Source organism: Canis lupus, chromosome 38, assembly GCF_003254725.2.
Source record: "Canis lupus dingo isolate Sandy chromosome 38, ASM325472v2, whole genome shotgun sequence".
Classification (NCBI taxonomy): Eukaryota; Metazoa; Chordata; class Mammalia; order Carnivora; family Canidae; genus Canis; species Canis lupus.
The window spans coordinates 18518553-18806910 of record NC_064280.1 but is presented as its reverse complement, the minus strand read 5'-3'; the positions used below and the strand labels follow the sequence as shown (position 1 = coordinate 18806910).

Sequence of the window (288358 nt, the reverse complement as noted above, 5' to 3'; positions counted from 1 at the left end):
AGTCTCTGAAGTGTATGAAACCCGGACGCTGGTTTGAATGGCGAGTCAGAGATATTTCTCAAACACAGAGAATGTGTTCCTTGTCAAGTAAGATCAGAAATGCTAGCTCACACAAATGGTAGCAAGCATAATTTTCACAAATGCCGGCGTGCAAAAGGGCACCCGTTTTCCAAAGCAGGCCAAAAGCTGACTTTCCAACTGCCATCCTGTTTGCTGCCTTGAGAAAAAAGTGTTGACAATGCAAAGGACGTGCTGTCACAGCAAATGTTCTCCATCCGTTCAGGACTTCGCCCTCGGCTCCTCCACTGTCTGCGAGTGCTAGAAACTCGGGGCGGGCCTTGCTCCTGCAGGCTCAGCTGGGGTCGGGGGTGCAGGTCTTCAGGTGGGCCCCGGGAGACGCCCACTGTGGAGGGGACACGTCTCATCTGTTTTTGGTCTCGATCTTCCATCAGAAGTCTTGGCGTCTGCATCCCCTCACCCCCTACCATCTCTCTTGGGGCGCTTTCGGTCTAACAGCCTCTCTCTACTACTTTTCCAAGGCCTTCTCTGCAGCCCGACACTCAGTTGTTCTCCATCCACCATGAAGAGGTGTGGACGCCTCTGGGACCTTCCTAAGCTGCAAGTCTCCCCAGGCAAGGCCACAGAACTAAGGCCCAGGGGCCTGGCCTCTGGAACCCCCAACCTAACGAGAGCTCTGCTCTTCCCTTCCTCAGACTATTCCCCACGTGGATGTTCACCTGGGGGATAAAGGGCCCGATGGTCCCTCCAGAGAAAGACCCCATTAGTGAGCCGCCTCGAATGTTCTCCCTTCAGACTCAGAAAAACCATCTCCTTCTAGGCTTAAGATGATTTTTATCTCCTCAGCTTGTGGCCTGAAATTGGCTTGGCAAATAGTCTTTAGCCTTCTAAGCCAACCGACTAAAGTGACAGTTCAGATGATTTTGCCCCCTGGGGAACACTGGCAATGTTTGGAGACGATTTTTTGTTGTCTCAATGGGTTGGAGGATGCTCTGCATCACGTGAGGATGCTCAGCATCTAGCAGGTTTGCCCCCACAACAAAGAATTCTCCTGCCTGAGGTACCAGCAGTGCCGAGGTCAGACCGGGAAGCTTGGGCTTGTTATTTTGTTCTTGTATCAGAGAGAAAGGGAATCAGTTCGTGTTCTTTAATTTTTTTGGCCGAATTCTGTGCTCCAGTCACTGACCACACTCCCAGCTGCCAACTATTAGTTAACAACCGTATTAACAACTTCCACTGGATCTTGAAAAACTGCAGACACAGCAGGTTGAGCAAAAAGATTGGGTTTTTCTACTCTGCTTGATAATGTGCACCTGGGCATCGATAGACGCCGTCCTTCTGTGGTCCCTGTAGATCCCCCCTATCAGATGGCAGAGGCAGGAAGCGGTGGCCTTTCTTGCCTTTGTAATATTTGGTCACATCTGTGTAACCCAGGCCCTGGGGGTTGGACGGGACCAACCAGGTTCATCTGGCAGGAGAGATAGGACAGGGCTGTGCCCCTGAGGCACAGAGGCCCCGTCCTGGGCCTGCTTGAGTTTGGAGCAGCTTCTTTCCTACAGGTGTGACCGAGGACCGACCACCAAGCAATGCACCTTGCACCCAGAAAGGTCAACTGAGGGGTTCAGCTGGCATATGCTGAACCCTAAGGGTTTCCAGAAGCTCTGGGGGCTTCATGCTTCCATCAGAGAAGTGCAGGACTTTGAGATCAAATTGAAAGAAACAGTTTCTGAACACAGAAGACAGAGAGACAGACACCCTAGGAGAAGAGGACTTGGCGTCATGGCCTCGGAAGGCCCTGGGGAGGGCTCCTGTTCCGTGCGGGAGCTCACAGCACGGATCAGATGGGGAAGCAGGAGGGGAGGCATCGAGGAGAGAGCTAGGAAGGCCTCAGGGCGAGGGGGGAGGCACTCAGGCCTCCCCTAGATGGAGGGTGCCCCATTCGGCTTCTGGTGGGCGGAGGAAGGAAGGGAGAGGCTTCTGTCCTTGGGTGTCCTCCTGCCAGCACCTGCCGCCTCCGTGGAGGGAGGCGGGGACCGCGCCGTGTGGCAGCCGGGGCTCTGAACGTGCAGGGCACACTTGTATCCCCAGAAACATCTGTCACAGCCGCAACACAGTTAGGCTGGTGGTTCTGTTTACACAACCCCAAGCAATGAGTTTGACTGAGATCTTTATAAAAAGACTGATGGGGTAGGGCAGCAAGGGGACAGAAAAAGCTGACATCGTTTAAGTAGAGAATTGGATGCCGCCTTAAACAGGTACCTCCAGACTTCCGATCGCTCGAGCCACACAGTTCGTTAATGGGTACCACTGCTGGGGACTTCCTATTATGCCGGGAGACAGTAGAAAAGCAGACAAAAAAAAAAATGAGTAGGGCCTATTTAAAAATTTTCCTATTTTTAGGAAAACAAGGTACTTCTTGACGGATGCGGAAAGTACACCGGATTAACAGCGGAAAAAGATGCACACGGTGATGTTCAGTGCCTCTGGCATGAATAAAACCTGCCCCCCTTTTTTAGAGAGAAGGGGAGAGAAAGAGAAAGAGAGGGAGAGATGGCCGGGGAGCAGAAGAGGAGGAGAGAGAACCTCCCGCAGAGCCTGACACTGGGCTCGACCCCACCACCCTGCCCTCATGATCTGAGCCAAAATCACAAATCGGAGGCTTAACCTATACAGCCACCCAGGTACCCTGAAACCTGCCCCCTCTTAGCTACCATGGACTCCTGCTGCCCAGTTATAGCTTTTCATGGGTTTTTGTTCTATCACATCACCGTCATGATCACCCTCATCACCATCACTAATATTTTGCAGTGGTTCTCACCCCTGAGAGCCATAATCATCACTGAAGAGCTTTATTTTTTTAAAAAGATTTTATTTATTTATTCATGAGACAGAGAGAGAAGCAGAGAGAGAAGCAGGCTCCATGCAGGGAGCCCAACGTGGGACTTGATCCCAGGTCTCTAGGATCACGCCCTGGTCCGAAGGCGATGCTAAACCACTGAGCCACCCGAGCTGCCCTGAAAAGCTTAAAAAAAAAAAAAATGGGCAAGAATGGTGCCAAGGCCCGCTGCCCCCCCCCCCCATTACAATTGAATTAAAACCCTAGAGAGCAGAGTCCAGGAATTGGAACTTTTAAAAACTGTCCCCAGAGGTTCTCATGTGCCAGCTAGGTTGAGCACCACTGTTCTGGCGATGCCCAGAAACATGCTAGGTGACAGCACTTTAAGCAGCCTTATTGCCTAGAAAAAAGAAAGAGTCCTTCCTCTCCCCCGTGGTTTGGTGGCTCTAGTGCAGCGCTTCGCAAACCTGGCTGCACATGAGGGCCACCTGGGGAGCCCTAAAGAGCGGTCCCCGCCTGGGCCCCCGCCCCAATCCAATTAAGCCAGAATCTCCAGGGGTAGGAATCAGCGTCAGCATTTTTTTTTTAAAGCCCCCTGGATGATTCTGATATGTGGCTAGGATTTCAAACCACTGCTCCAGTTGCAAAGGTCCTCAACCTTGGCAGCACGTCGAAATCACCTGGGAGCTTATAAAAAAAAAAAAAAGAAAAAAGAAAGAAGAAGAAAGAAAGAAAGAAAAAAAAATTACTGAGGCCCGGGTCTCCTCTCCAAGGAGGCTGACTTAATTGGCCTGCTGGGAGGTCGGGATATTAGGAATTGTTAGTGCGCTCCAGGTGAGAGGAGCGTGCAGGCCAAGTTGGGGCCGCTGGGTCTTAGGGAGGGGGAACAAACGAGAGAGAGAGTTCCAGCAGCGTAATATGATGAGAAAAATGCTGAACTATTTTTAAGCCGAAGCTGTTGCTTCTTTCTGACCCATCGGGGGTGATCTGCTCCCTGGCACTGGAGAAGAAATGTGACATTGCTTTATTAAGCTTGGCTCAAGCCTGGGTTGGTGTCAGGGTGATGTCCATCTGTCCAGGCTCCAACTTCCCACTGCTCTGGAGGACACAGAACACCAAAGACACACCCATTTCAGTATGGTAGCTGGAACATCTTCCCAAATAATATTTCTGCCTACTTAACCCTCGCTCTTCACCTACAGACTTCTAGTTCTACTCGGGATGGCAATGTGGCCCCCAGACGTCATGCCTCCCAGACCTCCCAGAGGTGGCCATGTGACAGCTCTGGTCAGGAGGATGGATGTGAAGGTTTCTAGGACACATTCATTCTCTCATGATGAGCCCTGACCCTTTGTGCTTCTCTCTTCCTCACACTCTCTAGAGCACAGACGCAAGGCTCGAGGTGGAGCGGGCTTGAGGCAACAATCCAAAGTGGAGTCACCAGCCCAGGATGGCAAAGCAGAAAGGCTGAAGGAACCAGGGGCATTGATGTCTTCGTGGAGCCGCAGCATCTGCCCTAGGTCACTTACCTTTCACTTGAGCATATGTCTGAGTGAGCCACTGTAATCAAATTTCTCTTCATGCAGCCAGACAACATCCCCCCCCCCCAAAAAAGAGAAAGCCTGGAATGCAGTCTATTCCCAAATTTGTGGTTATTTTGCATTATGGCCTGATGCCACCAGTGAGTGCTGGGTGTCTACTCTCTGTCTAGTTGATAAACTGCTGATGTCCACTCATGGTAGGCAGTTCTATTCTCCAAAGGATGCAAGCTCTTACCATCAATCTAGCCCTCCACATCCAGTATGTCAGGGATATCGGCCCTCGTGATGCAAGATGGCTGCTGAAGCTCCATACAACACACATCCTCACATAACGATGTTCCAATGTAGGAGAGGTTGGGGGCACTCTCGTGATGTAACAGGGTGAAAAATATTTTCTGGAACTCTCCAGCAGACTTCCTCTTAGGCCCTGTTAGCCATATTGGGTTGCTTACACAGCCCTCGAGCAATTGTTGACAAGGAAACATGGGATTGTCACGATAGGCTGAGACCAGGAAGAGGCCACCAACTGAGCACCCTGCTGCTCCAAATGTGAACCAAGTTGGCGTTCTTTTAGCAGAAAAGAAGAAGGAAATGGCTGTTTGGTAAGGCAAGCAACCGGGTCTGCCAAAAGGCGCTAACCTGGTGACAAAGGGGAGGAAGGGTTTTAGAGGCAGAGGGAAAATCATGGACTCAGGTAAGAACACATGAAAAGGTATATTGTATGTAGAGAGCAGTTAACTATTCCCTATGACCTAGATGTGAAGTCATTAAAAGAAAAATCCCCCAAAAAGAGGGTCATAGAAATTTGGCCAAAGATATAATACAGAACTCATTGATTGCAAAATAAGGAATTCTTTGCTGATTATCAAGCATTTCCAGCGTGTTGTCCCTGAGTGGTAAGCAAGGGATTTTTCAGGATATCTGGCATTTTGTGCTTAGGACAGCACCGACACCAAAGGTGAAGTATTCTTGATAAGAAGCAAAGCTTGCCGAAATGTGTATCATCAGCTCAGCAGCTCCTACTGGAGGCATAGCTCACTGATTAGAGCCCCCGACACCACCCTCCCCCCAAACTCCTGAGCCCAAGCCCACACACCTTCTCCTCCTGGCCTTCCCTGTCCTGATGCAGTCTTTCCTCAGCCCTGGACAGATCCTCTTAAAACTTATAAAAATACTTTCTCCTCCCTAATAATCCTTTGATTAGCCACAGTTGCATTACTTCTGGGAACACATTCTAAATAAACAATCCAAAATAATAATTAAAAGAATGCTCGACTCAGGGGTATTTATTGTAAAGTGTTTTTTTTTATTTTTTTAAATTTTAATTTATTTTTTTCACTTAAATTTTTTTTGAATATTTTACTTATTTATTATTAAGAGACACACACAGAGAGAGAGGTAGAGACACAGGCAGAAGGAGAAGAAGGTTCCATGAAGGAAGCTGGATGTGGGACTCAATCACAGGACTCCAGGATCACACCCTGGGCCAAAGACAGATGCTCAACCGCTGAGCCGCTGAGGCGTCCTTTTTTCACATTTTTAAAAATTTAAATTCAATTTGCCAACATATAGTATAACACCCAGCGCTCATCCCATCGAGTGCCCTCCTTAGTGCTCATCACCCAATCACCCCATCCCCCCTCCTGCCTCCCTTTCTGCAACCCTTTGTTCTTTTCCCAGAGTCAGGAGTCTCTCGTGACTTGTCTCCCTCTCTGATTTTTCCCATTCAGTTCCCCTCTTTTCCCTTATAATCCCTTTCACTATTTCTTATATTCCCCATATGAGTGAGACCATATGATGACTGTCAATGTTTTTACGACTGTGAAAAACTACAAAGATGCCCATCTAGGATAATTTCACAGAATCACATATACCTATAGAATGAAGCGTAGCATTAACTATAAGCATTTACCTACTAAGATTTAACCATTAAGAAGCGTGGAAAGATATCTGTAGTATAAGGCAAAGCTAAACAGAACACGATCATGAGAAAGATCAAGATGGCCCATCCTTCTCCATCTGCTTCCCCAGGTAGGAGAGGTGGGAGAGGCCAGTACTCACATGCACATCTCATCTGTAGGGCTGTTATGACAGTGTCCTAGACTGGGTGGCTTTAAATGACAGACACTTATTTCTCGAAGCACTGGAGATGGAAAACCAGGATCGGGGTGCTGGCGTGGTTGGGATCTGGTGAGAGCCCTCCATCAGGCTGCAGATAGTTAGCCTCTGCTGTGTCCTCAAGTGGCAGAAAGGGCCTGGGGGCTCCCTGGGGTCCCATTTATAAGGATGCTAATCCCATCCAAGAGGGCTCCACCCTCATGAAGTAATCACTCCCCAGAGGCCCCACCTTCTAGTACCATCAGTTAGGTTTCAACATATGAATTCTGGGGGAATACAAACTTTCGGCCCATGACAACCCCATTCAAATTCCAGAATCTGACCCACAGGATTAACTCCTTATGACCAGAAAAGAAGGGAAAAGAATAGGGAAGAGATGAGGGAATGAACCAATCTAGAACAAGAAGGTAACTCATTTTCTCAATTCTGATTTTCTTTTGTCCTAAATATCTAATGTTATATAACAACATTAGAATTTCCAAGTTCTTCTGAGAATTCATTTTTGTTGATCTACAAGGAAGGTGTATCAAATTCATACCTAGTATCCTAGAATGGACAGCCTGTGTAAAAGTGGAAAATTCTAGAACGAATAGAAACTACTAACAGAACATGCTTACTTTGGAAAGCCCCATTTCCAGTGATGATGAGGCTCTGCAGCAACATCAATGACTTAGACTCAATGCCCTTGAGCAAGAGAAAGCCATCTGAACTCCAGTCATATGCCATTGAACCTAAAATACCGTATGTCATAACATACATCCCAAGTTCAGAGATGTTACCATGTGAAAAAAAATTAAAAAGCACATCTTTAAGTCAATGAAATGCAGAACAAATGTTAGTTCTTACTGAGAGTTTGTTATATACGAATTTTGTAGGCATTATTTCTAATACCACATTCCTATAGGGTGGGTTCTGTTATCTTCATTTTACACATTAGGAAATTAAAGCACATTACAGAACTTACATACGGAGTCAGAGCATGAGTAGGTGCTAGGAGTAGGATTCCAAGAGATGTCAGTCCAACATTTTTCGATCACACTACTTTCAACAATTTGACAAATACTTTTCCTTAGGGGAAGGAAAAAAAACACAAAGGAGCTGGTGCACAGAGTGGAAAGTATTCTTTCAGATACCTCGCTACATAGCCGGGACCACCATAGGTGGTTCAAGGTCACCATTTTGCAACCCCTGGGAATTAATGGATCTAGGTAAAAATCATCAAAAAGACACATAACCGGACAAATACAGCCTTCCTCCCCCCACAAGGAAACACACAGTATCACTTCTGAAGAGTCTTAACAACAACAACAAAATCACATCCAAATTTGATTCATCTTCTAGATCTAAGCACTAAGCTTAGGAAATGTTAGGAGACAGAGTAGCAGGCTAACCATCACCATGGGAATGAAAACAGAGAAACCCAGACCATGAGAAAGATCTACAAGATAAACAACTTGGTTTCTTAAACTAATTGCAAGGGGGGAAAAAAAAGATATAGACGGGCACCTACTGAGACAGAATTAAATGACATCAATCAACCATGGCACATGGACTTTGTATCCTTACGCAAAATAAACTGTAAAAAATATTATAAAGTGATTGGAGAAACACTGACTGAATGTTTGATTATATTAAAAATTATAAATTTTTTTAGGTGTGATAATGATATTATAGTTATTTTTACAAGAATATTTTTAGGGGTAGTTACTAAAGTATTTATATAAAAATATTTGAAAACAGGGGCTCCCGGGTGGTTCAGTTGGTTAGGCATCCGATGCTTGATTTTGGCTCAGGTCATGATCTTGGAGTCCTGAGATCAAGCCCTGCATCAGTCTCCACGATCAGCGGGGAGTCTGCTCGGGATTCTCTCTCTCCCTCTCCCTCTGCCCCTCCCCCACTGCACACACACGCTTTCTCTAAAATAAATAAATCTTTTAAAAATATTTCAAAATAACCTCAGCACATGGGGTGGTTCAGGAAGTAGATAAGGTACCAAATGAAATAAGATGGGCTGTGAATTCATGGCCATATGAGGCTTATTACTATTCTCTTTGGTATATTATTATTTAGAACTTTTTTTTTCCTCAAGGCCCCTACTTTAAAATAAGTTGCTTGAATTGGTTTAGCAACTACTTTCCATATTTTCACCCCCCTCCGTAATTGCTACTGATCTTTGACTTCTCTTTCTCACCCCGCCCATGTCACTGTAGATCTCCCATCCTTTGACCCTGGTTACTACCCTGGTTGACATGATTTTCCCTCTTGGATCACAAGGAGCTTTTCACCAAGCCTGTTAAGAGATTTTTAAGAATCCCTCAAAATACCAGGAGAGTTGATTAGCGTGATTGAACAGGAAGCTGCCAATCTTACCATCTGCCACAGGCGTCAAGGGAACAATAGTGTCCATCCTGGGCCACCATGTCCAACCTCTCACCCAGGACCTGAGCTGGAATCAAACTGCGCATATCTAATGAAGGGAGAACCTACATAATCTGATCAACTCATGGTTATTGCAGAAGGGAGTCTTGTCCCAGACCGTGGAAATCCCTGGTCCATCAGGGCAAGTCATCCAGACTGGGCACCTGTTTTGTGAAATCCCTGTGCTCTCACAAACATACTGGCAGGGAGGGAAGGAGGCAGATTCCTCCAAACCCAGACAACCGAATCTGTTTAGGGAACTGTTGGTTGACCATGCAGTCTCATGCTTCTTAAGACCCTCCTGCCGAGTTTCACCTGGTCAGGGAAAGACTCACTAGTCCACCAGTAAGAGAGGCTGGCTGACGTAATTCACTCTCAGACTTCACAGCACTTGTGCAGCTGAACCTTGGGATCCAGACTGGGAAGTCCTTCCTTTCCAAGAGGGCCATGATGGTCCCAGGGATTTGGCGGAGTTCAGCCTGCTGGATTCTTGGAAACAGTCACATTCTACCCCCTAATCTGCCCCAGTGTTGGCCTGAGCAATAGATCTGTGGCCCTTCCTGCATTGTCATCCACCCAGGAGACCCAGCCTCTGGCGCACAGGGCACTGGGCTTTTGTGGACAAGAAACCCAAGGCTCAGACTAGTTCAAGAATTAGAGAGCTGTCTCGGGAGATAAGCAAGGTGGGCTCAGACCCACCTCATGACCATGCTTCAGCAGATTGGCTGTTTCTATAAAGCCATCGTGGATATGCTCGTAGGAAGCTCCTTCTGTTAAGACTCAGTTCAGCTGTGAGTGGGGTCTCTCGACGTTGTCACCAGTGACATTTGGGGCCAGACAGGGGGTTAGCAACTCTTCTGGCCTCTACCCACAATATGACAGGAGCCTCTCTCCAGCAGTTATAACCCAAAAAGTCCCCTGACATTGCCACATATTCCCTGAGTTGAAAACCAATGAGCTGGGAATGATAGGAAATCCCAAATAACAGCAGCTAAAATGAGGCAGAAATTTGTTTCACCCTCCTGTAAAGGAAATCCCCAAGTAAGCAGTCTGGTAAAAAGTCCACCAGAAGGAGTGGAGTCTCGGATGATCACATTTTCGTGGTCCAATGTGGCTACTCTGGTTGCACTCACAACATACAGCTTCCAGCCATGGGAAGAGGAGGGACAGTGAAGAGCCAATGTCCTCTACCTTCAAAGATGCGTCCCAGAGGTGACACACAGCACATGCATCCCATGGGCCGGGATCAGTTACTTGACTACAGGAAAGCTAGAAAATGTGGTTTGTACTCTGCATGGCCATGGACCCAGCTAGAGGTCGGGGGTGTAGGAAGGGAAAAGCAGATATTGAGGAGAGCTCAGTCTCTACTGCCCCATGATAAGCACAAGCCATATCTGATCATCGGCCTAAAACCCCAGTGCCACTGGGCTGTGTCCAGCGAGGCATATGGACCCACAGAGCCTCTTCCCCTCCTCACCACCAGCCTCCACCTGGCCTTCAGCCAGCCACCAACCCACCGTCTCCCTCGACCCTCCTGCTTGTCCCACATTCTTTTCAAATGCTTTCTCATCTGTGTTACACATTAATGAAAAGTCACTCTGAAAATACAGATACAACAGAAGAAGAAAAGGCTCCCATGTCTACACGATCTTGAGGTCAGCTCTGTAAAGTCTTCGTATGTCTCTATAATAAGGGCCCACATGTATTGAGGGGCTAAGCGCCACCGTCTGTGTTAGGGGCTCACCTGTCCCACCTGATTTAATACTTACAACCCTGCCAGGTAGGACTGCTACTGATACACATGGAGGTAACCCTAGTCTGTGCTTCCCTGGCAAGGCGAAGAATCAGTTGAGCCAGAGTGTGAACCCAAAAAATGGGTTCCAGACCTCTTGCTCTTAAGCTCTTCATGCCACCGTCATAACCTGCACTCAGCTCTCTAATACACACACATGCACGTGCCCACACGCCCACATGTGCACACGCACACACATTTTCTTTATACAGAGCACGGCTGTCCTATAACATTATTTCATGCAACTTTCCTTTTCAGATAATGATATCATCGGAACATCTTCCCTTGTCTTTATATTTTCCTTAAAGATAGCTAGGTACACAGGATAAGAGTCTGATTTTTGGACTCAAGCCAACCAGCATTGAAGTCCCAGTTTAGCCAGAGTCTAACCAGGGTGGCTAGGCTCTCAACACTTGAGTTTCCTCATGTGTAAGATAGAGATAATATTAGTTTCTGATTATTGGGTTGTTGGGAAGATGGCCCTGACACCATTAAAAATGACTTCATAATAACCATAATGGCTAATATTTATTAAGGAGCTGCCAAGGACTGTCAAAAGCACTTCAGTGTGTCAGTCTTTATTATTTTTCCGTAAAGTCATTTTAAATGGTGTCAGTATTCTCTTCTACAGAGGGTACAACTCATTCTAGTTTATCCTCCCACAGTTGATGTCTGTGATAAAACCTGAAGACCCTCTTTGTAGGCTTGGGATAGACTAGATTCTAGAGCCTCAAGGCTCCGCGGAAGCTGCCAGAGATTTCCCTTAGCCCCAAATCAGAGAGGGAGACAAACCATCAGAGATTCTTAACTCTAGGAAACAAAGTGAAGGTGGCTGGAGGGGAGGTGGTTGGGGGGAGGGGTCACTGGAGGATGGGCATTAAGGACGGCATGGGATGGGATGGGCACTGGGTGCTGTATGCAACTGATGAATCCCTGACCTCTACCTCTGAATCTAATAATACACTACAGGTTAATCAATTAAATTAAAAAATTAAATTAAAAAAAAAAAAAAGGAAGGCAATTGCACAAACATCAGTGGATTAGCAGCAGGCTAAAGGTGCCTGCCGGGCATGACTGCACGGGGGTCAGGTTTCCCTCTCCAGGCCGGTGCCCCGGGCCTGTGCCCATCTGCTGCCAAGAACCAACTCTGAAGTGGCATCCAGCCTGGCAAGCAAGCTGATTTGGTGAACTTCTGTCTGAAAGCTGACTGCTCACACTCTCTGCCATCCTTTTACACAAAATGCAACTCCCACTCTTTTGGGAACGGAAGTCCAGAAATCACACATCTGATGGCCTCTGATCTTGGCCTTTGGTTTCCTCTTCTGTAAAGCCCAGGGAAGATGTATGGGGGGGAAAGAGATGCAAAGGATTGATGGATATTGATAGGTGGTGGGAAGGCAGGAGGCCAGAGAGCCTCTGAAAGGGGGAGAGGGAGTTGGCAAAGGGGCTGTAGAGCAAACCCAGGCCCTGGGCTTCTCCTCCACTGTCACACCACTGCCACACTCACAAGTGGATACGGGGCTTTTACCCCACCAAGCAATTCTCAGCCCACTGTCCTAAAATTCAGTGCAATTCGGGCATTATGCTGGGTTAGGGCCGACTCACAGGTCAAGGGCTTAGTCCCGCAAGACTGCCTCTACCTCACACTCCAGGGGCAAATAGTAGGTCCCCAGGTTATCCACAGCCTGGAGAGTGGGGAGGGGCCGAGGCTACAGGCTCCTCACCAGGGCCCCCCAGCCGCCCGCTGGGAGCCCACCCAGAGTCACCTCCTCAGAACGGAAGACACTGCTCTCCCCTAGGAAATTCTAAGTGTCAGGACCTAGGACCGAAGACGGAAGATTAGAATAGAAGATGCTCCCAGAGCTCTTAGCACTTAAGGAGCGGCAAGGGTTTGAGGAGCTCTGTGCAGGAACCGGTGCGAGGCCTCTGTGACGTCGCTGGGGGGTCTGTGGGGGCTGCAGAAAGACGGGGCCTGGGGATGCCCCCCAACGCCCTGTGCTCTCAGCGGGTTGGTAATTTTTGTTTTGGAGGAGCTGCAGTTTTGTGTTTGGCCACAAGATGGAGACCCCACCTTCTAGTCGGGGCCGGTTGCCCATCCCCAGCGGAGCCGGGCCCCAGGTGCCCCCAACCCGCCAGGTGCCTCCAGAAGTCATTTAGGCTCAGTTTCAGTTTTTTTTTTTTTTAGTTTCAATTTCACCAGAAAGACCCAGCCGAGCAGCTATTTTTTTTAATCCTTGCTGGTTTCTATTTCTGGAATCTTCTCCCATTCTTTTTCAGACCCTCCCTGTTGTTGTTGTTGTTGTTGTTGTTGTTATTATTATTATTACGTTTGATCGCGTATTTAAAGGCTAATCAGGGAGGAAAAGATCTGTCCAAAAAGCAGCCAATTGGGTGAACAAGTTTCCTGACTGCTTGTTGACCTCATACTGAGGCTCTCTGGGTTTCTGCTCTCAGGGGCAGACGCCTGGTCTCCGGAGCCAGTGCGAGAGACATCACGGTGCCTTCACAGATGCACACACGCTTACACACTACCATACACACGCGTGCACCCACTCTTGCACTCACACACACTCTATGCACACATTTACAGGTACACTCGCACATATACCCACACATATTCTTTCTCACATGTGCGTTCATTCACACCTACACTCATTGTCACACACGCATATGGGGTGTATGATGTATACACTCTCCTACATACATCCACATGCATGTCCACACATGCCCTAGTGTGTGCATTCCCTAACCCTACACTTGTGTGCAGACTCACACATGTGCATATGCACACTCACACGCATAGGCACACACACATGTTCACACATCCACCCACAACACTAATAACACACACTTACATGCATACTCCAAGTAAGAAAACGGGAAATGGGGCACCCATTTGGGGCCCATTGGAGATTAAAGATAACTCTGGAACATATTAAAGACTTTGGTTGGTAGAAGTAACTAATAGGGGCCCCCAGGTGGCTCAGCGGTTGAGCATCTGCCTTCTGCTCAGGGCGTGATCCCGGGGTCCTGGGATCAAGTCCCGCATCGGGCTCCCTGCACGGAGCCTGCTTCTCCCTCTGCCTGTGTCTCTGCCTCTCTTTCTGTGTCTTTTATGAATAAATAAATAAAATCGTAGAAAAAAAAAAAGAAAACGGGAAATACTAGAACACTTTTTTTTTCTTTTCTTTTTTTTTTTTTTTATTTATTTTTTTTATTGGTGTTCAATTTACTAACATACAGAATAACACCCAGTGCCCGTCACCCATTCACTCCCACCCCCCGCCCTCCTCCCCTTCTACCACCCCTAGTTCGTTTCCCAGAGTTAGCAGTCTTTATGTTCTGTCTCCCTTTCTGATATTTCCCACACATTTCTTCTCCCTTCCCTTATTTTCCCTTTCACTATTATTTATATTCCCCAAATGAATGAGAACATATAATGTTTGTCCTTCTCCGACTGACTTACTTCACTCAGCATAATACCCTCCAGTTCCATCCACGTTGAAGCAAATGGTGGGTATTTGTCATTTCTAATAGCTGAGTAATATTCCATTGTATACATAAACCACATCTTCTTTATCCATTCATCTTTCGTTGGACACCGAGGCTCCTTCCACAGTTTGGCTATCGTGGCCATTGCTGCTAGAAACATCGGGGTGCAGGTGTCCCGGCGTTTCATTGCATTTGTATCTTTGGGGTAAATCCCCAACAGTGCAATTGCTGGGTCGTAGGGCAGGTATATTTTTAACTGTTTGAGGAACCTCCACACAGTTTTCCAGAGTGGCTGCAACAGTTCACATTCCCACCAACAGTGTAAGAGGGTTCCCTTTTCTCCACATCCTCTCCAACAGGGAAATACTAGAACACTTTTCTGCATCCCCAGTCTGAATGTCCATAGAACTGGGCACCAGGTAAAAGGAAATGGAAAAAAAAAAAAAACACAAAGAAACACAAAACATTTGAAGCAGGAAGGAAAAAAAAATTAACTGATTGACTTCTTCTTTCTAGATACATTGATTTTTTGAAAGAGCAAACAGCGGTCCATTTATTGCTCACCAAAATTTTGTTATAAATGTCAAAAACTGGAATCTATGGTACAAGGTATTCCCAAAGCAAGTATCAAAAGTCAGAGTGAATGCACACGAGATTGGTTGTTGCTCTAGGTGACCTGTTGGAACAAGGAACTGCATGACCTTGAGACCGGCATTCCCACTCCCATGTTGTGAAGGAAGACAGCAACGCCTGGAGGAAGTCAACGGCACTTGTCACTGGACAGAGAGCTCTTCGGCGGGGAGCATGTGCAGAATATCACTTTAGTTATTTTGGTTTGTTTTATTTCCTTTGAAAGTGGGCTCCATGCCCAGTGTGGGGTTTGAACTCACTGCCCTGAGATCCAGCTTTATGCTCTACCAACTGAGCAGCCAGGAGCCCCATCGACCTTCACTTTGTGTCTCTAGTACCAGCAGAGTCCCTGTCTCGTTACTCACTTGGGATGTAAGTGTGAGCGTGTGCGATGAGTGCACGCGTGAGTGAGCACGTGTGTGAGTCTGGGCTCGAAAGCATTAGCCAAATGAAAGAATGTGGCTCAAAGTCACACGAGCTAAGAAGGCACACTGGAACTCAACCCCAGCCTGCCTTTAAAGTACATATTCTCTCTCGTACGACCATTGCCATTTGAGGCTGACGACCAAAGGGACAATCCGGAGAGGTCACAAAGTCAGCGCCCCTGCAGCATGGCCCAGAGCTCTGCTGTTGTCCCCGCAGACACTAGCTCTAAGCCCACACACACAGAGTCCTGGATCTTGGTCACTCCCTGTCGGGGCAACCGACAAGAGCCCACCAACCGATCCCATCCACACCGTTCTGTTTTCCTAATTTAGATACTTTTTTTTTTTAACATAGTTTAAGCTACAAGTTCCAGTTTTTGACATTTTAAGGTACCATTTAGTAGACTTATGTTTTAAAAAGATTTATTTATTTATTTATTTATTTATTTATTTATTTATTTATGATAGAGAGCATGTGTGCATGTGAGCACGGGGAGGATGGGGGGGGAGAGAGGGGAAAGATTCTCAAGCAGACTCCCCGCTGAGTGTGAACTGGAAGCAGGGCTCCGTCTCACGACCCGGAGACCAGGGCCTGAGATGAAACCGAGAGTCGGACGCTCAACCGACTGAGCCACCCAGGCGCCCCTCGTGTATTAAACTTTTAGACCATTTTAAGACTCTTTTTACATATTTTACTTAGATTTTTCTTTAGAAACACAGAGACACTTTTGGCAGGGGTTGGGGCGGGTATCCCAAGATCTAAACATTTGGTTAAGGATTTCTTGTAAACATATTCTCTTTCCTAAAACTGTATGTATCATCCCTTCGGAGCCATAGATAACTCCACGTCTTTATCAGAGAATAAATGATTGAGTAAAATCGGTTGCTACTTCCATGGCCATTGAGAGAGATGATGGACGCTCCCTCGCTTGTTTGTTGTCCACTCAGCCCATCGAGAAATTGCAAAGAGTGTTGTCAGACGCTCCCAACGTTGCCCTTAGCTGCTCGCAACAGCTCTTCTCGTAGAACAGGAGGGATCTGTCCTCATGGAATGATTTCTGTGACTCACCCTTCGAGCTTCTCGTTGCTCCTAAGCTGTCTTCTAGAAAGGCAGTCCAAGGAGAGCAGGTTTCAGAGCCTCTAGAAGGGGAGCTGACATTTCCTAAGTAGACTGAGGGCAGAGGGCTTCCTAGGCCAGGGCCTGCTGCACAGCTGCAGTGCTGTGTGCGGGGGGTGGGGGGGATGACTCTGAGAGGGTTGTGGAGGCCCAGCACCAAAAGGCTTCTCGCCCAATCCCACCGAGGGAATCAAGAGTCTGCACTTGATCTGATAGGCGTAAATGGCTCCCGGGCCTTAAAATTAAAACTGAACCTATAACGATCTGTATCCAAATGGATGCACGTAACACGTCCCTCCGTTGTGTGTTGTGTCACCTGAAGCAGCCGTGTTTGTTTTCAGTGTGTGAGTGACCAGGGCCCGCGTTACCTCAAAGAAGGAGAAGTCTTGCCTGATAAGCCATGCAGTGGTCGCCCTGACTGCTCCGGCCATGATTTTGAGCTTTGATAGAAATGGAGGAGATTGACCCAAGATTTCCACAAAAGCAGCTATCAGCGGACCAAGGTCACGTACGATATGTGCTTTGTGGTTGGATGTGGGGCTGGCATTCCCTTCTCTGCCCTCCCCACTTTCCCTCCCACCCCCCACACACCCTGCCATGTAACACCACCGGCTTTGCCAGGCTGCGGTGCAGTTACCTGGCGTGAGCCTCTCTCCCCACATGACCCAGAGCTCGTGAAGGTGAGACCATGCCCTATTCGGGAGTCACCCGACAAATGTTGCTAAGTGCAAAGGTGATACCAGACCCCGCGGTGGAGGCTGCACTAGCAGGTGAGCCGCCCAGATGGGTCCCTTTGCGTCACATAGACGATCACAGGGCAGGTTCTTGAGTGCTAGGACTGGAGGGCGCAGGGTGCTCTCCAGAGGGCCACCCTCAGAGTCTCTGCAGGCAGCAACTCTCACTCAAGTCTCAAAAGAAGTGGAGGACCTAGGGCTCCGGGGCAGCTGGCACAGGGCCTGTGCCTCGCCCTGGAAGCCTGAGGAAGGAAGGATAGGATGCAGGGGGCGGGTGGAGAAACCAGTGGAAGAAAGAAAAGGCACAACTGTAAATGGAGGGTCAGCTGGTCCCAGGCCCCCTCCCGGGCACATCCCTGAGCACCCACTCACTCTTCAAAACCGCAGCCCCAGAGAGGGGGCCCAGCTCTGCACCCAGGTTCCTCTCCCTGCTCTCTGTGTAATCACCTACGGCTTTTAGAAGGTGTCCTCGCTCTTTCCCACCCTTCTTTTTAACCCCAACAGCTTCCAGAAGACTTGCCAGGAGTGGGCCTGCGGGGCCAGCTGAGCCGGGGCGGCTGGTGGCCTAGAGCCTGCCCGCGCCCGGCCCCGACCCGCAGGTGCAGCCCTGCCCCCGCGTGCGCCCGGCTCCGCGCAGAGCGCTGGCACCACTCGGTGGCCAAGGTGATTAATTAGCGGCGTGGCCGTGCGGGGACGCGTGCTGGCCACCACACCGGCCCGTGACAGCAGGGGTCAGGATGCGGTGTCACTCCTTTTCCTCTCACTCCCTCCGAAGCCTAATTGGCTGTGACACGCGGGCCAGCTGTTCGGAGAGGTGGCACGCGGCGGGCGTCTGGGGCCGGTGGCCGGGGGCAGGTGACGCGCCTGGGCAGAAGGTGTGCATGCCTGCAGCCGGCAACCCCGGCTCCGTTCCCCGGCAGGGCCACTGGGGGCTTTGGCTGCAGCATCCTGCTTCTTTCTCCTCCCCCTCATCCTGGTTGGAGCCAAGGAGGCAAGAGCAGAGAAGAAGGGGCTGGGGGGACATCGGGAAGCACCCTTGGTTGCGACAACCAGAAGTCTCCCTCCCTGCCTGGACTGAAAGCATTGAGGGAGGAGGAGGAGGGAGGAAGATGTGGTTGGGGGCATTGGGACCCTGGAGATGCTGGGGTGGGGTGGGGGTGTGTACTTCTAGGAACTGGCTTGAGCTCCGGAGAGACAGACAGAGGGACAGAGACAGACAGAGAGAGAGAGAAGAGCCCTGGGAGAGCCAGCCCTGATGGTGGGGAGAGCGAGAGGGCTTTGCCGGGTGTGTGGGACACATACTACTCCAGAAGGAACCCACTGTTCTTTGACGTCTGGCAAGGCTGCTTTAGAGCAGCTTCCTCCCGCGCGGCAGGGGACCCCGAAATCCATTCTGACAGCGACTTTCTAAGGAAAGGATGAGCGCGCCTGTCTGCACCCAGAAGGGAGCAGAGCAGGGAGGCCTCCTAGGTACGAGCCCCTATAGGGGGCCAGGAGATGGGGTGACCCGTCCATGCCCCTAGGTGCAGGCAGGCTCCTTGGCCTCTCTAGATCCTGCTACTCAGAGCTCAGCCAGCTGGTGAACTCGAATGATTGGTTCATTTGTTCCATTCATTCAACAACCTGTGCAGACCTGTGATGGGCACCACGACAGCCTGACTGTGCTGGGCACCACGATGGCCTGACTGTGCTGGGCATGGAGAAGGCCTGACTGTGCTGGGCGTGGCGATGGCCTGACTCTCCTGGGTATGGCCATGGCCTGACTGTACCATGCTTGGCAATGGGCACCAAGAGATGGATGGGCTGGACAAACCACAGCAAGGCTGGGAAACCAGCAAGGGGTCACCGTTACAACCAGGTAGAGAGGTGGTGGGAGAGCCGGGCACGGTTGGCTGCCTGGCTCTCCAGGAGGCAGGAGAAGCCTGGGGAGGCCTCCTGAACTACATGCTGGGGGCCCAAGGGCAATCCCTGGCAGTTCCCGGCAGAGGGAGACCCAAGCTGACACCTGGGCAGGCACAGGCCACCAAGGCTGGGGCACGTCCAGCAATCCTCTGCCCCCCACTTCTCAGCTGGCGCAACCTGGGCGAGGCCACGAGCAGAAAGGCCTGCTGGGCAGATGGAGGCATTTCCCCCTGCAAGTAGATGGGCTGAACCTTCAGACAGCCTCCTTCTCGAGGCCGGGGGCTGCCTCCACCCACAAGTGGGGGCCCAGCAGGGGAGAATGCGGCCTGGAGGTCCCCTGGCCTCGTGGCACTAACAGCCTGGTCGGGGAAGGTGGGGGGCGCGTAGCTGATGCCGGTGCCGTCGGGGGTCTCAGCAGCTGTGATGGCCCTGCAGCCCCTGCGTCTCACCCCGCTTCTCGTTAGCCCCCCATCGGGCTGCCACACGGGCAGATGAGGAAGTGCGGCTGCTTCCTCTTCCCCTGGACCACCCCACGGTCGCCGTGTCCCTTCGTCCAGGGTCCTCTGGCCCTCTGAGTAGGATGTAGGGGCGGGGAGGTAGGAGCTCAGCCTGGCACTCCACTCCCCAGTGCCCAGCATCGTGGCATCTCTGCTAAGCACCAAGGCAGGATGCTCCACAGGCCCTCCCATGCCCAGCGCCTGCCCCTTCGTGCTTGCCTGAGCATGGTCGTTGCTCCTGTGTGGGTCCCGCAGGGCGAGCAAGTCACCTTGACCCAGAGCCAGGGTGCTTCTCAGATGCTCGCAGCAAGGTGAGGAGGGCTGAGATCCGTGTGGCCGGGAACATCACAGCAAATGTTTGTTCGGCCTATGTGGTGCTATTAACCAGAGCCACTAAGACCACCGGGAGGGGGGTCCCCAGCGCCTGCTGGACGATGACATTGCAGCAGAGTGACGGTGGGAACAGGACAGAGATCTGCAGGATAGGAGCTGGATCAGCATGGGGGGTGTCCTGTGCCAGGGAGGGCGCCCCGGATTGTGGGGCCACGGGAGTCAGGACAGCCAGATGCTCCAGGAGGGCTTTCCATGACCTGCAGGTGCTCCGCTCATAGGGCTCTTCCTTTCCCAGTAACGGGGGGCAGCAGGTGCCACCCGGGGCCGCCCCGGGCTTCGCAGAGCTGGGAATGCCCTCTCTGCTGCCCCACATTCTCCTTCCTCCCTCTCCTGCCTGCCACAGGGGCTTTCCTTCACTCCCTCCGCTGGCTCTCTTAAAGAAGGAGTTTAATTTCCCTACATGGCAGCTGCTCTTTCGTCTAAGGTCTGTGGTCAACCTGTTTGTCTTGGGATCTTCGCGTGCAGACAGCCCAGGAAACTTTTGAAAAACCGCGGGGAAATAATCAACCATGGTCTGCTTTAAACTCTACATTACCAGGAAATAGGCTTTATTGATTTCCCATCACCCCACCCCCAGGATTGACCCCACCTCAGACTGCAGTTTTGCTGTGAGGAGCCAAGCGGTAGTGTTGGCATCTGAAGGGCAGAGGCTTCTCACGTCCGGGGTGGGGTGGGGCAGGGGGCTCAGGATCCTCATAGCTTCCCTCTGTTTTGCCGAGTGCAGAGCCCAGCATCCAGCACATGTGCTGGAGAACTAGCACAGCTTCCCCTGAACCCTCAAGGTCACCCGATGCAAGTGTGAGGACAGCTCATCAAAGCTGAATCAGGTGCAACTCTGTGAAAGAAGAGGTGATACCTGAGTCTCAGGTGGAGTGGGGATCTGCGGCCACCTGGGCAGCACCTCCCCTTGCCAGGCACAGTGTCGCTGGCTGCTGGAAGCCGCAGGCCAGCCCGCCTCTCCATCCCCACCTGCTTCCCTCCCTGAATCTGGCACGAGGCTGGCTCTTACCGCCCCTCTGAGGCAGCTTTTCCCAGAAAGTGTTCAGTGAAAACCTAGATGCTTAGGACACTTACCTTAAAAAATAATAATAAATAAAATAATAATAATAACATAAATAGCTGGGAGGGTTCTGATTCTGTGGTCACGTGAGTTTGGGAAATGTGACTGCCTCATTCTCCTTGCACGGTGGCCTGTTCAACGTTCTGAGAAGTCCCGCAGCTAGGAAAATCTGTTTAGTTCTACCTAATGTAGCCGCCCGAATTTATTTCCTCGCAGAAGTCTCCTTTCAATGATAACACCTATTTGCATCTTATGGAGCTCGGGTTTTCTAGGATGCACGTGACATGAATTGTTGCTGCCCTACAGGATCGTCCATGGTAGTTTGAAGTGTATCTTCATAGCAGGCTGCTCTCGAACCAAAGGAGTAATTCCTTCATGACAACCAGTGGGTAGGCAGATGGTGGCCCCACTGGTACCTCTGAAATCACATCACATGGGTGATCTCCTACCCTGTGCGGCCAACCAACACAGAGAGCTCTGGCAACCAAGGGGTTGTGTCGCACTGGGCATCTCTTCAAAAATCAAAGGCATGCCTCTTTCATGACAGAAGGCAGAAGGTTGAAGCACATCCCTTCAAATAAATTAATACTTATCTCGAGCCATTTATTTAGGGGAAAAGAATCCATGTGCACACAGGAGAAGACAAACAGGGAAGGATGCGAGGGCCACCTTCCTTTTGATACAGATTTGCTCTCCAGCATGTAACTTTTTAGCCAAGGCAAATGCTGTGTGTGTGAATAGAAGGAGGCAGGAAATAGCTATTAAATAAACAGTGCACATTAGTTCTTGCATAGCACTTGCTTTTCATCCATTCCTTCCTGTAGCCAGGACTTACTGGCTATGTACTATGTGCAAGATGCTCGTGCACCAAGAGGAAAGAGGGTTATGTGAAGAAGCTAGCAGTTGGGTTCTTTTTTTAAGATTTATTTATTTATTTTTGAGGGAGAAGGAGAGAGAGCATGCATGAGAGCAGCAGGGGGGAGGCAGAGGGGGAGGGAGAGAGAGACAGCCCTCAAGCAGACTCCCTGCTGAGCGCAGAACACAACCTCTCAGGCTGCATCCCATGACCTTGAGATCATGACCTGAGTCAAAACCAAGAGTCTGATGCTCAACTGATGGGAGCCACCTACCTGGGCACCCCAAGAAGGTATCAGCTTCACCTTAAAGGAGCTAGTAGGTTGCAGGTTGTAGGCTCTGAAATCGTAATCACTGAATCACTGAGCTTTAAACAGAAGGCCCATTCCAGGCTGTACGATCCCAACCCATCATGTTGACACAGGAGGAAACTGAGGCTCAAAGAAATCGAGGGAAGAAATTAGGGCCACATGCCTTTTTGGGAAGAAAGCTGAAGTAGTGCCTTGTCCTCCTGAGCCCAACAAGGCTCCTCCTGCTGCTCCAGCAAGAGCACAGCAGAGCCCCAAAGAGTAGCAGTGAAGGCGCCGTGGGCTGCAGAGAAAAGGCCCCTGAGAAAGGAACCATTTAGGCTATAATTTTTTAAAAATGTGTAGGATTTTGACAAGTTGGGGAGGGCACTGAGGATGGAAAGAGCATTCCAGGAGGATGGAACAGCAAACAAAGATGTAGAAAAGGAAAAAGCCCAGGATGAGTTTGGACAACAGGCAAATAGTCCAATTCTTGGTCAGATACTCAGTAGAGAGAGAATAGTCATGGAATTGGACCCAAAAAGCAGAAAGAGCTAGACCCTGGATGGCCCAAGGAATCAGACCAAGGGCTAGCTCTGGTCTGTGTGATGCGGTCTGAGCCATGCACAGCAGCTGTGGAGGCTGTTCCAGCATCCAGGCCAGAGCAGGGTGGGCTCAGAAGGGTGAGGGCACCATAGCAGGGACCAGGGGGTGAGAGGCTAGAGATGGAGGACGTGCGTCTATCCGGGGCTAGAGCATCCTGTAAGAAGCACATCCAGACCATGGGGTCGGCACCTGGAGTAGAGGACCCAAGTGATGAAGTCTGCTTTCCACAGGAACTTTTATTAGCAAGTTAGATGTCACCAGTTTGTCCCTCCAGAGTGGCTGTAGTCTTGTGCTTGGTGAGGGAGGATCTTTAGGAACCACATGGAAAGGAAGACTGGCTGCTGACTTGCTCTACCCATGGGAAGCCTCACAGTGAGGATTTCAAATTTTTTTTCCCCCTTTACCACATATTCTTTCTCTTGAAATCAAACAGGTGTCCATTTATAACTACTGAAGCTGCTGAGAAATGTTCCCCTGTGGAATATCTTGGTGCTGACACCACGTCCGATCAATATTTCCATTTTCTAAAACCCTTTTTTTTTTTTTTTGGCCTCTTTTACAACATGGTTTTGCCTAGAAGCGGAGAGACTTGCAAACGGGTGTTCCAAAGAGTCTTCCAAACTGAGCATTTGGATCATCTTATGTTTGATTATAAACAAATAATCTGAGCCGAATCGCGACGCTCCCAAATATCCAGACATTTGTCGTGATAAGGCCCAGATGTTTATGTATTTTTACATGGCCAACGAAATAGATATTTGGGGCTATGGTGACAGGCTCGGAACTGGATCACGGTTTAATTCCTGGGCTGGAAGGGAAGTCTGATCTGGATGCTCCCCGCCAAATGCCTCCTTGTGATTCCTGCCTTCCCTGCACAACCCTGCTCCGTACCAGCACACACACTCCCTCCCAGAGAGGTCTTCATCTGAATGCCAGCAAGGCTGTGAAAACACCTTCATTCCGCGGGACCACTCGGTTCCCTGCCACGTCTGGGAGGGGAAGGAGAGCTGAAGGACCCAGCCTTCTGTTCAAGGCGGGAAATCAGTAAGCTCCTCCGCACAAATTAAGGATAAAAGAAAGGAGGGCGAAGACAGAGCAGGGGCAAGAGGGGAGTAAAGACACCAGGAGGAAAGAAGGAGAAGGATTCAGAATCTACCTCTCTGGGCTCGTGCACACGCTGCAAAAGTGACGGGGAAAGACATAGGCGCCCCGGCTGTTTGCGGGAATAAAGAAATCACGTGTGTGTATCACAGTAGTAATTAAAACCTCTCAGTCAGATGCTATAGAGAGATTAGTTGTCACATTGTGTTAAAGGAAGCCTTGCCTTATTCCCTAGAAGGGGACGGACTGCCTGCCGTCCTGTCATCTGTTCCTGTGCTAGAGTAACCCTCGGCCAGAATGCCTCACTGGCAGATTCTGTGCACAGAGCCCTTTGCAGCGGGGAGTGTTCTGACTGCTAAATAAGAGAAGAAATGGACCACATCTACGTGCCCCCCAACCCTGAGCCCCAACAGCCATGCAGTTGACTTGGGCTGAGACCCTAACCACTGCTTAGATGCTTAGAGACCCTCACTTTTCCAGTCTTACTTTTTGGAGGAAGGTGGGTCAGAAAGTCCAAGAGGTGGCCAGGAAGGGCAGAGAAGGGGGCAACGGAGTAGGGGTAGCCGGAGACACTGGGTATGGGACTCAGGGCGCTGAGCTTTCCAGGCCTCCTCTCTGCCAGGCTTCACAAGACCCTTCACTCGCCGGCTACAAATGGGATCTCTTCGTTCCAAGCCAGGTGTGATTCTAATTCTGCTAACTGAGCAGCAGAGACTAAGTGATTACCAGGTTGAGAGAACACAGCAGTGAGGTCCTTGGACAGGTTTGTGTTACCAGATAACCAGTTGGTTCACTCAATGTCCTTTGTGGTCAGCCCGACAAAAAAGAAGACCCAGCCAAACCAGCTCTTGGACTGGACCGATCGCTATTTTGACTGAATTTGGGAGCCAGAGAGTTGGTCACAAAAGAAACACAGGGACAACCCGAGTCATCCTGGGCACCAGCCTCCTGATCATGCCATCCTCCACCTGGGGGGATTCTTTAAAAGTCATCGTTAGCACATCCTCTGTGTGTTCTATTCACGTAGTGTCTTTATCTGAAAGTGAACTGGAGGCAAGAAACTTGTCTTCCACACCATTAAGAAACTAAAATGCTCACCGAATGGGAGAACATATTTGCAGATCATATCTGATAAGGGGCTTATATCTGAAATATATGTGAGGAACTTTTGCAGCCCAGTAATAAAAAGGCAAATAATCTATTTTTTTAAATGGGCAAAGGATCTAAACAGAGATTACTCCAAAGACATACCCATGTCTGAGCAGCTCATGGAAAGGTGTTAAACATCATGAGCCCCCAGAGAAATGGTCATCAAAACCACAGGAAATACCTTTACACCCATTCAGATGGCTATAATCAAAAAGACAAGACACAAGGGGATCCCTGGGTGGCGCAGCGGTTTGGCGCCTGCCTTTGGCCCAGGGCGCGATCCTGGAGACCCGGGATCGAATCCCACGTCGGGCTCTCGGTGCATGGAGCCTGCTTCTCCCTCTGCCTGTGTCTCTGCCTCTCTCTCTCTCTCTCTCTGTGACTATCATAAATAAATTAAAAAAAAAAAAAAAGACAAGACACTTGGGGGCACCTGGGTGGCTCCGTCCATCAAGCAACCGACTCATAGTTTCTGGCTCAGGTCATGATCTCAGGGCCGTGGGATGCAGCCTTGAGTCGGGTTCCCTGCTCAGGCGGACTGTGCTTGGGGTTCTCTCTCTCCGCCTTTTCCCCTACTTGCCTTCCCACTCTCTGTCTCTTAAATAAATAAATAAAATCTTTAAAATAAATAAATACATACATGAATAAATGGGTGGATGGATGTAATCTCTTAATAAAAAAAAAGACAGACACTTGCAAAATTTGATGAGGACATGGGAGAACAAGGATCCAGAAAGACGGGACCCCTCTTATGCTGCTACAGGAGAGTGAAATGGTGCCATTGCTCTGGAAAATCATCGGGCAGTACCCCAAAAGGTTAAATAGAGTTATCATACGACCCAGTGATTCTCCTCTGTGTATTTCCAAGAGAAATGAGAACATATGTCTGCACACAAGCCTGTGCCAGAGGGTCCATAGCATTATTATTTATAATACACAAAAAGTGAAAATGCTCCACATGTCGGCCAATAATGAATGGATCAACAAAAGTGGGTGTTTCCAGACAATGGATATTATTCTGTAATAAAAAGGAACAAAGTGTTGATTCCTGCTCCAGCATAGAGGAGCCTTGAAAGTACCACGAGGGCACATATTATATGATTCCATTTGTATGAAATGTCCAGACTAGGAAAGTCGGTAGAGACAGAGGGTAGATTGGCAGGTGCCCGTGGCTGGGAGGGAGGAAAAGGAGGAATGAGGGATGACTGCTGGTGGGCACGGGTCTTGGAGGACAGGTGACGAAAATGCCTTAAAATGGATTGTAGTGACAGTCGCACAACTCTGTGAGTAAAGTAAAAACCATTGGACTGTACATTTTAAATAAGTCAGTTGTGTGATACCTGAATTATATCTCAATAAAGTGGCTTTAAACTCTCCCTCTGAAACTAATAATACATTCTATGTTGACTCATTGAATTAAAATAAAAAGAATACTGAAAAAGAAAGAAAAAGAAAAAAATTGTTTTCTTTAGGTTCTCATCCCCCAGGACCTAACCCAGTACCTTGCCCCTCAAAAATGTTAATCTAGGGATGCCTGGGTAGCTCAGCAGTTGAGCCTTCATCCTAGGGCGTGATCCCAGGGCATGATCCCAGGGTCCCCCGCAGGGAGCCTGCTTCTCCCTCTGCCTGTGTCTCTGCCTCTCTCTGTGCATCTCTCATGAATAAATAAATAAAATCTGTTTAAAAAAGTTAATCTAGACACATTGAATTGATGATGGTTATGACAGTAAAAATCCTGCTTCATTTAGGTTCAGACTTTGCTTTCAGGAAGCATTTGGATGTGGCTATACTGTTATAGAAAAACTAAAGTTCAGTCCAACCACTGAGATGTTAGGTCTTCATGACACCAAAAGTCTCCATCTACACAGTTCAATATGAATCCCACAGCCCTATGGTGATACAACCTTGTTCGGTGTGTGCACTTCATGGTGGGAAGGTTGACTCTGGTGGTTCTCCATGATTGGGGGCTTTATAAACCCTTCACTGTTGACTCGTCACCTGTAAAACTGAGTTCCCCGAAATCCAAGGTTTGATCCTAAGACATGTTCAGAAACTAGGATCCCATCAGCTGTTTAGAGTTATTAGACTCAATAGCAACAAATTATTGGAGGTGGGGGCTGCTAATTGTTCTCAAACATCTGTTTTTCCCTTTCTTCCACAAGAATCAAGTGTCAGAGGGCTGCCTCGCAACTAGGGGTGGCCCTATGATTGATTAACTTCTGGCCAGTGGAATAGAAGTGATATATGCCACACCTGGGGAAGCTTAAAAAGATCAAGCATATGCCATCTTGTCCCCTGATTTTTTAAATTCTTACAACTCTTTGAGAGAGGTGAACGTTGGAACAAACATCTTTGCCCTCAGAGAAATGGCAACTTTTTAAGAGGACAGAGCCATCTATCTCATTTCTATTGAACTGAAGCTGTTGGGTTTTTCGAGTCTCTTTGTTATAGCAACTTCGACTGTACTCTAACTAGTAGGGTTAGAATAACTCTATTCTAATGTGCATGTGCCCGAGGAGTAAACCAGATGCTATTTTATGCATCTCCCAAAGCGGGAATGTTTAATTCATTCTACAGAGCATCCTCTTCCAAGACAATATCATGGGAAGCTGAATTAAAAGCTCTATTATCAGATATTCTTAGGACTGCTAGTTGGTGGTTAATCTAAATGAGTTAGTTGGTTAAGGGGCACCTGGGTGGCTTAGTCAGTTAAGCTCTGTCTCAAGTTGGGCTCCCTGCTCAGTGGAGAGTCTGTTTCTCCCTCTCCCTACCCTCAATGCCTCATTCATGCTCTCTGTCTCTCAAATAAATAGATAAAATCTTAACTAACTAACTAACTAACTAAATAAATAAATAAATAAATAGGTTAAAGTGGATTAAATGATACAAACATATTTCAAACATTTTATTTTAATGTATATAGAATACTTCCTAGAAGTCTCCTAAAAAGAAAAGAGTGAGCTCTTCATCATGTGGCTGGATGGTTAGAGCTCTGGGAACCATACTGAACCCTGAGGACAATGGTCACTTTCTAGGGATAGTGGAGCAGAAAACTAGAAGGAACCTGAATCCCCCACAATCTCGAGAAATACCATTTGAGTCTGGACTGCTTGCCTCCGTGAAAGATACTGTGGGCCTCAGTCTACAAGTTTGGAATAGAGAGTGTTGGTCAGTCTCGCCCATCAGTTAAGGGGTAATCAATTAAGAGCATTTGTAAAGTAATCAGAGTCTGGAATGAGCAGAGGTTTAGAGCAAAGCAAATTAGGTATCTTTACAAGATATGTCATTTGAGCTACAGAAAGGCTTTTGTCCTATGATAAGTACATTCTTTTGTGACTACAATTCTTAGAACCACTGGATAGACCATTCCATAATTCTTTGGGTAGTACTGAAAATTGCTGACAATTTTTAATTTCCAATTCTGGTTTTTTTTTAAGTCACTATAAGCCCAACGTATACTCTGAGGCAAGTTACAATAAAATCGAATTGTTTGCAGTTTAACTGGCTTTCTTTTTTTCCTTTTTCTTTTTTTAACTGGCTTTCTTAGCTTCAAATCATTCTGGGAACACTTCTTATATACTAGCTACCGCCATTGCCTTGGCTTCATTGACAGATACCCATAATTAGCTGAAATAGAATTATTGCAAAATAATATGTTCTGCTTTCCTGTGGACATTGTTAAAGTAGAGTTTGTGTAGCTTATAAAGGCCAATTTGGAAGGGATTTGAATTTCATTATCAGACCCCTGCATTATCTTTTTTTTCTAAATATTTTATTTATTTATTCCTGAGAGACACAGAGAGAGGCAGAGACACAGGCAGAGGGAGAAGCAGGCTCCATGCAGGGAGCCCAATGCAGTACTGGATCCCAGGATCCCGGGATTGCAGTGTGAGCCAAAGGTAGTGCTCAACCACTGAGCCACGCAGATGCCCCCTGCCCCCACATTACTTTTTAAGGAAAATGCCACCTAAACTACTCTGAAACATGGTATAGAATCATTTAGACCTGCAGGAAAGGTAGGAAAATTATTAAATAGCTAAATGAGTGCTTCAAAATGACTTAAAATAAGAAATGAAACTATATTGTCATAGAAATAATACAATAATTATAAAGTTAAAAAGTCTTTATTATTTAATCATGTATCCCTTTATAAACTCGGGAGATGCTTATCAAGGGCCTATGATTTACGACATTAAGGTCAGGTTGTGGCTGTGACAGCTCCCCGACCATCAAGGATTGGAGGCCCCTTTCCACGGTTTAGTTATTGCTGGGAAGTGGCCCCAGCCGGGACCTCACGCTCCAGCTCTTGTGCATCTGACTGACCAGTTCTGGCCCATACCATGTCAATGATCCATATTACTTCCAGCCAAGATTGTTGATATCCAGAGTATCTTCCTCATTTCTCTTCCCTTCCATGGTGACTTTGGAGACTCAGTTGAAGATGGTGGCATCGCAAGATGCAAAGAGCCTGAGTCCCCAAGTCACCACTTTTTGGAAAGCCTCCCATAGGAACCAGCCAACTAGGAACACTGAGTTGGATTTTTCATGTTAAGTCACTGAGTTTTGGGGGTGTTTTGCCACAGCAATTTAACTGCCTTGACTAATGCTGACTACATAGGATTGGGAATTATGAAATTCTCACTTTTCATAGACAACCAGTCCCCTTATTATGATCTTATTCTATTGTTATGTAACCTGGTTAGAAAATACTGGAGGTTTGGGAGAACTTCTCCCTGGGATCCTAAAAGCCTTCTTTTTACAATAAATTCTCACCAAAGAAGAGAACAACCCCAAATCAAGTGCATTTGGGCAAGCATTTCATACCTATATTTGCAGATGAAAGTCTCTTACAGACAAATGCCTAGTTTACTGAGCAGTGTCTTGGAAAAGTTAGCCAATGAGACCATTGTGTGCATAGACATTTTTACTAAGAATGCTCTTCAAGGTCTGGAAAATTCAATTCCAGTAGTTTGAGAGTCTGCTCCTCACACCCATATCCTCCAGGCCTTTGGATATGTCTGATCCATGAAAATCCATGCCACTGAGCTAGGTGTGACATGGTGCACAGAACCAGAAGCCGTGGAGGTCTGGTGATCAAAGAATGTGGCCTGAGGGTTGGATCCTTGGAAGGCAGTCACCACCTGTCATGCCCACCTCTCTGTGGAATTTCTGATAGGCTTTATCCCGCAGGGATTCATGACCTGGAATCAGAGTTTCGCAGAATACTTACCATGACTCCACACAACACAGTCCAAAATTTTGTTCTATTTCCTTTTATAAAGTGCTGACTGGAAGCCAGCAAACTATTTTCATGACCCACTAAGGAATTGGAACTCTCGGTTTCAAAACTGTCCCATCTCGTCCGTCATCCTTTTGCCTGAAAACACCCTCTCCCATTGTGCTTTCTCCTTAAAGAAAGCCTGTGCTTAAGAAAGTCTCATTCATTTCCTTCCTAGCGAGAATATGAGTCCAATTTCTACTTTCATGGGAACTCCTTGAATTTTTAGCCTTCGAGCTCACAGAAATCCCTGATCTCTTTTTCTTTTAATTGATGAGTTGACAGGGAAATCCAGAAATTAATTAAGTTCTTGGCAGAGCTGGTTGCAGAGAGGTTGCAACCTGCACCCAGGCCCATGATATGGGGTCCTTTTAGTGTTTACACTGCTACTTCTCTAAGTGAATGATTACACCCTCTCAAGATCAACTTCAAGATTAACGAGATGTGAAAGTAGAAATTTATGGAGACAGAGTATTGGATACCTGGAAAATACTCAAACTGTACATATGTATTTTTTTAAAGATTGATTGATTGATTTGAGAGACAGAGAGAGGGAGCATGAGTGGGGGAGGGACACAGGGAAAGAATCTCAAGCAAACTCCCCACTGAGCACAGAGCCTGATGTGGGGCTCGATCTCATGACCCTGAGATCATGACCTGAGCCAAAACCAGGAGTCAGACGCTTAACCCACTGAGCCACCCAGGCGCCTTCTATGTATGTACTTTTGGTGATCAAAGAAGATATTTCATTTACTAAAAATCAATTCCTTACTACAGTTCTATGGAAATTTTTTTGCTGTGGTTGTGGTAAAAAATGCAAACAACATAAAATTTACCACCTTAATCACTGCTGTTGTATGGTTCAGTGGTATTAGATAAATTCATAGTGTTGTGCAACTAGACCCGCCAGCCATCTCCAGAACACTTTATATCTGGTAAACCTGAAACCCTCTACCCAGTGAACCATCACTCCCAGCTCCCAGCTCCCCTCAGTCCCTGGCAACCACCCTCTGTTTTCTGTCTCTGCCTTAAATTGCGTTTGCATGTAGCTTTTTGCCACCAGGCCACCCTGCCACTGACGGGAGCAGACAGTCAGGATAGCCAAGGGCTCCGTGGAGATGCTCACAGCCTTCTGATTCGGCGTCATGCCTGAGCTCAGCAGGTGGCGCAGTCGGACATCGTTTGCCTGGGAGGCCGCCTCTGCACTCCGGAGCCCCCTTAACCTAAGGAGGCCAGAGCTGATGTGGCAGGTAGGGATGCACAGCAAGCCTGCAGACGCCAGGATCGCAGCCCTGCACTCCGACCACAGGAGCTGCAGACGCCTTGATTGACAGCAATAAAGACAGAGCAGCTGGCGTGCCATTAATAATCTGGGGCTCCTGGGAATTTGTCCCCCCAGCAGACGAGGACAAACAGTGCAGGCTGTCGTCTGTGTGTGCTGGCAACACCCTTTAGTCACCCTGGAGGCATGACTTCACGTGCCTCACCTTTTCAACTTGCTTTTCTGGGTGCCCGTGACATTTATTTCTTGACCTCAGGGTGACATCTCATAAAGGCAAAATTATCCCAACCAGCACCTTCTAAGCCATCGGGCTTCATCCATGTAAATCATTACTGTAAATGACAACAGCCATCATGGATCAAGCTGTAGGGGTCCGAGAGTCCCAATCTTATCCCTCTCCTATTTGTCCCAAACAAAATAGATTTCTTTTCTATCACACTCTTAATCCCTTTTGTTAATGGTGGACTCATCTTTTACAGACAACGTAAGCGATTTACAAAAGTCATCCCAGGACCCAGAGAGAGCCATTGCCCATAGTCAGGACAAAGTGCAGAAAGACAGCCATGGTCATGGACCACTGGCATGACCAATAGTGCTCGGAACAGGTGCCACATTTCAGTACTAACAAATGGCTACGTGGATGTCTCCACCCAAGGAACCAACACAAAATATTAAGGAAAAACAACAGGATTTCCTCCTCAGTTTGGACTCCTCATCGAGAAGAAACTCTGAAAATGGCAGATTCACAGAAGCAACAGCCACACTCTTTAGGAGTGTCCAGCGCAGCAAGCTAAGCATCCTCAGAGGTAAATACAAGAGAATCTCAGAACAGGAGGCAAACATTTGGGCTCAAGTTTTAGGCTCCTCTCTCGTTAGCTGTGAACTTGGAAAAGGACATGAACTGTCTGAGCCCTTTGTATTCAATTTGGCAAAATGGGTACAATGCCACCTGCTCCTCCCTTCTTCACAGCATTTGAGGTTGAAATGAAATGACGTAAATAAAATCATCCTAAACATAAATGGCAAAGGCAAAATATATATGCGTGGATACCCATACGTATATCTGGTCCCATATGGCACGTGTGCATGCACGCACACACACACAGAGGCAAAGCATTTTTATTCATTTCGTTATTAAGAATTCTTCAGCACTGCTTGTGGGAACATCAACCCTGCCCTTCTGCCCCAGGGATAGTCATTTATGAAATAAATGGAAGTTGCAGCAATTGCTTTGCTTTTGGAAGGACCTTGATGCCACCAGACTAAAGACGATGCATAAGGAAGGTAACTACTTTGCAAGATGTGAGTTACGGTGGGTATTTCTGAATCACCAGGGTTCTCCAGAAAGCTTGTTCTGATATGTGGAATGTATGCTATGAATTCCCAGAGTCAGGCAGAGGGTCCTGGAGTCACATTTGACAAACTGTGGTGAAAAACACCATGTTCTTGCTTTCACGGCTTGCCTGGGTGGTGGAGGCCGTGCAGTGTCTGAACGTCCTGAGGGACATCAGTATTTGTGTATCTCATGTACTTACTGGCAGCAGCGGTGGTTACACAGTGCTATGGTGTCAATGTTTGTATCCCCCCCTCATCCCCGCCCCAAATTCGTATGTTGAAATCCTAACCTTCAAAGGTGCTGTGGGTGGGGCCTTTGGGTAGAGCTTGGACCATTGGAGTGGAGTCTTCGTGAATGGGATTAGTGCTCTTAAGAAAAGAGACCCCACAGGGTGCTTGGGTGGTCTAGTCAGTTAAACGTCTGCCTTCACCTCAGGTCATGATCCCAGGATCCTGGGATGGAGCCCCGCATGCTGGGTTAGAGCCCTGCATGGGACTCCCTGCTCAGCGGGGAATCTGCTTCTCCTCCTCCCTCTGTCCCCACTCCTGTGAGCACACATGCACAGGCAATCTCTCTCTCAAATACATAATTAAAATCTTCAAAAAAAAATTTAAAAAGAGACCCTCACAGGGCTCCCTCACTTCTTCCGCCACGGGAAGGCACAAAGAATCTACAACCCAGAAGAGAGCCCTTACCCAAATATGTGGTCTCTGATTTCGAACTTTCCAACTTCTAAAATCATAAGAAAAAATTTCTGTTGTTTAGAAACCACTTAGTCTGCAGGATTTTGTCGTAGCTGCCCAAACAGAGTAAGACACAGAGTAAGACACACAGGGTACCCGCATATACATACTCACAGATCTAGGTCCAAAGAATAATTTTAAAGGAGGAAAAAGGTAAATCAGCTTTACTCATTCTAGCCTGGAGATTGAGGGTGTAAGCACAAAGGATCTGTGCACACACTTATCCTCACATAAGCAATACACACGGGCGTGTCTGTGATGTGTCCGTCTGGGTCTCCATCTACTAATATTGAAGATCATCTGTCTATTCTTGGTATTACCTCCCCCTGCTCATTGCCTATTTTTCTGTCCCTCCCCCTGTAGCCAGAGATTTAAGAGAGCAAGGACAGTGTCTTATCTGTCATTGTACCCCCAACAGCCAGCAAATGGTTTAGCTTAACAAGTATTGGCAAGACAAACACATAATGAGCATGGCCATACTCATTTTCCTAAAAGATTGCTTACTAAAGCATTAAAAAAATTAGCTGTTTATATCTATGAGAAAACTGAATGACTTGCAGAAGTGGTTTGAACAATTTCTTTTGGGGATGCCTTTAAAAGTAGGGGAGCTACCTCAGATCCTGCAAGTGCCATGTCGTTAGAAGGAGGTCGCATGGTCTAAGTCCTCGGGCCAGCTGTATCAGAGTCCATGATGGGACCTTAGAGAATACAGATTCCTGAGCTCAAGACCTGGAGGTTCCTGACTCAGCAGGTCTGAGCTGTGGCCCTGGAATCTGTAGTGTTTGAGTCCCATTGGTAATTGTAATGCATCTCTAGGCTTAGAAATTATTAGACTAGAAATCAGAAATTATTAGACTAGAAATCAGAAATTATAAGACTAGAAATCAGAAATTATAAGACTGGAAATTAGAAATTATCAGACAACTCCAGGCTGATTTAAAAATAAGCCCTTCTCAATCTAGCTTCAAGTCAGAAAAGCCCACCAGCGTAGAGCTCGAGATGACATCAAGATGTTGAGCAACTGGCTGATTCTTCCAGATTTAAATATTTGAGGTTACAAAGTGTATTGAAGCTTCTGAAGGGATCCTGAGCTTCATCTTTCTCTTAGGCTCTTAACTAAAAAGCCCCCTTCGGGGCCTAGAGCAGGTGCTGGGATGGGAGAAAAGAAGATGGTTTAAAATCTAAGATTGAAAAATAGCAATAAACGAGAAGTAACTGTCATAGAAGGAATTCAGAAAAGTAAGTAGTAGGATCTTCTTACTGTCATAGATGGGAGACAAATAAGGAACTCACCTGTCACTTGAATTGTTCTGCATCCTGTGATTTTTCCACCTCACTCTTCCAGGGAATGGGGTTATTCAACATGTCATGAAGGAAGAAACTCAAGGATGTAGTGGAGGAGGGACTCCTAGTTCTATGCAGAATGGGTAACAAGCTCTTTTTGTTTCCATTAGGCAATGATTTGCAGAGGAGAAATAATCTAGACCAAGCATTAGGCATATCGGTCCTATATTCATGCTATAGACCCACCAAATTCAGAAAAATGGAAGTATCCAATTACTCAGCTGACATTTATTGCGCAACAAACTATGTGACGCTCTCTGCTAGGCAGCCAGGAGACTCAGGTATGAATTTAACACCGTCCCCATGCTCCCGTAACTCACACTCCACAAAATCAATAACAGAATTTTATAGGTCTTTTGATATTACAAGATTGTGTCTTACCTTTGATCCCCAGACTTCTGTATCTAACCACCTATTCTACATCAGCTTTGAGATATATTTTAGGCATCACTCTCTTAACATATCCAAAATTAAACCTCTTTCCCCCAAAACAGGTTCTATGTTCAGTCTCCCATATCTTAGTTAAGGACAACTTTGCCTTTCCAATGGCTCTTGTCCAAACCTTGGAGTCATTCTTGATTTCCTTCTTACTATCAATGTTAGCAATCCCTAGTGGACTTATCCTCAAAATCTGTGCAGAACCTGACCTCCATTGAGACCACATTGGTCCTGACTGCCATCATCTCTCACCCGACAACTACAATAGCCTCCTTGCTTCACTCTTAAGCCGGCGTGATGTATTCTCAATAGCTGGCTTGAGAAGTTAGAGTGCTTCCTTTAAAAAGTAAACCAAACCATATCACCCTTCTGCTCATTCCCTTCCAGTGGCTTCCATTTGCTCAGAGTGAAAGCCAAATCCTTTGATTGTCCCCTTATGTCCTTCTTGTATCCTCATTTACCTCCTTTCCTTTGCCTGCAAGACCAGGCAAAGGAAAGGTAAGATACACATAGATGTATCTCTGTTCCAGATACACTGATCTTACTACTCATGGGAAATATTCCTGCCTCAGGGCCTTTGTGCTCCCTGCTCTCTCTGCCTTGAATGTGCTCGCTGATGTATCTGCATGGCTGACTTCCCCCGCAGCCTCCTGTGCTTGTTCAAATCTCACTCTGACTTTTAAAAATTTCAGTCTGCAACTCTCCACACATACCCCACCCCATGCCCCTTGCTTTGCTTTTTTTTTTCCATAGCTTTTATTCTCTTCCAGCCTATTATGTAATTTGTACATTTGTTAAGTTTGCTATTTGTTATTTTCTGCTGCCTTGTAGAAGTAAGTACCACAAGGCCTGAGATGTTTTGTCTGTTTGGTTCCTTGAGATATCCAGGCACCCAGCGTGGTGGCTGACACGTAGGACAGACTCCATAGATGATCATAGAATTCACCCTGTATGAGTGAACACACTTCACTGAGAGCTTCCTTTTACACGGGCATCTTAGAATCCTCAGCAAGAAAGGTCGTGCTATTACCCATGATTTACAAATAAGAGAATAGATCTTTGAGAGGCTTAGTCCTCAGCTCTGAGCCATTAGACTCCAGGGCCTACCTTCTTCTTTTATTTAAAGATTTTATTTATTTATTTGAGAGAGAGAGTGCGCCCGAGTACAAATCGGGGGTGGGAAGAAGGGCGGGGGAGGGATGGGGGCAGGGAGCAGCAGAGCCCTACTTGGGGCTCGATCCCAGGACCCTGAGATCATGACCTGAGCTGAAGTCGGATGCTTCACTGACTGAGCCACGCAGGAGCCCCTAGACTCTGGGGCCTATGCTCTCAGCCACGGTGGTAGAACTGGATTGGGCTAGAGGATGCATGCACAGCGTGGTAAAAAGCACCACAGTCTAATCCTACCTCTATCCTCACAAACCTTTCTTCCCTTTGTGTCACTGTATGTCTTCTCTTCTTTCTATAAGGACACTTGTCACCAAATTTGAGGCCCACCCTAATGCAATATGACCTCATCTTAACTACTCGGATCTGCAAAGACCTTCTTTTCAAAGAAGATCACATTCTGAAGTGGACATGAATTTTGGAGGGATGTTCTTTGACCTGTTACAGAATGGGTGGTCGCAGCCCAAAATCTTACATCTCAGGGTGGGATCACCCTTATACAAACATTTCATCAACTACGCGTCAGCTAATCGAACCTCTGCTGCAGCACTGCCATCAAAACTCGGTCTATTCTCTGTTGGAGTATTTCCAGGAGCGGGGTGTCAAATAGCCCACTCTTGGCTGTACAGCTCTATTAGGGAGCTGTCTGCAAAGTATACCCTCATGCTAAATAGACAGAAGAATGGCCCACCGAATATGTCTGTATCCTAATCTCTGGAAGCCATGAGCATATGGCAAAGAGGACTTGCAGATGTGATTATGTTTAAAATAAGCTTAAGGAATAATCTCCTTTGGCAGATGGAGGTGATTCTTGATTAGCCAGGTAGGGTGCAGCTTGATCACCTAGAGGCTTTCCTATCTGCATCAGAGGGAGTACAGAATGGTCAGGGAGATGCACCATTGTTGGCTTTGCAGATGGAGAAAGGGAGCCACGAGCCAAGAAATGTGGGCGAGGGAACAGATTCTCCCCTAGGGCCTCCAGAAAGAACACGGCCCCGCCAGCACCTTGATTTTAGTCCGGTGGGACCTATAAAGTGCTTCTAACCTATAGAACTATAAGGTAATAAATCTGTATTGTTTAAGCCACTAGGTTCAGGGTAATTTGTTACAGCAGCAATAGGAAACTGTTACAGAGGGGAAGTCAACATTCCTATAACTTCTCCCATTGGCTCTAGATCTGCTATTGGAAGAACGAAAACACCTCTGTTTCTTCCTTCCCCACAGCAAATATTGAGCTATTTGAACACACATCTCAAATCCACCCTAAATCTTTAGTTTGCTGGTTTAATATCATCAGAGTTTCCCCACATGACAATTCTCAGACCCCTCATTATTGTATCTACTTTGTATTTTTGTTCTCACCCTCACCCAAAAAAGTTGGTGCCTTGGACAACGCACAGTGCACTCCAGCATGGAAAAACCTAGAGCACTCGAAAAATGCTCTAGATTACTAATCCCTCTCCTGGAGCACAGCCCTCACCACCTAGACCAGCACCCTGCTGCAGGGCCAACCGTGCCCTACGTGCTTTGGTGGAAGCTTTATTATTGGGAAAGTGGGAGGAACCAGGCTTTGCAACCAAACTGACCTGAGTTTGAACTCTGACATTTCCACTTTCTGGCTACACAATCTTGGAAAAATCAATTAGCTTTTCTGTGTCTCAGTTTGTGTAACTCAGTTATAAAAAATGAGGTTTTATATCCTACTAAAAAATCAATAAAATTAGATAATGTGTTTGAAAATATTTTGCAATAGGAAGGCATTAAAATATGTTGGTTTCTTTCTTTTTCTTTTTTCTTTCTTTCTTTTTTTTTTTTTTTGCCAAGTCCTGAACATTATATTTCCATCTATGTGGATCAAGTTTGAATTAACTTTTGGGCAACAATATCATATTCCAGGCTTATGTTGAGTCTACAATCACCTGAAAGCCATGTTTCTTTTCTCACGATATGCCTGGCGAGCCACCTTTACCCTATTCTGTACTGGAGCTGTGGTCGATATTGTGTTATTTTTATCTTGTGAGGTTTGTTTTTTTTGGCCCAGTCCACCAATAACTTTGGGATTTATTCTCTCACTGGGCATATTAGTTAGCATGCCAGCTTCAAACCATACACACTTGTTAAATGTGTCATTAAGTGCCTATAGCGTAGCCTTAAGAAGAAAGGAGGTGAGCCTATTTTGTCATCACTAGTCCTTAATACTTTTATACCTGACCCAAGGCCTCACTTCTTTTCTTTCTTGTCCAAGTGCTCACAAGCCAGCTTCTCAAAGACCACTGATTTCAGGATTCCTCAAAAATTACTGCAGACGCTTCCAGCTAGCCGGCTTGTGTGAAAGCACTCTGTACTCTGAAAACACACAGTTCCTCCCATGAGGCATGCAGAAAGAGCACTTATTTTCTCCTTTATCACCTCCCGCCTCTCCAGGGTTAAAATCCCCTCCCATCGATGTTGATGTCGATCTTCACCGTTGTACAATCTTTCTCCTTAAAAGAGCATAGAAGCGAAATAGGTGCTGGAGAATTGTTTTCTCTGTGACCTGTGGCCTTTTTCAGTATTGACCTGCAGCAGAGCAATGTCACTTTGTTGCTGGTTTTTCTTGCTCAAAATCTGAATTAAAAAAAAAAAAAAACAACTATCTTTCACCATCTGATGCCTTTTGGTTTACTTGCAAATTGCCCCCAGACGTCAATGGCATGGTGGTTTGTCCACCATTGTTTATAGGAGCTTATCCTTGTGGCTTATTTATGTTTGAACTTACAGATACTTTCCCTGAGGACCACTCAGTGCTTCCTAACATCCTTTTCCTCTTTTCTCCCATTTGAGAATTTTCTGAAAAATTCCGAGTCTATTGCCTCTTAGTCTTTGGGACTTCTTCCCTATCTTTTCTCTGAGCTTCTGTTTCTGCGGACTTATTCCAAATCCAATTCCTGAAGTATAAAGTACATCTCTCTGACTCTGCCCTACACTCTCGGGCACTGTGAACAGTCAAGTGACCACAGTTTGGAGCTTGTAGAGTCAAGATTGGCCTTAGCTTAACATCTCCCCACTCCTAAACACCTAGGTAGCAAAGCAACCTCTTTCCATCCCATAGAAAGGGCTCTCCACAGCTCCAGAGGGAAGACAGATCTTGGGGTGCTGAAAGCCCAAAAGCAATGCTTCCCTCCCCCCTTGCTCTTACAGACTTCTTTCTTTGAAGCTCAGGGCAAAATATTCCCTGGCTAAAAACCATGGTTTTCTTCTTTCTCCTCTGTACTTCCCTTAACTCAGATGCCACCTGCAGCAAGACTGAGGAGCCACAAATTCATAGCTAAGATGCCTAGTCTGGAAGCAGACAGGCATGAGTTTAAATCTCAGCCGTTTGAGCCTTAATTTTCTCACCTGTGAAACGTGGTTAATAACAGAACCTGCCACCAAGGGACATGAGAATTACATGAGATAATGCTTGGAAAGCACTTAGCTCAGTTCTAAGAAATAACCATGTCAATTAATGTGCACTCATCATTCACTGGAAAAATGCCCCTCCCCTGTAAAGACTCAAGCTTGGGTCTAGTACTTTCAACCTACTTAAAAGTCAGGTCAAGCCACCACCATGAGGCACAGGAAGGCCATGACAGAGCATTCAGCCACTAATGTGACAATGGAAGAACACAAAAAAAGGAACAGGCCACAAAGTGGCAGATTCTGTGGTCCATTTATAGATAAGACCTCAAATAAAAGCGGAGTCATAAGACATGAAGGCCAGAATTCAGCTTGGCTCTTTTTGTGGAACTTGCAGTTAATCCATCAGAAAAACTCAGAGATTCAGTTATTGACTCAACTGCCCAGTCATTCCTGGATAATACACCACAGATCCTGGAGGAAAATATCCCAGGGGAGTTGGCACGCACAGAGAGGAGGGAGTGGGGAGGGGTGTTTTCTGCTTTCTAAATCTCAGCACACGATGGACTCGAGAAAAGAGTACAGTTGAGGAGGACAGCAAACACAGCTTCCCTTTGTCCATCTGTCAGAATTGGCACCAAGTTCTTGGCAACCTTTTGGGAGCTTCTGTGCCTGGGCTGGGTTAACTTGGCCCCGTCCATTTAAGAATGTTTGATTTGATTGCACAGCAAAATGCTTTTGAAAAGCTGTGCTATTATCCCTGAAATAGAAAAATTAAAAAAATTTGAAAAGCACCTTTGAAGTCAGCTATCCAAATGAAACCTGTGACATCAGAGCGATGGCAGATAAGTGGGGGGCAGAACAAGGCAGCCATTGACCGAGGGGCAGGCCAGGCCGATGCCACACTTTACACCCCACCAATATAAGTCAAAGATGAAAGATGCTCCGGGCAGCTCGCCTGACCCCTGTGCCTCCGTTATCTCCAGTTGATTGCACAGTGTTTCGCTCCGAACAATCCCTCACTGTCTACCTGGTGCAGGTGAATCTCAGCAGAATGGGGGCTCGGGCGGCTTGGCCAGGTTATGGGAATGCCATGCATAGCACAGGGGGCCAGAGGAGGGCTTGTGTGAATCAAGCACCGTCTGTATTACTCCTCTTATCCTTTGCGTGTGGGGGACGGGGCGGCTAAGTGCAAACCGAGGGCAGCAAAGAAAGCCCAGGGCGTGTGTGGTGACAGACAGGCAGCTCTCTCTCCATCTGATATCAGAGACTGAAAACAAGCTCCAGCTGCCCCACTGCCTAGAAACATACAATGTCCCAGAACCATGTTAGAGCATGATGGGCTTCCACGAATCTCGATCAAGTTCTTGCATCTTTTAATATATAACAACAACTCACTGAAAAAGCTCAACTCCGAAGGAGAGTCCATCAGAATGAGCTGGATGTTTTGTGAAAATGTGTTAAAACACAGATTGCTGGGCAAACCCCCAGAGTGTCAGATTTGGTGCATTTGCATTTCTTTTTCTTTCTTTCTTTCTTTCTTTCTTTCTTTCTTTCTTTCTTTCTTTCTTTCTTTCTTTCTTTCTTTTTCTTTCTTTCTTTCTTTCTTTTTCTTTCTTCTTTCTTTCTTTCTTTCTTTCTTTTTCTTTCTTTCTTTCTTTCTTTCTTTCTTTCTTTCTTTCTTTCTTCTTTTTCTTTCTTTCTCTCTTTCTTTATTTTTTTTTATTTACTTGTTTATTTTAGAGAGAAAGAGTGCACAAAGTAGAGAGGAGCAGAGGGAGAGGAAGAGAGAGAATCCCGAGCAGACACCCCACTGAGCGAGGAGCCCATGCCGGATGCAAACTCATGATCCCGGGATCATGAAACCAAGAGTCACATGCTTAACTAACTGAGCCACCTGGGTGCCCCTGAATTTGCATTTCTAACAAATTCCCAGGTGATGCTGATGCTGCTGGTCCAGGGCCCATACTTTAAGGACCACTGGCTTTTGAGGTAAATATCAGTCTCATGCTCAATACTACCATTATAAATGAGATTCACTTAAGTTTGGTACCCTTCAACAGAAGTCAGGTGCCATTCTAAATGCTGGGGATACCAAGATGAATAACAGATTGTAGCTGAAAAGCTCAGTATATTCTAAGCTCTATCTAGAACAAAATGGGATCAAGTAAAGCCCGCTGTTAAGTAACTCCTGTGTGAGTCTTCTTCCCAATAGAGCATTTGAGGAATAAGCAAAGTGGGTTTGCAATTTTAACAAAAAGAAGTAAAGATACCTCGTGGGTATCATCAAAAAGTGGTGGGCTATGTAGGTAAGGACAAAAAGTTGGCAGAAAAGTGGCTTACTCTTTAAAAAAAAAAAAAGTGTTTTGGACAGAGGAAGAACAGCCCTGCATGTCTAGAAGATGCACTGCTGAAAGGAAATCCATGAAACCGAGGGTAAGGAAATGTGGACAAAGCTGGAAGCACACAGCTGTCAACCACACAGGTGGGAGAAGCGAGTCATTCTGAATCCATTTTCCACTGGAGTCTGGCTTAGGCACCCATGGAAGAGAAGAGTCTCCAGGACTCTCGGGCCTTCTTCATTGGCATTGTTTTGCCTTCTCTTACTGTCTCAGATACTTTACACATTCCTGCAGCTTTTCTCTCAGATATCGAGGGCAGTTGAGGCAGGAGAGGAAAATCCACTCTCAAAAAAACCCAATGACTTTGTTGCTCATAGTCTTCCTTGTCTGTGCCAGACTCCAGTCATTCATTCAGAAACAGCATTGAGCAGCTCCTGTGTCCAGCAATGTGCTGGGCTTGGGGGGTGGCAGAGGTAAGCTCTGCAGTTACAAGTGTGTGGCATCATCTCTGTCTGCAGGGAACTTACAGGAGACAAGAAAGACGCTCTTCGGAAGTTATTTTCCATTAAGTAGCAATTTCAAAACAACTCTAAAAGATGCTGCGAGGTATAAATGATTAAATGTCCTGCGAGTAATTCAGAGTAGGAAAGTACAGCTGCAGAAGACAGGACAGTCTTTACAGAGGAGCAAGATGGGAACTCAGAGTGAGAGATGAGGAGATACCATATCATTGGGGAGGATAAGGTGACAGTGAAGATAGAAGGAGGAAAGGAGGGAGGAGGGAGGGAGAAAAGAGGAAGGAAGGAAGGAAGGAAGGAAGGAAGGAAGGAAGGAAGGAAGGAAGGAAGGAAGGAAGGGGGAGTGTTTGCAGTACGATGATGGGAGTACACAGGTTTTCTTGGCTGGATCGGGGGTCTGAACCACATAGAACATGTTGAGAACAGACTGAGTAAAGCACTGAAGGCTATCCTAAGGAGTTCTGACATGATTTTCCAGACAATAGGAAATCAATCATGCATTTCATTCATTCATTCATCCAGCCTGCACTCATGGTACACATACCATGTATGGGCCAAGAACAGGGTTCAACTGCAGGCTCAAAGACTGGTGACTAATCCTTGCTTTTGGAGCATTCACAGACCATCCAATAGGGAGACTCCATGGAATTGGATAATAACACAAAGGACCCAACGCTACAATGGAAGTTTGAACAAGGACAAAGGAGACTAAACGGGATAGCAGTTGGCTCTCCTTGGGGGCACCTAGGAGAAATGTCACGAAGCTGAGCTCCTTGCACTGGGACTTGAACGTGGGTAGACCACACGAACAAAGGCACAAAAGACCTCCTTGCTGTCTCTGTGGTCACCGCAGGCTGCTTCCCACTTGTCCTCTCTCTCACCAATCATGGGTCATGAGCAAATGTAGGAATAACTAAAGGGGGAAAGGAGGAAGATGAGGAGGGGAAGGACAGCAGAGACCACAGGAGAGAGAATGGCGGGAGGATATTTACAAGGGGTGATAGAGTTTGCAGAACATTGTGGTAGGCATGCGACAGTCCTAGAATGAGTGTGTGTGTGTGTATTGAGGGGAAATGCCTAGCATTGCAGCATCAGGTAACATCAGAAAGACATTCTTCTAGAAGATGGCAAAATATCCTTCTTTCCAAGCACACTGTCTATGGCTCAACATCTGCCTACTTCTCTCTCTACTGGGGGACACGTGCCCCCCCAGTCAGAAGAGACAACAGTTGATTGATCTTTGCTCTGGCTTGTGGGGCACCAAAAGTCCCCTTGTCCGTGTTGCCTTCACCCTACCAGCTTGGCTGCTTCCCTCCAGCCTGACTTCACAATCCCAAACAAGAGCCACTCATGGGTTAGGGAAAGATCAGGGCTCATGTTTTCTAGACAGCCATAGGTAAGAAATACATATGTCAGCCCAGAAGCTCTGTCACCCTTCCTTCTGAGCATATTCGCTTGTGTCTACTAGGGAAAGGGAATGAGCTTTAAAAAGTGAGCCCATGAGACCATATGTCGTGCTCTGAAAACTAACCTGGGACCACCCTGCTAGTGAGTAATAAAGACTAATTTTTTCCAAGTAAGTGATGTCTCAATGCCCAGCAAACAATCTAGCTGAATAGATCATTTTTCTGAAAAGAAAACTTTCAACAGCTAGAAGATCAAAGGAGTGTCTTGAGGTCAGAAGCAGATTTCAACTTTCTTTGGTCATTGGTGTATTCCATGAAGTATCACGCTTCCGTATCTTACCACCTGCCTTCCCTCCCCCAAATATAATCTCACCTAAGAGATGAGCTGCACTGGCCTGGGACTTTGAATTAAGGTGACTTGGGGGTTATGTGGCCCGAGCACCCTCCACAAGCAATTTTTCCCGTCATTCAGTTTCTTCCTATTAGCAAGAAGGATCCCCAGCATGGCCGCCCCTGTGCTTGGATTCCGGGTCACCGCTGTGCCCTGTGTAACTTAGGAACCTCTTTGATTATGCAGGTGAATAGCTCTACTTGTTTCCCCAGCAGATGTTTGGTTGAAGTTCCTTCCCTGTGATTATGATTTTCTTTGGTCAAAAGAAGAGTAATTTGAGAAAGCTGGTCCAGGAATGAAGAGCATGGAGGCAGCCACGAGATGAATTTTTGAACTCTTCAGACTGCATTTTTGACTATACAATCCCTGCACCTACCTTATTATTAAGTGTAATTACCAGCCCCAGGCATGAGCTACAGGTCCCCCACCGAGGATCTGACCTTGCTACTGTAGGTGCCACCAAGTTAAACTATTTTTTTTCATGCACCATCATCTTACCAATTGAGGACTATGAACCACTGGGTGATCACTGGATCAAGGAGGCTCCAAATGCTGGAAGACCTTAATATGATCCTAAAGAATGTAAAACATCTATTATTAGAACCATAAAAGCTAAGTATATCCAGGTCCCACTTCAAAACACTGAAGATGTGTTCAGTACATTTTTTCCAATATTAATTATTGAAAAATAATTAAAGGTTCCCACCACCAATAAATAAATAAATAAGACCTGCATCAGTTGCAGACTGGCTAATCCAGTGATACTCTCTGGTGGTGGAAATGGGTTTGGGCCTTATTTCATACAAACCACACTAATCAGACAAATTTGTTGGCAACAGGCTCCTCTGTTTTGCCATGTAATTGTGAAAAGCATGGAAATATCTCACAGCAGCACATTTCATCTCAATAATGCACCTCAGATTATTCCATTAGAGTATTCAAAGAGCAGAGGAGAGTGAGAATCTGTACCTAGTGAGGATTAAAGGAATGAAGGAACCTGGGCATGTAGACTGAACCAGCACTCTACAAGCAAGATGTTTCCTTGAAGATTGATATTTTATCTTAAACATTTATAAGGCTATTTCAAATCCATGCACAGTCTACTTCATATCCATGTTCCATCTCAAACAATGGCTTAAATCACCTATATCCCCACAGTTGATGTCCTGCAAGTGTTTGCTGTGTTTATCCTGGAGCTAAATACCTCCCAGAGGACTGGCGTGCCAGCTGAAGAAGTATGGTCACACAGACCCAATGCCTTGTCAAGGAGACAGGCCACCAGCTTCATTCTTATTTAGTGAGAAAGACCAGCTCAGAAAACTTTGACCTATGGAGACCATAGTCCCGGAGTAGATATCTTTACTAATCTTCAAGTTTTGAGTGCCGGCTGCGGTCTACAAGGGGCAGATCACCTAGCCCCATTTTGACTGTCTGGAGGTCCAGATGTAAAAAAATGATGTTATGTTATATCCTTATCTCGTCATATCAACCAGAGATTCAAGGGTTCTAGAGGGTGCTGAAAATTGAGAAGTGTGCCTGTGTGGGCACACACGCATCCTAAATATGAAATCAGTCTCAGCAGAGATCTGGTGTACCAAGTGGTGAGAAATCAGTGGGGGACTCTGAGGAACTTTGAACCCTGAGCAGAGCAGGAAAGAAATGAGGCTCCGGTGGCTGGGGAGGAATGGAGAGCATCATCTAGAGGCATGAAATGGCAGGTGGGCCAGGTCAAGCTGGGTGACATGGAAAGAATGGGGGTCAACCATGCCTTCCTTTCCCAGCCTGTTACAGAGATTATGCATGGAGTACAGGCATCTCCTCGGAAGAAAAAGTGATGGTAAAAAGAATCTGGGGAAGTTTCTGGAAAATTGTATTTACTGAGTACTTACAAGGTGCCAGATTTGGACTAAGCACACAGAGAGCCACAAGACCCAATGACCCCATGAGGTAGATATGATTCTTAGTGTTCCATTTTTGAATCGAAACAAGCAAGATTTGAGAGATTAGCTTATTGGCCAAGATTATCCTCTTTCCTTCCCTCTCTCCTTCTTCCTTTTTTTTTTTCTTTTTTCTTTTAACATATCAGTCTCTGTTAGAGGCAGAAGACAGAACCAAAGAGACAAAGTCCCAACCCCATTAGAGCTCACACTCTGGCGGGGGATGCCACGGTTTTGTACAGAATAGACTACACATAGGATCATGCCAGATGATGAGGGCTATGGAGAATCCTGGTGCCTGGGATGGGGATGAGCAGAGATGGTGGAAGAGCAGAGATGATGCTTTAGTCCACATGCGCAGGGAAGGCCTCTCCGATAAGTGACACTTGAGCAGAGACCCGAACGAAGGGCAGGGGGGATCCATTCAGATGTCTTTGGAAAGAGGACCCGAGACAGAGAGGACAGGGGCAAAATGTGTTTGTGAGCTCGAGGAAGACCCAGAAGGGCTGCTGTTCCTGGAGCGGAGAACAAGGGGGACACTGATAGGAGATGAGGTGGAGAGCAACCCCGGCACACACACACACGGGGTCTCATAAGCCAGTGTCAGGGCCTTGGAATTTGAGTGCGATGAGACTCTCTCAGGTTTCTGGAGCAGAGAAGACTGAAAATGAACGAGAGTGGAAGGGAATTCAGTGGGGGTGGGGGTGTTGGTGGTTCAGTAGAAAGCTAGATGACACCCAGGGTGCAGGCCTGGGAGGGTAATGATGGAGGCAGTGACTAGCCAGGTGCAGGTCACAGTTGATGGTGGGGGCCGATCGGATTTGGCTTTAGCCACAAGGCAGGCCAGACCCAAACGGAGGCCGGTTAGCCGCAGCCCCAGACCCACCCTCTGGCCGAGACCATAGACCTGGTATTGGGGCTTCATCTCCCCATTCATTCTCCTTGTGCTCCCCGGCCCCCCGTGCTCTCTGCTGCCACCCAGCACCCATGGGCTGCTGCAGACTTCCAGCCCTTGCCCTGAGCGGGGTGCACACCAAATGCTTATAAAGAAAATGTCACCACCCTGGACCTTAGTTCCTTCATCTATTAAACATCAGGACTGGGATATTGATCCTTGAAGGTCACTTTCAATTCTTATTTTCTATGATCTGTGATCTATTTCCCTATAATGTAGGAAAAGAAAACGGTAGGATTATGGAATATCTATGGCTTTCTTTCCAGCAGAGTATATTTTTAGGATGTTGTCTGGACAACTCTTTTTTTATAGTTTCTTTTTTTTTAAAGGTTTTTTTTAAAATTTATTAATGAGACACACACACACACACAGAGAGAGAGAGAGAGAGAGAGAGAGAGAGGCAGAGACACAGGCAGAGGGAGAAGCAGGCTCCATGCAGGGAGCCCGACATGGGACTCAATCCTGGGTCTCCAGGATCACACCCTGGGCTGAAGGCGGGCTAAGCCGCTGGGCCACCCCGGGCTGCCCTTTCTGGACAATTCTTAAGCTCCCTGTTCTACTGCTCAGAAAGAATCAATATGCCTGGGGCCCCTGGGTAGCTCAGTCTATTGGGTGTCTGCCTTGGGCTGCTCAGGTCATGATCCTGGAGTCCGGGGACTGAGCCCTGCTCCACCTCCCTGCTCAGCAAGGAATCTGCTTCTCCCTCTGCCCCTCATCCCCCTCATGCTCTCTCTTAAATAAATAAATAAAATATTTTAAAAGCAAAAAGAATTAAGATGCTCTAGAATCATCACACCTTGTTGCAGTGTTGGGATTAAAATCATTTACCCATTATTTATCCAATTAAATTGTTCATTACAACTATATAAAATTCAGACCTCAGCATGGTGGTTTCTCGGAGCTACACGCAGAATGACCATGTCCCCCAGAGTTCCTCTCCTAGGTTTATATCCAAAAGAGTTGAAAATAGGTACTTGAATGGATCTTTGTACACAAATCTTCACAGAAGTGCTATTCACAATTGCCAGAAGTTCCAGCAATCCAAATGTCCATCAGTGGATGAAAGGATAAACAAGACGGTGCATATACATTCAGTGGAATATTAGTCATAAAAAGGTATGAGGTACTAACACTCGCTACAACCTGGATGATGCTCAAAAACATTATGTCAGTCACACAAGGTCACGTTTAGTATAATTCCACATATGAGGAATATCCAAAGTAGATCATCCGTGGAGACAGAAAGGAGATTGGTGGTTGCCAGGGTCTGAGGGAAGGCTAAAATGTAGAGTCACTGCCTGTGGCACCTGGCTGGCTCAGCCTGCCTTCAGCTTAGGTCGTGATCGTGGGGTCCTGGGATCAAGTCCTGCATTGGGCTCCCCGCAAGGATCCTGCTTCTCCCTCTGCCTATGTCTCTGCCTCTCTCTCTGTGTCTCTCATGAATAAATAAATAAAATAAGAAAGAAAGAAAGAAAGAAAGAAAGAAAGAAAGAAAGAAAGAAAGAAAGAAAGAAAGAAAGGAAGGAAGAAGGAAGGAAGGAAGGAAGGAAGGAAGGAAGGAAGGAAGGAAGGAAGGAAGGAAGGAAGGAAGGAAGAAAGGAAGAAAGTCACTGCTTATTGGCCCTGGATTTTCTTGTGAGGTGATAACTGTTTCAGAACTACATAGAGATGCTGGTGGCACAGCAATATAAATGCATCAAAGGCTGCTGAACTACATACAATTTAAAAACTATTCATTTTATGTTATGTGAATTTCACCTTGATGAAAAATAAATCAGTTCCTTCATCTCACTGGCCCTGTTTCAAGGGCTTACTAGCCAATGGCTACCATGTTGGGCAACAGAGATGGAGAACATCTCTGTCTCAGTAGGAGGTTCTCCAAGACAGTGCTGATTTAGACGGTGCAAGGTTGCTGACACTCTTGTGGGGAGGTTCCTTCAGTCCTTCTTCTTCTTCTTTTTTAAAGATTTTATTTATTTATTCATGAAAGACACACAGAGAGAGGCAGAGACACAGGCAGAGGGAGAAGCAGGCTCCCTACGGAGAGCCCGATGTGGGACTCGATCCCGACCCTGGGATCAGGCCCTGAGCTGAAGGCAGATGCTCAACCACCGAAGCCACCTAGGCGCCCGGGTCCCTGCTCTTTACAGAAGCTCCATGCACACCATCGAGTGTCTGCTCCACACGGCAGGACAAGGGACGTCCTCCGCTCAACACTTCCAGCCATATGCCCACCAGAGGGCACTGGCGTACCCCAGAAAACACTGATGGAAGCCCCAGTGCAAGGATGGAAATCTATTTTTAGCACCTGAAGCTGAACCAGTGGTAACAGAAGTGTATGGAAAGCAAACACTAAGGTGGCAGGTTCCCTGCCATCTCTCCCATTCTCATTTGGCCAATTGTTCATAATTTGGGGAAAATTTCCTTCCTGATCACACTGGGTCTCAGCCCAATGTGAATTTGGTGAGTGCGTACAAAGCTTAAGCTGAAGTGGCACAATGCTTTTAGGTCAGCGAGAGAAAAGGGATGCATCACACATGTGTCCGTGCAGATGTACACAGGCGCACGCAGACAGCCGGTTGATGTGCACATGTCCGGGGATCATGGAAAGCTGACATCCTATGACACGGGCGTTGTCCATCCCTGCAGCCTACCAGGAAATACTCATGACCAAGTTGTCTGCTTCCAGGATAAGCAACTATACGAAAAAAATACAACGAAAACATTTTAAAATCATCCTCCCTTCTGGGCCATTAGCCAGTGTGAGCATTTATATTCTATTGTTTGAGTTTTCGTGTGAATCATCCCACAGAGCTGTTGTAATAAAAAAGTTGACCAGGGTCAGAGTTGAGCTCTGCTTGTTGTCATTCTGCAGATCGAAATGCGGAAAGCCATTTTGGCAACTCTACGCGATGCGTGTTATACACAGAATAACATAGTACAGGGTTCATGGATTGCCTCTACCATTTGGCACTTGGGAAACAAGGGTATTTCTCCTCCTTTCCTGAATTTGGAAATGTGTGGGGTTAACAATGGAAACTGGCTTCTCGATGTAGAAGAGCTGTTCCCATAAACCCCTCAGGTCAGGGGTATAAATGTCACCCGTCCTTAGAGTGGTTGTTTTGTCACATGGACATAAATGGCAGGCTTTTCTCCTTTCCTTTCTCCCACCCTCTCTCCCTACGTCTGAGACTGATTTATCAAAATTGGAACATTCCCTTCTAATTCTCAGCTCTCTTGATAAAGTAGACAAAGCCAGGCTTTGGCCTTGGGTTAGTGGCTGCCAGGGATATTACAGAGAGAAAGAAATGACTAGGCCTATTCAGCTGAATATTTTAAAAATGAGATATCTTTGAATTATCCTTTTATCAAGGACCTTATAATCTGTATAGTTTTGTATGTCTACAATTTTATATTTACAGACTTACACTGTTGGTAGACACATTTTCAGGTACCTGAAATCCAAGACCCAAATGCCATTTAAATTCCAAAGGACCATCCCCACTGGCTTGCCCCAGATGGCTTTCAATATCTTCCACTCTCAGAAATAGGATGCAAAATTGGCCACATGCCTACCAATCAGTTGAAATGTGTTGCAAATCAGGGAGTTGTTGGCTAACCCGTGCCCATTGACACAGTCGTAATCTATGTCTCCTTAAACCACTTAAAACAACATTTGCAAAAGAGAGCAAAATGTAAGCAGCATTTCCCAAAGAATGTTTCACAGAAAACCAGTGAGGGAACCATTAAGGGGGAAAATGGTCTTGGTCCAAAAAAAGGGACTCCTATCACTGAGTGATTGATTTTCCTCCTAGTGAGTCACAGTTTCTATCAGCATGGTAAAGTGTTTGAGGAGTTCGGGGAGCTGTAGCAGAGATGGTCAATGCCCTCTCCAGCCCTCCAAGATCTCTTTATGGTTCTTTATGCTCATCCCCAGCTTCTGTGTCCCTCACAACTTTCTTCGGAGAACTGGTGGGTGCCCTGAGAGCATGAGTTCACATTCCCCCAGGAGGCTGTGGCCAGTGATGATGAGGGCAGCAATTTGGAAGCCTAGCCCCTTGCCTTGGGTGGGACAAATTCTGACAAGTAAGTTAATCCCTGGAGCTTCTCGGGGGGCGGGGGAGCCGGGGCTGAGTCCTCACCCGTGATGACATGGTAGCTTGGCTTCTTCCTCCCCTGTCTTATTTCCCAACCACCCCCCACCTCCACTCCCCACCTTACTGACTTCCCCAGGGAGCACATCCTTCATAAATCCCTGGCCACAGATCCTCACCTCAGGGTTGGCCTCTGGGGAACTTGACGCACCATAGTACAAAGAACCCCACTGAACTTTGACTCAGCATTTCACTTATTTATGCATTCATTCAACAATACTCTATTATTATGTGCCAGCATCTCCTAAAAGTACTTGACCACGGGTGGCTAGCAGTTGGCTGGTTTGTTCTACCAAGCATGAGTAGATGGATTTTCTCTCTCGTGTAGCATCTGTCAGATTTCCGGGAAACTAGAATGCCAAGGAGCTCATTTCAGGAAATGCTGATACTCACAGTTGGATTTTGCACACACAAATCTTCCTCTCAAACTATACTGTACTTTCCCCATAGCAGAGCTGTAGGGTGCATTTCTTTGTTTCCATATTATTATTGCTCCCAGGGCACTGTCCCCTAAATAGTAGCCCACACCATCATAGTGGGAAATGCTTGGACATGGAGTCAGAGGCTCTGAGTTCTTAGTCATCCTCATGAAGTGAGGAGAAGCAGGAGGGAACAACCGGGTGCTTCAGATGTGACCTTGGTAAATATGGGTTGGGCTAGCCTCAGTTTTGTGGGATGACTACAGTTTTGGCCACCTGACAACTTGGGGAACGATTTTCAAGAGTGTTGGGTAATAAATTCTCCCAAGAAGCTCATAGTTCGTTCCCAGATGTTATCCGCCCCCAAACATCCCTGGAAGTAGAAAGCATTTTAGAAGCTCACAGTGTCATTTTTAAAGGTATGTCTGTCCAGTATCAAACCGTTGGATCAACTCCCATAACTCAACCATCAATCTTGATGGTTGGTACCACCAGGAATATGATCCAGGTGTTTTGAGGCTGGACTGACCGGTAGAAAAAGGACTGGAGGTAGAAGTTCAGAGAGGTGACATGCTTTCTGCCCCACCTTTTATCTACCTGCCATTCCCAAGTGAAGGAATACTTCAGCAGCCTTCATAAAAGCCCAGTGTGATGGGACTGTGCTAAGCCAGGGCCTGTCAAAGACCAAGCATGGTCAGGGAGGAGCAGAGGCAAGAGGCCTGCTGGCTGCTTCTAGGTGGATGCAATGCCCCCAGCACCTTATGCTGCTTTCTGCTACCAAGCATTTGGATTCTTTGAGCTTCATTAAGTCAGGTGGCAAAATCAAAACCAAAACCAAACACCTGTTTCTAATTCTCCTAATAGAGAGGACTAAGAAGAAGGAGGCGATTGAAATTATAGGTAGAATGGTGTATGTGGGCCCATCTGCATGCTGGTCACATCCTCAAAGGTAAGAAGGCTATTCTAGACAAATGGAGGAGAATAAAGACTGAGGACAGGTCTTTGGACTTGGTGACCAGGCAGCTATTACAGAGCAGCTGTAGCAAAGTCAAAACCTCAATTCTGGGTTTAGGAGTGTCTAGTGCATGTGTGCAAGCCCTCAGATGATTCCAAATAGGGCAATATATGATCAGCGTCAAATGAAGGGCACAGATGATCAGAGTGTTAAGGATTTGGAACAAGAAGAGCACTGTGGAAAGGGCAGGTCCATGGATGTCTACGTGAAAAAAATCAAGGTTTGCAACGGGCCTGGACTTAAATTGGAATTTGGTTACAAGTTTAATAAGTCTGATCACACGACATTCCCTGCCTCATTTGTCCATGAGCTCAAACCCTCTGAAATTCTAGCCTTGACTCTTTTTAGCAAGAGGGCCTGCAACTGTAATGTAAACACTTTTAAGACCTACAAGTAACCAATCACCAGGCCTGTTGCTGACTTTCACATTGCTTCCTCTCCTGTCCATCCCATAATACTTGCCTATGATCCTTCCTCAAAGATAGAGGATTTTTTGGTTTTGTTTTACTTGCCTATGATCCTTCCTCAAAGATAGAGGATTTTTTGGTTTTGTTTTGCTTTTTTTTTTTTTAAGAAGGCTCCACACCTAGCATGGAGCCCAACATGGGGCTCGAATTTAAGACCCTGAGATCAGGACTCAAGCTGAGATTGAGAGTCAGATGCTCAACTGACTGAGCCACCCATATGCCCTAAAGGTAGACTTTTATTACTTGGGTTTGAACTCGAAAGAAAGGAGCTGTAGAATTTAAGATGCTGGATATATTTTTTACTTCATAAACAGCCTAAAGTTTTGGGCATATATGAGGGGAAAGGGCTGGAATCTGTGTACATAGTAATGTCTAGCTGCTGACACTGGCATGACCATCTACCACAAAACAATGAGGTATTAGTACAGCACATATGACACTTGGCTGGACAAGCAGTACATCGTGGGAAGCCTTATCCAAGGCAGGTGAAGAGACATAGGACAGGCACCGAGTAGCCAAACCTCATCACAGTCTAATCAATGTCCTCCATAGCTGATGAGGAGGGAGCACCCATACTGCAAAGGTCAAAGGTGTGACCATAGTGCAGTGAGGAAAGTTGGTACCAAAGCTGGAATGCCCGGGGTCCAAGCCCTGACCTTTAGCCACATCTGTAACTTCGAAAAACGCAAGGTGTCTGATCTTGGGTTTCCTGGAAGATTTGGACAATAAAATATCTGCCTTGCTCACTACAAAAGTCTGTTTTGAGGATCAAATGAGATAAAAATGTGAAAGAGTGTTGGTCTAAACCAGCATACAAATGGAAGGTCTTTAAAAATTAAATTGATATTTAATTCTCCCCAAAACAACGCAAAATGAGGCAGGAATAATCCTCATCAACATAGTTCAAATTTGCCTCTTTTATCTTGTAAATTTTTTATTTGATATAATTTCAAACTACAGAGAGATTATAGGAAAACCCATATCTTATTAACCTAGATACATCAGAGGTAGCATTTGGTAATAATTTGCCCCATTTGCTTTATCATTCTCTCTGTCTCTTTCCTTCATCCCAGACATATTTCTTTAATCCTAAATACCTTAGTGCGTATATCCCAAGAAGAAGATTCTCTTATATTACCCCAGTACAATCACCAGAATCAGTAAATTCAACACTGATATAATGCTATAATTTAGTGTACAGTCCATATTTGGATTTTGTCAATGGTTTATTTTTAATATTTTATTTATTTATTCATGAGAGACACAGAGAGAGAGAGGCAGAGACACAGGCAGAGGGAGAAGCAGGCTCCATGCAGGGAGCCCAATGTGGGACTCGATTCTGGGATTCCAGGATCACGCCCTGGACTGACGGTTTCCCCCTAAACCGCTGAGCCACCTGGGCTGCCCTGTCAATGGTTTCAATACTATCCTTTCAGCTATTTTTCCTCGTTCCACGATCTGACCCAGGATGAAGTGTTGCATTTATTGTCATGATATCTGAGCCTCCTTTAATCTAAAATAGCTTTTCAGCTCTCCTTTTCCTTCATGATTTCGATATTTCCAAGGAGTACGGGTCAGTTTTGCAGAAGGTTCCTCATTTTGAGTCTATCTGATGTCTCCTTGGGATTACATTCAGGTTATGCAGTTTTGAAAGAAATACCATAGAAGAATTGTCATATCCTTCTCATACCAGGAGACCCATGATGTCCGTCTGTCTCAATGTTGGACATGAAATATTATTCAGCCGTGAGAAAGAAGAAATCCTGCATTTGCAGCAATAGGGATGGGCCATGAGGGCATTATGCTAAGGGAAATAAACTAGACAATGACAATTACTGCATAGTATCACTTATATGTGGAATCTTGAAGAAGGAGGAAGAGATACAAACTTTCAGCTATATATAAAAAAAAGAAGGAAAAAAAAAACCTTTCAGCTATAAGAGGAATAAGATTGGGATGTGTGGGTAGCTCAGTGGGTTAAGCGTCTGACACTTGTTCTCATCTCAGGTCATGATCTCAAGGTGGTGAGTGTGGAGGCCACTTTAGAGTCTCTCTCTCCATCCAGAAGTGGACCCTCAACTTTATGGTCAACTAATATTCGATAAAGGAGGAAAGACTATCCACTGGAAGAAAGACAGTCTCTTCAATAAATGGTGCTGGGAAAATTGGACATCCACATGCAGAAGAATGAAACTAGACCATTCTCTTACACCATACACAAAGATAAACTCAAAATGGATGAAAGATATTAATGTGAGACAAGATTCCATCAAAATCCTAGAGAAGAACACAGGCAACACCCTTTTTGAACTCGGCCACAGTAAATTCTTGCAAGATACATCCACGAAGGCAAGAGAAACAAAAGCAAAAATGAACTATTGGGGCTTCATCAAGATAAGAAGATTTTGCACAGCAAAGGATACAGTCAACAAAACTCAAAGACAACCTACAGAATGGGAGAAGACATTTGCAAATGACGTATCAGATGAAGGGCTAGTTTCCAAGATCTATAAAGAACTTATTAAACTCAACAGCAAAGAAACAAACCATCCAATCATGAAATGGGCAAAAGACATGAAGAGAAATCTCACAGAGGAAGACATAGACATGGCCAACACGCACATGAGAAAATGCTCTGCATCACTTGCCATCAGGGAAATACAAATCAAAACCACAATGAGATACCACCTCACACCAGTGAGAATGGGGAAAATTAACAAGGCAGGAAACCACAAATGTTGGAGAGGATGCGGAGAAAAGGGAACCCTCTTGCACTGTTGGTGGGAATGTGAACTGGTGCAGCCACTCTGGAAAACTGTGTGGAGGTTCCTCAAAGAGTTAAAAATAGACCTGCCCTACGACCCAGCAATTGCACTGCTGGGGATTTACCCCAAAGATACAGATGCAGTGAAATGCCAGGACACCTGCACCCCGATGTTTATAGCAGCAATGTCCACAATAGCCAAACTGTGGAAGGAGCCTCGGTGTCCATCGAAAGATGAATGGATAAAGGAGATGTGGTCTATGTATACAATGGAATATTCCTCAGCCATTAGAAACGACAAATACCCACCATTTGCTTTGACGTGGATGGAACTGGAGGGTATTATGCTGAGTGAAATAAGTCAATCGGAGAAGAACAAACATTATATGGTCTCATTCATTTGGGGAATATAAAATATAGTGAAAGGGAATAAAGGGGAAAGGAGAAAATATGAGTGGGAAATATCAGAAAGGGAGACAGAACATGAGAGACTCCTAAGCTGGGAAATGAACTAGGGGTGGTGGAAGGGGCTGGGGGGCTGGGGATGGGGGTGACTGGGTGACGGGCACTGAGGGGGGCACTTGATAGGATGAGCACTGGGTGTTATTCTATATGTTGGCAAATTGAACACCAATAAAAAATAAATTTATAAATTAAAAAAAATAGAAAGTGATCCAAGAGAAAAAAAAAAAAAACAGCTCTCTCTCCCTCTCCTTCTGCCCCAACACCCACCCATGTGCTTTCTCTCTCTCTCTCTCAAAAAAAAAAAAAAAGTTGGATAAGGTCTGGGGATCAAAGGTATAACATGGTGACTATAGTTGATCACACTGCAATGTATAATTGAAACTTGCTAAGAGAGTGGAACTCAAATGTTCACTCCCCGCCCCCCAAAAAATTTAAAGGCAAACAAATAAAAAAGTGAGGTGCTGGGTTTGTTAATTAACTAGATGGGGTAATCCTTTCACAATAGAAAAATAAAATATTTTGCAATAATGGTTGATAGATATCTAGATAAGTTCATTGTCCTGATACAGTTCATATGTAGTTAAGCATAATACACACACATCCTGTTATATACATATGTATTGCACAAAATATACATAAAGAAAATGAGTTCCATTCACACCAGTCCCAGTCAGTCCCATTCAGACCAGTGTTACCAGTTCATTCCAAACCCTCCCCCTTCCCATGTTTGCATCTCCTTTCTCTGACATGATAGCAGGCTTCCATGTATAGAATGATCACAAATTTGCTCAGGACACTCAGACACTAGTTTCAAAATTGCCAATTCATGCCACCATGAACAACAAACCTACGAAGCGAACTTCAATATTTGTTGACAGGCCTTTTTGACTTTAGATTGAAGGTATATAGTGAAAATCCTGAGGCCCAAAGTTCCTTGGGTTCGTTTTATTTCCCCCTTTAGTGTGATTATGTTTTTCATAAGAAATGTAAATAGATCCATTTGTCTGTTTGTGTCCCATTTTTTGTTTTTTCCCCTATCCTTACCGATTTGACCTTTCTGAGCAGCAAAACATGAACATGCTTTCAAAAGTGAAGATTGTTCAAAAAAGGTATTTTTTAAAAAGTGTCATATCCTCAAATCCCTGCACCCCGCCCCCACCAGCCTGGGTCAATAACCAGCCTCGCTGGTTTTGGGTCTATCCTTCCTGTGTTTCTTTTGGCAAAAATGCAGACGTGTGTTTATTTCCTTATAATAGTTAATATTAGAATTATTGCTGGCTTAGAGAAAAGGCACAATCTGTACACACCGTAGAGTCCCTCCTATCGGGTTGCATTTCCTACTGACTCCGAGGAGCCTGTAGGGGTCAGCAGGGGACACAAAGTCAGCTCTCCTGAACTGCGTGGATGTTGCAAGTTCACTGCAGTCTGAACCCACATCCATCAACCGGCTGCTAATCCTTCTTGACAGACATCCCAGAAGAAACTTGACGTGTTAACTAGTTCCAGAGTTTAACGAGTATGAAAGCCAAGGTTTGAATTTTGGAGGCCAGAGGGAAGGTGATTTATTTCTACATTTGACTGACCATGAGAAGTCACCAAGGAAGCGGCTAGACTCAGTTGTCTAAACATTCTTCCCCACCGGTTCTCAGAAGGAAAGCCCGTATTTGTGAGATTTCTTCCTTTCCTCCCTGTAAGTGTGTATTTTGGAGACCCAGGAGCCTCAAGCCCCAAGCCCTTCTTAAGATGCATTTGATATACCACCCCGTGCAGGTGACAATGGCAGGTCTGTGTGTTCACCTGTCACTGGGGCCTCTCAGCCCTGCAGGTGGAGAAAAAGGCTGGTGGCTCCACCTGAGTGCACCTGTGCTCACCTGAGCAGAGTCAAGAATGCGAACAATTCAAGTATTCTCCAGCCGAGAGAAGCTGGGTGCACTTTGCTCTTCGGGTGTTTCTCCTTTGTCTCCTCTGCTTTTCTTGGCAGAAGAGCGAGTCGGCGCTGGACGGCAGGCGGAGAGCCTCAGATGGCTGTCTTGGCTCGGGCAAGCAGGGCCGCAGCAGAGGAGGCTGCTTCAGCTGCTCTGTGCAGTCAGGAGCGACAGGAGCCCACCCGGGCAGAAGGGAAACCCTCTGACTCTGCCAAGTGTGCAGAGTTGAGCAAAGCTCTCTCCTCCATCCCCAAATCTCTGTGTTTTCTCATTAATTCCATCTTACCCTCCAATTTTAGTACACTCAGTCGAGACGTGTAAAGAGATATGCACCCTTAGGGCAAAGAAAAGATAAATTCCTCCCTTTCCTGATCCCAACTTAAACCCTCTTCGGGTTGACAGCGGCTCTCCTCCAGCCCCATGAGGCGGAGCGTTGGACATAACGTGTTGATGGATGGTAACATATACGCCAGGATGATAATGTCCCTCGACTGGGGCTCTTTTACAAAATCTTGGGTTTGGAAGGACCTTTGAGGTCACCCAGGCCAGTCTCCCACCTTCCCAGCAATCCCTCTGACAGGTGGCCATTCAATCTCTGTCTGAACACTTCTAGTGATAAGGCACTCCACATGGCTGAATAGCAGACTCCTACACATCCTTCAAGACCCTGATCAAATGTCATCTGCTCAGTAAGGCTCCCCCGAAGCAACCCAGGCAGATTAGTTACTCCTTAATTTGTGATCCCTCAGCACCTTTCCCCAACACCACCAGCACATATTGTGCTGGAATGTATCTGTTTACATCCGAATCTGTCTCTTGTAATGGCCTCTCCAAGAGAACAAACCCTACATTGTTCATCTTTGTATCCCTAACTCGTCCAACACCTAATGCTCAGAGAGTATCCCAATAATGATTGAACATTTAGATGAGCGCAGCCTCCTAAGACAGCTCCTACCATAGTTGAACAGCTATAATTATTTAAGAGCATGCCCTTGTGTTGAGTTCATGTCTCCCAGAACCCTCTTCTGTCCAGGCCAACCCTCCGGGTCCCTTCCATACTTCCTCAGCAGATCCAACTGTGGGACCTCAGCTCTCTTTTTGCCCTACTCTGGATGAGTTTCCCTTGAAGAAGCCAAAGGAAGGCAGAACCATGCATTTAGTTCCGTAACTGGCCCTGGGATTTGGTGTCTCACAAGCTAGTATGTGACAGCTGCTCAGGAAAGAGCAGACCAGAAGCCTTAGGAAACAAGGTGAGCACTTCCTGAATACCGGCCACAACCCTTGCAAAGGATGTCTCCTGATTTTCCTTCAAGTCGATCTCAAGGGAAGATCCTGGTCAGCGTCCCCACTAGTGAAATATGAAATGCAGTAGCAAAGGGCATACAGCCCACCCTCAGGAGACTACTGTCATTACTGCCAAACCCTCAGGCCCGGGTTTTGATCTGTAGGTCAAGGAACAGTACTTATTTCTCGTCCTGCCTGGATCTATGACTCATTATGGTTTTAGTTATTTTCAAGCAGGAAATTTCTCGGCAAAATGCTCCTAGCACATGAATCTGTGTATTTAGCATATCAGTTCTCTTTCTTCTGGAGGATGCCAAGAGAACATGGGGGGAGGTGGATGACAGGAAGAACAGATAGAGAGCAAAGGCTTGGGTACCCGAGTCAACTGGGGTTGTCGGGATGCACCTGCCTCTGGCTCCTCCAAAATGCACCCAGATAGCCGAGCACCTCCCTTCCTTCCTACCTCCAAAGACTAATCTCTGAAGAGGATATATTTGATTTTAGTCACTGCCTCCTCACAGCTGAAAATATACCACCCAGCCACTGCTTCATCGTATAACCTCCTTTTCACCAAATCCACCCCGTGATTCCCTCATGGTCGGGTTCTGATGACTGACATTGGCTTTCAAAACATACCTTTCACTTCAGTTTAAATAGCCCCCATGCCCTTCAGTACCCCCAAGTGACCACTTCCATGTTGGGACCTCCACCGCATCTTGTAGAAGCCTCCATCCCAACACTTGATTAAAATTAGTCTTTTATACAAATGTGTCCCACAATCATCCTCTCTGAGGATCTCGGGCCAGGAACTCTGTCTGTCTTTGTATTTCCAGGATCCAGCATAACATTTGACACATAGAAAACACTCAATCATCACTAGTGAGCTTCTTTTGTAACAACCCCAAAACTGCTGAGTTAATGTTTGCAATCCTATGCACCCTCCTCACCCTGGCTTCCATATATGGAAGAATCACTGGGGACGTTATTAAAAATACAAACCACAGATCTATTGACCTTATTGGAGTTGTATGGCCTAGCCACTTGCATTTTTACACAAGCACCCCAGATGGTTTTGAGGCTGGTGTTCTTCATACCAGTTTGATAAGCAGTGACCTACCTACAGCCTTCGTTCCCACCATGCTCTGGGTTTAGAGCAACTTGCCATTTGTGCACTTAGAAAATTATTAATTTGGTAGATTAGTAACAAATTGTAAATATATCTGATATCCAGCAAGGTAAGTGTCTTTTTAAAATATTTATTTATTTATTTGAAAGGAGAGAGAAAGAGCAGAGAGGCAGAGGGAGAGGAAGAGGGAGAGAAGCAGATTCCCCACTGAGCATGGAGCTGGACATGGGGCTCGATCCCAGGACCCTGAGATCCTGACCTGAGCCGAAACCAAGAAATGGTTGCTTAACCAACTGAGCCACCTAGGCGCCCCAAAAAGGCAAATGTCTTTTTCTGAGATAAACACAATTAAGTAAATTAATAGCTGATTAGATACTAGTGGTCAGTAGAGGGTAGGCTGCAGTGACAACCACAAAAACCCTGTGACTTAATGATACAAGTGTACTTTTCACTCAACGGATTTGTCAGGGGACTTGGTTCATTTGCAGAACAAGCAGATAGAAGTGCCATATCAACATGTGCTTCCAGGTACCACAGCAGGAAAAAAGAAGGTGGCAAGTCTTGCACTGGTCCCAAGGCTTCCGCCTGGAAGCAACACACAATCACATTTTATCAGCCAGAACAAGTCCTGTAATGCCACCCAAACCCCACAGAAAGCAAACTCCACTGTGATCCCACCATGTGTCTGGAAGGAAAGGAGAATCAGTACATCAATGAATGGTGACAGTGACTATTCAAATATTCGCACCTGGAGCCAAGGTGTCAGAGAGGCTGACACAAGGTAGGTGTATAATGAATATTTATCAGATCAATAAAGTGTGGCACTTATGTGTGGAAACTATTATTATTATTATTATTGTTGTTGTTGTTGTTAAATGAAAAAGCAAATTCTATGACGAGAAAAGAATATACAGATTCTCCTTATAGGGAAAGGAGGCAGGCAATACCAAGAAACACTTGCATGGGGTGGGCGGAGTCAAAGAAAATAGTCGCAATACATCCTGAAATAAGGGAAGTTTCTAAAGTGACCTAAGAGGATAGAAAGACGTCTGTCCATGGATGTTCAGTGGAGTGCTTACAATAGTGAAAACTGAAACATCCATCGGAAGATAAGTAAGTGCACCAAGAGTGACATGGGCTTGGGCAAAGGACACAGGGGCCAACTAGAGGACAATACGAACATGAAAACGAACAATGACACCAATGGGTTATAACCCAATGAGTAAAACCGTCAGAGAATCCTATTGGAGGCTCCTCCCCCCTCTGGAGTTGTACTCAGGTGGTCGCTGTTCCTGTGATCACATATTAACACACCCAGTCCCCACCCCCTCCTTTAAATATATTCTTTTTCTGACCTTCCAGAACACAACGCTCTGCTGGCACTTCTCCTACTTCCCTGGTTCCTCCTCCTCAGTCTTTACTTCATTTTCCTCCTCTTGTCAAGCTCTGCACAATAGAGTCCCTGAGGGTTCAGATCTTTGTCCCCTACCCTGTTCACATGCTCTGTTCTGGGCAGATCTCAGAAAGCCTCATGCTTTAAACTGCATCTGTGTTACTAACTCCCAAATCCATGTCATCTGAGCCTCACTCTCACTCCTGGACTCCAACATCTTCAGCAACTCAAATCCAGCATGTTCCAAACTCACCTCTGATCTTTGCCCCAAAACTCATTCCACCCCTGATCTTCCCCTGTGTCCGTTACGTCTCTTACCAGTTGCTCGCACCAATCCCCTGGAGTTCTCTGTGACTCCTCTTTTCCTCCCAGGCCTCCCCCTCCTGTCTGTCAGAAAATCCCTTTGGTACTGCTCTCAAACACAGACAGACACCAACCGCTTTCTCTTTCTTCATGCTGCCACGGGCTGTTTCCTCTGCCCAGGACACTCAGTCTGCAGAGCGAAGTCCTTCACCTTCATATCCTTGCTCAAATGCCCTCTTCTCAGTGGGCTCATTGGCTAAAAATGCGACCCAATCCTTATGCTGCTTTATTCTTTGATGGCACATATCCCCTTCTTAGGTACTATGTGATTTTTCATTGTGCTTTTCATTATGCTTATTGTACGTTATCTGGCACAGAGCAGTGTACACTCCATCAGAAATGGGATTTTAATTTTTTCAGTTCCCTGATTTATTACAAGTGTCACAAAGAAGACATTCAATCAAATTTGTTGAATGAAAAATTGACATGGGAAGTTATCTATGATACATCATTTTGGAGGAAAGCCAGCTACAAAACCATAAAAGCAAAACGATGCTATTTTTGGCAAAAAAAAAAAATAGCATGTATATGTCATAGAATATATGTGACTGTATGGAAAACCATATAGCAAAATGTTTACAATGGCTTTTCTGGGTGATGGAATTCTAAGCAATTTCTAGTTTATTCTTTTGGACTTTTAGGTTTGTCTTTTGAAAATGTATGCTCATAGCAATGTCCATAGCCAGACTATGGAAAGAGACCAGATGTCCATCAACAGATGATTGGATAAAGAAAATGTGGTGTATATCTACACAGTGGAGTATTACTCACTAAAAAAAAAAAAAAAAAAAAAAAAAAGAAATCCTACCATTTGCAATGACGTATATGGAACTAGAGGGTATTATGCATGAAATAAGTCAGTCAGAGAAAGACTATTTTCATATGATCTCACTCATATGTGGAATCAAAGAAACAAAACAGAGGATCGTAGGGGAAGGAAGGGAAAAACAAAATAAGATGAAATCAGAGAGAAAGACAAACCATAAGAGACTCTTAACTCTAGGAAACAAACTGAGGGCTGCTGGAGGGGAGATGGGTAGGGGTATGGGGTCACTGGGTGATGGGCATTAAGGAGGGCACGTGATGGGATGAGCCTTGGGTGTTACATGCAATTGATGAGTCCTTAAACTCAACTTCTGAAACTAAAAAATTCACTAATTAATTTAAAAAATAAAAATGTATGCTTATGATAAATTTCTAATGGAAGGAGGTTAGTCGGGGTGCAGTACAATCATGGCTATGAATTTGGGGTTTTGATCCAAACAGACCTAGGCATACCTTCTGGTCCTACCAGTTACTCTACCTTGAATGGGCCCCTCCTCCATGAACTCCTCACAGGCTTCACAGGGTAGATGAGAAACTTATGAAGAGCATTTAGCCCAGCACCTCAATACCAGCTATTATTACACATCATATTTAATCCTCCCAACAAGCTCAGTGGGAAGGCAGCATCATTCCCATTTTCCAGATGCAGAAGGCAAGTCTATGAGGAGTTAGGGTCTTGTTTTCAGGAATGAGAAAATGCCATAGACTTTCACACAAGCCTGCCTGATATGAGAGCCCAGGCTCAAGACACCGCACCCCGCGTCACCTCAAGTCTCTACAAACCCTGCCACTGTCACCATTTGCTTTTTTGGGCCCAGAAGAGTCAATAGAAATAAGAACAATTCTTCTCAGCTTTTATCTCTAAGAGTAATGAAGGGGCTGTCTTGATTCAGAGCTGCCTGGAGACCTCAAAAGCAAGGGAACTAGGGTCTGGGGATGGGGATGGGGATGGGGATGGGGATAGACATTGCTGGTGTTGCTGGCTGGAATCAGGGCTGACAGGCCCCCAGCAGCCTCACCACCTCACCCAGCTGGGGAAGGGATGTGGCCACTTCTCCACTGACATCCTCTGGCTCCTCTGTCCCTAGGCCTAAGAGCATCACCCTTTTAGTATCTAAAAGTTTCTCCTTGGACACTTATCTAAGTCTTTCGTCATGTCCACAGGCCTCCTTTTTTATTTTTTTATTTTTTAAAAGTTTTCTTTATTTATTCATGAGAGACACACAGAGACAGGTAGAGGCACAGGCAGAGAGAAGCAATCCCCGATGTGGGACTCGATCCCAGGACCACAGGGTCACGCCCTGGGCTGAAGGCAAACACCAAACCACTGAGCCACCCAGGGGTCCCTCATTTTTTTTTTAATTTGCAGTTCCTGAAGCCCCACTAAGGAGCAGAGTCATTCTGGAACAAGGAAAGAGAGCAAAGAGCCTCTGCCCGCGGGCAGCTGTGCTGGGATGTGAGGGAGATGCCTCAGAGCCGCCTCCCCGTGGGGGTCAGTGGGCACCAGCCGGCCAGCCAGGGGGAGTGCAAGAAAAAAATGAAATCTTAATTTCCAAAGAGCCTGGGGAATAAAGCTGCTTGGAAAAATGCGATCCTTGCAAAGATAAGACAGAGAGAAAAGATGCAATAAAACTACTAACTTATGGTGAAAACATTTGACTATGGGCTCTGCCTTCCACATGGTCTCCCCCCAACACACACTCATGCTCATTCTCCCTCTTTCTCTTCTCTCTGTCTCTCTCTTGCTCTCTGACTCAGTCTCTCCTTCTCTCAGTATCACTGTCTCTCTCTCTCTCTTTCTCTCTCTCTCTCTCTCTCTCTCTCTCTCACACACACACACACACACACACACACACACACACACACACAATCAGCTCCCATTAACATCATCATAGCAACATGTTCCAGCTCAAGGTATTGGAGAGTTGCCCTCGGTGCCCTGGCTGTAGCTGGGCATCCTCATGCCTGAGGAACTCCTCGCCCACATTTCCTGCTACCAGTCTTCCTGCTCTCATCCCCAGTGGAAAACTACTTGATCATGAAGGCAGACCACTGGGTTGCAACCAAATGGAGGTTTGATGTAACAGTTCGATAGTGAGCACAAAGCTCCCGGGACTGGAAATCACAGATTCCAGCTTTATTTCCCCATCCATCTCCCACAATGTTGTGACCTCAAGCAGTTGTCCGCCCTCTCCAGGCCTCAAGGGTCTCTATCATAAAATAAGGATGATAACAGAGCTTTGCCACCCTGAAGGCAGGTGGCTACACCAAGCTGGTGGTTTCATGAACCCTTCCTGGTTTTACGACTCAGTTAGTCAAAAATCTTTACCAAACACATCTCTTGTCCTCAAGAGAGATGGGAAGTTCTGGAAGGAAAAAAATTGGGTCAAAAAAGAGGATATAGAGGGTATGAGGGAATGCTCTTTTAGATAGGGTGGTCAGGGAAGTCCACCCTGATTTAAGGTAGATACTGGAGGTGAGAGGGATGCTCCAGGAAGCAGAAGAACAAACACAATCTCAGAGTTTACAAACTCCCTTCTGCACACATTTCCAAAAGGATCAGAGGTCCTCCCAAAGTTGGCTTCCCTTAGAAACCCTAGAAGTACGAAGTCCTGGCCAGCTCTGTCATGGAAAAGCCAAGCATTGAGAATCAGAGAAACAGAACCCATCCTGTTCTTCCTCGATCCTTCCAGAACCAGCTGGAAGGTAACCACCTGTCTGGGGCAGGGATTTTCCCGGAATCCCAGCTTCAAAGGGTCCCTGTTGTGTCAGCAGCTGTCTCCTGCAGAGAGCCCTGGGAACCGCCCCACTGCCCCCTTCCAGCTCCACAGGGGATGACAAGACTTCTTCCAAAGCAACTCAGGAAAGAAGACTCTTCCCTGGTTGGTGATCTACACATCATCTCAATCTCAGGAACCACAAGGCTGGTTTCCTTAGTGACCCTTAGAAGATAGAGCGCTTGGTGTGATCAGAAGGAAATAAACAAGCCAAAAATCCTGCTCCAAAGTGCTGCACAGGGCCTGCCTACAAGCCTGCCCACAATCTCCACTAGGGATTGTTCTTTTGAATGAAGACAGTGAAGTCCCATGTTTAAGAATGCAAATATGGCACAGTGTTGATAACACACTCAAGTGTTATTTGCTTTTACCCCCCTGTAGTGGGTGGAACCAGGGCCCCCCAAACTACATGTCCATATCCTGACTTCAGAATCAGTGAATGGAACAAGTGACCTAGTGTGGCCACAACTCAATGAATGCCAGGAACAGCAGAAGCTGGGGTAGAAGTGTCCTCCCCTAGCACCCACAGAACGTCAGCCTCTGCCAGCAGCTGGATTTGGGGCGTGTGCCCTCCAGAACTCCGAGAGAATAGATATTGTTTTAAACGCCAGACTCGCGGTGCTTTGTTTGGGTAGTCCTGGGAAGCTAATCTCAGACCTTGGAATTACTTTATTATGTTATTTTGTTGTTTCTTAGAGCTCAAAGCTCGAGGACTTGGGACACCTACAGGCTTCATCAGGAAGGGAAAGGAACAGCAGGAAGAGTTGGTGAAGGGGTGTGACAAGCAGACCCAGGCAGGGCCCTTGGTGTGGCAGAGAGGTCACAGCAGAACATACGGGGAACAGGTCAATGTGCGCACCCAGGGCGAGGGAGGCTAGGACGAACTAGGGGAGACCACCAAGAGGGCACTTGAGGTGTCAGCGACCAACCCCACTGCCTGCACTTGATGTTTTAAGTCACTTGCTTCCGGCTTAAGGCTCAGAGGATCAGACTCATTCCCAGAGAGGAACTTGACTCCCCCGCCCCCAAGGGAGCAGCTCATCCAACCCAGCTTCTTTGGAACAGGCTCTGGGCCGAACAGAGTGATTTATGAAAAGCTTTTTTTCAGGCTGCCTTTCTCTGAAGTGAAGGCTTCACGAACCATCTGACTTGCGCTTGAAGGCAAATCAGGGCTGTTGGCCCCAGATGAAGAAGTCGCGGGCAACCCAACCCTGGTTCAGAAGACGGTTCGCCTGTGATTCGTCACACCACGAAGGCTCCAGGGACTCAGGAGAAGTGTCCGTACTCGCAAGCTGGCCCGCTTCCAGCTGTGAGTAGGAACACACACGAACCCAAGGCAGCTGATGGTTGAAACGTCTTGCCCAAATTCCTCTTCTTTGCTGAATTTGATGGCAGTGATCAAGCAGCCTCCTTGGGAAGGACCTTGAGGATGCAGGGGGGAGAAGAGAGCTTCCTCTGGGGTTTTCAAAACACTCCCCTTTCATGCTTGTTTTTACTTAGTCATTGCCTCCCTCCTGGCCTCCGGCCCCGGAGCCCGCATCCTGCCTGCCCCAGGTAACCAGAGCCCTGAACCTACACAATGCGCCACTGTGCCCCAGTGATGTTATCAGGCGCGCCTGGCCTGCTCCACGCGGTGAGACAGCGGCCGAGCCAGGGTGGCCGGACTCGCAGCTGAAACAGGACTCCCAGGCTGTCGACTGAGGACAGAGTGGCCTTTGTGAGGGACAAATCATATTTGGGCTTGCTCCTTATTAACATTGCAGTCATCAGAGCATTTTCTTTCCCGACTCCCATGCCAAAAGCCTCTCTAGGCTTCTGTAGGATGTGGATCGACCCTGGAATTGATGTTGGCTGGAAAGGAGGCTGGCGCTGTAGTTGGCTTCAGCCTTGATGCCATCAGCACACTGAACACACATCACGCACGCTGCACAGCGAAGCTGGTGGCCCCACCATAACACTTGATTGGCAGCCTGGGAGAGCAGGCCTAGACCCAAAAAGAACCAGTCATCATAGAGGGAAATAGGGCCTTTTACAGGAGACACTGTAGATTTGGAATGCTATAGCCTTGGGTATGTATTTGCACCTTAACAAAGTCAACTGTGTGACTCCAGACAACTGTCTTGACCTACTTGAGCCTCAGTTTCCTCATCTATAAAGTGGAGATCACTGCGCCTATTTGGTAGAGATCTTGTGAAGATTGCGGACAGCCAAACCAGACACATTGGTACATGGTAGATGCTTAAAAAATGATAGTGTTAGTAATAAAGGATTCTCACCCTCAACGCCAGAACCCTTAGAGTAGGTCTCAACAGACCTACCACATCTTAAGTTCCTAACAACGTACAGTGTCGAGTTTGACACAAATGAGGAGGAAACTAGCAAATAACCAACAAGGATATTAAAGCCAGACATTTGAATACCATCACTTTAAAAAAAAAAAAAGATTATTGATTGATTGGAGAGAGAGAGAGAGTGCAGAGGGGAGGGGCAGAGGGAGAGAGAGAAATCTCAAGCAAACTCCCCGCTGAGTGCCTAGCCCAGTGCAGAACTTGATTCCAGGACCCTGAGATCATGACCTGAGCCGAAGGCAGACACTTAACCTACCGAGCCCCCCAGACCCCCTGAATACTTTCACCTTTTTAGTTACACTAAACCACCCTCTGTGGCTCGTGAGCAGGTCCAAGCCTGGGACAACGCTGCCATGTAAAAGCAAGAGGACTGGTCTCTGAGGTTTCTAGGCTCCGTCCTCCAGCTCAGTCGACAAGCCACACTGGCTGCACACCTCCTCGGCCAGGCCCTCCTGGGAAGGATACAAAGATACACGTGCTACCTGCCGTGCAGCCACCAGAGATCTCTGTTTGACCTGGAGTAAGGACAAGGCAGGACAGCACTGTGCGGAAGCGCTCAGCCTGGGAACACGGGCAGCCTTGTTTCAGCCCTGGCTGTGACACTTTCACCCGCTGTGTGCCTTGGAGCAAGTCAGGCCATCTCTCAACTGAGGCCCTCATCAGTAAAATGACAGTAGCCGAGGTACCACCTCATGAGCAGTTGTGACAATGAAAAGAGCTTGGTACCTAGACTTCAACAAATATTTGCTAAACAAATGACGTTAGAAGTGGGATTTTAGGGATCCCTGGGTGGCTCAGTGTTTTAGCGCCTGCTTTCAGCTTGGGGCGTGACCCCTGAGTCCCGGGATCAAGACCCACATCGGCCTCCCTGCATGGAGCCTGCTTCTCCCTCTGCCTGTGTCTCTGCCTCTCTCTGTATGTCTCTCATTAATAAATAAATAAAATCTTAAAAAAAAAAAAAAAAGAAGTGGGATTTTAGGCTAGGAGGAAGAGAAAGGCCTGAGAAGGACATCATGAAGGGGCAAGAGATGTTTTGCGGCCAAGCACTCCCCTAAACAACCCTCTGTATGTTTCAGGGGGGAAATGAGGCCGGTGAAAAGTTTGACTTAAGTAATTAAAGACTTATTATGTTGGAGAAGGAGAAATGGAAATAACATTTACTTATTGCTGTTGTATACAGGCAAGTGCTAGGGGCTTTACCTGGGCTTTGGTGCTTAATGTTCACAGTGACCCCATTAAATCCTTTTGACAGATGGGAACCCCAAGTTGCAAAGATATTAAGTAATATTAACAAATAATCACTGAGCATATATTGCATGCCAAGCAGGAATGGCTTCACAAAACAGGACTTTTTGAGATGGCTTCTCGGAGAGCTTGTGATCAGGGAAAATGAAGCCCAGTGGTGGTTTGGGTTTGGCTTTCAATTCAGATGAGTCTTGGGCCACCTTCCCCCCTTAAGTCAGAACTGACCCTCCTACCGACCTCAGCATCAATTCTGTTTGTGAGAAAGTGTGCACGTTCACTTCACACGTGGACAGAAAACCCAGCATCTACCTACCACTGTGTTGGAGCCTTACGGCTGGGTAGGATCCCTTTCGTGCGGTAGGATCCACTTATGACTCTATGAAATGCTCCCCTGGCTAAAACTCACTGGAGGATAACTGGCTGAGACTCTTAATAGAAAATTTCACCCGTTATCAAAGCCCAACACAAACAGCACCTCCTCCGCCAAACCTTCAATTCCCCCAGACCGTAATAGCCCAGGGTTTATATAATCCCTGTGGCCAGAGCGGATCAGGGAATCTGAGAGGAAGCGGGTGCCACTGAGGAGACATAGAGAAGAGGGAAGGGCTTTTAAAAAGAAGGAACATATAGTATAACACTTCAGTAAAAAAAAAAATAATAAAAAGTAAAATAAGATAATAAAAAGAAGGAACAAAACTTATCATTCAGGTTTGACTGGAAGGTAAATACTTATTTGGGATGAAATAAGAAGCAAATTATAAATTTATTTTAAATCATTTTTTAATTGTTAGTTTTTTATTTTTTTTAAGATTTATTTATTTATTTATGATAGGCATAGAGAGAGAGAGAGAGAGGCAGAGACACAGTAGGAGGGAGAAGCAGGCTCCATGCCGGGAGCCTGACACGTGACTCGATCCTGGGACTCCAGGATCGCATCCCGGGCCAAAGGCAGGCGCTAAACCACTGAGCCACCCAGGGATCCCCTATAAAATTCTTTTTAAGGACACATGTACAAATATGTTTATTGCAGCAGGGTTCAGAGTGGCAAAAAAGTGGAAGCTAAGCTAATGCCCATTACAGGGGAAGAGTTAAGGAGATAAGGGCTCAGCCACACTGTGGAGTGTTAAACCACCAAATTATAAAGATTTTAAAAGCTGGCAAATATAACAAACATCACAAAGTTTGGGGGGAAAATCACATTTTTTATGGGTTAACTGCCAGATATATTTTTATATTGTTCCTCTACATTTTTAGCTGCATACTATTTTGCATACATCCATATGTTGTATACGTCTGTACGTACCTACTATTTTATATGCTTATGTACATTTGTACCACTTTCTACCAAAGAGAATGAAAAGATAATTGAGGCTTTCTTTTAGCATGGTTAATTCAAATTTGTTTGTTGCTATTGATAGTTGGGATGCATAAAACATATAAACACACACAGATGTACTCAGTTGTGCAGTACAGCCAAGGGTTTGTCCCAGCCAACACAGGAATTGGGAATTCTGATAAATTCTGTCTCATGTCATTTCCATTACATGCACCCCTACATTCTGCATATAGTGGGTGTGTGCGTGTGTTTATGATTGTACACATTCCATTATTAAGTATATTTCTGACCTAAGAAAAGTTCAGATTAGTCATTCCGATTAGTCATCCACCAAAAGCAAATCTTCCACTTACAATATAATATCTGGAAGAATTTTCCAAGACTAGCTTCTGGCTCCCTACATTTCAAGTCTTCTTTCTCTCTCATGATCCACACACTTCTGCTGCCAGATGTCATGTGACCCTTGGCCCCACATCTTTGTTTCATCAATGGATTGGGAACAGGGGCCACAGGTATATTCCCGGGGGCCATTTCTGTACCAATTTGGCTAGCAATAGATCAACTCTGCACAAAAATGACTATGAAAACAATTAATCTCTCCCCAAATTTTAGCTCCAACTCAGCAGCCCTTTAACCAAATCTCAAAATTGCACACAGCCCCCGCAGCCTCACCCCAACCCTGGGGAGATAGGGATGGAGATAAAGGCAGAGTTGAAGAGAAGGTCATGACTGAGTGCTTCTGGAATATCTCAATGATGTGACTTTCAGAAAAGCCCATGACCACACGTACACCTTGCATGACTCCTCAGGTCTTTGAAGGCGCCCATGGAAACAGGTGGTCCTCAGAGCTAAGACTAGTTTCACGGTAACTCTGCTTCTGTCTAGGACCTTTGCTGATTCACCAGTTGTGTTGGCACTTACCATTACCCCGTGTCTATGTCTGATCTTTACCATGGACTCCCTATGTGATTTCAGTGAAGTCTATCACCTTTGCTGAGCTTCGGTTTGGAAATCTGTAAACTAGGGGTAAAATGGAGAATGCCCTATCTGTTCTTGGGGCTCTTGGGAGGCTTGTGTGAGGCAATGCATGGGAAGGTTCTCAAAAGTCAGCCAATAGTTCTTGGTGATGGAGGCATCCTTTAAACTCATTGGTTATAAGGTAGTGGACATACAATCAAGAGAGTCCCTGAACTGACCTCGGATTGCCTTCAGAATAATCCATCTTTATTGATCCAGAGTTTGTATGTCCTGGCTCTGCTCATGTCTCACCTTGCCTTATCTCGAACATCCCCTCTCCCACACACCCCTCCATTCTTGCTCCTGAACTGCTAGGCTGTTCCCATGCAACCATTATCTGGCCTCTGGGTCTCTTTTCATGCTGTTCCTCTGTCTGGAAGACTCATCCTCACACTTCTACCCTTCATTCCCTACCTACTGATAGTCCTGCCAGGTATAGCTTAGCTAACACTTCCTCCAGGACATTGTCTCTGAAGCCCTAATCTGGATAAGGTACAATCTTACTCCTACCTGTCTCCACAGTATCCCACCTTGCTTCTGTCTTCATACTTCCCCTGGATTTTAGTACCCCTGTCTCCCTCACTAGCCTATGAGCTCCTGAGGACTCACAGTACTTAGCACACTGACTGGCAAACATAGACATTTGATAACTATTTCTTTTCAAGATTTTATCTATTCATTTATTTGAGATAGAGAGAGTACAAACAGGGGGAAGGGCAGAAGAAGAGCAAGTAGCAGGCTCCCCACTGAGCATGGAACCCCATGTGGGACTTGATTCCGGTGGGATCATGACCTGAGCCAAAGGCAGAAGCCTAACTGACTGAGCCACCCAATGGCCCCGTTCAGTAACTATTTGTCAATGAATATGTAAGTGAATATGGGGAAAGGAGCTGACCCCTCAATCCCTTAGTGGCTTCCAGAAGAGGCAGCACAAGATTCCAAAGAGGATAGGAAGTTTCTGGGATTGATCTTTGGGCAGTTGGCTGGCTCAAGAGCAAAGCAAACTTTCTCCTATCTGATGACAGAGGATGAAAGCCTCACTCCCAAAAGGCACCTCTTCAAGAAGCATGGGCAGCATTTGCTAGAGTCAATGACCCCAGACCCCAAAGGGTTTGCAGAGGTTGTTGGACAAACAAAGGAATCTTGTACAGGTCAGGGACAGCTGCTCTGATAACACAAGACTCCCAAATGCTGGGTGGCCGCACATAAAGGAGCTGCAGGTGCCTATAGAGGTGTACTGTTCACTCAAAGGCCAGCCCTGAGGCTACTCTGAACAGGAAGAAGGACTCTGTCTGCTGTGAGAGGACAGGAATGGAAGTGGAGGAAAGAAATGGGTCATTAGTCAGAAGACAATGGCTTGAGGTTAGCCTTCTTTCAGCCTCAAAATACATCTCTAAGACTCAGGATGTAGCCCACAAGTCAACATTTTTTCTGGAAATCTAACCTGTGCTTGAATAATGTCGCACTCTCCTCTGCAGTGCCCAGAAGCAGAACAGGGAGTCTCTTCTCTTATGGTTTTTGTTTTTGTTTTTTAGATGCAATAGGGAGGCCACTTGACTCACTACTAATTGTCAATTGTGGTCTGAAATTTCACAATTAGCCATGCGTTTCCTTAACTTAATTTTCCTTCATTAAAATACCGGCATCCCTGGCAATCTGTGCTTTAAACCATATAAGTCATTTATCTTTATATCAATTGATATAACCCATTCCTGACCTTAGGATTTGCTCCCTGAGTCAGAAGAGTTGGGAAGACTCTAAAGAGGATTTCAAGCTTCAAAGTCATTGTCAGTTCCATCTCAACTTCTCCAACTGTTTTTGCCCCTGTCCCAAGTAGAATCCATGTTAAATTTATTCATCCTGTGATACTCTTCACCATGGGTACTATTTTTTTCTCTGCATTTTATACCTCCTTATTTCTCTTTTTTCATTCAATGTCTTCTCTATTTTTCTCTCTACTCCATCTACCCAAAGCCTGAAGAGACATGCATATATATGTTAATAGGTATCTTTTAACACAGGGGCAGTATGTTATATGGTAAATAGCATAAATCTTTGAAGCTAGAAGGTCTGGCTCAAAATCTAACCTCTATTGCTTAGTAGTTGTGTGACTTTGGACAAGTCACTAGTCTTATTTTCCTCCTTTGGAAAATGATAAGTTATATCAATCCAGAAGGGAGTTGTGAAAATTAAGCATAGTCTCACCAATATGCTTAGGTTTGTACCAAAACCTTTCTCCTTTCTCTCCTCTCTCCATCTGGGCCTTAAAAAAGCACCCAGTGAACCCATAGGCATTGATGAACTATGCAGACTGGAGACTATTAACCTGTCTTATGAGCCAATCTTATTTTTTTCATTTTCATTTTCCTTCACTTTAATCTTCCTCTACTAATGGTGTTCTCAATAAAGTTGTAATAAGACTGCAACATGGCATCTGGGTCTTGAACATATAGATGCTTTTTCTGATCTATTTGCCAAAGTTAAATGGCAATCCCATACTTTAGAACAATGCTTCCAAGAACATGGTGTTCAGTCTGGCTGCACGCATCAGAATCTCCAGGAGTGTATGCTAAAACTGCAGATTCTTGGGCCCTGTTCCAGACTCCTAAGTGGGGATCTCTGGGAGTGTGGCCTGGAATCCAATGTACTCCAGGTGCTTCTCATGTCCTCCAAAATTGGAGAGCAATTGTCCTATGGGTTAAGCTTAGTTCATAGACTGACTATTGCAACAAAAAGTAGGAAGGTACTCATCAGCCTTTATTAACTATTCATAGCAGTGTAACAACCTTTTGCCACTGATCATTGAAACCTAAGGAAATGATTTGCCTTGGTTCTCACAGGTGGTTAGTGATGGAGACAAAAGGAAACCCAAGTTCAATGCTTTCAGATTCCGCTCTCTTTCCACTACACCAAGCTGTCTGACCCTCCAACTGCCTTCAATCCTTCCCAAAAGTTCTCACCACCTAACAAAGGACCTACAAGAGTCCCAGAATCTGTGGGCAAAAAGAGTAAAACAAGGGTGTGTCTGAGTATGTGTATGAGAGAAAAAGAGTCAGAGACAGACAGAGACACAGAAGGAGAGGAAGAGGGGGAACTCTCTCTCTTTTCCTTCCTATACCCATTACATTTTCTCTTCTTTTCAAAATCATCAGAGAAGTTAGATGCCTGATATGTTCTTTTCAAGTTCCTAAAAACTCAACTAAAAGAGACGATAATCATAATTAAATTCCATTATGGGGAAGGAATTTAGATGACTAATGGCCTTTTTTTTTAACACTGAGATTTGATCTATACATCCATTTAAGTATCTTATGTGCTTTCTTATATTTGGGAACTGTTCTATCAAGTTTCATGCTTCTACCTGATAAAAGATTGTTGGACCAGGGTAATCATTTAAAACTTTAGCTATTATGTAGCAGAGAAATGAATTTAATGATGCCTCAGGAAGCGTGCAGTTGAAAGAGCAGTGGTCTGAATGTCAGCAAGATTTGAGGGTCCAGCCCAAATATTGAGCTGTGTAACCCTCCTGGGCCTCAGGGTCTGCACTGAAAAAATAAGATAGAAAATTTGAGTGCCTCATGAACTGTGCCCTGCAGAGCAGTGTTCCTCGGTATGTTCGTCGTTATTCATGGGAAATGCTATAGGACAGCACATCTCATCTTGGAGAATCTTGACACACATTCTTATAATAAAGGTCAGGAGAGGTTCTAAAGGGAAGAATCCAGTTTAAAGCTCTTGACCCAGCTTTCCCCAAACCCATTTCATTCTCCATTCAAAAAAACTATTTACTGAGCACCCAATTTTGTCCCAGGCACTGTTCCAGCTGCTGGGGATTCAACAGGGAACATGATGCAGAGGAATGCCTTCCCACAGAGAGCTGACCTCATAATGGGGGAGATTACTGCAAGCAAAATAAAAAATTAAAATATATAGCTTATGAGATGATGAAAAGAATTATGGAAAATAACAAATTAGAAAAGAGAGTTTGGGTAGAAGGGAGATGTGAGTGACCAATATTCTTTAAGAAAAATTCTTAGTAATATCTCTGGACCTGACATTGCACAAAAAAAATAATCCATGCAACTCTGTTCTGGAAGATGTGTAAGGGCCTATATACTCTTAAAACCATCTGCTTCCCTATGAATGATAGGGAAGTGAACAACTTGATTATAAGGAGAGGGAGAGACAGCCTATGGCACTGTAATTTGTTAGGTAGTCAGATTACTCGCATGATATCACAAAGGGTATAATTTAATCCACCCACCCTGTTTGCCAAGCACCACTCTGAGAGCCATTAGGAGACACTAAATAGGAACTCTCGCCCTTGTCCTAAGGCAGATGGACAAAATAGCTGAGAACGCGGGTCCAGGTCCCTGTCTGAAGCACAGTGGAATGCAGTGAGATATTAGACAATTTGGAGGTTTGTCATCTGGTGACCGGTCTGTCCCTAGTTGATGATCATTGTGATCATCCCACCAATCTGGGCCACAAAATTGTTAAAAATGTCGATGTGGGACTAGATGACCTGACCTCCAAAGTTGCTTATTTTGGTAAAATGTTATTTTATATATCTGCATGAGATAGATTTATGCATTCACTTAACAAACAACTATTGAGTTCCCAGTGATACTTGGCTCTGGAGCCAAGGCAAATAATCCAAGAAATCTTTTTTGAAAAAAACCTTCATTTAGTAATGTTTTTGGCTAATGTTTACTGAGCACTTACTATGTGCCAAGAACTGTTCTGAATGCTTTTCATATATAACTTACAACCCTTTGAGGTAAATATTATTATTAGTTCCTTTGTGGGAAACAGAATTCTAAGGCAACCCCCAGTGACTCTTGCCTTATGTGCTGCCCTAGGGTTGAATGTAGGTGGAACCTGTGAATTTGATGAGTGTCACTTCCGTGATTATGTTGTATGATAAAAGGGATTTTGCCAAGGAGGTCAAAGTCCCTAATCGGGAGGAGTGAAGTCAGCCAGATGGAGATATAAGAATTTCAGTTCTTGTCTCCTCACAGAAACATCAATTTGAACACTATCCATACAGGAAAATACCTTCACAAGAGCTAAGTATTCCAGGTGAGAGATTACAGCGCCCAGGTGGAGCACATCTGTAAGAAAGACACATTCAAGAAGTTAGGAAGACAATATCATATTACCTCCATTACTCCTCCCCCAAGCCCTGGCAGCTCATAGAGAGATACCCTCCTTGTGGGGGAAGGAGAGCGAAATGAGCACCCAACTTCACTGTGGTCTGTGGGGCCAACTAGGCACCAGTAATCACTGGGTGGGCCTCGTGACTGGATCATGGAGGCTCTAGGTTGGCCTAATACCAGACTGGCTTCACAGCCCCAGGCTCCTGACCCATCTCAGCACCAGATCTGTCCCTGTAGCCACAGGTTCTAGGTCTACACTATTGGAGACTGGGATCCAGGACTGCCCAAGCAGACTTGAGACCAGGTTGGACCCCATGGACCACTCTAGCACCAGGCCTTTTGTGAACCCCAGCTGCAGGCCACCCCTGCAGACCCAGGCTTCAGGGAAAAATACTGCAGTCCCAGAAGCAGGCCTGCCTCCATAGACCCAGGCACCATGCATGGCTCCAGTGGACCCTGGTGTCAAGCCAGCCCCCACAGACTCAGCACCGGGCCTTTCTCCTTGGACCCAGGTGCCAATCCTACCTAGCACCAGGCCAGCACTTGTGAACTCAGGTTTCCCTCCAGCTCCAGATTGGCTCCTGTGGTTTCAGGCTTCAGGCCAAGCCACATCAGCTTAGGATCCAGCCTCCAGATCTGCCTCCATGACCCAATCACCAGGATCCCAGTGATCACTGGTGCCAGGATCCAGGATTGTCCTGCTGGACCCAGGCCCCAAAACAGCCCATTTGAGAACTCCATCAGGAAGCCTGCCTATATGTGAAAGTAACATTCACTGTAAAGGTAAGAATATATCCAAATTCAGGATACTCTAATACTGAATTGATGGTACACAAAAATTAAAGACAAAAATATTTTAAAAACTCTAGCTCCAATAACTTGTAAATGGATGCACCATATATAAAACATTTAAATTATATAGGATTTTTCACAGAACTAGAAAAATAATCCAAACATTGTATGGAATCACAAAACAACCCTAATAGCCAAATAAATCTTGAAAAAGAAAAACAAAACTGGTAGTATCATAATTCCAAAGTTATATTACAAAGGGGCAGTAATTAAAACAGTATGGGACTGGCACAAAAACAGACACACAGATCAATGAAACAAAACAGAAAACCCAGAAATAAACCCACAACTACATTATCAATTAGTCTTTGACAAAGCAGGAAAGAATATGCAATAGGAAAAAGTCTCTTCAACAAATGGTGTTGGGAAAACTGGACAGCATCATGCAAAAGAATGAAACTGGACCACTTTCTTACAACATATACAAATATAAATTCAAAATGGATTAAAGACCTAAATGTGGGACCTGAAACCATAAAATTGCTAGAAGGATAGGCAGTAATTTCTCTAACATCAGTGTCACAGCATTTTTCTATGTCTCCTGAGGCTAGGGAAATAAAAGCCAAAAAAAAAAAATGATCAGGACTACATCAAAATAAAAAGTTTGGGATATGAAAGGCAACAATCAACAAAACTAAAAGACAACCTACTGAATGGGAGAAGATATTCACAAATGACATGTCTGATCAAGAGTTAGTATCCAAAATATATAAAGAATTTAAACAATTTAAAACACAAAAAACAAATAATCCAATTTAAAAGTGGCCAGAAGACATGAACAGACATTGCTCCAAAGAAGACACACAGATGGCCAATAGACACATGAAAAGATGCTCAACATCACTCATCATCAGGAAAATACAAATCAAAACCACAATGAGATACCACCTCACTTCTGTCCAAGTGACTAAAATCAAAACTACAAGAAACTATAAGTGTTGGCAAGGATGTGGAAATAAAGAACACCCGTGGATTGTTGGTGGGAATTCAAACTGATGCAATCACTGTGGAAAACAGTATGAACTTTCTTCAAAAATTAAAAAATATAATTATCATACAATTCAATAATTCTACTCTTTGGTATTTACCCAAATAATATGAAAATATTAGCTCAAAAAGATATATGTAACTCTGTTTATTGCAGGGTTATTTACGATAGCCAATTTATGGAAGCAGCCCAAATGTCCATCAATAAATGAATGGATAAAGAAGAAGCAGTATATATATATACAATGAAATGCCACTCAACTGTAAAAAAGAATGCAACTGTCTTGCTTGCAACAACATGGGTGGGTGGACCTAGAAAGTGCAATGCTAAGTGAAATAAATCAGAGAAAAATAAATACCACGTGATTTCGCTCATGTGTAGAATATATGAAACAAAACAAATAAGCAAAGGTAAAAAGAGAGAGAGACAAATCAAGAAACAGACTTCTAATAATCGAAAACAGACTGATGGTTACTAAAGGAGAGGGGGGTGAAGGGATGGGGGAAATAGGTGATGAGGACTGAGGAGGGCACTTGCTGTGATGAGCACCAGGTGTATGGAAGTGTTGAATCACTATACTGTATACCTTAAACTAATATTACACTATATGTTAATTAACTGGAATTAAAATAATTTTTAAGTATGGTTATGCTGAGCACTGAATGGTATGCAGACTTTTGAATCACTAATATAACACTGTACATTAATTATACTGGAATTTAGAAAAATCAAAAACTAAACATGTGAATTGTGACATTAATAACAAAATGTAGGCGGAGTAGAAATTAAAGTGTAGAGCTTTTGTATGCAGTTGAAGTGAAGTCCTTATCAGCTTAAAATTAACAATTATAAGATATTTTGTGTAAAACTCATGGTAGCTAAAACAAAATGCCTATAGAATATGCACAAAAGATAGAGAAAGGAATCAAAGGAAGACAACCAAAGATGAGGAAAAGAACAAAGGAACTACAAAACAATCAGAAAAAAAATTCAACAAAACGGCAATAGTAAATCCTTACCCATTGATAATGACCTTAAATGTAAATGGATTAATTCTACAATCAAAGGACCAGAGTGGCTGAATGTATTAAAAAATAAAACCAAGGTCAGCCTGGGTGGCTCAGCAGTTTAGCACTGCCTTCAGCCCAGGGCGTGATCCTGGAGACCCTGGATCAAGTCCCATGTCGGGCTCCCTGCATGGAGCCTGCTTCTCCCTCTGCCTGTGTCTCTGCCTCTCTCTCTCTCTCTCTCTCTCTCTCTCTCTCTCTCTGTATTTCATGAATAAATAAATAAAATCTTTGAAAATAAATAAATAAAATAAAACCAAGACCCAGCCATATGCTACCTTCAAGAGACTCACTTCAACAGCCAAAACACTCACAGGCTGAAAGTGAAGGAAAGCAAAAGGATATTCCACGCAAATAGCAGTTAAAAGAGAACAATGGAAATATAACAAGGCAAAATAGACGTGAAGTCAAAAGCTGTAACAAGAGACAGAGAAAGTCACACATAATGGTAAAGAGATCAACTCATCAAGAGAACATAGATGCACCCAACATCAAAGTATCTAAGTATATAAAGGAGATATTAACAGAACTGAAGGAAGAAATAGCAGGACAGGATTTCAGTCCTCCACTTGGAACAATGGATAGACCATCCAGATAGAAAATCAATAGGAAAACAGTATAGTTGAACAACACTAGAGACCAAATGGGCCTAACAGACACATACATGAGATCTTTAAAGAAGAAAAGAAAACTCAAAGAAGCAGAGAGTAAAACAGGAGTTACCAGGGACACGGAGGTGGATACTTCCACAGTTTAATGTACAGTATGATGACCATAAGTTAATGGCTGTGGAATACCAGAAAAATGCTAAAAGAGTAGATTTCAGGTGCTCTCATCACACACACAATAAAATGGTAACTATCTGAGGAGATGATGTACTAATTAGCTCGACTGAAGTAATCATTTATATTCATATTATGTACTTATATATATATGACATAATCATGTATATGTATATCAAGTCACTGGGCTATATACCTCAAGCAAAGGCATTTTTTTATTTAAAGATACTTAATTCAGAAAAAAATGCCCTGGAAAGTGTGCAATAGACCAATGCCAACATAAATGTTTGCTGGGGTTAGGAGACAGTAAGGATGTGGTGCCAGCAATCTCCTACCACGTGAAATTTAGCTCTTGGTTAGCTTGGCCATTGCCATTTTTGCATGACCAAACAGGCATCTGAAACCACAGAATAAAACTGTTTTTTTTTTCTGCCTAGCTAAATTGCATTGAGTGAAATTTTATAAGCCAAAAAAAAAAAATTGTTCTCAGACCAAAATAAACGTATGTCAAATATTAAACAAAACGAAATGAAACAAGGTCCCTGATCAGCTGATCTTAAAAAGAAAGAGAGAGAGAGATTATACTGGATGAGTTGACCTAGTCAGGTGAGACCTAAAAAGAGATGGGGCACTTCCTGAGGAGATTCAAAGCATCGATAGGAATGTAAATGGATTGAAGGCTTGATGACAAGGAGATTCTCCATTTCTGCCATTAAGAGTGGAGAAGACCACTTGATGAGGGATGGTGAAGAGCATCTAGAAGCTGAGAGTGACTTCTGATCAACAGCCAGGAGAAAGGCAAGATCTTGAGCTCCACAGCCTCAAGGATTTGGATTCTGCCCACAACCGGAGTGAATCTGGAAGCAGATTCTTCCTTAGGCAACCCTCCAGATGAGAACGCAGCCCAGCCAACTCCTTGATTTCAGCCTGATGAGGCCACAAGCAGAGAAGACAGTCATGTTGGGCTCAGACTTCTGACCTATAAAACTATGAGCTAATAAACTGGTGTTGGCTAAGCTGCTAAGTTTGTGGTGATTCATTGTACAGCAACAGAAAATGAATATACCCATTTATAGATTGGGAAAAGGAGACAGACAAAGGTACGTAACTTGAGCACGATCACACAGCCAGCAAGTGCCAGGGCCAGGATGATGAACCTGGTTCCAGAACCTTCATTCTCCCTTCATGCTCTGATGTTCAGCAGGGAATGATACCAGTTGATCAGATGCCTACTGCACAGTTAACTAAGTACCATAATGAGAATTAATGGTAAAAAAAAATAGCGTTCGGCTCTAACAGGGGAATAAATCAGTGCTGTTCTCTGTGGAGAGCTCGTGAAATAGTCACAAACTTTGCTAGCTGGTTGTTAAACTGTTAGCAGCTTGAAATAGGCTGTGAGGGGAGTAATTTACCTCGTGGAAATTGGCAAACATTACAAATCAGGTTATTGTATTTGAATGGGTCAGCATGTTACCCAGCACACCACTGGATTGGTGATTCCTCAGCTGTGGTATAAACCAAGACTTAGCATATATCAAGGACCCCTAGAATTCAGAGAGCAGGGGTGGGGATCGTTGTGTGATGGGTCGGTGTAGGACAGCAGCATGACAAGTAAGAGTGTGTAGCTGGTTCATGAAGTGCAGCAGAGACTATGGGAAGTGTTTCAAGTGGAAGGCAGCACATTTGTAGGGTGGCACAGCGGTGAGGAGGGATGTCATGTGTGTGAGCGCCTGGAGCAGAGGGCCATGCTGGGCACATCATTCTCCATCATGAGAGGCTGGCACAGCATAGCATCATGAGAGCAGAGTGTGCTCTGCGTGGGAGGGGTCTGGATGGATCCCAGCAACCCACCAGATGGGGTGGAGGGAGCGCACTCACAGCTGTCCATCAAGCACGACCCAGAGGCCCAGGACGCAGGATACTGGAATGGGAAGGTAGAGATCAGGGCCCCATCAAAAAAAGGAGTGCTAATATGAACCCAGCTGGAAACAAAGCTGAAGTCAGCTGGCACTGGACTGGGTGTAGCTACTAAATATAAGAGGCATATTAAGAGGACAATGGAGGCGAGAACCACTCTTAGCAGTTTGGTTTAATTTCAGCACCAAGTCCACAAGTAAAAAAAAAAAAATTATCAACCTTTACTTGCAACCTTTTCTCAGAATCCTATTATGTGGCATCATAATAACTGGTTGAAAAGAAAACATTTTGGTCTTTTAACCCAGGCGTAGCATGTCCTAGGGACAATAGAAACGTTTATTGGCATGTGGTTTAATGCCCTCTCCTGACCCTACTTTTGTGTCTCCTTCGATCCTCCTGGCCTAACCACTGCAACCGGTTTCTTGTAGGTAGGACTGGACAGTCTCTGGCCTCAGACCTTCACCCCTCACCTCCCACCTCTGACCTTCTCTGTCCACACTGTGCCTTGGGACACCTCAGAAACCCACCTGGAGCCCTGACCTGCACAAGCCAGAGAAACACGAGAGAGTTAATACACCTGGGCAAAGCTGTGGTCCATAGCAGAAAGAAGAGAGTGGGACATGTTTCCCCTTCACTCTCCGCGTCCCGCATGGATGGTCTTGAGAAGCGCCTCATAGAATTCCTTAGATGGCCTTGGGGAGAGGTCAAGCAAGTCATCACTGCAGTGATGACTGTCTCACCCTCCCACACCTTGCTCTCCCTGTGCTCCACCCCTGCTCCCAGGGTCCTTCTCCTCCGTTAAATCTTTGACTCAGCTCTGCTTTCTGAGAAACCTAAATTGAGCTATGTATTCACTGGATGTGCTATCATCTTGTGGTTGTGGATGAGAACAACAACCAGCCTACCGACCAGGAATGGATTGCTAAAATGAGAAGATTAGAAAAACTTATTCATGAAAAATTTTTCTCTGATGCTCAGATTTCTCTGTTCTCCTAACCCCACATATTTGCTAAAGCTTAACAGTACACTCAGCGTAGTTTGGAAGAGGTAACATTTCAAAGTTTGTTCAATAAATTAATCTAGATTTACCTCTTGCTTTAGTGGGTATAAGACATAGCTTGTATGGGGTATACTGGTATGTGCTCAGAGCTGAGGCACAGATACTAATGGGAAAACAGTTACATCACCGATAATAATGACTAGAAATGTAACCAGTCTAAGTATGCCTAAGAATGACCTGCTGACTTTCTATTGATTGGGATGAGTAACTCATTTTTCTCAGTGCTTCAGATGTATACATATGTTAATGACTAACTTTCTTGTAGGGTGTTTTTTCTTTAGGTTTCCTGCATTATTTGAAGTGCGTTATATGGATTATAACTTTTAACGTTCATGAAAACTCTGAAGTGGGCACAATACTATTGTTATTACCCATTTTACAGAAAAGAAAACTGAGATCCCGGGGCATCTGAGTGGCTCAGTCAGTTAAGCATACAACTCTTGGTTTCAGCTCAGGTCATGATCTCAGGGTGGTGAGATCAAGCCCCTGAGTGGGGCTTTATGCTCAACGGGAAGTCTGCTTGAGATTCTTTTTATCCCTCTCCCTTTGCCCCTCTCCTCCTCTAAAATAAATAAAATAAATCTTCAAACAAAACAAAACTGAGACTCAGAGACATAAAGTAACTCCCTAAAGGCCACACAGTCTAGTAACGCTGTAGAACAGAGGTGGGGCTAGGCCCAGCAGAGACTGACTACAAAGCCTATACTCTTAACCCAGCCAATGCTGCGCCCCACACTGATGCCCTGTCATGTTCAGATGGAAAAGCAAAAGACGGTGTGAATATTTGGTGAATTGGGAATGTGATAAAATACCAATGAATAGCTCAGAGCTTTGCTACAGTTGAGCCAACGTGACACCAAATTAATGGATGAAAGTGAGAAATAAAATCAGAGCAGTGCCCTGCTTGGTACCCAGATGTTTGATGGGCTCCCTACTGAGTTCATGTAAATCAGTTTGACTTCATTTTGTTTCTTATTGACTGAAACAATCAACCAGTTGTCTGTGGCAGTATCAGTACTAATCAACTCAATTTAAAAATGCACCAGCTGATATGGTAAACTCATTTAAGAATGTTCCTAACCAACCTTTCAGCATTTTAGCCAAGTACTTAGCTCAAATAGGATGCAGACATAGACCAATTACTACATACAATCTACTCCAGTTTCTGGTCTAGCCTGCTCTCAATTACTGGGTGGTATAAGCTGCAAAGAACTGAGAAAGGAGTCCATCATCTTATGCTAATCACGTTAATCTGAGCATACTTACTTTGGGAAATTGTTTTTTATTTTCTGAGAAACAATAACCTTTAGAAAATTGATATTCTCAGCAAATCATTTTCCACTTGTACAACTAAACTCCTTGACCTAGGACCATGTACATGTGCGAAGGTCAAGGATCAGATCTTGAGAACATTAGGAAATTCAACCTTCCTCCTATAGACAAGAGCAAGAGAACTGAGAAATCTCATAATCACTTCTCCTTAATCTTTCCAAAGATCGAGATCCAAGAACCTGGAATTCTTCTTCATTCTGAGAATCCCCAATATCTGATCACTGAGCCCATCCTGCCACAGCTCTAGTGTGAGAGGGCCATGGCTATAAACCTACTTACTCACTAAAATTTAAAGGAAAGAGCCTAGATTCAGCTACAGGATTCCCAGCTTAGTGATATGACATGTATGAGCCAGCTTCTCTTCATGTATGAAGTGACCAGGGACTGCAAGGAGATAGTGCATGTGAACACTGTGCCCAGGAGGAGATGACACACGCAGGTAAAAGGGACTTTGGGGTGTATGGTAGGCTAAATAATGGCCTCCAAAAATATCCTTGTCCCAATCCTTGGAACCTGTGAATATTACTATACATGGCTGAAGGGATATTGATTAAGCTCAGGATATTAAGCTGGGGATATTTTCCTGTATAACCAGGTAGGTCCTAAATGTAATTACAAGTGTCCTTATAGGAAGGACCAGAGAAGAACGATTTTTTTTTTAGGATTTTATTTATTTATTCATGAGAGATACACAGAAAGAGAGGCAGAGACATAGGCAGAGGGAGAAGCAGTCTCCCTGTGGGAACCCCGATGCAGGATTTTATCTCAGGACACCTGGATCCCAACCTGAGCCAAAGCCTGACAGTCAACCACTGAGCCACCCACACATCCCAAAGATCAATTTTCAAAGTAGACGTGATGACCAAAGCCAGGGGCTGCAGTGAAGTGATGAGGCAAGAAAGGCCAAGGAATGCTGGCAACTGCCAGAAGATAGATAAGGCAAGGATCAATTCCCTCTTGGACCCCCCAGAAGAAACCATCCCTACTGACGTCTTGATTTTAGCCCCAGAAGACTCATTTCAGACTTCTGGCATCCAGAACTGTTGCAGAATAAACTTGTGTTGTTTGAAGCCACTACATTTGTGGAAATTTGTTACAGCAGCAAAAAGGAAACTAATACAATGTGCTTGTGATCTGGTTCTATGTTTAAATGCTTTAAAGATTTATTTATTTATTATTCTTAGAGAGAGAAAAAGAGAGTGAACAGGAGGAGGGGCAGAGCGAGAAGGGGAGAGAGATTCTCCAACAGACTCCCTACTGAGCATGGAGCCTGCCGCAGGGCTCAATCTCACAACCCCAAGATCATCTCCTGAGCTGAAATCAAGAGTCAGATGCTTAACTGACTGAGCCATCCAGGCGCCCTCTGTTCAAATTCTTGAGAGGAATTCACAACAGGAATAAAGAGGAGAGACAGTTAAGAAAAACCCTAAATGCTGCCTGTAATACAGTCAGCCAAGCCAAACAACCAACCAGTTATTCATCTGTTGGTCAACATATTTGAGCCATTGTATGTGTAAATAGTTACTGTGTGAGTCAACAGAAGGAAATACAGCTATTCTGTACAAGGAAGTGGTGTGGGTGTGTGTGAGTCAACAGTAACAATATAGTGAAATGAAATCGTGCCTCTGACCGATCACATGGCGTTGGGCAAGTCACAACCTCTCTGGATCTTGGTTTCATCCTATTTTATTTTTTTTAAGATTTATTTATTTATTTTGAGGTGGGGAGGGGCAGAGGACAGAATCTCCAGCAGACTCCCTGCTGAGCCACAGAGCCCAGTGTGGGGCTGGATCTCATGGTCCAAGAGATGATGACCTAAGCTGAAATCAAGGGTTGGGCACTCAACCAAGGAGCCACCCAGCTGCCCCTCATTTTCTTTTAAAAGTAAGGGCTACACTGTAGATGGTGTTTGTATTTGTAAGTGTCTTGCTTGCTACAGGAACTTCCCAGAATACTCATAGTAACCCTATGCATATTGTGATCTCCACTTCAGAAGTGAGGAGCCAAGCCCTAAGTCCACCACACTCATCAACATAGGTATGGGTCTAACTGCAGCTGCCACGCTCTTGCTGCTGCATTCAGCACAGCTCATACTCGGTGTCCACGCTCCCCTAGCCTTGAATATCTCTAGCTCACCCTGCTTTTGCCCAAACTGTATGTTCCTCTGGCTCAAATGTGCTTCTCCAACTTTTGCTTGCTGAAGTCCACCATTTATTTTTTTTTAAGATTTTTATTTATTTGCCAGAGAGAGAGAGAGCTCAAGCAAGATGAGTGGTAGAGTGAGAGGGAGATGGAGAAGCAGGGTCCCCATGACCTGAGCCAAAGGCAGACGCTTCACTGACTGAGCCATCCAAGTACCCCAAAGTCCCTCATTTAAAACCTAGTTGAAAAAAAATAAAAATAATAAAAAAAAATAAAACCTAGTTGAGATGCCATGCTCTCAATTGGAATGAATTCTCCCCCCATCACATCTCATGAAAACTTACTTGAATCTCTTTTATAGAACTTATTTAAGTCTATTTAGTGGAGAAGTGTCTGTAGGCATTTAACTTCCCAATCCTACTATGAGGTTGGAGAGTGATTCCCCCTGTAGCCTCCCAGCACCACAAAGTAGCCCACGCCAACCACCACAGTACATGTTCATTGTCTCTTGAATTACATGCACAGCCATTAGGACCGGGAATCAGAAGGCCTAACATCTGGACCACCAAATCCCACGACTTCTTCTTTGGGTATCTGCTCAATGTATTCATGGTCTTTGCCAATCACTCTCCAATCCCAAGGCCCATGTGTGTGATGAATAGGTCAGGAGAGAGTCAAGGGCAGCATACAGCAAATGGGACTAAAATATATTTATGGGAATGTAAGAGGGGATATCAAATTAAATACTTGTTTTTGTGCCACTCCAGTTGTGAAACTAAGAACTGGTTCTTTTTCTCTAAATGAGTGTTTTTTTATGGAAAGAATATGGACCACTGGAAATGAGTAAAATAAGAACAAGTGTTACAACTTCTCACCACTCCAGTCAGAGTATGGTGCACATTGGCAAGAGGTGGAGAGGGAGGTGTGTGTTCTTCCAGCCGCCAGAGTGTCCCAAGCAACTATCTCTTCTAGTTAGACAAATAATTAAATCCCATAGAGGATTCTGGGTGGTAAAATCATAAGGATTGAGCACAGAAGTCCTGGGGAAACCATGTAGCTCATTCTTTTACAGGGCTCACTATGACTCTTACTAAGCATGTATAGGGTATTTCCATCTCTGACAGCCTAGTATACTAAATAACTTGGGCCAGCCTTCTCATGGAAAATAACAAAGTGGTGGGTTATTTTTCTAAACATCCTGAGATGCATTCCAGAGCATACAGTAAAATAAAGATGCCTTAGAGGTTGAAATCCAAGGGGAAAATGCGAAGGAAAACAAGCAGAGCCCTGAAGCCAATGTTCTCTCTATAACATTTCCCTAACCTCCCATAACCACGAGTTTTAGATTACATACTGCACAAGATGTGGAGAACAGTAGACAACCTACAGTACATAGGTTGGGAAGACTAACAGAAGACTATGTCAATCTGGAAACCCAAAGGGTTATAGCCTCAGTGAAGAGTAAATTAGAAATCCCCACACCTGAGAAGAGGAAGAGAAATTAATACTCTCAAACCTGGGATGTGGAAAAAGGAAAAATTCTACTCCAATTTTGTAACTATTAGTCAACCCTCATGAGTGTTTGAAGTCCAGATTCGTATTACCAGAATTGTCTGAAAAGTCTTAAGGCAAAAATTGAATGAGAAAATAAGCCCAGGTCGGTAGTGTACCCTATCATAACCTGACAAAATATTTATATCCTCTCTGAAGGCACCCATCTTCAACCCAGGCCTCAAATAATCCCCACAGATATGCTCTAAAAAATATAAGCTCAGAGTTAACACACACACACACAAACAAATACCACAAGTAAACAGTAAGAACCCATAAGAACAATAATAGGTCAATCAAACCTGTCAAAATTTCAGCTGCTGGAATTCTTAGGCACAAATTATAAAATGAGTATGTTAAGTATGTTTAAAGAAATAAAAAAAAAAAGAAATAAAGTAAGAACTGTACATGTGAGCAAAAAGTAATGAAATTAAAATTACCAAGCAGACCTGAAAAGGAATTAAATTGAATTTCTAGACATAGATTATAATTGAACATTTTAAATGGTTTTCATTTCCAGCAGCATAAAGGATTTCATACCTGAAACAATGCTTCCATTAAATACAACCAATAATGCTAGATTAATTGTTTGATCTTCTTAAATTTGTCCATGAATTGGTAAAAATGTTGGGAATAGTCAAGTTAATATCTAAATGAAGCAGTGAACCCAGAGTGGTTGAATGGAGGCCAAGCCAGCCTCAGGAATTTGAACAAAGGACTAAAAAAAGCTAAAGTTCAAGGCCTTCCTAAGTCAGGTAATCTAACAGAAGACATCTGCATAAAGCTGAGACCCCGGAGAGCCATAAATCAATTGAAAATGAACAAAAAGAAAGAGAAAAAGAAAGAAAGAAAGAAAGAAAGAAAGAAAGAAAGAAAGAAAGAGAAAGAAAGAAAGAAAGAAAGAAAGAAAGAAAGAAAGAAAGAAAGAAAGAAAGAAAGAAAGAAAATGAACTCAATAGTCTCAGACTCTGGATTTGAATAAAGGTGGAAGGGATTATCACCTCGAACCATCAAAGCTCAAGTTGACCCTCCTACTACCTGGATAGTTTTAAAAACTTCAAGCTCAAAACTCAAAATGGTCTCAGACTGACAGAAGCAAATGCAGATCCATTTCAAAGAGACCCACCTCTATCTCAGGCATCAAATTTTCAAAGATAAAGAACTTTTATTTTAAAATTATTGAATTAACATGGAAACATGCAACCATGGGCTAAATCCTGCAAGAACAACAGGTAGCAGGGTCAAACTTGCAAATACATTACAAATTCAAATTATCAGATGAGAATATAAAATATGAGTAATAAGACTGAAGAAATCAAATCAGAAACCTAAGACTCTAAGAACAGATTTTAAAAAGGGATAAAACAAAATACATAAGCAAAAATCCCAAATAGATGAATTAAATTTTTTTTTTTTATGATAGTTACAGAGAGAGAGAGAGAGGCAGAGACACAGGCAGAGGGAGAAGCAGGCTCCATGCACCAGGAGCCTGATGTGGGATTCGATCCCGGGTCTCCAGGATCGCGCCCTGGGCCAAAGGCAGGCGCCAAACCGCTGCGCCACCCAGGGATCCCCCAAATAGATGAATTAAATGTGAAAGGAAAAACTCCTTCATAACCCCAGAGAAGGAGAGAATTACACATACAAGTTACCTAAAGTGTCAACCATAAAAAAAAAAAAGATAAATAGGTTTAATTATATTAAAATTAAGAATTTCAGGCAGCCCGGGTGGCTCAGCAATTTAGCGCTGACTTCAGCCCAGGGTGTGGTCCTGGAGACCCGGGATCGAGTCCCACATCAGGCTCCCTGCATGGTGCCTGCTTCTCCCTCTGCCTGTGTCTGTGCCTCTCTCTTTCTCTCTCTCTCTCATGAATAAATTAAATCTTTTAAAAAATTAAGAATTTCTGCAGATTAAAACCACCATGAGATCTCAACTCATACTCATACCAATTACACACACGCACACACACACATACACATAGAGCAGATAGCAACCCCATTCCTGGATATATATCCAAAAGAATTGAAATCAGGATTTTGAAGAGATATCCGCACACCCATGTTTGCTGCACCATTATTCATGAGCACCAAGATACAGAAACAACTCAAATGTTCATTGGTAGATGAATGGATAAAGAAAATGTACTAAGGACACACAATGGAATACTATTTAGCCTCCAAAAAAGAAGGAAATTCTACTACGTATGACAACATGGATGAACATGGGAAACATTCTGCTAACCGAAACAAGCCAGTCACAGAAGGACAAATGCATGATTCCACTTCTATGAAATGTCTAGAATAGTCAAACATATAGAAACAGAACATAGGATGGTGGTTATCAGGGAATGAAGGGAAGGAGAAGTGAGGAGTTGTTGTTCAATGGGCATGAAACTATAGTTCCATGAAATGAGCAAGTTCTAGAGATCAGCTGTACAACATAGTTCCTAGAGTTAACAATCAGTGGTGTGCACCTAAAAATTTGTTAAAAGGACAAATCTCATGTTAAAGGTTCTTACCACACACACGTGTGTACACATACATACACATATACAAGAAAACTCTCGAAGGTGATAGATATGCTTATCACCTTGATTGCGGTAATGGTATGATGGCATTCACATACATCCAAAGTCCTCAAACTCATATGTGTTAAATATGTGCAGTTTCTTGGATTTCAATTATACCTCAACAAGGCTGTAAAAAAATTAAGAATTTCTGTTCACTGACAGAATTAAGAAAGTAAAAACAGAATCACAAACTGAGAGAAGATATTTGAAACATACATAAATAAGTGATTGTATCCAGATCAGTACCATGTGAAAATGATGTTTATTATATCAGCAGTCAGAGAAATGCCAATTAAAATCATAAGAAACCTTTTTAGTAGGAGCCAATTAAAAAAAATAGTAGCACTCTGAATAAGATAAATGTAATTATAAAATGTAAATAGCATGTGTAACCATGTTGGAATATAATTTTACATTAGGAAAGCTGATGCTGGGGATCCCTGGGTGGCTCAGCGGTTTAGTGCCTGCCTTCAGCCCAGGGCGTGATCCTGGAGTCCCGGGATCGAGTCCCACACTGGGCTCCCTGCATGGAGCCTGCTTCTCCCTCTGCCTATGTCTCTGCCTCTCTCTCTCTCTCTCTCTGTGTCTCATGAGTAAATAAATAAAAATAATAATAATTAAAAAATAAAATAAAAGGAAAACTGATGCTACATATTCCCATGACCTTAAGGCTTTAAAGATCTTTGAGTCTGAGGCGCCCATATGGCTCAGTTGGTTGGGTGTCTAACTCTTGATCTCTGTTCGAGTCATGGTCTCAGGTTCATGGGATCAAGCCCTGCGTCAGGCTCCATGTTGGGCATGCAGCCTGCCTGGGATTCTCTCTCTCCCTCTGTCCCTGCCCACTTTCTCTCTCTCTCTCCCTAAAAAAAAAAGAAAGAAAGAAAGAAAGAAAGAAAGAAAGAAAGAAAGAAAGAAAGAAAGAAAGAAAGAAAAGAAAAGAAAAGAAAAGAAAAGAAAAAAGATCTTTGAGTTTCAACCATAGTAAAAAAATACACTGAACATTGGGGCCCAGCAAGTGTACACATCCACACACACTCACACACACACTCATTTGAAACCTGTTACCATGTCATGCAGTTCAAAGAGGTGTTGCTCATATCACAGCAACAGCCCTGAGACAAAAGTAATGTGTGGAGTGTTGTGTGTGCGTGCACAGGTGTGTATACAGAGAGCTCTGTGGATATGTCAAATGAGTGTTTTAGTAAGTAATGCCTCCACTTTAAAAAAACATAAGCAAATAATACTTATCTTTCATATGCGGGGTATGTTCTAGTATGGTCAACTCTATTTTATGCCAAATGCTGATCGTGAAGCGAGTTACCATCCAGTTTGCAAAACACATGTGCCCCGAAACAACGTGCAAAAACATTCACGGTTGTGTTGCTTTATAATGGCCTCCAGACAGACACCAGCTAAATGTGCATCAACAGGATGGATAAAAATATCGTGCTCTGCTTTACTACTGCAAGATGGCACCTCTTCAATGGACATGTTGAAGCTACAGCTACATGTGACAACAGGGATGACTCCCAGGAAGATTGATGTTGAGGGACAAAGTCTTGGAAGAACGTATGCCGACAGTGTCATATCACACTCTCTATGCTGAACTATTTCAAAGTAAGTTGTAAATGTCATCGTACAGTCTGTGCTTAATTTAAAGCTTAGTGGCCTCAACAAATTTCGAGCACAAGGAAGTGACTAAAAGGAGACAGTTCTATTCACAAAGTTGCAGATACACGAGAGACTAAGTCCCCAGATGGAGTTCTCAAGGGGCTCCTTGCCAACACGGAGAACTTTCACTGCTCAAGTCCTGGAGAGCTTGGTTCTTTCTCCCATTATATCCTCAGCACCCACAATGCCTGGCACTTTGCATACATTCATTAAATATTTGGCAGAAGATGGAAAGAAATGGATGAGAGGAAGGGAGGCAAGACAGCACAGGTTGTGTCCTGGGCGTTTGCATATGCCTGGGATGCCTTAAGTCTCTACCCAAAGTCTATGGAGGTGCAACTGAGTCCAGGCTGCAAGCTCCAGAATCATGGGCAGATCAATCCAGCGCTGGGAATCTGCTTTCTCCTTTAAGGGAAAGCAGGCCTGGTTAGGGGGTGGTGGTGAGGAACGGGTGTAGCAGTGCTAGGCAAGTGGACAGTCACCCACCAAAGCTTCACATAAATCCTAGTTGGTCCCCCATGAAGGGGCCCTGAGGTCTTAGACCTCCCTGTAAACATGTTTCTGGATCATTTGCCTCCCGAGGCCTCCAGGGCCATGAACCTCTCCTGCTTCTACTGGCTGCTGACTGAACCCCTTGAATGGCAGACAAGTCTTTCTCCTGCAATCAGAGATAAGGATCCAGAAAGGGTGTTGACAATAAGCCTCACCTGCCTCACGGGGAGCCTGCAGAGCCTAAATTGCTGGATGAGTGTGAATGAAGACGGTGATGAGGTGAAGAGACTTGCTTACCCAGGGGGCAGAGCCGGGTCACCAGGAGGCCCAGGTCAAGAAACCGAGAGGGCCCTGGGGGCTGGGGGCTGGGCTGGAATCCAAACCCATTCTTTTCTTTAGGAGAAAGGGCTTCACCTGGGCTACTCACTGATGCTTTCCTCTCCCTCCCTGTCCCCTAGTCTAAACATTTGGAGGGTGAGGAATGTCATCCAACCTGAGCCCAGCTGCAGTCAGCAGGCAGGTGGGCCACCGGAGCTCCCGTCGTCTCCAGTCTTTCCAACCATGGAGCAAAGCTCATGTCAGAAGAATCGGGGCGGCCCTCCCAGTGACACACCTGCAGAAGCCCACATGCCCCCAGGCTGGCTGCCTGAGACAGAGACGCTGTTGGGACACTAGTCCTGTCCACCGCCCCACCCCCGCCCTCCATCAGCCAGCCCGGGTCCCAGGTTGGCACCTGTGCTGCTGACCTAACGGGTCAGGAGTTGCGACACAGGTGAGAGGCTCCTAGGACCAAGGGGACCAAGGCTGCAGGGTGGCAGACAGCAACACCAATAGCCAGAGCCCAAAGCCCCCAGGACTGGGGGATGGAGGCACTAGGCAGGTGCAGTCAGCATCAACCACACTGAAGGGTCCAAGAGGACGCCGAGGGAACAGAAGACAGAAGTTAAAAAGATCAAATGCTAAAAGCCGCATGTTCTCGGCTGATCATGATGTGCCCGGGGCTTTATATGCACGGCTTCCTTGAATTCTTGCAACCTTGTTGGTGCAGGTACCAGGATTATCCCCATCCTACTGAGGTAGGGAACGCTTTACAAGGTCACACGATAGGCGTACGGAGCTGCTCTCGTGACCCCAGGGTGCGGGACTCCAGGACCCACTCTCCTTACCACGTCCCCCTTCTGCCCATTGAGAACGACCGTCTGTTTCTGCCAGTTGGTTTTCTGACCTGAGAATCCAGGGGATCCGGCCCTGAGCTTTATGGAGCCAAGGACAGGGCAGCGCCAGAACACAGACAGGCCTCTCCTACTGACAGATGGCAACACTTTAAGCGCCTGGCACTGGCTAGGAGCCGGGATACCTCAGGAACAAGACAGACAGGACACAGTCTCTGCTGGCTGGTGATGCAGCCCAAGGGGAGCTCCGAGGGCCCAACAGGAGGGCAGCGGCCTCGGGCACAGGAGGAGGGGTCAGCAGACCTCCTGAAGGAGCTGGTATCTGATCTAAAACCTGAAGGATGAGTAAATTAACCCAGTGCATGCGTGTTCATGTGTGTTCATGTGTGTGTGTGTGTGTGTGTGTGTGTGTGTGGTACGGGGTGTTGTAAGATAAATAACCTGTGCCACGACCTGCAGGTAGAGAGAGTGTGGCAGGCTGGAGGAAGTCTGGGGGGACCTGGGGACTATAGCCTGAGTACAGGGGAAGGAGGGGGGAAGCAAGGCTATAGATCCTCCAAGCCAGCAGCAGTGGTATCAGATTTTACCTTCAGAAACATCACTCTGGCATCAGGATACACACTGGAGAAGAGCAGACCTCTCCTCTCGTGGGCCCTGGGGAAACCATTATTGGGGATGCAGGGGTGGGGCTTCAGAGCTGTACCTGGAGGGGTTCAGAGAAGGCTAGCAGAGCCTCCTTCTCCTGCACTAACACCCGGAGGCCCTAGAAGCAAGTCATCTGTGGGGAGATGGACCAGGCCCTTGGGCCAGACACTCATGGGGCAAGAACCCACAACTTGCCTTATGCTGACCCATGTGGCCCTTGACAGAGGTACCCACAGTGGCACAGAGGCAGGTGCCACCCCGGGGCTGGCAGGTGCATCGTGAGCAGAGAGCACACCTGGAGCAGGGAGGAGCAGAGAACGCCAGTCACTGCAGACAACCCATCCCTCTATCTCATGTGTCATCCCCTCCAACCCGTCCTTCCCACTGCTGCCAGAAGGATCTGGTGTACAGCATATCACGTCTCTGCTCTGCTTAATACTCTTCAAAGTGGTGGTCGGTAAACTATCGGAACCTTGGTTCTTGGAAACTTTGCTTCTTCTTCAAAAAGAAAAAGCCACTTTCACTCAAGAATGTAATAGATGAACCAGTAAAAATGGTGAATTTTATTAAATTTCAACCTTGAGTACACATCTTTTTGATATTTAGTGTGATGCTCTGGGACGTATGCACACGGCACTTCTGCTGACACCTGGAGTATGGGTAGGTCCCGCGCAGCCCTTGTGTGACGGTCAAGTTGTGAGCTGAGCAACTACTGTTTTTGCAGAATACCAGTTTTCCTTGAAGAAATGGCCAACCGTGGTTACGCAGACTTAAAATTTGTTACACATTTTCTCGGGAGTGAGCAAATTGGAGCTATCGCTTTAAGGGGAGACACCGACAGTTTTTGTTGCCAATGACCAAATCCCAAAGTTTACAAGAAAATTAGAATTTTGAAAACTCGCATGGACTTGTGAGCTTGACAGCTCCCCAATCCGCCAAAACTGTTCTGATGAGATCGATGGTGACACTCGAAAATACGACGTATTTGATGTGGTGCCTTGAAATGTGTCAACGTTAGGAAGATCTGCCCAACTCGGAGCATTACTATTTCCCCAAAGACCAACGAATGATATCACAAAATGAAGCATGGGTTAAAAGACAAAAGTGCAGGACTGACCACTGGACCTTTTAAAAATAAACTTTAGTTTTGCCAACGGTTCTAGATTTAGAGAAAAATTATGTCGTTCGGGGAATTCCCATAGAACCTGAGCCTCGTTCCCCCGTCATTAACCCTGACATCAGCATGGCTCATCTATTATGATGAGTGAACCAGTGTTGACACGTTACTGTCAACCAAAGCCCCTACTTTATTGGGGTTCCTTGGTTTTTACCTAACGTCCTTTTTCCCGTCCAGGAAACCCCATGGTGTTTCATGCCCTGTCTCTTCAGGCTTCTCTCCCTCTGACAATTTCTCAGACTTCCTTCTGTTTTTGATGACCTTTGCCAGATATTTTGCAGAATGTTCCTCAACTGGAATTTGCATGATTTTTTTTCTCCTGATTAGACTGGGGTTATGGTTTGGGGGGACAAGGCCACAGAGGTGAAGCGCTGTTTTCATCACATCACATCAAAGCTACATACTGTCGACCTGATGTATGACCACTGGTTTCACTTCAGTCACCTGGCTGAGGGAGTGTTCGCGAGGTTTCTCTGCTATTAAGTTACTTTTCCCTCCCTTCTCGGGCCGGGGGGTCCTCTTGGGAGTAGATCACTATCTGCAGCCCACACTTCAGGAGTGGGGAGCTGAGTTCCTCTCCTTGAGGGCACAGTATAAATGAGTTGGAATTCTTCACATGGGAGATTTATCTTTTCATTCTTTCTTTATTCAACCATTCATCTATTTCAATGCGGACTCATGATATTTATTTCTAAACTTCGGTTTAGAATCCAATACTTTTTATTAATTTTTTTTTTTGCTTAAATTTTTCTAGCTTTGGCCAGCCTTTTGGGTGGACTCCTGAGCCCCTTTGACATGCCCCCACCATCGTGTGTACGTGTGTGTGCGTGCGAGCGTGTTGAGGCTCATCATGTGTACTTCCTGCCCCAGCCCTGCTAGAATCATTTATCCCAGGAGACTTTTGATGAAACGATAATATTAGCAACCACAATCTAGGTGCCAGGCACGGATGGATTTTAACATAATAGAGAACATGAGTTTAGACTTGAGCAACCTTTAAGAAACTATAGCTTGTCAAGTTTGGATGTAATATGAAAGAAAATAATCACATAATTTAAGAAAAAACTATTAAAATACTCCTCCCCCATATACTTATTGCTGTATCTGCACGCAGCTGGATTTTACATACTGCCACAGACAAGGACGCCAAAGCAGATGTGAGAACCCAACCGTCCTCTACGAAGTGAGACATGAAAGAGATGTGCGAGAATGTAAAACAAATGCAATGCTACATTATTTTTCTTTTGGAAAATAGAGCTATGTCTTTTAAAATGTAACATTTATGTTAACATGTAATGAGTCTACTATTGCTATTTTAAATGGGCTAATAAGAAAAAAAAATTAAATTTTCTTAAATTTCTGATAGGGTAAATCCCAACAGAAAGAGCCCCTATAAACCAAAGTTCTTTTAAAAAAAAAAAAAAAAAGATTTTATATACCTATTCACGAGACACAGAGAGAGAGAGAGAGGCAGAGACACAGGCAGAGGGAGAAGCAGGCTCCATGCAAGGAGCCCGACGTGGGACTTGATCCTGGGTCTCCAGGATCAAGCCCTGGGCTGAAGGCAGGCGCTAAACCGCTGAGCCACCCGGGCTGCCCTAAGCCAAAGTTCTTTGAGGTCCTATTAAGGTCTTGAGAGGAAAAGGTTGTCAAGCTGCTGGCTGAGCCACAGCGCACTAGTGGCATCTCCCTGCAACCCCTTCCCTCCCGCATCCTTGCCCACCTCCAACCCGCCCGGCTCATGGTTAAGTCCATAGCTCCCACCCTATCCTTGTCTCCAAGCCAACTCCCTCTCACCTCTCAAGACACAACCCCAATGTCTTCCACTAGACATTCCCTGATTTCCCAAGTGGATTTAAATTTGCCCTCTCCTAGATTCCCATGCCAGAATCCCCACAGATTTCTAGTTTGACACATGTGTCAATTCCCACGTAGGGATTGTCATTACTTGTGTCTGCTTCTCTCTTGATTGAGGGTGGGGGCTTACCTGATTCGTCATTCTAACCAGGTGCAGAATATAATGCCAGGCACGGATTTGGTGCTCAGGGTATGTTTGTTGGAAGAAGAAATGAACAACTGGTCACCCATCTCTTCCAGTGACAGACCTGGCCACCCTGCCGGCCTTATATCAGAATGAAATCCATTTGCTTCTCCATTTTTACAGAGGCAAAGGCCAGGGATTTACCTCTTGGATATTTCATTTAATTCAGCAAATTTTCCCCCCAATGTCTGTTATAAGCCAGGCACAGTAGGAGCTGATGGTAAGATATGCAGGTGTGGAGATCACGTCTAGCAGGAAAGAATAACTAGTCACCTTTATGTCTGCCCTTCATCTGCCGCCACATTCAAGGGCAATCCAGGGTCAGTTCACACAGAGTGGTCGGTCGCATCCAAATGTAGCCCTAACCCTGGAGCATGGATAGGCCAAAGAGCAAGGAAATCCCCAGTAAATTCGAAAGTTGCAGACAGCAACCCTAGGTCATAAAGTGTAGAAAATCTTTTGTGCAGGCTGCAGGGCAGATTTACTTAGATTCAACCATTTGCCACAATTCCTCTTGGATACTGATGTACAAACTTGACGAAGTCTTTGTTTTCTCATTCCTTTGGTATTTTCTTTCTAGCAGGTTTGGGGATAAAAGGAAGCAGAAAGAAGAAAAGAAAGAGGGTGTAGGAAATTTAGAGAATTTGGCTTCTGGTGGTGTTGGCTGGTATAATGCAGGGAAATGCTATTAAACTTCTGCTGCAATGGAGCCACTTGTTCAGATATTTCCAGCTAGAACTACAAATTCCTCCTTGCCCCTCATTCGGTATTTGAAATTCTCTTCTGACCCAAATTGTGTAGATGTGTGCTGTCCAATGCAGTAGCTATTCCCCACACATGGCTATTAAGCACTTGAAACATGGCTAGTGGGCCATGTTGAAAAATAACATTTGGAATAAATTGGGTTTAATAAAATATATTTTTAAAATTACTGTCACTCCTTGTTTCTCGATATTTTTCTTTTTCACATGACTAAAGGGAAATTTAAAATTCCACAGGTGGCTCCCATTCTATTCCTAGTGGACAGCGTGGATCTACTGGGCAGCCTCAGTTCACCATCTGACATTCGGATTAGCAGGGGACCGGGTTCAAGTCATTCCTCTGCCCCACGCTGACGGCTCTCTAGGCCAGAAACCCCTCCACTTAATGCCAAGCTACTGTTTTTTGCAAGGTCAGGTGATTAGCATAAGATCACATCTCTGGTAAGCTCTTGCCCTCCTGATAAGATCACGGGGACCTCCCCACCTGAAAGGTGATCTCCCCACAAATCTCGGGCTGGCTATCAGGCAAGATCTGAGGACAAAGGAGGGGCTGTTGAAGGAATGTCCCGATCCCCACAGGAAGGTCAACCCTGAATCCCTCCTTTCTCCTCTCCTCGGGCTCCTGCACCTGAGGGGACCTCTACTTTCTGGGCCTAGTGCTCACCAGTGACCCCTCATCTCTGAGCCCCCACCACACCCAGCTTCCTGCTGTGCCAGCATTCTCATCTGCAGCCCTGCAGTAAACACAGGCACCGAGCAGCCTCCCTGGAAAAACCCTCTCTGAGTTGCTCTGACACAGCCCCGACATCCCATGACCCACTACCGACCATATACTGCATTTGTGTTTGTCCAAGCTGATCTCCCTGGACAGAGGAGGATGGACCAGGCAGGATTTTCTCTGCGTTGCTACTTTTAAAGGCATTGTCCTTTTTCCAGTTAGGGGGGTTCAAAATGTGTTTAATGCCTCTGTCTCTCTGTGGTCAGGTCCTGTTACTTTTGCCACCAAGTGATTCTCCACATTCTTGCCTCCCTGCGCCAGGCTGTTACTGCGGGTCCAGAGTGACTGCAATAATTGCCACTGCGTTCCATGCAGCTACCCATCTTGCACTTGTCCTCCTCATACCAGTCTGGCGAACAGGCATCTCTATCCCCATTTGCTGGCAAGGAAATAAGAGATTTGGGGGATGGGAATGAGTGGCAGTAAGTGGCACAAGGATAACCCAAGCATGTCTGAGGCCAAAGCTTGTGCTCTGTTCATGCTGGTCTCCCCGTCTTGGTGTCACACAGTAAGAAAGAACCAAAGCCATTTCTGCCTCAGCTACATCAGTTTCTCCATAGGTTAATATCTAAATGAAGAGTTAAATACTTAATTCATAACCCGAGGTGTTTCAAACATCTGACAGGTGGGGGCTGTAGGACCCAGTCTGCTGACCTGTCGGAGTCCTGACTTGTTGGGATCGATACTTAGGTCCCTGTTATATTGCTGCCCTTTGTATATTTATTTGTCTTATACAGATTGTTCAATGACTGCCACATTATTTTCTTACATATACTTAAAAAATATCTAATACTATGCCTTATCACTTTGCTAAGCTTTAAGCTTTATAAGGATAGATGCTGTATCTTCATCGTTATGGGATCCCATAGCAGTAGCCCTTTCAAGTGGATGCTCAGAAAATGTTTGTGGAGTAATAATTCCTGGTGCCTAGTGGAGAAAGTCCAGCCTGTTAAGGATGCATCTGAGGTTGGCTCAGTCAATTGGGCCCTAAGTTGGTGTCACAGCCACTCCCCATCCCACTTCCCCATGCCTCTGCTGTTCTAGCCATGAGGGCCGTCTTCCCCTAAACAGAGTGCACCCCTCATGCTCAAAATTTCCCCTTTCTGGATTGCCCTTCCCCACCCCATGCTCCTGGCATTCTCCTCATCTTTCAAGGCCTGGATCAGATACCAGCCGCTCCATGACATCATTCCTAACCCACGCTCTCTACTTTGCCTCTATGGAACTCTGTGTCTACACCTTTGTTAAAAACCCAATTACAACGTAACAATCTATTTACAAACTTTTTCTCATCAGCTAGAATTAGACTTTGTGGGGAAATATTATTTCCAGAACCTAGTGTGGCAGAAAAATACAGACCTTTATTTTTTTTTAATTTTTATTTATTTATGATAGTCAGAGAGAGAGAGAGAGACAGGCAGAGGGAGAAGCAGGCTCCATGCACCGGGAGCCCGATGTGGGATTCGATCCCGGGTCTCCAGGATCGCGTCCTGGGCCAAAGGCAGGCGCTAAACCGCTGCGCCACCCAGGGATCCCAAAATACAGACCTTTAAAATATTATTTTATCACTAGAGAATTAAAGGCAGAAGCATAAAGATTTGGGATGTAGACTAAGGGTCTTGACTAGAAACCTAAGAAAGAAAAGCTTTCCCCATACTCTAAGGGGGGTTCCTGGCTGGATTAGGAGAAAGAGAAAGGACAGGAGACTGCAGGCTTCCAAGTAACGCTGTCAGAAGACCTGAGAGAAGGTACTGGAAGGTGTGTCAGGGCCATGATGGCTCTGAAGAAAGACAGCAATGGTGTTGACTATGGTGGTGGGCACATTGGGTGGATGGCAGAGGCCAACATCTGATGGGCCCCTTCCTCTGACTCCTCTGCCACTTTGGTCCTGCCCAAGACCCAAGACTATCACATGGTCATGTGGTTGGAGAGAAAACCCAGCTCCGAAGGAAAGGGACCAAAATTAGACATTAGTTTTCATATAGAATGCAAGGAGACATACGTTTCTTACAAAGCTTTGCTTTCAAACCGAAATCTAGACTCACCATCCTCTCTCACTGGTGCACAGATAGTTCTTAAAAAGTTTGTCTTAAATGTCGAGTGGATAAACAAACGATTTATTTAGATTCACCACACAATTGCTGGATTTTTTTTTTGTGATATGTCTCATGGGTATTAATTTTGGACTTTTAGGGGAACAATGAATAACATCACTGTCATTGTTTCCTAGGTTTGTGACAAACTGGCAGATACTACAAATGAACCAGGGAAAGGGAGATTTTTTTAAAAATCAGCTTTACTGGTAAATCTAATTAAAGGATGAAGCTTAGATCTGTAGCCACAATCAGAGGATTCCCCTAATTACCATCTTCTTGAATGGAAGTGTCCCCCAAACTCCATTTCTGTCCCAGTTACTGTCCATGGAGATACACCTAGAACACCTAATGCTGCGTCCAGACCACCTAGAGACTCGAGAGACCCAGCAGAGCTGAGCCAAGCGTTCTCAGCTCTTTCCTGAACCATCACTCAGGTACCTTCTCCTCTTCCTTTGAGGAGAAGCAAGTTAGGGCTGAGGGGAGAGGCCAGGAGCATTTCTCCAGTGGAAATCTCACAGAAATAGGGGACCAGGGAATGAAGGTTCCTCTCTAAAATCAGTGAGTAGCTTATTATTGGCGTGGCATGTGATTTGTGATGAACCACCTCTGCTTGGCTCCCACGTGCCTCACTCTTCTTCTCATACCCAGGAACTGGTCCTCCGCTCAGGCCTATCTGCACAAGGTGGAGGGCGTATGCCTGGTGCCTTTGGTGTCTTTATGCCCTTTCTCCTCTACTTCAGAGTGGAGCAAGCTTCCTCAGAGTACTGCTTCAACTTCCCATCTCCTACTTGTCTCCCCCTCCCAAAGCAGCAGATGGTTGGAAGAAGCATTCTTCGTATCACTAGGAGATGAAAAGAGCACCTTGATTCTCTTTGCCTCCCACCTCTGCGGCATCCCCAGCACATGCATAGAACCATTTTCAGTCTTTGTTCCAAACTATAGCTTTGAGCTCAAATTAACAGACAACACCTGGCCAGCTATGGCACTGTGACTTCTGGCCTAACCTCATAAGTGTGTGTGTGTGTGCACGTTTATGGGCGTGTGCACGTACTAGGTACATATGTGTATGTGAATATGTGTGTACATACTACATACTCAGTATGTGTGTACTGCAGTGTGCATATACTACATATGGGGTACGCAGGAAAGGCCACAGGGTACTTCCAGAGGCTGGGCGAGCTAGTCAAATTCCGTGTTGCTTAAAGACGCCTAAAGATATATAGGGATATTTAGAGAAGAGTGTTGAGATGAGGTGGGGAAACAAACCACCTTTACTTCCTTTTCTTTAGGGGATAAAAGGACCCAGCTCTAAAGTAAGTGTTTTCCAGATGACCTATCCATAAATTCTAAATTCTCAGGACTATCATGCCACCCACCTTCCACCTTACTCCAGTTGACTCCCATTACCTAAGAATCATCTGGCCCTTTCCCTCTTTATCTTAGCAGCATGAGGGGAACAATATGGACTTAGACTTCTCCCTAACTGGGATTGGCTTTGTGTTTCAGTGAGGATCAGATTTGGCTGTGAGTCAAAGAAACCCAAAACAACAGCAACTTAAAGAAAGAAGTTTATTTCTTTATATATGTATATATAAAAGTCCCCAGGAATCCAGACTCCTTCTACCATGTTGCCGCATCAAGGTTCACCTCCCCTCACTGGCTCATCTCAGGACCTAAGATAGATGCTCCAGCTCCAGCCATCACATCTGCATTACAACCAGGAAGAATAAAGTGACAGAAGACAGAAAAGGCACATGCCAGTCATCTTTGAAGGAAGGCACCTCAGAGATGCCATAATATACTTTTATTTATCCCCCTGGGCAGAAGAAACCTGGTCAAATGAACGAACTCAGTTGCACTAGAGTTTGAGAGGTATGGGCTTTATTCCAAGTAACCTTGTAAGAACGGGAGGGTCATTTTAGGAGAGAATACATTATGGGAACAACTAGTGGCCGCAGGTACGCCTTGAAATAGGGAGCCTCGGATCTGTCTTCGGGAATTGGTGGCAACACGCTTCAGTCACCTTCACCAGCAGTCTTATTCAATTCCTCAAGTTCCACCATTAATCAACCTGCTACCAATCAGAATGGTCTTTAGGCATTTACACTTGAAGGGCCTTGCATCCTTTCTTCTGTACTTTGAATCACCTTGGTCCTTTTGTTGAGAATACCCTCCCTCCTCCTCTCAGCACATATATCACATCATTGACATTTAAAATCTAAAGTCTACATTTATGGTCTCAAGGACCATCTTCAAAGGTTCAGTTCAAGCCCCACCCTCTGGGTAAAGCTCCTTCTTCCCTTCCTTTGTCCCACTAACCTCTCTCTTCCGAAGGCCTCAGCACATTCACCCACACCAGCGCTCTGGCATGTGGCATCTGCAGCCACACATGTGGCGCTCGTGAGCATGTCCTTCACTTGCAACTAGACTGTAAGCTCCTCCCAGGCAGGAAAACATATTGTGATTTCTTGGTACCTCTCCCAATCCCTAGCCATGCATATGTCCCCGACTTCCACGTACCTTGCCACTTAGAAGTCAGGGCTGGGGGAAAAAGCCTAGAGTCAGAGCCAAGAGAAATGAATCGGAAACTCAACTCTGGCCCTACCTAGCTCTGCAACCTTGGGCTTAATTTCTGAGCTACAGGTTTCTCATCTATAAAATGAAGCAAGTACCAGCTATCCAATCAAATTCAGAGGACCACGTGCGCACGCATGCATGCACACACACACATACACACACACATACACCCTTCCTACACAGTGAACCACAAAATTTGTAGGTATTAGCTCCTGTCAGGAATTTTTGGCTACAAGCAACTGAGACCAATTCAGGCTAACTTGAGTGGAAAAAAAAAAAAAAAAAAAAAAGAGCCTTTGCTGGATAAGCAGAGCAGATGGTTCACAGAGCCAGAGGGCATGTGGAGACCCATCTCGGCAGACGGAGAGAGGGCAGCTCTGAGGCCAGGCGGCAGGCAATGTGGCCGTCCTGGCAGGTCCCCCTGCAAAATTGGACTAGCTCTAAACAAGTTTCCAGCTTCGTGCTGGAATTCAAGTCCCGGAAAGGGATGTCAGCCTAGCTTTGGTTATGGGTCCCTGCTCCTTGGTCACAGCAGCCCTAGTCACCTGGCTTTGCAGCCCCCATAAAGTCCACACGTGATGAAGGAAGATCAAGTGCTCAAAGGAAATCAGGGTGATGTCATGAGCATCATGAATAGATGCTGGGTGGCCAGCAAACAGCAAGTGTCCACCACCGTGCTTAATAAATGTGTGCCACCGGAGGGACAGTAGCCCTCCTTTGATTCTGAAGACGTGTTGACTCTCTTTGCACTCTAGGCAATGTCTCTAGACCTTACCGGTGGGCGCCTTGGGGAGACATTGGTTTGGCACATTCTTTCCTCCAGGGCGGTTGGAAGAAAACCTTACAGGAAGGAGGAATGGATTGCTACTTGACAGGGCAGGGCACTAGGAGAGATGGACACAGTCAGCTGTGTCATCACTTGCTCAGAGAAACCCTCTCTGCCCTTCCACACGGGGTCGCACTGGCCCACGTTCTCCTGCTACAGCCCTACATCTCCTTTGCGGCTCTTCATTCGACGCAGGTTCAGTTCATGCACGTTTTCTCCCCGCTGGTTGGAATCTCCGCAAGAGGGGGGCCAACAGCTCTTCCTGCTTGCCTCTGGGACCCACAGCGTGGCATATTCTTGGCGCTCAGCAAATACCTGTTGGATGAACTCAATGAACGAACAAGGTGCTAAACGAGGCAAATTGGTCAGCTGCCCACCTACTGAGGGCAGGCTCCACCTTCTCCTGGGCACACGGGGTGCCAGGCTGGGGTCTACAGGTGGAGACTACAGGTATAGACAGGTGAGCGAAGGCTCTTGCGCTAGGGGTTGAGCCACCCTAGGCTTTTATTTTATTTTTTTCCCCAGAATCAGGCTGTGGCAGCAGTAATCCACAGCTGCTGGAGGAGGAAAGGAATGCTCTCTCAGATCTGCGGTGTCCCTTCCTTGCTGTGGGCGTCCACCCACGCAGGAGCATTGCCCATCTGCCTGTGTCTCCTGGGACAAGATACTAAGACGCCCTGCTATTTGTACAGAGGTTTGCCACCTACAAAGATCTTTCCTCATTATTTCCACTGAGGTTCATACCAGCCAACCTGGTGTCATTGGCCCCACTTTATAAATGAAGAAACGGCAGCCCAGAGCTTTCCTCAAGGTTGCACATCTAGGGAACTTCAGGACACACACTTTAGGGCCTGGGACCCCCAATCCTCCGTGTCAGCCATGTGCACAGGGGCTGTGTTCTCCAGGAGACCTCCTTTTGAGACTCTCCACTTTCTGTCATTGTGCTAAACAAAGGGACTCGAGGAAATAATGTATTACTGGGTTTTATTCTAGTGGAACTGTGTCAGTTTGTATCCAATTTGGACTGAATGGATTTGCTCTGGAAGGTTCAGGAAGGGAGAGAGATGGGGAGACACTTGGACTTCACTTGCAGTACAGTTAAAAATTTGTCTTTGGGTTTGGAATTGACAAACTCTAATTTCTTCCCATCTTTGATTCATGTCTGGTCAGCTCAAAAGTCTGTCATTCAGAAAAGGCTCAGACTACGGATCCGGGGCATCCCTCTCATCTGAGGCCTGAGGTGACAACAGATGGCTGGAGAAATCGCCCACGACCTGACTGCTTCTCCTTAGGGGACACAGTTCATACTGCGTCTTTGCAATTGGAGTTTTATCTGCAGGCCTTTAAAAAACAAACCAAAAAAAAAAACAACCAAAAAACCATCCTGACTCTCCCACAATTGTGAGTCAGGCTATATTTAGACCCAGGCTGAGGTTTAAAGAAGTTACGTAAGAAGTGATTATGTCGACCCCAGGGGTGAACCGGGTGAACCAGAGTGTTTTCTCCCTTTTTCTCAAATATGGTGTGAGACTCCCTTGGCCCTGCATCAACCACTCAACCCCAAGGGCAGGCCTGGTGCAGCAGCTGCCACAAGGTGGGCACTCGCTGTGTGCCCAGGACAGGGCTCTGGGCTTTGCCTGTGTCACCTCACTTGACCTCAGCACCTCTGCTGGGGACAAGCACCGCACCTGTGCTGTGGACGAGGCAGCAGAGGCTCAGCAGGGTGAAGTAACCTGCCCAGGGAGGCCACGCTCTTAGCAGGTGGACCACCTGGGATTCAGACCAGTATGTGCCCACTTAGGAGGCTGAAGCTGAAAGAAGAAAGAAAGAAGAAAGAAAGAAAGTAGTAAAGACAAGAAAGGAAATCACTCGGCAGTGACATCTTGGAAGCCACGAGCACAGCCTTCCTTGTGCATGGAAGACAGGCGCCCTCCGAACCCAAACTCCCTCCCAGGTCCTTCACGTGAGCAAAAATATCAATTTCTACTGTGTCTGAATGATCAGAAAATTAGGTGGGGGGTGCTCGTTGTAGCAGGTGGCACTCCTGGGGTCCTCACATCCAGCTTTGCAGCCTTCCTGAGAGGGCCAGGTGCAGGCTGATGCCGAAGGGCAAGTCGCCGTCAGGCAAACAAACCATGGCAGGGAACGGTCTCGGGCTGGGATCTCTGGAAGCTGGAGAGGGAAGCAGGGCCAGCCCGGGCAGGGCTCCCCGGTGGGCTCCTTCCTCCCGCCAGCCTGGCTCCAAAGCCCACCTTTCTCTCCTTCCAGGGCCTCAGCAGGAGGCAGGGCCAGCTTCTAACAGGGTGAGTGAGCCGGGGTGAGGGTAATTGGGTCTTGCAGGTGGAGGAGAGAACACGCACAAGTGAAGCCACACTTTGAGGGTGTCTGTGTGGCCTTGCACTCATATGGTTTCCTTACTTCTTTTCTTCCTAGTGGTAAAAGTCGCCCCTGTGCCACATTTAAGACCACGGAGAGCTTTGGGAGAAGCTTCCGCTCAGCCCCCTCGTGCCAGCTGGGCACCTCCTTTATCCGAGTGACAGCTCTGTCTCCGGCCCCACGATTCTGCTGTGATTTTCAAGCAAATGTTCTTGCAGTGCACACTGCAAACCACTCCGCCTCGGGGGAACTGGACGGTGCTGATGGAATGTTCCCCGGGCCTCCTTCCGCAGCAGTTCATCCTGGCGGGAAGGTGAGGACGCCTCTCTCCTCCGGTTCTGCTGGAGTCACCTCCCCTTCACGCTAAGCTTCGCCATATGCTCACCTCCAGGCCCCTGTTGACAAAATACCCGCATCCCACCACCACCCTCCTGCCCCCAGGTCCCGGCCCCCCACCCCTGGCCCCAAATCAATGACAGCTCATTTGTAAGAGGTTTTTAATTTCATCTTGGTATGCCATTACGAGCGGAGTAAGGATCTCTATTTGTTTTCACTCACATAGTATCTGCTACATTCTCCGACGCATCTCTACCACAGAAGTCTGCAGACTCATACGGCATCTGCATGATTTTCCCTCGCCAGACTGGTTCGGGTTTCTCGGTGGTTTGCATAAATTATAAACATGAGCACAAAAATCACACAACATAGACTCTACCATAAGGGAGCACATTCCCTCTGGCTTTGCAGAGAGTGAAGGGGACCCGGCTCTGCACGCAAGGCCCGAGAGACCCAGGACGTCCTCAGGAGTGAGGCCAAGCCTGCACCGGCCACTCTCGGAGGACTCCAAGCTGACCCCCACCCCTGGCTTCCCCCCCGTCCCCGTCCACTCGTCTGCTTTCCCAGGAGGCATCCTAGCACAGAAGTAGCTGGTCCTAGCACCACGACTGGAGATCAGGGCACAGAAGTGTCCCTGTGTACAATGGCAGCTGGGGCTTCTGCGCTCAAAGTCCGAGAAGCGAGACAGAAGGAAGAACCCTGGGTGTCCACCCCCCCACCCCACCCCCGCCTCGCCGGTCCCTGCTGCCTCTATGAGCTCCAGGAGGCTGTTGAGGGATAGACTTTCTAGAACAGGGGCCAGCAAACATTTTATGAAAAGAGCCAGACGGCATAGGTAGTTAATATTTCAGGCTGTCTGGGCCACAGACACTCTGTCACATATTCCTTTTCTTTCTTTCTTTCTTTCTTTCTTTCTTTCTTTCTTTCTTTCTTTCTTTCTTTCTTTCTTTCTTCTTTCTTTCTTTCACAACCCTTTAAAAATATAAAAACCATTCATAGCTGGCCGGCCCTATGACACAGCCCGCAGGCAGCAGTTTGCCAACCCCTGGTCTAGAACAGCACGACGCCCTCCTCCATCCCTGCAGCACCAGCCACCTCCCCATCGCAGGACTCTGGCCCCTGAGCTGCCCTAAGCGGGCACCGCCGGCTGAGGCTTTGCAGGAGGGACCACAGCGGGCAGAGCAAGGCCCTCTGGGCTCACAGTACGGGCAGCCCCCGGTAGCCCCTTTCGCCAAGTGACTGGTCGGGTATTTTAAACAAATATGGGATTTTCGTTTCAGCCCTGCTCATGTGTCCTGGGGGCGAATTAAGCCTCAGCGTCCCCCAGTGAGGTAGGTACATACTATCAGCCTCATCCCACACCTGCAGATGCTGAGTTTAAGAGCAGAACTGGCCGTCCTACTGCTGCCCACAACTACGTGTCAGAGTTTAAAAGGAAGCTGAAGAGTCTAGGCTTTACCTTTTCTAAGAACACGATCAAGGATTTTTTTGTTTTGTTTTGTTTTTTCTGTCCCACCCAAGCCCTGTGATTCAACCCCAAAGAGAGCAAGAATCCACGAAAGAGTACGGTCAGCCACACAGAGCTGCTTTCCAGGCCTCGGTGACACACTCTCGAAAACAGAATTAGCTCAAGCACTCAAAGCTACCGGCCTAGGTGGAGCAGCCCTCTCTGCCCTGCCGACAAGTCTCTCCGAACTAAAAATAAAGTTTATAAAAGTAAATTATCTCATCTTATAACTTAAGTGCATCAAGCATTTCCTTAAATATAGTTCACACTGAAAATAAAGTTACTTTTGCTGTACAGTTGGTGTCTGTTATAATTAGGAATAAACTTTGATGATAAAGCATGGAAGGTTACACACTCACACACACATCTGTCCGTCTGTCTGTCTATGGGTATATGGACGGGTAGACATATGCACCTCTTGACGGGAGCTTCCCCAAAATGGTGGGAAGTTGTTAGGAGTCTCTAGGTACCTAGTTCGCATGAGAATGTCTATATTAAAAGTCCCTGTCCTTAATGATAAACACATCTTCATACCTAAAGCTAAGACTTATCAGAAACATGAAACTATGCGATCCATTATGTATTCAGTCTTTGGAAATGCCGAGCTACACCAGGGCGTTATACAACAGCATCCCCGACCAAACTCCCTCCCCAGCCCACCTCCTCCATGGTCTCCCCATCCTAACGCCGGCCCCGCACGGAATACGGTTGTTCCAAGTGGGAGCCCCGCCACAGAACTCCAGGGAAAGACTCAAGAGGTAAAGTAAGAATTCTGCATGGAGTACAGGTGGTCGATGGGGTTTCCCACTCTGGACTGCAGGGGCCCAGCTTCCGAGGTTGCTAGGAAACAGTCACCCAGGTTACTGAGGGAGGTGTCGTCACTATCCAGGTCATGGAAGAGGGGCTCGGCACCTGTAACAGAGATGAAACGGGTCGTGAGGGTCCCGAAGATGAGACTCCCGTGGGCGCCAGGAAATGCAGCAGGATGCAGCCCCCAGAGGATGTCTCCCAGCGGGCGCTGGGGAGCGGGTGGAGGGAGCCACTGGGGAATGGGAGGGAGGTGGGCCCTATCCACAGAAGGCCTCTCAGGTGCCTGGAGGGCTCGGGTGCAAAGTGCAACCGCTGGAGCCCGTATAAATTAGGACGGGACAAAGGGCCAAATGGTGCCCAGCAGAAGTAAACATCCCAACGTCTAGATGGCGAGTTTGTGGAGTGGGGAGGACGCGGCCCCACTGGCTGGAGAGGCAGGTCCAGGGCTCCTAAGGACTTGGCCCCCTCAAGGGAAGCTCTTGACGGAGGACTAGTAAGAAGGCTAACATCGGTGCTTGGTGCCACCTCCATGGTAACAGGGGTCCCTTCAAACAGCAAGATCAGGGACGCCTGGGTGGCCCAATGGTTGAGCATCTGCCTTCGGCTCAGGGCATGATCCTGGAGTCCCGGGATCGAGTCCCACATCGGGCTCCCTGCAGGGAGCCTGCTTCTCCCTCTGCCTGTGTCTCTGCCTCTCTCTCTGTGTCTCTCATGAATAAATAAATAACATCTTTAAAAAAAAAAAACAGCAAGATCACACTGAGTGTCTGCTGCCCGCCCCCCAAATGCGTCCTGCAAGGGAAAGATGGTGAGGTGCCCACCCTCGACTAAGTTACACCCTTGTCAGAGAAGACAGACTGTGGAGCAGCCCAGGCACCACGTGACAAGAACCCAGAGCTGCCCTCGTTGTGCCCTGCACACCTTCCACCTGGCCAGACGATTCTACGGATGAATGAGCAAGTGCTCAATGAAGTCCCCGCAGAGGGACTTTGCATCACGCGGAAAGATGGGTCACTTCAACTTTTTTTTTTTTTTTAATGAAGGGGAAGAAAAAGCATTTGCTTGACAATACCAGCGAGCTGGGGCATGTGTCTCCAATACCGTTTTGAAGGTTTGCTGAATAAAATAGCTTTATTTTTAGCGATCAGCGTCATCTTGCACAGGTTACACAGAACAGATGCATCGCGGAGGCCACTGACCTCCTGTGTATAGAAATCTAGTGACCTCTCTCTGGCCCTGGACTGAACTTCAGCCCTCCGCTCCCGAGCTCGCCCACCCCGTCAGGGTGCCCAGCTGAAGCAGCAGCAGGGCAGGGAGAGGCGGCTAAGCCCTCCCGATGCCCAGCACTTAAGGCAACCCCAGTGTGGGGGTGATGGGAGTGGGCGGGGGGTACTATCCACTTCACAAGTCAGGTCATGTTTCAGGAGTTAATTTAGAATGCCTAAAAAGCATCAGTTCAACTAGAAACTTCGCTTTCTATACTTTTATGTAATTTCTTTCTTCGTGTAACAGTTTGCTTAGTTAAGGCCTTTTGCCCACATCACTGCTGGTACCGCTTACAAGCACGTGGTACCTGGTATGAAATGAAAGGAGGGAAATTTGATCCCAGCAAACAGGTCAACAATGAAAATACAACCTCTTATGTAAAACTAACAAGAATCCTTGACAAGGAGAATAAAAGGAAGTATCACTAATGACCATGCGTGTTGGTCTTTCTTCTGTAGCCGCTTGTTAGATGATTCTAGCAAAATCTTCTGGGCACGTGTTCTACTTGGCTTCGGGGGAGCATATGGGAACCACGTGGATGTGTTTGGAAGGGAAGGGGGAACTGTGCAAGCAGGTCGTGAGAGGTGCCCGTGGGCCCTGAGTCCATCTTACCATATGGGTGCATGTGGTCTCCCGGCATCTGGGGCGGGGTGAGGCCCTGTCGGAAGGGGTCTGAGCTGTAGACACTCTGCTCGATGGCCAGGAGCTGCTGTGGGGTGGGCAGTGCCGTGTAGGGGTTCATGATCCCTTCCATCCCAGCATTCCCACTGCCATTTGTCTGAGCTATGGGACAAAGAAGAAGACAGATCATTCTTCGTGTGCAGCCCAGGACTCCACGCTGGGACAGAAGGCAACAGCATCTTCTGAACTTCATACCCCCCATGGCCCGGTGTCCCTGTCTAGCACCAGCCTTTGCTATGGCTTCATAAGGAGGAGTGACAGGGGCTGATGCCCATGATACTGTGAGCCCCACTGGAGTGGGACATGCTGAGTCCGCCATCCCACTGTCGCCCCACCATGCACTTCTCCATAGGCCTGCTTGAGCAGCCTGGCAACACCGCAGCCAGCTTCCCTGGAGCCAGCCAGCCAGCAGAGCACAAAGTAGAAACTGCCACACTTTTTGTGACCCCGCCTCAGAAGTCACTCCGTAGGTCATCCCAAGTCAGTGTCCAAAGGGACAACACAAAGGTGTGAACACCAGGTGGTGAGAGGCATGGAGGGCCATCTTGGCCGTGGGACCATGATGAGATTATTTTCCTTCCTGGCTCTTGGTTTCCTCATTTACGAAATGGTCTGGAACGAGGTGACATCAGTGGCTCCCAGCCTGTGCCCTGCCAAGGGCCATCACGGTCAACCTCAGAGAATAGGGATGAGGGAAGTGCAGTTGAATTTGGAGAGTTTCCTTGAAATATATCATTAAAAGCAAGGCGTTTGATGCTACCCACGGGTTTGGCAGCCACTGGAGATGATGCATCTAAAGATCCTTCCAGTCTCACCCCTCTGGGAGCCCGTCAATCAAGCTGGGTTTATGACACCGGCCCCACTGACCCTATGGAGCTGATAGAAAGACTCAGTGAGATGGTGTGAATGTGCTTTGGAAGAACTTGCTACAGTTGTGTACAGAATTTTTGAAGAACAGAGGACTCACTGCCTGCCTCCATATCTTGTGTGGTTCTCCGTTAACTCTCAGAGACTCTACTTTCCACCAGCTTCTGCTTTCTTAAGTCTACCCTTTCTTAAGTTGCCATTCGAATTCTTCCAAGCCTCAAGCACTCTGAGCTGGTGTTCTCATACTGCCTTGAAGCATCCTTCCCCCTTTGACCATGTGGACCTATGTGGAGTCAACGTGCATGGGTCTTCCTAAAGCCTTCTCTTGTCCGTGACACCCCTCTGAACTTACCAGGGCCATAGGGCTGGTAGGTGTGATTATCCTATCACCAGAGATAGCCTGAGGCACCAGGAGACAGAAAGGCTGGCCCCAGATCAGACAGGTCTGCGGGTAGAGCTGTGGTAGCTTTCAGGTCTCCTGAGCAACTTGCCCCTCCAGCCTTCCCTGGTCCCCATGTCTTTGTTTGACTTCTCTGAGCATCTATCTTGCCACTAAGATACTGTCTGGCTTAGAAGATAAGAAGCCAAGAGAACTCCGGGCTGCAAGAGTCAGATTCTAGAGTGAGCCTAGCCTAGGTATCAAGCACAAGGCAAGGTCCACGTAAGGACAAGGAGTCCTGTCTAGGGGCTGAGAACCAATGTCATGGCCCATGACCTTCAATGTGTGGTCCACAGGCTGGCAGCGGTGGGAGTTTGTTCAAAATGCAGGATCTCACGGTCTACCCAGACTAGAGGAATCAGAATCTGTACTTTACCAAATGTCAAGTCATTTATGTGCATATTGAAGGCTGATAATTCCTGCTTGAGGTACACAGACCCTAGGTCTCAGGGAATCCCACTGGATGGCTTTTGGGGGCACATCCCTTTAAGAATAACACGGTCATAATATAGTTATATATTTGATTTTTTTTTCTTTTTAACGCCCTTGAGCAGCCTCCTGCCCACAACCTATCCCTTCTCACCCTCTTTCCAGTCCTCACACCATCCCTATGAACCACAGCAGCAAATGAAGGTGCATGCAGGAGGGAAGAGTTAGGGCAGCACAGCCTAGCAGAACCCAGATTCAGAGGCATATGCTCTGGTCCTGACTCACCCGCTACTCAGCCTTGCAGAGCCCTCGTCTGCTCATCAGTGAGATGGGGACAAAGTACTGCTCTGCTCCCCTGGTTCAGGAGGGAGGTGTTGTCAGACTTGGGTCAGGTGAGAACACCCTGAACTATAAACATGCCCGACAAGGGAGGGGGATACAGTTTCACTAGCAGTATTTTTACTATTTTATGTTGTTCGGGAAAGGGGTAAGTCACAGTGGTGTCCTGTCAACCAATTTGCCAGGAAGGAGGAGGATCCAGGTGTGTGCTCTTTGGGGCGTCCTGCCAAGTGGGAGCTCTGGAGAAGGTTTGAACCACCTCAGTCAGATCCCTGCTGGAAAAGCCCACCCCCCGCCCCCCGCCTTGGTGCAAATGGGGCTTCACTGATGTGGCCGTTTCCAGAGCCGGGGGAGGGGGGGCGGGGGGCGGGGGGGCTAGGCCTGGAGGCTTGCAAGCCTGGCTGCAGGGGCCCCGCTTACCGGAGCTCAGCCTCTGAGTGTTCTGCTGGTCCTGTTGCTGCTGCTGCTGCCGCCGGGCCAGCTTCTTCATCTGACAAGGAGAGGGTTAGAGTCAGGTGACTGGCAGCAGGCTCCTGCCGGGGGTGCAGGACAGGCCTTGTGCGTAAAGCAGGGGGACACTCTCGAGTTCTGACTCAGTGAAGGAACCATGCTGGGGGAGCCAGCCACATGTCCCAAGGCTGGTTCAGGCTCTTCACCTGCAGCCATGGGAAGCCAGCTGGCTGGGAAGCATGAGGCTGCGGGTCTTCACAGGCACAGGAACTTCCTCTCAGCAGCTAAACATCATCGCTTACGTTGTGACAGTTTTAGGTGAAGTGTAAGTGTGGGTGTGGGGACCACAGCCCGGCTTGGATGACAGCAAGGGGTTGCTGACCGGGTGTGACCTGGGATGTGGCAGGAGGCTGCTCCCTGCCCACACCCCCATCTGCTGGCCCTGGGGTCTGAGACGCCTGCCAGGAGACCTGTACCTCTGGGTAGGGAGCTGATCCCCCAGAGCACCCTGTTAACACCAAAACTTCCTGGCAGGAACATTTTAACCCGAGCTTCTCATGCTGTGTTCTGTGGAAGGTCAGGGCTCCGCGAGACCCTAACCAAAACCAGCAAACATTGCTCAGAGCTTCAACCTCCTCTGATTTATGAATCCATTAGGTTACGGGGCCTCATTCAAACCTATGGAAACATGGAGTCTTCTCAGGATGGAGTATGTGTCGTTGGCCCTGCGCTGAAGGATTTGGTTAGGGTGGCGCCGGGCTATCTTAACAATCATGATCAGATAATGAGATGTGAATTTGTCACCCAGTATAGAGCAGGACCCCAGACACATGGGCCATGGGCCACATGCATTTTTAGGGGCAGGAAACCACATGAGTGAAAGACTATGGTGGAGCAACACAGACCTCAGTAGGATCCAGAGAGCAATATGACAATTGGGGTGTACATGGCGGGCACTGAGTCAAGGCATCCATGCCACCCAACATCATAGGATATCACCTCAGTCACATGTGTGCTATGCAGGTTTCTCTTCACAATTTTAAGAGAACGTTGGTAGCTGGGTTTAAAAAGATGAATTAAAGAATCCGCTTTTACCAAAAGACACAGAAAGACATTTATTCTGGCAGATGGCTGGCCAGAGTCATAGTCATGGCCACTAGGAAAATCAAAGCCATCTCACTAGAACAAATGCCCCATCTCTCCCCTTCTGCAGGGCTGACATGACTGTTAATAACAGAATTTTTGAATCATGAGAACTACTCCATCCTGGTTAGGGTTCTGGTTAGAGAGCCCATCTGCGAATACTAAGTCCTACTGCTATTATCAGGAAACCAGCCACACAGAGATAGATGACAGTATGAAGTGGATTACCTTAGCTCTCTGGTTCTGGAACCACACCTGGACGACACGGACGCTCAGCCCTGTCTCTGCGGCCAGGGTCTCCCTCACCTTGACAAAACGGAACATTAAAAATAGAGAAACATTGGCATCTCGGGGGGGGGGGGGGGCAGGACGTTCCCTATGCGGCGCACAGGCAGGCTGTGTCTTATATAGGAGCTGGCTAATGTTTAAGGGCAATGTGATCCCAAACACAAGACCACTGCTTCCCTTCGGGTGGAGAGAGGTCCTTCATCAGGTAAACGAAGAAAGGAATGATTACTTTAGATGTGCATTCCAAGAGGTGTTCCTCAGCTTCTCTGACTCTGGAAACTGGGCCTTCAAATGGTCTTTGAACATCAGCAAAATCTATTACTGTGCTTTAGGAGTCACATCCATGCCTATGGAATAACCTACTTAGGGAGAATGGAGGGGGCAATGACTTTGCAAGACAAATGGCCCTCTCTTGTCCTCTTCTGTCTAAATTCCTTGACCTAAATTTTTGGTTCTGTCCCTCACAGAGCTCTAGGTGACTTTGGGTGTTCCATGAATATTCATCTTCACTGTTACCCTGAGTGAGCCCTACTCAAGGAGAATAAGACCAGAGTGATCTGGAACCTGGCAGAGCAAAGCGGTCAGCTCTGATCAGCACGTGCTCTGTGGCCTTGCAGAGACGGGACGGTCAGGAGCCCCGTGATGAAGAGACGGTTTAAACATCCGCCCTCCACGCGGACACACAGTGAGGGACTGGCAAGGTGGCAGGAAGGGAAGAGGCGAGAAGCACAGCCTTTCTGAGAGCAAGGCTGAGAGGCACTGCCCTCCTGGCTTAGACTCTGGGCTGGACATGAGGTTGAATGCAAAACACGGGAGCAGAGAGCTCACAGGAGGCCTTGGGAAGTGCTCTACCTTTACCACACCACAGGGGCTGAGGACAAGTGAGATGATTAGACGGGATCTCTAAAGCACATCCTTCTGCTAAGCCACTCAAATAGCAGTGTGCCCCGGCCCCACCTCCACCTGCTGAAACCCTATCCATTTTTCAGAGGCCCAGCTCAGAAGCCACCTGTTCCACAAAGCCTTGCCTGACTCCCCAGACAGAAATGACCTTGCCCTTCCCGGCTGTCCCTCTGTTAGGTTCTCAGGGCCTTCTTTCCCTTGTTAGTTATGTGCATATGCATCTCTTCCCCACTAGGCCTGCAGGCTGCCTGGCCAGCAGCACCAGGCACAGGGCCATTCAGAGGCTGGGAGCCTAGTACATGTAGAAAAAGTAATAAATGAAGGATGTGGTCATTTGTCCTTGCATAAGCCTACTTTGGGGCTACTTTACTTCCTCCCAGCACCTCCCCTGGAGCCTAAGGGTGCAAGGGCAGGGAGAGAAGGAGGTCTGCAGGAGGTCACATGTGGTGATGGACTGTACTGCTGGTCAGGTCAGCAAACATCTCCCCCTCTCTCCCTCCCCGGCTCCAACGGGCAGGCCTCCCCCCATGCCTCACACCCAGTGAGCCACATGACTTGCTTTGGCTCGTGGGATATGTGTGGATACGGTATGTGTGATCCAAGGAGAGCCTTTCAGTGGGTTTGCCCAGTATGACTTGGCCCCTTGCCTTCTGCCATCCTCGTGACAACAGCGCGCTCCTTCAGCCCAGAGCCCCGGAGAGGCAGGTGGAACAGGCCTGAACCTGAACCCAGCTGGGCCACAGCCAAGCCACCGCCCAGGAGCAGGAAAGCAATGTTTGCTGGAAGCCACTAAGATTTTATTTGTTATGACAGCAAAAGCTGACTAATACAGATAGAGACATGGGAAAAACAATGCCAACTTAAAAAAATATGTATGTCCCCATGAGTTTCTATTAAAAAAAGTTTTCTTGCTTGTATCGTCTAAGTAACAAGACTGAGCACATGGCAGGTAGTCAATAAATGGCAGGTGCTGCGTAATGGGCACAGCTCTCTGTGGCAGAGACCGCTGACTGTCCCCAATATCCATTTTCTCATTTCTCCTATTGATGATTAAATCCCCAAGCATTAGCAGGGCATGTGGTCACCCAGGATAGACTCGTTTCCCAGCCCCCTTACAGGAAATGCAGTCATGGGATTAAATTCAGGCCACCACGTATGAGTGAAAGTGATACAAAGACGCTTGGGGCATGGCTTGTCCTCTTTCTCCACCATGGCAGCTGGAAAAGATGGTGACACCTTGGTGCCTTAGAACCCTATGACTGATAACAGAGCTCCCTGCTGGTCTTGGATTGCTCATCTCCAGACTGTGACATGAGATGGAAATAAATCCATACCTCATCAGGTTCGCAGCAGCCCCATCTGTAACAGCCCCAAACTGGGAACACCCTGAACACCCATCCACAGGTGACAAATGGACAAATTGTGGCACATCCATACAGCGGGATTCCATTCAGCCACGAAAATGAATGAACCAAGACATCAGCGAGTCCCCAAATCACTACTCCAGGTGGAATAAGCTAGACCCAAAGTAAATAAATATATTTCTACAAACCACTATATTTTTTACTATTCTTGTTATAGCATCTGAGTCTAGACCCTAACTGGCACCTGCTGCTGCTGTTCCTGCTGTTGCTCTCCACGAATTGAGCAAGCAGCCACGTGAAATGGCTATGCAAGCACAAAAGCATAGGGAGATCCTATTATTTCCCTGGCCATGGCGCCAGTGCTCCAGAGTCTCCAAGAAGGCTCGGGGCCACCTGCACAGACTATCTGAACAGCTCCCTCACTGCCCTGACCCCCGGGTGCATCCATCAACACTCCGGAGGAGCACAGAGTACACGCAAACAAGGGGGGGCCCATCCCCTTTCCTCCCTTCCTCCCCCCTGTACCTTTCTGCACGGCTTAGAGGACACTTCAAATGAGGCCTTGAACGCTCTCCTCTGTTGGGTTGTCAAGATGGTTCTGGGACGTTTGGGGCGCTTATGGTCCTTGCCATCTTCAGCAGCTCCTTTCCCTGCCCCATGCGCTGACTTACAAAGACTTTCTTCATCATCACTTTTGCCTAAAGGAAGCAGAAAACAGTATGTTACATTCTTTAAAGCCACTTCCTAGAGCTACAGGTTATTCTAGAACAAGGCACTGGGGTCCGTGTCCTCAGGATGGCTTCACATGTGAGTGCAGGAACCTGTGTGGGATTGACTTGAAAGCCTCCATCCAGGAAGGTGCAAAGGAAAATATTTCTAAAATCCAGGGACAGCAACCAGAAAGTCTACCATTACGGCTCAGAATTTTCTCCCAGGATGGTGTCCTTGATGCAAAGTTACTAACTGCATGGCCTGGGGCAAGTTACTTACCTCTCTCTGACTCAGTGTCTTTCCCTGGGACATTAGGGATCCCACTTCATCGGGGCTGTTGCAAGGATTAAGCAAATTTACCAATAATGTGCTCAAAACGCTACTTGGCATATAATAAATGCCCAAGAAGCACTGGTTATTAATGTTATTTTTTAAAGATTTTATTTATTTATTTGTATTTTTTTAATCAGAGGTCGATTTTATTTATTTATTCATGAAGAGACACAGGCAGAAGGAGAAGCAGGCTCCCTGCGGGGGGTGCAATGTGGGACTCGATCCCAGAACCCCAGGATCACGACCTGGACCGAAGGCAGATGCTCAACCATTGAGCCACCCAGGTGCCCCAGTGTTATTTCTTAGAGGTCACTTTTTTCAAGTCTAGGCCTGGAGAAGTTTTCCATAACTACCTAGACACTGTGCCCGAAATTCTAGTCACTGCCAGGGGCTAGAAAATATTACTGTTTAAAAGGCCATAACGATCCAGCATTAGATTACCTGTAGGGACCAGTAACTGAGAATGGACAAAATACAGGGAGTTTGCCAAAGTTGCTTGTCTAGAAAATAAATAACTATTAGAATAATTGTATTTATATTTAGGTGGGTTATGTGAAGGAAGCAAGGCTTTTAGTATCAGTCGCATTCTCTCCCAGACCACCTCTTGCATCCCACGGACCTCACACTCCTGAGAAGATGCTTCCAGGGTCTGGGAAATAGCATGTGAGGGAGACGTTTTGCTCCTTTCAGCACCAAAAGCCCTTGGCAGTTATGTGCCCAAACAACCTGAATGAGAACCTGGTTTCTGTCTGGGTCCTACAGAGCCCAGCTGTCCTCTTGCCTCCAGTGGAAGGCCCGATCCCCAGCTCCGGTGTCCTGACGTTGGCTCCCCCTCCGGCCACCTCAAGAAACCCAGGAGATGGGGACCTCCACAGTGAGCTACACACACTTGTTCATCCCACCCTCCCCTGTAAAGGATGCTCATCTGCACGTGCTGGTTTAGCGTAGACTATTCATCTGAAAGGACGATGGCCTCTTTTCTCTAGGAACACTCAGACATACGCTTGGAACATGAAGGGACACTAACCTGTGAGGCCCTTGAGGGCCTGACCCTTTCAATGTCACTGAGCAGGTCTGACGCCGGCACACCTGAGTCTCCACCAGCTCACCACCCTCCATTATAGGTGCGGTGCTATGGGAGTGCGGTCATGCACTGGGCCTCAGTTTCCCCACCTGCACCACCGCAACAATGACACCCCCCCCCCCCGCGCGCAGCTCAGGGGTAGTGCTATTGTGGGTTCCAGCACAGAGGAGGCTCCAAATCGATGGGGAAAGAATGTCTTTTCCTTTCTGCCTCCTTCCCCTTGAGAGAGAGCACAGGGGAAAACCCAGAATGATCAAAGAAGAGATCAAAGAAGAATCCTCGAGACAAGGAGTGGCTACTCTGGCATCTTCGCCTCAGAGGCAGCTCTTCCATGGGGCAAACCCAGTAAGCCGACCTCAGCCATCCCTCCCCAGAAAGAGGTTTGAAGATCTTTCTAGAAGGATGTTTTCAGAATGGTAAGGAAAAAAGAAGCATATAAGAGTGAAAAGCCACAGGGAAAGAAGACGACCCCACAAGAAGAGAGACAGTGGGGAAAAGAGCCACAGACTCCTCTCATTCACCTTCGCAAGGCCCTACACCCCACTGCTCAGAGACGACCCCCTGCCCTTCAAAGCCTGGTCCTTCACTGAGGCCAAGAATTCGTGTGCTGGTGAACTCCCAGGGTCAAAAGGATGCTCCTCTGGTACCTGTGAGGCCTTCAGTGAGTTTTCTTTGGAAACGGGCTCACACCACACCCCACACCCCAGACCTCCCACAAGGCCAGCGACTGAAGTCTGGAACACAGGACCAAGGGGGCCACTGCAGGCGACATTTAAAAATGCAGCCGTAGGATTTGCTGCATTGCACACTTGAAATACCCAGGACACTGTACGTGAACTATGCTGGACTTTAAACCAAAAGCTTAATTTAAAGAAGTTGGAAAGTATGCAATGTTTTATAAGATAAAAACAATAAAATAAGATGTAACCATATATTTTAAGAACTGCAGGTCTTATAATCAGTTTTGTCCATAAAATGGTATCTGCAAAAGTCTCCAGGGGCCCAGCCTGGTGCTCCTGCAGTCACTCCCCACACAGTCTGGGGCGAAGGCTTACTGACAATGAGGAAAACAAAACCAATGAAAACGTAAAGTCTAAAATCACACTAGATTCACTGACAACGGCTCATACACGCTGCCACCGTCCGGGAAAGCGACGTGGGCTCGAGTCACCCAAACTCAGGTCTCAATTCTGGTTCTGCCAACTATGAGGTGTGATCTTGGACCAATTCTCAAGACTCAGTTGTCTCATCAGGGACAGTGACAGGGCTGCTGGCATTAAATGACATGATATGCGTAGAGGGATCGGCGCTGTCTAGAACCTAACAGGTGCTTAGTAAATCACTGTCGTCGTCGTCGTCATTATTACAGTGACATGAAAGAAGTATTCTTAATCCGAGACACATGTTTTCTGTTAATAATAGCTGCCTGACGGGAGTCTGAGTTAGGGTCTCACAAAGCCGGTGTTCATGTCTCTCTCTGCAGACACAACCCCAGCCAGCACGGAGAGTCGGTTCTGTCGCCTGTGAGCCTGTGAGTGTCGTCCACGATGAAGGTGAAGGGAGGGAGAAGGGGTTGGGCCGGTTCCAGATTGTTTGGAGGCCAGGAGGCCAGCTAGCTGAAGCCCCAGGGCCCTACGCTCCCCCTCACCCCCCGCCCACCCCACCCCATCTGGGCTGCCTGCATGTTCCCCAGGACCTACTATTCCATCGTGGAAGGACGGGCAGGAGGGAAGAGAACGACCCCTGGCGCCCACCGTCAGAGCACGTGGACAGCACTACGCGTGGCCCTTCATCCTCTCTATGCCCCATAGGAGGAGAGGTGAGAACATGTTTACATGTTTTCAGAAGAGGAAGGAGAAGGGGGCCGGGGCTGGGGGAGGACAGAATGAACTAGATTAAGATTGGTCTCAAGGGGCACCTGGGTGGCTCAGTGGTTGAGCGTCTGCCTTCAGCTCAGGGCATGATCCTGGGCTCCCGGCATGGAGCCTGCTTCTGCCTCTGCCTGTGTCTCTGCCCCTCTCTCTGTGTCTCTCATGAATAAATAAAGTCTTTTAAAAAAAAAAAAGAAGATTGTTCTGAAGTGTTCCTACTGCTTTTGTGGTACCTTTCCTCTCTTGGATTCTGATTTTCTGCTCCTTCCCTCTCTCTCTCCCCCCGCCCCCTGTCTCCTTGGGTCCCACATTTTGCCTTCCAAGAAGCCTTTCATGATCTAGACCAGGAGCCTGCCTACATGCTTTTTTTTTTTTGTAAAAGGCCACAGAGGAGATATTTTCCTCTTTGCAGACCTGACAGTCTGGTGCAGCGATGCTTTGACTTTGCCATGGGTGCGCAAAAGCGCAAAAACCACAGACCAGACCATATGAGCCTGGTCTGGGGGTGGGGGTGCTGCGATCCCCCCACGAGAGTCAGCCAAAAGCGGCACCAGGCCAGATGAGGCCTGCAGACCACCGTGGGCCGATCCCTTCTCTGGACTGCTCCCGATCTCCGGTGTTCCAGCAAAACCTACATGTCCCGCTTCCCAGTCCTTTCAGGTCCCGACTATGGGGGCAGGAAGCCCTGCTGATGGGCACCCCGGGAGTTTGATGTGCTCTCTCCCACCATCAAAAACATCTATGTATCGTGCAGAAAAGGCCTCCAGCCACCTGGTCACCGCTGTGGAGTTCCAGGTGTCCTTGCAGAGCAGGGGGAGATTCTGAAGACGGAGCACGCGGGGGCCTCCTGGCATCTCACAAAGCGCCGGCAGATGCCACAACCCAGCTGCCAGGGAGAATGTGGACCATCGCTAAGCATCGCCCTACTTTTATCTGCCGGGCTGTAAACATTCCGGGCCTACCTGTGCCCTCTGACTCTCATGGGGAATTTCCAGGCTGCTCCTGGGATGTTCAGGGGCTCCCCCGCCTTCTCTTGCTGCAGGGCCAGGCCTGTCCCACTCGGACCCCAACTTCTCCATAAAACACATGCAGTGGCTAGAACACTAGTGATTTGCCCAAGAGAAAGAAACATTCTAGAAGAGCTAGGAAATTTCTCCCAGCACCGGCAGGAACACCGGGGAGCAGAAGATAAAGACAGGCTTTCAAATAGCAGAGACGTGGGAGTAGAAGGAGGAGCGGCCCCGCTCTGTTGCCAGCGGCTCCCACACCCAGATGCAGGCCAGAGCGATCCCTCATAATTTAACCTGACACCCCTCAGTGGAGATGAAAGGAACACCACTCGCTGTCTCCGACAACAAATGTCAGCATCCCTGGAGGCCATTTAGACACAAACACAGCATAAATCTGACTCCTAGCGGGGAAGTCCAGAGACGAAGTCTGCACACACAGCCTACCATAGTGAAATGAATTTGCTTGGCATAAAGTTTGAACATGTTTCTCAGGGTCTCTTTTTCCCCCTTTCTCATAAAAAAAAAAAATCTGGAATGGTTCAGGGCTGTTGCTTCCCCCTTGCCTGGCCCTCCCACTCGTTTATGACATAAGCAATCACAGATGAAAGACCCAGCCATGGTTTATGGCCCTGAGACGGGCTGTACTACCTGTGGGGCCTCGTAGATTCATTTCGGGTTGTTGGAAAAATCCCAACGGCCCATAAACAGGGAAAGAGATATCTGAGGTTGGCCCAGGAGGTGAGGGCGAGGGAGGAGGGACAGAGACCTGCATGCTAGGGAAGGGAGAGGCAGGAACAGACCTCAGATGCTTCCCCAGTGATGAGCCTCATAAATGTCCTTCAGACCGGGGGAGTGGAGGAAGGGTCTGAGACTCGCCGTGGGTGGAGGGGGAGGGAAGGAGGGAAGGGTGGAAGTTATGAAGACAGGGTATATGAAGGCAGGAAGCTATTTCAGTTGCTGCCCTGTACTGCAGGATCGAAATTCCTTTCTACCTGAGCAGATAGCAGTGGTCAACTCCGAATGCACGGCACCATCTCAAATCCAAGGGACAAGCAGCAAAGTCCCCTGGAAAAGGCGAGTCCCTGCAGATACTGTTTGAAACTGCCTTCCACGTGGCTCTCAACTCAGACCAAACCCAGGTTCCCATGAAAGATCGGACCTGGAACTGGTTCGCTGCATCACTCGCTCATTAAGCATCCCCTGTGGGGCTCACGTCAGGCGCCGTAGCAGGACAATTCTGGGCGACGCAGATGAAGAAGACTCAGCCTCTGCTGTCACAGAGATCTCAGATGAGGGAAGGGGGAAAGATTCACCACCCAAATAATGACAACTCTGCTCAGAGGAGCTAGGGGAGGGGACCAGAGGAGGCAACATCGTGCAGGTGTCACTTGAACTAAAAATGAGTGACACACACAGGGAGCAGTTCCAGATACAGGAGATGGGGCACTGTATGTCAAAAGAGCAGAACTTTCCAATGGCATGGACGCAAGGCAGGCCACCATATCCACTGTGAAGACTGGGCTGAGGACATCCCTTAGGTCCCAGGCTGCACAGGGACCCTGCAACAGAAGAAAATGCCCACATTCCAAGTACCAATTCAGTGTCAGGCTTTGTGTCCAGGATGCACGAGTCCTCTCATCTCCATGGCAACAAGCATAGCCAGGAGTATCATTAACTCTGCTCCACCTAAGGAATAAACAGAGCCTCAGAGAGGCTCAGAACTCTCCCCTCCAACACACAGGGCCTAGGTGGCAAAACCGAGTTGCATCCGAGGCTTGTCTACTTCCAAGCCCAGGCCTGAGGTGTTCCCGCAGGGAGGAGAGAAGCAGACTTTTTTTAGAGAGAGGGAAAGGGAGGAGGATGGAGGGGGTAGAGGGAGGAGGGAGGAGAGAATCTTAAGCAGCTCCACACCCACTGTGGAGCCCAACGTGGGGTCTCGATCTCATGACACTGAGATCATGACCTGAGTTGAAACCAAGAGTCAGACGCTTAACTGACTTGAGCCACCCAGGCGCCCCAGACACAGACTGTTTAACCAGCAAACCAGACGTAAGTAAAGGACAGTTACCCGTGTCTATCCCAGCCTAAGAGCGGGGACAATTGGATGCTCTGTCCCCCACAGTCACTGCAAGAGCACTCTTCATATCAGGTGACGTCTAGAATGGTCGAAAGTAACTCCGGCCATGAAATAGGAGAGCGGGGTTCTTAGCCCTAATTCTGCTACTCACCTGTATGCCCTTGGATGAAATTCCCCACATCTCTGAGACTCAATTTCTTCATCTACAAGATAATGTAAAAATCCCTTATGCTTACCTAATACTTGGCAAGGAGTCATTTTACAATTGCATTGTTTCATCATTTCTATCACAACCCTAGGAGGCAGGAAATGTATATATATATATATATGCAAACTGAGGCCCAGGGAGGCTGTTGTGTTGCCCAAAGGCACACAGTTGGGATGCTCTGTGTTGTGCCTCCATGTCCCCTCTCCCTGCCTGAGCTGCCTCATGGGATTGTTACGAAGATCCCAGGGGACCTGGTATTTGCAAAATATCAGGTGCTGGCCAACTGTGGGCAGCGTCACCATTATTAAAGAGCGAGGAAAGAAAGGCTCACGAGGAAGGCTTTCCCGGGGGTGGGTCATCCACCTGAGCTCCTGCTGGAAAGCCATTCTTTTCAGCCCAAAAGGGAAGTTGCCTCACCTTCCTCCCCTCAGACTTCTTCTCACTGCAATCCCAGCAGAGATCTCCAATCTCAGGGCACGAAGCCTTCCCAGAGCACAGCAGACAGAAGCCGAGCGCAATCCTGAGTCAGGCTGGAGGTCAAATGTCCCAGAAAGGCACCTTTGTTCGGCAGTGCCCACAAGGGATGCGGGTTCCTGTGTCAGGCAGAGGGAGGGGCCAGCAGGCCAGCCAGGACCCCAAAGGGAGCTGCATTTCCGCTCTGGGAATGCTGGCAGCCACCACAGCCTGACACCCGACTGGCTTGCCTCAGTGGCTGGTGCTCTAGGACAGGGAAGCCTTGCCAGGTGGGGGGTTTGTAGGGAAACTTGACAGTATTGGTGCAGATTGCTGGGATTATCGTGAATTTGCATCACTTTGGGTCCTTTTCACATTTGAATAGGCTTCATGCTAACACCTACCCTGCCTCTGTCCCTCTCTGGCCATGAGCATGCACACATACACATACGTTGTGTACCCTGCATCTTTTCTGCTGCATTCTTCTGCTTTCCCTGTTTTTTTTTTAATTTTTAAAAAATATTTTATTTATTTATTCATGAGAGACACAGAGAGAGAGGCAGAGGCACAGGCAGAGGGAGAAGTAGGCCCCCCTGAGGGAGCCCAATGTGGGACTCGATCCCTGAACTCCAGGATCAGACCCTGAGCCCAAAGCAGAGTCAGACCCTGAGCCGAAAGCAGAGTCCAACCACTGAGCCATCCAGGAGTCCCTGCTTTCCCGGTTTTAATAAAAACACGTGGGCAGCTCGGGTGGCCCAGCGGTTTAGCGCTGCCTTCAGTCCAGGGCGTGATCCTGAAGACCCGGGATCGAGTCCCGCATCGGGCTCCCTGCTTCTCCCTCTGCCTGTGTGTCTCTGCGTCTCTCTCTCTGTGTCTCTCATGAGTAAATAAATAAAAAATCTTGGGATGAGCACTGGGTGTTATTCTGTATGTTGGCAAATTGAACACCAATAAAAAAAGAAATTTATTTAAAAAAATAATAAATAAATAAATAAATAATCTTTAAAAAATAATAATAAATAAAATAAATAAATAAAAACACGTTTACATGCAATCCAAACTAATAAGCACAGGTGCAAATGCTGACTGCCCCTCTGTACAGACTCATCATATATGGAAATACTAATAATTGGGACATCACAAGATTCCTCTACACCAACATCACTATATGCAAATCAAGAACAGACAGAAAAACACTACACAAAGGCCAGAACTGTGTTGTTTTGATTTAGCTAACATTGGAGACGGACACTGGAAGCTTGTAACAAGCCCAAATCAGGTATTTGGGGCTCAGTGCTCAGGCCTCAGTAAAACTCATCAATCCAGCTGCATGATGGTTCACGAGGTGTGGGGTGTGATACGCATAACATTGTCCTAGGTTAGTATTAACAAGGTCTGAGTGCATTTCCTCCGGTTTAGAAACAGAGTTAGGTGGATCGAATACTCTCTCTCTTTGGAGTTGTCCAATTTTGCTGCATTAATTACTAGTCTTCAGGAGGATAAAATAATCTGGGAAAATGAAATTGCTTCAAGTCAGTGTTGGGAAACAAGGGGTTAGTTCTGTCTCTAAATTAAAAAAGACCCAGACAGCAATCCTCTAGGTGGCTGGGGAGTTGAGTGAGTCGGCTAACACTATAAATGTTCTCACCGCGGAAGTGAGTCCTCCCTGGACAGGTCCACTGTGGGCTTAACCGTACAGAGAAGTCGTTCAGATGACCACAGCTCATCCAACTGCCTGTGCCCTTGGCAGGGACGCCCTGGTTGTGATTCGGCCCTCTGCTGGCTTGAAGGAGCAAGGCCCTTCAAGACCCGGGCCAGGTCTGGGTCTCCAGACCCTAGTTCACCCCACAAACCACAGAGAGACTCAGAAGAGCAAGGAATGTGGGGTCAGGCAAATAGGGTCTGTGCTTACCCTCTGCCACTCTCCGGCTATGTGACCTAAGGCCAATGACCTAAGCTCTCTGACCCCTACCTTCCTGAATTGTAAAATCAGGAGAATAAAGACCTGCCAAGCCACCCTGGTAGGGCTGTGAGAACTTGAAACCAGGAGTAGGTAAAAGCACATTTTTTAAAAACTGCAAAATACTATAAAATGTAAGATGTTTTCAATGTTCTCATTTTTACTATGTCTTCTGGATGGCTTATGAACCTACTGCATGTCCCCACTGCCTATGAAGCTCACACCGCTCATCCGGAATGTCCCGTCACTGCACAGCTACACCTGGGTGTGTGCCTACCACGTACAGGCTCTCTTCCAGACACGGGGTGAAGCGGCCTGGACAAGAGCGATGAAGGCTCTGCCCTCCTATCTCTGGTGGGAGAAGACAGGCAATGCATAAATGAAGGAGATCATAATTCAGTCTGTGACAATGTTAAACGCCGGGAATAAAATAAAATAGACCAATAGGCTACAGAAGGACCAAGGATAGTAGAGAACACTTTGTTCAGTTGTGTAATTCTGTACCCAAAAGATCTAAATCTTCTGGGGCCACCCTCAACTCCCTTCTGCGCCAGTTCCTTCCCTTTCCCAAAACCCAGAGCCCATGTCTGTCTGCCTCAAATGTTTTAGTTACACAAGAATATTTGAATCAGAAGGCAGCTTTATATGTTGCCTTACATTCTCTAACCACTGGAGGTAAAAATATCATAAATTCTAAGCACGGATTTTTTTTAAACTCAATTAATTACCACGTAGTGTATGATTAGTTTCAGACGTAGAGGTGATTCACCAGTTGCATAGAACACCCAGTGCTCACTCCTTCACGTGCCCTCTTTCATGCCCATCACCAGGTACCCCATCCCCCCACCTCCCCTCCAACAACCTTCACTTTGTTCCCTGTAGTTAAGAGTCTCTTATGGTTGGTGTCCCTCTCTGATTTCATGTTACTTCATTTTCCCCTCCCTTCCGCTTTGATCCTCTGTTTTGTCTTTTAAATTTCCACATATGAGTGAAATCACATAATTGTCTTTCTCAGATTGACCTGTTCTGCTTAGCATAATACCCTCTAGTTCCATCCACATCATTGCAAATGGCAAGATTTCATTTATCTGATGGCGGAGAAATATGCCATTGTGTGTATATATATCTTCCTTATCTGTTCATCTCTCAATGAACATCTGGGCTCTTTCCATAGTTTGGCTATTGTGAGCATTGCTGCTATAAACACTGGGGTGGATTTTTTTGAAAAAGTACTGCACTGGACTAAGCTAAGAATCCTGTTAGGACATAGTTCTATGGGTCGTGTAGCAGAGTGGTTAAAAGCAGTGCTTTGGACTCAAATAGTCTGCTCCATCATTTTATCATTTAGCTGGTGATCTTGGTCAAGCGACCTGGCATTAAGTTGGTCTTCCCATCTGTAAATGGGTTAAAAGCATCTACCCAATAGGCTAGTTATAATAGTTAAACTAAACAATTTATGTATAGTATTATGGTTGGAACTTAACAAATGCTCACTAAATAATTATAATTCTGTATACTTCCATATAACTAGAATAAGCTTCTAGAAAACAGAGATACATCTAAATTATCTTTGTATTCTCCACAACCCAGTGCCGTGCTGAGCACTCAGGAGAATAATAGTTAGTTGTTAGATAGTTCATGTCCCAATCAATACAGAATGAATCCAAAAGTCACACTGGCAATGCGTGGCACAAACAGGCACCCTGCACAGCTCTGTCTCCCCATTCTTCACAAATTCATTCACCAATGCCAACCAACTTCCTGTGGTTATAGAAATTATTGGAGAATTACTAGTTACCTCTATACTTGGGGGCTCAGCTGGGATGAGATGTGCACCCCTTAAACAATGATCTGAATTTCCCTTTCCCATTGCTATTGATCCCACAGAGGGCCCTCTGTTTCCTCAGTACCCATCCAGTTATGTTTTCAAGAGGAGAAGACAGCAGGTCATAAAAAAAGAGAAACTCCAAATTATGATTATTAGGGATAAAGGGAGGAAGAAAAGGAAAAAAAATGGAGACATGGACAGAGAGAGGCCAACACTGTGGAGCAAGGACCATGGCGCAACTTGTCCATCAGCCAGTCATCCGGTGACTGGAATGCACAGTCCCCAAGGACAGCTGTGGGAAGGAGCAGGCCCTTGGCCAGGAGGCACTCATCCCTCTCAGGCTGGGCTGTCCTTCCTGAGAGATCGTCAACAGACATTCACATGGCCACAGTTCTTCACAGGTGAGAACACATGATTGGGCTTGGAAACCAAGTATTCTTGCAGAAAGAGCTTTCTCTAAATTAACTATAAACTGAATATAATTGTGTGCCATGATTCTACACCATTTGCAGAGTATTTATGGTTACTACCCTCAAGTGAAATTGGGTATTTTGAGATGCTCTTGACATTGAAGAAATCATTGCTGATAGCACCATCACAGACACTTCATGTAATTAGCTAGCTCTGAATTTCTAACACTAAAAACTCCTTTTCTCAACACTGTCATTACTTATGAAAGTATAGAGTTTGTTGTTGAAATAAGGGTAAGAGGAAGCATGCTGTTGCCCTGAACCTAAGACCACTGTTATTATAGTCTAGACTCTGGAGCAGTGGTTCTCAGATTTGAGCATGTCTCAGAACACCTGGAGAACAGGTTAAAAAGTTTTCTGGACCTCCCTCCCCTCCCCAGAGTCTCTGGGATGCTGGGCCTTGTCCCCAATAGGTCTGAGAGGGTCTGACTTTCCATTTCTAATATTTCTCAGGTGATGCTGATGCTGCTGGTACAGAAACCACACTTTGAGAATCACTGACCTAGAATATTCCTCCCTCTCTTTGCCTACTCCTACCCCTGCATGTATACACAGGGAGGTCTAGCAACCAGAATAGAGTCATTTTTCCAGTTTTATCAGCAAAAAATTGACATCCATTGCTGTATACACTTAAGGCACACAGCATGATGATTTCATTTGTATATAGTGAAATTATTACCGGTAGCTTCTGCTAACATTGCTCTATAAGTTTAAGGCACTTAAACTAACATCCATCTTCTCCTATAGATACAACGAAAAGAAAGAAAAAATTTTCTCCTCGTGATGAGAACTCTTAGGATTTATTCTCTTAACAACTTTGCATGCACCATACAGCAGTGTTAGCTGTTATCAGCAAGTTGTATATTCCATCCCTAGTGCTTATTTATCTTGTAACTGGAAATTTGTACCTTTTGATCACCTTCTTCCAATTCTCCCTCCCTCCACACTCCCCTCTGGTAACAAGTCTGATCTGTTCTATGAGTTTTTTGGTTTTGTTTGTGTTTGCTTATTTTTCTTTAGATTCACATAGAAGATTATAGTATTTGCCTTTGTTTGACTTAACATCAGGACCTTAAGGTCCAACCATGTCACAATTGATAGGACTGCCTCATTTTTAATGGCTAAATAATATTTGATTGTGCATAAATACCTCAACTTCCTCATCCATTCATCACTGATGGACACTTAGGTTTCCATGTCTTGGCAACTGCAAATAATGCTGCTATGAACATGGAAGTCCAGATTTCGTTTCGAGATCCTGATTTCAATTCTTTTGGATATGTGGCCAGAAGTAGAATTGCTAGATCATATTGGTAGTTCCATTTTTAAGTTTTTGAGGACCCTCCATACTGTTCTCCCTAGTGGCTGCACCAATTTACATTCCGACCAACAGGGCACAAGCGTTCTCTTTTCTCCATATCTTTGTCAGCATTTGTTATCTTTTGTCCCTTTGATGATGGCCACTTTAACAGAGGTGAGGTGATATCTCATCGTAGTGTTAATTAGCATTTCCTTAATGATGAGTGATGTTGAGCAACATTTCATGTGCCTGTTGGCTTCCCATATCTCTTCCTTGGTGAATGTCTATTCAGGTCATTTGCTCATTTTTTACTTGTTATTTGGGAATTTTTGCTATTGAGTTGTATGAGTTCTTTATATATTTTGAATAGGAACCCTTATCAGATATATGGTTTGCACATATTTTCTCCCATTCCATAGCTTGCCTTTTCATGTTGATGGTTTCTTTTGTGGTGCAGAAGTTTTTTTAGTTTGATGTAGTTCCACTTGTCTATTTTTTATTTTATTGCTTGAACTTTGAAGTCCTATCCAAAAAATCATTACCAAGATCTATGTCAAGAACCTCTGTTCCTGTTTTCTATTAGGAGTTTCATGATTTTGGGTCTTGCATTTAAGTCTTCAACCCATTTAACTTAATTTTTGTTAGTGGTGTAAAATATGGGTCCAGTTTCATTCTTTTCCATGTCAATATCCAGTGATCCCAGCACCACTTATTGAAGAGATTGTCTTTTCTCCATTAAGTACCCTTAACTTCCTTGTCAAATACTAGCTGACCATATACACTTGGGTTTATTTCTGGGTTCTTGATTCTCTTCCATTGGTCTATTGGCTGTTTTTATGCCAGTATAATACTGTTTTAATGACCATACCTTTATAGTATAGCTTGAAATCAAGAAGTGTGATGCCTCCTCCTTTCTTCTTTCTCAGGATCTCTTTGGCTATTTGGGATTGTTTGTGTTCTATCTAAATTTTAGGACTTTTCTCTACTTCTGTAAAAATGCTTTTGGAATCTTGATAGGGACTGCACTGAACCTACAGATGACTTTCAATAATATAGGTATTATTTCAACAATATTAATTCTTCCAATCCATGAACATAGGATATCTTTCCATTTATTTGTCTCTCCTTCAATTTGTTTTCTTTTTAAAGATGTTATTTATTTATTTGGGGGGGAGCACAAGTGCGGGGAGGGGCAGACAGAGAGAGAGAAGAAGACTCCCCCACTGAGTGCAGAGCCTGATGTGGGGCTCAATCCCGGGACCCTGGGATTATGACCTGAGCCGAAGGTAGGTGCTTAACTGACTGAGCTGCCCAGGCACCCCTCTTCTTCAATTTCTTTCCTCAGTGTCTTATCATTTTCAAAGTGAAGATCTTTCACCTTAAACTTATTCCGAAGTATCTTATTATATTTAATGCTATTGCAAATGGGATCAATTTATTTCTTTTTCAGAGATTTTGTTGTTAGTGTATAGAAACACTATGAATTTTGTATGTTAATTTTGTGTCTTGTAACTTTACTGAATTTATTAAGTCTAACAGTTTTCTGGTTCAGTACTTAAGATTTTTCTCTATATAAAATCATGTCTTCTGCAAATAGCGACAATTTCACTTCTTAAGGAAGAAGTAAATTGATATATTTTATTTCTTTTTCTTGCCTGATTCTTCCAGCTAGGACTTCCAGCACTATATTGAATAAGAATGGTGAGAGTGAGCTTTTATCTTCTTCCTTATCCTAGAATAAAATCCTTAGTCTTTCACCACCGAGTATGACGCTGGCTGTAGGCTTATCATATATTGCCTTTATAATGTTGAGGTATGTTTTTATGATTGATTTGTTAAAGGTTTTTATCATGAAAGTTTTTATGATAGTGAATGCTTTTTAAGCATCTACTGAGATTATATCACTTTTTTCATTATATTAATGTGGTGTATCACACTGACTGATTTGTGTATGTTTAATCATCCTTTCATTCCAGGGATAAATCCCATGTGATCATAGTGAATCATCCTTTTAATGTGCTACTGAATTTAGTTTGCTAGAATTTTACTAAGAATTTTTGTATCTATCTTCATTAGGGATATCGACCTATGGTTTTCTTTGTGTAGTTCCTTTTCTGGTTTTTGGCATAAAGCTAATAATGCTGGCATTGTAAAACAGGTTTGGGAGTGTTCCCTTCTCTTCAAATTTTGGAGGAATCTGAGAAGAGCTGATGTTAATTCTTCTTCATATGTTTGGCAAAATTCACTAGTAAAGCCATTTGGCCCTGAATTTTTCTTTATTGGGAGATTTTTATTGAATCAATCTCCTTACTGGTAATTGGTCTAGTTAGATTTTCTATTTCTTCCTGATTCAGTCTCAAAAAGTGACACATTTCTAAGAATTTTTCCATTTCTTCTAAATTGTCCAGAATGTTGGTATAGAGTTGTTCACAGTGGTCTCATAATCCTTTGAATTCCTGTGCTATCAGATGCAATGCCTCCTTTTTCATTTACAATTTTGTTGATTTGGAGTATTTTTCTTTCCTGGTTAGTCTAGCTAAAGGTTTATAAATTTTGTTTATCTTCTCACAGAACTGTTGGTTTAACTTTTCTACTGTTTTTTGGTTCTGTTTCATTTATTTCTGTTTTAATCTTTATTATTTCCTTTCTTCTGAAAGCTTTGGGCTCAGTTTGTTATTTTTCTAGTTCCTTAAAGCATTGAGTTAGGTTGTTTATTTAGGATCTTTCTTGCTTCTTAATGGAAGGGCTTGTTGCTATGAACTTTTCTCTCAGAGCTGCTTCTGCTACGCTCCGTAAGTTCTGATGCGCTGTTTCCATTTTCATTTGTCTTTTTTAAAAAAATATTTCCCCTTTAATTCTTCTTTGAGTCATTGGCTATGGATGTACATTGCTCAGGTTTGGAAAATTTTTAGCCATTACTGCTTTAAAAATACTTTCTGTCCCTTTCTCTTCTCCTTCTAGAATTTCCATAATGCAAACACTGTTTCTTTTCATTTTGTTCTATAATTCCCAGGGTTTCTTCCTTTTTTTCATTTTTTTTCTTTTTTGCTCCTCTGACTGGGTCATTCCAATGTCCTATCTTCCAGATTATTAATTGTTTCTTCTGCATGATGAGTCTACTTTTGAAATTCTCTATTGAATTCTTCAGTTATTTTATTTTTCAACACTAGAATTACTGCTTGTGTTTTTTGATGACTGCTATTTCCTTGTCAAACTCCTGGTTCTGTTCATGCACAGTTCTCCTAATTTTGTTCAGTTGGCTGTGTTTTCTTATAGTTCAATAAGCTTCCCTCACAGGTTTATTCTGAATTCTTAGTCTGACAAGTCATAGATCTCGATTTCCTTAGGGTATTTGGAGCCTTACTATTTTTTGTTCGGTGGTGTCATATTTATCTGATTTTTTGTGTGCATAATCTGTTATTCTTTTCATCAGTACCCTATGCATTTGAGTAACGAGGCTCGTCTTCAAGACTTTACAAGTTTGTTTTGGCAGAGTCAGTTCTTCACCAGCTAGCTCATTTTGGGTTTCTGTATGTGTCTGATGGTAATGTCTCTAGGCAAGTAGGACCTGCTGCTATGGTCTATTTTGAGGTAAGGCAACTGTTTGATCTCCAAAGATGGGTATGGGAAGGAGTGTCACCAGCTGAGAATAGTTGGATAGGACTGCTGGCTTGTTTCTCTACCCACATGAGGCTCTAAGCTGGACTCTGAAGTTACACAAATTCTCTGGTGAGGCTTACTAGAGTGTTGGGACTGGGTACTATCTACTATAAATGGGACTGTGAATTAGTTTCCTTGCTCTGGCAGGGCAGCAGACAGCTCACTGTTCTGGGGCTCAAACCAGTCCTGAGTGTGCAATGAATTCCCTGGTCAGGTGAGGCCACTGGTTTTGCTCTGAAGATGAGGGAAGCCACAGACTATGCTCTCTGTTCAAATTCCACTGTATGTCATGCTGTTGGATGATCTGTACAGTCTCCTGTGTGTTCTGGTTAGATTTTCTGGTTGGACATGCTGAAGACTGTACTCAGTAATGAGTGGGACTATGAATTAGATTCCCTGCTTGTGTGCAATAAGAAAAGCAGTTTCCACCTGATGTTCACAGAAGTTTTATCACCTGTTACTCTGCAACTTCTCTTTGTTGAAAATTTGTAGATTATCCACCCATTCTGATCTGTCTATATCTCAACAATCTCCTTATCATGTAACCAATGCTCTGTATTAAACTCTGACAGTTGTTTAAACATTGACAGTTGTTTCTACCATCCTGGATGGCCTCTGGCTGATATAGTTCCCAGACTGACAAGGGGGATTTTACAGTTTTGGCAACTGTCTCTTCATTTTCCAAGTAAGCATCTCCAGACACTCCATCATATCACTAGACATACTGAAAACAAAATTAGCTCAAATCACCTTCTCACTTTGTTATTTTTCTTGGACTCATTTTGAAAGCTTATGCCAGAATAGCAGTTAGATAATGAGACATGGCAATTATTACTCCAGGACTTAGACTTTGGGTACAAGATTTGCTGGAAATCAGTACTAAAGTCCTATGAGCAGTCAGCACCATGGCCAGATCCAAAATGCCACAGACAAAATGGGAAGCCAGAAAAGACTTTAGTGGAGATTTATTCCAGGGACAGGAGAGAGAACTTGGACATTTTGCTTGTAGTGCCTCTCTTCAATGTGTCTCCAGTATCTGTACTCCTTTGTCATATACAGACCAACCTAGAAGACAGGTATTGCCACATGCTGCAAGCCTCTGGGACTTGTTAAAATTGAAATGATCTCTACAACCTGTCCTGGAAATTAGTTACCATCATCATCAAATATAAGGTGCTTTTAATTATAAAATGTGCCATTATTTTATGCATCACCAAAGAAAGAAAAAAGAATGACCCACTGATTAAACTTTGATACAATACTTTCTTACTACATCTCAATTTTATGATTCACACTCCAATTTTGGATATGTTAAGATGCAACCAATAAAAATGCTGTAGAATATTAAATATAGAATTGGCTCTGCTTCAGGCACCTAAGTCTTCTTGAACCAGATAAACTGTTTAAGAGTCTTGTCATTCTAGAATAGCCCAAAGCTCAGGACATTAGAGAGAGCATCCATTAATGTAAGTTATAGACAGCCCTCTCTGGTCATTTCCATGATCAGTCCCAACATCTCTTTGGCCATGGCAGTGGATGAGCCCTAATGTGAGTGGAAGAGAACCTGATACTAAACATGCCTTCCATACTAAGTATAATGTGGATGATACCTCAGTTTCCTCAACTATGATGTAAGGAAGTTGTGATAAATGAGGTCTTACATTGGTCTTCTACAAGAAAGGGGGAATACCAGCAAATATGCTGTCTGGTTATGATCACAAAATCAACCAATGGCTCTGGATAAGGAATTTTTCTGTCCCTAGAGTCATCTGCAAATGTATGAAGGCTCTTTGTCTGGTTGGTACAATGTATACGGAGACCATAGTGCACAAAAGCAAACTTTCTCACCCAAAATGCCAGTAGTGCTCGTGCTGAAGTATCCTGACTGAGACTTTCTGAGAAGATATTTATGATGGCAAACAGAAATCTCTGAGTGTATGTTCTGTTTCCATAATGATTTTCTTTCTAACTTTATTATAATGGTTTAATGTCGATAGCACAGAAGGGAGATAGCCTGACTGTCATTTAGGCAATGCCTGAAGAACTCACCCCAAGCCCTAGCATTTGCTATTACAATCTGAATCTTAACATTCTCTCATGACTTTCTCAAGTTTCACTTTTTCTGGTGCTGGGACCAGTCCCACATATAAGGAAGTAACTCCCTACATGGGCTGGCATAAGAGGAGCCAATAGGCTTCCTACTGCCATGTTACATTACTCACAAATCAACACATAGAATTATGTCTTACCTTCCAGGTGCCTCTTGGTGGAACATGCTGAGAGAAAGGACAGCATCAAACAAAGAAACCTGGCCAGCACTTAGATCAATGACTTCACATTACAGGGGAGGAAACAGAGTTCCAGATAGGTGAAGGAGCTTGTCAGAGATCATACACCTACTATTAGCAGCTCTCAGTCCAGGATGCCTGTCTGTTCGCTCACAGTTCAAGGCCACACAGAGTGTCTGTCATAGGCAGTGAAAAGACAAAGTCTTCGACAATACTGATTAGACAGGTGAACACCACCGCAGTGTGAAACTTTAATCACCCATTGCCCAGAGAATGAGCTATTCTTTTTTCCACCTTCTAAATATTTCAGTATTTCCTACAAATAATAATGTTCTTGCATAATAATAAAATTGTCAACATTAAAAAGTGACATGAATACATTATAAATTTGAATCTTTATTTTGTTAATTGTCCCTATGATATCCTTCTTCTGGTCCAACATCCAATCCAGGAACCAACACTATAATTAGTTGTTGGATCTCCTTAATCCTCTCTGATCTGGGACAGCTCCTCAACCTTTTACTTTCATAAGCTTTCATGTTTGAAAAATACAGGTCAGTTGTTTTGTACAACACCTACCAATTTGAGTTGTCTGATGTTTCATTATTAGTTTTGAGTTATGTGTTTTGGGCAGGAACCACAGGAGTGATGTCATGGAAAGAGGCAATTCTTGTTAATCGCATACCCTCAATCTATAGGGTTTAACACTATGCCCCAACATTTGTTAGTGAAACATTTTTCTGAAGTGAATTATTCCATCTTTCTGGCTCACTAAGTAGAGTTTGTAGACATAGTCTTGGTTTGTTCATTTGTTTTTTGGTATGGCTCTTCATCTTTTAGTAAGTCCTGAAGTGTACTGTTTTAAACGTAGTTGCTTTATACAACTGCATGGGTAGAAAGTAAGGGAAATTGGGTTGAGTAGGGAAAAGTTCTGGAAAACACTTTCTCAAGGATAGTGTAGGAAATAAATCTTTAATAACAGCTTCTTTGCTGATTACTTCCTTCTTCATGATAAAGGAGGACTTCAAATGACATACTCTACTTCACTGAGAGTTCTGGGTCATTGGGTTCTGTGAACCTACATTTGATGCAAAATTAGAGTCATTATTAGATCTGAATAATCCCTCTTCTATTTAAACTAATGTAATAGACATTTTTGACCTGTTCTGAAAATTATAAATTCTAAAGATTAAACTTGAGAACTCTAGCCTTCAGGATACTCTGATACAAGTTGCTCTCACTACTGGAAATCTGCCTACACAGACCCTCCAATGGATTGAAGGCATCACGGGACTCAAACCAGTACGTCATATGCCTCTGGCAACCACTCTCAGGAGGGACTTCTCAGAAAAGGAGAAAGAGAAACCTCCTTCTGCTGTCTGTCCTCCTGACCCTTGGGCACACCCAAGGTCAAAGCAGGTGAAGAGGGTAGGGGAAGGTTCTATAATGTCTGCCTCCCTGGACCATGGCAGAGGGGGATCTGGGGTTATAATCCTATGTTGGAGCAAAAGGTCTCAGCTGAGGGTATGGAGAGGCCCACAGGAATCTTGACATTCTGGCAAGATGTGCTGCCCTGTTCTGAGATCTCCAGCCTAGGAGTTACTGTATCCCAGCTCAAAGACCCAGAGTTTACCCAAGAGAGGGAGGTATTTCCATTCCTTTTTTCAACCTGGAAAGGGCATCAGAAAATGCCAGTGCATGGTTCTACCAGCCTCATGAAGGGAAAACCGGGTCTCTCTTACATATAACATGGAGTAGGCTTAGAGCTTCCCACAGACCCATGAGACACTAACAAAGGAAGGAGTGGTGGAGGGTGAACAGGCCTTTGTACTTTTTTTCTGGGGAGGAGGCGTCAGGTGTCACTGCCTCATCTCCTCCTGAGAAAACACTACTTCTGCCAAGGTGAGGCGCTTCCTAGGTATAGCTTGTTGTTTATGAAGAAAATAAACACAATTCAAATAAACTGACCGCCCAGAAACATAATTCTCAATGAATTCTTGGAGAAAGTGCTAGAACCAATGTCACATTCCCTTTGGCACATTCCACTTTGCAGAGATTGTGTCTGGTGTCCTCTGTCCCTCCTCCAAGAACCTGAATTCCCTCTCGTCACACCCCAGCTGTTAGATGAGGTAATGCCAGCTGTGGTTCCTTGCGTCACTGTCAAGAAGCCTAACACATAGTTTCTCATCCATATGAAAAGGGCACTGTGGTGAATCAGGAAGATGTCCTTGGAGTGTCACAATGTCTTGGATTTCATCACTCTCCTTTACCAGTGCATGAACAGGCTGTCAAAAGGACCAGCAGAAGCCTCTGGTGCTCGTGTATGATGACAAGCTCTCTTTATTGAGCACTTACTTTGTGATAAATATTTTATGTATATTAAGCTATTACAAGTATCACAACTGGCCATTTTGCAAGTGAGGGAAGGAAAGTCAAAGCGCTTTCCAAGGTCACCAGCTATCAAGGAAGAAGAACTAGAAATTAAATCCAGTGTCCATAACCCCCAACACCTTTGTTTTAAAACACTGTCTTAGCTGAATCACTGACTACCCCTGTCCTCATCAATTTCTCTCTTCTCTAAAATCATTTAAACACTTAAAATGTACATTAAATCACTGTCAATTTATTCAGACAATAATGTATTGCCTTCTGATATAGTCAAAAGTGTGTTACTAAAGTCTATCTGACTATAGAGGCAGTATCTTTTGTATCATTATGTTCCCTGGGTGAACAGTCTGAGGCTGGTCACAGAGGATGGGCCTGAATGAATGACATCAGAAGTGATGAAAATAAAGAGGGACTTGTAGAATGTATAGGTGTGTGTATGTGTATGTCATTTGTTCCACAGGATCAAAAGGAATTTCAGAAACTGTTTTGTGCATAATGCATCTGATGCCCAGGTTCTTTCATCTCCATCCATTCACAGTGTGGTTAGGAATACAGCAAAAATATGGACAGACATAAGACCGTATTGGTCAGAATCTGAGGTGGATGGGACAAGGTAAAAGCCCCCACGATGTCATAGGATTATTCTAGAAGGAAAAAAAGGAAGTTGGGAATCACTACATAACACTTCAGGGCTTGATTAGGGTCTGGGTTCACACATTCCCTACTAAAATCAGAATAATCGACCGCTGTCCCTAGAGGAGATTGAGATCCATTTTTGCAGACAATGGTCATTTTGTTAATGTTAATGTTAATGTTAATGTTAATGTTAATGTTAATGTTAATACAGATGCCCACTGCTCATGCTAAGGCTATAATCATGATGACTTGTATCTGATAAGCTCTACGGGCTATTCTTCAGTACTTCTCAAGCTTTACAGGGCGACAGACTCCGATTTCTGCCTCCTACCCCCAGAATGTCTGATTCAATAGGTCTGAGTAGTGCCTAAGTATTCGCATTTCTAGGGGCACCTGGGCAACTCAAGGCTCAGGTGGTTAAGGGTCTGACTCTTGGTTTCAGCTCAGGTCATGATCTCAGGGTCCTGAGATCAGGCTCCACGCTCAGGGGACAGTCTGCTTGGCCCTCCCTCTCTGCTCCTCATCCCCTACCGTGTTCTCTTTCTCAAATACGTAAATAAAATCTTCAAAAAAAATTTCACATTTCTAACACATTCCCAGCAGACAATGATGCTGCTAGTCCTGGCACACTCTTTGAGAACCACTGCCCTTACTTGATGTTTGTTGTTGCTGGTTTCATTTATTTGCTTTCCCATAGCCATGTGAACTCTGACAACTACATCAGTGAAGAGACTGCCTAGTATTAAACCTTCATTTTTTTTTCTGTGATTCTCAAATCAAATTTCTGACCTCCCGCTTGCACCCAAGACAGATGCATCCAACTGCCCACCAGATGTCCTTATCTACATCACCTACAAAAAACTTCAAACTCAACATACCCCACCTGAATCCATTATCTAGAGATTTCTTTACTGAACTTCTATCTCTGCTGTGCTACCACCATTCATACAGGTTAAAAACCTCAAAGTCACCCTCGACTTCTACTTTTCTTCCTATATGTAACATCACTTAATTCTAGAATTTAAGCTCCCCAGTGGCAGATGCTTGCCTATTTTGTCCACTATCATATCCCCAGCACTTAGGACAATGCCTGGAATGATGTAGGGATTCACTAGGTGTTGAATGAATAAATAAAAGAATGAATTCTCTGAGACCCCTCCCTAATCTGTGCCTGAGTTCAGGCTTCATGTCTCATGGGAACACTTCAGTAGCCTCCTGCCCAGTTCCCCACTTCTGCAATGTTACCCCAACTCTGCTCCACCCTCTATAATCCTCTGTTGGAAGCACAAATTAAGAAGCTTCACAACTGTGTTTGCAAACTTCTAATCAGATTCCCTTTAAACATCAGAATATATCCAAGATGCACAAAAGCCTTCACATTTTGGCATCCATCTTGCCACTCACCCCAGCACCACAGGGTCTCAGTCCCCCAGAGGAACCCTACATCCCAGCCCTCCCTCCCCCATAGCAGGACACAACCCTACTTCTGCAACAGAGCACACGAAGCTACACCACTGTTTCTTTTTTCTTTTTTTTTTTTTTAAAGATTTTTTATTTATTTATTCATGAGAGGGGGAGGGGGAGAGAGAGAGAGAGGCAGAGACACGGGCAGAGGGAGAAGCAGGCTCCAGGCAGGGAGCCTGATGTGGGACTCGATCCTGGGTCTCCAGGATCATGCCCTGGGCCGAAGGCAGCGCCAAACCACTGAACCACCCAGGCTGCCCTACACCACTGTTTCTAACGACTTACTCATCTACCTCTCATCATCTGAAAATGACCTATTCCACCAAGACCCAGCTGCAATGCCACATTCATTGTGAAGCACTTTCCAAAGAGTACCCTGATCCCTCTGCCCTAATATATAGACACATGCTCCAAGGGAGGATTACTGATCCCATTTCTGTGATCCTAACCCTTTGTGTCTACTGAAACATGTAGATTATATTTTACTGTAATTATTCTTTTTTAAAAGGTTTTATTTATTTATTCATGACAGACACAGAGAGGCAGAGACACGGGCAGAGGGAGAAGCAGGCTTCCTGCGGGGAGCCCCATGCAGGACTTGATCCCAGGACCCTGGGGATCAGGCCCCACGCCAAAGGCAGATGCTCAACCACTGAGCCACTCAGGTGCCCCTACTATAATTATTCTGTTACAGGAGTTTCTTCTCCACTGAAGAACCTTCGTGTAGGTTCTGTAACCCAGAGGTCTTTCCCCTTTCTCTTATACTCACCAGTATCTAGCCCAGTGTCTGACAGGCCCTCAAATGTTTGTTGAACTTGCCTCAATTTAATTTAGTGAGCATCAATCAGACAGTACGGAATAAACCAACAGCCCTGGACTTAGTGAGACTAATTCTCTGAGGTCTTCACCAGCAAGGCCTAACTAAAAACTAAAATAATTACTCTGGCAGATAATTCATGAAAGAAGGAAAAAGCATTTGCATTTGAATGATCTAGCCAGGATTTTCTGCTTGTTGATGTTTCTGGAATTTTTCAGATAATGCCTTCAATTCTTTCATTCTTTCACTGGTGTGGAGAGTAGGCCAGAAAGTTAATCTATCCATCACTCTCCCATCCGAAACCAGGCACCTTTCAACCTGTTCTGCTGAAAACAGAGAAATTCAACGGAAACCAAGTTTTAGAGGGCCTGCGTGTTCAGATTCAGCACTCTGAAGAGCTCCTGAGGACCGCCAGGAGCCACACACACCCCTCCCCCCCACCCCCGCAGGTGCTCTCCAGTCATTTACAGAACCTTACATCTGGCTACCATTTATTCATGCTCTCAGGATTCTCAGGGTTGGGGCAGGTCAGAGAGAGGAGGTGGGGTGGGCAGCAGGGTCGGGGGCAAATGCAGTGATCCCCAGAGCACAGCACACACAGAGCCCCGCAGGGCCAAACCCGAACCGAGCCAGAAGGAAAGCCGGGTGACAGGTGGCACATACCTCTGAGCTGTGCAGAGTGGGGGAGGCCTGGGGGGGGGAGGTGAAGGTCATCTCCATCCCCCCAAAACCAAGCGCATGACCCTCCCTTTTGCAACACACACGAGCCTGCATGCATGCATGCATGCACACACACACACACACAAGCACACAAATCCCCAGCACCTGCTTCCGAAGCCCTCTCTGCGCGCCTGGCCCGGAGGCCCGGCTCCACCAGAAGCGACGGGCGGATTTACCGTGGCATTACTTTTAATTAAGTCCCCGGCTTGGGCGGGGGGGTGCGGGGAGGGCCCTAATCCCGGGCCCGCCTGACGTCACCTGGGAACGGGCAGCGGGGACCGGGCCGACCTCGCCACGACCCGGGCGTGCCTCCGCCCCGCGCGGGGCTTTGCTCCGCGGGAATTAAGGGAAGGAGAAATGTTAGTACACTTTTAATTGGAAACCGAGTTCTTCTTTCAGGGCGGCTTGTTTACTCAGGATCGGGCATTAGAACTCAGGGGAGGCTCTAATTGAAGTGACGGCTTTGGAGATTATGGGGAACATATGGCCCCACCGCCAGGCTCTTTATCTGCATTTTCTCATCAAACTGCTGGCTGGCCGGGTGTGCTTCTGCACCCGCCCTCATCCAGCTCCAAAGGGCCTTTGAAGCCCGGAGGGCGGCGCGGAGGTGGTGGCCAGGCCCAGGCTGCGCCCTGGGCTGGTGGCACCGACTGTTCGGCCATGCACAAAGGGAACAGGTGCACCCCAGGGAATAGCAACCCGACGGCCCATCACCTAGCTGGGCTGTCCTGGGCTCTGTGAGCCAGCAGCAAGAGGGAGTTGCCAGGGTAACGGGTCATTCCCAGTCCCTACCTCCCTGACCTTGGTGCCCCCCCCGCCCCCCGCAAATTGCCAAGCCCAAGCCTGCGCCCAGAAGGGAAATGCGAGGGAACCAGGACCCTGGGCCAGAATTAGGCTTCTCCCCATCTACCTCCCATCTACCAACCAACCTTCTGTACACCCTTGCAGCCTCCAGCACCAACCACCAGCTGTTCATTTCCACCCACCAACCAGACTATCTCTCTGTATCTAAGAGCTGCCAGTTAACTAAAGAGGAGACATAAAAAAAAAAAAAAAAGAAATTCAAACTTAAGATTTTACTTATTTATTCATGAGAGAGAGAGAGAGAGAGGCAGAGACATGGGCAGAGGGAGAAGCAGGCTCCATGCAGGGAGCCCGACACGGGACTCGATCCTGGGACCCTAGGATTACACCCTAGACCAAAGGCAGATGCTCAACTGCTGAGCCACCCCGGGATCCCAAGTTTGATTTTCTGATAAGCAGTAATTTTGTATTTCAGGAGACATCCTTTAAAAAAAAAAAAAAAAAAAAAAAAAAAAAAAAAAAAAAAAACATTGTTTACCTAAAATTCAAATTTAACTAGAGTTTTGTTTGCTAAATCTCACAGCCCTGCTCACTCTAAGGAAAACAGCGTCCTTCTGGTTTAATTCCTGAATCTCCCTGGTTTGGCCCCAAAGCTCTGCCATTGGGTTCAGACACTGATTGGGGTGCCCCAACCCTGACCCCCTGAGCTTCACCTTCTGCTAGGGCAGTGGGTCTCAACCTCAGCTAAACATTAGACTCACATAGGGAGCTTTAAAAAAAAAAAAAAAAAAAGCAAAAAATCTCAGAAGCCCAGGCAAACCCTAGCCCATCTAAATACTCCAGACCCATTCCATAGAAGCCCAAAGTATTTTTTAAAAATATGTAAGTAGAATAGGTCTTACAGGGTGACTACTTTGAAGAGTAATTCTCATTTGAGAGCATCACATTGCTTATTTGATTATTGACTGTCCCCCTCCACTGGGATATAAGCTGTACCTATAGCAGGCCTGCTACATAGTCCGTGCTCAAAATATTTGTGCATTAGTCAGATCTCATATATTTCTATACGTTCCCCTCCTTTCCCAAACCCACTGCCTGATGCAGGTGTTCTGCAAATTCCCACACATGGAACTGATGCTGAGTTGGTTCAAGCCACTACCTTACCACCCATACAGATTCCTAAGAAATTCCTGACACTTACCTTGAGTATCAACTTGGACCACTGATCCCACTTCCTATATGCATGCACATGCAATTCAAATCCCTGCTCAGCATCACCAAGAAAAAAGAAGCATGTCCCTGGGTCCCAGTGTGCAAACCTGGATTTGGACCAGTAAGAATCCAAATGGTTCTTAAATTGCCTCATTTTCAATATACTTTTACAGCACCAAATACCAAAGTGCTGAGAGAAAGCTAGAGCCTGATATGCCACCAAACCTTAGTAAAGTAGACTCTAGGGTTTCTCTTACGTCACTGATGCCATGGTACAGAGAAACATTGGAGGTGGTTCCTCCTTTTGCTCAGAATATGGTCTAAAGCATCTTCGGATCCATCGTGATACCTCTGGGTTGGAAATCTAAAGGTTGATTGGCATGGCTGGAATGCCGGTGCAAGAAAAAAAAAAATCAGCATCTTCCCTGCACTTACTCCCCAACCTTTCCTGTATGATAATAAAGGAAAAGGAGTCTCTGGTCATTTCACTCAGGTAATGAAAAGTCAAAGTCATGGGTTGGGTCTCCATGGCCAGAGACTTCACTCCTAATCTTTACTAGTCACACTGCAAAGTCCTGGCTTTGTACTCAAAAGGGGTCTAATATAAAGATGGATAGAGGGACCCTTGCGTGGCTCAGTCGGTTAGGTGTCTGACTCTTGGTCCTGGCTCAGGTCATGATCTCAGAGTCCTGGGATCAAGCCTCATGTCAGGCTCTGCACTCAGCATGGAGTCTGCTTATCCCTCTCCTTCTGCTTCTCTCCCTGCATTCTCTATCTCTCTCTCTCTCTCATAAATAAAAACTTAAAAAAAAAAAAGAATGGGTCGATAGAGGCACAATGTCAACACTGCTACTTGAAAAACGTATCTGAGTGTATCTCTCCTGAAAGTGGGGTCATAACAGATGGTAGGACATAGCAGATCAGAGAAGCGTATTAGAAGTTTTGATATTTACTGATTTACTCCACTGTTGTACTCTTATTCATTTAATTAATGAGGGCTGTGGGTTACACAGCTGATACCTCTCATCTGGACAAAAATGTCAATTGGTTTTTCCTACAACCATCAGATGGCCACAGGAGCTGAAATTTGATGAATAATTATAAAAACAGAACAAACCAAAACCAGCAATTTTTTTTGTGTGCACTTTTAAAGTACTTCCATATTTATACACCACGTTGTCTTTGGATCCTTCAAAGCCTCCTACCTCCTAGGAGATGCCCATGAGAAGTATAGCGATAGTGATTAATTATGGAGGAGGATCTGGAGTTAGAACAGAAGGTGAACTTTTGTCTGATTTGAAAGGGAGTGTAACTTAGTTCAAATCACCTTATTTTCATTGCTTTAATTGTATGTGAAAAGGTTCTTCTGTTGGAGTCTCACAGGTAGTTCTACCAAGTAACTGAAGCACTGCCATAGGCAGCCAGGAAGGACTGTCGGTGAAACATATGAGACCATTATGAATATTTTGAGATCTATATTAAAATAGACGTCACATTTTAATCAAGTGGGCTGCACAGCATAGTGCTTAATGATGCAGGCTCTGGAGCTGGGCTGCCCTAGTTTCAATCTGGGCTCTTTCAATTACTTAAACAAATTACTAATTTTTCCATGGTCACCTTTTCTCATCCATAGGATGGGAAAAATCGTAACATTGTCTTCCACATCAGCTTGATATGAGGTTAAGTTAGTTAATTTGCATAAAGTGCCAAAGGCGATGCTTTGTGCAGAGTAAGGGCTCAATACCTATTAACAACATCACGTGAACGTCACAATGATCAGTTGTTCGTCTGACCAATTTTTTTTCTTATAGGGATTGTGCAAGAGGAATGAATGCACACAGCACACCATGACAGATTAAATATTCTCTGAAGCAAATGCACTGATTTTAAATCATGATTTCTCCTAAAGTGATTGTGAGCACAAATCCCAAATTAAATTACAGTTGATGGAAGAGAGATAATGCATTGTCTGAGTTTGTACATCGCCCGTAACTTTTCAAGCACGAAAGATAAACTCTACTCAACTCACAATTATAGCAGAGGCTGAGTATCAAGTGTCCTGACTTGGTAATTGGTAGAATTAAGTTCTTACTGTGGCTTATCCCTGACTCAAGTATCCTGTGTCCTTATTTCTCCATCTATACTATGAAGACAAAACAAATACAGGGGAAGACAAAGGTTCAGAACAGAAAAGCAGCACTGAGCCCCAGATTGAAGGCAACAAATAATTCTGCAGTCAGTTTCATGACTGTGTTACTAACAAGAGACAAGACTTGATTTTGAAAACAAGGCAAAGAGCTGCGGCAATTATAGCTTTCTCTTCCTTGCTATCGGAAGATGCCAGATGAATAAATCAGAAAATGTCCACAAAGATCTTTGTGTTAGTCATGATATAAATATGTGTGCTTTTCAAGTCCCCTTGATAATGCTAACAACAAGGAAAGCAGGTAATAGTTATTGCGTGTTTACTCTGTGCGGGGCACTGTGCCAAGTCTTTGGGGCCAGATGATCTCTTCTGTGTCTTTGGTCTTACTCTCAGCACCTGACAGAGATGGATATATAGAGAAGATTAAAACATAGTTATTGCCTTGAAATTTGAAGAATCCATACCAATTCCAAAACCTGGGGATAGGTTCGTAAATAACTGCCCTTAGAAGCCGGTGTTGTTCGAACTTTAGGCCATGATCCATCGGTGGGTTATGACATTAATAGAGATAAGAGGACGATTAAAAAATAAATAGAATAGAAAATAGCAGCATGTAGGGTAATTAGTAAATCAATCTAAGTGTTGAAACTTTATTTCATACACACGAATGTGCATAACAGGTTATGACAAAAAAATATATATATATATATATTTGCCAATCTGTAGCAAAAATTTTCTGGAAAACACTGTGGGGAGTCTTCTGAAAACACTGCGTTAGAGGAAAATATAAAATATGATTGAAATATGTCTTTTAACAACTACACTATTTATCAGAGTATCAGAGTATTTTAATACCTGCGTAAGATTTTTATTATTGTTGTTTTCTTAATGGCTCACCCTTTTGTTTCTTTCTTTTTTTTTTTCACCCTTTTGTTTCTTAAAGGAAAGAATGACAAAACTGATTTCCAGGCTGTCCCTTTTTCCTAGCTCTCAGCCTCCTTATATTACTTTCTATCAGGGCCCCACTGTTCCCCTGACATTACGAGGTTGGCTTTGAGAGGTTTCTCTGAATTGCATTGTTCAGTATTCTTGAACTCCTCTGCCCTTCTTTCCCTGCAACTAAAACACAGCATTTAGCACAGAGCCTGAGACAGTGTAGGCATCTATAAGAAATATGTATTGAATTAAAGGTTGATAAGGTGGCTGCCCAGAAGGATATAAACAGATTATGGTGTGTAACAGAGCAATCCTAACAGGCCTATTCAGGAATACAGCGCGTTCACTAACAGGTAGCTGTCAGGTTCAGTGTCCTTCCTTGACTCAAAGACTAGGGCTGCAGAACAGAAGCAAATCCACTCCAAAAGCAATTCATTTGAAGATGGGAGACTTACCGCCATCCTCAGAGCAAGAGGCACAGAGATCCACCCCCAAGATAACCAAATCCCAGAAAATGTTACGTTCAGGAATAAGAAGATACTTGGGCACTCAAAAGAGCTAAAATCAGAATCTCCCTAAACTTCAGATCCCCAGTATATAAAAGAAGGATAACTCAGTTCAATGCATGCTTCCTGTTCTTGCTTGAACTTCCTATTAAGTCTCAGAAAACTGTTTCCTCCTGGCCTTCTGCATGGACTTTCCTGGATGCAGCACCAGCTACAATGTTCAGAGACTGGGAAGCATCTCTGAGACGTGTGAGCCCATGGGTGACTCAGTCCATCTGCAGTTCACACATCCTAGCCACTCAAAAATCACAGGCCCTCTCTGTGTACTACCCCGAGATGGCCCCAGGTCAGCTATCCAGGAGCATCTGAAACAGAAGAGCAAAAACAGAAGACAAGACGTCTGTGAAATGATGGGTCATTGGTGAAATTAGTGTATGAGCCATGAGCTCCCCAGCCCCTGCACCAGAAGATAAGATTGATGCCTGCCACTTACTGGACATGGACCAAGTTTCAGGCCCTAGGTCACTTCTCACTGATTCAGAAAGAGTCCCCAGAAGGGGAAGTAACTTTCCCAAGGCTGCACTGATGGGAGTGCAGGGTAAGACTCAAATGCAGACCTAACTTTAGACCCCACGCCCTTTGCACTACCATTCAGAAAATGACTTCCTCATACCTCCTGCTGACTTTTCCTTTCAAATCTTGCATTCTGAAATTCATGACTATGAACTGACAAGGATAATCCTCTAAGATGGTCAGGCATTTTCCAAAACTTATGAGGTAACCACTACCTCTCTGCTCTAATTTATTGGAGAACAAGAGTTCCAAGTTAGGTTGAAAGAAATACTTCTGTAATGGATTTTTTTTTTAAATCAGTTCCAAGGCTGTGGAAGGAAATTAAAACAAATGTCTAAACCTGACTCAGAAAAGAAGGGAAAAGAGATGTATTGCACAATTAGAGAGGCATCGGGATCTCCCAAAGCAGCAATAGCCCATATCCTAAGGAAAATTAAGAAGGAAGAAGGATCCCCAAACTCCGGGACGTGTCAGAAATCTTCACTTCAGCTCCAGTAAGCAGCAGCCATACTGGAGATTGGTGCTTCTCCGCCAAGGACCTCAGAGGCTAATACGAACAGGACAAAGTTAATTTATTCACACACCAAGGAAACATGCACTGAGCTCCTGTTGCATGCTAGGCACTGTGCTAGGGCCAGGTGAGTGTAGACCACAAGGCGAGAAGGAGTAGAAGCCTTCCCAAGCCAGTCTGGACTACTGGATAAACAGAGGCCATGGAACTGCTGTATTTATCTGAAATATAAAACCTCCTTTGCAGAAAGGCATCCTCATGATAGGGACTTCATGGCTCAGGGCTTCCTCTGGGAAAATCCTTCCACAAAAACAGCACTGAAGAGAGCCCTGCCTTACCCTGCTACTAGTTTCCATTCTCAGAAAAAAAGAGGGAGGAATGCAGGGCCAGCTACTCTAGTCTTTGGTTATGACCAAGGAGAATTGGTAAAGGCAAGAGGAATTGATGGTTTGAAACTTGCAAGAAAATAATGGCCAAGGGATCAATGTTGGGCACAATCTAAAATGGTGGTCTTCAAGAAAGAAAACCTTAAAATGATAAACAAACCAACCCCAGAACGAACAAGCCAAAAAACACATTATGAGTCCATGGTAAGGGACTATAAAAGGAAATAAAATATAAAAGATATTGTTAGAGGGAGGGGCAAAAAATGCAATTCTGACTCGACATTCCTCGGTGGTCCCAAAAATGAAGAAAAAAGAAATGTTAACATAAAAATAACATAAAAAACTAAACACAACTTGGTGTCCTGGATTGAATCCTAGGACGGATGCAAGACATTGGTGGAAAATCTCATGAGACCAAATAATAATTTCAGTTTATATAGTTGAGTGAACAGTACTGGATCGATGTTAATTTCTTAGTTCACATGATATACTTATCAAAATGTACACATGAATATGAAGTGTTAACATTAGGGGAAGCCAGTTGAAGGTTATATGGCAATGTGCCTTACTTTGCAATTGCTGTGTAAATCTACAATTTTATTTCAAAATAAAGTTTTTAAAAACTGTTGCACAGGGGATCCCTGGGTGGCTCAGCAGTTTCGCGCCTGCCTTTGGCCCAGGGCGCGATCCTGGAGTCCCAGGATCGAGTCCCACGTTGGGCTCCTGGCATGGAGCCTGCTTCTCCCTCTGCCCGTCTCTCTCTCTCTCTCTCTCTCTATCATAAATAAATAAAAATAAATCTTTAAAAAAAAACTGTTGCACAAGACACTGTCAGATGACCTCTGATGTCGAAATAGGAAGAGGGATAGATTACTGAGACATACAACATGGACCAGCCAACAGGCGCTACAGTTGCCTACCATCAGTCCCCAAGCCCTTGTCCCCACCCCAGGTCAGAAAAGCCAATGAAATCATGGGCCACATCAATAGAATGTGACGTCCATGACAAGTAGTAGTAGTAATAACACCGTGCTAGTTCAGACCACACGTCAGAAGATTTCATTCCCTTCTGGATGGTACATTCTAGAGAGACGGCAGTATGTTTACAGACAGATCAGCCTCTTCTATGGGATGGCTGGAGGAATGGAGAAGAATAAGACAGGACAAAAGAGGACCCAAGGACTATGAGGGTCTCCGTTTGCAATGCAAAGGGCTGGCACGTATCAGGGAGATGGGCTGATTTCATGAGTTCCTGAAAGCAGAACCAAGGCCGAAGTTGAGGTTGCATGTGGAGACAGACACTGGGGCTCCGTGCAACAGTTCTGATAATCCCCACTCAGAACGTGAGACCAAGAGCTCCCCGTGGTTGGAGACAGGCCAGAGGCTGGATGAGCATCTGGTGGGAATGTGAACTGGGGAGCCTTTCATGTGCCTTTGAACTGCGAGCACCTGTGATTCTCTGGTCAAGGAGGAGAGCACAGGGGTGAATGTCACTGGGCCATCCAAGCTGCCCAATAAGCCCGAAGAAGATTGTCAGACTCAAGCTACAAATTCCATTCTTCTCCTTGAGAAGGCCACTGGCAAAACAGGGATCAGGATAAAAGAAACTTCTCTGGCTACACCAGAAAAGAGATCCAGCAGCAAAATATCCCTGAATTTGGTGTCTCTTAGGCCTATAAGTGTGTCCTCTGCTTCTGTGTCAGAATGGTCAGCACCTTAAGACCACAGATTCTAGAATCCTAGATTTAAGTGGCCCTAGGGATCACTGGCCTTGTCTTCCACCCACTATAATTAAAATGTTGAGACAAGCCTTTTCACCTGTCATAAAGGGTCCAGTCTGCACCCACACTGGACAACAAAACCTGTCATTTCATCTACATTACATGGGTCTGCACCCTTGGGTATGACTCTATTTCCCTCAGCCTATTTGTCACAGGACTAAATACACCGAGTTTATTTATTTATTGTCCAAGAAGGTAATCACTCTTCTCTAGACCCTCTCCAGTTTGTCAGTGATGTCCTAAAATGCATCACTTAAATTAGGCCAAATAGTGTACATGTGCTCTAAGCAATGCAAAACTGCAACAATCGCATATTAGGGACATTATAGCTCTATTAACACGGCATTCCTCGAGGCTCCCACTGGCTTTGTGGCCAACTAAGCCCCGTGTGGAATTCCACCAAAACAGGCCCCGTTCCACATAACTACTATTGAATTTTGGAACCCAGTGGTTAAATTTCGTCTTGCTGACTTTGTGCTATTCTGTGAGCTCATCAAGATCTTTCTGAACATTGAGAGTAACAGCTGCCACAACAGCGTTCGCTGCCAGGTTTGTGTCATCTGCAAATCGAATAAACCTGCCTTCTGTGTCTTCATCCAAATCATTGATAAAAACGTTAAAGATGACAGCGCATTCCATCATTCACTCAACAAATATTTGTCAAGTACCTATAATATGTAGAGAACTCAGGACAGATATGAGAGGAGAAATCGTGTTTGTACTGGGACACGTCCTAAATTGTTTGCTTTCTGTAAACCCCCCAATATGAGATGGACTTCTTTCCTTGAAGATTTAATTCAGCTCATTAGATACTTATTGATCATTTAGTGATCCCTCAGCATCATGCTAAGCTTTGTTGAGGGAACAGAGGAATTAAAACCCATAACCCTGTTCCTTAGACACTTACCCTCTCGTTAGTGAGGCAGGATTTGGCACACAAAACATTTTATGATGTAAGACAAGCAATATTTATATAATTGACAAAAAGAGGGAAAATATATTGGGTTCTGGCTGAGACTTTATCACTTTGGTTAAAGCTGCAAAACAATGATAGATTTTTCAAGTTGAGAGGGACAACAGAAGTCCTCTAGAAGCACTCTCCTCCTCTCCCAACACCCAAAATTAGTTTCAACAAGTGAGGGTCTACCTCTTGAGTCATTTTGCTCTTTGTTTGCTCTAATAATTAGGATGACCTCCTCACACACCCAACGTTGAGTCCAAATTGCTTGCCTTTACCTTTCTATCTATAATGAAGCACTCCGTGATTTTGCTAAATAATTGCACAACTTCAAATTCTGCTCTCTGAAGGTAGAAATAGGTCTCATCCAACCTTGTGAAGGCAATGATTATGCCCTCACGTTGTCTCTACTTCTTTGGCCTGAACATCTGTAATTCCTTCATCTGACATGATTTGGGGATCTCCCCACCCCCCCACATCATTCTGGCCAGTCACACTAGGACTCCATCGCCGCACAAAGCAAGCACTCAAGGTACATCTACCGAATGAATATGTACGTAAAGGAGCCAGAAAGCTCTACTTTGTTTACATCAGTCTCAAAAGAAAATGCTCAGAACTGAACATACTGCTGAAAATGGAGCCAGAAAAGTGGGCTCCTAGCAGTCCCCATGCTCTGAACATTGTATTTCTATTAATGCTGCTCAGATCTAGCCTTTTCTCTGTCTTTGCACAGGGGCGGCATGGGGGAGGGACAGTACGTTAATACTTCATGCTAATTCTGTAGTCAGTTAAATCTGTGAATCTTTACCACAGGGGGAACTAGATAACTTTGCAGTCAAGCCCCACACAATCCTGTACCAAGAAGGGCCACTGCACTTCCTTCGATGTGAGAAAGAATGGTGCGTCCCTCTGGGTATGCGTATCTTTAAGGTCATGCTGGCATTCTGATCCCCATAGCACCTAAGCCCTTTGGGAATCTGAAGATTTTGCAGTATTTCTGGGAAGGAGGCCCAAGTGGGTGGGCACAGCAAGACACCCACAGGGAAATCCAGGGTGAGGTGACCTTCCTAAAGCAAGTGGGGGCCATGAAGTCGGGTTTAGAACAGGCTCAACTACCCCAGCAGGAGACACTCAGTGTGTCAGTGACAGTGTTCCTCAAAAGGAGAAACTGCCTCCAAATCAAAACAAACCAGGGAAAGCTAAAGATGGGCAAACCCAGCAGGAGTTGGGATTGTCCTGGTGTCCGCTTACTTAAGGCTGCAAGAAGAGTCAAGCAAGAAGAACCAACAGGGGGTAAAGGAAGCAAAGCAGCCTCCCATGAAGACCCACCTCGAGCAGACACAGCCAGCCTATAGTGCATGCCAGGCTTTTTGGTTTGCATTCTCTCTTTGGTTCCCCCAAATAAAACTATGAGGTTGGCATGACTATCACGACTTCACAGTTGTGGAAACTGAGGCTTAGGGAGGTTCAGAAAGTTGCCCACAGTCACATCACTGTAAGGGGTGCAGCCAGGCTGAGACCTGCACCCCTCCTCACCCCCATCCCCACCTGTCCCCAAAGCCCTTGGACTCGAGCATCTTGCCACAGTGCTTTTGTTTCAAGAGTTTACTCATTCCTTAAAGATTTAATCCAGCACCCCTAATGTTCCAGGCCTGTGCTAAGCCCTGGGGACACAGCGGTAGAAGAGACACATGCCGTCCCTCATGGGGCTTAGCATTTGGCAAGAACAACAAACAGCCAGACAAGCAACTGCATTAAAGCAGGATCCGCGGGAGGGGGAGTGAAGGGCAAACTCATCCACACCAGGGATTAAGAGCCTTCCCTGGGGAAAAGAGCCCGGAGAGAGAAGCTGAAAGAATATGCTAGCAAGACCCCAAACTGTGGGAGAGGGGCAGAGAGAGAACGAAAGCTGAAGGCAGGGAGGTGAGCGGGAACCACTGATGAGCTGAGTCCAAGGAGGCCGAGTGAAGAGCCAGAGGTCTAAGAGGCCCCCCACTCCCGCTGCCGAGGGGCTGAGAGGTGGACAGAGGGAGGTTAGAGCCCGTTCAGGAGACCTGCATGCACTGGGATCGTCAGGGAGAGAATCAGTAAGGCCAGGGGCTCTCACCAATTTGCAGAAGGGAGGCACAAAGCCAGCCAAACTCTGCCCACCTGGTGGAGACAGACACACACTCAACCTAGACACTTAATTCACTTTCTCTGGCCTTCTGAAACCCACTGTATATGATCTTGGAGCTCTCTTAGCCCCTAACAGAGGCTCAGAGCAGCTCAGGGATTATGAAACCGAATTATTGGTTCCAGGGCATCATTGCCTGTAATGGTACCATGTATCTATACCCTCGTGGTGCTTGCAGTGTACGTCCCCTCCCCCTGGATTTTGGGGTTCAGCTTTGAGTTGGCTTTAGCTAGTGGGCCATTAGCTGACCTGATGGAAGCCGAGGCTGGAAACACGCTTGCAAGGTTGGGCAGGCCTTCTTGCACTTTTGTCACGGCCAAGAGGAGATCATGCCGCTGCCTCTCAAGCCTGGACCCCGGAGTGAGACCCTGGTATGCAGCCTAGAGCCCAGCTCAGCCGATTCCAGGTGACCTGCAGACCCTCGGGCTGACGCAGAGTCACCCCCGTTAACCCAGAGACTTGTGAACCTGTGGATTAAGCGTTCACAGTCACACACCATGGAATCTGGGGGCAATTCCTGGCCAGTGAGAGATCCTGCCAACCTTACAAAGACACGGCTGCTGTGCCACGGAGTGGGGCTGCCCCAGGGGCTGGGCGTCTAGGGGGACAGTAATGCAGACCATCAGCTCAGCCCCCACCCCATCCCACCCCCCACGCCCCTGCCGCACTCACCTGAGTCTGAGGCTGCCGGGCTCACCAGGCTGAGTAGCTCCCGCTCCTTCTCATAATCCCCTTTGCAGAGCAGCTGCCCCTCCTTCAGGACAAACTCGTCGCCCTTCTGGAGCTGCCGCTCACAGACGCAGCAGCAGAAGCAGCTCAAGTGGTACACGCTCTTCTGGGCCCGCATGACGAACTCATTGGGTGCAATGGCCTCGAAGCAGCCCCCACATTTGACCGCAAACAGCCTGGCAGCAGGGGAGAGAGGGAAGCAAGGTCTTTGAGAAAGGTCTGATTGGGCCCAGCTGGCCTCGGGTCAAGAAGAGCAAAAGAGACTCCAAGAGCTGGGGTGAGGGCGGTCGGAATGGAGTACACCCGAAATCCAGATGACGTGCTCCCCGGCAGGGCTGAACCAGAGGATTCAGTTGAATTCCTCACCAAGGCTGAAGAAGAGCAGGGGCAGAGGCGCTGGAAGCATCCTGAGCCCAGCCCACAACCGGCGTGGTCTAGGACACAGTGTTCCCAAAGGGTGGTCTACACCCCGTTGGGATCCCTGGGGAAGCTTATTGTTCAAACCAAAGATCTCTAACACAGACGTCCAGGCCCACTCCCATCAGCCTGTAAGAGGGGGGACCCCAGGATGTGAATCTGTATGGCAAGCTTGGCAGGGCATTCTGAGGCCTAACGTGGTTGGTGAGACGGAAACTGTATCCCAGCTTCCCAGGGTGGCTTTCGATGGATTCAACCTCTCTCCCAGGACTTCTTATTTCACTTATTTTCAACAGACCATGTAGAGGGTGGCCATCTATGCCAAGCCAAAGCAGTAGGCACTAGCGATGTTAAGGTGAATAAAAGAAAACCCCCTTCAGATATGAGCTCAGGCGACTGACATGTCTGTGCTGGTCATTAGGTAGCTTCCTGCTAAGGTTTCAAGATGCCAAATGCAGGGCACCTGGGGTGGCTCAGTCACTTACATGCCCGACTCTCAGTTTTGGCTCAGGTCATGTCTAAGGGTCATGAGATCCAGCCCTGCGTCGGGCTCCATGCTCATCACAGAGCCTGCTTGAGATTCTTTCTTCCTCCTCCCCTTCCCCTGCTCATGCTTACTCTCACACTCTCTCTAAAATAAATAAAATCTTTAAAAACTAAAATCAATAAAATCTTTTTTAAAAAGACACAAAAAAGCAGCGAGATCCAGAGGCCTGTGCCCTGCTACCAGCTACACCAACAACTGCCTGCAAAACCACGGGCACGATTCCTTCCCTTTGCACTTCTTTTCTCCGGATGCTGCTAAGATGTGAGGCCAGACAATCTCTCCCAGCTTCATAAGCCTTACGGTGATCGCTTCCTACTGCTGACTTCAAACATCTTAATCTTGCCTCATCATTTAGTTTTTCTCACGCCTGCAGTTGAAGAACAAGACCTATGGAATAGTTGTATAACCCACACCCTCTTGCACCTGGTGGACACTCAGTAAACGTTGATTTGCTTTGACCCACCAATCTAACTCGTTCTCCTAAAATAACATGTGTAAAGAGCCATGCATTGGGGCTACCACACAGTAGGTCCCAATAAAAGTAACCCTTCTCCTTGCGACCCCCAGACCAGTAACAGTTCAGGGTAGTCTGGGGACAGATGAAAATTTAAAGCAGATCTATGTCTTTGTAAAATTGCCTCATGATAACATAATTGCCTTTGGCAACCCCTTTGGCATAAGCACAGAGATAATACACCCTAAAAATATCTCTGGGATTCATGCATTATAGCACTCATTTTTCTATCTCCAAAATAAACAGGCGTTTGGTTTTTTTGTGGATTTTTTTTTTTGCTTTTTTTTTTTAAAGATTTTATTTATTTATTCACTCATGACAGACAGACAGAGAGAGAGGCAGAGACACAGGCAGAGGGAGAAGGAGGCTCCATGCAGGGAGCCTGACGTGGGACTCAATCCCAGGTCTCCAGGATCAAGCCCTGGGCTGAAGGTGGTGCTAAACCGCTGAGCCACCTGGGCTGCCCTTTGCTTTTTTATGTAGTAGCACAACAGGGGGAAAAGAATCTCTCCGAAAACCTCCTCCCCCGCCCCCCCCCCCCCCCCCCCCCCCCGTCCTCACATACCAGAGGGTCAACAAACATGGACAGTTCAGATGGTGTAGGGCGAGGATGGCAGCAAGGGGCGACCAATGGCCAGAGTCCATTGAACTCCACGCCCTCCTCTCTTTGCAGAGACATACACACCAGCCAACTGAGACCACTCAGAGCTGATGCCACCTTGCTCTGCTAACAAGTCCCATGTTGGTGGGAGCTGAGGATGCAGAATAACTGAAGAGCCTTTTCTTATACACAGGCCAACCACCATCATGGCCTAAGTGTGGCCAACCCCATCTCCATTCACACATTCAATTACCTGTCTACTCTTCTCTTCACCCATTCATTCATTCGGAAGCACCCACCTCGCACTAACACCGCACACTGTCTGTCCTAACTGGGAGAGGAAGAAGAGAAACCACCGCCCAGCAGCATTCACATCTGCAAACCATTGTACATGGAGTGTCCATTAGGTGTCGGGCACTGTTGTAGGCACAAAATCATCCAAAACCAAGTCTTCAACCCCGCAGAGCTCACACACTAGCGAGAGAAACAGCAAACAAACAAAACAACAACAACAAAAATACCAAATAACCTCTGCCCATAGAGATTTACCTGTGGGAGGGAATACAAGAACAATACAAAATGTCCAGTGAATACACAACAGAAAGGCGTCAAGCCATACTTTGTTGATAAAACAATCCCTTCCCAGCTCTGGAGCTGTACGAGTTCATGACTCCAAGTCTACTTGGAAGCTTCCTGAAGAAGGGAAGAGTTTTGAGGGTGAGGAAGAAGCGAAAGAGGGGTTCCCAAGGAGGCGCTGCACACAGATTGGCCAAAGAAAAATGGAAGCCATTCAAATTCTTTGGGTAAAGGAAGCCAAGGCCTGGGGGAAGAGAATGAAGCGGCCTCCCATGACTCCATGACGGAACAGCCTCCCAGGACAGAGGCCAGCCAGCAGGTGATGCCAGCACAGCTCAGGATCAGGAATGCATGAGCCCCCGCTCCCTCTCAACCCAGTCCTTGGGCCACCACACCAGCCCCTCACCCCCGGCCATCAGGAGCACCTTAGAGCCCCCCATTCTGATATGCCCGCCCTCTGCCTCTCGACGTCCAAGGGGCTAGGGTGGCTCTTCCACCACAGACAAGGTATACGACAGCCCCAAACCACAACTCCAGAAACCAGCAGCCCTGCCTTCTCCTACCCCCTCTCTCCAGCTCCATATCCAACCTCCTCTGCAGGGCACACCAGTCCCCTGAACATGTGCCTTTACTTCCTGTCCCCTCGCTGGATGCTGGATGCATGGGGCAGAATAATCACCCGGTTCCTCCCTGGCCCCTCATCCCTAGTCACTGTTTGCCAACCTGAGCAAACTAATCAATGCCTTTCCAGGGGCTGGTCAAAGGCCCTTTGTCCCCAGAGCCCTCCTTCTCCTCCCCTTCCCCGAAGGGAGCTGTTAAACAGACTCCCAGCGAGTCAACAAGCACTTGAGGCAGCCGCAGGTGGTTGCATCTGTGCTGGCCCGGCTTCCACCCTGTTAATCTCCTCCCCTTTCTCCGCCCTTCTTCATTTCATCCCTCTCTCTTAAAACTTTCACCAACTTGGAGAAGGGAGGGTCGGGGTGAACTCCGCAAAGAAAGGCCACCGTGTTGACTCAGGAGAGGCCGGAGAAAGTGGCGGGAGTTGTCGGGGCTCCAGTCCTGAGATGGTCACGGTCAGTGGGGATTACAGGCCAGGAAGGGGGGGTGGAGAGGGGAAAAAGGTGGGGGACAGCCCCATCTCTCTCCATTCTCTCCACCGGCTCGCCCCTTCTGGGTGAAGACCAGGTCAACCTCACCCCACTACCGTGACTCTCGTCACCCTCCCTAACCCCGGCGCAGTGCAAGAAGAGGCGCACGCAGTCCACCACCTGTGTGCCAGATGTGTACACAGCTGTACGGGTGCCCCTGTGGCCCCAGCCGCCGGCTGCACACCTCCCACAAGTTGTTTTCTCTAAGGCTCAGACAAGCAGAGAAAAGGATTTGTTCAAAAGTCCAGGTCGTAATTAAAACACAGCCTGTCTCTTCCCAATGCCCTGGATGGCGTCCCCCACGGTTCCTTCCCCCTCTGAATGCTAATGAGACCGTACTCTGGGTTCACAGCCTGGCAGACTGGCTGTGCCCTTGAAAGGCTACACAAGGTTTCCAGAAATGTCCGGCTCCTCCAGGCATGCGTAACAACTCCCAACTCCTCCTCCCGTTGGAAATTCTCCTAGCCCTGCAAACTCTTCCAGTGATTCCTTATCTCCTCTTTGCATCGAATTCTATAATTCACCTATAAAATGGGAACAAGGGGACGCCTGGATGGCTCAGTGGTTGTGCATCTGCCTTTGGCTCAGGACGTGATCCCGGGATCCTGGGATCGAGTCCCGCATCGGGCTCCCCGCACGGAGCCTGCTTCTCCCTCTGCCTGTGTCTCTCATGAATAAATAAATAATTTTTAAAAAAAATAATAAAATAAAATGGGAACAATACCCTGTGGCTCACCAAAGAGCCCCGGGGCGGTGCCCGTTCCAGAGCCAAAGCCCGCAGTTAGCGCTCTCCTTGCTCCAGTGAACGCCCTCTGCAGGGGGCCCCGGGGTGTCCCGGCCTCCGGGAGCTCCCAGGCTGCAGATGCAGCCCATAGCAGCTCTCAACACAGACCACAACACCATGTGTCCGGAGTATGCAGGAGGGAGGAAGCCAGAGTGGCACAAAGGAGAGCCCCAGCCACTTGGTTTAGGGGTCCTGGAATCTCTGGTCTTGCCCTCCCCCTCACTCTCCTCCCTGTCCCCCTCCCCCTGGTGCTTTCCCACACCATCCACCAGGCTGGGATGTAGCCTGGCTGCAATTCCATTCAGTGTCCTGCTGCCACCCCTCCCTGTCGAGCGCCCCACTCTCCCACAGCCATGAGACGGGCCACTTGCAGTCTTGGCGACAGAGCCTGAGCCGGCAGGTGCTGTTGCTGCCCGCTATCCCTAGTAGGACTGGGAGCAGAGCACGTAATCTTCTGCAGCCTCGGTCTCCTCAGATATAAAAGGCAGTAATGTCTCACTGCTGGGTCAGCGAGGACTAGACGAGAACATGGGTGCGGAGTACTTTATCATCCATCAGGGGCCGCATATGCTGTAGTCATTCTTATTTGCCCAGACTCTGGATTTTGATCTTTTGGATTTTTTTTAAATTTTTATTTATTTTATTTTATTTTATTGGCCCCAAAGGTAGCAAGTTAGGCTTAGGAGTCTCCCGAGGCTTATCCTGGGAGAGTTCTTCTTCCTCGGTGGCCTGAGCCCAGTCTGCCCACATTTCCCAGCTTTGATGTGAGTGTGACTTCATCTCGAAGGACTGGGGAACTGCCCTGGGGGGGCAAACCCAAGGGGTTTGGGGTGGGAGAGTGAAGCCCAACCCAGCTTCAGCCTCCTGGCTCCATGCTGGCAGCCCTGGGAGGACAGGTATGGGATTGGAGCTGGGAACCCAGGGCTCAAGGGCTCCTCCTTTACCAACCAGCCTCCCAAAAGCCACCTGTCCTTTCCCTTTCTAGTCTTGAATGGCTAAGTACTGCCTAGATTGGTGTTAGATCAAGGATGGAGAGGCTGCAGAGGGGACATGTCTCTATTCCTCAGGTGTCCTCACTCCACACCTGGCAGCCAAGCAGCTCACCTTGCCGGTACCCAAATCCAGGTCCCCAGAAGGTGCTTTGGCAGGACACGGCCATGCCATGGCAATTCTCCCAACAAAATATTTTCCAGAACCGTATCGTTCACAGTCACAGATTTATATATGTAATACATACATGTATGTGTATATACCTATATGTATATAAACTAAGGCCAAGAGAGATCATGTATGGACCCACAAACCCACAAACCCACAAAACACACATACGCACACTCCAGCTAAAACCTACAACTCACTCACGTACTTGCCTTCTCTCTCCCTGTCTTTCTACATCTCTGTATGTATCATTTTTTTTTCTTTTTGTGATCACACATGTAATTTTATTTTGTTTTATTTCGTTGTTGGCAGATTGAATTTAAATTTTAAAAATGTATGGATTATTTCTAAAAAGGATCTCCCTAGATACATTTCTAGAAAAAACTCTGTATGAAGAAAGCAATCTGCCCCTAGGGCATGTTCGAAACCCACTAGGGCTGGGTAATTTCTTAATTCGTTCCCATTTTTGTAATTCAGGATTTTATTGCAGGGTTGGGAACCCAACCCTGTAGCTAAGGAGACAAGAGCATTCCAAAAAAAAGCAGACCTGAAGGCGTGACAGCTGAGAACGACCTCAGGAACAAGTCAAAGTCTGGCAGGAGAGAAGCAGAGCAGCCCGGTAGGCACCAGCACATCCCTCCAATGCAGGAATCCCAGCAGAAAGACAGGGATCTGCTGAGGGACCGGACACACCCCCAGACCTGGTGCCAGTTGTGTTATGGTAGGAAAACCACCCCACCATTCTGAATGCTGGGGTCCTCGTACTTTGATCATGTCTCAACACCCCCCGCCCCAGGTTATTGTACTTCAAAGGAAGAGAAGCTTATGGCAGAGAGAAAAAAGGGGGATGGATCTTTATTAAGTACCACTCGAAGCCAGCAACTGTGGTATTTCCTTTATCTAGCACCTCACTGAACCAGTGAGGGAAGAGTACGTAGAACCATGTCGTGAACTCAGAGAGTATCTCACCATGTTTCAGCTCAGCTTCATTCATGAGGCTTCTCTTCCCCAGGAGAGAACCAAGGTGTCTGATTCTTAGGTTCCTTCTTCCATTTCTCTCTTATAGCCTCTCTAGCACTGCTTCCACGGGAGAAATAAGTAGAAAGACCCAGCAGCTGGGATGGCTATGTTGTGGGACCATGGCTGGGTCCTGAGACTCTGCCGTCCACAGGTAGGAGAAAGGCAGGGTTAGGAACCAAGTTAATCCTTCGACTACTCAGCTCTTGGGCCCCCCAGAACACCTGAAGGGATCCCTGAAAGGCGTCTCCCCTCCATGAATTTAGGTTAGGAACAAACAGTGTGTGGGAGACTCTCTAGGACCCAACACCAGCATGCAAGAGTCTACGCTGACTCCAAATAACTGCAAAATGAGATAATTCTGGCTGGAACCCCATTCCCAGACAGGGGAACCTGGTAGGTCACTATTTCAAGGTACAGACAAAAGTGTAGGCCAGTGGGGGTGGACCCAGGGAGACCCAAGGAAGCCCAGTCAGAGACAGATTATTATTATAATAATATAATATAATAGACAGATTAATAATATAATAGATTATCCACAATAGAACAAGGAGGCAAGATGATATAATTAAATAAACTTAGGTGCAAGTCCCTACTTCACCATTTATTAGCCAGGTGATCTCAGTCAGGCTGTGGTGGCATCAGTTTACCTATCTCATAGAGTGGGAGTAAGAAAAGGACCTCTCTCTCATAGAATCCCAAGAAGAATTAATGGAACTAATGCACTGACTCTGCTTAGCATAGTGCCTGGTACATGGTAAATCCTCAATGAAATGGTAACCATTACAATGGTGGTGATGATGATGATGGAGAGAAAGAGCTGAATATGAATATGAGAGAGAAATTAGTAAAGAAAAAAAATCTGAGGAATTGTAATGTCAGACTCGGAGAATCAGGATTTGACAAAGGAGTGTGGAGAAAGTAGTTCAGGACCAAGGCCATGAACAACGCAAGATGTCAGAGGTCAGCTTTCCAGTGGTGCTGGCTATGAACTTGGGGTTCAGCCCTGACCATACAATGGAGCGAGGGACTGAGTTCGCACTGGCTGAAATGGCCTCAGTCTAGGGTTTGCATGCAGCCTGACCCCACAGGATTTGTCTGGATTTACCTAATAGCCCTGGCACGGCAAGGTGACATGCCTTCTTGCTCTTTCTATTAAAGTAAAACCAAGACGTTGACAGGCTTCATTTTCTTTTCAAAACACCTGACTTTTCCACCCATAAATTCCCATGGCTACTTTCAAGCTCTCCCACCTCTGCCCCCCATCAACCCTCTAGACACCAGACATTAGTTGCTGCGTCAGCCCCCACATCTACCCTGAGGTTGATGACGCAATTTCCCATGGACAGGAATAGTGCAAAATATGGCAGCCTCATGCAAACCCAGAGCTATCCCAAGGCAAGAGCCCTGAGATTCATGAGGACCGAGCAGGAATATGAGCAGGAATGAGCCCCCATTATGACACTGCAGAATGTTCCAGAACAAAGGGCGTGTTTGGAAAAGATTGAGCTCTTCATTAACCTTGACCCAGAATCCTGCAGATCTCAAAGGCAGCTACTCAAGGCCTCCATACCGTAGACAATTCAATGGAAGGGTGGAAGACAAAATAAGTATGTGGGGGAAAAAAAAACCCTAATTTTTACTTGAAGCCAACTGGTTGTATACTTCTTTTTGCCCCGACATAAAAAAAATAGATTTTAGCCTTGGACAGCTGGCAACCACACAGCATGCCGTCTTGCTGCTGGAGCCTACCAAAACTAGGCTCGGTCAAATATGTGAACTTCTGGTTGGGAAACCAGGGGAGGGTCTTCACGGAGCTGGACAGCCAGCAGGCAGCGATCTGTGCTTCGCTCGGTTTCCACCCTCTCCACCAGGGGGCAGCACAGCAGCACTCATTAAGTGCCACGTTGACTTGGTAACTGAGGTCACCCAGGCACAGAGACAGGGGTTGGCCATACGCCAAAACTGTCTGTCGGGGAAATCTGCTGCTGGGAGTCTGGGAGACCATGGGGCTAAACTGAAGGAGAAGCGGTGAGAGAAGCGTATTCAAAAGTATTGGGAAGCAAAAGCATGGCTTGTGGCCTTAGAAGTAGTGACACAAGCAACCTTGTCAGCTGGCTCAAGGTCTCTGTCCTTGAGGCTGAGCCAACACGACCACAATAAGAAACCGAGCCTGTGGTCCTGGGGCGGTGGGAAAGTCTGCAAGGACAATAGAAGTGGCAGGATCTTCTATAGGAGACAGTCTCAAGACTCTGCAGTGGGGAGAAAATGGAAAACAATAAGTGGCAGGCAGAGCCAATCAGAGTCTCTGTCTCGTTGGGGCTCCTGGGGAGCAGCGAGGAGGACCATACAATGGGATGAGAACCGCTAAGTATGATGTCTGCACGTCCCGGAGGCTCCGAGGAGCTTGGGGTAACACATGGCTCATCGCCTATCGAAAACCCTGCTGGCAATGGGCAGCTTTTACCTCAAAATGGTGCACTCAGTACTTTCCTTGTTCTTACAGTGCATCTGTTCCAGAGTCAGCGAGACAGAATGGTAAGAGCATGGCCTTGGAATTCCAAAAGAACCTGGATTCAAATCCCGATTCTGCCTTTGAGAGTCTGGGTGGCTGATAGACTCTTGGGGCCTTGGCCTCTTTATCCAGAAACGAGATGGTAACTATCTTACAAGATGTTCTGGAGATTAAAGAAGACAAATGTATTTGCAGTCGCTGACAATACTAGCTGGTCTCAGGAAGTAGCGACTATTAACTCTTCTTATTGAAATCAATTTACCATATCTGCCCACATAAATAACTGTAGATCATTTATTTTAAGACAGATGACTGAGGCCAAAAATAGAACTTCACGTGTATCTCAAGGCTTTCTTCTTCAGTGTTCTGACAAACTAAATCAAAATTCAACAAGCCTTTCATACGCTATTGGAGAACAGACCAACAGACAAATTTGAAAGGACAAATACTTGAAAGGAAATAGTGCATTTCATGCGGGCAACTATGGCTATGGTCCACCCGAACCCAAGGTAAATATTGACATCAGCCAACTCATGTTGACCAACACCCACTTTCATTGCCTAACACCCAGCATATGTTCAGGAAGTCGGCAGCTCCATGTTTAGCCAACCACAGCCAACAGTTGCTATTTGGTTAACACTGACATTATCTGGCAAATATTTGGGACAGACCCTTGCCCCGTTATCATTTCAGTTCTCAGATGACTGCTTCATACTGAGGCTGCTGACCACTGCGTGGACCTGCATTGAGACACCCTTCTTCTTGCCTTGCTCCCCTAACTGTTAGACCCCCCACCAAGAGATTAGTCAACTTCTCCCCTCATTTTATAAAAGGAAAGCAACCAAGGCCGGAGAAGGATTGATGGCTTACCCCAAATCACAGACAAAGCTGACATTACTGAGAAAGCCAGCCAGAGCCTGAGGATCGGTCAGTGATCAAAAAATGAAAGACGTTACATATGGCCCAACCAAGGATGGAAACATGTCCCCCGGCTCTTAAGCAGTGCCTGGACCAGGTGAAGGAGTACAAAGCATGTATGAGACAGGGAGTCTCCTGTTTAGGAGCTCTTTCTTCTCCTTCCCCCTCTTCTTTTCCAAAACCTAGAAAGCTGACTACCAGTCAGACCATAGAGCAAAACACTGTGGTAAAAGCATGGATTCCAATAATCCAAGCCAAGGTGGCACAAATTATATTATAGACTCCCCATGTTGTCACACAGACATGCAAAGATGGCAAGAAACATAAAACAGACGTACAGAAACTGTATGTTTCCTTTTTAGGGAGTTAAAGGGTTGTTTTCCTTTGAAACTGTCAGGTTTCTTTCCCCTTCATCCTCATTAGCCTCCTGGGACACTCTTAAACATACCCAGAAAACAAGAGAGCAGAGGGAATGAGGTATTTTTAGCTGATATTCCGGGCACACATTCCTATTGTTCCACAATTTTTGGCTTGGCTGGATGGCACGTGGCCAATACAATGTATACTCTGACAAAGACTGTATGCTTCCTGGGTTCTATGAGTGGGAGAGAGAGAGAGACAGAGACATAGAAAGAGTGTGTGTGTGTGTGTGTGTGTGTGTGTGTGCGCGCGCGCACGCGCGCGGGAGTGATAAAAGTAAGAAGGACAAGGACATTATTGATGATGTTTTGATGGGAAAGATTCTGAGATCCCAGCAGGGGGCAACACCGAGCTCTCTATGAATTCTGTTTGCTTTTGTCACCTTCACTTTTCATGACTACCACTGTGCCATACATCCAGGAAAAAAAAAAAAAAAAGAAACAGACATACTGTCACAGCCCAAGAGCTCCTTACTGAATCAGCAGAGACCATTAGCACTGTATTAGGAACTAGATGTATTTGGAAGACCGATTATGTTCCTAAATCATCTGGTGCAGCAACTAGCACAAGACAGTGTTCAAAACATTGACAGTTGTTACTGTTCTCCTCCTCGTGTGTGCGACACCTGTTCTCAAGGATCATCCAGTCTTCCAGGGGAGACCAGAAAAGACAAACATTGACTAACAATCTGAGTAAAAATCTCTCACCATTGCATAAAAACCACAAAGAGCTGCCATGTGGGACTTTCCCTTTCCACGTGAGGGATGGAAAATATCTCTGGATCATCTGAAGTTCCAGAATGCCTTTAGTTCACAGATTTCAAACATGTGTGATCTTGTGTAACATCTCAGCTCTGATGTAAGTGAGAAAGAGGGGGGGCAGGTTAAGATTCTATTATGCTCATCACACAGAAGGTAAAATAGGTAAACAGTACTCTACAGACACCCCCCCAAATCCAGCAGTGGTGGAGTCTTGAGTAAAAAAAGCCAGGCCCCTGAACCTCCAAAGATCTCTTTCCCATGAGATTATGTTGCCTTCCTTTCTGGTTGGACTTGGTGTGTCTGGAGAGTCCCAGAAAGGTTTTAGTGATGTCTGACCCAGTGGAAGTGAGACAGTTCTTTTCTTTTCTTTACTTTTATTTATGAGAGACACAGAGAGAGAGGCAGAGACATAGGCAGAGGGAGAAGCAGAGAGAGAAACAGGCTTCCCACAGGGAGCCTGATGCAGGACTTGATCCCAGAACCCCAGGATCGCAACCGAAGCCAAACTAGACACTCAACCACTGAGCCACCTAGGTGCCCTGAGACAGTTCTTATTTCTTGTTTTTAATTATTTTTATCTCTCAACTCTCTCCTCATCCATTGAAAACCAGAAGATACCACTCGCATTAGGACAGCTATGATCGAATAAAAACAAAACAAAAAAATAAATAAATAACAAGTTTGACAAGAATGTAGAGAACCTGGAACCCTTGTGCACTGCTGGCTGCCCAACGGTGCAGCTGCTATAGAAAATAGTGTGGCCGTGCCTCAACAAATTAAACGTAGAATTACCATAGTATCCAGTAATTCCACTTCTAGGTATATATAAATTTAAAGGACTCAAAGAGATATTTGTACACTCATGTTAATAACAGCATTACCGACAACAGCCAAAGGATAAAGGAAACCCAAGTGCCCCTCAGCAGATGACTGGATAAACAAACTGTACTATCTACATTGGAATATATTAGAATGGAATATTATTTAGCCTCAGAAAGGAAGGAAATTCTGGCCAAAACATAATGAGGATATGATGCTAAATGAAATGTCTGTCACAAAAGGACAAATAGCAGATGATTCTACTTATAAGAGGTAACTTGAAGAGTCAAGCTCCTAGAGACATAAAGTAGAATGGTGGTTGCCAGGGGCTGGAGAAAGAAGGAAACAGAGAGCTGTGGGAGGGGGGGTATGGAGCTTTGGTTTTGCAACATAAAGAGAGTTCAATGGATAGATGGTGATAGATGGTAGCACAATAATGTGAATGTACTTTTTGCCACTTAAATGTGCACTTAAAAATGGTTGAGATGGCAAATTTCATGTTATGTTATGTGTTTTTCACAATGCAAAAAAAAATTAAAAATATTTTTGAAACAAACAATAATCTTTCATATTCTGCATCCTACAGCCAAAATTTAGATGGCTGGTTTCTCTGGTGAAAATCGCACCTGCCAGATTCCCTTGCAGCTAGGAGTGGCCATAGGAGGCAGTACGTGGGATCCCGCTAGGAGTAGGGACAGGAGCAGGAAGTTCGGAAATGCTATTATTCTTTTGATAAAATGAGGCTCTGCTAGTACATACCTCTCACTCTTTACCTATTCCCTTATTTCTGCCTAGAATTAAATATAACACCTGGCTGGAAACAGCCATCTTGGTACCAAGAGAGCGAAAGCCACCTGTTCAGGATGCAACATAAAAGGAGAAAAGCATAGATCCTTGAAAACATTCTTGAGTAGTTTTACCATCCTTGGACTTCCCCTTTTGGCTTCTTCTGTGTGGGAAAAATTAAACTTTAATTAACCCACCACGGTCAGGATACAGTTATATGAAGGACTTACCCTTGCCATTCAAGGTAGTATACCCTGCACTCCTATCTAGGGCAGCTTCTCCACCCAGGCACTAGACGTCAGCACCTCACGCTTACTCAAAAGCAACATCACACATTCTCCCTCTTTGTAAATATTTTCACACTTATTTTTCCTTATTTCTCCCATAGTGAGAATAAAAATACCCTTCTTTTAATCCTTTCTCTACCAACGACTTCCCCATTTGATAACCTTTGTAAAAAATTCAAAAAGAAATCATCTCTGTTTTCTATCTCTATCCCAGATCTACCTCCCAAATCTAACTTGTATATCCAACTACCGACTCAGTATCTCCACTTGGATCTCTAATCAAAATCTCAAACTTAATAAAACCAAAAGAGAATTCTTGATCTTCATTTGTCCACACCTCATGCTGGCTCAAATCTGCTCCAAGCAATCACAGTCTCTCCTTTTCCATGGATGGATGGCACCTCCATCTTTGTTTTTGCTCAAGACAAATATCTCAGAATCGTTCTTGACTCCTCTCCCCCACACACTTCATATCCAAACCATCAACAAGCCATTTTGCTTCACCATCAAGATATAACCAGAACCTGACCATGTCTCATCATGCCCACTACCCCCACTGTAGGCCATACTCCCACCACATCTTCCCTGGATCACTGCAACAGTCTCCCAAATGGACCACCTGTTTCCTCCTGCCGCCCCCAATGCTGTTTCTCCATACAGCTTCGATTCAAGGTGATCTCACTAAGAACTAGATTAGATCATGTCACTCATCTGTCAAAACTTACTCCCATTTTAGAGATGATAAAATAGAGGCTTATGAAGGTCTAAGTAGTTTGCTCAACTTTACACAGCTACGAGTTGGGAATGCCAAGATTCAAGTCAAGTCTGTCGGTGCCAAAACCCACCAAAGATCCACTATATATTACTTCCTAACTTAGCCCTGAGGGCTGTCCTAATCAAATGGCAGGATGGTACTGTATTTTGTAAATTAAAAGTTCTATGTGACCGCAAGGCAATACTACCATCATTGTGAACCCAAGCTCCTCATAAGTTAGAACTGGACGAATGAAGTTATTAACTATATTGAAATATTTTACTCAGGAAGGAAAGGTCAGAGATTGGCCACCACTTCTTTAAAGGGAGCCCAGTCTCTATGATCAGTGATCCAGGCTGGTTCTAACCCAGGAGAGTATCAACCTTGGAATCTGTGTGGAAACAAGCAAATGGGAACTGGGTGGAAATGCAAAATCCAGGAGGAATGGTGGCAAGTGTGTAGCGCCAGCCAGCATACACCCCCACCTCCAACCACAACATTCATGTGCAAGTCTAGGATATAATTTTCATCTTGGATGCCTTTCATATGGCTCTGCTCCCCATATCCAGCTCCATTCAGGGGATTAGAGAGCAGGGACAGACATGAGGAGCTGGAGAACCACAAAAATCTCTGTGAAACAGGATTCCTGGTTGGAATCACAGTGCCGAGTTCTGTGTACAGATGTGAGTGTGTGTCCCCTCCCCCCAGTACACGCACACTCACAAACACAACCCCTTAAGATTGGGGATGCAGTTTGGTTTCATAGCATACTATAGACAGAAGTTTTTTAAAAAAAATAGTTCACAACAACTTCTCCCTACCATGGGAATAAACAATGACAAGCTAGGGTGTCTCCAAACCAGACAGTGTCTTGAAGAGAGCACAAGCTGCCAGGAATGTCTCTTCTGCTCAGGGCAGGGTCGGGGGCTCGGATCTCCATAAGGCGAGCCCAGGGGGAAGGTGCTGATGAAGTAGCTCACCACTTCCCCACCTCTCAGAGACCTCCAGGTTCCCAGTTACAATTTTGGGAATAGTCAGGAACTTAAAGGCGTGCTCCTCCCAGCGAAAACATAAGGCGAGGGGTTCCTCTTGCCAGATAGAAGAGAAATGCCTGCTTTCATCACTGGATGTCAGGCAGATTACCTACAACTGACACAAAGGCAGGGGCTTGTTTTATCTTTTGGCAAAGGCGCTGTTGTGAAGTTACTTCTCAAAAGGCCTGTAGGCACCACCACCACCACCCCGTCTGCCAGGAAGAAGGGACTTCTCTGGCAAAGGCAAGACATACCTTGCATTCAAACAGAAGCACCTCCTGAAGCTATGCACATTTCTGCTCTGTGAAGGATAAGCTGTGTGCACCAGAATCAACCTCTAACCCAATCGTACCAAGAGAACCATGCTGAGGGACATGGCTGTCACCATCACTGAAATACATTACTATCTAGACTACATTCATGGGCTGAATGCCTCTAAAAATAGGCCAGTATGTCCACGAAGATAAATACTCTGCCCCCCAAACTGCATTCATGAGAGGTGCAGAGGTGATGAGGCTAGACACACACCACAGCACATTTCCAGCAACCTGAAAGCAACTTAAAGGTCATGGCCAACTAATTTCCCCCGGAACGTTTTGGGGAAAAAGGTTATGAGTTTCATGGCATCTCTAGCAAAGGGACATAAGGTCCTTCTAACTAGCAAATATTGAAGAGAAAGCTGGGAGAGTGGAATTCTAGATCATTTGAGGAAAGAGTTTTATTCATACAGTACCTGCAACAAGTATTTATTAAGTGACTACTATTCTAACTGCTAATACCAAGGCACGGTTCCAGGTGCTAGCAAAAGACCCGTGAACAAACCAGGCAAAAATCCCAGCCCTTGGAGTTTACCTTTGATGGAAAACAAATGGCACCAAATAAAATGTCAGATGAGTGCAATGAATAAAAATGCAGGCATAAAAGAGGACAGGACGTGCCAGGGGTGGGGAGTTGTAATTTTCACTGTGTGGCTGATGCTTGAGCAAAGATGTGAAGTCGCTGGTCAGGAGGGAGCCTTACCGCTGTCTGTTGGAAGAACGTGGCAGGCAGGAGGACGAGCAAGTGCAGGGGCCCCAGGGTAGGAGCACAGCTAGCCGGGAAACAGCACAGAGGCCAGTGTGGCTGGGCAGTGGGCAAAGGCAAAGGTGGTAAGAGCTGCAACTGGAGAAGTCCTGGGGAGGGACTGGGCAGCCAGTGAGGCTGTGGCAGGTGATGGCGGGGACTTTGACTTTTCTTCTCCAAGCCTGGGGGCAGTGTTGGCAGAGGAGTGCCATGCTCAATGAACTTCCTTTATATGGAGGTAAGAGACACGTTATATATTTCAAAGGGAACAATTCTGGGGTTTTCAATACATTCCCAATGCTGTACAAGCCCATCATCACCTCCTTTCTGGTTCCAAAACCTATGCATCCCTCCAAAATAAAAGCCCTTACACATTAAGCAGTTTCTCCTCCCTTCTCCACCCGAGAGATCTGTGTTCTGTCTCTGTCAATATACTTATTCCAGATTTTGCTCATAAATGGAATCATGCAGTATGTGACCTTTTGTGTCTGGCTCCTTTTTACTTAGCATGTTTTCTAGATCGTCTGCATTGTGGCATATATCAGTACCTCATCCCTTTTTATGGCTAAATAATATTCCATTGCATGGATATATCACATTTTACTTATCCATTCATCTGCTGATGGATGTTTTGGCTCTCTCTGCCTTTTGGCTATCAGGAATGGTGCTGCGATGACCATGTGTATCCATGAACTTATCACTGGAGCACCTGTTTCCAATTCCTTTGGGTATATCCCTAGGGTGAATTTCTAATGGGATCACTATCACTGGTGGGTTGAGAGTTGTCTGGGGGGAGAGGAAGGGCAGGAGGAAAGCCAGTTCAGAGGTTACCAAAGGGATCCCTGGGTGGCACAGCGGTTTAGCGCCTGTCTTTGGCCCAGGGCGCGATCCTGGAGACCCGGGATCGAATCCCATGTCGGGCTCCCCATGCATGGAGCCTGCTTCTCCCTCTGCCTGTTTCTCTGCCTTTCTCTCTCTCTGTGTGTGACTATCATGAATAAATAAAAATTAAAAAAAAAAAGAGGTTACCAAAGTACTCCAGGTAAGAAAAGACAGATCCTGCGAAGAAGTGACCCAGGAGAAAGGAGAACAAACAGGAAGTGGAGGGAAAGCCAAGGGAAGGGAGTGTCTCATGGAAACAAGAGTGATGAAGCCCATCAAGCAAGATCCAGCAAGATGGGGACTGATCACTGCCTACTGGGCTTGGCCACGCAGAGGTGAGCAGATGGCCGGGGAAAGCCTCAATGGAGTGGAAGGACTTGGAGACACAAGAGGCAACAGCTCTTTCAAAGAATTTCATGAAAAGCGCAGAGAAATGGAATGACAGGTGGAAGGGGCTATCAGGTCAAAGGTCTGTTTTAATGGGAGTCATCATGGAACGGTGGCTGGTACGAATGATGCGGTAGGAGCCCAATGCTGTACAAGCCCATCACCTCCTTTCTGGTTCCAAAACATTTCCATTCCTCCAAAATAAAACCCCTTACACATTAAGCAGTTTCTCCTCCCTCTCCACCAGAGAGATCTCATCAAGATGCAGGTGAGAGGTGTGGAGTAGTGCTGGGGCTGGAGTGACCCCACAAGAACATGAGCGGGGATCCCATGGCATGTAGGGCACACGTGGAGTGGTCATAGGCCTTAACCAAGAGCAGGGTAAGCCTCCTCCATGCTGTAGGGAAAATTCTCAGGAAGTCATACTGGAAGGAGCCTAAGTTTGGACCACTGTGGATTATCTCACCTAATGACAAGAGAAGCCAAGCTGAAGTCAAAACGTCACAAAACCACAGCACTCATATTTGGCCCTCTAATATTCCAAGTAATCTTCCTTTGCCTTAGCTTTACCCTTCTCATGATGTCCTTGGGCTAACATTAAAGCTACCATCATGGGGACGCCTCTTTGGCTCAGTGGCTGAGCATCTGCCTTCAACTCAGATGTGATCCTGGGGTCCTGGGATCAAGTCCTACATCCGGCTCCCCACAGGGAGCCTGCTTCTCCCTCTACCTATGTCTCTGCCTCTCTCTCTCTCTGTCTCTCATGAATGAATAAATAAAATCTTTAAAAAATAAATAAAAATAACGCTACCACCATGAACAGTAGAGCAGCTGGTTCAGGAGTGAGCAGAGTGACTGGTTATGCTAAGCTCTGCACCTCATACAACATGCAAAATATTGAGGCCTTAGGTACAGTGCTGAGAGAGACTGCGTCTTGGTAGGAAGGCTAGTAAATGTTCCCGCATGTGCCTATATGGACACATAGGAAGCAAGGTGAAAGGTATGTCACAATTTCTTTTTATAATATCATTTAAGGGGCAATGAAACTATAGTGGAAAGAGCATGGAAAGGCCTGAATTTGAGACCCCCCTCTACAACATATTAGGTGCGGAGCCTTAGTCAAGCTAATTAACCTCTCTGAGCCTGAGAAATGGGGTCAGGAATACCCACATCATCAGTCTTCAGCAACAAATGAGAGAATAGTTCTAAAAACAGATTGTAGAACACTACGTGGTTATCCACGTAACCTGGCTTTACTTGTCTCGATGTGTTTCACATGTTTACGAATTTCTGAAAGTTAATGCAAAAGACTGTATGACAGGCAACAAGAATCCCCAGAGGAGGAGTTGTGCTTTCTACGTACTAGACCCAAAGTCCAAGAACAGGACAGAGAGGAATCCCAACAGCTCGAGCATGTGGCCTCTTCAGGGGTCTGGGCTCGTTACCTCACCCCTGGCTAAGCCATCAAAGGCTCGCCAAAAGCTGCCCGGAGGTCACAATATCCTGTTTCATCATTGACTCCCATCATCTTGCTTAGCACACTTCAGTCCTTTGGAGTGTTCAAGACAAAAGAGGGTGAGAGATGAGGTCTAGACTCCCTATTTGGGGATTGCCTCCAGAGGGTTTCATCTATCCCAGCACTGAGAGCGGGCCTGCTTGGAAGCATCCTGCTGAGCATCAGTTCCTCAAAGGTCTGTTTATACAGCTCAGCATTTCCAACCCCACACTAGAAACTACCAGCTCAGAGTTCAGCAAACTAATGGGGTAGATGTGAGAACTGCCCCTGTGCCAAAGGACATCAGGGTTTCAGCCCCACTAAAGACCTCCCCTGATCTACATCAGTACGGTGCAGTAGAACCTTCTGCAAGTGCCCTTTATCCGAGCTGTCCATTATGGTAACCACACACCAATTTTACTTGCTCCTGGAGAAAGAGTGTTAAGATGTTGGAAAGCGAGACAAAAGCAGGAATGTGAAGACCCTGGTGCACGCTTAATAGATGGTCATCTTGCACCCCAACAATCTGGCATGGCTTCTGTCCTCTTAGCTAACCCAAATCTTCCCCAGCCTTCAAGGGTCAGCGCAAACCTTGTGCCCTGCTCTAAGGTCATCTATGCCCATCCAGTGCTCTCCGTGGCTCTTAGGGGTAGACCAGTAATAGGGGCTACAGAAATTCATAGGAGACTCAGGACACCTCCAGCTTGAGCCATCAAGGAGGTGTGCTCCAAAGAAATGAGGACTTAAGTGAAAACCTCAAACAAAAAGTAGAATCAGAACAGGCTGAGTTATGGAGTCAGACATGCCAAATAGAGGGACAAGCTCGTAGAGACAAAAAACCCAAGGTGGGTTATGCAGGCAGAGAGCAGACCGATTTGCCGTCTGCTCAGCCCAAAGAATTATCAAGAGATAAAACAGGAAATGATGTTTTCTGCTAGATGTGAGGTTATTTTGAGCCAGAGGGAGAGGGCCTTGAATGCTGGGTTTGACTACTCTTTCACAGGAAATGGGAAGTCTTGGCACATCATTGAGCAATCATAACTTGGGGCAAACAGCACTATGGGAGGATCGCAAGCAGGGGCAGCACACAGGATAGATATGCAAGGACCTGAAGAGGCTGCTGCAATCTCGCATCCCATGGCCTTGTGTCCCCAGGAGTGATCACTCCCCTCCCAGCACTTTCAAGCATCCCCTCGGCCATCACCATTTCTGACAGTGGAGGAATCAATACACCATACACTGTTGGTTGCCCTCCCGAACACCACCCCTACCTTGCTAAGAGGATCCCGACTTCATTGGGCAGCAATGCGCTCCCCATTCCAGGGATGAGTCATGACTTACCTAAGCCAGGCAGACTGATCTCTTTCCCATTTGCCAGTGACTAGCCTGGGGGTGGGCATGTGGCCCAGTTATAGTCAAAGACATACATACAAGGGGCGGTCTGCTAGGGACCCCTGACAAAGACTTTCCTCCACATGAGAAGCAAACAATGAAGCAAGCACTGGTCCCAGCCCTTCCTTCTCACTTTGGACCTGTCATACGAGGATGAGAAGCTGCAGGCCCTGGGGGACAAGCTGGTCCAAGAAGCCAGCACCCTGAAGACAGACGATGGGAATCTGGAGAGAGACTGGATCCCTGATGACCCCAAACTGCCAGACCAACCCAGTCACTCATACCCCCAGTTTCCCGTTAGGCAAAGATCACTCTCCTATTGGCCTCAGCCCCCTGTTAATTCAGTTTCATGTTACTTGTAGCCCAACATGAACCCAAACACAGGACTTACCCGGGACTTGGTCCCAGAGCTGTTCTATGATTCTTACTGCTGTTACCAACCAGAGCATGCGGATCTTGCAGGACACCCCTGGGGTAGAAGGTATATATACCAAGGGAACAAGAGCTGGGCAGGGGCCATAACTGAGAAGCAAGGACAGTCAGGGCCAGAGGCTGCGGAGCCCCATCATTAAAGGAAAGGGACCACACCTTACCGCGTTGCCGGACAGGTAGAAACATCTGGCAGGAAGAGGATGTGGCAAGCCATAGAGAGGGCTCAGGGCCCCAGCTGACCCATCAATGACCGCTTAGTTCACCGAGTGTCTCGTGCTCCAAACCGAGTGGAAAGATCCCGCCCACTAGCTGGGCCCAGGGCGTGACGAGCTTGGTGCATTCCCTGCCAGATCCTCACTGCCTATCATGCTTTACGGACACAAAAACAAATTCCACCATATGTTAAAGTTAATTGCAAACATTTGCTGCTGAAGAGAGCTCCATTTTTCAAGAGCCCACAGAGATCTGGTTACACTGGTGGCTGAAGCATCAACCAGCCTCATGCACTCATTGAAAGCACCGGGGCCAACCTGAGGGTGGCAATCAAACCGTGGATGGACCCCTACTCACTGCCCCCTCCCCTCCCATCCCGCCGGTCCCCACCTCCACCAGGCTCAAGCAAGTGCACACGCCAGGTCCAAGAGTGCACAACCCCTCTGTCGACACAAGCTGAAGGCCACTGGAGGGAGACTGGAAGGACCAGGGTGGTGGGGGCAGGGCAAGATGATGGCAGGAAGGGGTGGAAGGATGGGGACGGACTGGGAAGTCAGCTGGCTGTGTTCCACTGTCCAGTGAGTGCTGAAATAAGAGGGAGAGAGAAACCCAGGAGGCCCAGAGCAGTCAGGCTGGTTTGCTAGGGGTCTGCATGGGGCCTGCAAGCCATAGTTATTGATGGTGTGGTTTAGGAAGAGGCCAGTGAGGGTGAACCTGGGGCCCACCGGCCTTCAGCCTAGAATGCAGCCGGGGAAGTCCCTGAACAGCATGGCTGGCGGGGAAGAAGGCAAGACTCAGATCTTCCTTGAACACTCTTCCATGGGCCATGGAGAGGCATTCGTAAGCACCTCCCTGGCAGTGTGGAGAGGAAACAGGAAGACTTTGTATGGCTCAGCCTGTGCATTGCACCCACATTCCCACCTGTCCCGAGAGAAGCAGTTCGTGCTTTGGATTTGCACCAACACAGCTGGAGAAACAGGCTGGGAGGAGTCACAGCACTAAGTGCTCTGGCTCAGGTAGGAGCACCACGGAGGGTGTCTATGGAGCACTGGCCATTGCGGCAAGTCCAAATGTGTTATGTCTGGTGGATGGAGAAAAATTTCTGAGCAAGCTCTTAAAGGGATGGTGAAATCATCATGACCACTGAGTGGCCTGTCGTGCCTACAGACTCATTCCCAGGCCTTTCTAGAGGATACATAGGAGGAGTTATCTACAGAGGGGAGCCCACCTGGTCAGCTCCAACCCCATGGGAACCTCCTAATGGCAAAGTCCCAAGACATTCATTCTGCGTCCACATGTTCACACCCAGCAGATGCAAAGATAGAAGCAACTCAACGGGGAGAAATTGGTCAAGAAAGTCAAGTCAACTGGGGATGCCTGGGTGGCTCAGTTGGCTGAGCATCTGACTCCTGGTTTCACCTCAGGTCATGACCCCGGGGTCATGAGATTGAGCCCCACGTGGGGCTCCATGCTCAGTGGAGTGTCTGCTTCAGATTCTCTCTCTCCATTTCCCCCTTTTCTCTCTCCCTCTCTCTCAAAATAAATAAATAAATTTTAATTTATTTTGAGAGAGAGAAAGCACACAAACAGAAGGAAAGGGAAGGGGCAGAAGGAAAGGCAGAGAGAGAGGGAGAAGCTCCCTGCTGAGCAGGGAGCCCAATGCAGGGCTCGATCCCAGGACCCTGGAATCATGACCCAAGCTGAAAGCAGATGCTTAACCTACTGAGCCACCCAGGTGCCCCAAGAATAAACAAATAAATCTTAGAAAAAAGAAGTCAAGTCAACCAATCTGGGGTCCTGTGGAGCCCATCCACTGAGGCAGGCCTCACCTTCCTGTCTAGGCTCCCATACAATGAGTACTTAGCTAAGCTACCTAAATCTTTGTTTTGTCTCTTTTCATATGCATGTTGCCCCACGGAACACACTGCAGCAGTTACATACTATTTTATTCGTAAATAATTAAGTATGCCCATTGCACTGAGCTACCCCATGCTACGAGTATCACAAAAATAGCAACTGTCCCTTACCAAGAGAAGTCTAACATCTGTTAGAGATTCAGAGCATATACAGGAGGAAAGCTAAGTGACAATACAAGAGTTAAGTGTTCCAGATGAGGGTGCAACAGGACATGCAGTAGAGTGCCAACCATAAACCTGGCACCACTGGGAGCGCACGCAGGGTCACAGAGAGGCACCCCAAGGTAGCACCAAATGAAGACAAAAGACAACAAACACTAGCATCGTCATGCTCACTTACCTGTCTCACCTGCCCAAGGCACTCCTCAGGTGCTAAGACTGTCATTTATCCCTCAAAACCACCCAAGTCAGACACAATTATAATCTCCATTTTTACAGATTACGAAAGTGGGACCAGAGAGGTTAAATGACCATACACCCTCATCCAAGCTTGACAGCAGATCTGCCTTGGGTCCTGGGCAGTGAACACCTGCCTGGGTTCCGAGAGTGACTTCTCTCTTCTAAATTTCCAGTCCAGTTATGGCCTCCACTGGCCATCCTCCATCCTTGTCCCCAGCACCCCTACACACACACATACACACACACACACACATTTGCACTTCCAACTTTCTGTGCTAAGAACAGTTTCATACATCTACTGTGGTTTATGTCACTGTATTCATAAGTACTGGTTTATATTTGACTCCTTCACTCTATCGTGTCCCTAGAGGAACAACATTCATTTTGTATCCCTAGCCCACAGCATCATACCTAGCATACCATATATCCATAGTAACTCTTGGTCAGATTGGGTTAAATGGAAGTGAATTGAACCAATTTGGGAGTTAGGTTCTTGGGCATAGAAGTCAGGGTTTATTGCTGATTCTAAGAAGTGAGGAATGACCAAACTGCCCTTAGCTAATCTACCTTCCCAGTGCTGGACTCCAGGGGTGAGTATTTACTACGGAAATCAGAAGTGGCAGCGGCCCTGATGGATGGCCACCACCCTCATAAAGAGCTGTGGGATGCAGTCTCCAGCCACAGCCTCAGGGCTTCTAAGTCCCTTGAAACTTTATGGCACTGTTACCATGGCGGTCACGGATGTAACGCGCCATGGAGGCAAAAAAATGAAATTCCCCTAGAGGTGAAACATTGGTGGGAACTTCTTCACGGGCAGGAGTGAGTGACTTAACCTCTCTGAGCCTTGGTTTCCCCATCTGTAACGTGGAGATGACAACATCTCCTTAAGGTCGTTGGAAGGATTAAATCTAGTCATCTAGGGAAAACATTGGGGCTGGAGCAGAGTAGGCCCCTCGGTCATCAATAGCATTTCCTGTGTCCTTACTACTGTTGGGAATACAAGCCCTAGCATTCTTGCATCACCAGAGTGATGGGTTTTGTCACCTTGTTTTGATTTTTCATTTAAATATACAAGAACGGGATTCACAGGAACTCTGGCAATAATAGTGGAAGGAACCCTATGGTTTCCAATAAACGAGGTTGCTCATTGATCAAACGCGGCCAGGCTGACATCTGAAATTGCCACCAAAGGGCTACAGAGCTCACTCCTCCCAACCTCACAACACCAGACAGCCCTGAGTCCTAGGCTGGGCCTCTACCAGGCAAGTTATTTGCCCCTGGGTCCCTGCACTCACTGGTTTGGCTTTGTTGGCTAGTACACTAATGGCAGTTATTCATTAGCGAGTGTGAAGAAAACCCCCAACAAGCAGGCGTCTGGGCTTTGCAGGAGAGCCCAATGCAACCGCTCATTAGCATTTGTGAGGGACACCCCAATAAAAACACCCAACGATGTCCCACTAAACCTGACCAGAGTGACAGAGGTCGACTCAGTTCCACGTGACTTCCAGTCACCTCACAAACACCCCTGCTGGCCCCCCTTCCCCACACTCTGTGTCTTCCCCCTGCCTCAGCAAAACCCCCTCCTTTCCCCTCTATAACAAATCCAGATGCGGACCCCAACGCGTCCTCCCCACGGAAAGAAGGTGGTCCCCGCTGCAGATGAGTCAAATGCCCTGAGGATGAGGAGCAGGGTGGGGGCAGGTCAAAGGGAGGGAAAAGACTAGAGATGAGAAAAGGCAGCATCCAGGAAAGACAATCGGCAGAACTGTGCTCCCCTCCCTCTGGTTTCTAAAACATTCGCAGCGCGAGACTGTGTGTCTTCCTCCCTATGAGTCTGAATGCCAGCCAACTCAGAGAATGAGAGCAGACTGGGGCTAGGCAGGAGATAACCACAACTGTGTTGGGAATGTCCCTGAGGCTTCGCAAAGGGGAGCCCGGCGGGAGTGGGGGGATGCCCTCAGAGAGGCTGGAGGTGGGGGTGAGCGTGGGGGAAGGGCACATGAGATGCGGTGGGCGGAGGAAAAGCCAAAAAGGGGCTCCTTCAGAGGAGTCATCCCCACTACAGTCCCGAGAATGCATTTTCTGATTCTCCCTGGCAAACGTAAACTCCCCGGTCACAACATATTCTGGAAAACCCTCTGCCTTTCCTGCCCATCAAGAGGCCTTTAACACTGAAACCCAGGCCCGCCTTTTCTGATAATGAGTCTGCTGAGATTTTAAAATCAAATCCCTGCCTGTGAAAAGGTTTTCAAACATAAAAAGGATTCCAGCCAGACAGACAGACAGCCCTGCCCCTCCAGCCTCACCCTTGCAAGCTTTGGCAAAGTGCAGCTCCAAACCCCCTTCCTGCAGGTGCCAGGACGGATCAGCCCAAGTCACTGGAGGGATGACATAGGAGGCCGAAAGGCCAGCCACCCTACAACCTCATGCTCCAGCCCAGGGTGAACACAGGACCCAAAGCGTGAGGTTAGAATCACTCTGCCCCGAGCTGGCAACGGAAATGGCCTCAGACCGTGCGTTCGCCATCACACGGTGTCTGTAAAGAAAAGCAAAACAAATTTTTTGAGTGTGATCCACGGCCACCGTCATCAATTGCAATAAATCCCTTGGCGCTTCAGGGAACCGTCAGAAGAGAATACACTCTCAGAGAGGGGGAATATTCAGGAGATAAGGCTCGTGAGCAAACCTCCTAAAGGATGCAAAAACTCCTCATGTGGGATTTGATATTATCATATCTTGGATCAGAAACGGGGCACTGAGCAATACAGAGATGCAGAGAAGGATCATTCCGCGCCTTGGCCGAGCTCAAGATCTGGGCTCTGAAATCCATAATCAATCAAATCCGAGGCGCGCCACCACCGTGGAAAGGAGTAGCAATGCACTGGGAGGAGGAGCCCTGGGAGCTTCAAGCAGGGGTGCAAATGCCCTGGGGACCCACATGTGCCTGGCTGGGCTCCCTTGAGAAAGCTGCACATGGTGGGGAAGGTGTGGCGAGTCTGCTGGCCCCGAGGAATCTCCAATGCAGGGCAGGCCCGAGCCGAGCAAAACACCGCCCACAGCAGGAGGTAGGGGGCAGAAAGGCTCTGTGAGTGGCACATCGTGGCGATGAAGTTGTCTTGGCACCTGCTCACCTCGCTACTTGCCACCAGGGGCTCGCGAGCAGGAGTGCCAGCCTCCAGAGGGCATCCCTGCCAAATCCCCCACTCGGGCAGGGGCATTCCAGGGCTGTGCCAGGGCCCGGGCAGCAGCTCGGGGGCCGCAGGTGGGGGCCGCAGCCCTGGGATGGAAGGTCCCTCCCTGAGTCTTCCCCCTTTGCACATTCCCTCTCCCTGCGGGCACATGTCCCTTGGTGTCAGAGACAGATTATCCCATGTTGTCACTGCTCCCTGTGACTCCTGCAGAGCACCCGGCTGCAGGAAAACCAAGTCCTCCTTTGCTCTTACAGGCCCTCCCTGGGCCGCGGATTCCTTGTAGCCCCTGTTCCTCCCACGGTGGCCACAGGGAGGTCAGCTCCCCAGATGACTGCACCCCGTCTCCACTCCCACGTGCACGCGCACGCCCCGCAGAGCCGGAGCAGCTTCCCGCTGGAACGGCACAGAGAGGCGGGAGGAGGATCTGTCCTCTTACGGGGCAAGAATCCAGCTTCTTCCAATTGGCTGGATGACCTAAAAAAGGAAAGTCGGATTCCCATCCAGGGGTCTAGGATTGGGCATCAGGTCATCCATCAGCCCCCAGAAACCTTTTGGCTTTGTGTGTAAGTGCTTATGTGAATTCCTGGGAGCAGCAACAATAGCCGATAGGGTCAGTCACCCTGTGCCAGGCCCCAGTCTAAGGGTTGACCACGTGTCAGCTAATTTAATCCTTAAATAGGAGATAGGAACTGTTTTAACCTGCCATGTAAAGATGGAGAAATAGGGGCGTCTGGGTGGCTCAGCGGTTGGGTATCTGCCTTCGGCTCAGGTCGTGATGCCGGGGTCCTGGGATCAAGTCCTGCATCGGGCTCCCCACGTGGAGGCTGCGTCTCCCTCTGCCTGTGTCTCTGCCTCTCTTGTGAATAAATAAATAAAATCTTAAAAAAAAAAAAAAAAAAGGCCAGAAGAAATTCAGCACACAGGTCATCCTCTGGCGGGAGGAGTACTTGAACCAGAGTAACAAAAGCCAGGTTCTCCCCACAAAGAGCCACCTGCCGGGCAGCAGCAGAGAGGCCCGAACGATGGCGCTGGCGCATGAGCCCTGCACCTCTTCCCACCGACTGCAGGCTGCACCTCGTTACCTGGCACCATGGGGACCCCCGGCCTCGGAGGGCCCCAAGCGGGCATTACCCTGCGTCAAAGCAGGCGGGCCCTGAGCTCGTGGGTGCTTTCTCCTGCAGCATCAGCCGGAGCAACTCCCAAGGGAACCCCCCACCCCACCGGCTGTGTGTCCCGAGGGCCTCCCATTCACGTTCATTTGTTCACGAGTTCCGGAGCCCACGGGCTGAGGAACTTGCACGGTCACCACGCTTGTCTGAGGGACGCTGGATGCAGCGACCCCCCGACGAGTGACCCGGGTCCCTGAGAAGCAAGGGGATGGAGCCCGCAGCCAGTGGGAAGAGGCCTTGGCCCTGGAAGCTGCCCCGCCGGCAGCGGGCATGGGCCGACTGCGTCTCCTGCCCCAGGCGCCCCCAAAGCCGCACCAGCATGCCCAGCTCCATGCCCGGCTCCATGCCTGGGTCACAACAACGGTCACGGCTAAGTACTTGCAGAAACCGAAGCGCACGTTACTTCCCATGCACGCAGGCTCTTTTCCTACTAGGGGACGTGAGAGAAGAGCTAAGAGAGACGCTGGGCTGTCCTCCCTTGAGAGAGTAGGGGGGCAGGGATGCTTGGTTCATCTGTCCTCTCAGAGCCAGCAGCTCTGTATGCCTCAGTTTCCACTGTGGTTCAATGGGGGCCTGAGCCACCTGTCCAGAATGTTCGCCAAAGACCTAACGCCTTCCCTCCCAGGGCCAGGGCGGGAGGCGGGGGGTACATGAGGCCAACTTATCATCCCCTTAGCATCTCTATGATGATGAAAATAATTTGTATTATTTGCTGCAATGAGTGGTCAATGGTCGGGGCCTATACATCAATAAACATATCAACTGCCCCAAAGACGCTCAAGTGGAGATTTGTGGGGAGGGCTTGAGCCGTCATTTACATGACCCCTTTCCAGCTCCCGGTCCCCCTCTCCCCGGGGCGGGCAAGTGCTCGTTTTACTGCCTGGCAACCAGACTGGGACTAAGCTTGCTAAAATATGAGTGTTTTTTTGGCTGGAGTACCAGAGAGCCTGCAGCCCTACGGAGAGAGAAAAATTGAACACACCAGGCCGTGGCTCCAGAAAGGGGAAGAATTAGGCTTCACACCGAGCAGGCTGAACCATGGCATTCTTTAGATAATGCTTAACAAACCCCCAAACAAAGGCAGCCAACTTCGCTGCATGTTCGTAAAATGTATTCTCAGCAGATTCGGGCTTATTGAAGCCCCAAGTCGCTCTGCAGCCAGGGTCCCCGTCCTAAGCCTCCCGTTTTTCCGTGCCGCTCCCCGCGTCTGAGTCCCTGCAGACTCTGCCAATCAGAATTCCTCACCTCAGGCTCAGGGGGGCTTAGCAACCAAGGTGAATGGTGGTGCTTTTAAATTTGATCCTCACCTTTAAAAACCACCACCCCCCTTCTTCCAAAGTCTCCCCCCCACCCCCACCCCGCCCTGATGAGCCATCACCCAGGGGCCAGTCCTCGGTGCTTTGAGGGCTGACTTCTTAAAGAGGAAGGTGTGGGGATTTGTGGGGCTCACCTCCACATCTCCCCGTTCTACCCTGAATGACGCCGCTCCCGTTCAGTCGCCTCTATACACCAGACCATTTACTACCATGGTCCCAAAACTTCAACCTTAAGGTCGTTGTTTTTTTGTTTTTTGTTGTTGTTGTTGGCTATGTCACTGTCACCGGTTATGGTTAGCATTATTTTTTTAAAGATTTTATTTATTTATTCATGAGAGACACACAGAGAAAGGCAGAGACACAGGCAGAGGTTAAAAGCAGACTCCCTGCGGGGAGCCTGATGTGGGACTCGATCCGATCCCGGCACCCCGGGATCAGGCCCTGAGCCAAAGGGAGATAGATGCTCAACCGCTGAGCCACCCAGGCGCCCCTATCGTTAACATTAGTAAGTATTTGCACACCACACAGAAAGCCAGCTTGGTAAACTGGCAGGCATGGTTTTGTAGTCCAATCTGTTTTTCTACTGAGGAATTTCGAGGGCTAGGTCGAAATGGCAAAGGTACGGGAGTAGGCTTATCTGAGATTAAACACAAACATTATCGAACTTCATTAAAACTAAATGCAGCTTTCAATTCTTTTCACACACACATCAACATCCCCGCCCCCCCAGCCCCGCACCATGGTGTCCTATTGACCCTTTACCCAATTCCCCAGGATCTGTGCATTGGATGGGCCCTTTGTGACACTTAATAGAGGACAGGCATCAGAGGACTGGAGACGAGATGGGGTCCTAAAGTGTGTACCATCTGCAAATCTGAGATCAACACCTCTGCTGCAGAAGTTACCTCTGCACTCCAGGATATAGGGAACCAGACCTGGGGCCTTGAGGCCCACAACACCCCTGGCTAACTCTCTGACCTCAGGCAGGATTCTGTTAGGAGCCTTCTCTTCCAAAAATGAGAGTAACAATTGCTACCCCTCACTGAACTCCCAGGGCTTTGGGGGGTGAATGGGATAGGGAGCAGAAAACACTTTAAGTGCTTCTGAGAAAGAAAACACAGAAATGCAAGATACTAAGCTTTTTGGAAAAAAAAAATAAGGAAGACTCTCCAGGATTCTCTAGTTCTTGTTTGTTTGGGTTTTTTTAAGATTTTATTTATTTATTTATGAGAGACACACAGAGGGAGAGAGACAGAGACACAGGCAGAGGGAGAAGCAGGCTTCAAGTAGAGAGCCCAACGTGGGACTTGATCCCAGGACCCCAGGACCACACACCCTGGGCCAAAGGCAGCACTAAACCACTGAGCCACCCGGGTTGCCCTAGTTCTTGAATATTTTTGCACCCAGCTGCCCTGAACCCTCATCTTCACTTGAAAAGCAGCAGCAAAGAAGGAACACCCAACCCCAAAGCACAGACCCAGGCCTCTGACAGCAGGTGGCTTGGACGTGGGGCCTCAACGTTCACAGATTCAGATGTGACAGATTTAAGTGATGGCCACAGCAAACACGAAAACCAGAAACCATGCCAAACACAGAGCTGGACAACCCAGTCCAGGTCCATCCCCCCGGAAGACTCCAGGATTCCTGGAGGTGAGGATGGGGCAACATGCATACAGGGAAAAGGTTTCAGGCTGACCGCAGGCAGAGTGGAAAGTAGGCTTGATGATGCTGGGCCACAGCTGTACCCGAAGGACGTGCATGGCAAAGGACGACGGCTCAGCAAACTGTACCCGCTGTCAATCGGGTCCACCTACATCTGTGTACATATGTGTGCACGCACATGTGAAGCCACAATGCACTGTCCTCTGAAAACAAGGCTGCAGTGCCCAGAACGGTGCCTGACCGACAGCAGACATGGAGTACGTGACCTGTTCACTGATCAGAGTCCTACTGACTTTTAGATCATCCACGTAAGGGGATTTTTTTTCTCCAGTAACAGCAATGAATCTTCACCGATCAATCAACCTCCCACTCAGCCCCCTTGTGCTCAGTGGCCCCCCGGGTGTGAGACAGCTGACTGGGGTAAGGGGCATCGGACAGAAGGAAACACATGGCATGCCCGGCCCCCAGCCTCGACGCCTCTGCTTTCTGCTGGAACCCCAAATCCTGGGCACCAGCCTCTGCTTCTTCCTTCTACCACACTCTGTCCAGGCCATCTATCCAACCTCACGCTTTCCCAGACCATCCACAGCTGATGAACCCCAACCCTGAGCTCTGCCCTCACTCCAAACTCACATCAGGTTGCCTACTGATGCCTCCTCTTGGATATACAACCCATTTCCAACCTAACATGGCCAAACAGGACTCTGCAATGCCCCCTTCCACTTGCCAAATGGTCCACATGGCAGCCTAGGTAGGGCCGCCATCTACCCAGGAGTCATCTTGGGTTCCTTCTGTCCCTCAGCCACAATCTAAGTCCACCGGTCCTTCGAATCACGTCCAGAGTTGTTCATTCCTCACTGTCTCCACTGCTTTCTCCATCTCCTGCCTCCCTACCCTCAGCCACTGCAGCAGCCAGTGACCTTTTGAAAATGTAAATCAGATCTCACTCCCCGGTGTAAAGCCCTCCGGGCGGGGGGGGAGGGGGGAGGACTTCTCTAATGGATCTAGAATAAATCCAAAATCCCTACTCAGCTTGACTAAACTTCCAGTCTGATCCTTGCCACCTTTTCCAACTCATGGAAGCAGCCACGCTGCTCCCCTCCTTCATTCAACGGCAGCTGCGCAGACTTCCTTCTCTGCCTCCAATAGGTCTTCCCCACGCTCTTCCCCAACATCAGGCATTTCCACAGGCCTCTCTTCTGCCTGGAACAATGTCCTTCTCCCCATTCTTTACATAAATGGTTCCTTCTGGCAGTCAGATCTCAGCTCAAATAGCCTCCAGGTCATCCAGCCTAAGTGCCCATCTGGTCACTTTATTCACCACCCAGCAAAGCACTGTTCTTCCTCCCGGCATCTTTATTCTGGACTTGTCTCCTTGGGTCCTAATTTATCTCCATGGGCAGAGAGAATGTGGTTGAGTGGTCAGAACAGAGCCCAGCATGCAGCATGTTCTAAAAACTATTTTTCAGGACGCCTGCGTGGTTCAGTGGTTAAGTGTCTGCCTTTGGCTCAGGGCGTGATCCTGGGATCCTGGAATCGAGTCTCATGTTGGGCTCCCTGCATACAGCCTGCTTCTCCCTCTGCCTGTGTCTCTGCCTCTCTCTGTGTCTCTCATGAATAAATAAATAAAATCTTAAAAAATAATTATAATTAAATAAAATAAAAACTATTTTTCAAATGTATGGCTCTTCTAACAGGGTACACACAAACTCTCATCGTAGTCACATGCAGGTGGGCTGTTCCTCGTCACTGCCCACAAGACATCATGAACGACGAGGCTATGCTTACTTTACATCTAATATCCCTTTGTTGCCAGGAGACAGAAGAAAGAAATTGCTGAAAAATCATCACCTCCTTTGGCAGGAAGTAAAAGAAAAGAGCCAAATTCACTCTCTCACCCCAACTTCCATCTTTGCAAACCATCTCTGGTCCATAAGAACACCGGCGTTTGAGAAACAGCGTCGAGATCCAAGGACCCAGGTCTGAATCCACGCTGGCGACACAGGCCATGTCACACAAGCGACTGCCTCTCCCAGCTTGTTGTTTGTTTGTTTGTTTTTGCCTCGCGTCTGTTAGCTGAATATCACACCAGCCCTGCCACCTGCCAGGGTTGTAACGGGCCACGAGCGTGTATGCAAAAGAACTTTGCAGCGAGCAAAGCGTGACCATAAGCACAGGGATCGCGAGCATTCCCGAGCTAAAGGGACTCAGTAGGGACCACAAAAATCTACCCGGCTGCTGAGTTCACTTGATACCAGCGGATCACCCCGGCTCGGTGTGGGCGTCTGATGTTGGAACAGGAGCTACGGGAGGCTCACGCTGGGGGTCCCAGCTCATATCGAGCAAGCGCGGGCAGCGAGGGCAGAGTTAATTACAGCCGGCGGCGGCCTTGCACGCGGGCCTACCCTGCCCTCCGCTGGGAGCACCGCGCTCTAAACCCGAGCTGGCCCATATTAGCGAGCAGTGATTAGAATATGCCCACAGGGCCTTTTAAACTTTCCTTCTCTAGTTAAAGCATTTGTTTTCAGCAAGATTTATGGACACGTCTGCTGAGCCCGAGCAGGTTTGCCAACACGGGAGTCCTTCCGTTTACAAAGCCCCGGCCGCCTCGCGCCCGTCTGCACCCACGTGGAAAGAAAGGCGGCCTCCCCCCGGGTGTTCTTGTTCCCCACAGGGAAGAGCGTGCGGAGAGGCGGCAGGAAGTTTCTGGATGTTATTACTTCGTTCAGTTAGCAGCACCACGGAGGGTGTCTATGGAGCACTGGCCATTGCGGCAAGTCCAAATGTGTTATGTCTGGTGGATGGAGAAAAATTTCTGAGCAAGCTCTTAAAGGGATGGTGAAATCATCATGACCACTGAGTGGCCTGTCGTGCCTACAGACTCATTCCCAGGCCTTTCTAGAGGATACATAGGAGGAGTTATCTACAGAGGGGAGCCCACCTGGTCAGCTCCAACCCCATGGGACCTCCTAATGGCAAAGTCCCAAGACATTCATTCTGCGTCCACATGTTCACACCCAGCAGATGCAAAGATAGAAGCAACTCAACGGGGAGAAATTGGTCAAGAAAGTCAAGTCAACTGGGGATGCCTGGGTGGCTCAGTTGGCTGAGCATCTGACTCCTGGTTTCACCTCAGGTCATGACCCCGGGGTCATGAGATTGAGCCCCACGTGGGGCTCCATGCTCAGTGGAGTGTCTGCTTCAGATTCTCTCTCTCCATTCCCCCTTTTCTCTCTCCCTCTCTCTCAAATAAATAAATAAATTTTAATTTATTTTGAGAGAGAGAAGCACACAAACAGAAGGAAAGGGAAGGGGCAGAAGGAAAGGCAGAGAGAGAGGGAGAAGCTCCCTGCTGAGCAGGGAGCCCAATGCAGGGCTCGATCCCAGGACCCTGGAATCATGACCCAAGCTGAAAGCAGATGCTTAACCTACTGAGCCACCCAGGTGCCCCAAGAATAAACAAATAAATCTTAGAAAAAAGAAGTCAAGTCAACCAATCTGGGGTCCTGTGGAGCCCATCCACTGAGGCAGGCCTCACCTTCCTGTCTAGGCTCCCATACAATGAGTACTTAGCTAAGCTACCTAATCTTTGTTTTGTCTCTTTTCATATGCATGTTGCCCCACGGAACACACTGCAGCAGTTACATACTATTTTATTCGTAAATAATTAAGTATGCCCATTGCACTGAGCTACCCCATGCTACGAGTATCACAAAATAGCAACTGTCCCTTACCAGAGAAGTCTAACATCTGTTAGAGATTCAGAGCATATACAGGAGGAAAGCTAAGTGACAATACAAGAGTTAAGTGTTCCAGATGAGGGTGCAACAGGACATGCAGTAGAGTGCCACCATAAACCTGGCACCACTGGGAGCGCACGCAGGGTCACAGAGAGGCACCCCAAGGTAGCACCAAATGAAGACAAAAGACAACAAACACTAGCATCGTCATGCTCACTTACCTGTCTCACCTGCCCAAGGCACTCCTCAGGTGCTAAGACTGTCATTTATCCCTCAAACCACCCAAGTCAGACACAATTATAATCTCCATTTTTACAGATTACGAAAGTGGGACCAGAGAGGTTAATGACCATACACCCTCATCCAAGCTTGACAGCAGATCTGCCTTGGGTCCTGGGCAGTGAACACCTGCCTGGGTTCCGAGAGTGACTTCTCTCTTCTAAATTTCCAGTCAGTTATGGCCTCCACTGGCCATCCTCCATCCTTGTCCCCAGCACCCCTACACACACACATACACACACACACACACATTTGCACTTCCAACTTTCTGTGCTAAGAACAGTTTCATACATCTACTGTGGTTTATGTCACTGTATTCATAAGTACTGGTTTATATTTGACTCCTTCACTCTATCGTGTCCCTAGAGGAACAACATTCATTTTGTATCCTAGCCCACAGCATCATACCTAGCATACCATATATCCATAGTAACTCTTGGTCAGATTGGGTTAAATGGAAGTGAATTGAACCAATTTGGGAGTTAGGTTCTTGGGCATAGAAGTCAGGGTTTATTGCTGATTCTAAGAAGTGAGGAATGACCAAACTGCCCTTAGCTAATCTACCTTCCCAGTGCTGGACTCCAGGGGTGAGTATTTACTACGGAAATCAGAAGTGGCAGCGGCCCTGATGGATGGCCACCACCCTCATAAAGAGCTGTGGGATGCAGTCTCCAGCCACAGCCTCAGGGCTTCTAAGTCCTTGAAACTTTATGGCACTGTTACCATGGCGGTCACGGATGTAACGCGCCATGGAGGCAAAAAAATGAAATTCCCCTAGAGGTGAACATTGGTGGGAACTTCTTCACGGGCAGGAGTGAGTGACTTAACCTCTCTGAGCCTTGGTTTCCCATCTGTAACGTGGAGATGACAACATCTCCTTAAGGTCGTTGGAAGGATTAAATCTAGTCATCTAGGGAAAACATTGGGGCTGGAGCAGAGTAGGCCCCTCGGTCATCAATAGCATTTCCTGTGTCCTTACTACTGTTGGGAATACAAGCCCTAGCATTCTTGCATCACCAGAGTGATGGGTTTTGTCACCTTGTTTTGATTTTTCATTTAAATATACAAGAACGGGATTCACAGGAACTCTGGCAATAATAGTGGAAGGAACCCTATGGTTTCCAATAAACGAGGTTGCTCATTGATCAAACGCGGCCAGGCTGACATCTGAAATTGCCACCAAAGGGCTACAGAGCTCACTCCTCCCAACCTCACAACACCAGACAGCCCTGAGTCCCTAGGCTGGGCCTCTACCAGGCAAGTTATTTGCCCCTGGGTCCCTGCACTCACTGGTTTGGCTTTGTTGGCTAGTACACTAATGGCAGTTATTCATTAGCGAGTGTGAAGAAAACCCCCAACAAGCAGGCGTCTGGGCTTTGCAGGAGAGCCCAATGCAACCGCTCATTAGCATTTGTGAGGGACACCCCAATAAAAACACCCAACGATGTCCCACTAAACCTGACCAGAGTGACAGAGGTCGACTCAGTTCCACGTGACTTCCAGTCACCTCACAAACACCCCTGCTGGCCCCCCTTCCCCACACTCTGTGTCTTCCCCCTGCCTCAGCAAAACCCCCTCCTTTCCCCTCTATAACAAATCCAGATGCGGACCCCAACGCGTCCTCCCCACGGAAAGAAGGTGGTCCCCGCTGCAGATGAGTCAAATGCCCTGAGGATGAGGAGCAGGGTGGGGGCAGGTCAAAGGGAGGGAAAAGACTAGAGATGAGAAAAGGCAGCATCCAGGAAAGACAATCGGCAGAACTGTGCTCCCCTCCCTCTGGTTTCTAAAACATTCGCAGCGCGAGACTGTGTGTCTTCCTCCCTATGAGTCTGAATGCCAGCCAACTCAGAGAATGAGAGCAGACTGGGGCTAGGCAGGAGATAACCACAACTGTGTTGGGAATGTCCCTGAGGCTTCGCAAAGGGGAGCCCGGCGGGAGTGGGGGGATGCCCTCAGAGAGGCTGGAGGTGGGGGTGAGCGTGGGGGAAGGGCACATGAGATGCGGTGGGCGGAGAAAAGCCAAAAAGGGGCTCCTTCAGAGGAGTCATCCCCACTACAGTCCCGAGAATGCATTTTCTGATTCTCCCTGGCAAACGTAAACTCCCCGGTCACAACATATTCTGGAAAACCCTCTGCCTTTCCTGCCCATCAAGAGGCCTTTAACACTGAAACCCAGGCCCGCCTTTTCTGATAATGAGTCTGCTGAGATTTTAAAATCAAATCCCTGCCTGTGAAAAGGTTTTCAAACATAAAAAGGATTCCAGCCAGACAGACAGACAGCCCTGCCCCTCCAGCCTCACCCTTGCAAGCTTTGGCAAAGTGCAGCTCCAAACCCCCTTCCTGCAGGTGCCAGGACGGATCAGCCCAAGTCACTGGAGGGATGACATAGGAGGCCGAAAGGCCAGCCACCCTACAACCTCATGCTCCAGCCCAGGGTGAACACAGGACCCAAAGCGTGAGGTTAGAATCACTCTGCCCCGAGCTGGCAACGGAAATGGCCTCAGACCGTGCGTTCGCCATCACACGGTGTCTGTAAAGAAAAGCAAAACAAATTTTTTGAGTGTGATCCACGGCCACCGTCATCAATTGCAATAAATCCCTTGGCGCTTCAGGGAACCGTCAGAAGAGAATACACTCTCAGAGAGGGGGAATATTCAGGAGATAAGGCTCGTGAGCAAACCTCCTAAAGGATGCAAAAACTCCTCATGTGGGATTTGATATTATCATATCTTGGATCAGAAACGGGGCACTGAGCAATACAGAGATGCAGAGAAGGATCATTCCGCGCCTTGGCCGAGCTCAAGATCTGGGCTCTGAAATCCATAATCAATCAAATCCGAGGCGCGCCACCACCGTGGAAAGGAGTAGCAATGCACTGGGAGGAGGAGCCCTGGGAGCTTCAAGCAGGGGTGCAAATGCCCTGGGGACCCACATGTGCCTGGCTGGGCTCCCTTGAGAAAGCTGCACATGGTGGGGAAGGTGTGGCGAGTCTGCTGGCCCCGAGGAATCTCCAATGCAGGGCAGGCCCGAGCCGAGCAAAACACCGCCCACAGCAGGAGGTAGGGGGCAGAAAGGCTCTGTGAGTGGCACATCGTGGCGATGAAGTTGTCTTGGCACCTGCTCACCTCGCTACTTGCCACCAGGGGCTCGCGAGCAGGAGTGCCAGCCTCCAGAGGGCATCCCTGCCAAATCCCCCACTCGGGCAGGGGCATTCCAGGGCTGTGCCAGGGCCCGGGCAGCAGCTCGGGGGCCGCAGGTGGGGGCCGCAGCCCTGGGATGGAAGGTCCCTCCCTGAGTCTTCCCCCTTTGCACATTCCCTCTCCCTGCGGGCACATGTCCCTTGGTGTCAGAGACAGATTATCCCATGTTGTCACTGCTCCCTGTGACTCCTGCAGAGCACCCGGCTGCAGGAAAACCAAGTCCTCCTTTGCTCTTACAGGCCCTCCCTGGGCCGCGGATTCCTTGTAGCCCCTGTTCCTCCCACGGTGGCCACAGGGAGGTCAGCTCCCCAGATGACTGCACCCCGTCTCCACTCCCACGTGCACGCGCACGCCCCGCAGAGCCGGAGCAGCTTCCCGCTGGAACGGCACAGAGAGGCGGGAGGAGGATCTGTCCTCTTACGGGGCAAGAATCCAGCTTCTTCCAATTGGCTGGATGACCTAAAAAAAGGAAAGTCGGATTCCCATCCAGGGGTCTAGGATTGGGCATCAGGTCATCCATCAGCCCCCAGAAACCTTTTGGCTTTGTGTGTAAGTGCTTATGTGAATTCCTGGGAGCAGCAACAATAGCCGATAGGGTCAGTCACCCTGTGCCAGGCCCCAGTCTAAGGGTTGACCACGTGTCAGCTAATTTAATCCTTAAATAGGAGATAGGAACTGTTTTAACCTGCCATGTAAAGATGGAGAAATAGGGGCGTCTGGGTGGCTCAGCGGTTGGGTATCTGCCTTCGGCTCAGGTCGTGATGCCGGGGGTCCTGGGATCAAGTCCTGCATCGGGCTCCCCACGTGGAGGCTGCGTCTCCCTCTGCCTGTGTCTCTGCCTCTCTTGTGAATAAATAAATAAAATCTTAAAAAAAAAAAAAAAAAAGGCCAGAAGAAATTCAGCACACAGGTCATCCTCTGGCGGGAGGAGTACTTGAACCAGAGTAACAAAAGCCAGGTTCTCCCCACAAAGAGCCACCTGCCGGGCAGCAGCAGAGAGGCCCGAACGATGGCGCTGGCGCATGAGCCCTGCACCTCTTCCCACCGACTGCAGGCTGCACCTCGTTACCTGGCACCATGGGGACCCCCGGCCTCGGAGGGCCCCAAGCGGGCATTACCCTGCGTCAAAGCAGGCGGGCCCTGAGCTCGTGGGTGCTTTCTCCTGCAGCATCAGCCGGAGCAACTCCCAAGGGAACCCCCCACCCCACCGGCTGTGTGTCCCGAGGGCCTCCCATTCACGTTCATTTGTTCACGAGTTCCGGAGCCCACGGGCTGAGGAACTTGCACGGTCACCACGCTTGTCTGAGGGACGCTGGATGCAGCGACCCCCCGACGAGTGACCCGGGTCCCTGAGAAGCAAGGGGATGGAGCCCGCAGCCAGTGGGAAGAGGCCTTGGCCCTGGAAGCTGCCCCGCCGGCAGCGGGCATGGGCCGACTGCGTCTCCTGCCCCAGGCGCCCCCAAAGCCGCACCAGCATGCCCAGCTCCATGCCCGGCTCCATGCCTGGGTCACAACAACGGTCACGGCTAAGTACTTGCAGAAACCGAAGCGCACGTTACTTCCCATGCACGCAGGCTCTTTTCCTACTAGGGGACGTGAGAGAAGAGCTAAGAGAGACGCTGGGCTGTCCTCCCTTGAGAGAGTAGGGGGGCAGGGATGCTTGGTTCATCTGTCCTCTCAGAGCCAGCAGCTCTGTATGCCTCAGTTTCCACTGTGGTTCAATGGGGGCCTGAGCCACCTGTCCAGAATGTTCGCCAAAGACCTAACGCCTTCCCTCCCAGGGCCAGGGCGGGAGGCGGGGGGTACATGAGGCCAACTTATCATCCCCTTAGCATCTCTATGATGATGAAAATAATTTGTATTATTTGCTGCAATGAGTGGTCAATGGTCGGGGCCTATACATCAATAAACATATCAACTGCCCCAAAGACGCTCAAGTGGAGATTTGTGGGGAGGGCTTGAGCCGTCATTTACATGACCCCTTTCCAGCTCCCGGTCCCCCTCTCCCCGGGGCGGGCAAGTGCTCGTTTTACTGCCTGGCAACCAGACTGGGACTAAGCTTGCTAAAATATGAGTGTTTTTTTGGCTGGAGTACCAGAGAGCCTGCAGCCCTACGGAGAGAGAAAAATTGAACACACCAGGCCGTGGCTCCAGAAAGGGGAAGAATTAGGCTTCACACCGAGCAGGCTGAACCATGGCATTCTTTAGATAATGCTTAACAAACCCCCAAACAAAGGCAGCCAACTTCGCTGCATGTTCGTAAAATGTATTCTCAGCAGATTCGGGCTTATTGAAGCCCCAAGTCGCTCTGCAGCCAGGGTCCCCGTCCTAAGCCTCCCGTTTTTCCGTGCCGCTCCCCGCGTCTGAGTCCCTGCAGACTCTGCCAATCAGAATTCCTCACCTCAGGCTCAGGGGGGCTTAGCAACCAAGGTGAATGGTGGTGCTTTTAAATTTGATCCTCACCTTTAAAAACCACCACCCCCCTTCTTCCAAAGTCTCCCCCCCACCCCCACCCCGCCCTGATGAGCCATCACCCAGGGGCCAGTCCTCGGTGCTTTGAGGGCTGACTTCTTAAAGAGGAAGGTGTGGGGATTTGTGGGGCTCACCTCCACATCTCCCCGTTCTACCCTGAATGACGCCGCTCCCGTTCAGTCGCCTCTATACACCAGACCATTTACTACCATGGTCCCAAAACTTCAACCTTAAGGTCGTTGTTTTTTTGTTTTTTGTTGTTGTTGTTGGCTATGTCACTGTCACCGGTTATGGTTAGCATTATTTTTTTAAAGATTTTATTTATTTATTCATGAGAGACACACAGAGAAAGGCAGAGACACAGGCAGAGGTTAAAAGCAGACTCCCTGCGGGGAGCCTGATGTGGGACTCGATCCGATCCCGGCACCCCGGGATCAGGCCCTGAGCCAAAGGGAGATAGATGCTCAACCGCTGAGCCACCCAGGCGCCCCTATCGTTAACATTAGTAAGTATTTGCACACCACACAGAAAGCCAGCTTGGTAAACTGGCAGGCATGGTTTTGTAGTCCAATCTGTTTTTCTACTGAGGAATTTCGAGGGCTAGGTCGAAATGGCAAAGGTACGGGAGTAGGCTTATCTGAGATTAAACACAAACATTATCGAACTTCATTAAAACTAAATGCAGCTTTCAATTCTTTTCACACACACATCAACATCCCCGCCCCCCCAGCCCCGCACCATGGTGTCCTATTGACCCTTTACCCAATTCCCCAGGATCTGTGCATTGGATGGGCCCTTTGTGACACTTAATAGAGGACAGGCATCAGAGGACTGGAGACGAGATGGGGTCCTAAAGTGTGTACCATCTGCAAATCTGAGATCAACACCTCTGCTGCAGAAGTTACCTCTGCACTCCAGGATATAGGGAACCAGACCTGGGGCCTTGAGGCCCACAACACCCCTGGCTAACTCTCTGACCTCAGGCAGGATTCTGTTAGGAGCCTTCTCTTCCAAAAATGAGAGTAACAATTGCTACCCCTCACTGAACTCCCAGGGCTTTGGGGGGTGAATGGGATAGGGAGCAGAAAACACTTTAAGTGCTTCTGAGAAAGAAAACACAGAAATGCAAGATACTAAGCTTTTTGGAAAAAAAAAATAAGGAAGACTCTCCAGGATTCTCTAGTTCTTGTTTGTTTGGGTTTTTTTAAGATTTTATTTATTTATTTATGAGAGACACACAGAGGGAGAGAGACAGAGACACAGGCAGAGGGAGAAGCAGGCTTCAAGTAGAGAGCCCAACGTGGGACTTGATCCCAGGACCCCAGGACCACACACCCTGGGCCAAAGGCAGCACTAAACCACTGAGCCACCCGGGTTGCCCTAGTTCTTGAATATTTTTGCACCCAGCTGCCCTGAACCCTCATCTTCACTTGAAAAGCAGCAGCAAAGAAGGAACACCCAACCCCAAAGCACAGACCCAGGCCTCTGACAGCAGGTGGCTTGGACGTGGGGCCTCAACGTTCACAGATTCAGATGTGACAGATTTAAGTGATGGCCACAGCAAACACGAAAACCAGAAACCATGCCAAACACAGAGCTGGACAACCCAGTCCAGGTCCATCCCCCCGGAAGACTCCAGGATTCCTGGAGGTGAGGATGGGGCAACATGCATACAGGGAAAAGGTTTCAGGCTGACCGCAGGCAGAGTGGAAAGTAGGCTTGATGATGCTGGGCCACAGCTGTACCCGAAGGACGTGCATGGCAAAGGACGACGGCTCAGCAAACTGTACCCGCTGTCAATCGGGTCCACCTACATCTGTGTACATATGTGTGCACGCACATGTGAAGCCACAATGCACTGTCCTCTGAAAACAAGGCTGCAGTGCCCAGAACGGTGCCTGACCGACAGCAGACATGGAGTACGTGACCTGTTCACTGATCAGAGTCCTACTGACTTTTAGATCATCCACGTAAGGGGATTTTTTTTCTCCAGTAACAGCAATGAATCTTCACCGATCAATCAACCTCCCACTCAGCCCCCTTGTGCTCAGTGGCCCCCCGGGTGTGAGACAGCTGACTGGGGTAAGGGGCATCGGACAGAAGGAAACACATGGCATGCCCGGCCCCCAGCCTCGACGCCTCTGCTTTCTGCTGGAACCCCAAATCCTGGGCACCAGCCTCTGCTTCTTCCTTCTACCACACTCTGTCCAGGCCATCTATCCAACCTCACGCTTTCCCAGACCATCCACAGCTGATGAACCCCAACCCTGAGCTCTGCCCTCACTCCAAACTCACATCAGGTTGCCTACTGATGCCTCCTCTTGGATATACAACCCATTTCCAACCTAACATGGCCAAACAGGACTCTGCAATGCCCCCTTCCACTTGCCAAATGGTCCACATGGCAGCCTAGGTAGGGCCGCCATCTACCCAGGAGTCATCTTGGGTTCCTTCTGTCCCTCAGCCACAATCTAAGTCCACCGGTCCTTCGAATCACGTCCAGAGTTGTTCATTCCTCACTGTCTCCACTGCTTTCTCCATCTCCTGCCTCCCTACCCTCAGCCACTGCAGCAGCCAGTGACCTTTTGAAAATGTAAATCAGATCTCACTCCCCGGTGTAAAGCCCTCCGGGCGGGGGGGGAGGGGGGAGGACTTCTCTAATGGATCTAGAATAAATCCAAAATCCCTACTCAGCTTGACTAAACTTCCAGTCTGATCCTTGCCACCTTTTCCAACTCATGGAAGCAGCCACGCTGCTCCCCTCCTTCATTCAACGGCAGCTGCGCAGACTTCCTTCTCTGCCTCCAATAGGTCTTCCCCACGCTCTTCCCCAACATCAGGCATTTCCACAGGCCTCTCTTCTGCCTGGAACAATGTCCTTCTCCCCATTCTTTACATAAATGGTTCCTTCTGGCAGTCAGATCTCAGCTCAAATAGCCTCCAGGTCATCCAGCCTAAGTGCCCATCTGGTCACTTTATTCACCACCCAGCAAAGCACTGTTCTTCCTCCCGGCATCTTTATTCTGGACTTGTCTCCTTGGGTCCTAATTTATCTCCATGGGCAGAGAGAATGTGGTTGAGTGGTCAGAACAGAGCCCAGCATGCAGCATGTTCTAAAAACTATTTTTCAGGACGCCTGCGTGGTTCAGTGGTTAAGTGTCTGCCTTTGGCTCAGGGCGTGATCCTGGGATCCTGGAATCGAGTCTCATGTTGGGCTCCCTGCATACAGCCTGCTTCTCCCTCTGCCTGTGTCTCTGCCTCTCTCTGTGTCTCTCATGAATAAATAAATAAAATCTTAAAAAATAATTATAATTAAATAAAATAAAAACTATTTTTCAAATGTATGGCTCTTCTAACAGGGTACACACAAACTCTCATCGTAGTCACATGCAGGTGGGCTGTTCCTCGTCACTGCCCACAAGACATCATGAACGACGAGGCTATGCTTACTTTACATCTAATATCCCTTTGTTGCCAGGAGACAGAAGAAAGAAATTGCTGAAAAATCATCACCTCCTTTGGCAGGAAGTAAAAGAAAAGAGCCAAATTCACTCTCTCACCCCAACTTCCATCTTTGCAAACCATCTCTGGTCCATAAGAACACCGGCGTTTGAGAAACAGCGTCGAGATCCAAGGACCCAGGTCTGAATCCACGCTGGCGACACAGGCCATGTCACACAAGCGACTGCCTCTCCCAGCTTGTTGTTTGTTTGTTTGTTTTTGCCTCGCGTCTGTTAGCTGAATATCACACCAGCCCTGCCACCTGCCAGGGTTGTAACGGGCCACGAGCGTGTATGCAAAAGAACTTTGCAGCGAGCAAAGCGTGACCATAAGCACAGGGATCGCGAGCATTCCCGAGCTAAAGGGACTCAGTAGGGACCACAAAAATCTACCCGGCTGCTGAGTTCACTTGATACCAGCGGATCACCCCGGCTCGGTGTGGGCGTCTGATGTTGGAACAGGAGCTACGGGAGGCTCACGCTGGGGGTCCCAGCTCATATCGAGCAAGCGCGGGCAGCGAGGGCAGAGTTAATTACAGCCGGCGGCGGCCTTGCACGCGGGCCTACCCTGCCCTCCGCTGGGAGCACCGCGCTCTAAACCCGAGCTGGCCCATATTAGCGAGCAGTGATTAGAATATGCCCACAGGGCCTTTTAAACTTTCCTTCTCTAGTTAAAGCATTTGTTTTCAGCAAGATTTATGGACACGTCTGCTGAGCCCGAGCAGGTTTGCCAACACGGGAGTCCTTCCGTTTACAAAGCCCCGGCCGCCTCGCGCCCGTCTGCACCCACGTGGAAAGAAAGGCGGCCTCCCCCCGGGTGTTCTTGTTCCCCACAGGGAAGAGCGTGCGGAGAGGCGGCAGGAAGTTTCTGGATTTCTGAGCAGGCTTCGAGGGCCACCACCAGAACCGTGACTGTTGGCTTCGGGACAGCCAGAGTGCCTCAGTCTCTCCATCCACAGGACGGGTGACTGGAGAAAAGAGAAGGTGACCTTGCCAAGCCCGGACAGAGTGCAAGTGCTTGACTGGAAGCAAACCAGTCATACCTGGAAGAAAACCATTCATACCTTAGCCACACATCCACGGTGCTATTCTTAAAAAGAAGAAGTGTGTTTCCTTTAACTTAAGTGTTCATATGAAAACAGGCTGCAGGGTGTCTGGCCCGGAGGCAGGAATTCATTAGGGGAATAAACGAATGCTGGCCTCCGCTTTGCAGGTATGGCCCATCATGGACTTGGAGGAGAAAGTTCTGCAGGAACTCTAAATCCTCCTTACTGGGTGGTGGAAAGGGAGGTGGGTGGGGGGTTGGGGTGACTGGGTGACAGGCACTGAGGGGGGCACTTGATGGGATGAGCACTGGGTGTTAGGCTATATGTTGGCAAATTGAATTCCAATAAAAAGAAATTTAAATAAATAATTAATTAATTTTAAAAAATAGATAAAATAAAATAACAAAATAAAATATAAAATAAAATAAAATAAAATAAATCCTCTTTACTACCCGTGCTGGGCAAGTCTGGACACTGTAGGACCAGTCTACAACAAGACATGGTTGGATGAAACTGGGTTTTCATATTCCTTCCACTTCCAGATTCCGTGATTCTATAATTCTGCTCATCCCTTGCCACAACAGCTCAGAAACGCTATAGACCTTCTTCTGGTCTAAGAGCTGCTCTGTGTCGCAGGGTGGTATGGGCTCATGGCCCTCTTGTCCAGAGGAGGAGGAAAGGCCTACACGTCTGAGGCAGATGCATGCGCCAGGGCTTCCTCATGACAGATGAGGACAGATGCTGTAAGACCAGCTGTTTGCCATCCTACTGAGGACCAAACTAAAAGGAACGGGTTCTGTCTAATGGACCGGGGCTTAGGCCAGACGTCGGCAAGCATTCCTAGCCAGGACGGGTTGTGAAACACAGCGACGTAGAGAAGCTGTGTGAGCTTCTTTTCCAAATGCCCTCATTGGCCTGATGGGCCCTGGTCTCCCTGAAGTGGCTCAGTGGTCTGGAAAATGGAAGTGGGGTGGAAGGCAGGGGTGATGAGACACCACAACTTCACCAGCCAGGTGACCCAGCTCCGTGGTGTCAGTCAGAGTGTGGACTAGCTAATTAGAAAAAGTACAGCCCCTCTCCTAGGCTAGTAGAGGAACCCCAGCCCAGGACTGGTCCCGACTCAAAGAGGATGCAGGACCCCGAGTGGTCACCGTACGGGCGGACATGGGCGAGGCAGAAGGGCCGGCAGCTGGAGGCCCGCTGACCCCTACCATCACTGTCTCTGTGACGGTGGACAAACTACTTAAAATGCCTGAAGCTTAATTTTCTCATCTGTAACAGAGGTTCAGTAATTCTAACCCTGAACGGCTCTTGCATCAGATGAGTTAACTTATGCAAAAGCACCCACTAAATCTTCGTGTCCTTCTTTTCCTGCTGGCAGGCCCAGGATGTGTGCAGGAAGTGCCCTGATAGACTGTGCAAATCCCACCTGGAAGACAAGAGCCAGGGAAGAGCCAGGATGGGCCCGTCCTGCCAGGTCCTGGCCCCTTGACTGGTCTAAGCTTCCTAACTCTGTACACAAGGACAATGAAAGCACACGGCTTCAAAAACCAGAATCTGAGGATTCCCCATTGATTTCTGCCTTGATCACGTGACTTTAACCTCTCTGTGTGTGCCTCAGTTTCCCCTTATTCATTAAAGACAGACTAAGAACATCCAGGGTGGCGGAGAGGGTGCCCACCGTGGGCCAGGCACCAAACTTTGCACTGTCTATACGGTCTCTCCTTTGATCACCCCAAGAGTTCTGCAGGGTTAGTACCACTGAGTCACTTTGCGGATGTGGACAGTCAATTGCCTAAAATCAACCACACAGATCACCTGTGGCCCCAGGATTCAAATTCAGCCTGCTCAGTTCTAAAGACAAGCCTGTTTCCAATCTCTGAACACCTCTCCAAGGTGTTCTGGGCACTTGCAAGATTGTGTCTAGAAATAATTAGAGAAGAGTAAAATAATTAGCACCATACTATAAAGAATGTTTGGTGCCAGGAGGGAGCTGACAATTCTTCAGGGTCCGAGGTGCTCTCTGAGGTCTCATCTCTCCACCCCGCCTATCACCCAACTAGGTTGAAATCTGGGAGGCAATTACAGTGGGAATTACTCTTAAGATTAGGCTAATTAGGAAAAATAAATCAAGGCATTCCGTTGTATTTGTCTTGATAATAGGGAGCATATGAGCTTTAAAAATGCAAACTGTTAATTGTCTGAATGACCTCCTAGTCCACTACCTACCCAGCTGCCTCGGGGTGGGGTGGGCTTCTTCCCAAGGAATCCACTGACCCAGTCCAATTCGTTATGCCCGAAAGATGGTTCGGTGGGCAGAACATAATCAAGGATTTTAAAAATCCTCTTTGCACACGAGAGTCCATTTCTCTAAGGAGCTCAGGGTGGGATGCCTGGGTGGCTCAGTGGTTGAGCATCTGCCTTTGGCTCAGGGCGTGACCCCAGGGTCCTGAGATCGAGTCCCACATCAGGCTCCCTGCAAGAAGCCTGCTTCTCCCTCTGCCTGTGTCTCTGCCTCTCTCTGTGTGCCTCTCATAAATTAATAAAATCTTAAAAAAATAAATAAATAAAGGACCTCAAGGCACTTTTCTTTCCCAGTCCCCTCCTAATAGATAATTGAAGCACAGATGACACCTCTCTTTAATGAAGGAAGCCCAGATTCAGAAAGTGATTTGCCAAAAAAGGAGACAGTGTCAAGATGTGGTTGGAATTGGGCCCTGAAAGAGGTTACATCTGTGAATTGTTTTCTTCTTTTGCGTTCCAGAACACTGGTGCACTTCATCCAGGAAGGGCGAAGATGGGTCCCTCTGCTCAAATGGTCTAGCATCGATTCATTCAACTCCCTGGCAAGACCTCCTAAAAGGGTCACACCTGCCCCCTGAGCCACGATCCCCAAGCTTAAAACAAAGTCCTGTTGAGGAATCCTCTATTCCCAATAAATCCATAAAAAGTCAATTAGGGGAAAGTCATCCATGTTCCAAAATGCATCTTGGCTTTCCTTAAAAACAGAAAGGAAAAAAAAAAACAAAACCTCAAAAACAACAATAAACCCACTGACTGCTATATTCCTCATTCCTCTAAAGGCTCTTATTTCAAAAATCTGATGGAGAGACAATTTCCCAAGACTTCTGCTATTGTGTAAATCGAGGTACGCCTGTCCTGAGAATGAACTCCCAGCCAGGGTCCCTTGTTTGGTTGTATAGCTATAGAGCCGGACTGAGTTATTCATTAACTTCCTGTATGAAAACCGAATAATAAAACTGAAGTGTGTTAAACAAATCCAGATGAGGGGGTTTAAATCACCTCCAAGTCACTAGGCTTAAAACCGCTGTCATTTCCCCTGGAACAAATATACGCTCTACCTTGCTCCAGCGCCACGTTATTAAATGGAGATAACAATATTTATGCCCATCCCAGGGGGTGACTGGATGGACAGCTCTCCTGGGCCGGGCCAGCACGCAAGAACTGACAGGCAGTGTAGGGGGGGGATGAGGGGTGTGGGTAGGTGGCCCCCCGATCCCCCTTCCAGCCTTGTGATTCCAGAACATGCACAGAGATTAGGGGCAGAAAGGTGTCTGGGGAGGAGAAGCATCGTGGGGAAGAGCAGAGCCGTTTCTGTGACTAGCCGCCACCGTGAGAGCCAAACCCTTCACCCCTTTGTAACAACCACTTAGCTCTTATTTCTCCCCAGGGATTTATGTGCGAGCGAACAGCAGGCAGCTGTCTCCTCTGCCGCCGGGAACTACAAGGCGACGTGAAGTCCGCACCAGGAAAGGCCCTCCCAGGCCGGGCCTGCAAGCAGCCAACATGTGGTTAAAGATTCCAATTCTGGGGGGACCCCATGTCTCCTAGGTTACCACCGAGGACTGTGTTTTCCTTTATTACAACAGAAAATGTGTGTTCTCCAGGGATTGCTCAAACATCTGTATGGGGTCCACCGCGAGTGTGTGTCTGTGCTCGCGCACACTCAGCCGGCAGTGGCAGTCCTGACCCGGCTCTTCAAATAACCCTCTCCAGATAGTTGCCATCCATGGTGCCTGACCACGGTCACGGCAGCCCGCCTGCTGCAGATGTGCGGTGGTGCAGTTGCGTTGGAGGCAAACAGTCTCAGAACTCTAATTAAAATAGAGGAAGTGATCTCGTCCTCAAATTTCCTCTAGGTTTGACTCCATAAAAATCACTAGGTAATATCCGATTGGCAGAGCGAGGCGCCAGCGCGAGCAGCTGGGCCGAGTGGACACAGCAAACAGACCCGCGGGGCCCCGCTGGGGCGTCCCCGTGCACCAGGCCAGAGACTGTGGCCCGCGGGCCCCGTGCCCTCACATTGTGAAGTGACGGCGAGGTGTGCAACTGCGCTTGCGAGGGGGAGGGGTACTGCTGATGCGACTTAAAACCCCTGACCCAAAAGTCACCCAAACGTGTGCTCAGCTACCCTTCTCCGACTGTCCCTGGGAGAAACAGGAGCCAAGAGGCCCCCAGCACTCACATAAGCAAATCGGTGCTGTGGAAACTCGTTTCCTCCAGAAGGGTCCCTGTGCTCGCGAGTGAGCGAGGGCTCTCAGGGGCCACTGGGCTCCCAAGCCTGGCTCAAGAGTCAGATGCAGTGTCCCAGCAACAGGCGTGGGGAGGGACGTGAAGTTCTTCGGGAGAAATGTCGCTAAGGCTCCCCAGCCTTGAATCGCACTGACCTCTCCTCTCATCCCACATCTCAGGTGATGCAATCTATACAAGTGTTCATGCTTCCAGTGTCCAAAATCTCCGGACTGCCAGCCCATGCTGAGTGTCATCAGGTGCACACCATCACAAGCAACACTGTCCTGGGGCGTAGGACGCACCGAGTGTGGGTCAGGGGCTGAGGCTGGTCCCGCTTCTAGGCCTCATCACACATCCGGAGAAAGAAGACAGCATCCACCCTGCCTGCCTGCCTCAGGGGGCCACTGCGGGGTTCAATTTGACAGGAGTGCTTTGCAAACGCTCAAGTCCCTCACGTATTTATGGTCTTAGTTGCCACCACAGGGTGGGCCAGCTTCCATGAAGAACGTGGCCTAGGTGGTGTCCAGCCCTGGCTACACACCCCAAGCACCTGAGAAACTTTTCAAAGAATAACACAGCTTAGGCCCTACAGCTGGGGATTCCAGTTCAATCCTCCTAACATGCAGTTAGGGGTGGGGCGGGGGACACCGGGCTAGAAGATGGGAAACAAGGCAGGCACAGACCTGGGCATCCTTTTGAGTAAACGTATGCATGGACCAGATCCAGGGAGCCCTCGGTTTATGTACCAATTAAATGGACATCCTAATATCCGCATCTAAGCTCCGGTACTCTTCTCATTGATGTTTGCCAAATACCTACCATACTCCTTTCTTCTGGCCACTGTGAAAAATTATCACAAACTTGGGGGCTTAAAGCAACAGGTATTTATTCTTCACCATTCTGTGGGTCACAACTGTGTCATGAGGTTGGTATGAAGGTATCAGCAGGGTCATAATGCCCTCCGGAGGCTTCTGGGGGAAATCTGTCCCTCGCCTATTCCAGTTTCTTTTTTTCTTTTTTTTTTTTTTTTTTTTTTTTTGCCTCTTCCAGTTTCTGGTGGCTACTAACATTCCTTGGCTTGTGAATGCACCACTCCAATCTCTACCTGTATCTTCACATCACCTCTGTGAGTGTGTGTGTTCACGTGCACGTGTGCATGTGTATACATGTGTGTACGCGTGTGCCTGCGTGCGTGTGCCTGTGTGTGTATGTGTGAGATCTCCCCCTGTGGCTCTTTAGGACTCACCTGCCTAATCCAGGATAATCTCATCACAAAATCCTCCACTTAATCACATCTGCAAAGGTCCTTGTTCCAAATAAGGGGTTAGGAACCAGGATCTCTGTGGGGACATTTTTAGGCCACTACACCTATCATGAGTCAGACACTGTGCTAAGTGCTGAGAACTCAGCAGATGGTAAGACGCTAACGACTCTCAAGGAGGGTTAAGAATGATAGCCTTTCAGACTTGAAAGACTGGAGAGCTGTGGTTCTCCAAGTTTGGTCCCTGGACCAGCAGCGTTGCCAGAAAGCTTGTTAAGAAAGCCAAATTCCCGGCCCTCCTCCCCACCTTCTGAATCAGAAACTCGGGGGTGAAACCCAGCCATCTGTATTTATCGAGCCTGTTCTAACAAGGTGATTCTTTTTTTTTTTAATTCAATTTGCCAACGTATAGTATCACACCCAGTGCTCATCCCATCACATGCCCTCCTCAGTGCCCGTCTCCCTAACAAGGTGATTCTGATGCATGTTTACGTTGAGGACCACTGGACTGGAGGCAATCGAGTTCCTTTATTCTAGCCTTCTTTCCCCAGCATCTCTGCTAAATTTACACCCAACTCCTGCTTAAATATCACCACTTCAGACACCCGCCCGTTCCGCTGCTCACCTGTTAGTATGGACGTAAATGGCTCCTAGTCACCAATATAAGATCTAAAGACTGTTCCGACAGTTGCCCTGCAAACTCCAGCCATTGCCAATGCTCTCCACCTTCGCAGCGGTTCCGCTCAGCAGCCGACGACTGGGTTTCCAGGCCCTTCGCTCCAAAGGGGATACGGAGGGATGAGACGCACAGGGGCTGGCTGGAAGGATGGGGCCACCAGAACGGACATACCACTCCAAGGCGCGTGAAACACCCATGTGAGCAGCAGCAAGTAATCTGCCCCTGGCTCAGAGGCGAAAAGAGGGTGGTTCGAGGTCTGGTCTGCCTGTTTCCATCCATGTGACATGCCAGCTGAGTCAATCTGGGTCCCTCACTTTACCTCTCTGGGCCTCAGTTCCCTCATCTAGAGAAGGAGGTAAGTGAACTGGACCACGCCTAATCACCCGTGACTCTTCCTTGGGCCAAAATCACTAGCAAAATTCAAAATAAAAGAGATGCCCAATCTTGAATGCTTGCTTGTAGTAGCACGTGCTGTTTTACACACGTTGATACATTTGGTCCCCATTTCAACCCCACGAGGTAGGTTCTGTTATCATCTCCACTTCAGGCATCAGAAACCGGTCAGGGAGGTTAAATCACTCTCCTGATATCACACAACCAGTCAGCGGCGGGGCTGGGATTTAGACCTGTCCTCCGAACCACCACATACTACCCGGCTGCTCACAGCGGACGAAGACAGGCAGGGATGGCTGGCAAAGGCAGGCACACTTACTTTTGGGCTTTGAAAGACAGCCAACACAAACCAGCTATAAAAAGCACAATCTGGCATCGTGTTTCTACAGGATTCTGGGTTTTTCTTTTTCTTTAGCAAGTAGGGGGAAATGAGCACAGCTACTGGGAATCTCCTTTTTTACAGCAGACTCAGCGTTGCCCATTCTGGAAACATCGTTTTCGTCTTAAAAGCCCTGAGAACCACACAGAGAGGAAGCAAGGTTCAGAAGGTGAGTCTGCCGTAGGAGTGGTTGTTGTGCAGTGAAAGGCAGAGGGGAAAGGACGGGTTAGACACTCGAGATGGTTCTGAGGTTCATTCACAGCAGAGAGGCCCGGCATCACACCTGGAGTCCACCTGTGCAGCAGGATACTCAGCCCACGGCATCCACCTGCGAACCCCCCAGCTAAGAGATTTAGACTTGAAAACGCCCAGGGATGAAAATTATTCCCCTTCATTTCTTCTAGGGAGGCATCATTCATTCGCTCATTCTTTCACAGTGCGGGCAAGGTGGTGGGCCTCAGAGACGAACAAGACCCAGGGATCCGGGATAGACAAACATAACCAGGGCTGCTGACGATCCTCCACCCCAACCTGGAGCACTTGTCACACTCCCTGTGAACATTGGAAACAGGTACTAGGGCAGAGCTCTCTGCAGGACGCTGGGCTAGGTGGCTTCAAGGAAAGAAAGGGCTTAGGAAGATTCCAGTTAACCCCAGGTTCCAGGTAGCCGATTTCCATTTGGGTTTGATTTGTATTGAGCCATGCAGACAGTGCACAACTAACTGACACAGGATCAGTGTGCGCAGGTTTAAAAGAACTTTACAGACGATGTCTGGTCCTCAAAAACAGCCTCTGAACCGGGAGGGACCACTCTCCCTGTTTCAGTGGGGGCCAGTACGTCTCGTCGGTTGTCTCATCTGCAGAATTAAAGACCTGAGTTGAAAGGAACATCAGTAAGACTTTTCCCAGCCCTAAAAGCTGCAACATGGAGAACCATGGCCTAAGACTTGGAGGGAGGGAGCCACCCTCAGAATGGTGCGCTCATAAGAGTGACAGCCGATGACGGCTCAGCACATGCCGTGGACACTAAGCTAAGTGCCACGCAAGGGCATTCTCACTGGGCTTCGCTGGAGCCCTAACGGGTGGGATGGGCATGAATGCTAGATCCCTACCTAGTCTATGCAGGAGGGAACGGAGACGTGGAGTGCTCACATACCTGTGCCAGGTAACACAGCTAGAGGGCAAGCACGGGGACCAACGTGAAAACACAATCAAGTCTGAGCCTGGCGACCCAGCTGCTGACCACCACCCTGCCTGGCGAGCACAGCAAGGGAGGTGGCTGTGCTGACTTGGTTGCCAACCAGATCTTCCAGTTAGAAACCCTTTCAGCCAGACCTCCGCCACCCTTGCAGCATTTGGGGTGCCCCTGTCTCTAACAGGAGCACTCACTCTGCAACGCTTAAAGTGAACTTAGAAGCCAAGGGCCAGAACAGCCAGTAGTAACTTGATGACAAGTCTCTAAAGGTGTGATGCCTCGGGTTGGTCATGGTTGGCCAGGGTACAGGGACACAGGCGCTCCTGGCTGCTGCTGGTGGCAAAGTAAACTGCCACAGCTCCCCTGGGAGGACAAGCTGGCAAGGTCATCGAAAGCCTTAAAAATGTACAGACCATTCAGACTCAGCAATTCCTCTTCTGGGGATTTAACTTAAGTATATTTATCCATTTCTGACCCTCCAGCAGTTAAACCTCTGAGTATCTAATAAAAGCAGTGGTACTTTTTCCCCATGAAGATTAAATGCACATGCATGTTTGCACGCAGTTACAGACGATGCATGGATGCCAATCTGAAGCCTATCTGAGTTTCAGCTTTGACTCCCTACAGAAAAAAAAAAAAAATCAAGGATGTCCAACAGCTGGATCCTATGGTACATAAATCCAATTTAACATTATGCAGCCATTGAAACTGACACTGGAAATGTGAAAGAACTTTTAATGCGACAGGAAAGTGTTCATGATAAGTTGTTCAATGCAGAAGCTGTTTGTAAGATAATATGTATTATAATATGATCCTTATAAATATAGAGAAGCAGAGATGGAGGAAAAAAAAAAACATGAAGCCAGGTAACAAAACATTAGATCGTGTGATGATGGAGTATTTTCATTTCTTTTTTATGTATTCCAAATTCTCTGTAACAAATAGGAGGTTCCCTTCAAAATCAGATATAATTATTTTTTTAAGAGACATAACCTAATGACATTGCCTCGAAAAAACTGAGGCTTCTTTTTTTTTTTTTTCCTGCTCCAACAGAAGCCCCCAGCCCTCCTAAGAACAGGGGCACCTGGGTCAACACTGCAATCAGAAAGTGTGTGATCAGTGGAGAAATTCCACCTACTTGTATGGAAAAGTGAAGATACTTTCTCCTGCAGAGAGAGAAGGACACAGGAGTATCAAAGCCATGAATGGAAAGGTAAGGGCTGGCTCTTTAAGAAGAGTCCCCTCCCTAGTGCTGGTCCTCAGCCCCAGGCCCTGGAGAAAACTAGCTCCCAGGAGGCAAACGGGAAAAGACCGCAATCAACATAAAGTTCACGTGGCTGGTAGCAGCAAATCGAACAGATGGGCCCGGAATCTGCGCACGGGTCTCGGGCACCATCCTGGGCCCCAGGAGACCAACACTGCACATTTTTTACTCTTCTCTCGTCCTAAATATTTCTTTGGCCAGAAAAGGTTGGTTGGAAACAGTTGTAACCTTTCGAGAACTGATTAAAGATCCAGACTTAAAATCCCACTCCAATTACATACATAAATAGAAGCCGATGAGCCTGACTTGCTTGTGAGTTCTTTTAAATTGTGTAAATACACAGACAGCCACGTGTGTAGAAGGGACATATATCTGAAAAGCAGAATTGTAGGCCAACCCCCAAATTTCTTTCCACTCTACACAGATCTGTGGAAGCAGGGCCAGTGAGGCCTCTGTCAGCAGGGGTTCAAGGGAGGAAACGCCTACAATTGGCCAAAGGGTTCTAAAGAGAGAGGGAGCAGCACATCCGTGGTGCTGCAGGCCAGGCCTCAGATGCACACAGTGGGGACACCCCGCTGCAAGAACAGACCAATTAATGTGGGGCCCAAAGGGCTGAGAATGACATTCAAAGTGCCATCCTGGACTTTGGCAGCTGAGCGCTGGCCAGGGCCGAGGTGGCTGGTCCGTGTGAAATGCTCCCATGCCATCTGAGATCATCTCTCATCTCCGTGTTCCAGAGGGAACAGAGGCAGCATGTTCCTTAGACAGGAGTCTCTAAGGCCCATAGAAGGGGACTGAAGTTGGGAAACAACCAAAATACTCCACAGTAAGCGTGGCAAATGACCACATGTGATACGGGGCAGCCTCTAACAACGATGGAGAGAGAGAGAGCCCATAGGATCAAAGGAAGTACTTACATTGTGAGGATAATGGCTAAAAATGGTGCCAACACCACGACTCAGCTGCATGAAGCGTGTCTGCATGTGGAAAGGAAATTCTGAGCATCTATCATATGCTGAGCTCATTACGAGAATCATTTTCTTTAATCCTCACAACACCAAGAGTGTTTTTATTTTTCCTACTTTGCAGATGAACAAGGGAGACTCGCAGAGGCTGAATCACTTGTCTGAGGGGGAAGCAGGGTTCAGACCCACGGTTTTAACAGAGCCAGTGAGTGTCCTTCTAGTAGATCTTGGTCCCTTCCTCTTCCCTTCAATATCTGCTCCCTGACAAGAATGCGATGATGGACATCTACGCGTCACATGAATTTAAGTGATTCATTCTCTCTGGGTGTTTGAAGACTAAAACGAAAAGGCAAGTTCCCTTGTTAATGGACCCAAGGTTTCCAAGAGCAGCTGGAGGAGGCATCTGCCAACCAGGGAGCCCAGGGCCTACTCCTTCTCGCAGAGAGTCCCAGCTATATGGCCACCTGGGGATGAGGCCAGGCCACCACAGTCCTCTGAGTTCCTGCCTCGCTGCTGGCCATGGGGCCATGCTCTCTATCATGGAAAGCCCTTAATACCACAGGATGGAAGGTATTCTCTGCCTGAAAGATATCATTATTGAATGAAAGGGGAGGGAAAACAGAAAAAGGGCATCAAAGCCTAAACAAATAACATCAGCATGAAATCTTTAATGAATGGCTCATCCAATGCGATCCACCGAAATCCAGAAGGTTTAGCGAAAGATGCCTTAAACCCAGTTTATACTGCAAATCAGCCATGAAGAAAAGTCAACACCAAGTTAATCCCCATTTAATAATTCAGTTTCAGGATGTTAAAACATATTTCTCTTGGAGCTCCTGCATGTATGACTGATAACAGGGCAACCAAGAAAAACGCTACAAAAAAAAGGGGGGGGGGGGGAGAAGAAAGAAAAGAGACCAGTACTCTTTCAGCAACTCTACTATTAAAGGTGGCAGTTGGCTCTTCTTGACACCTGACTTCATCTCCCAAATCCTTTCTTTTCCCCTCTCAGACTGTCTCTCAGGCAGGAGATACGAAGGCCTGATTTGGGGCCCATCCTTGGCCTTGACCCAGCAGGACTGTTGGGTCACTGGTTCAGATACCTACAACTGGCTGCCCAAGAACTTCTGTGGGACAAGAGACACTGGATCAGAAAACTCTTCCCTAAGGACCCTTTGGGAAGAGTTAGTTACATGGTGATGGATTCATCAGAAGCCCTGCTGAGCATGACACCAACAGGTGGCAGCAGGCCCACCCCTGACCCATCCGTTCTTCAGAGCCCACACCATCCTCAGCTTCAGCTGATGTCCAGAGTTCTCGCCAATTCGTTCTGAGCTCAGGGCTGGCCAGAACCTGCCATCAGCTACAACGTGCTCACAACTTTAGACCTCTGTACTTCATTCTCCCCTTGACTTTCTGGAAAGGGCTTCCTCATCACTTAGGGACTGGGGAAGCTTCCTCAGCAGAGTTCCCCAGACATACCGGAAAGTGCTCCACGCAACCTTCTTCCCCATCAGAACCTTGACCTGACCCCAGCCAAGCCCTCTTCTCCCTTCTCCCAAGCATCCCTCATTTCTAAGTGCAGAGATAGTGGTTCTCCTCAGCTGTCCTCCGAGGAGCTGCTGTCTATTGGCACGTCAAACAGCAAGAGCCAGAGTCAAGTCCACCACTGACCACCGAGCGCCCAGCTCTGTCTCCCCACGGCGGCCCGCTCCTCCCAGCGGCTCCCTGGATGCCTCCGCAGTGCCTACAACTGCAGGGAAATTAAAAGCAAATTTGCATCACCTTTGCTCAGCGCTTGAGCCCTCCGTGTTCATTTGCATTTTATTTGCACAGCACTTGCATATGATATTGTAGAAATGCCCAGACCTCTCCCTACCCCCTTCCCACCCCCACCCCTCTCTGCTTCTCCTTAGCCATGGATCCTGGGATGCCTGTGAACCCAGGAAAAATTATAGACAGAGGTGGCACCAGCCAGAGAAGCTCCTGGGTGGCATCTGGGGAGGGGGGGGGCTCTCAGGACAGGCGTTTGATGGCAGTGTTCTGGCGTAGAGCAAATCCGACCCCAGATACCTGCTTTCCATATATACGACATCACAGTAAAATTCTCCTCTGTCCACTGTGCAAATATGCACAATGAGGACTCAAAACCACGAACTCTCAGGACAAGCTTAACACAATTCTGAACCTGGTGAGAAGCTGCAGGACTGCGACCTTGTGCCATCTGCAGAAACCCCGATGCAAGTGAACTCCCTACAGCCCCAGTTCCATGGGGTGTTACAGCCACCTGCCTATCACCCCACCTGGCACCTGCGCAGTTGGGCACCACAACCCTAGAGCCCCCCACCCTGACACACACAGAGCATCTGGCTCACCCCAAGCTAGCATGAGTCTAAGACACGCTCTTCCCGAACACGCTCGTCTGTCAGCACAATACTAGAACACGCCAGGATTTCCCTAAGATCTGAAATTTAAGACCTAAAATTTACTTAAAACGTGCACGCACAGAGAATGAGGGGGAGCTAGCAAATGCAGCGCATCACACCACACGAACCATTCTCGGTCACTCGACACCCATCCGAACAGGCGCCCTTCCTCCCTGTGTATACACACAAGCAGCTTCCAACCTGCTGGAATTCAGTGCCAAAAGAAAAAAAAAAGTCGAGAACACTCTGCTAAATATGTTCCCCCAGTGTTAAAAATGACAGCCAGGTTCCAAGATGTACCTTAAGGAGAAAACAAAATCAGGTGCAAAGCAACAGGCGGGTGAAGACAGAAAGGACAAACAAAATGAACACAGATGAAACGGCTTCTTTGCTTTTTCCTTTGTTTTCAACTGTTGCCAAGTTATGTATCCCTAGAAAGCAGCTTACTTTTTTGAGATGAAGTAATTCTTTGTGAGATGACTTATTTCATTTGGTTTTACTTCTGTACATGGCTGTTGGGGACGGGCCCGGGGAAGGGGGAGAGGAGGCAGGGAGGGATTACCAAATCACAGGAGAGATCTTCAAAACATCGTCCACCTTCTGCTTCCGCAGTAGAGGATGCTGCGAAGCTCACAGGTCACTCACCTGCAGTTAGGTGACTTTCCCAAAGTCATGCCGACAGATGCTCACGCAGCAGAGCCAACAGGATACCCCCGCTTCCCTCTTCCCCTTGCTCACACTTTTCTAAAGAAGAGGATGTTCTCAGACATTGGTGACGCTGGTCAAAGCTCTCCCCCTCACTCCCTAAGTACTCCTGACAATGGTGGTCCAAGCCCTCCCCTCAGTTTCTCCAACCGTCCACTGAAAATACCCGTCCCTGATCACTTTTTACCTCACCCAGAGGCCATGAAGATGAAAGACCAGTATTACTGAGCGCCTGGCAGTCATTTTTACAAAAATCACTGCCCACAAAGTTGTCCGGTGACCCTAAGATAATCGTTCCTAGGATCCCTCATCTTTAGAGAACAGTATCAAAGGCAAAGTTTCTCTCTCCTGGTGCATGGGGAGGCTGCCAGTTGCTAGCAGTGGAGGCCCCCAACCCACCAATAACTCAGGATCGTTGCTTTTCCCTCCTGGCTCCTTGGAAACTCAGAACAAAGTGTCATGTGTTCGCCTGAAGGATCCTCTAAGCCTATGTGTTTGGAACGCCTCTTGCTCCCCTTCATTACTCTGCTCCTTCTCTGGCATTCTTGTTCCAATTATTTTATTGCACCTTTGCTGTCTTAGCTCAGGCTGCTACAACGCACACCATAGCCTGAGGGACTTAAACAAGCAGCATTTATTTCTTAGAGTTCTTAGGGCTGAGAAGTTCAAAACCAAGGTGCCAAGGTGCTGGCAGATTTGGATCCCAGCAAGGGCCTGTTTCCTGGTCTGTAGATGGTGTCTCCTTGCTGTGTCCTCACATGACAGAGAGAGCTCCGTTCTCCCCCTCTTCTCATAAGGGCACTAATCCCATCATGAGGTCCCTCCCTTCGTGACCTATTCTGACCCTAACTACCTCCCAAAGGCCCCATCTCCAAACCCCATCACACTGGAGATTAGAATTCAACATGTGGATGGGGGGAGGGTGGGGGGCGGGACACAGATGTTCTGTCCGTAGCTTTGTCGTGACTGTAAATCGCCTTAAATCAAGGGTGTAGTATAAATAATAATGATGAAATTCTCGAGCTTTGAAAAGATAACGTATAATTTTTACACATCTTGGGCCAAAACCAGGAATGTAGAGCTAGCGAGAACACAGTTTTTGTGCCAAGATTACAGCACCAAGCAGAAGACTCCAAGATGCTCCCAAATGCGCAGGTAAATTCTGGGACGGGCCGCCTTCGCCTCTGCCTTTCCGCAGCCCACGGGGTCCCAGCTGCATTTATCCATGAAGTGATCATCTCCTTTATGGCTCACAAGTGGCATCTGACTTAGTCCGAATGTGCTGGGGGCCGGGAATGCTTTGTGGTTGGCTGACCTTGTACCCACTCTGGTGCTTTGGGTTGTTCATGGATCCTCGTCAAAATTTACAAAAGCACAAGACATATGAGAAGGGGGAAGCACATTCCTCAGCTGGAAGAGTGGCCAAGTAACCACAAACTGCTGGCCCTCCTGGGATCATGCTGGTCACGGACTTGGCTTCGGCAGCCCAATGACTCGTTTCTCCAGACAGCGCCTACGCCCACGCCTTCTTCACTCCGACCACCAGCCCTCTGGGTCCCAGGGAGGCAAAGCATGATGGGGAGTAGGTGGGTACCCATGGGGCTAAGGACGGACTGAGAAGGAAGCCACTCCTCCATCCTCAGTGGTCCGCCAGACGCTATGACCCCTCTGCCCCAACAGTCATCTTGGTGCAAGCTATGGCGCTCAGGGTGGATTTCAAGGCAATGGCAACAGAGCAGAAAACTTTCCATGTTTTCTCCACAGGATGTCCTGTCTGGTGTGTGCGAGTTATCCCAGACCAGACGCTGTTGTTTACTTAAAAGGAAGAGCTTATCACTCCCTTGATCCAAGACGTTCAGATTCTGGGCCTGGAGGAAGGAGGGAGTCAGGGAGACACTGTGCCACGCGCGCTGCTTTAAAGTTTAGTTCTGGAGATGTTCAGAAGTGAGGCGGGCCAGCCAGGCTCCGCTCTACTAACCAGGTCCCTCTGGGAAAGTTACTTACTCTCTCTGGCCCTCAGTATCCTCATCTAAAATTAATTAATTAATTAATTAATTAATTAATTAAAATAATAATGGAGCCCATCTCATGGGATTGGGAGGATCATGGTATGCCATATAAATTTTGCTTCTCCTTCCAAAAATAAGTTTCATCCTTCAAGACCACAGCCTGGTCTCAGAAAGAAAAAGGAACCCAGTGGCCATGACTGTAATTCAGTCTTTTCTCAATTATTTGCAAAAAATATTTTGCGTTTGGGACCATCTTGCCTGGAATATGCCCCCTCTAAACCTGGTCATCAGGGACAGGAAGGACTGGTTTGCCCAAACAGTGAAAAAGTGGAAATCATCCACTATGAGTCCGAGGGTTTTTTTCCTACTCCCTCAACCCCAATAATTAAGAAAGAACTCCACACAGTGAGTGCTTTTATATAAACACAGTGCAAATCCTGTCATGTCACCTGCCTGCTCCAAAGGGCACTTTCAATGGGTCCCCAAATTCAAGCTCCTTACATGACATCCGAAGGTGTCCATTATTAGACCCTGGTCCACCCTCCCTGCCTCCTCATCGGCCAGGCCCCATCTTGTTATCTATAATCCCGCCATGTTGAATTGCTTCTTTCTCCCTGGAGTACCTTGCCTGGTGGCTTTACTGACACTGTCCTACCAGCCTGCAAAGCTTCTCCTCTCCATATCTGCCAATTCTTGTCAGGTATCACCTCTTCCAGGACACCTTCCATGCACCACTACTGCCTCTGACTCCATCAGTGGGGTAGGAAGCCTCTACTTCAAGTCCTAGTTGAAGGACGATGTCCTGGCACATCGTTTCACCACTAAACTTACCTCTTTGCATTATATTGATCTCTATTCCTTATCTCTTAGGCACTCTGGAGAGTGGGCCTCCTGAGAGCTAAGAACGAGTCTCTGTTTCTTTTATATGTGTGTGTGTGTGTGTGTGTGTGTGTCTCATGAATAAATAAGGTGCCGAGCAGCACATAGTAGGTGTGGAAGGAAGGAAGGAAGGAAGGAAGGAAGGAAGGAAGGAAGGAAGGAAGGAAGGAAGAAATATGCAGGTGGATTGGTCTACAGGTAGGGGTGACTTCGTTAAATAGCACTCTGCCCAAGTAAAGGGGTCTCAGAGACACATATTGCCACCCAGCAGTGACAGGGCCCTGGAAAAAGGGTCCTTCCTCCAGAAATATGTGAGCAAGGGGGAGATGAGGAGGAAAGAAGAGAGAACACTTCTGACATAGGACATTATCTGCACGGAGTGTTCTCAAAACTTGCACACGGGGGAAAAGAGACATCAAGAAGAAAACCTTAAAGCTTAAGTTTGAATGACTTAGTAGGCCAAATGTTGCACCTAAAAAAAATTAATACAAATAAATAAAAATTTTTAAAAAATCAACCTCTGCATTCAGGGCTTGTGGCAAGAACAGGGAGCTGTGCAAGTGTCCGGAAACCAAGAAGTCCCAATAACCACTGTTCTTCCTGCCATGGCTCCTGGGTGGAGCTGGCCAACTGCACATTCTACAGCAGAAGAGTCAGACTGGGTATTCACTGGTTGCTCATAAGAAATACAGGGATACAGGGGATCCCTGGGTGGCTCAGCGGTTTAACGCCTGCCTTTGCCCTAGGGTGTGATCCTGGAGACCCGGGATCGAGTCCCACATTGGGTTCCCTGCATGGAGCCTGCTTCTCCCTCTGCCTGTGTCTCTGCCTCTCTTCTCTCTCTCTCTCTCTCTCTCTCTCTGTGTGTGTGTGTGTGTGTGTGTGTGTCTCATGAATAAATAAATAAAATCTTAAAAAAAAAAGAAATACAGGGATACAGAAATCTAACTCAAGTATTGGCCACATCCAACTCGAACCTGGTTCTTCTCTATTACTGGTCTCAGTGACAAGCATAAAAGCTCACGTTCACAGCTCCTTGAAAACTACAGAAGGATAGGCAGATTCCAGAACCCATAGGGCCTAAGAGATAAGGCGTCATGGGCAGGACAAGGCCTGACCAAGCAAGAGCCATGGCACACGGGAACCAGCACAGCCCTGTCACCCAGATGTTCATACAGAGAAGCCCACCTTCTCACTGCCCCACTTCTGGGGACTACCACCCCAGTTAAGTACCCACCAACCCATCAGATACCCTTCACCTGCTGCCTCCACCTCCTCCTCCTCTTCTCCATCTTCAGAACTTGAGTTGATGGAATTTCTAGAAGCATAACTTTGTGTGATACCTTAACTTAAAATGTCATAAATATTCACTCCCCTCCTGCCATGTCCATTGGAGATGGAGGGACTTTCCCTCCCCCATTGATTTGGGCTGCACCATAGGACTTGTTCAGTTAATGGAATGTGGGTTGATGTGTATGTGTAGCCTGGCTTCCATCATCCTCCACGAGAACATGACTCCGTGGCTACTGATCCAAAGCAAATACAGATAAGACCTGAACCCAACCTGAAGCCTGGAGCCAAGTCCGAGTGACCCACAGCTTAAAAGGCAGTTGCCCCGACCAACACAGAGACCATCAGTAAGACAGATGTTTGGTTTTTTAAGTCCTGAGTCTCAAGATGCAGCATCCCTGTGGCAACAGCTAACCAATATACACCGTACGAGCTAAACTTGATGGCCAGCTTGTGCTTTCTCCATTTATCTGCATCACGTGGTAACGGCTCCTTCACAAGATGCAGTCAGTGGAGAAGGTCTCTGCATCTCGCCATTAGCCTGGTGGTGGCTTTCACGCCATCACACATCCAGGATATGGTTCTTCGTACTTCCTGGAGATAAGATGGCTGGTGGTTGAGCTGCCTCTGCCTGACTTCCCACCATCAGCAGGATTTTCACTCCAGCCCTTATGGTCTGGAGCCCAAACTGTGTGTGCCATACCACCCTCCTCCTCCTCCTCCTCCTCCTCCTCCTCCTCCTCCTCCTCTTCCCTGTCCAGGCAGCAGACACAGTGAATCGGTCAGCAGGAGACAGGGGTCAGCCCAAAGCCGCTGGCAGTAACTCTCCCGGTGTTCTCCTGGGCAGGAGACAGATGCTGTGTCTGTGCATATGGGCAGTGGTAATGAGAACTCCCTGTGGCTTCATGCAAGGGAATCAGGCGGTGCAGGCAAGGCAGGCCAAACTTTCCTTCTTGTTCCAGAAATGACAGTGAAACAAATGGCAGGAAATTCATTCTGCTGACCAACACAGGAAGCAATGCCAGGGCACAGCTTTGGAAGTGGAGGGAAGGCAAGAGGAAAGATAATAGGCAGCAAGAGACAAAGAGAGAGGATCTCCAACTTGCGTGTGAAAAACATCGTGTATATCACATTACAGGCCTTCACAAGGTCCCTCCAAACCTTACCAAATTAGTTCCAAAAAGGTTTAAATCTTATAGATACTGCTCTCCGGAAAATGCAATTGCTCTTCCACAAGAATTCAGGATAGCCAAGGGCCCACATAGAGAGAAGACCAGTTGGGAGTGAAGGCTGGTTTGAGCAAGCCCAAAACCAAAGTACAATTTGAGATAATTATTATACCATAAATGTGCCCATGTGGTGGAGAAAATAAAGAAGACCGTCAGGACCTCCCTCCCTGGGACCATGCTGTGCCCAGGAGTTCTGGGAGGTGTGCCGTATGTCCATACTCAATAAAGATGCTGTTAGGTGCTAGTGGATTCACCTGTAACCTCCAGACCTCAGCAATACGCTTACGACAGACCTGTCTGAGTCTGCAACCAAGCAGCCATGCTGACCTAGGTCAGCCGGTCCTGCACACACGTGAAGGAATTTCCGTCCATAGGAGCCTGGCCCACGGGTGGGAGGAGTATGGTGAGTTCTTAGTGCGAACCTCATTCAGCCATCAGTATTTGAACTGACTGTTGGACCGAGATCTTAAATGAAAATCATCCCTGAGCACTGGCATATTTTACATTTTAACTTAAAAAAAAAAAAAAAAAAAAAGACCAGGAAAGCCACTACCCCTCCCTCCTTCCTCCTGCATGTTCCTGATGAGACACAAAACCGTTTCTGGTGGTTGGGCACCCAGAGAAGGGCTTCCGGAGCCTGCTTGCCAATATAAGGAAAAAGGAAAGAAAAGAATCACCTATGGAAGAAATAGTCTTGAGGAAAAGCCGGTCAACATATTCATAAGGAAATGATTAGGCCACGTCTGAAATGGATGCATCAATGCTACGGGGTTCAACGCATCCCACGCAGGAAGGCAGTCCAGTGGCCGCTGGTTGGTTCCCCCTGGACTCCACAGGGCTTGTGCTCAGCCCAGGACGAGAGCCTGGAGCGGCCAGGACACCCTACAGACGGGCCACGTGGCCAAGTCGCTTCAGCCCCGGTCTCAGATCCCTCCACTGCAAGTGGGCGCAGTAAGAGCTGCAGTAAGAGCTGCAGCAAGAAACATGAAATCAAAAAAAAAAAAAAAAAAAAAGAAAGAAAGAAAGAAGAAGAAAGAAAGAAAAAAAAAAAAAGGAAGAAAGAAAAAAAGAAAGAAACAGATGAAATCATTGTGCATGCAACAGACCTGTCCACAGTCTGGGTATGATGTTCCTGTGTATCGCTGCCAGGTGCCCAGCAGGAACCCGGCAAGCAAGACCTCCGAGGTAAAACACTCAGAAAGACGCTGCATCTCTTCAATACACTTTTTTAAAAAGATTTTATTTTATTTATTTATTCATGAGAGACACACACACAGAGAGAGAGAGAGAGAGAGAGAGAGAGGCAGAGACGTAGGCAGAGGGAGAAGCAGGCTCCATGCAGGAAGCCCGACGCAGGACTCGATCCCGGGTCTCCAGGATCACACCCCGGGCTGAAGGCACGCGCTAAACTGCTGAGCCATCCGGGCTTCCCTCTTCAATACAATTTTAATGTGATTTTACTGAGCACCTATGAGGCCATTCACATTTTCTCAAAAGCGGGATCACTCAGTCCTCACGATTCTATAAAACGGGCATTATAATCCCCATTGTACAGGTAAGAAAAATCAAGGCTCGGAAAGGTGACTTAATGGAAATCTCATAGCTAGTAAGTGGCCGTGTGACGTGTGGTTTGGATGCCCTTGCACTGGACCCTGCAGCGTGGGTCTGCGTGTGTAACGAGGGACTTTCACCATGCCAGTCTATCCATTTAGGGACAGAAGGGGTGCCCGTGCACACTCTTACGCTTGCTCCTCAGAAGACAACCGGAGAGGTCATGCATCATTTTCGGAGGGAGGAGCCGCTCATCCTAAAAGCACCTCCCAGGTCCTTTGACAGGACGTGTCACGATCCTTGACTATTGTTCCCTCCCCCTCTCTGTTGGGTTGACACGGCTATGATTATGGATGATGCTAAGAGCGGCTCGCGGGCGTCTCATATTCTATGGTCGGTGCCCTTTGGAAAGAGGAGCTGCTCATGGAAAACCTCCTTTTCCGTCCTGAGTCAAGACATTCCTTGGGCGATTGGGGGGGACCCCCCTCCCCACCCCACCGCCATTTGGAAGTGATTACCACCGCGGTACCCTGACAGGGTGAGTGATGCGGAGGGCTTGCTCCTGGATGCGGAGCGGAGAGCACGCCGCACCCCCCCCCCTTGGCACACGCTGCTACGGGGAGCCTCGAGTCCCACTTGGATGCGGATTTCCAAGGCTTGCTTTCTACTCTCTGATACATGGGATCAACGCTAATAGCAAAAACCTGGCAGGGAAGGCACCTCTGCCTAGCAAGAGCCCCCGGTGGCAAAACTGAGGAAGTCCTGGCGGCGGGGGGGCTGGAGGGCAGACTGTCAACTCATTTGTTACCTCTCGCCCCAGATGCAAGGGGACCCCGTGACCTGCTCACAGACCTCTGCCTTTGCTCTAACAGCAGCGGCGACGGTCGGCTGTCGCGGTGGCTTCGTGCTCCCCTCCTTTAGGGAAACCTCCCTCACCACCTCTGCTTCCAATCCCTCCCCTGGATTCAGCTCCTGCTGAACCTGCATCCCTGCGTGGTTCTCAGCAGATCCCCCCACTCCCGGGGAAGGATCCAAACCCCCAGGCACCCAGCATCGCCGGGTGCTCCAGACGTGAACCATCCACCTTCCCGATGATCCACGATACCCATTCACCTCCTTGTACCTGGAGGAATGAGAAAAAAGAAAAATGCCACCTACCCCTGATGGTCCCTTCCTCAAACTGTGCCATTAGAGATTCACAATAAGACCTCATGGAATAAATATCCTCATCGATTTACAGATGAACAAATGCCTCGGGGACACAAAACCATTGCCCAGCGCTCTACTGGCAGTGAGTGGCAGTCATCATTTGAACCCAGGTCTGACGACAAGAGGCTACTGTCCTCTGCTTTGTTCCAGAGTTTCAGGCTGATAGTGGCCTGATAGGATAGTTCCCTGAAGGCAGAGACCCTGGACACCCCCACCCACCCACCCACCCATCAATTCATCCTCGCTTCACGCAGCATGAACCTGAAATCCTCCTCCGGGATGGGTGAATACAATCCTTGCTCTCCGACCCAGACTTGGTCTCCTGCCACCCCCCCCCCCCAGCCTCCTGCTCCCCTCCACCCAAGCTCACTCGCCGAATGAGTAGATTTGGCCTGCTTCAAATTATAGAGCAAATGAGTCGGGTGAAGGGATAAGAAACACCTCCTTTGCCAGCTCCTTTGTTTCTTCCTCAATAGCAAGTCAGCAGATGGAGCATTATGACCTCAAAGCTGCCGCTTTCAAAATCCACAGGACACCCGAGGTGGAGCCGGAAGTAAAAGGGAGCTATTGGGTATGGCTGGACATCACCAGTCGTCCCGAGGGGCCCGGGGACAAAGCAGATCGGACTCGGCGCAGAACAGGCAAGTGACACCAGGGGTCCTGCACCCAACCCACGGGGGCAGTGGTGTCGTCATGTCCCAGGCGCCTTGCCTCTCCCCCTCGCCTCCACGCTGCTCCTGTGTTTCTGGACTGGTCTTATGTTAGCGGATGATCTGGGGAGGTGGGCCGGTGCTCGTGTCAGAAGTGCTCGGGATGGGGACGCCCAGGTGGCTCAGCGGTTGAGCATCTGCCTTCGGCCCAGAGTGTGATCCCGGGGGTCCCGGGATCGAGTCCTGCATCGGGCTCCCTGCATGGGGCCTGCCTCTCCCTCTGCCTGTGTCTCTCCTCCTCTTTCTCTGTCTCTCATGATTAAATAAATAAAGTCTTAAAAAAAAAATAAAGAAGGAGAAGTCCTCGGGCTGTGTGGGGCGGGTGTCACAGAGATCCACCAGGAAGTAATCACACCTGAAGGGCAGAAGCACCTGCACACACTCAGGAGCCTGCAATTCAGAGGTGAGCCGCATGGACAGGACGTGGGAAGGACACTGTTTGATGAGGAGTTCTAGAATATTCTTGGGCAAATCTGATCATCCACAGGACAATGAAAGAAGTGTTTAATACAAAAGCTGCCAATATGGCCAGGATGTGCTGTAACGTCCGCAAATCTGAACGTCTATCCCTCGTCTGACTTTACCACTTCTTTCCCACATTCAAGGAGTTTCAGACTTATCTGGAATCTCATCCGCCGATGTAATGGAATCCCAAGAACTAAGCATCTCAGTCAACAGGATTCACATTTGTTCTTCCCCTGGGGCCTCTCACTCTTCCCCAGGAATGCCTGACTGGAACCAGAGTAGGCGGGATAAACTGCATCCACTCATCGGAGTTTCTCAAGACGACAGGCACACAGGCCTGAAGTGATACGGGGTTTATCAGAGGTTCATAATCACACGGAAAATAATCTCCCAGGTGTAAAAACGGGTCTCAGACCCGGCTGTCCTTGGACCACATTCCCAGGTTCGTAGAGGTGTACGTGGCAAGAAGTCTCCGCTCAACTGGGTTCTGAAACCACTGGAAGCCCCTAAGCCCATTCGGCTTCCTACCTAAGCGACCACGTGCCAGGAGTGGTGACCTGGCGACCCCAGGACAGCACCTGACAGGTGTGGAGGACCGCTAGCTAGCTCATGTCCTTCCAGAGACGTGCCTGAAGATAGAAATGGGTTCCAAGTACCACATCAGAGACCCACACAGGACCAACTCTGGAGACCATCGCCTTCTTTCCCAGAACAGTCAGAGGTTAAGGCCTGTCACCCTGGGTTGAGCAAGTTCTAATCTGAAGACTCTGTACTCCGGGGAAGAGAAGGGTTTGCTTACCCCAAAGGCTCCGGGGACAGTGACTCTTCATCTTCCAGCTCCCTCGGCACATGGGCATTTGAGCTCTTTGCAAGAGGACGGGGATGGTCGTTGCTAGAGGGCCCTACTGACTTACGTGCTTCTCAGGGGAACCTGGTGTGTGGCATCCCCATTCATGAGGGCTGAGAGCTACCCCCAAAACCTCAGTCTTAACCTCAGAGTGACCCAGAGGAGGCCCCCCAACACCATCACGGCCTTTCACGCAAGGGTCCTGAACTTCCCACTCTGCCTCTAGAACAAGAAGCTACCATGTACTGTACTAACCCCATGCCCCCTAATCACCTGAGAATGAGAATTGCTTCTGTTTTTAGGGTTTTGATGCTAATCTTTGTGTTCTAAATGAACAGACTCTGTTTCAGCAGTTAAAAAAAAAAAATACTAGATAGCTCCCTTATTACTATTCCAGTGTGCTCTGAGGTTGAAAACCAGGGCCATGAGGACAGAGAAGAGTTACCTGCTGTTTATTAGATTATGCAAAACAGCAGTATGGTATGCTAGACGAGCAGAGTCTGGGAAATCAGGAGCTCTTAGACACTGAGTCCCGCTCTGCCCTGCATTTGCTGTTGCTCAGAGATTTCGTTCCATCATTACCTTTAATATTTTTTCATATGAGAAAGGTATGCTTATGTGGCAGATTAGGTATCTGATCATAAATTCTTTGCCCTCCCATCCATTTGGAGATTGTGTCCCCTCACCCTGAATCTGAGTGGGTGCTGTGACAGTGGAAGGACAAAAGAAGCCGTGCGATGCCAGTCTCTGGGCCCAGATTTTAGGACCGGCAGCTTCCATTTCCTGCCTCTCCAATCATCCGCTCTTGGAAACCAGCCACCATGCTGCAAGGAAGCCCAAGCAACCCTGTGTAGCTGCCTACGTGGACAGGAACCAGGACCCCCAGCCCCAGCCGAGCTCCCAGGCCAAGAGCCAGGACCAACCTGCCAGCCACAGGTACGAGCCATCTTGGAGACAGACCCTCTGTCCCCGGCTGAGCCACCCCAGCTGACAGCCTCATCCAACAGCAACAAGCCACCTCAGCTGAGTCCTCCCCAAACTGCAGATCCAGTAACAAAATAGACGGCTGCTGCTGTTGCAAGCCACTAGCTTTTGGGTTGTCTTGTCATGTGCCAGCAAATGATGGGAACTTGCATTCAGACTTTTGGGTAGAGAAGGTGGAAATGAACAAAATACAGAGGCATTATCTTTCCACTGTTGCTCTCTAGCTCCTACAAGGAGGCTGCACACCAGAAGAAAAAAAAAAAAGTCCCCTGAAGAAGTGGCACTCTAATCAACGGCCTTCTCGTGGGCAGAGGGTTAGTCGTAGTCATGCTCAGCTCACATCAGTTGGAAACAAAACAGAGTCCACATACAAGTTCACCCCAGCAGGACCAGCATAATTTACAGGGTCCAGTGGCAAGGTGAAAATACAGGGCCCTTCATTGAAAAATTAAGAATAACAATTTTATAACATATGTATTACATATATTCTTAGGTATGTTAGTACCTTATGGATAGATATGTTATAGTCTAACAAGAATTAAGAATTTTAATTTTTAAGTTATTAAGAATTATTAAGATGGGGGGCACCTGGGTGGCTCAGTGGTTGAGTGTCTGTCTTGGACTCAGGGCGTGACCCTGGGGTCCCGGGATTGAGTCCCTCGTTGGGCTCCCTGCATGGAGTCTGCTTCTCCCTCTGCCTGTGTCTCTGCTTCTCTCTATGTGCGTTTCTCATGAATAAACAAAATCTTAAAAAAAAAAAAAAAGAATTCTTAAGATAGGACAGCAGAGAATTAATCTCTGGGTCCCTCTTGAGGGCAGGGCTCCAGGTGCCCCCCATCTTAATAATTCTTAATAATTTAAAAATTAAAATTCTTAACTCTTGTTAGACTATAACATATCTTATCTATCCATAAGGTACTAATATACCTAAGAATATAAACAATATATATATACATTATAAAATTGTTATTCTTAATTTTTTAAAGGAAGGGCCCAGTATTTTCACCTTGCCACTGGGCCCTGTAAATTATGCAGATCCTGCTGTGTGACCACACAGATCAAACCCCCACAAAGCCACCCCGCATCCCAGCTTAATGGCCCTGATGATTCACATCGTAGGCACATGGATCCTGAACCCCAAAAAACACATCTCCTCAGCTCCTTACCCCAAACCATTCTGTAACTTCACTTAGAGCAACCCAGAACAAGCTGCCTCGTGTCATGAGCCATTTCAGAAAGGACCGCCCAACCTCATCCTCGGTCCCACACCTCATACACTCCCCTTGTCAATGTTGCCATCACTGGTGGGTCAGGTAACAGTAGTTTTTAAAAGATACCATTGACCTTTAAAATTCAAAGGACTTGGGTGCCTGGGTGGCTCAGTTGATTAAGCGTCTGCCTTCAGCTCAGATCATGATCCTGGAGCCCTGGGACCAAGCCCCAAATCAGGCTCCTTCCTCGGCGGGGAGTCTGCTTTTCCCTCTGCCCCTCACCCTGCTTCATGCTCACACTCTTTCTCTCTCTCTCAAATAAATTTTTAAAAATATTTTTAAAAATAAAATAAAATAAAATTCAAAGAGGGAAAGAGACTAAGGATGGCACAGTACCCCAGGCTGGGAGCCGCAGGGAACCGCACCATCCCTACACCTGCAGGGCCAGGTGGGGAACAGCTTCTGACTCAAGAGAGCTGCTGCAGGAAGAGTCACCTGAAATAACTATGGCTTTTGGCGAAAGGATAACACCCACATGGCAGGGCGGCAAGGGAAGGAGCCAGAGGAGCAGACACCTGGCCTCAGTTCTCCCACCAGCTCCTACTGGTCAAACCCAAGAGAAGCCAGAAGCCAAGTGGGTCCACTGAGACAGGGCCTCCAAGTCAGTCTCAACGGGAGCACACATGAAAGCTCAGCTTATGCTTAAGGAAACTGGAAAAATCCTCTTCAGGAAATCTCCACATTTTCCCATTTGTTCATCTGAAGACACCAGCCCAGCGTCACAGGAGGGATCCCTCGGAGGCATTTCCCCAGCTGCCCTCAGAAACCAGGGCTGGACTGGGGGGCCGCGGGGGTGAAGGCAGCCGGAGGCTATGCCAGAGAACTGGCTGGAGCCAGCCCTCACCCTACAGTCACCAGCAGGAGGGGTCGCAGCAAACAGAGCCCCCAAAGCCAGCTCCCTACGTGAGGCAGCAGACATCTCTCAAGCAGGTGCCTCCTTGAGAAACAGCGGCTGCCTCAGCCATCTGTGTGGAAGATGCCCGGGGGACAGTCACATGGGAGCTCCCGGAGCTGCAGGACACACTGCCAGCCTGGCCCCTGGAGGCCGAGGCAGTGATGGTGGCAAAGCAAGACGGCTTCACCGCATCGGCCCCTAAGACTCAGACATCCCAGGACGCTTCCAAATGCACCCCAGCAACTCTGGTTCCCTGCTTGCATCCTTTTTTTTTTTCGGTTTCAGTGGTAGAATTGAGTGATTCATCAGTTGCATATAACACCCAGTGCTCATGCCATCGTGTGCCCTCCTTAATGCCCATCCCCCCGTGACCACCCCCCCCACCCCCTTCCAGCCACCCTCTGTTCCCCAGAGTTCAGCATCTCTGCCTGCATTCTAAGTGCGGGGTGTCCCCAGGTCTCCCCTGAGTCTATCCTCCTGACTTTTTTTTTTTAAGATTTCATTTATTTATTCATGAGAGACACAGAGAGAGGCAGAGACACAGGCAGAGGGAGAAGCAGGCTCCATGCAGGGAGCCCAATATGGGACTCAATCCCAGGACTCCAGGGTCACGCCCTGAGCCCAAGGCAGATGCTCAGCCCCTGAGCCCCCCAGGCGTCCCTACTCTCCTAACTTTAAGCTGACGAAAGACAGGGTGTAGGAACCCGAATGCTAACCCCAGCCCCCTTTCTAGCTGGTCCTGCACTTGTTTTCCTTCCTCGTTGCTTGGCTTCTCTTTTCTCTTCCTTTTATTTCTTCTAGCCTCTCCTCTACATTTTTAAAACGTTTTATTCCAGTATCTTTCTCAGCTCTCATTCCAAACATCCCCACCCCATTCTCTTTCGTCTCTCAGGGCTTGAACAGACAGCACGGATGTCCCTGGTCTCCAGACCCACAACGAGCCTTCTAGCACCTTCTCCCTGGATGCAAAATGGGCAGCTTCTGTTTCCTGTAGCAGCCGGGCATGTTGCCTTTCCCCATCAAGAAGCCCCCAGTATTTATGGGACTACCTGGAGTGACACACAGTCAGTAGGTGACACTCGTGGGGTCCTCTTCACACTGAGTAGGAGCGTGGTGGCCACAGGCAGTCCCGCTCCCTCCCAGGCCACAGCACCAGAGGGGCGGCGTCCCAGCGGCTCCTGGTGGGCTGGCTACTGGGCTCCTTCTTCTGTCATCCGCCCTGCAGGTTAGATCAGAGGCCCACACAAGAAAGGACAGCCTCGAGTGCCACCGTCTGTCCCTTTGGACATGTTCAACAAGACACGTCATTTGCCTCTGTCTCTTGTTAGGCCTGTTCTCTCCCTCTCCCCGTTCACTGGGAATCGGCTTCTAGGACACCAGAGCCCCAGGTTTACCATGTGGATGTTGTCCCAGGCCACATCCGCAGCTCCTGACTGGTCTTCCCTGTGGCCAAGCCTCTCTGGGGGCCGGCTCCACCTGCCTCCTCCGAGACCCCCCTCCCCAGCATCCACACTAACCCAAGAGCACTCGGGGGAAAAAACCCCACGGCCTTTCATCTCCACCAACTCCAACCTTGGTTTAAAGCCTCTGGGACACCAGCACAGGAAATCCCAACCATGGCTTTGTACTTTGGATCCTGGCTTTGAAGTACGTGCTAACAGCTGTAATTGGCATTATGGAAGCAGGTTAGAAGAAATTACTCGTAGCTAAGGAGCCGGCAAAGAGAAAATTATCCAAGTCATCTTGCATTTGGTCCTTAATCCAACACTGTAAAACTAAATCCTTGTCACCCTGACTCCACGGGCGTCTGCGGCACAGCGTAGGGACTTCACTACCCTTCAGTGGGTCTGACAACCTTGAGACGTGGCCCCTCCACCCGGCAGGGCCCCCGGAACAATCTCAAAAGCATCCAACAGGCGCTCGAGGCTCTGGAGAGTCCCCATCCAACCCGGATGCATGTGTAGACGTGTGTGACTCCCCCTCCCCCCACAAGCACCTCTGCCCCTCTCCTGGAAAGCCCTGCCTCCAGCGGCTAGGAGCTCATCCTTTCCAAGCTGTGGCCTAAAAACACCCCTGAGGTGTGCCCCTCTCGGCAGCACCGGTGTGAATCAGGGTCCTGACACAGACCAGAGTTGTTCAGGCAAGGAGGCCCTAGCAGGTGCCCAAATCAGAGTGGGGCCGCTGGTGAACAGTACCTCCTCACCTAGTCTGTCTGTGGGACATGCCGGCAGGGGGCTTTCCATTTTTTGATAGAAGGAGGAAGGTTTTTCTCTTTTGGTTGAGTGGCTTAATGAATCCCAGGGCTTTCTGTCTTGGTTATGAACACAAGCATGCGTGTGTGTGTGTGTGTGTGTGTGTGTGTGAGAGAGAGAGAGAGAGAGAGAGAGAGAGAGAGAGAGAGAGACGGGGGGGCAGGTAATCACTAGGCACTGGAGGAGGGGTGAGATAGAGAGAGAGGGGCAGGTAATCACTGGGCACTAGGGGGGTCGCACAGTGCCTGCCCCCCACCCCAGCCCCAGCTCCACGACTGATTCCACCAGCTGACAGGAAGACAGGCGAGGGCCCGGGAGCACAGGACCCAGCCTCCATGTGGACCTCGGGTCACCTCGAGGCCTGGCTGCCCTGGGAACCCTGGCATCGCCCCCGTGGGAGCCACACCACCAGCCTTGGGGGGGTCCCTCCCTCCCTGGTCCCCAGCGGTAGGGCCAGTGGCTCACCCTCAGGCTGCTTCCTGCCTTGAGAGCCCTGCAGGGAGAAGCTGGAACAGGAGAGAAAGGTCAGTGGAACTCTGAAGATCAGGGCTGACAGGCGGCTGTAGGACCACATACAGAAATAGATGCAAGGGGCAGGGGGCAGGAGTGGGGGGAAGGATGGTGGTATCCGCAGAGTCCTAAAGGGCCTGGGGCAGACAGGGGAGTCTCTAATGCTAACATGTCCTCACTGGCCCATACGTGCAGGGGGGCGGCCAGGGACCACACCTGCGTTACACACGTGAAGCTGGCCATGGGGCCTCGTGTATTTGTCCCTTTACATCACACCAGAGGATGGGCCAGAAGACAGGGAGCCTGAGGGGAGCCCCGAGCCAGTGGGAACCAGCACCTTGCAGTCTGCATCCCCAGGAGGCGCACCCGGGCCAGGCAGGAGCCGAGCAGGGGCAAGGCTTCCTTTCCCATTTCTTTCTTTTTTTTTTTTAAATTTAAAGATTTTATTTATTTATTCATGAAAGTCACCGAGAGAGAGGCAGAGACACAGGCAGAGGGAGAAGCAGGCTCCCTGCAGGGGCCCGATGCAGGACTCAATCCTGGGACCCCGGGGTCATGCCCTGGGCTGAAGGCAGATGCACAACTGCTGAGCCACCCGGGCGCCCCATTCCCTTCCCATTTCTGATCAGGATCTGGTTCAGTGACAGCCAGTTTGAGAAGGATGAGGGAACACAACAAACCCCTACCCCGACAGGTCACTCATGGAACCAGTATTTCTAGACGCCCAAGAGGACAGTGGGATCTCTGGTCATTCGGAACCTGCCCGCCCCGGGACCCAGCACACATCCTACATAGCCCGCACCAACACCCATCACTCTGGGCTTCCAGAGCTGCTCTGGTTTTGTGGAACCCGCTCCCAGGGAGAAGAGTCTAGAGACGGGACTCCCAGATACCTCCGATCATGGGTTTTCAAAGCCCAGAGAAAGGCCACTCTCCACGAATACAATTAACACACACACGCACCCTGACTCTCCCACCATGTGACACCCACGGAAGGACCCCGTGGACATTCCTAAAGGAGAAAATCACAAAGGCGGCAGCAGGATGGATGGAATGACCCTTCTCTTCATCTTCCTTCAAATCTTAGGCTTCAGAATAAGGCAACATCGGAATTGTTAATACAAAAATAACGATAATACACGGGGAACGCCCGCCCACCCCAACATTTCCGAGGTGTCAACTAGGGCAGGGGGGTGAGAAAGCCGCTCCGGGAATGGCTGGGACACAGGTATAGCCCCAGAAAGGAACGCGGGATAACACAAGAGGATAAACTCCCTGTGAGTGGGGCTCCAAGCCCAGAAGATTTCTGCAAACTATTATCTAATTTGATTCCCCTCATTGCATTACAGGGGGATTTAAAACACATCACCTCCAGCTGAAATGGGTTCTGGTAAATTTCTCGAGCGCTCTCGCGGATCTCACGTCATCCTCTGGGTTCAGGGTCAACACTACATTAATGACCCACCATTTATCCACCGGGTAATTCACTCCCTGGCAACCTACTTTATTTATGCTATATAAATTCAGGAAGCAATTAATAGTTGCCACAAAAGCAACATGATCGAGGGTGCTTTTCCCAATCAAACTGCGAAGCTAGGCAGTTCTCTTACCCCAAGGCAGGGGAGGAAGGCGAAGCACTAAGTAGCACCATCACAGGTTCTCTCTGCCTCCCTCCCCTGGGTGGGGGAGAAGCTGAGAGGACTTTCTTTTTCTCTTAGCACCCAATTTTCACTCTCTTTCAAAGGAGCCATTCCTGGGGCGCCTGGGTGGCTCAGTCGGCTAAGTGGCTGCCTTCCACTCAGGTCATGATCCTGGGGTCCTGGGATGGAGCCCCGCATTTGGCTCCCCACTGAGCAGGGAGTCTGCTTCTCCCCCCTCCCCTCTCTCTGCCCCTCTTCCCTACTTGTCCACTGCTCTTTCTCTTTCAAATAAATAAAATCTTAAAAAAAATTGGGGGGGGGGAGTCATTCCCCTTGCGAACAGCTGTCCCTGTTACCTTTTTTGACATCCTGTCCACCTTTTGGTTCTGTTCAGGCAAAAGTAATTTAATAATAACACCATAAAAATCAGGGAGAAAGAACAGTTTACTCATTAACCAAAAAACAAACAAACACAAAAATCATCCTAACACCAAAAAAAAAAAAAAAAAAAAAAAACCTGGCATGAAAATAGGAGCGCTTTCAGGATTTGACTTTTATCTGCCCTTTACAAACACACTTCTGGGAAGTCTACGCAGAAACCACCCCATGAACAGAGAGGGAGGTTAAGGGACTTATGCCTGGCAAAGAGGGTCAGGAGGGAAGTTCAACTGTCCCCCCCAGCCCCCCGAGGTATTACGTTATTTCTCTGCCCTAAGGGCCCCAAGCCACTGTGCTTCCAAGCTGGGCCAGCTACTATTGGCTGGCTGACCCATAGCAGGCTCAGGCCCCTTCTCCCAGACAATTTTTGCTTTTAGAGGTCATCCATCTGACTTAATGAGATGCAAATGGAAGACCCTGAGTGGCTTCTAGGAAAGCTTGATTAAGGAGAAAAGACTCAGCTGGTATGACTCAGAACTTTTACCCCTCACCTTCAGGCCCTGCCCTCTTCTTCCCACCTGGAATGTGGTTTCAAGGCTGGGGCTGCAGCCTCTCTGTGGCCAAGAGGATAAAGGCCTATGTGTTGAGGATGGAAAGAAGAAATACAGGGAGAGCTTGGTTGCCAATGGCACTGATGAGCCACAACATCACCAGACTTCTTGTAATGTGGGGAAAAAAACAACTCCCCTTCTGTTTAAGCCAGGGCTGGTTGGGTTTGCTGTTAATTGAAGCTGAATGTAATTCAACTGAGCTCTCTCTTGCCCTCTCTCCTACAGGCACACACACCAATGCCTGCCAACCTCGTCGTAGGAACAGAGCTACTCTTCCAGAATGTCCACCATATATATGTGTGTATGTATACATGATGGAATATTACTCACCCATCAAAAAGAACGGAATCTTGCCATTTGCCACGACACAGATGGAACTAGAGGGTTTTATGCTAAGTGAATTAAGTCAGAGGGAGACAATTACCATATGATTTCACTCCTATGTGGAATTTAAGAAACCAAACAGATGAACATAAGGGAAGGAAAAATAAAATGAGATGAAAACAGAGAAGGAGACAAACCATAAGAGACGCTTAACTACGGGAAACAAACTGAGGGTCGCTGGAGGGGTGATGGGGGGATGAGGTAACTGGGTGACAGCCATTAGGGAGGACACACGATATGATGAACACTGGGTGTTAATATAAGACTGAAGAATCACTGAATTCTACCCCTGAAACTAATAATATACTATTATGTTTATTAAAAAAGAATGTCAACCTTAAATGTAGGGCCAACATCATACTTAAAAAACCAAAAGGCGTTCATTCCTCCCTTAAAATCCAGGAAAAAGGTAAGAATATTCCCTATTAAACCTCCACAATTTAAGTACTTTAAAAGTCCTGTGTCAAAAAGCATAAAACAGACACAAAGACTTAAAACTACTGGAAAGAAGATACAATACATTTTCATTACTTGAAAATGAATCAAACCAAGAAAGCAATGAAAAACAAAATTAATAGCTGGGTAAAACACAGAGACAAGATAATATGGAAGAATTATTTTTTCTACGTGTAAACACACGTAGAAACTAACTTTTCAAACAAAAGTTAATAAGAATTCACAGCAACAAGAAAACGCACAATATCTAGGAATAACCCTAAAAAGGAATATGTGGTACCATCACAATGAAAATGCAACTTCACAGAGAGATGGAAAGATTTGAATAAATGCAGAGACACAGCCTGTTCCTTAATGAGGAGACTGGTTTACCAAGGCCATCCTTTCCCAAAGTTTAAGAAAATCCCCGTCAAAATCCTAATATATTTTGCCTCTAACTTGACAAAATAAATACAAAGTACAGCATGAAGAATGAATTGAGGAGAACCAAACAGGTCTTTATTAAAAAAAAAAACAAAAAAAACTTCTGCGATAAGGGAGGCCATCCTCTACTGAGGGTATAAAAATAAATTATAAAGCTACAAAAGTTCAAATAGCAGGGTACTGGCAATCTTAGAATTGATAAAGTCAATGACACAATTTAAGTTTCCCTGCAAACCCTCTGATGTACAAGAAGTCAGCACGTGACAAAAGCACGATAAGCCCTCCTACAAAAGACATCAGGAAAATTGGGTATTAGAGAAAAATCGAAAGTTATCTCCTTACCAATATACAGTAGAATTCTAGATGGGTAGAAAAGTTAAATGTAAAAGCATGAAAGCAAGAGTCAAGTATTGATCATCTCAGGAATTCCAAGCTCCATGAAGATAGGAATCATGTCGGCCTTTCATGGTTATTTCCACAGTGCTTGATACAGTCCCTGGCACAGACATGAGCTTCCATTCCTATTTGTTCGTCTGACTAATAAGCATTAATGCCAGGGAAGAAATCACAAAAGAAAAGGAATATTTCATTATAAAATAAAATGTATGTATGGTATAAAAAAATTATCAAGCAAATGACAAACTAGGAAAAACATATCCAGTGAATATGATAAAGTGTTCACTCATGTAAACACACAAAAGAGAACAAAAAAATGTATAAAAGAAGAGACAGAGCAGAAAAAAATGGCCATTGACGCTTTGAAACTTTACTCAAATTCTTACATAACCTAAAATCCAATTTAACACTATCAGTCAGCAAATGTCTCTAAGTAAGAAATGGTCGATGAAGGGGCGCCTGGGTGACTATTGGTCAGTGAACAATGAGATATCACTTCACAGTGATTACAAAGACCAAAATCCGATCACTGACTGCACCAAATGCTGACAAGGATATGGAGCAACAAGAAGTCTCACCCACAGCTGGTGGGAATGCAAAATGGCACAGCCACCATGAAATACAGTTTGGTGGTTTCTTACAAGATTACACATACTTGGGGCACCTGGGTGGCTCAGTAGGTTAAGTGTCTGCCTTTGGCTCAGGTCATGATCCCAGGGTCCAGGGATCGAGCCCCACTTTGGGCTCCTTGCCCAGCGGAGAGTCTGCTTCTCTCTCTGCCTCTCCCCTTCACTTGTGTGCTCTCTCTCTCTCTCTCAAATAAATAAATAAAAACTTAAAAAAAAAAAAAGACTACACATACTCTTACCACACAATCCAGCAATCGGTATTACCCAAAGGAACAGAGAACCTATGTCCACACAAGACCTTTCACTGCTGTTTATGGCAACTTATTCAATCGCCAAAACTCTGAGGCACCAAGATTTCCTTTGGCAGGTGAAGGAATAAATAAAGCTGTAGTACATGCAGACAATGGAATGTTATTCGATGCTAAGAAGAAATGGGCTGTCCGGTCATGAAAAGACAGGGAAGGATCTGAAGCGCATGTCCCTGAGCAAAAGAAGCCAATCTGAAGAGACTACATGTACTCTGTAGGATTCCAACTGCATAACATTCTGGAGAAGGAGAAGGTATGGAGTCAGTAAAGAGATCAGTGGTTACCAGCAGTTAGTGGAGAAGAAGGGATGAACAGGTGGAGCACAGATATTTTTAGGACAGCAAGGCTCTTCTGTGCAATACAATCATGGTGAATATAAGTGGCGTCATTATAAATTTGCCCAAACCCATAAATTTTACACCAAGAGGGAACCTGAGTATATACTGTGGGCTCTAGGGGATAATGAGCTGTCCATGTGGGTTCTTCGACTATAACAAATGGACCACCAGTCTGGTGGGGGAGGTCAATAAATGGGAGGCGCTGTGCACATGGGAGTGCAGGGAGCTTCTCGGAAAGCTCCGTACCTTCCACTCAATTTCTCAGTGAATCTGAAACTGGTCTGAAAGATAAAATCTATTTTTTTAAAAAATAGCGAGGGAAAGATGAAAAGAGCCTGACACCTTCACATACTGCTAATGGGAGTTGTAAGCTCGTAGAACCAAGGGTAGAGAACCAAAAACAGGCCCTGCCCCAGCTCAACACCATTTCCAAACTGATTTTCACTGATATCTCCACCTGGCCCCTTTCAAGGGGAAGGAATGGAGGAAGGGAGGAAGGGAGCGGGGAAGGGAGGGGAGAAGGAGGAAGAAAAGAGAGAGAAAGAAACAAGAAAAAGAGGAAGGAAGGAAGGAAGGAAGGAAGGAAGGAAGGAAGGAAGGAAGGAAGGAAGGAAGGAAGGAAGGAAAAGATCTCAAGAACCTTAAAAAATGTTCATATATTTTATGTTGTAATTCTCCCCTCAGCCACCTAAGGAAATAATCTAAGACATGATAAAATACGTATTACTGGGAAGGTCAACTAAATGTTAATTATAAAAACATAAATGATTAAACAAATTATGCTATAATTAAGTTTCATAACCAATAAAGCCATACTTTCAAAGACTAATGATACGGGCACACGTTCACCACATAGTGTCAGATGCAGATGAGTGGTTCTAAGAATAAACAGACATGCAGGTATGAATAAACAGACAGGCAGACACACATAAATACCCATGAAAAAAAAGGGAGGAAAAAAAAAGACTAGAAAGGAAAACACCAAAATACTAAGAGGGTGTTCTGGGAATAGTGATATCATAGATGATTTTCATTTTCCTTACATTTTTAATATTTTCCAAATGTTCCCCAATAAGCATTTAATTACCTCACAATTCAGTGTCTTTGAGCATTATAACCTTGTAACACTCAACCACATGGACCTCCTTGTTTTAAAGTTAAAACAAAAGGAAGGATGGATCATTGGACTTCATTACAGTTTAAAACTCCTGTATATCAGAAAACATGATCAAGAAAATGAAAAGACAAAAAAAAAAAAAAGAAAATGAAAAGACAATCCACAGAATGGGAGAAAATATTTGCAGATCACAGGGTCTAGTTCCAGAATAGTTAAAGGCTCTTTCCATTCAGCAACAAAAAGACAAAAAACGCAATTTGAAAATAGACAAAGGACTTGCAGAGACATTTCTGCAAAGAAAATAGGCGAATGGCCAATAAGCACATGAGAAGATGCTCAACATGATGAGTCGGCCAATAAGCACATGAGAAGATGCTCAACATGATGAGTCATCAGGAAACTACGAATCAAAACCATGGTAAGGTACCACTTCACACCCACCAGGATGGCTAGAATCAGAAGAGAATGGGAAAATAACAAGTGTTGGTGAGAACACGGAGAAATTGGAGCCCTTGCATATTGCTGACAGGAACAACACACAGGTGGCTGCCGTAGGAAAATGGTTTGACAATTCCACAAAAAGCTAAATATAAGATTGCTGTGTGACCCAGGAACAGCACTCCTAGGTATATACCCAAGAGAACTGAAAACAGGTGTTCAAGCAAAACTTGTATATGAACATTCACAGCAATGTTACTCACAGTAGCCGAAAAATAGAAACAAGCCAAATGTCTATTAACGGATGCATGATAAACAAATGTGGTATATCCATGCAATGGAGTATTATTCACCCATAAAAAGGAATGAAATACTGATATTTACTACAGCAGAAATGAGCCTTGAAATATTATACAAAGTGAAAGACGCCAGACGTAGAGGCCCTCTGTTACATGATTCAATTTATACGAAAATACCCAGAATAGGCAAATCCGTAGAAACAGATAGCAGGGCGGTGTTTGCCAGGGGCTGGGGGAAGAAAAGGAAGGGATCTCTGCTTAACGGGTACAGGGTTGACGGAATGGGGATGATGGCAACATTCTGGAGTTAGACAGTAGTGATGATGGCACAACATCGTGAATGGATTGAAAGCCACTGACTTGTAGACTTTAAAATGGTTTAAAAATGGTCAATTTCATGTTACATGACTTTTACACAGCTACTGCTACTACTACAAATCATAATAATAAAGAACACACACTGTTGCTTTAACACCTAGACTTTGAAAACCCTCTGCAATTATTCCCACCCTGGTCTCCCCTGATTTTTTAAAATATTTTATTTATTTATTCATGAGAAACACAGAGAGAGAGAGGCAGAGACACAGGCAGAGGGAGCAGCAGGCTCCATGCAGGGAGCCCGATGTGGGACTCGATCCCAAGTCTCCAGGATCATGCCCTGGGCTGAAGGCAGGTGCTAAGCCTCTGAGCCACCCGGGCTGCCCCCCGATTTTTCAATTCATGTGTAATCATGTTCTGATCCAGTCCACCAGCTTCTTGCCGCATCCCTAGGTTTAGAACACAATTTGCCAGCTACAACGCTATTTCTTCAAATCCCACCGCCTCGGCCTGGAATACCCTCTCACTCCTCTACAACGGAGTACCTGTCTCAGAATCAAAAGGCCCAGGATGTAACCCCCGTCCACGACTCACTAGTTGTCTCCTCTTGGGTAAGGTAACTGCTCCAAGCCTCATTTTCGTATATGTAAATTAATCAGTCAAAATTCAATCAACAAATAAACAAAATTCCAATCTGTGCTAGGATCATGGTGTGCGAGTCCACCCTCTGGAGGAGTTATGACGACAGGCCGCATGAAATAGATGAAACCACATCAAATTGCAAATGATAAGGCACCAAACCTATGTAAAGTGATAATCTCCTCTATGCCGTATTTCTAAGCTTCAGGAATTTCCACCTCCCCAGACGTAGTTTAGGTCAAGGGTCGCGTCACCTGCACCATTGTAACCCATTATACTTGCAATCTGTTCAACTTATTTTACTTAAACAGACTTATTTTAACAGAAACTTTATATCATTTTTTAGGACATCACTGGTCTGATACCATGACTCTTCTATACATGTTAGAAGACACCATTGCCGCGATGAAAACTGTGTACCTATGAGCTGTGGGAGGTCGCCGTCAGTACCACGGCTGGCAGCACGCCTAGGAAACAATGATCTCTGCTAACTGTCTTCTCAAAGACCCGAATCAAAACTCACCTCCTCTAGGAAACCTTCTCTGATTTGCTTTTCACCCGGTTTTAGAGATGCCTTTGTGATAAGCTCTTGCGTGCTTAATTTACACCTTTGCCTGTCCATGTTCTCAATTCACCCCCATCTAGACTTTCAACACCAGCACTAGATCATACAACACCAAAAGCCAGAGATCTTGTCTTGTTCCTTTTATTCCCTCCCATAGGCCCAACTACACCACAGCAAACATTTGCTGAATTGATAAGGTTTAAAAATGAACGAAAGGTGCCCACCAAATGCTTACAGTTATCTTTTCATCATCTGTGTTCTAAATAGAGAGAAACCCACCCACATCATTTCCTAGTCTATACGGTGTGGCCGCAACAGCCTGATTCAGATGTCAACCAGTGGGAAGGATGGTTTGTTACAATAAGACAGGTGCTGAGCGCCTGGGTGGCTCGGTTGGTTAAGTGACTGCCTTTGGGTCAAGTCATGAACCCAGGGGTCCTGGAATCAAGACCCATATCAGGTTCCCTGCTTGATGGGCAGCCTGCGTGTCTCTCTCTCTCTCTCTCTCTCTCTCTCTCTCTTTCTCTCTCTTCTTTCTCTCCCTCTCTCTCTCTCAAATAAATAAATAAAATCTTTTTTAAAAAAATTAGACAAATCCCTGACACAATAGCATTCAGTAGGTTTGGGGGGATGAGTGTTAAGTGGGACCATTACTCAAAAGGCCCTGCCTCCTTAGACCACCTGCAGAAGGTGAGAGGGATGAGTACAGATGAGTCAGCATGTGAAGACCAAGGCCCACCTAGGGCTGAAAGTCCGGGTTTTCTCGGGGCCCGAACCACACAGCTCCACCCAAGCCTCTAAGCTAAGCCTCCTTCCATCAGCTCAAGAGTGGCTCTACCCTGATGAGGGGCCCGGTTCTCAACTTGATACTCTCCTAATTAGAAGTAAATCCCCGTAATACAGGAGAGCCTTTGCGTGTCCACAGTGCATTTTGGCCATGAGTCTCAGAGCACTGACAAAAGAAGCTGCAAGTGAAAATTACTGATTGAATACATCCAGACACAGAGCAATCCCTGTGTCAATGTTGACAGAGCAGCTCTTTATCGTCCAGCGCCAGGAGGGCGAACGTAAAGCAAAACCACCAGAGAGGCTGGGAGAAAAAGAATGTCTGCTACTACACAACTGTGGAGGCTTGTATGTATAAAACAACGATGAATTTTAATAATAACAACAACTGCTTTCAACCTTGAAGGTACAGAGCTCTCTGCAGTCTGCAAAGCATTTCTCAGACTTGGTCGTCGCGTACAAGCCTTATGCCGACCCCGTCAGATATCACTTGCCCCATTTTTACACATAAAGAAACTCGGGTTCAAAGGGTGTCTTAAACCTAGTTTCCTGCCTCCAAATCCAATGTTCTTTTGATCTCCAAGTCATCGAGTTAGGCCAGCTTTCTTCTTTGTACTGAAGGACAGCAGATAGTAAATATATGTTTAACATAAGGATTTGGGACGCCTTCTATGCCACCATGACAATAAGGGACTCACTCTCTCCAAGTTCAAAAGCAGTGTTAGAAAGTCTTCCTTAGGTTGAGCTGAATGACTCTCTCGGAGGCGCCAGTCCCAGCCCTGAGCCCCAGATGGCCCCTGCACCTTCACCTCTAAAACCCTCCAAAGGCAACTGCACAGCCCCCAGAGGGAACCCAAGGAAACCCAACCTCCCGGGTTCCTAATCCCGGGTACCATCAGGTCAGTTTTCAAAATCGTCCTCCTCACCATAATCCTCATCAAAAGTTTTCTATCTGATGTCCCCAGATCTGCATAATCAGTTTCTTCCCTCATTTACTGGGTCCTGGATTATCTGCACTAGTGAATTCCTTCAGGGACAGAACGTGACTTTCCAATTAAACCATTCTATCTCTTACATTTTATTTTTTTTCCCCTTTTTGTATTTTGTACTAGGAGAAAGGAGGTACGCTTCCTTCCCATCCTGTTCGATTGAGATCTCTATTGTTAAACAAAAATATTCCTTGCAACACAGCCTTTCAGAAGCTACCCAGTGGCCCCAAGATGAGGCTAATCTCTGACAGCCCCACCTTCCTTGGATGAAGGGAGAACAGAGCATCCTCCTCTCTCAGTTAATTACCATTTCTTGCCTGGGCATTTGATTTCAATAAAGTCTAATTACTTCAAATATCACCGCTCCTGCCCCTCCCCTCTCTCCTGTGCCCCTCTTTCTCTTAGAGAGCTTGAGACGGATGAACTCAAACACGCCCGCCAGCCTCAGGCAGATGCTGCAATGAGCAAAGACTTCGCAAAGTTAATAAGCCAGGAGAGTTAATAAACCAGACTTCCCAAAGTTAATAAACCTGGAAAACACAATTATTACTATTTTTACTATTATGAAAATATCACCATTATTATTGTTGTTGTTATTCCGGGCCTCGTAGGCAGCTAGCCCGAGACCCTCCCCGCGCCTGTCTGCTCCCCCCCCCCAACCTCACCGGTGGCAGTAATATTGTGTGAGTAATCCCAGAGGGGCTCCCCGACACTGCCCTGCTGCAGGAAGCAATATTGGAGCTCATGCAGCCCCCGGTCCCTGCAGGCTCAGCTCTGCCCTTTTATATTACATACTGTTCAGTCAAATCCATCACCAGCCTCCCAGATCTTTCCAGTAGGCTGGAGGAGGCCGGATGGAAATGGTGATTACAGGGGCTGGGGGTGGGGGGTCTGGGAGGGAAAGCGGGCAGAGGAGATGGGAGGGAAGATACCTGGGTCCTGGACCAGTCCCATTTCCATAGGATGGCCTCCCAGGCTCAGTATTTCCCTGCACCCTCTAGGCAACGTGTGGGTCTCTTAGGACCAGCTAGGAACAGCTGCAAATAGGGGCCATATGAGGCCAACCGCTAGACGCACCCCCTACCAGTGTGTTTCTCCTTTACCTGCTTTGTGTCCCTGTGAAAGGACAGCACCATCCATGGGGGAAGCCTTTACGAACTGGTTCAGTGATGTGAAACCAGGGTCACGGACAGTGGAGCCTACAGTCCATCTGGGCCAGCGTCTCCTTTTAGGCCTCCCTGAGTCCTGGGACTGGGCCAGCCCGGTTAGGGGACAACCTCGGTGGAAAGCCCGGCCCTCCGGTTCCCAGCACTTCCTTCTGCAGTGACTGCATCCTTTGCTTCCCCAGCCTTTCCCAGGCCCTCCTCATCCCAATTTCTGGCAACACCGCGTGTATCAAATCTCGAAAACCTAACTCATCTGTTTCCCCAAACTTACTTCCATTGAGTTCCTAGTAGCCACTGTACCCCAGTGGTTCTCACCTGGGGGAGATTTCAACCCCTTGGAAGACTTGGCAACGTTGAGACAGTCCCGATTGTCACGGCTGAGATTGGCATCTGTCTAGTGGGTAGAGGTCAAGGAAGCTGCTAAACATCCTACTGTGCCCAGGGCAGCACCCCACAACAGACAACTCTCCAGCTCAAAATGCGGACAGGCTGAGAGGGACAACCTTCCCCTGGCCTCTGTGGCTCAACAACTCACTGAGCTGCACATCTCCACGAGAGGCCATTTAAAACATGGGTCTAGAGCCCAGGGTAGAGGTGGGCTGGGTTGGCTTCAGACTCAAAAGTCCCTCTCCTTGGGACACCAGCTGAAATCAGAGGAGAAATGAACTCCCTGGTGGGGAGAAGGAGAGCAGAAGAGAGATGAAGGCTATGGGGAGAGACCACAGAGGGACCAAAAGGAGAAAGAAGTGACACCCCAAGGAGAGAAGAGATCCCAACCCAACCCAAATCACAGGCTAACGCTACCTCTGCACATCATCCAGAACCAACTAGGGGTGCCGGCCTGTTCAAGGAGCTGCTGCAGCAGCTGAGGCCACCCAGAAAAAGCTCCAGGGATCCTGACCTCAACCAAGTCTAACCTGACCTGAGAGAGAGAGATGCCAAAACCTGGTGCCAGCCTGCTGGGTATGCAGGACAAGCCAGAGGCGGGCGCCAGGCCCTCCAAATCCCATCCCAGGACCCACTAGAGGAGACACGGACCCAAGGGTGGCCACCCCCTGTGGCTCCCAACCCTACACTTGGGTGTCACCGCCTGCTCAAGTGGGCCAAGCTGGGATTTCTCTGGGGCAGCACCGCCCTGCCAGGGAGGGGACCCCTGGACTGTGGGCCTCTCTGGTCACACACACCACCCAGCCCCAGGAGCCTCCCTGTTGCTCTCAGTCCAGATCCAGCCTTTTTCAACAGGGGAGCTCCAGCCAGCAGGCGGCTTTGGAAGGAGTCAAGTGTAATTAAAAGCTGTGAAAGCGGCATTGTCTCAATTGTAAATCCTTCTCACTAAGAGGCCTTTACTGGGGATTTCTCAAAGGTGGGGTGAGGCCAAAGCCGCTGTAGCCACCACCTCTACTTAGAGAGTCCAACAAGGAACTTGATTTTTTTTAAAAAATTTTTTTAATTTAAATTCAATTTCCCAACGTATAAGTCTAACACCCAGTGCTCAGCTCATCACGTGCCCTCCTCAGTGCCCGTCACCCAGGGACCCCATCCCCTTGCCCCCCTCGCCTTCTGCAAGAGTGCAAGGGACTATAAGCAAAGGGGGGAAAAGGGGGAATTAGAGAGGAAGACAAACCAAATCGGGAGGGACTCCGAACTCTGGGAAACCAACGAGGTTTTAATGGAAAATATTTCCATGGAGGGTGGAAGCCTGGAAGCTTGCAGGGCTTGCCTCGCTCTAGCTCCGGGGTGAGATGGGGTGAGGGGAGGAAGAGCAGTGAGAGTGGCCAGGGGAGAGAAGAAGCACACAGGACACAAACTGGGGTGGGGGGGGCATAACAAAAACACCAAGCTGTGCCCTCATTTAGCACTTTCTCAGGATCTCACACAGAAACCTCTGGATTTTGATCAGCTGCCCACTGGGCCAAGTATCTGCTCCTGTGGCTAGTGCTGGAGAGGGTTCACGGGTGCACACTGTCAGTCCCCGGCCCAGCAACAACCAGTCAGCGTGTGAACGGAGCAGGGCACAGGGATGGGAACATGTCCCATTCTGTCGCCGGGCGCAAGGGCGGTCCTACAGTGCTACCCATGCCCCCCTTCCACCCCGAGAGTGAACAGTTAATGTGCGAGTCCTGACACGGGAGCCCCAGGGTTCTGGAAAACAAGCTCCGCACTGGGTCTCTGTAGTGTTCCCAGCCTGCCACAAGTCGGTCCCAGCACCTGGCCAGGACCCCAGCAAGACTGAAACAGGTGATTCACCTGGAGGGGCCGCCGTCAGGGTTTGCACACCTGTGCCCGTGCTGGCTGGCTGCCTGCTGCAAGCACAGCTGTGTGGGTGAACCTCGAGGGTGGGGGGCAACCCAAAGATTTGCCTGGTGCTGGTCAGCCACATTCACAGAGACCAACCAAGGCAGACCTGAATCTCCCGAGGAATCTAGGCATCCCACGAGACCATCAAGGGAGATGCAGGCCCTATCACCGTGCTCTCTTGGGCCTCCTGTCTGATCTCAAGACCCCACGGAAAGAACTCAGCTTCCCAGGACCATCTCAGCTCATGCTGCAATTGTCAGAAGAGAAGAAGCAATCTGTCTCTCCGGGGACAGAAAGCTCAAACTACAAAATTATGCTCATGCCGGTACCAATATGCATCAGGTGTACCTCGCCCCACAGTGGGAGCGAGGCCTGAGCTGAGAACCATAGGGGTGCCCCCACACACACATACACTTTCGCAGCAAGATGGGGTTTCTCTGTCCCCAAAACATGTCAGCAACCTAAGGCTGTCCAGTGAAGGCAGCCAGCATGATGTGGGCCTGGGGAGGGTAATTCGTGAATGAAGCGAGGGGAGTGAAGCTGGACTGTCGGACTAAATGGAAAAAGAGGACAGAGCAAGGCAGTTGAAGGCAGTAAGTGCCCACACGCCGAAATAACTCCCCCCCAAAAAAGCCTTACACCGGCTGTGCCACCAAATCCCGCAAATAACAATTACTCTGTGCCAGAAATAACTCCAAGTGCACTCACTGCACTTCCTTTATCTTCATGACAATCTCCTAAGGTTGGCAGCCTTATTCCCATCCTACAGATGAGAGAATTGAGGCATAACAGGTAAGTAATGAGGTCACACAGGAAACAGCTGAACCAAGATCCAAAACAAGGGTAGCTTGTTTGCAGCAAACTGAGTAGCTCCACACTACTCAGTGCCCTCCCCTCCCACAAATAACCGGAAACTCAGGACAAAACATACAAAGGCAGTATGGGAAGACACCAGATGATGACCAAAATGACTAGAACTGGGTGATTTTCCTGTTTTTACTGCTTTCAGTCAGACAGCGTAACCAAGAGACACGAATGGAAAAGCCCCAGTCTCACTGATGGAAAGGACAAGAACATCAAATTCGGGGCAACCACAGCAGCTAAAAGTGAGAGAAGAAATCTGGAAAGACCCACAGAGGGGGAACCCCTAATCCTGCGGATAAGCTCTACCTCAACCTCTAGCTGGCCCCTGGATGCCACCTGCAATGGGTAGACTCCAAGTAGTCGAGTTAAGGATCAAAATGCTGAAGTGAGGAAAGCCATAGGAAAGCCAGAGTTTGCAGTTTGAGTTCAACCAAGTTAGCTGCCTACTGGAAATTTCTGATGACATAAATACTCTTTGAAGGAACAGAAGAATTCAGGTTACCTCTGCTGTGTCATTTCCGGGGCACAATCTAAAATCATCAACATGACCCGTATTTAAGAGAAAGGAGAATCAACAGAGATCGACTCCAAAATGATTCAGATGTTCGAATTATCTGATAAGGATTTTAAAGATTTTATTTATTTATTTTAGTGATCTCTGTGCACAACGTGGGGCTCGCACCCACAACCCTGAGATCAAGAGTCACGTGCTCTACTGACTGAGCCAGCCAGGTGCCCCTACCTGACAAGGATTTTAAAGCATCTAATATAACTATGCGTAAGTATGTACTGAAAAAAAATACGCTTACAAAGAAGGAAAAGATAGGGAATAGTAACCAAAAACTCAAATTATAAAGAATCAGCGATTCTATAACAGCACTGTGTGATACAATTTTCTGCAGTGATGGAAGTGGTTTATGTCTCTGTTGCCTCATAGAGTACCACCAGCCACATGTGGCCACCGAGTGCTTTCCATGTGGCTAGTGCAACTGAGGAACTGTATTTTTCACTGTATTCAACTGTATTTAATTTAGGCTTACGTAACCACCCATTGCTCCTGGCTACCGTAATTGGACAGAGGAGCTCCAGAACTGAAAAGTACCATATCTAAAATTAAACAAATATACTGGATTGACTTAACAGCAGATCAAAGATGACAAAGAAAGTGTTGATGAGCTTACATGTAGATCAATAGAAATGACACAATCCAAAGGAGAGAGAAAAAATTCAGACAACGATAGCAAACGGAACAGAAGGAGAGAATAAATGAGTAAATATAGTTCTAAGGTTCTTAAGTGTTAAGTGCAATGATACAATATCAACTCTACACACATTTTGAAGAGTTAGAGATACATATTATAATGCCGGGAATAAACATTTTTAAAAACTAATAATTTAAAGAACCATAGTTAGGAATCCAATAACTAAACGAAACTAAAATTATTTTTAAAATTCCATTAAATAGGGACACCTGGGTGGCTCAGTGCTTGAGCGTCTGCCTTTGGCTCAGGTCATCATCCTGGGGCCCTGGGATTGGGTGCCACATCGGGCTCCCCGAGGGGAGTCTGCTTCTCCCTCTGCCTCTCTGTGTCTCTTATGAATAAATAAACAAAATCTTTAAAAGATAAAAAAAAAAATTTAAACCCATTAAATAAAAAAAGGCATGAAAGGAGAAATGGAGGACAACAACAACAACAAAAACAGTGCATAAAGAGAAAGCAAAAACAAAAGAGAAAATAAAATAGCATAAAAAGAGCAAAAGGACAGACTGAAATCCGACAATATCAATAATCACATCAAATACTAAAGGACAAGGCACTTCAACCAAAAGAGATGGTCAGAATGGATAAAAAAAGACTCAGCTATATGCCATCTATAGAAGATTACTTTAAAAATAAAGATGAGAAATCAGGGCAGCCTGGGTGGCTCAGCAGTTTAGCACCACCTTCGGCCCAGGGCCTGATCCTGGAGACCCGGAATCGAGTCCCACATCGGGCTCCCTGCATGGACCCTGCTTCTCCAACTCTGCCTCTCACTCTCTGTGTCTCTCATGCATAAATAAATAAAATCTTTTTTAAAAAATGAGAAATTAGGCAACCGGTCTCCTGTTTTTCACTGTGTACACCACCCATAATCTACAAAGTACCTTCTATCACTAAAATCCAATGATTCCACATGTGTATGTGTCATACACATCAAATCTACATGTATATACAATATATAAACATCTCTTAGGCGCAAGGTACAGTTACAGTAAGTCATGGTCAAATTTCTGTGTGCCCAAACCCAGACGAAATGGTGGAAGGAACCATTTGCCAGGTTAATGGCTCCATCTTTGCAGATTTTGTTTCTCCATCACTGTTTGGTCAGTTTTGTGCAATTCCGTCCAGGATAATCACTTCACTCATGCTTACAGGGTGACTTAAACCTATGTGCTCGGCCGCAGAACTGCCCCAGAACTGCCTGAATTTCAATTTCCACCAAAGGGACTGGCATGACCTTTCCACACAACCTGGTGATGAGAACAGGAGGCATCTCCAGGGCTTTGCCAGGCAGACAAAGCAGCTGTGACACTCCGCAGGGAGCTCTGGAAAGCCTGAGCCTGATTCCCATCCACACCGCTCAGAAACCATGCGACATCGGGACCGCAGCTCAGCCTCTGTGAGCCTCAATTTCCTCGGCTCAAATGAGACTGGGATGATGAGTACATGATGCAGCGTCTGCTGTCACAGACTCTCTAGGCTTTTCTCTCCTCCAGGCTCTCAATATCCATCACCAGTAGTTCTCCTGGTAGCTTCAAAGCAAGCATTAGAAGAATTGAAAGAGGGATCCCTGGGTGGTGCAGCGGTTTAGCGCCTGCCATTGGCCCAGGGCGCGATCCTGGAGACCCGGGATCGAATCCCACGTCGGGCTCCCGGTGCATGGAGCCTGCTTCTCCCTCTGCCTGTGTCTCTGCCTCTCTCTCTCTCTCTCTGTGACTATCATAAATAAATAAAAATTAAAAAAAAAAGAAGAATTGAAAGAAACCGATTTTCTTTGTTTTTAAAAATTAATTACTTATTCGTGAGAGACACAGCGAGGCAGACACATAGGCAGAGGGAGAAGCAGGCTCCCCGTGGGGAGCCCAATGCGGAACTCGATCCCAGGACCCCGGGATCACACCCCAAGCCAAAGGCAGACACTCAACCACTGAGCCACACAAGCACCCAAGAAACTGTGATTTTAAAAAGAAAATACAAAAATAATAATAAATAAAAAATAAAAATAAATAAAAAGAAAATACAAATAAAGACTTTGCACTCCCTCGTAAAAGTTAAAATACTCATTAGGGCGCCTGGGTGGTGTAGTCGGTTAAGCATCTGACTCTTGGTGTTGGCTCAGGTCATGATCTCAGGGTCATGAGATCAAGCCCCGTGTCAGGCTCCATGCCAAGCAGAGTCTATTTCAGATTCTCTCTCCACCGTCTTCCCCTTCCCCCTGCTCTCTCTCTCAAATAAGTCCTTAAAAAAAAAAAAAACTAAAATACTGACAATATATGCATAAGTGAATTCGTATTATAGATAAACTTGAAAACTGAAGTGTACGCCCATTCATCAAATGACTATTAGCAAATTGTTTAATTAGGGTCCATTCTGCTGCTTTGCTTATAAAGGATGATCAATAACTTAATAAGTCTCATCATTATTGGTACCTTCTGAGAGAGACTAAGCCTCTGTTCCATATAACACGAGACCTAGAAAGTTCACACATTTGTGAGATTCAAGTGCCTTATTTCCTCCTGACAGCTGTGATCAAGACAGAAGAACTCAGTTCAACCTTCAGCCGCCAACAAATGATCACAATTGTTGGCAAAGATGGGTAAACATAAGCCTACTTAGCAAATTTGCTAATTATCTTCTGGTTTAGGATTAATGTAACAAATAAATACGGGATGCCTGTGGCTTAAGTTTATCAGTCGGTTCGTATAAACCAACAATGGGAAGTAGATTTTATCTGTCTGAAAGCTCCTGTTCTCAAACCAAGGATTTCTTGCTCGTGATTCTTCTTTCTGGCATCTGATGTGTGTTTTTACTTTACAAGACGATCTGTCTGCCTTTACGTCCTTTAAAAATATTAGGTACGTCCACTGAGAATTCTTAGAAAAGTGATGCTGAGGTTTAAAAGTAATGAAAGAAACAAACCACTGGTATGAGAATAAAATTGCCCATATGGGCATAATCGACAATTGGTGGGCAGTGCTGAACATCAGTGGGTAAATTATTAGTATAATTAGCTGCCATCGACCGAGGATCTTTACTAGATGCTGTATGAACACACGTGATCTTTAATCCCTGTAACATATGTAAAGAGATAGTTTCTGCCTTTTAGAAATAAGGAGGCGGATTCCGCAGAGGTTAATCTACGAAGTAACGGAGTGGAGATTTGAACCCTTATCATGTGCTGGGTGGGGAAAGCGGGGAATAGGTATGTCCGACTTTCTGCCATCCGTGCCCATAACCTCCATGCGAGAATGTGCCTCACACTTTCCTTTCTTCCATATCACTAACTCTTACCCCTTTGGGGATCACAGGCAGCTTCTAGGATCTAACAAAATCTACAGACCCAGAAAAGTGCACCTGTGCATGCACGTGCATGTGCTCGCACACACACACCTACACACTCCTACATCTGAGAAAATAATTCAGGGGACTCGTGAACACCCTGAAGCAAAACCCAGGTTTGAAACCTCTCCTCCAAACACCATCTCCAAGTGTCAACACTGCTGGATTTTTCACTCACTTGTGTCCTTTCCCCCTCCTTTCTGGCTTCTATGGAAGTGTTTCAGGAATAAAATGATGGGCTCGGAAGCAGATACATGATCTTGTCCACAGCCAAGAAAACTCTCGCTGCCCCCACGGCTCCCATGGACCCCTCTCCCCTCACGTCCTCTCCAATTCCGTGAAGTACCCAGCTCGGGGGAATACCCTGGAATCACCTCCTGTCTGCTCTTCTGTTTACCACTGCTATGAGACAGCTTTATCAATGAATCCCGCCCTCCAATCTTCCACTGCGGGCTCAGGGTCCCTATCATGTTCCAGGCATTGGACAAGTAAGCAAAACTGTTCCAGGCTCTGTTCTCATGAGGCTTACACGCTAATGGGGGAAATGATATATTGGCATAATAAAAAAGTAAATTATAGCATATGCTAGGAGGTGGTTAGTGGCTGGAAAAAGGGAAAATATAGACACATAATGGGGTGGTGGAGATGGTAGGGGTGGGTTGTAGCATTAAATAGACATATTTGAGTAGGAGGAAAAGTCAAACTTGTGCGTATCGGTGGTGGCAGTGGGGGTGGGGGGTGTATTTTGTTTCTTTACTGTTTTCTTTCTCATCTAGAAGGTAAGTTCCATGAAGTCAGGGATTTTCTCTTTTTTGTTGTTCAAGGCTCTCCCCCGAGAGCCTGTAATGATATCTAGCACGTAGTGGGTCCTCAATAAATACAACTGAATAAGTAAATGAGTGAATGACGTAAAATTTACCTTTCTGGCTGGCGGAAACAGGGTTAGGACCACAGTTCTAAATCCTACTCTAACTACAGCACTATTCTTAATTAACTGGTAAACTCCAAGCAGAGAGAAAAGAAACTGAGTCAAGACAGCTGCACCGCTTAGAAGGAAAGTTGAAAACCCAACAGAGGAAATGATAATAACCTGAACTCCAGCTTTAGAACAACCGAATAAGGAATGGGATTAAAAAAAAAAAAAAAAAGACAACAAGAAACAAAGAGATCCTATACCAAATAGGGTTTCAATATTAGAAATGACCCTTGAAATCTAGGGCTTCTAAATGCTGAGTGATTCATCAATTAGGCTGTCAGCGAGGTGCATGGAGACGTAGCAGTTAAGACGGACGCCACCAACCTGGACAGTGCCAGCCACTCAGCTCTCGCTGCCCTCCCCACTGCAGACCCGCATATCCAGAACACCCACGTGCACTGGCATGCGTGGATTTTAAGCTTGGTTGCAGCTCTTAGCTCAGAATTTATCCCTTGACACTGACGGGTCTGACATGGGTTGGGTCCCCACAGAAACTCAGAAGTGCAGACTCAGTTCTCTGGCCACAGATTCCCACCTCTGATTTCGTCCCCGTGACCCCACATGTGCATACCCCCAGTTACACAAGGGGACAGAGTGTGCCCATGTGTGTGCATGCACGTGTGCACACATGTTACTGCCCCCACACACACACCAAGAAAAGGGGGGACAACTTGAAGCCCATGCTTCATGTTCAAGAAAGCTCAAAGGGACCACTGAGAACCAAATGACCCCCGTAGACACAGTTACAATAAAACAATCATATCTTGCCATCAGCTTCTCCTGAAAATACTATCCAACCCTAAGAAAGAAGAAGTATACTTGGATGGGGGGGGCCTCAGGCAGGACATACTGTCCCTCCATCTTGCCCCCAGAAATTGGCTCAATCTGGTTAAAAGTCAGGAATGTGAGCTGCCCAGATACCACAACATGTGACTTCACCGCTGGCGGGTCTTACCTATTACAGCTGACACAAGCTTCGGAACCTTCTTTTCTCTCTGATTCACTCTCTGCCACTATCGGCAAAGCTGAATCATTTTGTCGTAACAGTCCAACCCCTTACAATACTGTACATCATTAAAATTTTAAGGGAGCTCATCGGGGAAGTCCTTTAATCCTTTAATAATTGAGCTGAGGGAAAGCGGCCAGTGAGGAAGAGCATTTACCTGAGCTGAGATTAACTAGGTTCGGCTACTAATGGCTTTCCAACAATCCCACTGTGTCCACGTTGCCACTTAGAAGAGTGCGGTCCATTTGGCCCTTGCTCTTTAATGGTCAACGGGGAAACTGAAAAAGGGATACATCATCAAGTTTGGAAATCTGTGTATTACAGTTTTTCCTTCTGGCACTGTGAAGCTCAGTCCAAACCAAGCTCCACAGCCAGGTGACGAGTAGAAAAACTCATTCCATGAATCAGTTGGGTGTCTATGATCTCAAATAACCTGTCACGGATTTTCTTTTTTCCCCACTGAATTTACTGGCTACAGAGGCAGAGCCATTGAACAACACTCAGCTCCATTGGTAGCACCAATTTTAGTTTAACCTTCTTCTAAGTGAAGAGTTCGGACCCCTGATGACACTTATTTTTTCTTTCCTAGAGTCATACGGATGTGACAGCCGTAGACCTAAGGAAAGTTGCACGCCTCTCCATGCACCACTCCCCAAATTCCTGTCAAAACCATTCCCACTCCCTCCCTGCGCACATCAGACAGTTTGCGATCATGCTCCACACCTGAGAGAGCTCAAGGGAAAGGCACTGAGGCAAACCGTGTGATCTCAAAGAGATTATGTGATTTGCCCAGGCCTATCCAGCCAGAGCAGAGGCAAAGGCAGGATTATGGCCCAAGGCTTCTGGAAAAACCCACTGCCATCTTCCAGGTCACTCTAGACTCCAGTCTGAGAAAGTTACCATACCAACCAATCGTGTGAATGAGACCACAAACAGTGATAGCCAGGGGGAGAGACCCGGCCACCCTGGGCAACGAGGGGGGTGGTGTCCCCATTCTGGAGGTCCTTCTCTTCAGGTTGCTCCTGAGTATCACAGGAAGCAAAAGCCCCCTTCAACTGCCAGGCATGTGGACGGTCTAGTTGCCAAGCACAGCTGACTAGCTCTGGGCCTGGGCAGGCTTGCACACCTGTCCTGAGGAATCAGCCACACGGTGTACACCTCGGACCACACTATAACCAAATGGAGTTGTGACTCCATCGATGGAGTCAGATGTATGTGGGTTGGATGGATAAATTAAGCAATAGGTGACATGATTAATGTCACCCATTGATGGGTAAAGAGTGGAGCCAGGAAGATGACAGACAGTGAGGTTCACCCTAAGACAACTAGTGTGTGAGGAAGGAGGACACAGGCTGGAGACTCACTCTGCTGGCCCCCTCGGGCCCACGAACAAAGGCAGCCTTGGGAAAGAAGCGATGTGGGAATCTGCAGCAGCTACCTGAGGAGTGATGGGGGACAGCCTACCTTCTGCTACCCTCTGTTCCGTGGTGTCAGTTCCAGCTAATCTACAGAGGCAGGCAGAAAAGGACAAAGGGAGTAAATGGTTGGGAGAGAGGAGAGCAGGGCCAGACTCTATGTGCCCTAGATGTGTCCCTGACCCTTCCCCCAGCTAGCTGCTCCTCTGTCAACTGGAGGCCGCCCTCTCTCCTGGATCCTCAGCCTCCTTCCTTTCCTGGCTAATGTCATCTTAGCCATCAAGGACGCTCAAAACTAGCCCATCCTATGACATCTTCCCTTCATTCTAGCTCCACCTCCGGCACTGCCTTATTTCCTTCTGCTCTTTCTTCTGCTAGCCATCTTCTCAGAAGAGCTGGTCATATCACTCCCTCTGTTATGTCAACTACTTTTTACTCCACAACCCATTAAAATGCTGTCCCATCCCCTCTATGCCTCTGATGACCTCTTGATAAGGTTACCAATGGCTGCCAATTTCAAGAGCTAGTAGGTAGCCCCACTTGTGGAAAGTCTCCACCTCTGCGTTGTCTTCCAGAAATCCACTCACCCGGCATTCTCTGCCTCTGTGTCATCCCATCAAGGATGAGCTCCTTGAATGCAGGTGCTTCTCCCACTCTGTGTTGTATCTCCTTGGGCCTTCCCCTCTTCTCATGATTTATATGATACTATATCCTAAAGCGTGGTGTTCCTTGGTTCTGTATTACTATGTACTATTTTCATTTGCTTCTTGGTGCTTACCACGATTTGAAATATGCCTTTATTTATTAGTTTATTACCTCTTCCATGAATCTTTTATAACAACCCCAAGCAAGCTACCTGTTGATGAGTTTATCCATTCTACCAACATACATTTGTCTAATGCCTGCTATGTGTCAGGTCCCATGCAAGATGCTGAGATACAGGTCTCAAGAAATAACACAAAACAAAAACAGGAAGGTCTCAGCCCTCACAGAGTTTATGACCTAGTAACATAGGCCACAAAACAACAAATAAATATATCCTTCATGTTGTGACAAGCAGTAATAAGATCACGAATAGCACAGAGTAATACAGAACCAAGGGACTTAAGTCAGTGGGCTCTCTGTCCAACAGGCCATGTCACTCTTAACAATCTCACTCTTCTCTTAGGCCTCTGTTTAATTTAAGCCTCTAAGCAGTCTCTACTAGACTGTTAACACATCAATGCTCCATTTTGCTCATTTTTTACATACCTAGCACATAGAGGAATTTAGTAAGTCTGGTTGATGATGAAATGAATGAACAAGTGATTTAATTAATAAACCAATGGTTGATAAGATTCCATTTAATTCTCAATTTGAGAAATCCACATACAACCAGATAAAGTGGATTCCAGTTACTGCTGTTTTACCTGAAATCTCTAGTTTCGTTACACGTCACTTTACAGAAATTAAATTCACGCGTACATTCCATCTCCCTAAAATTGACTGGAACTAGTTTTAAGTGAACCAAGTGTCAGCGCTGGTGAGTGAAGTAAAGCCATACAGGAATACTTAATTTCCTTAAAAGCCAATATTCCATTATCCCCTTTTTTGATCCGGCCAGGCCAAGTCATAAACAAGAAGGAATCAACAGTTCTGCAAACCAGCCTCATTCCAGGGCACAGCGGGATCTTTTCTAGCTGAGGCTGAGGCTCACTTGAAAATACAACACAGTTCAGAAGAAACCTTGGAAAGGGGTTATGCAAGGAATGGATGGACAGCTGCTGGCTAGTCCCAATGGAAGTTATGTTTGGAAGGCTCCAGATCTGATATTTAACAGTTCTGCTGCCAAATGTGCAGACAGGCTCCCAGAACAAGCCACCAATAGCAAACTGTGGGAGCTGGAGAGAGAGAAAAATGGATGCTTGTCTGCCTTTTTGTCATTCTTCCGGTGGGGGAAGAACAGCTAAGCTAGAGGAACAACGGAGACCAATGCAGATGGAATGGGACCGGAAAAGATGGCGGCAGGATGGCTTTGTGGGCGTGGAGTCTGATAAACAGGAGTGCGATTAGTGTATGCTAGCAGCTTTCTCTCTCTCTCTCTCTCTCTCTCACACACACACACAAACACACACACACACACACACACATACACATACACACTCAGGCAATCCCCAAATCCAAAAAACTTCCTTCAAAACCACGGAACATAGAAACAGCTGACCGTCAGAAGGCTGCCCAAAAGCTCAAGTATCTAGCAGGTGGGGACTTGTTTTCCAAGAGCTGGTTCAACAGGACAAACTGAGAATTGTGATCTCACTGGGGTGTGAACACCAGAATTCAAGCAGCAGATGGTGTGATTTAGAGGAAAGGCCATTGGACCAGGAGTCAGCGGCTGGGAACAGCATCCCAGCTTCCCTCTTTACCAACAGCGTGACCTTGGGCAAGTTCTTAACCTCTCTGAGCCTCAGTTTCTTAGCAATAAAATTCAGGGGGAAGAAAAAAAACTCTCCTTATCTGGCTTTTAAAATTGTTGTGAGGTCCAATCAAGATAATACAGGCAAGGGGCTCTTGAAAATGGAAAAGGATACGTTTTTGTCCACACATCCTTTTAGGGCAATTCCTACAAGCCAAGCATGGACCTGCACGCTTTATAAATATTAACCCAAGGACCCTATGAGGTTGGTACTATCATTATCCCCATTTTAGGGAGAGGAAACCAGCACTGAGAAAGTAAGACCCTTGCCCACGGAAACGGCTGGTGAGCAACAGAGCAAGGACGTGATCCCAGACACCCTGCCTTCACAATCTAGGCTCTTAACCACCTAGACAGCACTCAGAGTTATCATGCACAGCTCCAGAGAATCCGTATCCTCTTATTCCTATAAAAAAAAAATCAACAATAATATCCAACCTTGTCTAGTTCTTTGTATTTTACCAAAAAGCATTTCATGTTCATTTTCTTATTTAATTCTCACAATAACGCTATGAGGTTGTTAGCACATTCCTTGGTACAGATGAAGACAGTGTGCCTTGGACATCTCTTGACAATAGAACATGTGTTTCCAGTTATTTTTCCAGTAATGGAGGGAGTTATGCAGTGCCCAAACCATGCTCGCCCACCTGTCCAACCCCTTCCATCTATGGATGTGGATTTTTTAAAAGGAAGACCCCAGCCAACAGCAGAGTGTAGAGAAAATAAAACCCAGAAAAAAGGAGCGGGTGTGTAATCCCAACCAGCCTTACACACAGACAGGAAGGCACCCTACGAAGCATTACCTGCCTCCAGTCCAAGATCATCTCCTCTGCTGGTCCCACTCTAGGACCTCAAACTCTACTGTTGGGTCATCATTCCTTTTCGACTAAACACCCTTCGAGTTAAAAAGTATCTTGGAAAGAACACCACATTCTCATGTGCATCCCAATGTGAATTATTTCATAATAGCCTGCCCCGTTTGACAGATAGCTAAGACCAGGCACTAGCCTGTACACAAGATAATATGAAATTTCAAAGGTCACAAGATGGGTTCGGAGCACAAGATAAGCAAGAGGGCAAGTCTGAGCTGCGATCTTGAAACTGGACTTGTAGAAAGTAGTGCCCTGGTTGAATCTAGGGATGCCAGATACATAGAGCCCCCAGGGGAAACAGAGGCATGGGGACCAGGCAAACACTCCTGCCAAAGAAATGCAAGGGAGGGTCTTCTGGAATGTTCTTCTTCTTTGGGTTTCCAAAGAATACCCCATGGCACTGCCAACTGGTTTTCATCTCTGAGGAGCTCAGGCTCCATTCCTGTGAAGATGGCGGCCATCACTGTCCCCGGGGCACAAAGGAATCCCTGCTACAATGTGAGGAGGGGCAGGAGGAGAAGGGGTGAGGGGAGCCAGCAGCAGGGGAGGAAACTCTCTCGATGGTTATGTTAAAAAGGATTTGTTCCACTGTCAAAACCAGAAAGCTCTCCCCAAGAGCCAGCTTTAGGGAAGGAAGCCTGAAATGACAAAGAGGGGGTGGGTGTATTAAGGAGGCTCCTTGGAAAAGAGGCATGACGAAGTAAAGAGGGAGGAGCATCAGGCAAAAGGCAGGTATGGCCATAAAAATCCACCTCTGACCTGTGACAGTCCACCAACGTCTAGGGGAAGAACAGAAACTGGGCTCCAGCGTTTCTGCTGGGTCCCACAAAGGGGGCTCCCCAGACCAGCCTCATTCTCTAGGCCAAGGAGGGCCCTTGAAATCCAGGCCACTGGAGTGCTCATCCATCCCGGGCCTCTCTAGGGACCAGGAGAGGACCCAGTGGAGACCCAGCTCCTGAAAATTGTACAAGCCACGTCTTCTCCACTCAACTGCCCACTCCCCGTCTGGGGCCCCATCTTATTCTCCAAAGACATCAACCTCTTCTCCAGCGTGGAGCTGGGGGCCCCCAGGCCAAGCCGACATTGGCTCCTCCTTAGTTAGGTTCAGGCTATTGAGGTACTCAAACAAAGACATATTTGGACCCTCCTGCAGAGAGAGAGAGGGGACCGTTTCTGGGCCCAGAGAGAGCTGCCCTTAATCTGCTGCACAGTGAATGACAACAATGTGAAGAATGAAAATATGGTTTGGGGGGATAGTCCCCAGGAGCCCAACATTTTGGTATTTAAAGGAACTTTAATGAGCTTAAGAGGCTAATCTGGAGTTCAGGAGGGGGTGTTTTGTTTTGTTTTGTTTTCAAAAATCCTTTTAAAGGTTCCTGAGGCTCGATGGGGAGGAGGCACCAGAACTGAGTCAAGGCGTGGCTTTGGTGTGGCCAAAGGGCCCCATGGAACCGGAGAGGAGGCTGCTGGAAAGATCCCTCCCCGCTGCAGCAGCAGAACCTGATGCTCCAGAGATAAAGGATGGTTCTTTCCAGGCTGGAGAGAGGCCATGTCCAGAGAAACAGCAAGAAGCTGGGATTGAATGGTGTGTTTACCTCCTAGCAGAATGCCAGCCGGGCTTCCCACCTAATAACTCCTTCTGATTTACTGGTGACAGCATCAGGCTCAGGCACTTCTCTGACCACCCTCCCTCCCAAAAAAACATCCATCTAGAGTGGCAGGACGTACAGCGGCATCTACGGAGGTACCAGGCACACTCAGAGGATGTTCAGGGGTGCCTACATGGTCACCCAAAGAGCAATCGATGGTCATGGCATCATGCAAACCTGAGGGGTATGCCCCTTGCCAACTGCTGAGCGGAGCCCTGCTCTATAACTGGGTGGCCATGTGACAGGACTCTCTGACTTCTGCATCCACAGAAGACTAATTTGTTTCCTCCACGTGAGCAAATCAAAAGAGGACTAATGGTCCATAAGGATGGCCTGGGGAAAAAAATGAGGCAGTTGATGAGATGGTATTTAAGTAAGATCTGATGCTGGCAAGAGTCAAGTTACTAGAATTCCACAGGGCATAGGGGAGTGAGGGGGAGGCAGAATGGGACGGGGCCAGATGTGAACACCAGATAACGCATGGGGTCCATTCCCAGCAACGCTGGACGCTGAAGATATTTGTTATACACACAGAGTTTAATTGGGCCTGTCAGCCAAGGTAGGCCCATCCATAGTGGCCAGACATCTATCAGGGCTTGTCCATTACAGGATAATAATGATAAAACACAAATCTAATAGGGCAGGGAGACACTGGAGTCAGTAAAGCCAGACGTATTTACTGTTATCCAAAAATAGGATCCCCAAACTGGAATCTGGAAAGGCCGGCAGAGACCAAACTCTCCTGTGGAGCTTCAGCTAGAGGACTAAGGAAAAGCACAGTCCATTTTGTATTTTTAGTTGTTGTGACATTATGGTGCACTAATGGGGAATCTGGCAATGGTTTCCTGCAACTCTGGCTAATTCAAGCATGGCAGCCAGGTGACAAGCTCTCCAGATGACTCGGCTGCCTTGATGCGCCAGTGAGAAGAACGGCACGGAGATAGGTTTTAAAAATCTTTGTCTAACTACCCAGATGGGGTCATCTGTGATGGGAGCAAGCATACACACAAGGTGGGAAACTGACTGAGGGCCACGGTTGTATTCCTTCCATCATGCCTTGCTAATACTTCAGTGTTCCTGCTGCATTCCGATCGAATCTGCTGTGTAATGCCAAAAGAAACTTAATCCCTATCCTAAGTCTCATTTTATTTATTTTCAGTAGTGTGAAAACAAACATGTAGCAAGATTACAGTGTTTACACCTCCTTTTTAGCCCATACAGCTCTAATCCTCCCGCTAATTAATGCCAGGGCCATAGCAATTTTATTAATTTCGTCTTGGTTAAAAATATAGAGACAGATCATTGTGCTCGACTCAAATAACAATTTGACATTTGGAAGGTGTCCGCTTCATTTCAGCAAGGCGGTTGGCTGAGTTTCATTTAATATATGACAAAGAGACACAAAGCGGCAGCCGACGTCAGTCAGCGATAACATAACTAATTCTAATTGTGATGAATGGACTTAAACATCCCACATCGTGCGAGTCAAAAAGACTGAGGAGATGATGTAAAATCCCAAGGCACGGCTGGCCCATTTCCCCATAGGTCCCAGTAAAACAGGCACACGGGAGGGAAGGGCCTCTTTTCTCCTGCCCTCAAATGTTACTTCCTTCAGAACTTTTGCTACGTTTGGCTCCTAAAATCACCAACTCTCCCAAACCAAATCTGCAAAGGCTGCTGGCAATAACACTGGTCTACATGTCACTAAGAGACTTTCAGAAAAACACAGGGGTTCCTAGGGGGTGGCCTCAGGCCTGCTGAAAAGAGGACAGGGCCCTCCCAGGACAGGGACCCCTCTGCTCCGTGCAGAGGGTGTGAGCGGCCCTCCACCTCGGCAGCCCCCAATCCTCCCATCTCAGCCCGCAAGTGGCTTACTAAGAACTCCCCTCTGAAGATGTGAAAGGACATTGAAAAATCCATGTTAGAAAGATATTAAAAAAATAATAATAATTCAGGTGGCTCAGTGGTTGAGCCTCTGCCCTCGGCTCAGGTTGTGATCCCGGGGTCCTGGGATCGAGTCCTGCATCGGGATCTCCGCGGGCAGCCTGCTTCTGCCTCTGCCTGTGTCTCTGACCCTCTCTAGGTGTCTCTCATGAATAAATAAATAAAATCTTTTTTTTTAATAAAATAATTAAAAATAAATTAAAATTTTTTGAAAAGCACTCAAATAGGACTAAGAGTTCACAGTTGTGGCAGAAATTGTTTTTACATCTTCCCATGCGAGTGCATATTTTCCTTCCATAGTTCACCCCCCCGCCCGCCCCCCCCCCCCCGCCCAGTTCACTCCCATTGTACTGAACAATCAAGTGGACGGGATTCAATATGGGTTATTTTGAACTTGACGTGATTCAACAATGACGTGTTGTATGGGCATTGGCTCTAAGGAGCTTTACCAAATTTCTGATAGTATAACGCGTATCTTAAATCCCCGTCTCTTTTCTCACTTCGAAACGCTATGACCCCAATGATTTCTTTGACCGAAAAGAATAATTATCTGATAATTCAAGAAATGGAAATTGTTCTCACTAGAGAAACAGTACCTGCTCATGACCTCCAAAAAAATTTTCCAGAATGAAAAAGCAACGGTGACGAGGCCTCTCTAAAATCAGTAACAGCATTTCGGCGAATACAAAAAGCTATAAATTAGAAAAATGAAACTGAAAAGCAAGACAAACGATGAGCTTTCAGAAAAGCTCTGGTCACTGAAACCTGAAAGCAAAAGCAAGTCCTTAGTAGCTAGGTGGATGACAAAAGTTCCAGGACTCTACAGTATGCAACACTGGACTGGATAAATAACTTTTTATAATGTGCTCCATTTATGTAAGGATCAAAAGAATCCCACAACCCTGCTCTGAAAAGCATTGTTCATATGCAATTCCCAGAATACTATTAATATCTACTTGTGCTGTCTAATTTTATTTCAAAATTTTAAGTCTGAGATTCCAAGGAAGTCCTACCCAGGGACCAATACATATAAAAAGAGAAAACACCTCTGAGCAAGGACTGTTTCCAATCACCCACTAAATAAAAAAAGAGATTACTCGGCCTGCATCAACACACAGCCACAGCCCGTGGACAGTGCTTATCCCGAGCTAAACCCCCCTGCAATTTAATGCAGACATCAATTTATTACCTAGCTGTGTTTGATTTTTATATTCCTTACATTTTATTATGCCAGGAGCCGGGCCAGCAAAAGATAAAGTAAGTACAGCAAAAATCTAACAACTGCCTCTGTAATTTCATCTCTGGGCTCCTTTTATGAGTAGCTGCATGCCCCATTTTGATCTCCAAGTAATGTCACAGGAATATAAGACTAAACGAATTCTCCTCCCCGCACACACACACACACTCACATCCTACGCTACACCTTGACAAAACGCAGAATTAGTTTGTTACTGGTCCTAATAGAGATCATTACCTCGGCCATCATCTCCGAGGGGCTGCCAATCAGCAGGTCCAAGGCAAGATAGAGACGACTCTAAATGTGATATCCACTTTGCCCCCATTTTAGTCCCTTTCTTCAGAAAATTGGTCTGCTCCAAAAGAAAGGGGAGAAAACATGGACCGGCCCTCTGAGGAAAGGTCTCGCAAGGCCTGGGATTTGCTGACATGTGGGGAGTTGTGATGTTATGAGAACAGCCCTGATGACAGCAGAACTATCCCACTCTGCTCCTAGGATGTCCAGAACAATCTAGGGGATAATGATAAACTTCATATGTGAGGGGAGAGGGCCCCGGCTGACGCACCGAGCTGCCAGGCACATGAAAGAAACAATATAAACTTGATTTAAATGTGGGATCCCTTCCAGAAGGCTTAATTATCTATTGTATTACCACATTCCCGTTATTCAGCAGCCTCTTCTGTCTCCAGCCACAGTCCAACTACAGTATTTGTTTGGAACAAATTCAGGGAAATCTCCAAACTACCCAGATCACAGAGGACTCAGTTAAATAGGGAACAACAGTTATATAAATAGAAGTCCCCTAGGCTGGAAAATATTTTGGTTGTCTGCTAACTTTCAGGAATACTGAAAACCTTTGAATCCAGTCTTTAAACATCCATACCTAGAGGATCCTCCTATTTTACATCACTTGGTACAGCTTCGGCAGTACCATAAGCATATCGCCCCACCTAACGAGTTATTTTTCTCTGATGACTTGTCATGCACCAAAAGACCACCTCCAGCTCTTAATTCCTATGGACATTCATAAATCAGTGTTCTGCGCTCCGCCTTAAATGCTTATTTGTTTTGGATGATCAGAAGATAAATTACTCCTGAGGGTGTCATAGTGTATGAGACAAATATTTAACAAAACATCCTGAAGTCTTAAACAAATGGCTGTGTCTCAGATGCCACTGTCAATTCCATTTTTTTTTAATTAGACAAATTTGGTGTTTGACACCAAGAAGGTGAAGCCACTAGCTGATGGAGTAGAATTTTCACCTTTTTAGCTGGCCACCTGACACCACGAATAGGCAGCTAATAATTCAAATGCAAAACTGCCCACAGCCTGAAAAAGCACATATAAATGGCTAAAACAAATACAATAAACTCCCCTTGTTAATATTATGTTTTATGTGTATGACCGTCCCTGGAGACTGCACATTGGCTATACATTCTTTGATCTTAACATGAAGGAATAGCATTTACACTTGGCGAATTTGGAAAGCAGGGCACACCAGCCCCGAATCTTCATGATGTGCTTCCTCATTTACCCCCACGCTGCCCCACTGCCTCACCTCCACCTCTTTTCCGTCCTCCCTCTGTTTGCCTCGCCTGGGCCTCAGATTTTAAAAAGACCCACTCGAAAGGGCAAAATTATTCTTAAATGATCAATTCGTTAAAGAGGAAACGTGCTGTGCCTGTCTCACGGTGATTATCTGCAGCTGAATTGACCCTCTGGAGGATAAAGATCTGGTCATTCAGGAGAGCTTCTGGGCAACACCTAGTCCTGCCCTTAGAGGAGGCTTCTAAGAAATGCTCCATAGTTGGGAGAATACAGAAAGGCAATAGGGCCGGGTTACAAGCCCCCTGAAGGCAGCTGGGACTCGGTCTCACAGCCTCTCATCCCACAGCCCAATGCCTTGCCGCGAGAAGCTTGGTAACAGCTGGCTGATTAAAGGAATCTGTCTTGAGCCTAATTTTGAAACAAACCAACCCAGCAACCACCATGCATGCTAATGCCGTTAAGACGATCAGATGTATTAAAACCCCATTTTGTTTTGAAGAAGGCTGGGATTGGGATGGGGAACGGAAGAGAAACTAGGAATAAAAGTCATCCTTTTAAAAAAAGAGAGAGAGAGAGAGGCCGGGCACAGACCCGTGGTGATAGTGTGCATTGAGCTAACGAGTGCAAACAACTCCATTTTTTGCAAATGTGTTTCCGAAATAGACGTTAAAATTAAAACGAAAACCCCTCATTGTAACATCAACACCTCTCTGAACAATGCAGCTCATGCTCCTCTACAAAATCTTTTTGGTTCTGGCCAACAGCTGGCAAGTTGATCCCTGCAATTTTCCCTTTGCAGAAATAGCTGTGAGAGAGGAGAACTGACCCTAGTAGGCTAATAAGCCCAAACTGCACCAAACCTGGGAGGCTGAAATGGAGGGGACATTGTTGTGTTAAGTACTTTACAACAACTGTTTCTTCCCCTCTTGACACAGCCTGACTTCCTTAAAGAAGATCTGACTGGCCAGACAGCTGTGTTGACCCTTAAGCCTTCTTTGATTCGTGATTTTTTTTTTTTTTTAACAAACAGAATAGAAATTCACAACCCAAATCCTTTCCTAAGCTCCAATACTTTTGAATTCGCTAGTGTTGTGCCTGAAGGATGTGGACATTTCAGTAATCTATAAGCAGAAAGATAAAGATTGGGTCTACACAATCCCAAAACCTTCAGATGAAAAGCAGGAGAGGGCGGGTGGGGGGAGGAGGGGGGAAGCGAGCAATCCACCAGAAGCTTTATCCAAAGGTGATACTTGAAGTTCTGTGGGCGAAATCTGCTTAATTCCCTAAAAATTGCACTTTTCACTCAGACACTGTGGCAACAAACAGACAACCAAGAACGGATACAGGCATGTCTTCTTTAAAAAATGTTAACCATAATTACCACTTTGTAAAGTGGTCATGTGTTTTCATTTCTTTATACGTTTCTGTATTGTCCAACTCATCCAAAACCGAACATGGATTCTTTTTTAGGGCTAAAGATGCAAAGTTATCTTTTCAAAACCAGCATCCAGGCCCAGGACCCCTTCCACAGGAGGGCAAAGCTCAAGTATATGGTGGGCAAAAGAGCCCTTTGCGGCCAAAAAAAGATTGTGTGCGTGTGTGTGGTCACTGGGTATGAGCTTCGCCAGCTTTCAGTAACCCTCATAGCCCAGGCAACACAGAAAGGAAGACACTTCTGGTTTTTCTCAGCGTTTTTTGTTGTTGTTCTTGCTACAAGGAGACTTACACACACACACCCCTTGGCTGTGTTTTGAATACCGTGATAGGAGCTGCTTTTCGTGCACACTGCCCCTCCTTCGATTATCCTCACCTACTGCTGTCTTATTCACCAGTAACACATTCGGAATTCTGTGCACGCACGCGCGGCCCCTTGGCCATACACACCAATCCTCGTGTGCAAAAAAAACACACACACACACACACAGGCCTGCGTTCGGCTGCATTTTCCTCCAAACCGTGCGTGATCAGCTTTGCGAAGCCAGTGTCCCCGTGAACTAGCCGCTCTTGCAAGGAAAAGCAATTCCCCTTCTCCATGGACCCACTAAGCAACTCTGGGCCTGCCTGGCGAGAACCAGGAAATCCTTCTAACTCCCACTCCCGGCCGCATCCAGGCTTTAAGGCATTACAGAAATCGAGATTCCAAATAATCTACTTGCTTAAATACCTGCCAACTAATTCTCAGAACACCCCAGAACGTTCACCTCGGCTGGAGAGAAGTGAATCCGGTGCGGGGCTGCGGTGCACACCCCCACGGGGGATTCGGGGGAGGGGAGGCGTGCAAGGGAGGAGGGGGCCTCAGACCAGGCCGCGCTTCCGGCCTAAGGGCCCCTGTGCCCCCAGGGTTTTGGAGACTCTGGGCGGAGAAGGAGGGGTCCGGGGCATCATGGAGAGCAAAGGCAAACGGGGTGTGCGCAGAGCGCAGAGGAAGCAGCATTGCTGAGCCCCGGCTGTCGGGACGCCCGTGGACAGATGCGCACAGGGGACGGGCCGCGCCGGAGGCCGCGGGAGCTGAAGCCGCACGGCTTGCTCCCATCCCAGAGCGCGGGGGGCGCAGACACGTGGGTGCGACGGCGTGGGCGCCCCCCAGGAGACCTGGCCGCCGGCAGCCCGCGGGGCACCCCAGAGAAGGGGAGCGGCGGGAACGAGCCGGGTGGGTCGGAGCGCGCACAGAGGTGTGTCCGCCGGGATCAGCCGAGTCCGGGAGGGCGCCTGGGAGGCCGGCACGCCAGCGGGGCCGCCCGGGGAGGGCGCAGCGCGCGCGTCTCTGCGGCCCCGGGGAGCGCACCGCCTGCGGGTGAACGCGCCTCTGGGTGCGCGGGTGCGGGGGGCGCGCTCCGGCGGCGCGATCACTTACTTCTCGTAGTCGTACTTGCAGTAGAGCTTCTTGTCCCGGTAGAAGCAGGTGGTCTCCAGGGGCTCTTTGCAGGAGGCGCACTGCACGCACTGCTCGTGCCAGAAGCTGTCGTTGAGCCGCAGCAGAAACCTGTCCGAGATGACCCGTTGACAGCCCTCGCAGACAGACTTGGGGCTCACCGCTCTGCCTGCAGCAGCAACAGACGTTCGCGGGTCAACCGCGCCGGCTCAGCACCCCGGCCACACTCCGATCAATCCTACACCCGCCGATTCCACCCCCCACCCTGCAACCCGCGCTCCCATCCCGGAAAACCCCCCATCCCTGCTAATCAACCAAACCGAGTTTTGGAAAACAGAGAAAAATCAAACCAGGTGTTGTTTCTAATAAAACAGCGACTCTGTGGGAAAGTTCAAATTCTCCTATATGGGAAGGGGCGGAAATCAATAAGCGGCCTTAATGATCCAACCTACTCAGGTATTCGCGCAAAGGAGCGCACATCCCGTACAATTACACTACAAATAAATTTGCGCTCCCACCTTTATCACCTAAGCATTAAGTCACTCACCCTGCTTGTCTCTTTTAATATTAAATTTGTGAGTCTATAAAAAGAATTTTGGAGGATTGGTCTTGTCTTTTTGCTAAAATGCAATTTCTGTTGTATTGTCTGAGGGAAAGCTTTAAAACTTTTATTTTCTTCCTAAAAAGTCTCAGGCATACAGAAAAATACCATCTGGCTCCAGGCAAACTCAGTACTGTGGAAAAAAAAGCAATGAACCCCCAAAGTGCTGTGCCTTGGCCGGAGTACAAATTGCAGGTGGATTTAAACGTAGGATTTTATGTGTATTTTCGTACGTACACATATAAATAATTAAGACGCATCAAAATAGAAGAGGAAAAAAAAAAAGAGGAAAGAAGCAGGGCGCGGAGATGCTGCGGGAATTCCGGGAATCCGGCCGACTCAGCTGCAGCGCTTGCGATTTTGCACCCACCCCAAACCCACTCCGCGGAAAGAGGGAATCCTCTCTACCCTACCCTTTGGACTTTTGTCTGTTTTGTTCCTCTATTTTGTGGGGGGGTGGGGAATGCCCTATTTTTAGGATGGGGGAACACTTGGCCGCTTTTGTCGGCACATTTCACAGCTATTTAAAGAAGGCCTATGTCCCCTGATAACAATACTCTTGCGCGTGGTGTCCCAAAGGGCCTGACCCTTCCCCATTTCCTCGCGACACTCTTGTGGTTCTCCCCCGCCCCCCGGGGGGGATCCTGCCACCAGCTCTTGAGTGGAGCCTGTCGCCTTGGGGCGCGCAGGGGAGGACTCAGAAAAGTAGAAAAGATAGTTTTCAGTTGTAAAATTGTCCTGTCTCGGCGTTCAGGGCCGGGACCCGGGCGGTGGGAGCCGCGGAGCGCACACTGGGAGCCGCGACGCGCGCTGTGGGCACAAGGTCGCGCGCGCTCCGTGCCAGGGCAATGCCAGCTGCGGAGGGGGACACCCCCCCACGCTCTTCCGACGCTGGACGGAGTCGAGAAGTTTCCGCAAACCCGGTTGAAAGGAGGGAACGCAGTGCGCCCGGGATTTCGTTTCAGCTGGGGATGGTGGGGGGTCCTCCCTGGATGTGGTTTCTCAGCCGAACCGTCTCCAGTCTCATCACCATCACCTCCCGGCTCTAGCGGTTCCGAATGCCGGGAGGAGGCAAGAGGTTTAAATGACAAAACGAAAACCCCTTCCGCTAAAATAGTAAAACACCCGAGAAGCACCCAGGTCGGGGTGGGAGGTGGGGTTGCGAATCCCTGGCCTCAGGTCAGCAGGACGCGCTTTCGAGGCCCTTGGCTCGCGGCTCCTCCGCGGTCGCTGCAGAAGGATCCGGGAGGCAGGGGGGACCCGCCGGCCTCGAGGTCCGGCTCCAGTTAATTAAAACCGAGGCGAGGGCCCTGCGGCGCGGGCTAATCCCCGCGCTGCGCTGCCCACCGGCCCGGAAAAGCCCTTCGGCCGTGCCCGAGGCTGAGACCCGGGCTGGAGCTGGTGGGGGCAGGGAGGGGGCGAGAAGCCGCCTCGAACTTGGGCGCCTGCGAGCCTCGGCTGCCCCGCGCTCGCCCCTAGGCCGCGGAGAAGCGGGCGGCATTTGCGACGCGTCCATCAGCTCCGTGATTAAAAACCCAGCCCTGGGTATTTTTAATCACTTGCCACTCAGACGCCCGCGAGCCATCTCGCCCGCCCCTCGCGGCTTTGGGGAATTCGGTGCCCGGCGCGGGAGGCCTTGGGGCGGCTTGGGGTAGGAAGGACACACGGGGACTGATGGACAGACGGCGCATGGGCTCCACTGGGCGCCAGACGCGGGGCGCGCGGGGCGCGCGGGGTCCCTTTCCTGCCGACCGGGTCCCGGCGAGCCGGGCTGCAGGGCTGGGGTCCGGTGCAAAGAGGGTGCGCCCCGGGGCGCGCGGCCTGAACACTCACCCAGCAGCGACGAGAAGGACGCCGAAGTCTCGATGGCGCTTTGAAAGTTCTCCTCCATCTTCAGGCCGTCCAGCATGTTCGGGCCGGGCCGGGAGGACCTGCGGAGGAGAGGAAACGCTGCTTCTGGGGTCCGTGCGCTCCGGGACCGGGAGCCCGGGGCCGCCGCACTCCTGGGAAAGCACGGCGGGAGTGCCCGGGGTCCCCAGGACGAGAGTCCAGCCCAGAGCAACGTGGGGTGGGAGCAGAGGCGAGTCACCGCGAACTGCCGAGTGATCTGATTTCACTTGAAGTCAACGCGTTTTGTACTGAGACCTCCGCCCCCCAACTGCGCTTCCCCTTCCCTGCCCCCCCGCCCCCGCGCACACCCTCGCGCGGTCCCAGCCGCGGTTCCCCATCCCGAGTCCGACTCCGCCCCGACCTGCACCCCTGCGGGCCCCAGGGACGGCTCCGCGGGGACCCAGCGCCGCGGGGAGGCCGGGACCGAGGGGTGGGGTGGGTGCTCCCCCTCGCGCCCCTCACCTGCCGGGGCCCGGGCGGGGCCGGGAGAGCGAGCCGGAGCGCGCCCGCCTGCTCGCCGACCCCGGGCGCCGAGAGCCGCTGGGGGCGCGCGGGGCGGTCCTCCCGCCGGCCGGCCGGTGCCGGGAACGTCTGCGGGAGCGGGGAAGTCGCCTCGGGGAGGAGCCGCGGCTGGCCCTGCTCTCTCTTGGACGCATTTCAAATCAACTTTCCGAAACACGCCCGCCCGAGCCGGAGCCCTGCGGCGCGCAGCCGTCCTTACCTGGTGGGCGAGCTCGCTCCCCGCGGCCGGGGCGGGAGGCGGCGGCCGGGCGCCGCGGGGAGCTGCGGCCGGGGCCGGCGGAGGCCCTCGGGGCTGCAGGCGGCGCGGCCGGGAGGGAGCCCGAGCGAGCGCCGGCCCCTGGCTCCGCTCCTCGGCGCGCGCGGGCCGGGCCGGGACGTGGCCGCGGGCGGCCGGCCTTCTCGGGGCGTCCTGGCCGCCCGCGTCGCTGCCGGGGGGCGGCGGGGAGGCCCGGGGCGCTCCGGGGCCGGGAGCGAGGGCGGAGGCCCGGGGTCGTGGGTGCGAGTCGGGCCCTGCTGCGCCGGGGCGGATCCGGCCGCAGCTCGCAGGGGCCGCGGCGCTGCGCGCGGCGGAGGGAAGGGGTGGGGTGCGCGGGGAGGCGGGCTGGGAGCGCGCCCCTGGAGCGGCCGCCGGGCTCCCTTCCCCGGCCCGGCTCGCCGCGGCCGCCTCGCAGCCGCGCAAAGTTTCCTCCCCTCCACGTGCGGGGGCTCCCTCGGGGCTCCCTCGGGGCTCCCTCGGGGCGCCCCCGGCTCCCCGGCAGCTCTCCACCGCCGCGGGCGCTCGGGCACCGCGGCCCTCCCCGCGCGCCCTCGGAAGCCTGGGGGAGCTGCCGGAGGTGTGCGATGGCCTGCGGGGGGCGGTGGGGGGGGGCGCCCACACCCCCGAGCCCCCCAGTCCCCCTGCTCCTGCAGCCGGGGCCCCTGCAAAGTTCCCAACTTCCCCTGAGCTCCAAACGCGCCGGCCGGCTCAGACGGAACCCCGTCCGCGGATGGGGTGTGCGGCTGCCTGAGGAGCCGCGGCCCGAAGCTCCAATGGGGGCTCTCGGGGGCAGAGACGAGGTGGGATGGGACCCCCCAGACGCGAGCCCGCAGTGCCACTGAGCAGGAAGTCAGTTAAGGGGGCGCACTTAGGGGAGCAGAGTACTGGGGCGGGGGGAGAAGGGAGATATCAACTCCCTACACCTCCTAACCTCAGCTTACAGCGGTCGGACCTCGAGCCCCTCCAGGAGCGCGACCCGGGTCTTAATCACCTGCGTAGTCCAGGAGGTGAGCACGGTGCCCGGCCCCAAGGGGATGCTCAATAAATAGATCCTAACATTTATCGAACATTTTATTACGTGCCAGGCTTGGTTACACAGTTAACTCGTTTAATCTTTACAGCAACCCTATGAGGTGGAGACAATGATTATCCTGATATTACAGGTGAGGAAAACGGAGCCGAGTGAGCACCACGGGAGGGGTCAGTTGGGCCGGCTTCTCTGGGGGCCCCTCAACTCCTGAGCTGCAGGGAACTGACTTGGAATGGCCAGGAACTTTGGCACAGTGATCCTGAGCAGGCGAGATGCCACATAGCGAGCACTTTCTATTCCCTTCTCCAAGGACAGGACCACTTCCTTATTTAAAAAAAAAAAAAAAAAAAAAAGTGTTGGCAGCTGTGGCTCAAGAGTGCTCAGGGGGCCTTGACCCCACTCGCCATTAGAAGCGCTTTCTGCCAGCAGGCACAAGCCAAACACAGAATATGACTTCAGGGAAACGAGAGAAAAGGGCAAAGAGTTTAATACTTTACATTTGAGTGCCGGTTTATACTTTCCGGGATACTTTCACATACATGATTTCGCTTGATCTTTACGACAAACCTGTGAGGTAGACAGAACAAATAGTTTTATCCATTGTTTCAGATGAATCTTTGGGGCTTAAGCAGGGCTGGGAGGTTTCCCTGTGTGGCCCAGACGCTAGTGGCATGTCCCCTGACACCTGTCCTTTGTCCTTTCTGCCACCCCAGGTAGAGTGTGGGGGGAAAATATGAATTACAAAAGTATTCTTAGGATAATATATAAAATAGAAGTCAGGCAAGAAAAAAAAAAAACAAAGTAAAGCAAATACCATCATAAGGAATATTTTTAAATGCCCAACAGAGTTTGGGTTTCACTAGAGGTCTTGAATGTATGAAATATGGTTAACTGGTGGTCAGAGTATTCCCTGTAGAGAATACTCTGGAAGTGGATGTGGATGGGTTCTCATCTGATCTGGGACCCAGGCCCCTCGAAATGGTCTTTGCATCTGGAAGGCAGGCTGATTAGCAGAGATCACTCACAAGTGTTTGCTAGGAATGTCTTTCCCCCAGCTGGCTCTTGGGCACCTTCATGATGGAGACCGTCTCATAATCATATTCTAAGCCGTGGGGTCCTTAGTGCAGAGCCAGGCTCATATATGTGATTAACAAATGCCACTTACTTAACTGATGGTTGAGCACTGTGTTCACAGTAGGGATGGGGGGAGCACTCTAGTACAGGTGAAAGCACATGGTGGGGTCAGGAATCCAAGGACCTCACTTCCCCGGACAGTTCTGCCACTGAGTCAGGTAGGCCAGGTTCACCTTTCTGGGCAACTGTACTTCTCTGCAATGAAGGGTTATACTCACCCAATGGTCCCACAGGCCTTCCCGGCCTGCAGGCTGTGAAACAATGGGGTGAGCATTAGAACCCACAGCGCATCACCCGCTTTGCAGAACTGGTCCAGGTGCAGATGCCGATGGGGCTAAGTGACGTGTCCAAATCATTAAAGAGACACTTTGTTCCTTCGGGGTTTTTTCTTTTATGCTTTATGTTCTCTCTCTTGATTGACTGGGGATCGTGAATCCCACTCCTCCCCCAGTGTCATTTCACTTTGACCTGAGCCAGCTCCGTGACATCGTGGGCAGGTAGACAGACATCTTTCCATCTGTGGAAGAGTCTCCTGATCATGCCACATGGTCGTTCGTTTTAGACTCAACGCTATAATTTCATCTTTTTAAAGACAGAAGATGCCACAAAGCCACTATCCAGAAGCTCTTCATGACGATGCAGCCATATTCTCCCTTTTATCAGAAACACTGTTTTCTGAGAGTTTGTGGAAGTGAGGTAGACAGGCTTTAGGAGAGACACCCCAAATTATTGACTTTTAGAGGTGGGAGCAAACATACAGCTCCTCTGACCCAAGTGTTAGGTTTATATTGGGTCAAAATTCATTTCCCTGGCACTGCCACATCTGGTCCATTGATTGCTCAGGGCTGGCCATTCGAAATGTCAAATCCTACTTCCAAGATCTGTCAGATGTGGGCAGAGCTGCCCTCTCTGTTCTGTTCGCTTTGTTTCTGAACCTGCTCCAGTTTTTCCCTCTCCTCCTAAATTATGGCACCCAGACCTGTTGCAGCTTCCCAATGACCATGTGTTCAGGACCTCATCTCCTCTTTCTGGCCAGAGAACACCCATTAACATGGCCCGATTTGGGGTTAGCATTTTTGGTGGCGGCCGCTGACTCATCCCGTGTATGTTATTAACCAACCCTCCTCTGTCCTTTTCCACATGGGCTGCTGGTAGGCCACATCTCCCCCGAAACTGCAATCGTACAATTGGTGTTTGGCCCCTGGTGTGGAAACTCAACATTTATCCCTGCTAAGAGATAGGCAGCTGTTCCAAACATCAGGAATCTTGCAACTTCAAGCAGATTCCAAGAGATCCAGGGACTACATCTTAAGCCTAGTACTTTGCTTTGAGGAGGAAACAGAGGGACTCTTGCCAGGCTGGTCTGGAAGCTGCCATCGTTGGAGGAAGACAGGCCAGGGTAGTGAATGGGGGGGCCTCAAGAGGGTGCACAGGGTCCCTGTAACCTGCCCATGCCTCTTCACCTGGGAGATGCCTCTGGTCCTCTTCCTGTCACCTGTCCTCTGTCAAGTAGCAATCTGTGGAACCAGCCGGGGAGCTACCCCATCTATGGCAGAGAACACAGAAGCTCCACCACCAGACTCATGAACGCTTGTGGCTGAGATCCGGGGAGAGAGTGAGGACGGGGTAAGCAGAGGCCCTCGCGCGGTGGGAGGGAGACAGCAAGGGAGGGAGGACATCCTGTTACAGAGTGGAGATGACAGGAACATGTTTTTTTACTTTCCTTTTCTTGCTCTCATTTCTGTGTTTTATTAAGGGAAACACAAAGGGAAAATTGTGTTATTTGTTAAAAAAATGTCAAAGTGCGTTTCCAGCGAGAGGAAAAAAAGCAGACACGTTACTGCCTAGACAGAGAAGGCCGTACTCTGGTGGGGCGGCCAGAGACCAGTGTGGTGGGGGGCACTGGAGCTGCAAACTCTCCTGACCTCTGAAATCTCTCCCCAGGAGTGGGCCTGCACTCACGTGCAGATCTCCCAAAGGAGCTGGAGCACCGGGTACTTCGGGTGCTTCGGGACTTTCTGGGGGTGAAAGGGGGCCATCCCAAACCAGCTGCTGGAATGGGGCGGGGAGGAGGGGGAGGCGGTCAGCTAACAAAGGCACCATTTACAGCACCGCATTCTTTGGATCTTGTCTAGAATCATCTGCATGGCCCACTCCATCTCCCTGTTGGACCGTGTCCTCCTTCAGAGGAGCCATGTCACACTCATCTGTGTTTCTCCTGCACCCAGCGCGGTGCTCTCCCTAACCAGAGCCCCAGGGAGTATTTGTTACCTAGACAGAGAGTGCCCTTCAGCGTCAGCCAGTTTCATGGCATACCTGGGTATCCTAGAAACAGCATGCCTGGCTTTGGAACCATGGAGGCCTGAGTTCAAATCCCAGCTGGAACATGTATCAACTGTTCAAACTTCAATCAGTCAACTCCTCCATGTTCCAGCATCCTTCTCTGTATAAGGAAAAGAATAAAATACTCCTCAAGAGTTCAGAGAAGAGATGGATGTGAAACATCTCATAAGCTGTCTGGTTCATTTAACATTCGAATATCCTTTATTTTTTTTTATTGGAGTTCAATTTGCCAACATATAGCATATCACCCAGTGCTCATCCCATCAAGTGCCCCCCTCAGTGCCCGTCACCTTTATGCCCTCATGTAGCCTCCTGGGGAACAAGCAGACATAACTTCTGAAGGAAAAATCACCTGGGCTTTGCCATGTTCTCATGAGCAAACAGGAGCCACGCCAGCATTCAGACAGAGTCCATGTGTTTAGCCATAGCACCTGTCTTGCCCCACCTTCCATAGCTGAGGTGCCTCTGTGCCCCAGAGAGGCTGTGCCCTCTGACTGGGAGGGTGGCATAGTAGGGCAGTGAGAGGATGGAGCCTGGAGTCACACAGACCTGGGACTGATCATCGACTCTACCCCGTAGGACCGTCTTGGGCAAGTTCTTTAATCCCTCCAAGCCTCAGTTTTCCCTTTTATTAAATCGAGGGAATAATTGGGGGTGAATTTTCGTGCGTTCCGTGAAATAATACAAAATACCTAGCACGGAAATAGGCACGTTAGTAAGAGTTGAGTGAATTTTATCTGCTGTCACCATTGTCATCATCATTATCATCATCATGAGACAGTAAACACCTCTAGGACCATTTTACTTATACAAGTGGCCCTAGTACCTAGCATCTGAGTACAGATGTCCTGAGAACGCGCCATAAATTAAACAGACTGAAGACCATTTTTGGCATCAAGTGAGATTCAGGTGGAATCTGGCTCTTGATGCCACCCCACCCCCGACCTGAGCAGGGATTTCTTTTGGAAAAATCCCACATGATAACAGGTTCCCAGATTGCAGGCTTCCTGCACAAGCTTCTCACTTGTGGGCTCTCACAAGCCCCATCTTTGACATCTACATGTGATACTTCACACTAAATATCAAGAACCTGGAAAATGATGAGAAGGGGGGAGGCACACAAGCAGTGAACTCCCCAGGCACCAAAACAGAGAGAGATCTGTGAAGACATGAGGTCTGTTAAAATCCTGGGCCTGGTTCCCTGATTCACGTGCCCAGCATACCTCAGTTGCTATGAAGTGAATGTGTCGGTGGATTAGGCAAACGTCCCTGAGCACCACGCCTGGTGGAACAGTTGGAGGCCTGATTAAAGCCTTCTGCAGCACTGGGGTCTCCAGGGCTGGGGTACAGCCTCTCCGAATGTGGCCCACGGGCAGGCACCGCCCAGTGCAGAGGCAGCTCTGTGCTGAGCAGGTGCAGAGACCACCTCCACCAACCCAGTAGCAAGACCTTAGCTACGTACAGGTGTCTTCAGGAAGGAGGGGTGTCCACCTGCATCTCCACCCTGCAAGTACATTAAACCCGAGTGGCTGCTGGGTTAGGGACCCTTAACCCCTGCATCTCCCCACTCTCACTTTTTCCAATGGATAAGCCATGTTTATCCAAATGCTAACTGATTTACATCCCACACCCTGCCAAGTTTCTAAAAAGGATTTGAGGTGACATACAAATATTATCAATACTGTAATCGAGGGGATCTCTGGGTGACTCAGTGGTTGAGCACCTGCCTTCGGCCCAGGGCCTGATCCTGGAGACCCAGGATCAAGTCCCACGTCAGGCTCCCTGCAGGGAGCCTGCTTCTTCCTCTGCCTGTGTCCCTGCTGAAAGGGAATGAAATCAAGGGGGATGGATAAGAAAGTTCTCTCTCTCTTTCTCTCTCTCTCTCATGAATAAATAAATAAAATTTTTAAAAATACTGTAATCGATTTTTTTAAATCAAAATTATATACGGGCCACAGAAAAGCAAATCTTCCCCCAAAATAATAATTTGGGGCTAATATTTTTATTGTGACAGAATGTTACATGTCACTCTGAATTTACAAGGTGGATCAGAGAAAAATAAGGCCTTACAAGATTGTGACGATCACATCAAACTTTGTATCAGTTATATTTATATGTCTAGCTGGCTTTAGGAGAGACCCCATGATAAAGGAACAAAAATATATATAATTCATGGCAACAGTGATCAAATCGGGGACCTTATTAGCAGTGTTGGAACATTTTTACTTTTATATATAGACTGTACTTCTGAAAATCACTTTATAACATGAAACTAAAGGTCTATTCGAGCGCTGAATGTTGGATGCAAGTGATGAATCACTCAGTTCTACTCCCGAAACTAATATTAAGCTATATGTTAACTACCTAGAATGTAAATTAAAACTTGAAACAAAAAAGCTCCTAAAGATAGATGCAACAAACTACAAGATCAGGAATAGAGAAAACAGAAATGAAGATATGCTAACTATGTAATAATTAACAGTTGGCTCTTTGGGGCAGAAACCATGCGTATGTCTTACACATCATAGTTTGATCTAACAGAGCTCTGAGTCCACACTTGGCACCTGTTATGCGTGGATGTTTGAACACACTAAAGAATACTGTGTTTGAGGGTCAAATTTGCCTTTGAGCTTCCTGGTAGCAAGGGCAAAAAGAGATACAGCCACTCCACAGATATTTTGGCACTAGTGTTGGAGATGCAATTGTGGATTTGGGAAAGAAAAAGAAAGAGAGAAAGAAAGAAAGAAAGAAAGAAAGAAAGAAAGAAAGAAAGAAAGAAAGAAAGAAAGAAAGAAAGAAAGAAAGAAAGAAAGAAAGAAGCTAGCTTAATCCCCGGAGCTCTAGATCCCCGTGCCCGAGTGCATGTACCCGGTGAGCCTTTGTATCCCAATCCACAGCACAGTGTCCTGCACAAAATGAGTCTACGCTGCGTGGATACGTTAATGAGATAAGTTTTTTTTTTTAAAGATGCTTTGATGCATCTAAACTATAATCATTCCCGCCTTTCTTATCCCATACATAATTCATCTGGACCTTGGAGAAGGGAGAAAAAAACTTGTGAGGAGGTTTCTGAAAGTGAAGGCATTCCAGGAAGATTGCAGGGCTTGAGTGAAAGCACAAAAGGCAGAAAGCCAAGGTGAGCTAGAGGATCTCTGTGAACACAGGGAAGTGGGCCAGCCTAGGAGGCTTGAATACTGGACCTCAGAGTTTATCACTCTGCAGACAACAGATAGCCTTTGAGCGCTTTGGACCAGAGGAGTAAAATAATCAGGAATACGGCTGAAGATGACAGCATCTGGTAGCAGTGTGGCTGATAACTCAAAAGAAGAAAGGGGGGACTAGAACAGATAAACTTCATTACTCTAGTATAAGTAAGAAATCCGGGGCCCGGGCCAGGGCAAGGACTGCAGAAATGAAATCAAGGGGGATGGATGAGAAAGTTCAGAAATGGAGTCAGCAAAGCTGAGTCTGCTCAGCTGTGTGGGGAGAACAGAAGGAGAAAAAGGAATCAAAGGAGCGTTGGGGGAATGGTGGCACAGGGGCAGGAGTGGGAAATGCAGGAGGCAGAGCCGAAGGACGGGGTGCAATAAGTTTGGTGACTTTTCAAAATGTTTTCACATCCATTATCTCATTGATTTCATATGCAAGTAGAGAGAGATCCACCCTGAACATCGGCCTGAAAAAAACTCTGCCCTTGTCTGGAGCTGCCAAGTGTCCATGACTAAACCTTTGCCCTCGGGTCCTTCCGGCGACAGCAGGGCACCCACCTGAGGGGTCTTGCCCATTCCGGGCATCACAGAGCCCTCGCTAGGCCTAAGCCCTCCTGTCCTGGGTCTGCGCCAGCAGCAGCTAAAAGCCAGGTAGTGAAACACTCCAGCCTGCCATGCTTGCCAGGAACATGGATGGGTGTGCCCCAGAGTTCAGCCAGAGTCTCCCAGAACATCTGGGCAGGGTGGGGAGGGAGGAGCTCATCCATCAGTTTCTTCAGCGACTCATCTTTCTTCCCACTGGGTAGCGGGCTTTGGCTGGGCCACTGACTCAGTCCCAGGCCCAGGCGGTGACTTCTCCCCAGCCTGCTCCCTCTTCTCCCCTGAGCAACAGGCCCGAGGACTGCTCACCGCCCCGAGGTGAGGCCCGGGTGCGAGGCCTCCCCCTACACCTGGCTGAGCCTCAGCAGTCGGCCTAGCGATTTCGCAAAGAGAACAAACACTGATCTCCTTGAGAAATGTCAGCCCTGCGAGGCACCCCTGGGCTCGGCTAGTCCAGCCCCCCACTTCACAGATTGGGGGCCTCCTGTCTGTCTGCCCAGTGCCCTCACTGCTCTGAGTCCTCTGAGGGACACCCTGACCCTCCCCCCCCAGCCCCAGAAAAGCATAAATTTCTCACACACTGTCCCCAACCGATTTTGCAGGCCTCATCACCCCCCTTCCAACCCCTGCTCCCCTTCTCTTCTCTGCCCCCCATGGACTCAACATCGGACACCACCCCCGACCACTCTAGCACCCCAAACAGCCCTGCAGACATCACCCGGACTCTTGCGGGCACAGCCCTGGGCTCGGGCGCAGGCCACGTCCTCAGCCAGGAGTCCCCTTCCCTTCCTCCTCCGCGCCCGTTGAACACCTACCTCTTCTGCTCCTAGACAGGTAATTAGCACTTCCTCTGGGTCCCTTCACGGGCTGTTTAGCATTTATCACATGATATTACCAGTTTTTCTTTAGACGCCTGGCTCCTTCGCTGGCAACACATGCATCTGTGTCTTAGGGAGCCTTGTGTCCTCGCAACCTGGCAGAGTCAGGTCCTGCTGACAGGTGAGGAGGGAAGAAGGGAAAAGGCAGGTGCAGAGAGGGCTCACAACCAGGGCCCGGAAGCAGATGCAGCGAAGCGTCTCCCCCACATCCACCAGGTATTCAGTTCTTGCTAGCTATCCTTCCAGAACTTCTCTGCACACCTGAAAGAAAACACAAACACCCACTCCCCGCTTTGCGACCCAAAAGGTAAGGCCGCTCTAAGCTTTTTTCCACAAAAACCCTTTCAGATCCTTCAGGGTGCCTCATATTTATCCTGTCTCCACTGGAATCTCCAAATTGAATATCCATGAAATGAAACCATGCGTTGGATAGAAGTTGTAGCACAGTGCAGCTTGCTTTTGAAAAAGATTGGGATTCGGGGAAACCACGTAAAAATCACATTGTCACTAAACCCATCATATATTTTCAGTGCATTGAGGGGGTGTGTTGTTTAAAGATATCTGGAGACATTCTTCCCTTCAATGATGAATGGTCTCTATGCAACTCTTCATGCTACGTATTAGGTTCAGATGGAAACCTCCATTCGTCAGAACCCAGCACCAGGTATTTAAGTGAGATCAAGACTCTCTGTCTTGTTAGAAAAAAGGTGGAATTGAGAGTCAGAGTTTCTCCCCTGGAAGCCCCCTCAAACCTGTAAAACAGGGAACAGAAAGCTCAGGCTGGTGCCATGACCCATGCGATCCCAGGAGCTGGGTCCTGTGGATACATGGCTAACTTTCTGGGAATTTAAGGTAGTGCAGGAGCCACTTTAAGGATTTTAGCTGACACTGAGTGGTACCACCTAAGGACCTGAAAGGCTGAAGACTGTAAATCAAGGATTCGTCAACTCTAGCCATGGGCCCGATCCAACCCACTGCCTGTTTTTGTCAGGCTTGCAAGCTAAGAATGATTTTTTTTCACATTTCAAAACAATTTCATAAAATCAAAAGGAGAGTAACATTGATGGCAGGTGAAAATTATACGAAATTTAAATTTCAGTGTCACTGATAAAGCTATATCTGAACACAACCTACCCTTCTGTTTGGTTACCATCCATGGCTGCTGCCCCACTACCTTGGCAGAGTGCGTGATTGAGACAGACACGGTAAGGTCTCCAGCCTCAAGTATTTACCATCTGGGCCCTTTACAGAGAAAGTCGGCCCCCCCACCCCACTTTAAAGGATACTCCAAGACCCAGGGCAGATGTCTAGATGAGATAGGCTTGGCTTGCATGAAAAAATGCTCAATACCACTTGACATCAGGGAAGTATAAGTCAAAACCACAATGAGATACCACCTCACACCCATCAGAATGGCTAAAATGAACAAATCAGGAAATAACAGATGTTGGCAAGGATGTGGACAAAGGGGAACCCTCTTACACTGCTGGTGGGGATGCAAGCTGGTGCAGCCCCTCTGGAAAACGGTAGGGAGGTTCCTCAGAAAGTTGGAAATAGTGCTACCCTACGACCCAGCAATTGCACTGCTAGGAACTGACCCCAAAGATACAAATGTAGTGACCCGAAGGGGCACCTGCACCCCAGTGTTCATAGCAGCAGTGTCCACAATCGCCACACTTTGGAAAGAGCCCAGATGTCCATTCACAGCTGAATGGATAGAGATTGTGTATATGCACAATGGAATACTACTCAGTCATCAAAAAATATGAGATCTTGCCATTTGCAATGACGTGGATGGAACTAGAGGGTATTATGCTGAGCAAAGTAAGTTTCTTCCTTTGTAAGAAGTTTTCTTACTTACCTAGCTCAGAGAAAGGCAATTACCATATGATCTCACTCGTATGCGGAACATAAGAAACAAAACAGATGATCATAGGGGAAGGGAGGAAAAATAAAACAAGACAAAATCAGAGAGGGTGACAAACCATAAGAGACTCTTAAACATAGGAAACAGACTGAAGGTCCCCAAGGGGAGGTAGTAGAGGGATGGGCATTAAGGAGGACACATGATGGAATGAGCTCTGGATGTTATATTAAGACTAACCTCTACCTCTGAAACTAATGCTACATTTTGTTAATCAATTAAATTTAAATTTTAAAAAAGAGAGGGATAGGCTTGTCTTTTAGCTTTGGGCCTCTGTACCTGACCAAATAGGCCATTGGGTTCTTCAAGCAGTGAATCTAGATCTCAAGGGATGAGACTGTCATCCCTTTTGGAGAAAGGTATCGTCCCCATGAACCAGGGCTGACAGCTCCTTCACCGACATCAGAGGATCAACTGACCTTTCCCAGCCAGCTCCCACCTCATTCCTGGTGTTCAAGGAGGCGGTCCCGTTGCTCTGCTGCGGCGCGGCAGGTGTCCACAAGAGGGAGGCAGCTCTCCTGTTCGCGGGGTGTCTGATGGGCCTCCCAGCTCAGAGGAGCCGCCTCCGAGGCCTCTGGCACTTGCAAGCCTCCACAGAACTTTCTCTGGAATGATGGACAAGGATGGCGCCCTCTTCCTGTGCAGGAGCCACATAAGCTCCTGTCCCATGCAGCCAGTCTGACATCGCAGTGGTTCATCATCAGACCTATTAGTCTTGAAGTATCAGTGATTAAAAAAAATAAAAATAAAAAGGAAAGGAAAAAAATACTGGTTGAGTGTCCCTCCCTTGCCCTTGCCCACACCTGACCCCCTCTGCTATTGCAGTTGAGCACACCATGCCAGATTCTAGGCCATGGCCTCTCAGCTCTAAAATCACCCTTCTGCACACCATATTTCTGTTTTTCCAGATGATTCCACATTAGGCTCCAGTAGGTGAGGATGGTGGAAGAAAGGATTCATCTCCTCCTGGAAGTCTGCCTCTTTGGGCTTCCTTGCTTCGGTCTGTGGCTCTGAGGGCTGCCCCCGCAATATTTCCTCATCCCAGAGTAGCAATGTCATCCCCTGATGGCAGCTGAAGCCCGTCTGCCTCCCCAGTGTCCACAGCTCAGAGACATACCCGCTGGCCATGCCCCATCCTCAGAGGTGTGGGTCCCAGGTCCACCAGGTCCTAATTTTTTTTTAAGTTTTATTTTAATTTATTTGAGAGAAAGAGAGTGAGTGGAGAGGGGAGGCAGAGGGAGAGAGAATCTCAAGCAGACTCCACGCTGAGCTTGGGACCCAACGTGGGGCTTGATTCCACCGCTGCCACAAGATCATGCCCGAGCCGAAACCAAGAGTTGGACACTTGGCTGCCCCCGCCAAGATCCTAAATTCTAATTCCTACAGGTGACAGGGCCTCCTACGTTTAGGATAACCTAGTGTTCTCTTCCCACCTCTTTAGTGACCTATTAATTGAGCCTACTTAACTACAGTTTATATTAAATTCTCACTGCTTAAGTAACCGGGGTGGCTTCTGTTCCACAACGGGACTCTAACCAATACACAATTTCTCTCAGGTCTAAAACTCGCAAGGGATCTTGGATCCCAGACCCCCCCTCCCCCAGGGCCTGCTTGGAATTTTTTTTAAAGATTTATTTATTTGTTTTTATTTATGATAGAGAGAGAGAGGCAGAGACACAGGCAGAGGGAGAAGCAGGCTCCATGCCAGGAGCCCGACGTGGGACTCGATCCCAGGACTCCAGGATCACGCCCTCATCCAAAGGCAGGCACAAAACCATTGAGCCACCCAGGGATCCCCCTGCCTGGAAATTTTAAGTCTATAAATGCCTCACGTGCACTTACATGTAAGAAAAAAACAAAGAAATACCACTGGGTGGAAGCTGAGAAAGGGGCACCAACAATGGGCTCGGGCCTCATCCCCCTGGGGACGCTACGCTCAGCCTGGGGCCCTGGCACTCTGTCTCTCTCCAGCCGGGCAGCCCCGCACCTGTACCTGCTGGGGGACAGTGCCTGAGGGCTCTCACCCAGCCCCTCAACCCCATCTCCCAGACAAAGGAACCCCAGAAAAATAAAAATACCCACTGCCCCACAAGGGCCTGGCGAGACGGAGTCAAACGCTCGCGCATCTTCATAATTGTTTCTGGTCCGGCAGAGAACAATTCTCAGACACAAATCCTTCCCAGGCAGCGCCGGCCCTGGGAAAAGAGAAAGAGCCACGTTGGGCACAAAGAGAAGGAGGCACAGGACGCCCAAGCTGCTCAGATCTGAGGAAAGAGGCCCGGTCTGGAGGGTGCCACACCAAAAAAAAAAGACCAAATGGCAAAGAAAGAGGACACCTTCAGGTCAGGCGCGGATTGTGTGGCTTATGGGATCTCGGTAAAGATTATTTTCCAGAAGGGGAAAAAAATTGAAATTGCAAATGCAAAATGCAGGGCAGCAGGTGCAGGGGAAGGGCCGGGAGAGGGGCGGGCGGGCGGGGGGCCTTGGAGCTGGGGAGCCAGCACCCCCCCCCCAGAGCAGCCGCATCCCTGGGATGCACGGCCCATCTTTCCCAGAATCTCACGGACCAGGGCATCCCTGGGTGGCTCAGGGGTTAGGCACCTGCCTTGGGCCCAGGGCCTGACCCCAGGGTCCCGGGATCAAGTCCCATGTCAGGCTCCCTGTGTGGAGCCTGTTTCTCCCTTTGCCTGTGTCCCTGCCTCTGTGTGTGTGTGTGTGTGTGTCTCATGAATAGATAAATAAAATCTTTAAAAATAACAAAAATAAATAAAATCAAAAAAAAAAAAAAAAGAAAGAATCCCGCGGACCCGCTGGGCAGGACCGGCCTTTTGCCGTGAGCTCGGGCGCCCCCTGGTGGCGCGTGCCCGCCAGGCCCGAGGGTGCCGTCCGGCCTCCAGGCCCCGCGCCCCGGGCCGCGTCCACCCTGAGAGGTACCTGCCTGTGCGCACCGTCCTGGGCACACGATAAATGTCTAATGAAATATATTTATCCCAAAACATACAAAGCAAAGAAAGCTACTTTACCTAAACCTTTGTGTTCTCTTTCTCCACCCCCATGGGGTTATGCAAACGCCAGCATCCTGGTCTCACCTCTTCTCTCGGATCTTTTTTTTTAAGATTTTATTTATTTATTCATGATAGACACAGAAAGAGAGAGGCAGAGACACAGGCAGAGGGAGAAGCGGCTCCATGCAGGGAGCCCAACATGGGACTCGATCCGGGGTCTCCAGGATCACACCCTGGGCGGAAGGCAGACGCTCAACCACTGAGCCACCCAGGAGTCCCTTCTCTCGGATTTTTATGTCCAGCGCTTGCTCCTTTTGCCTGCTGCCCTGCTTCACCCACATCAGGCCCTTTTAGGCTGAAGGCCGCCTGCTTAACCCAGTCAAGCCTTGGGTGTTCAAACCACCAGGCACTGCTCTTGGTGGAGGTGACTGCACTCATTGGAGGGGAGGAGGGATGCAGGGGAGGGGGGATGCAAAGGGGAGCCTCTTCCCACTCTCAGCCCACCTGGGTGTGGAGGCTCCGGGCAAGACAACCAGCGCCAGGGACAGGGCAGAGGAGGGACGCTGAGCTGACCATTGGGAGCCACTCCTCCTCCCGCTGACTGACGACAGGCCGCCAGGCCCCAGGACCAGAGAAGCTGACTGGTCAACCCCTCCCACCTGTTCTGGGGACTGGGGACCATGGCTCTGCAGAGGTGCGTGTGTGAGCCCACACAGTCCATCCCTAGCAGACGTGGGCATGGATTCCTGTTTCAAGAATTCACTTCATTTCCTAACGGACAATAAAAATTTGACTTCCCTGCTTTAGTCTCCTTCCCAAGAAACTTTGGGGGGGTGCAAATAGTTTTGGGGGAGCCTCTCTGAACCCTCCTCTGCCCTATTTACTCTACGTGTCCACACTCAGGAGGAAGGTATGTGAGGAGGTGGGACCAGGGTGGGGTGGGCATGGTCAGGGCTGAAAGGGCAGGAGTGACTGCGGGTGCTTGTCTCTCCCAGTCTTCCAGCGTCTCCTAAGAGGGAGATCTCCTGGAAACCCAGATGTACGTTCTCCTGAAGCCACCCTACTTCCAGGATGGCAAACTGGAGGCCTCCGTGCCACCCACCCAACCCCACACACATCCAGTCACTCCCATGGACAACACAACTAACGAGCACAGCAGTGAGCGGAGATGCCATTGCAATTCCTGCTCCACAACAACCTCCAAAAGGCCCCTTCAAGTCAACTGAATTTGGCAAATGAGATAAAACCTTCTGATCCTGGCATATCTTAAAACATAAATATAAACATAAGTAGGTGATTTCTTGTCATCCAGAACATTCGTTCTCCCAAATCGGAGCTTCACACCTGCTGAACCACAACCCTGTACATATCTCAAATCCCTCTGCCTTTTTTATTAATATTTTATTTATTTATTCATGAGAGACACAGAGAGAAGAGAGGCAGAGACACAGGCAGAGGGAGAAGCAGGCTCCGTGCAGGGAGCCCGACGTGGGACTCGATCCCAGGACTCCAGGATCAGGCCCTGGGCTGAAGGCGGCACTAAACCGCTGAGCCACCCAGGCTGCCCACCTCTCCTTTTTTTAAAATTGGAGTTTCTTGGTTCTTTCAGTATGTTCTTGATCATGATCTCCCCCCTCAGGGCCTTTGCACTTGCTTCCCTTCTCCCGGCCCCGCTCATTTCCTTTCCTACATGCCTCGTGCCTTCAATTCTCTAGGTTTCTGTTCAATTACTGCTTTATCAGAGAAGGTGTCTCTAGCTAACAAGCACCCTCTGCCCCCATCTCTGCCCTGCGCAGACTCACCTGGTCTGCATAGCATTTGTCACCATTGGGTTGATCACTCAGCTATTTATGGGTTGATTTTGTTTGTTTGTTTGCTTCCGCTACCAGAAGGTAAGAGCCACACGTTAGGGGCTGCCTTGCTTGTTGCTGTTCCCCCCATGCCCAGAGTGAGGCATCAAAAAATACATGCTTCACAAATGAACAAGCAAGTCCATGAATAAGCAAAGAATTTTGTGACAAAAACCTTTCGCAAGGGCACCCCCTGCCCTCTGCACGGGGAGGCTGGCAATAAAGACAACATGCCAAAGGCAGACCACCTCCAAGTAGGTCTTCCCCACACGAAATTCACAGTATTTAGTAATTTGGCTGTAAATATAAGCTTCCCTATCCCCTTTACAATATAAACTCCAAGTTGGACAGGACATGCAAACACACAGAGAATATGCCCCCGGCACATATAAAATGCCTCGCTAACTCAGACTCCTTGGAAATAAGACAAAAGCAAATTACCGGAGAGTCCAGGCTATTCAAATTGTTAACGAAATACACTTTTATTATTTTCAAATCCAGGGGCACTTTCCTTATTCGGCATTTGGACGCTTAATATCTCAATTCAATTTAATTCAATTCAACGCCCCCCCCCCAAAAAAAGCCACAAACCCATAAGTAATCAAAGAGTCCTACAGGCATCCGCAGCAATGAAAATATCCAAAAATAGCCCAAAGCAGGAAATCTGCTGAGATTCAGTTATTTTGCTAGCCAAAAGAAAATGGGACTTCCCATTGGGTATCAATGCCCATGAAAGTGAAACTCTATCAGCATCCACGTCAGGAAGAAGGGGAGGAAACAGATATAACAGTAATAGTATCAAACAACCTCAATGAGGTTGAGCACTTCCTACACGACAGGCCCTATTCCAACTGCTTCCCATGTATTACTTACGTAAACCCATTTAATAACCAAATCAGGGAGCGACTGTCATTTCCTCGTTTCACAGATGAGGACACTGAGGCACAGACAATACAATAATGAGGGGGAAAAGCGGAGAATTGTAGGCAGTTGGGACGGCGGAGACCGGAGGCGGCTGAGAGGGAAGCCCCATCGCCCTGGAGCAGCACCCCTGTCCTGTGGGACAGGTCTCTGAGTCTATAGGGCAGCCCGCTCCCCTAAAACCTCCGGAGTGATTCCCCGGGAGGGAGGGCACTCGATTTGCTTGAATTTTCATAAAGCGATGATCCAGAAAATCGCTGGTCTAGAATCCCTCATCGAGGTGGGTTGGCACCTCAAGTTATTGCAGGAGCTACTTTATGTCGTTGAATGCGGGTGGTGGTGCGTGGGTGGCCCGGCCCGGTGAGCGGCCCACTCTTGCTTTCATTTCAAGTGATGATCTCGAGGTTGTGAGATCGAGCCTCGCGTGGGGCTCCACGCCCAGGGCAGAGTCGGCTTCAGATTCTCTCTCCCTCTGCCTCTTCCCTGCTCCCTCTCTCTCTCTCTCTCTAATAAATACAATCTTTAAAAAAATGTTTTTGAATTGGTGTAACCAACATGCTCATTTTATGTGAATATCTTTAAAAGGCCTGGAACCTTACTTGTTCTCA

At 47.6% G+C, this 288358-nt stretch overlaps 1 protein-coding gene and 3 long non-coding RNA genes across 5 annotated transcripts; 2 read left to right on the top strand and 2 right to left on the bottom strand.

The window, feature by feature from the left end:
• Nucleotides 1-109516: 109516 nt before the first annotated feature.
• LMX1A (LIM homeobox transcription factor 1 alpha) lies at nt 109517-270193 on the bottom strand. Its single transcript, XM_025420910.3, has 8 exons — nt 270022-270193; nt 267570-267756; nt 157203-157435; nt 119789-119961; nt 116937-117014; nt 115536-115605; nt 112973-113143; nt 109517-111196 (listed from the first exon to the last, which is right to left on the bottom strand). Exons 1-8 carry the CDS (start codon nt 270095-270097, stop codon nt 111036-111038), a joined length of 1149 nt encoding a protein of 382 aa, XP_025276695.1. The 5' UTR covers nt 270098-270193; the 3' UTR covers nt 109517-111035.
• On the bottom strand, nt 163711-165469 carry LOC112643073 (uncharacterized). Its single transcript, XR_003125582.3, has 3 exons — nt 165338-165469; nt 165130-165173; nt 163711-164162 (listed from the first exon to the last, which is right to left on the bottom strand). It is a non-coding gene; the product is annotated as an uncharacterized LOC112643073 (long non-coding RNA).
• LOC112643072 (uncharacterized) lies at nt 165518-168337 on the top strand. The gene is made up of 2 exons (XR_003125581.3): nt 165518-165631; nt 166528-168337. It is a non-coding gene; the product is annotated as an uncharacterized LOC112643072 (long non-coding RNA).
• LOC112643071 (uncharacterized) lies at nt 230103-241031 on the top strand. 2 transcript variants are annotated; one of them, XR_003125580.2, is made up of 4 exons: nt 230103-230275; nt 233319-233448; nt 234824-234899; nt 240690-241031. It is a non-coding gene; the product is annotated as an uncharacterized LOC112643071 (long non-coding RNA). The 2 variants fall into 2 exon arrangements; XR_004812769.2 differs by lacking the exon at nt 230103-230275 and adding an exon at nt 230282-230510.
• Nucleotides 270194-288358: the final 18165 nt, after the last annotated feature.

Excerpts from the sequence above, each read along its gene's own strand:
- LMX1A (XM_025420910.3), bottom strand. The coding sequence starts at position 270,097 with ATGCTGGACGGCCTGAAGATGGAGGAGAACTTTCAAAGCGCCATCGAG. Across the intron at positions 267,757-270,021 it reads GTCCTTCTCGTCGCTGCTGG|GCAGAGCGGTGAGCCCCAAG; the intron begins GTGAGTGTTCAG and ends TTGCTGCTGCAG. Across the intron at positions 113,144-115,535 it reads CACTCAGAGGCTGAGCTCCG|CTCAGACAAATGGCAGTGGG; the intron begins GTAAGCGGGGCC and ends TTTGTCCCATAG.